This window comes from Perissodus microlepis, chromosome 22 (assembly GCF_051167445.1).
Source record: "Perissodus microlepis isolate ML-2025 ecotype Zambia chromosome 22, ASM5116744v1, whole genome shotgun sequence".
Classification (NCBI taxonomy): Eukaryota; Metazoa; Chordata; class Actinopteri; order Cichliformes; family Cichlidae; genus Perissodus; species Perissodus microlepis.
In genome coordinates, this window is record NC_140481.1 from 3,493,835 (window position 1) to 3,782,192 (window position 288,358).

The 288,358-nt window shown below is 41.6% G+C and overlaps 7 protein-coding genes, 1 long non-coding RNA gene and 1 pseudogene across 22 annotated transcripts in view; 4 read left to right on the forward strand and 5 right to left on the reverse strand.

Moving 5' to 3' along the window:
* c22h6orf136 (chromosome 22 C6orf136 homolog) overlaps window positions 1-11,465 on the forward strand; it is a 16,476-nt gene extending 5,011 nt beyond the window's left edge. Inside the window, exons 1-7 of one of the 3 annotated variants that reach the window (XM_084919584.1) lie at window positions 1,737-1,934; window positions 3,498-3,717; window positions 5,749-6,393; window positions 9,029-9,117; window positions 9,218-9,418; window positions 10,398-10,467; window positions 11,169-11,465. In XM_084919584.1, the coding sequence (XP_084775710.1) occupies window positions 3,619-3,717; window positions 5,749-6,393; window positions 9,029-9,117; window positions 9,218-9,418; window positions 10,398-10,467; window positions 11,169-11,312 (1,248 nt within the window). In that variant the 5' untranslated portion in view covers window positions 1,737-1,934; window positions 3,498-3,618 and the 3' untranslated portion in view covers window positions 11,313-11,465. Of the gene's footprint in view, window positions 1-1,736; window positions 1,935-3,497; window positions 3,718-5,748; window positions 6,394-9,028; window positions 9,118-9,217; window positions 9,419-10,397; window positions 10,468-11,168 lie in introns of those variants that run through there. The other 2 variants (XM_084919583.1, XM_084919585.1) reach the window with 2 other exon arrangements.
* A 1,364-nt stretch (window positions 11,466-12,829) lies between these two features.
* Window positions 12,830-35,182, reverse strand: bag6l (BCL2 associated athanogene 6, like). 5 transcript variants are annotated; one of them, XM_084919573.1, is made up of 24 exons: window positions 34,655-35,180; window positions 34,435-34,552; window positions 33,750-33,973; window positions 33,347-33,406; window positions 33,122-33,244; window positions 31,832-32,010; window positions 30,041-30,170; window positions 29,624-29,812; window positions 28,084-28,300; window positions 27,598-27,660; window positions 25,845-26,140; window positions 25,552-25,630; window positions 24,667-24,965; window positions 24,312-24,561; window positions 24,062-24,231; window positions 23,654-23,707; window positions 23,456-23,558; window positions 22,990-23,114; window positions 22,761-22,895; window positions 22,407-22,469; window positions 19,873-20,058; window positions 15,483-15,590; window positions 15,140-15,286; window positions 12,830-13,971 (listed from the first exon to the last, which is right to left on the reverse strand). In XM_084919573.1, the coding sequence occupies exons 1-24, from the start codon at window positions 34,733-34,735 to the stop codon at window positions 13,873-13,875; spliced, it is 3,498 nt and encodes a 1,165-aa protein (XP_084775699.1). In that variant the 5' UTR covers window positions 34,736-35,180; the 3' UTR covers window positions 12,830-13,872. The 5 variants fall into 5 exon arrangements, 4 of the variants coding, with proteins under 4 accessions (XP_084775699.1, XP_084775700.1, XP_084775703.1 ...); XM_084919574.1 differs by lacking the exons at window positions 12,830-13,971; window positions 15,140-15,286 and having other exon boundaries at window positions 19,873-20,122; window positions 34,655-35,182; XR_014799251.1 differs by lacking the exons at window positions 12,830-13,971; window positions 15,140-15,286; window positions 15,483-15,590; window positions 19,873-20,058 and adding exons at window positions 20,059-20,953; window positions 21,053-21,777 and having other exon boundaries at window positions 34,655-35,182.
* A 6,745-nt stretch (window positions 35,183-41,927) lies between these two features.
* Window positions 41,928-54,138, forward strand: LOC146362425 (regulator of G-protein signaling 18). 3 transcript variants are annotated; one of them, XM_084918692.1, is made up of 7 exons: window positions 41,931-42,517; window positions 42,592-42,772; window positions 43,843-44,397; window positions 46,008-46,057; window positions 46,313-46,446; window positions 51,248-51,414; window positions 52,958-54,138. In XM_084918692.1, the coding sequence occupies exons 3-7, from the start codon at window positions 43,921-43,923 to the stop codon at window positions 53,126-53,128; spliced, it is 999 nt and encodes a 332-aa protein (XP_084774818.1). In that variant the 5' UTR covers window positions 41,931-42,517; window positions 42,592-42,772; window positions 43,843-43,920; the 3' UTR covers window positions 53,129-54,138. The 3 variants fall into 3 exon arrangements, with proteins under 3 accessions (XP_084774819.1, XP_084774818.1, XP_084774817.1); XM_084918693.1 differs by having other exon boundaries at window positions 41,928-42,772; window positions 43,880-44,397; XM_084918691.1 differs by having other exon boundaries at window positions 41,931-42,772.
* Window positions 54,139-56,421: 2,283 nt separating this feature from the next.
* On the reverse strand, window positions 56,422-84,350 carry atat1 (alpha tubulin acetyltransferase 1). Of its 5 annotated transcripts, none has more exons than XM_084918686.1 (12): window positions 83,983-84,350; window positions 82,996-83,056; window positions 76,034-76,125; window positions 75,704-75,761; window positions 75,472-75,585; window positions 75,181-75,282; window positions 72,634-72,679; window positions 63,119-63,193; window positions 62,194-62,407; window positions 60,317-60,405; window positions 59,063-59,144; window positions 56,422-58,382 (listed from the first exon to the last, which is right to left on the reverse strand). In XM_084918686.1, the coding sequence occupies exons 1-12, from the start codon at window positions 84,072-84,074 to the stop codon at window positions 58,094-58,096; spliced, it is 1,314 nt and encodes a 437-aa protein (XP_084774812.1). In that variant the 5' UTR covers window positions 84,075-84,350; the 3' UTR covers window positions 56,422-58,093. The 5 variants fall into 5 exon arrangements, with proteins under 5 accessions (XP_084774812.1, XP_084774810.1, XP_084774811.1 ...); XM_084918684.1 differs by having other exon boundaries at window positions 60,317-60,588; XM_084918685.1 differs by lacking the exon at window positions 75,472-75,585 and having other exon boundaries at window positions 60,317-60,588.
* Window positions 84,351-86,517: 2,167 nt separating this feature from the next.
* Window positions 86,518-96,541, forward strand: LOC146362427 (tumor necrosis factor-like). 2 transcript variants are annotated; one of them, XM_084919192.1, is made up of 6 exons: window positions 86,518-86,790; window positions 88,799-88,877; window positions 90,071-94,753; window positions 94,877-94,904; window positions 95,038-95,094; window positions 95,529-96,541. In XM_084919192.1, the coding sequence occupies exons 3-6, from the start codon at window positions 94,583-94,585 to the stop codon at window positions 95,984-95,986; spliced, it is 714 nt and encodes a 237-aa protein (XP_084775318.1). In that variant the 5' UTR covers window positions 86,518-86,790; window positions 88,799-88,877; window positions 90,071-94,582; the 3' UTR covers window positions 95,987-96,541. The 2 variants fall into 2 exon arrangements, with proteins under 2 accessions (XP_084775318.1, XP_084775317.1); XM_084919191.1 differs by having other exon boundaries at window positions 88,799-94,753.
* Window positions 96,542-100,759: 4,218 nt separating this feature from the next.
* On the reverse strand, window positions 100,760-221,279 carry gabbr1b (gamma-aminobutyric acid (GABA) B receptor, 1b). 2 transcript variants are annotated; one of them, XM_084919189.1, is made up of 18 exons: window positions 219,823-221,279; window positions 207,491-207,625; window positions 188,691-188,861; window positions 187,111-187,212; window positions 184,447-184,512; window positions 181,651-181,842; window positions 179,635-179,880; window positions 179,448-179,511; window positions 159,186-159,263; window positions 152,560-152,710; window positions 151,828-151,960; window positions 147,905-148,021; window positions 145,600-145,710; window positions 145,087-145,180; window positions 144,728-144,855; window positions 113,006-113,134; window positions 108,515-108,658; window positions 100,760-108,292 (listed from the first exon to the last, which is right to left on the reverse strand). In XM_084919189.1, exons 1-18 carry the CDS (start codon window positions 220,078-220,080, stop codon window positions 108,005-108,007), a joined length of 2,607 nt encoding a protein of 868 aa, XP_084775315.1. In that variant the 5' UTR covers window positions 220,081-221,279; the 3' UTR covers window positions 100,760-108,004. The 2 variants fall into 2 exon arrangements, with proteins under 2 accessions (XP_084775315.1, XP_084775316.1); XM_084919190.1 differs by having other exon boundaries at window positions 145,600-145,707; window positions 219,823-221,277.
* A 45,492-nt stretch (window positions 221,280-266,771) lies between these two features.
* LOC146362429 (uncharacterized) lies at window positions 266,772-267,717 on the reverse strand. The gene is made up of 3 exons (XR_014799173.1): window positions 267,609-267,717; window positions 267,337-267,392; window positions 266,772-267,169 (listed from the first exon to the last, which is right to left on the reverse strand). It is a non-coding gene; the product is annotated as an uncharacterized LOC146362429 (long non-coding RNA).
* A 10,005-nt stretch (window positions 267,718-277,722) lies between these two features.
* Window positions 277,723-279,074, forward strand: LOC146362430 (E3 SUMO-protein ligase ZBED1-like; annotated as a pseudogene).
* A 1,443-nt stretch (window positions 279,075-280,517) lies between these two features.
* Window positions 280,518-288,358, reverse strand: part of LOC146362431 (E3 SUMO-protein ligase ZBED1-like) — a 10,912-nt gene continuing 3,071 nt past the window's right edge. The window contains exons 3-6 of the mRNA XM_084920135.1: window positions 286,834-286,939; window positions 284,139-284,228; window positions 283,830-283,895; window positions 280,518-280,723 (exon numbers count right to left, since the gene is read on the reverse strand). Of these exons, the coding sequence (XP_084776261.1) occupies window positions 280,518-280,723; window positions 283,830-283,895; window positions 284,139-284,228; window positions 286,834-286,939 (468 nt within the window). The remainder of the gene's footprint in view (window positions 280,724-283,829; window positions 283,896-284,138; window positions 284,229-286,833; window positions 286,940-288,358) is intronic.

Consider the following 288,358-nt stretch of genomic DNA (forward strand, 5'->3'; position numbering starts at 1 on the left):
GCACCTTGTTCAGTGCTGCTGAGATTCTTGCTGCACTGCACGTTACAACAGCATAGTTCTCCTCACTTACCTGTCAACCTGGTGTTTTTCTCCATGTCAGTTATCTGGTCAGTGAGCTGTTTTTGAGCCTCTGACACGCAGGTTTGTGGTGGGATGTAAACACTGACCAGAATGAATGAGGAGAACTCCCTTGGCGAAGTTTGCAATTTAAAAGAAAAGCCTGTAGGGGAGGGCTACATGACTTTCCTAACACTGTGACATCAATACACCAGCCTTTATTGATGTAGGAGCAGTTTCCACCTTGTGTTACTGAAATATACTGTGACTGATACTGAAGTATCCAAAATCTGTAAAAGTTCAGACATTTGTGATATGTTTGCCTTTTATAATAAAACTGTACACCTATTAGACCTAAAAAGCTCCCCTGCCTTCAAGTATGAAACCGTGACTGTCAGGTAGCCATCATCAGTAAAGGCTGATATTAGATTCAATTAAAAATGCTGACAAAGGGAACATCAAAGCTGAGGTTTTCTATCTTTAACAGTTTTTATCCATTGATAGCAGAAATAATGGAGTTCTTTAATTTTTTTATTATCTTTTCTTTAATTATAAAAAAATGAAATGGTCAAAAACTGTAGCAAACGGTTTTTTTATTATTATTATTGTTGTTGTTGTTATTGTTGTTGTTGTTGTTGTTGTTGAGTCTGGAGGTAACTGACATCACAGGCCCATCACAGTGTCTAATCTCTTCCTCCAGATTTTTTCACTTTCTGTCACCTACCTCTGGTCCCTCTCAGATTACAGCTCAATAATTAGATTTAAATTCAAATGTAAAATTAGGATTCATATTAGTGAATCATAGGAATCATACAACATATTAGTGTTGGCAATGGCTTTCTTTCTCTGCTCAGGGATGCTCTTAATTTAGAGGTGACTGAACTAAGTCTGATCAGCTAAAATCAAAAATCTCAAACATCCAACCAGCTGTTCTGTTATTCTGGTTAGATCTTAGCTGATCTAAGAGTTATTCAGAGTTTATTTTTAAACTCAGATGATGATGAACATGTTTTCTGGAATAAGGCCTTGTCCTCTACTGTCCTGTGAACTTGTTCAGGGACTACTGGCATCAAGCAGCCACCAACACACATATATATATAGAATTTAGGTCTTGTTGTTCTTCTTCCTTTTTTTTTTTTTTTTTTTTTTGAAAAAAACAAAAAAAACAAACAAACAAACTACTTCTCCTGGGTTTATTGGAGAGCAGTAAACCAGCTTAAATGAGCATTACCTCCACCTACTGGACTGGAGTCTTGACAGGTAAAATCGAGCAAAGCCTTCTGCACCAATGTATTGCTGCCATTTATTAAGAAATGTTTAGTTAAAACACATTTTTTTTATGTCATAAATGTCTTTTGAATGTGAGCTTCCACTTAGATGATGGAAGGAATGCTGTGTAGCAAAACTATTATACAAGCCACTGTGTCACATATAATGATAATGAGATTTTAACAATTTAAAAAATGAAATATAACTATAGTTATATGTTTTACAGTTATAAATATAACTGTAAAAATACTGATATCGATTTTAAGAGCGGGTGTACTCGCGGCCTTCTACCAGTGTTTTTACAGTCATACATTTTTTTAGATTCAGAAACTAAAACGTCACATGATGTGGAAGCTACTTGTGTTTTAAACACTTTTTTTATAAGTCAGAGAGAAAAACAAACCACAAACAAGAGGAATTTTCTTTCGTTAACGCGACTGAAAGTGTAGACGCCACACGTGACATTTTTTATGCCGCATTGTTTGATCGTTTGTGGCGCTTTGAGCCAGTGGCCGTTTTTCCAATAGACCTGAAAGCAGCATCACGACTGGCTGCGTGAGGTGTGTTTGGCCGGGCAAGGACACTTACAGGGTTGGAATGACATTTGTGTAAGTTACTAGCGGAATGTTACTAGTTTGTTAATTGATTCTGCGGAGACTGTTGTACACAATCTAACCGGAGACTTACAACATTTGGACGGACCAGGAACTTCGTCTGGAAAAGATAACATGAGGATCTTTTCCAAACCGGTGGCTAGCTCATTGCTAGCTGTTGACTAGTTAGCATTGAAAGCTAGCTGCTATTATTTGACTGTCACTGCATGTAACCAGCACTAGCTGAAGTCTCCGAGTTAATATCAGCGTTGCAGGGATACATGTTATGGTTTATGTTGCGATAGTTTCGGAGAAAATCCAGATATGACCATACAGGGATGTCTGACAACTTAAAACGCAGCTGTGCCCCATTTAACCTCCGGAGAATATAAAAAATTTAAACGTTCATTTTTCCAAGTTATTTAAAACAACAATTTGTACTGCAGTAATTGGATTGTGTGACAGTCTAAAACAAAATAGTCCTGAAATTTTTAGCAATGTTGTAAGAAGGAGTTGTAGTAATGCTGTTTTTAAACTTTTTTGTTAAATGCTATAACCCAATAATTTCCTTTTACGAGTTATGACCTAAGAAGTGTCCACTCAACAGCCGCTGTCAGCTGGAAGATATGCAACTGACAACTGAACTTAAAGAAACTGTTGAGACTGCTCTGTTCATTTTGGCTGTAGTGCATTTGAAGTTGTAAGGAAGAGGCCTGTGTTGAAGTGTTCACGTGTTTCACTGGATGCCAGCTGTCACCATGGAGTTTCTGATTATAAACGTGAGGTGTGCTTCAGGTCCCGTGCTCCTGGCAGTCTGAGAGAACCTTCAGTTGAATGCCTGAACTGTAGAATTTGTGTTATCTTGCTGCACAAATACCACAAGATTTATTATCACACAAAATCTTCCTAATACATGCAATTTTTTTTAAGATGAATCATGTGACCAGTAAAACGTTACAGCTTTAGTCACAGTGATTGCCTGATAGAAGAAAACCTGTATGTATTTGATTTGCAAAAGCCAAATGAGGTGCTGCAGCAAAAGCTGAGACGAATCCTCTGCCAGTGTCCTCTGCACTCCCTGCTATACTGATGCAGCTTTTTTGAATAACTAGTGTATGGTGCAGTGCTAACTGTCAGAGAAGCTGCAGAACCTAGCCAAGCATTCAGGAGCTGGTGGTGCCAAAAACAGAGCTATAAGACTTGCATCTGTTAGGTGGACAAAATAACATTCAACATTTTTTTTTTTTTTTTTTTAGAAAAGAAGGTGCAGTACAGCTTTTGTGTTTATTAAGCTCTTATTGCACCACAGACTGAACAAAATGTTAGCCAATATTAACTTTTTAGCAAATATATCATATCAGTGTGTAGTCAGTTGATTAAAAAATCATTTGGTTATCAGACACTGATAATGTTTCACATTTCGGGTACAAATTACAGTGAAAACATAGAAAACTGCCTTTGCATTTTTTTCTTGATAATCAACTAATAATTTTGTCAGCAGGTTAATATCTGTTGTAATAATGTCATGCAGCTGTGTGAACAGCTAACTCGATCTATTCTCTCTTCTGTGGTCTCAAGTAGATGAGGTAGAGGGCCTCTGGAGTAGTTGGGAATCTTCCAGTCGTAAAGTCTTTGTGCTGTTGTCTGTGCTGTGGGTGATGGTCATCGGGTGACCAGGGTTGCCCTGACCCTGTGGTGAATGTCTGTGAGCAGAGGAGGCGTGGCCCTCTGGGTGGGTTGTATCCGCAGCCAAGGGAGAAGGCAGCCCATCCAAAAATGGAGCTGGAGTGTCAGACAGGTAATTTACTGGATTTCTTGTTATGCATCAGTTGACAAATACTCCAGTATTCCAGTTATTTTAGGCTGTTGATAGTTTGTTTTACTTAGGCCTGTACTACAAAACAAGTTGAACATACCTAGAAAAGCATGTGTGAAAATTTCATTATAATAGGTTCCCTGTAAAACATTTTTTTTAATTACTTAAGGTCCAAGAGAAATCTTCTGGAAATGGTATTTTACAGGAAATTGATTGTTCAGTAGGCAGTGATTTCATACCTGCTGATCTCAAGTCTCCAGCACAACTATTTCTGGAGCAGGTAAAGTCTGCAGCATAAACCGATGGACCTTGGTAAGAAGTAAAACATCTTCAAGCTACTAAAACCCAGGATTAACCCTGAAGCTACCTCTATGAGCCCAAGTCCTGTTTCGTAGTACAGTCCTCTGAACTGTGTGTTAATTTAGATGTAAACAGACATAGATGAAAGTGAAAAGGGGCGTGACCCCATGACCCTAAACTGAATAAGTAGTTAAGAAGATGGAATTTAGTACTCAGTATCCTGAAAATAATGCTATCAATGAATGCCAATCCCGTCTGTCTGTTTTTTTAAAGAGATTTTTTTGCATTAACTGGTTGACAAAACCTAAGTTCACAGTTGGACCTGTAACTTTATGGTTGCTGTCAATTTTCACTGTTAAATTCAATTTAGTTTATGTATAGCGCTAAATCATAATATGATGCAGACCTGCAGATAATTTTTGCTGCATAGAGTTTTTTTTAAATAGGTTTTTAACTAACCTATAGAAACAACGTGAGTTGTAATAAGAGTATATTTTTGGGCAGAGACGCAGCTGTTCTCTGTTCTAGAACAGGTATGTGTTCAGCTTTCATCGTTGTCGGTCCAGGTAAAAAGCAAACTCAATGTTGGACATGGAAGACTGATTGCAGGCTTCACATACTTCTGTCACAAAGAAATCTTACTTCTTGGACACCCTTCAAGAGTTATACTTGAATTAGTGGGAAACAGCTAGGCTAGCTCCAACACTTAGATTATTAAGTCTTCACACAACTTTTTATGTCAATGTTTAGCAGCGTAGGAACGTACAAAGTAAAAAATCACATCCTCCCCAGGATGAATTGCATTCCGTTTACATTTTATTACTACAAAAGGTTGTATTATGACAGATGAGTCACGGTGAACTCACTACGGTAAAGTGCAAAAAAATGGCAACCAGACCGTAAAACGTCATGATCAGTCACTGCACAAAGGTTGTAAAACGTATTATAAAACAGGTGCTGCTCATCAGTTGCTCGACACTGAGCTGATGGGAAAGTAAAGTGCTGAATAAAGCTGACAGGCAGATGTGTCCAGTCAGGCACAGCGAGATGCTGCAGTGGAGGAAATAATGATCTGATCTGAATTTCTCATTTTCTCACTTACAAAGAAGTGAACAGTCTCTACTTTTTAGAGACAAAACATGGGCCACAAATCCAGGAAAACTACATTAATAACAGTTAATAAAGGGTATAAACTGATTTACATGTCACAGAGAGAAATAAGTATTCGATTGGCTCTGTGCTCATGTGACACACATTTCAATCAATCAGTTACAGATCTCAATTCATTATGTGTATAAAGCATAGCTTTATACACATAATGCTAATTTACACCATGGAGCCCTACTCTAAGCAGGTATTATACATAAATCCAATATATGACAGCTTTTTAAAGTTTTTGGAGCTTGTTTAGCTCCATGTTTAGTGTGGCTGTGGCTCAAAGCTAGAGCAGGTCATCTACTTATCAGAAGGTTGGTAGTTGAATTCCTGCTGCTCCAGTCTGCATGTCAAATGTCTTTGGGCAAGATACTAATCCCAAATTGCTCTCCAATCCAGAATAAATGTGTGTAAATAAAAATGGAAAAACCAAGGATATACTGAGAGATTAAACTGTTTACAATCTAATCTAACTCAAAATCTCAGACTGCTATTAAAATGAAATATCACGTTCTATATGCTTACAATAATAACACCAAGTCCTTGTTGCTTCTTTAGGTGGTGGATTGCCAGACCCGCCCCCTGAGCAGTGCAGCTTGGGCCCTGGCCCCACCCAACAGCCTGAGATATCAGAACTTTAGGCAGCCGGTGCTGTCTAACCCAATACATCATGCGAGCCAGCCTCAAATACTGCGCTACGGCGAGGAGGATTGGGAGGACTCTCTCAGTGTTTGTGTGCTGGTGCGACAGGGCGAGTCACATGGCCTCCACACCCTTCTGGAGATCCCTCTGTTTGGTCACAACAAAATGGGAAGGCCCCTCACGTCTTCAGAGTTCTTGTTTCCACTGACCACCGTGGATGGTAGCAGAGAGGATGACATTAACGTAGTGACCTTCAAACGTAGCGACACTGATGCTGTAAAGAGAGAACACGGCTGCTTCAGAAGCCTGTTTGAAACTGAGGGATGTCCTGCACCATTCATGTCTGGCTCCAAGTTTTACTGCTTTCATTGCCCTGGCACACACTTGGTGCCTAACAGTGTGCTAAAATACAGCCAGGACAGCGGACTTGACAAGAAGACGGCGGAGCTGCCCTCTGTATCGCTGTGTAGCCATACAGGCAGAGCAGAGGGGGAGCATATTGAGAGTGACAGGGAAGGAGAGGAAAAACTGGCCCTGATGTATGAAAGGCTGAGGATAGAGGTAAGAACCACTAGAGTATGATAGCTGTCATTGGTTATGTTGACAGCTGTATCAACTCAATGCTTGCCTGGCAATCAGTCTCTTCCTGAAATATAAATAGACACATTTAAATAGTCTCATACTCTTACTGACCATTCAAAGCATTTAGTACTACAATCTGTACTGACTGTTTAATACACAGTCATATATAACTTAGACTGTACACTTGAGGCTTGAGGTATATAAATGAATCCAACTTGTGCACTGAAATACAGATTATTTTGCATTCTCTTTGTGATAAAGCGTATGGCTTACGAATGATTAATTAATTAATTATTGTCAGTAACTTTAGGTTACTTGCATAACCCCAGCAGCATGAGTGAAATGGTCACTATGTGATTCACTTCCCGGTGTAATCCTCAGAAGCATTGATCTCATTCTGCCTGTCAAACTGCACAAAGTGAGGGGTGTGGACCAGCTTCCTGCTGCTGCACACATGTCCTGGACTGATAACCCCAGGATGCTGCTCCCTCCTGCATCCAAAACCACTGTTAAATCTCTAGGGGGTGTCCGGTCTCCCTGGAGACGGGGAGGAGCCTTTCATAAAATGGCACACCAAGGGGTACTGTTTTGTCCCCAGACCCTTAAAAGCAGATTAGCCTTTTCCACAGTTAAAGTACACTTTAACCTGTCAGTCAGATCCTGTAAGAATAATAAAATCACACCAACACCAGACATGGAATGTGTCCCTTATTGTTACACCGTTTGTCAACCACCTCCAGTTACATTTACAGTCGAGGCAGCAAGTGGAGGACGCCCCAAGCATTTTCAATAGCGTTAAAGTTACATGTTGCACTGGACACAAAGCTCTATTTTTAGTGGTTGATATAAAGCCCAGGTTAGTTAATGCTTCATGCCAACAGATATAATTGTGTCTTATCTTCCTGCGTGACTATGCATCTAAATATGTAGCAAGATGAATGTCCTACTGCTGCAGCATGTTCAGTGCAGCCTTCGGTGCAAGCCTCAGACAGGAGGGACGGTAACACTCTGCACAGATGCCCTGAAAAACAAACCTCTCTTATCTCCTGGGAGCGGGATAGAGATGGAAAATATGCATCCTTCTGGCTAATTGATGTAAACCAGTAGCTCCCCGGCCCCCCAAACTGGTAACCAAAAAATATCTGCAGTGATAGCTGCTTTACTCTGTTCACAGAGCACTACATATATTGTTTTTTTCTGACAGCAAGTGAATTTTCTCCTGAAGAATGCAAATCGAGTCTACATCTCTACAGAGAATGCATTTTTCCAGGAAATTAGGGGGAGTGACAGTAAACTGAAGCCGGGAGCCCTGTTATATTGTTTTCAGTAACTAGTCTGAAGTTGTGAGTGTTGGCCATCTCTATCTGTAGAGAGAGAAAAGTGTCAGTCTCCTGTGTTTAAGGCGTCCTGTGAGTCCCCAAAACTTGTGTCGTGGGCCCATCTAGTGGCAGGTTGTGACAGCTGGTTAACAAAGTACATGTGCAGGGTACTAAACACTTTACAGCATCCCAAACAGTAGATTCGGTTCAACTGTATTCAGTGGGAGAAATGTTTCGTCACTCATCCAAGTGACTGAAAAAGCTACGTCCAGATGAACAGATTCAACTTTTTGGGATGATTGGACATGCATGAAGACTTTACAGCATCATTTGTGCCATATTTCCTGAGGGGCTAGTAGCCTCCCCTCAAGACAGTAATGGCACTCAGCAGTTTACCTGTGTGTGCATTTAATAATTTATCCTTGAACACATTCCACCATAGGTCTAGATGTGACAGTGGGGCACGCTTTATTAAATAGGAACAAAATTGTGTGCTTGTGTGACTTAGAAGAGGAACAACCTGTTGTCTCTTTCCTCTTGTGGCTTGTGTGGTCCAAAGGGGCATAACAAGCAGTGACAGCGAGTTGTATCTCAAGGCAGTGTAACAATAGTGTAAAATTAATTCATGACAACTAAAATACTCGTTTGTACTTTTGTTCACAGATCAGAAATATCATCAAATCATCACAAAATAATTTTTCATCTTCCTTATAAATGCATCTCATGCAGTATTTAGAAATGTAACTAATGTTTGTTCATAATAAAGTCTTATTACTATTATCCTGCTACACCTCAACAGTGCTAATACTGCAAACCAAGAAATTCTATTTTAAAACCACTGCAAATGTAGCAGTTATCCCCATGATAGGATTTACTCAGCTTGAGGTAAAATATTTTATTCATTTTTGCACAAAACCACCATAAAAATTATGATGACCATACAAAATCATTGAAAAGTAAATTTGCTCCAAGGACAGGTTTTTGGGACAGCCTGTTACCATACAAATACATTACAATGTTGATATTTTACATTTGTATACAAATGTTTTGATGATGAAAACAAACAATCTTCATATTTCCATGATCAGATCGGACATGTTTACCTGAAATTTACAATTTCGCAGCAGCAACTTTGCAGCGTTACTTGCCACTGCTGTGACCATTGAAACAACTCTATATGTTTCACCTTCTTCATTTTCCTCACAAACTGCAGCCTGCTTATTGTAAAACCAAAAATCTGTTTTTGTTTTCAGCACCCAAACTTTGAAACTGATCTTCATCTGTTTGTTTTGCAGCTTCCAAGATTCTTTATGACAAACCATGACTACTCCATGTACTCAAACGATGTGGAATTCATCAACGGCCTCATAAATATCAAGACCAGGTGAATGTGCTTGTCTAGCGTGATGGTGATGCGTTATAAGAAACTCTTATCCTTTGACCAAACTCTTGATAAGTGTGTCTGATTGCGTGTGTTGGTGTAGAGGCCGTGTGATGTACCGGCTCACGCTCTCGCTGTGGCGCCTGCTGTGTCTGTGCTACTACGCTGAAGCTCGACTGGATGTACTGAAGCTTACCAAACACATAGAGGACGGGACCATTAAAGCTCGCTGGAGGATCAGAGGGCTTCCTTTCCACTCTCTGCTGCTGCGCTTCTATCGCAAAGACAAATCGCACCTGTACAGGTAACAGCACATCCAGAACTGGGTGCACGGGAGTTACAAGGTTAAGTGGATTTGGTGGTTTCTGTCTGTGTGTTATTTTAAAGCTCCCAAAAATGTAATGAAGTAATCTTTCCATAAAATAGATTACTGTTCTGATATATGTCTGTGGAGGTTCTCAGTCATCCAGGTCATCGTAGTCGAAGGAGCTTGCAAAGAAAAGCGTCTGGACTTCTTTAAGTTACTTGAAGACGTTTCACCTCTCATCCGAGAAGCTTCTTCAGTTCTAAGGTCAAATGTTGGAGAGTCCCAGATATAAACCTAGTGGGAGTATCCCCCCACAGAGGGACAAAAGGACCCCCTGATGATCCTCTAATCGCCTGAGCCAAGGTGTGAAACTGGGTGTGGGTCCCAATCAGCCAAGGTTTCGGGTGAGCTCATTGTGAAACCTGGCCCCACCTTATCATGCGAATTCCTGAGGTCAGATGGCCCAGGATGTGAGTGGGCGTTAAGGCGTCTGGGGAGGGATCTCAAAACTGGATTATAGATGGCAGACGGTTGGTGTCGTAAACCCCCGCCTCTGTTCAAAGATGGTCGCTCACAGTGGACATAGATGCTTCTTTCACTCCTCTTTCAAACCATCTGTCCTCTCTGTCCAAAATGTGAACACTGGCATCCTCGAAAGAGTGACCTTTGACCTTTAGATGCAGATGGACTGCTGAGTCTTGTCCTGTGGAGGTGGCTCTTCTATGTTCTGATATACTCGCCTTTTGGTGTTACGTATATAATTAACGTTTCCTTGTTTTTGAATTGAGTGTTTTTGGAAAGAGGAAACAGATTTTCAGACAGGTTGCAATGTCCGCTATAAACACTATCATGTTTTTAACATTAAAAACATTAAGACCAGGAATCATGAATAACTGATTCTTCCGTTCACACTTTTACATAAAAATGGGTGCATATTTTGTCCAACCTTAATCCAAATGTCATCTCTTACACATAGGTCCTATGATGCGTTCTCTACATTCTACATTGGACATGATGGATTTATTCACTGTCACAAAGTTGAGAAGGTGAGGAAGCTAACAGCTTTTTGCCACAGAGCACCCACAGCAAAAAGCCTTCAGTGCTATAGAATAACTACTCCCAACGATTGTCTGAGAGATTGAAAAAGATTTCTTTTTGCAGTTTTCCCAGCACCACTGCTGATAAACTTTCTGACCAGGCAACAAGTACTTATTTTAACCCGCTTTAACCTTACTGTGCTTTAAAACAGCGGTCCCCAACCCCTGGGCCTCGGACCGGTACCGGGCCGCGAGAGTTGAGGCTCAGGTGTGAAATGTATGGTTTTTATCGGTTTTCAGCGTTATTTTGTTATCGTTTTTATCGTTTACTCGGTTTTCCTGAGTCTTTTCACGTGTGTTATGAATAAATTTTCTTTTTTTTGGTACCGGTACTAGTTTTATTTTGTTGTATTTATCCGCGACACCTTAAAGGCCGGTCCATGAAAATATTGTCGGGCATAAACCGGTCCGTGGCGCAAAAAAGGTTGGAGACCGCTGCTTTAAAACACACCAGCATCTTCAGCCAGGCCTCTCATCACTGTCAGTATTGGCATAGATCGAGAACATAGACAGGCGGTCAGTTAAAGACGTTCATCAGCATGTGAATGTTGGATAGAAAGCAGTGAAAGGTCAGATTAACATGATGATAGTGAGACCTGCTGTGATATGTGTGGATATATGTTATATTTGTTGTTCTCTTTTTCCTGCAGGTGATGCCAGCTCAGCCCCCCGTCCTGCCCAGAGTAACTTCCCTCTTGACAGGGGTTCTGGTGGCACTGGGAGTGCAGGAACACCGACCTGCTCTCAATTTGTTACCCCTGCTTCTGTCATCACTGCGACAGAGCAGAAACTGACCCAGAACAAGCATTAGTGGAAAACCAGTGTCTCTATAGCCATGTGACCCTGAAAAGCTAAAGTGATCTTCACATAGGAACAAATGAAAACTGAAAGTTATGCTTGCTGTTCAAAAATATTCTTGTCCCTGAATTAAAACAACATCAAGTCTTTCTTCTGCTTCTCCTTTTCTAATGCTAGAACAGGGAATTGTTCAGATATTTATACTACCAAAAAAGTCAATCAGCTTTTTCCTTTTTACTCTGAGTATTGAAGTGGTCAACAGTGCTGATGTTTGTTGACAGCAGAGCAGCAGGAATAAGAACACATATTTTGTCACTCTGGAGTAACAGAGTCTGAAATACTACTGGCGGCTGCTGTGCCACACCTTCCATATGGTGCACTTTTGTGTAAATGTAACCTTTGAGATTTTTATACTATATACGTATGTATTGAAATCTGCTTTTTGGATCATTAATCCAACTAGCTGCCTGTTCAGTTGTGGTAACCGGCTTGTTGGCATATTTGAATGAGTGGCACAACAATCTTAAACAGTTAAGAGAGTTAAGTTTGACTTCGCTATAAATGAATATGCCAGCATTTGTCTAGAAAGGTTTTCGGTCGTTAACAGTGGATTGTGTCTGCTTGCCTCTATGGAGCAACTCTAGGAGGAATAAAATGATACACATACACACATATACTGTTATTTCACATGTTAGGAATTGGAGCTAGAAAGCAGATGAGGGAGAAGACCTTGAGCTCACTACAGAGTTAGCATCAGATTTGGGCTCCTTACTGTTAAACAGGATGTTACAACTCAATTAATGGTGAATTAAAAAAATTGCAAAAAGGAACTAGAGATGCTGTTACTGGTGGAGCTCAGATTAGCTACACCACCTAGTCAGCACTATGGATGAATGATAATATTAACCGAGGGTGGAAAAATGATCAAGAATCAATGTCTGATTCTAAATTTAACACAATTTCTATTATTGTTTGCCATCTGGATTGTGCTGTGAGTGCCATACTAAGTCCAATTCAGTTGTATTTTTCACAGCTTCAAATCACAACAACAGTAAAGTAATTTTGCAAATTAAAATCCTACAATACAGAGAAAACTAAACGATCAGATGACCCCTTTTATGTCTTTAAAACATTCCTACAATTTTAACTAGTTGGTGTGTGTTACCTGACTTCATTGATAGACAAAGCTGGGTGCATAGATGGATGCTATGTCCTCTAATGATACTGCCTGTGGACAGTATGGAACTCCGCAATTAACCTCTGTGTGTGAAAAGGACCTCCCATTTCCATGAACACATTGAGTCTATTAGATAGATATGATTCAAACCACTGCAGCGCAGTGCCTCTACAGCATGCTCTAATCGCTGTGATGAAATATTATGGTCAGCAGCATCGAACACGACACTGGCCTAGCAGGACAAACACAGAGATGGGTCCGCTGTCAGAGACCACAAGCAGAAAGACATTTCAAGCCAATAATCCAGATGGATAAATACTAAAAATTGACAAACACTGGTTTAAAAGTGGATTTATGATCATGATGTTATCAAGCAGGTAGTAACAGTTCACAGTTTGACAAAGCTGACAAATATCACCGATCGGGCTGTATCCTGTATTACTCAACAGAGTCAATTACACGTAATGCTCTAAAATACCCAAAAATGTAAAATGTGCAAGTCTGTGATTCACTGAAATCAATAAGATGTGAAAATAATATAAAGCGGATATCATGGAAGCACTAACAACAATCACGACTTTATATGGTAAAGTGCAACTGACAAAGCTCTATGCTACTATGTATTTATAACACAGGGCAGAACTGCTCAGTATTACAGTGTATCAGGACCACTGCTGTTTGACAGCAGAATAGTTTAAGAAGATCATTTTTAGCATAGATTTGTGCTCACCTAAGTTTTTTTGCATCACACAAGTTTTTTTCACCATCACTGTTTACTATAACAATAAATACACTTTATCTCATAAAATATTTTTGTCCTTAACAACACTATAACACTTTTCCTCCTAATATTAAGCATGCTGACTTATAAATTCGGACATTCTTTTACACTGTCAGATTACACGTTCACTCTCATTGTGCATCTGTTTCACAGATTAATGAAACTTTATTCTCTGAACATTCTGACTCTGTTCTTTCCTAGCAGTGACACCACCACTAACTAATATACAGTAATATACTAATAATATCTCGAACTTTGGTATGACTGCCCACACTGATTAGAAACTGCATACCATAGAGGATTAGTTCTGACATTAAGCTAGATCCTTTTGAATCCTGTAGATCTGTTTGCTTCTGCACTGATGTCAGGTCCTTCTCAGAGGTGTTGGAGGTGGGGTGTTTTAGCAAGAGTCTGCAGACTTTCCCATTCTAACCAAACTACAGCGGCGTGTGTCTCCATGACACAGAAGAGAGGAGGAAGTGAAGTCAGCAGCTGTCTTCCTTGCTTATGCCACATTACATGTATCAGGGTCTCACGCTGCAGGGTAGGTTTCATCACCCCATCCTGCTCCTCTGTGGCACAAGCTGTTTGACTGGGACTAGGAGTCTTCTATAGAGAAAGCTCGATGTGTGTTGGGGAATCTCTGGCCGGTAAAGTCTGGATCGTCTCTCACTCGTTGTGTGATGTCACACTTTACCTGGCAGGAGGATACAGACAGAGAAACAGCAGCTCACACACAAAACTAACTCAGAACAGTGAAGTACAAGATCTGTCTTCCAGGGCTGCTGGTACTGCCACGGAGTTCGTATCTCTTTTGGAACTTACCTATTTATCTACCAGTATTGTTTTTTATAAAGTTGGGTTCTCTCATTCTTTCCTTTCAATGGGGTAATGGACCTCCTCACTCTTCTAAAGGTCATTTACAGAAAACCACTAAAAGTGGGAGCCTGGGTTTTCTGTTTTTTATTTTGACGATGTTTTTTATTTGGCTGTTAATAAAGCTAAAGCTAATACTTCCTGATGATGACGTTGTTTCCTCATACATCTGCTGGTGACAACTTCATTTTTAGAAACTCTCTGAAGACCCTAAATTAAATGCAAAATACTCTCTGAGAAACATTTCTGTTCACTTCACAATAACAACTAAGATCATTTTTCTAGACTGGAAAAATATTTGCGTCGCATAATTTTTCATCGATCACAGTGCTTCCTTCTCTCAACTTCAAATCAACATCCTTTTTCCTCAGTTACATTTTTATTGTTACCTCCAAATCAGACATTTTGTATGGGAATGTCCTTGAAAAGTCAAACTTTGTATGATCTCTTATTGCCGCAACAAACTTCTAAACATTTAGTATCCAAGTTTTCACTACACTAGTTACAGCAAATTATCTTAGCAAAGCCAGTCCAATGAACTGAGATTAGCTTTGGTAGGAGAGAGTCTATTCATCACTCCTGTCCCATGGAAGACCAGCTCTGACAGAAGGCATGATCGCTACAAAATCATTCATTTTATTAGAATGGAAATCGGCATCACCTCCCTGTTTTAAAAGGTGGCTTAGTGAGATGCTGCTAAACTTGAATGGATTTTGGTGTAGTAAAGGGAGATGTCCCCACCTTTCAAGAGGCTTGGAAACCCTTCTTGAATTGCTGGATGGGACCTTAACCTTTGTTTAATATTTAACCTTTGTTTAATATTTGCTTGTTTGTACAGGGCTTACTTTAGTGTAGTGTATGCTACACTGCAAAACAGGATATGTCAACAATCAATACTCAATTTTGGATGAATAACAATAAACAGGAGTAATCAAGGGATCTCACATGATACTACATCATCCCAGATCAGCTTTGCAGCAGCTGATTACCTGTTTGGCGTAAGCGTCCTGTATCTCTGGGCTCTCCAGCTCTACCTGCAGGCTGTTTGGGGAAGAGACAGGCAGGACTCCCACAGCACGAGCAGCTCGACTAACTGCGTCCGACAGGGACAGGTGCGGTCCTTCACACTGGCTCGTCTAAGGGTAGAAACACTAACGTCATCCTTCTCTGCCCAACAGCCTTTTTCATTATCAAAAAACCTGCAGTTCTACCTTCATATGCAGGTGAGAGAATGCAGTCTTTTTGTTAGAGCTAAGGTTGACAACAGTGAGGAAGGGATCTGTGACACAATCAGACTTTTCTGTTCAGTGAGTTTGGAACAGCAGTTCTCACCTTCCTTCTCTTAGCAGGCATCCCGTGCAGGTACGCATCAGACAGCGGGGGCTGGGCTTTGATCTTCCTCTGGGACAGCATGTCATGTCTGATGATAGGAACCCATTCCTGACCAATGTATTATTGCACAACTGTAAGTGATGGTCACTTTGCTCATGTATGTAGCTAAAAATCTGTGTAAAGAAAATCACAGATTTGTAGAGGGCTTTGCCCTTCACAACGTTTCCCTGGATGTCAGAATACACAGAACTGCTTATTTACATTTCCTAAGAATAACAAGCTGCCACAGATGCTTTTATGAAGACCATGCTGGAGAAAACAAATGCTAAGGCAAATAAATTCTGTAACTATAGTGACTGTCACTCATTTTTTAAACAGTGTGGTTTCATTAGAATAAATTAGCTTACCATCCCAGTACCATCCATGTTTAAACTTCATGGGACTGAGAATGGATTTCTTTTTCCTGCTCTGATTCTTTTTATTAGACAAAGTTTCAGTGCAATGTACAACAGAGAATAGTTCAGAATATTAAACATTAAACAGCACTGGCATTACCGGCAGCTGCCCAACTACACAAGATAAATCCATACAGGACATTATATCTTTTACCAACTGCCGTGCGAGGGGGGAGAAGATTCTTTCTATTTGTTCTGGGCCGCACCAAAAACAGCACAGAGCGGATCTAGTTTAATTTGATGCCGCAGGACTTCACACATAGTATGGAAAACAGAGTTCCAATGAAGGACAGGACCAGTACACATGAAGTAATGGACCAGGAGCACCCCTACACCTTCTACAGGTCAATATACCAACTTAGCCCTGGACCAGTGTGTGTCAAGCACACACTGGTATATTGTGAACTTGGCCAAGGATAGAATCCCACAGTTTATGTGTGATATGAAAGTTAAGATTTGTTCCATTTAGATTGGATAGCAGCTACTGAAGAACATTGGAAATTTGAAATTAAATTTTACAGAACTGATATTGTGCTCCTAGAGGCTGGTTTGACCATTAAAGAATTGTCTACAGGATTGTCTGGAGGTTTTGGGAGAATTGTGCTGTCATAGTGTCAGACCTGTAAAAACTGAGCAGTGGCAATGCCAAATTTGGTGGATAGTTGAGAAAAACAAGCAAATTGTCCATTTACATATAAGTTCGCAAAAGAGTTTAGACCAGGGGTCGGCAACCTTTCTGATGACGAGTGCCATCTGAAATTTCCTCAGAAGTCAATGTGCCATATTAGCAATAAATTTAATAACGCTCTATATGAACAGCTACACACTATATAGAACAACTTTATAGGATTATATTTGTTCACAGATGTTGGCAGCTATCGGCGAATAGTTATCAGCTATTTTGAAACAAAAAAAGACTTTTTACCCATAACAAGAACTCCATAACTGTACAACAGAAAATGCAAATGCTATTTATGGTCTCCTCACAACAATGATAAGAAAAACAAACTGGGCCAATATGGCATGTTTGTTAATACAGAGACACACATGTTAATGTGATCTCTGGTCTCCCACTCAGAGACACAGGTCTCCGAGTGTCCAGCATTCAGACGCTACCTGAGGACACTCGTGTGAGAGAAAATCTGCTCACACAGATATGTAGAGCCAAATACTGTCAATAAGGCCTCTGCAATGTTCTGAAGACAGTTAAACTTGTCAGGTAGTGACGGCCAGCAGGTGAACATGCAGCTCCATGAACACGCACAGCTGTGGATTCCAGCTGCGTTCGTAGTTCTGCAAACTGACCCCCACAGACTCGAGCTTTTCATTTCAATCAGCTGCATTTCGATGTCGCATTAACTGGTATTAACTCAGCCATTTAATGCGAGACAAATCCAGCTGCTCATTAAAGATTTCTGGTTTGATCAGAAAAGAAAACATTGGTCCAAACACCTGAAAGTCCAGAAAACGCATTGTGAATTCTGTCTCGAGTCTACGGATGTATCCGTGTATTTCCGTGGTGTTGATGCTGCGCTGAGCGGGCAGCTCCTGAAGCTTTTGAAGTGTCGAAATGTGGAAATTTCAACATCACTTGGAAAAAAAAAAAAAAAAAAAGCCAGCTAGCAACGTCCCTCTCACCGGTAGGTAAAGTGATTTTTAGCCAATTACAAGTTGAATCTGGTAGTTGGGGTTGTTAGCTAAGATACCGTCATTAAGAAACAACACAACTAATGTGTCTATGCGAGCTAATCTGCGATGTGCACCGCTGGCCCGGCCTGGGACAAAAAATCAGCCTGGGCATTTTGACTAGAGACCGGCCCACCAGGTATTATAGGAAAAGCCATAAAGCCTTTGAATGAAAACAAACACAGAGGTGTCAAGGTGATGTACACTGTCTTAGATTAGATTAGATTAAATGAAACTTTATTAATCCCTCGGGTGGGTTCCTCCGGGAAATTCAGTAAATAAATAAATTAAAAAAACTTGTTGGTATATGTATTATTTCGATACATTTTACATCAGAAAAAAACTTTGGTTGTATTATTCAGATAATTATTTATTAAAAACTAGAAATTTTAAATGAGAATAAGAAAGAAAAGTATTTCCTTGTGCCCCCCTCTCCCTATTAATGCCCTACCTGCCCCCCTGGCAAAACTTTGCTAGACCCGCCCCTGCACAGTTACCAGCTGTCAGCTACTTAGAAAAGGATCCTGGTGTTATTTGTCTCTCAGAAACCGTTCATAACTTCCCTTCAACTCATTCATGTCACCTAAAAGGTAAACCTGTTTCTCCATCACCTGCTCAGATCTGATGATTCAGTAAGGACGTCTCCTGGTTTCATCTTCATGTTTCCCTCTCACCACATATCCAAACCGACATCATGACCAGCAGCTTTACAGCTGTGGCTCCAACAAACATCAGCTGATCCTAGAAAGTAATATTAAATACATTCTAACAACAGCTGATCAAGCTTAAACGTGCTGCTGTTGTTTAGCGCGACATCCGGTGGTTTCTTCTTTCTGGCGCAAAGTGGGCGATAAACAAACAAGAGAGCCGATCAGCTGATCATTGATCAGTTTCATGATTGAAGTAGAAACAGGAGAGGGAGGGGAGAGAATGAGAGAAGAAGAGGCAGCTGACAGCGTAACGACAGAATAAATCCAGCTTTGTGTCCGTGACAAACTGTGTTCCTTTTCACCTCAACACGAAACACGTAATATTTTCTCTGAATACGAGACGATTCCGTTTTTTACGGGACGGTTGGCAACTCTACTAACTAACCTTATGAATAAAATAAAGTTCACTATCAGTAACATCATATAAACTCCGTCATGCTAGCTAGCACGCAGTACGAGTTATTGTAACTGACAGTAAAAAGTCAGCACAATGAAAATAAACTGCACCTAAACTTGGTTTATATCTGACCCAGACAGACTGCAAGTCATAACTTCTTACCTGAAGTTCAGTTCACCTGACACTTGGACCGGCGGCCGCCTCGGGTCTCTCCTCCTCCTGCCTCCCCTCTCCCTCATCCACCTGCTGGCCTCTGTGGAAGCTCCGCCACAGCCAGTTATTTTTACACATCGGCCAGCATCTGGCCAATCCACCACATTTCATTGTTTATGCCGTTACAAAAAAAAAAAAAAAAAAAGCCATCGACCCACCGGGCATTTGACCGGTGGGTCGATGGCCAGTCCAACTATGGTCGTGCCATCAGTTAACCCTTTGTATGCCAGCTGTGGCACGCGTGCCCAGGGTTGCCGACCCCTGGTTTAGACCCTTTCTGTGTTAAGCCTTATCTGTCATTGAAGGAACAAATAGGTGGTTTGCTGCAATTGGGGCGCAATTGGGCTTTGAAGTGAGAAAGCTCGGAGACCAAGACTCTTCCTAAACAGAAACCAAATTCTAAGAGACTGACTGACTACTCTATTATTACTAGGTGAAGACAAAGCAAGAGGAAGTGATGAGCCTAAAGTCGCAGGTTAAGAAATCTTCCTGTTCAAATAAGACTCCATGGTGACCCAAACAGGTGATGACGGTTCAAGATGGTAGTGTCGCCAAGACAGCATACACCTGATATTTGCAGCCCAATAGTAGTATTGGAAATTAGGAAGGGCTAAGCCTCCCACCAGCCTGGGTCTTTGAAGAAGAGCTTTCCTCAATTTTGAATGTTTACCATTCGAAATGAATGAAGTGATTAATGATCCAGAGATTTAAAAAAGGATTTGGGAATCATGATGGGAAAGCATTGAAATACATATAGAAATTTTGGAATAGCATCATCTTTACAGAGTTAATCCTGCCCATTAAGGACAAAGATAAGTCTTATTAGATAAGACTGTGGTTCCATTTCTGAGGTTTGTTAATGACCTGTGCAGGAATAACACAAGCATAAACTCTAAAAAAACAAAAACAGAACAAAACCTCATCCTTACAGGTGGAACAGCTGCTGCCCATGGCTCCATTTCAGGAGCCACTTCGTCGTGTCCTGCTCGGGGCCCAGAGGAACACTGAGATGAACCATCCACAGATAAACCAGGTGGAGGTGCTTCTCCCTCTCCAGTGGAAACCATGGCCTCCTCTGCTGTAGTGGCTGCAGCTGGAGACGAACTCTCCTCCATCTGACCGAGAGGTGAAGTGAGCACTAGGACTGCAACGATTCGTCGACATAATCGATGACGTCAACTACAAAAATGTGTGAACGCGGAATTTTATTTTCGACGCGTCATATACTGATACCTAGTAAATGTGATTTGGTAACTGCAATACACTCCAGGAAGCTATGGGGGCAGTATCGCCTATATCGTCTGCCAAGACTGTTCAATACTAACGAAGAAGAACTCAGCGCGAACGGCAACATGGAAACTGAGATTTGAAAGCATTAAACAAATAAAGTTAAAAGCAGACTGTGGACAGCTTCCATCCACGACAGCACTACTGCAGTGCGTGAGCATTGAAAACGCGGCACCCTGGAGCTGTGACGTCAACTCTGTTTAGGAAGTTCAGTTAGTGCATCGCGCTGACACCGTGTTTATGTTCATGTTTGTACTGTTTCTGTGAGCTTACCTGTGGGAAACTTCTTAGGATGACGCTTGCTAGGCAAACACCATTTCAGTTTTTTTAGCTAATGAGTGAAAATGCCAATCAAAAAGGAGTAGCTACACTGTCTCCTATTTTTTTTCCTCACATTAATATTAGCATTTATTTTGAATAGTAAAACTCTTTCACCCAACGTTAGGTACTTAATCTGTGGGTTGGACTAATATATAATCAGTTAAACAGTTAGTTACTAACCCCAGTTACTAACCCCATGTTGCTCTCCGATGCATCCATCGAAGTGTGAATGTGTATGAATGTTAGACAGTAAGCACTTAACAGTTTAGAACAATTGCTGGTGTGATTGGGTGAATGAGTTAGTTGTATAAAGCGCTTTGAGTGCTTACAGAGAGTAGAAAAGCGCTATATAAGAACCAGTCCATTTACCATTTAGTTAGTTGGCATTGAACGCTACACCATCTGAAAAACCAAAATAACCACATTTATGATTAGTAACAGTCTTTGCCCATGAAAACACAGGTGTATAGATGAGTTTGTCCTGTTAAGAGGCTCATGCACCTCTGAATGGCTGAAGACAGACAGATGCTTTCATGACAGAGAGCATCTTTAGCGAGGTTATCAGCAGCTGGGAACATCATCTCAAAGATGAGAGCAAGGCTCACTCCAGAGCACGTCCCACTGCAATCATGAATTCATGAACCGACTCATCTGTAAATGTTGGAAACTTGTTATTCTGGACTGAAAAAAAAAGGAATATTTTTGACTTAATTTGAAGCTTTATTTGAACTTGTGGACAGAAGCCATTTTAGTTTCGTTTGCACATTATGTTTTTGTTTACATACTACTATCCCTTTATTTTGTATCACTTATATTTAATTCATTTATTTTTTTTTATATTTTTAAATTTGGTTTTTATTCTGATGGTCCTGCTGAGTAATGTTAAAAATACATGTGATTATTTTCACATTCACATGTTTCCAGGGTCATTATTATAATATGTTGCGTGACGAGACAACAGGGTGATATTCACAGGTGAGCAGACTTGAGCAGGTGAGGTATTGAAGCCTAGAATAGGAGGTTTGCCCACAGGAAGCAGCAATAAGAGTTACTGAGTTAAATGCTGACTAATTGGCTAATCGAATAAAAATTGGCAGATTAGTCGACCACCAAAATAATCTTTAGTTGCAGCCGTAGTGAGCACACGAGCCTTTCATGTCATTCCATTGGACTGAAGTACATTTGTAAGATACAAACTGCACTGCATATGGCTAGAGCGCCTAGCCCTAACAGAGAGAAAGCATAATGGTTGATTTAAACACTGATAAAAAATATTATACTAATTCAGACTAAAATACAAGATCATTTTTCAGTTACTTAGACAGTTTCACAAGTACAAAATGTCACGTACTCCACCTGAATCTTTATTATATTTTATGACTGAACTCATATAATGTCCAGCTAACTGAAATAAAAAGAATTGTGCCCATCTTGGTGTAGTGGAAGTAATGAAAATTTGACAGTAATGGGAACCCTTTCATTTTCTGTAATTTTTATTACAGAAAAAAAACATCTAAAATTATAAATAGGGTGATATTCTACATTTCTATTCTTGTCATGTGCAAAGTCAAACCAAGCCTAAAACTAATGACCAGTTTGTGTATCAGAGCCTGATTTTTTCTTTCTACTGTCATTAATTGCTGCTGTTACAGTTACACCATCTTTAGAATGCAAATCAATAACCATAAGGTTATCTTAGAGACCTACATCCTTACAGGCTGATGGGTACATACTGACTGAAGTTAAAGTCAGAAAGTGCTGAAAGAGCAAGATACATCAAACGGATCCATTAAGAAGCAGTCAGACTCGCTGAAGTTAGAAAAGAACAAAAAACCCCAAATAAGTAAAAACTCACCTCCACACTTGCACGCTCTGATGGCTGTTCCACCTCAGTCTCCGTCCTCTGGTTCAACTCCTCCTGAAATAACATTTCAGGAAATGTAACTAAATCTGATTCTAATTACTCAAATGACAGATTTAAACGTAGTTGTTAAGTCTGCTGTTGGAACAGGGTCGTATTGTAGACACAGTCAAATTGGAATACATTCAAATTTATGTTTGATCATGACCCTTACTTTTTCAGCTATGTTGGGACCTGACTGTGTCTGTATTACTTGAATTGGCAAAACATATCTACATAGATAATGTGGTTTTAGTAGCAGCTTGATAAAGGACAAAAAATCTGTTCTAAACTGTTTCTGTTAATTACCTGTAAATGGATAATGTAGTGTTGGATTTGGTCCTCAGTAACTGGGTTATGCTCCAGAATGATGTGCAGCCTCATAGACATCATGTTGGTCAGCCAGTTGACCAGACTGGGATTGACGTCTGCAGACATCCTCCTCTGCACAAACACAGAAATACACAGTAACAGGCAGCTGCCAATCTGTGCCATGAGCAAAGCACATGATGATGCGTTACTGAAGATGTATACAAACAATGTGTTGGTTGATAACAGCAGTCAGAGATCTGTGTTCTCCTCCCAGGCAATACAGGTTTAGAGCCAGACACTCAAACAGGCTGTGAGTACACAGCAACAGCAGGCGGGGGCCAAACATGTGATCTGCGATGTGAAAAAAACAAAAAACCCAAATATAAAACCATCAGTGCAGGATTCTGGCTACACAAAATACTAAGATAAGAAAATACTGTTGTGAACCGATGCCCCTCTTTGGAGGTGATATATTTGAGCAACTAGATCAAACATCAAAGGTTGAAATAAAACTGAAGTTATTCCATAATCCACAACAAATTGACCCCCAGCTTTAAGCCATCAACGCACTCAATGCCACATATAGCATGCCTGAAAAGGGTTTTAGTTCAAAACCTTCCATGTTCCATGTAAGCAGTTCTTAATGCCCTCTTTTCCCAACCGCTTCCTTCTTGCAATCAAAGTGAACTTACCGTGGCAGCGAAGGATATGTGTGGCCATTTGCGTGAACTGCTGTCTGAAGAAAGACAGGTTGGTCTGAATTATGTCCACTCCCTCACGCACCGTCACTGTGGCCTAGATGCAATACACAGCGCTCACTTATGTGCACATGTCACAGGAAATTAAGAGTCCATGTTACTATGTTTGTGTGTGAAAGACATTGTCCTTACAAAGCTCTCAGCGATGTAATCCTCAAGTCCATTGATGAGGTCCTCAGCTGCTGCCTGGAGGGAGAATAATGTTACATTTTTTCATTCGATTTTAATTTTATGGTATTACCTTTGTTAATGTGGAATTTGTATTAAAACATTTTGAAAACTACTTTCTTGTCTTGCTTATTACTAGCCACTGCTATTTCTTTATAATATATTTTACATAGATTGAGCACAGTGGATCTTTCATGAGTGACAATTAGGGTTGCAACTAAAGATTCTTTCAGTTACACTGATTAAAATACAAGCTGTGTGAAATGCACACGAGATCATGATTTAAGTTTTCCCTGTATAGGAGAGGAACAGCAGCACTGTCTCAATAAAGACGGCACTGATGCCATTACATTAACTCTACATAGTACTCACAGCTATGTTGGCATCAGTAGGTTCTTGCTCCTGGAGATAGTGTTCAGTGAAGAAGTCTGTGAGCTGAGGCCGGATGCGTCTCAGAGGCTGGGCGTTCCCATGAAGCAACAGCACCATATCCACCATAGAGAAACTCTGACACACCAGGGAGAGCAGGTCCCCAAAGAACCCTACCATGAGATAACAACCATGGTGATTCGTGTGAACTGCAAGAACTTGTTAGGCACAATATCTTCATTCAAGGACTCACCCACGGCATCCCCAGAGCCAGGAACAAACAGGTTATTGGTCTGGGACAGCCTCTGGATGAACTGGGCAATGCTTTCTCCATTGCCCTGCTGTGCCCCAAAAGAGCTCATCATGGTGGACAGCACTCCCTGCATAATGCCAGAGAATAAATCTGGGCTCAGAGAGTCTCCGGCTGGGCTGCTGCCGGTCTGAGAGGGAGCAGGACCAATGGACTGATGAAGAAGTGAGGCCCTGGGGCCAGGGGCAGGTGGCTGTGCAGAAACAACACCTGTTGCTCATTGACTGGTACAAACAGTCTTTATATTAAGGTTCAGAAATGTTTAATTCTGGTTTTCTGTCATTTTATCTGAACTCACTGGTGCCAAGTCTGACATGCTCTGGAAGAAGCCAGGAACCCCTGGTAATGTCACAGTGATGGATGGAGCCAATCCAGAGCCAGGACCACCCAACCCTGCTGCTCCCAGTAGAGATCCCAAGAGCTGAGCCATATTTCCCTCTGGGCTGGTCTCTGCTGGCTGACCGACTGAGGTAGTACTTGTGGTGCGGGTGGATGTCTGTCCAGATGTATTAGCTGAGGGAAAGGGGGGAGAAGCAGTGCTGGAAACAAACATGGAAGAGGCAGACAGGGAGGACTGAGAGTTCGCTGAAGGATCACCTAGAGAGTTAAAAAAAACATGAAAAAAGAATATTACATTTTTGAGGCCAATACTGATAAAAGTCAATATTAATATTATTTTTATTGCTCTCCTAACTAGTCTTCACACCATTTGTTGTAGAGACACCGTTTATATGCCCTTTATATGTCCTCCTACTTTTTTTTTTTTTTACTGGTTTTTCCAAGGGTGTGAAGCCAGGACTCCGATTCAGTTATCCTGGCCTCCAGAGGTGTAAACAGGCTACATTTATTACAAGTATTGTTTTTAATAAAGGATGCTCAGGATTAATAAACCATCTGACACACTGTGCAAGAAAGTGCAGGAAGGACAGGTGAAGACACCATGCTGCTAGTCAGTCAGCTAAGATAACCTAGTGAATCTCTAAAGTCACAGTGAATGAATACTGTGAAAATAACTAGCAGGTGAATTGAGTAAGAGTGTGCTTTGGATAAAGCATGTGATGATTACACTTTTAAAATAAGACATTATCCATAAGCTTTTAATTTAACTGGCTACACAGATAAGCTACACAAAAATACCACTCTGCATTGTAACAGGAACAGGAAGTGACACAATGACACTGACCTGGCTGCTCCAGCATCAGAAGCTGTCCAACCAGACCACTGATCATCTGGGTGAGAGAGGAGGGACCCAGTGCCGTGCCCTGTTTACAAAAAGGCGAAGTGTGCAGAGCCATACCAGTGAATATACGTTTACTGCACAACAGTTATTCTACATAATTCAGTGCGTTGTAAGATGTATCGGGAGGTTCTAAAATTAGCTGACAGTCGATAATCAAATCATTTGTGTGTCACTTTTTAAGTACATTATGTTTGTGATGTTCAACCTGTATCTCCTCACACTCTGTGGTGGGTTACCTGTCCTGGCTGCTGGCCACCTGTAGCCCTCAGGTTGATGGTATTTCCCACAGGCTGGGTGATGTGGGTGGACAAGGATGGCCTGGTGAGGACTACCCTACCCTGTACAGGGGTGTTGGGGAGCAGCGGTGAAGCAGCTGTCTGTGCACTGGGTGTTGAGTCAGAGCCAGGAATCATGTGCACTGGGTGGGCTGCTGAGGGTGCAGCAGCCATGGCAGCGGGTTGGTGAGAAAACTGGTGCACAATTGCCTGCATGAACTCAGGAGGTAATTCTGTGAAGTGGGCAGGTGTTGTGCCTGAGAACAGGGAGAGGACTAAACTTAATTGAGTGAGTGCACTTGAAGTCCACTTGGCCCAAGGTGTTAAAAGGGGGGGGGCATCTATACTAGAGATGGCATGATACCACTTTTTTAATATCTTGCTGCTTTTTGTATAAGTTCATACTCAAGTTACAAAAAAAACAAACACTAAAGCTATTCTGTTATACCTGTATGCAAAAAATACACCAAAATACCCAAAATATTTCATAGTTCAGCAAAACTGATCAATCTAATAAACTTAAACCTGCTCCATCCTCCCTATTCTGGTATTTTAAAGAGTAAGCAACCTAACTAATAGGGCTCTAAAACTCCCAGCAAAAAAAAATAAAAAATAGGGAACCACCCTCCACCTCATGATGCTTAATCGACGTAATCAACTTTAATTTGATGCAGTGTGGAAAAAAAATGCACAGAAATCAATTATTTTTCAAGAATAATTAAATAGATTCAACATTTTTCTTCAACAGAATTGCAGACTGCACAGATGGAAAAAGTACTAGCGCTTACTAGGGTATATTAGACTTAACAGTTACTATATACAGTAATGGACTTCTATACATTTTTCATCAAATTAAAACTTTGGGTGGAAGATTCGGATAATTATTTATTAAAAGCTAGACATTTTAAATGAGAATAAGAAAGAAAAGTATGTCTTTGTGCCCCCTTTTCCCTGTTCATGCCCTATCGGCCCCCCTGGCTAAACTTTGCTAGATCCGCCCCTGCAGTTACCAGCCGTCAGCTACGTAGAAAAAGATCCTGGTGTAGAAAGTAATCTTAAATAAATTATAACAACAGATTATCAAGCTTAAACGTGCTGCTGTTGTTCAGCCGCTGGTTTCCTCTTTCTGGCACGAAGTGGGCCAAAAACAAACAAGAGAGACGGACTCGTGACAGAAAAGCCGATCAGCTGATCATTGATCAGTTTCATGATTGAAGTAGCAACAGCAGAGGGAGGGAGCGAGAAGAGGCAGTCGCGCCATATATTGGTTGTTTAGCTTAACGTGGGAATGCTTTACAAACATTCAGAGATGAACTTACACACTTGCTTTACTTCTCTCTTGTATAACTTTCTCAGAGATGAAATGCCGGTTTGGTAGCGAGGCTCCAAATACTCAACCAGACCGCCGACAGGTCTCGCACGCCACAGCCGCTCTATCACCTGATGCATACAGCTCCGACGTGCTACAGTTATGAGCCGAGTTACGCCATGTCGCAAGTTTTGTGAGGTGCTTTTTTGATATTTAACGGATCGGATTACATTTTTTATTTCTCTCCGATATCTGATCCAGTCATTTAGGTCAGCATCGGACCGATACCGATATGAAATATTGGATCGATCCATCTCTAATCTATACTCCACTGTTTAAGCAACAACTCACTCAATGAAATCAACATTCATTTGCCAAGAAAATAATTGTTGATATTTCACTCACCAGGTTGTTGAGAAGCTGCGGCATTTGGTTGTCCTGGTATCTGAGACCCTGCAGCCGATTCACCTATTCAACAACATCACAACTCTTTCAGCTTCACAGCAGGGGAACTGATACACTCATCAAAAATAACCACAGAGTACGCAGTAGCTGTTTCAAATCTAATGTGCACACACTCATTTCAGCTAATGAAAGCAGCCATTAGAAGATCAATAGATCAACCCTGTAGTGAGACATGACAGATTTCTAAATGATCCACAATAATAAAATTGTGACCCAGCTGAAAATAACGTTTGCAGATTACTGTAATTGTTTGATTTAATTAGATAAGACCCATTTATCCAAATAAACAAAGGAATACAGTAAATAACCGAAGAAAGAGTTTAACCTCAGTTTTAGAACAGTGTCGTGTATAAAATACTGGCATCAGACGAGTCGCAGAACTTCATGTGTACAGTCAGTTCTATGAAGGAACTGGAGCACACGTACCATCAATGTTCATCTGCATCATGACTACAGGCTCCATCGTCTGATGTGTGATCCGGATCACCCTAGGTCCTCCTCGATTGGTCCCATTTGCCTGAAGAGGCAGAGTCTGGCCTGTAGCCTGCTGATCTGATTGGTCAGTGCCCTGAAAGGTTTGTTGCTGTCCATCAGTTGCTTGTCTACCATTAGACGTCATGGTTACTGTTGTCCCTAAATGCATCTGGAGGGGAAATTTATTTCAAGGTTTGTGACAAAGGTAGGGTAAGAATTTACAAGTGACACTGCCGGAAGCCCTCTGATATATTCCTTCTCCTTCGTAAACAAATGTTGACATTTGCATTTTCAGGTCCAAACACTGCTTAATCGCGCAAATCTGCACACTATTTTAATGCACATTAGTTTACATTGCAATAATGTAATGCATTAAAGTTACTAATCAATCAATGATTTTGTTGCTTCCTGTGCAAGTAATAAGTCATTTTTTATGAGTAATGAAACCAACCACTGAGAGGCACCAGATAACACTGCGCTGACACTAAGGAAATGTAAGAAAAGTTGCACCTCCCTCATATTATTGGTCAACATATGAAATCCTGAAAAATAATGTAACACTTTCATTATATCATGTCCAAATATTATGTCTACCCTTTAGGTTTAAAAAGGAGTCCCTAGTATTAACATTTAGACGTTACTTAAAATCTATTTTTTAAGGACAATATTTCACTGTTTCAACACTTTATATAAGAACTCAACCTCAAAAATCAGACAGTGCATGGTGACAGTAATCCTCATTCTAACGTTCTGGATATTATTATATAATAATATATATAAACATACATTTCTTGTAGTTGCTCACCAGGATTGCACAAATCTCAGAAGGGGTTTTAGCCCACTCATCTATACAGGAGCTCTCTAAATTGTTTATATTTCTATAGGACGGAGGTCTGGAGACTGGACAGGCACTCCATGACCTTAATATATAACTTTTGTGTTTTTTCTGGATTGGTTGATATTTATACTTTCCATTAAAATGAAACTGCTATAATAATATTTTTATATAATTTTGTAAAGGTCTTTAAAGAACTAAAAATAATAGACCTTTAAACATTAATGCCTGTTTTTTCTTGTGTAGTCAGGAATGTGGGGTGAATGTGCCAGAGACAAAATGTTACACATTTTATTTTGGTTTCTTATGTGATATTTAACTGCTGTAACGTTTTGCTTTTTAACCTGCTGAGGGACTGCATATGCAAATTAGCTCTAAGCAAACTCTTATAAAATGCTTATATTGTACATGGTCCCTTTTCAATCCTAATCAATTAAATTAAATTAAATGTGCCTTAATTGTATGCACCTACTGAAAATCTAATTCCACTGTACACCTTTACAATGGCAGATAAAGATATTATATTCGGTACAATTCAAACACTATCCATTGCTTGCATGTTATAATTGCTCCACTTGTAAAGTTACGGTTATTACACTATATCCTAACACAATAGTTCTTCACAGTAGCCAAAAGATCAGTGTGGTGTGAACCTACTGGCAGACTAGCCTGAAGCAGAACTGGGTGGTTGTAGTGAGCCAAGGGGCCAACCGCATACAGGTGACGTGGAGGAGAGGTTCCCAGGTTACAGCGTAGGTCACCAAGGACAACCAGTGTGATCCCTAAGAGACGAAGAGCATCTCCAACCAGGTTAAGAATGCGCTGATCTTCCTCTCTTTCCTGGGTCTGTGAAAAGAGTTATAAAATCATGATTAATGCTTTAACTAAAAAGCACTGACATGACAGTATCTACTTATCTGCAGAGAAACTCTTGGTTTCCCTTATTGAAGTCACTTCCATCAGTGCAAAAGGCATATTTCTTAGCAAGAGCTCCTGTCACAAAGTTTTGAGATGTATTCTTCCTAAGTACACTAGTGTGAATATTTTGCTATGGCCACTACACGTTCATCTTACATTGTTGTTGTAGTCTGCTGAGGTGGCAGCTCCGAGGATTGAGTGGGTTCTCTCTATGAAGGGACGTAATCGCTCCTCCACCCTCCTGACCTCAGAGAGAACCTCCACAAACTCAGCGGGACTAGGGTGGCTGAGGACAAACAATGGGAAAGAAGAGTCAGCACTACAATAAACACTGGCATTTTTGACATGTGTTATAGGTCAGTTTGGATCCATTGAAATCTGTTGTGCTTTTAGAAAGTGATTTGGGGGAAAAACAACATTTGCACAGCATAAAGAAGCTAGGACATACAAAATGATATATAACATGATGATCTTTGAGAGTCTGCACTAAGGCGCACCGGATTATAAGGCGAAACAAAACAGTCAGATAAGTCAAACTTTACTCAACTCATTCTTCTTCCTTCCTCCACTTCCGCACCATTGATTTATTAATGTTGAATTCTCTCGTAGATGCTCTATGCATGTTGTTACACTATATTAATGACTAACCTCAGTTGTTCTCCTGACTGAAGTTTGGTCCGTTTACAGCATCCTGCCATGCGATTGCATTTGTCTCTAACCATCAGGAACCCTCACGTTAACTTTTATCAAGTGGAAAAGTGTTAGCGTTCATCCTCCAGCTTCACTGTGTGTATGTTATGCTAACATAGCTGTGTCGCTAGCAATCACGTAGCACATCATTATATACCAGCTAGTCCAACTTCAGTAACCCTGCAAACGTCACTGCTGTTTAGTTTTCTGTCTTCATTTATGTTGGAAGTGATAGCAGAGCTGTACGTTTGAATTTTCTCAGAAATCTCTCAGTCAAACATGCTATATCATGTTTAGGTGGAAGCTAGCGAGCTAACTTCCTGCTAACTTCTAACTCTGTTAAATTTAATAAATTCTGTTTTCATGGATGCCTGGATGTTAAACATCATAGTTACACCTGGTAAAGCAGCAACGCTGATCATTTTATTAAAGATGAAAGAATTTAGACCGTTTTTAACTCTCAGTGATGCCGCAGTGTTCGTTTGAGTTTTGGACCCAGATTACTCCGCGAGGCTCCTGACTACGACAGCCGTAATGCTCCAACAATCCATCGAGCGGTGCGGCTTCGTAGCTCACCAAAGTCGTACTAAAACATTTTTGGACAGATTTTTGAGCGCCGTGTACCACATAAAACCAGTTAGAGGTCAGTAACCACAGCCACTGTCGATTTTTGAGAAGATTAAAGGATTTTTAGTGTGCCTTATAGTGCGGAAAATACGATCATTTTATGTCACTACTTGGTATATTCAGGATTGACGGTGGCTTGAATGACTGCCTTGGAGTTGACCTCCAGCGTTGAGGTCCTGCCCACTGAGTTCTCAATGAAGAATATTTATGTGCCACTATCCTTGTATCACCAAGCACTACAGTATTCATGTGTGAGGCTTTCTTATAGTCAGTCCAGGTGATAGTCATGTTGGTTGGTCTGGCGTATCAATGAGCAGCTGGTGCTTTAGCCCTTCTAATGCCTTTTAGAGATGTGCTCATGTACTGACTTATGCGCCTACTCAGCTGATGATGATGATGATGCCTGTGGAGAGCCAGGTAACTAGTTGCTAATTTGAGACTGTTGTATGGCTGTGATAAAGTCCTTATAGTAGTGATCACAGAGGATGAACGATTCTGTGAGAAAACACTGGAGTACTCAATCTGTCTAGGAAGTTACAAGTAGCAGCAGTAGCTAGAAACTGTTTAGCACATGACACAGCAAACTGTATAAACCGTATGATCAGATACCAGTTATTCATTTTGACTTACTTGGGCCCAGTGATAGCTGGTCTCTCAGTTTGGGGTGAAGCTGATGCTGCTGGGGGTGAGCTGGTAAGCACTACTTGTGGTGCTTCAGGCCTTCTTAGAGATGAGGACAATGGTGTTGGGGACAAAGAAGACGGAAGCATCCCTGCTTCTGAATGGGAGCTGCTGGCACTGGGCACTCCCTACAACACAAAACATGACACTGTTCCCACAAGCATTTCAGTAGTTTTTTGTTTAAAGATTTATTCAGGCAATCCTAAGAAAACTTTCAGCATCTAAATTTGCATATTGTCTACTCAACAGAACAAGTTAGTGAAAAGTGACTGCACGCACATCCTGGTACTGAACCTGGGCTATTACTACAGTACTGTCGCTGAAGAGAGAAGTTGTAGTATTTTTGATTCAAAAGAATCCTTGGAGAGTACGGCCAAGTCAATGCCATATTTTGTCAGCTTTCTTTTGTCCATATACAATCTGCCCACTGAATCTCATTAAGTTTATTCTTTGTTTAATCTCGTTTACAGACACAGTTGCCTCATCTCTCAGTTTACAGGTCGACAGGTTTTGAAAGATGTTCTGAAGAGTGAAGCCAATGAAGGGCCTTAAACCTGCATTCTATTCAATGGCCAGCAGGGTTCAACTTGTCTGCAAAAAGACTTCCAGTTGTATATGAGTGTATAGGAACAAAACACTGGCTCCCTTGTTTTGTCACCTCAGTAAACACATTAATGGTGACTTCATATTTTCAGTCACTAGCTTCAGGACAGACAGAATTAAACTTAAAGTTCATTTTGTTACTCTCAGTTAATATGTGATTCAGAAAAGAACTTAAATGGGTTGCTTATTGGCTAATGATTTGTCAGAGATCAAATACAGTGTTCAGTCATCAGGTCTGGTTTCATACCAGCAAGATAGTGATGGCTGCAATCCTTAAATCAGTGAATAATAGGTGCTTACTAACATGCTTGGTAAGACCTATGATTACTTTAGTACTGAAAAGTTTTTCCTTCCCCATTTTTGTATTATATTATCCATTTTCAGACTAGAAATAAAAAAAGAACTCTAAACAGAAGCCATAACACACAATTGATTCTCTGACTCCTCTGATAACAGTGTTACAGTATACTTCCTGTTTGCATCACCCAAAGTATGCTGAGAGCTGTTGTGGCAAAAATCTATTCGTAAAAAACAAAGGGACAGAACAGTACCAAAACTAATTTATGACACTAAGAAATACTGTGAGACTGCAAATAAAAACCCACAGTACATATGAAAACAGTCCATGTACTGTACCTCCAAACTGTGGATTAGAGAGTGAGCGTCTCTAAGCAGGTTCTCAGCAAGCTGCAGCCTCACCCTGGGTTCACTCTCAACTGACCGGTCCAAGTTGATTTGCACATCCATTGAGCCATTGCTCTAAAGATGCACAAACATATATTAGATTTACAGGACGAGTGAGGTAGAAGGGGTTTCCAAAAAAAAGAATAAAGAAATGATTGGTGAACAATGACACTTTACCCCCGAACCAGTGCTGACCCTGGCTTCACCATCTCCAGTCAGCATCTGCTGAACTGACATCTGCAAAACAAAACAAAAAACCACAAAAAGCTCCTTACAGTGGATTTATACCTTTTTGTTAAATTTAGGCCGTAGGTACATCATAACCGCAAATCCCTCTGAAACCCTGTAATGTAACCTGTGTCGTAATCTGAAGTGTATTTCTTTAGAAATGTAACTGTACACAATAGTACACGTATTAAAGTATTTAACACATAATGCACCATGCACAAGCATGAATACTGGCAACAGCACCTTGGTAGGGTCTACACATATTTACCACAAGAGTGTAAGTAAGCCTTTACCGTTCCCCTCAGAAGAAAATGAACAGGGTTCTTTGTCTGCACGCAGGCCTTGACCCCACCTGTATCTGCTGTGAGTCCATCATGTTGACAGGTAGGTTGAAGCTCCCCAGCATCACGTAGCTGTTGCCATTGCGGTCATGTGGGGCACCCTGGGAGGAGGCATGGCTGCTGCTACTGCTTCCACCCTCTGCCCCATCAGTAGAAACACCTGCACCCCCAAAGGACAATACAGTGGCCTGAGGCGGGGCACGCTCCACCAGATGGATGACCTTACCATCTACATCTAAAGGAAAACAAAGCGATGGACATCATTAGATGCTCCAAAATATTTATAGGTTACTGTTTGGCAATTTTTCTTGAAAAAGATAATAAGTGTATGAGTGGGGGGAAAACAAACAAACAAACAAAAACCCACACAAATCAGACAACAGTAGCCAAAAAATTTAAATAAGGATTTACTTTAGATTGAGTGCTTGAGCAAATGCAAAAACTGAGCGAGAGGGGCTGTTATTGTGTGTGTACATGGATCATATCAAACACTGAAATACATTTCTTGCAAGCAGCAGTGAATTTTGTTCGCTCAAAATAAATTTCTCCTCAAAATGCAACACTTGTACTTGCATTTTTTTTTTGCGTGCGCTCAGAATAATGGCACAAAAATAACGCCATAATCAGACACATGTTCAAAGATCATCCTAACTGTGCATGTTTGGATACACAGGTCACATGGTGTCATTTGCTCACTGTATTCAGTCAGCGTTCTGTCATCCTGTAGCACTCTGCCCTGGTAGATAAGTCTCTGCTTGTCAACCGGGATCTCCACTGAGGACGCTATGTGCTCCTTGAACTGCTTCACTGTCAACTGGAGAAAATACAAGCACACAAGATATAAGCACCCACCAATCAGTTACCAGTAAGGGTGAGGATGTCTAACTAGATCAGCATTTTAAACAGAGACTATTACCTCGCCTCTGACTTTGTAAATCCTGCTCTGTGAGTCCAGAGTCTTCACTGTGACTTCAATCATTCCGCTGGACTCAGTCATACTTATCAATGTTCTAAATAGTGCGTTGGCCAGTTTATGTGCTCTTCTGTATTTGTAATTCTCGCGACTGTGGGGAATGGAGGACGACTCAAGCTTGAGGAAACACGCTGCATCTACGGCATGAGATTAGTCAAAATAACAGATATGGTGAAAGCAACTTGCAACAGACAACCCATTCCCTGTTGTTGTTAATTTAGTTAGCTAGCTAACGTTAAGTAACCCCTATTACCGAGAAGGTAACAGTCCTAACTAGCTTTTCCCCTGGAAGCGACGTTGCACGAGTTCGGTTGAAAAACGTCAGTCAGCTAATCGACACAAAAACGTGGGGTTTGTTTTTGAAATGGCTGTCTACAATATTAGCCAATGCAGGCTGAGCCGTTAGCTAAATAAACCCCCAAACGTCGTAATGGAAGCATGGTCACATGACCTCGATGACGTAAGATGTTGACGCGACTGCGTCTGAGCGCTTTTACAGGCAGAGGTACAATATAAACATACTGACTGAGAAGTGGGCCGGTGTTCCAGCTTAAGTGGTTAGCTTCGTTTATGATTCCACCCTCCGTATTATATATGTTGCATCCGCAGATTTGCCATCTTCACCGAATGGTCGTCTGTGAGGAGTGCGGTCTGACGAGATAAAGACCTCGGCAAAAAAGGTTTCTATCTCCAGCTCGTGAAAGTGCATACACGTGTCAATGTTATCTTCGGACAACAATGAAATTATTTTAATAAAATCAAATCAAAAAGTTTTGTTTTTTTAAACACTCGGTTTCACTGTCATAACTTCACTGCAGCCTGACAGCCCGACAAACGCACAGGCCGGTTGTACCACATACTTTGTGTACTTCATCTTGCGATAGACCGCTATTGGGAGACTGTCGGGCGAATGCTTAGGGACCCTTTCGCCACTTGGGGACACAAAGAGCAATTAACTTTTCAGATATTTTTAATTATTTGTTTTTCTTTTTCTTCTTCTCTTTTGCATGCGTGAATGATGATTTATATATTATCAAAGGTATAAAGGTGTACAGAAACACAGTATTATGTTAACAAAGTACTGTTGTTGTAGTGATTTGTACTATAGGCTCTAAGCTCGTGTCTCCAGCGGTGCAGTCTACAATGTTAAGAAAGCCCCTGTCTGAATATCATTTTCATAGAACTGGTTTAATGTAGTTTATAATAGCAAAGTATCTAGCTAGTTACTAGATTTTTCTCATTTAACGTCACCTTACAATTCAAGGTCCTTTTTTTCTTGTTTGTGTAAAACTGAGCTTTAACTTTGATCCCGGTGGTTCTCACTAGTCTGGGTCACATTTTCAAAAATATGTTTTGGCACTGAAATCGACTTCTGAGAGAAAACGTTTTATACCTGAATTCAAAGGTCATGCCGTTTGTTAGAAAATGTGTATGGTTAATATTTATTTGCATGAATTAATTAGTTATACAATTTTCGGTGTTGTATTTGATTTTAAACTATGTTGGGGGGGGGGGGTTTGTTTTTACTTGTTTCAAGTATTTTTTTTTATTTTTCTTTGTTGATTTTTTTTTTAAATACTGTCTGTCTTTGATGAGTTTTGTTTATTTTCCATATGGAGAACATATTAATGCGGTGCTGTTTATTTAAGTTAAATTATTTTAATTGTAGTTACAGTTTTTGCATTACTTTGTTGTTACACTTCAAATTGGTGAGCATTACAGTTTATTTAAAACCAAAAATAATAAAGCAGTTGATGTGTTTACAGTAAAATCATTTTATTTTGGTTTATTTCATTACTTTTAGTGGGCCTATAACGTTCAGTATCCCATACTGTATCCCATCTACAGTTAGTACTATAACACTTGAATAAAACATTTAAATCAACCCCCGGCCACACTTGTAGCTGAATTTACTACCATTTCAGATTACATATCATAACTGGATAAAAACAAGCCAGGCTGTCAATTAAATTATGTAAACAACACTGCTTCAGCTGTGCAGCTCTCTGAGGTTTGATGTATTTTACGCTTCTCTGTGTGGCCAGTAGGGGGAGTTTGAAAGATTATTCTCCCAATTTGAAAAACTGTTGTCTGTTGCTAAGACCTTTATCACTGTGCATTACAGCCTGACAACTACAAAAAGTCCTTACATCTAGTTTTATAATTGTAATCATAATTATAGGATAGAAAAACAGGTTTATAGTATGTGTATGAATGATTACTAATCAGTAATTATCAACAGCAATAGTGAGCACAAAAAATCTAAATTTGCTCTTCTGGATCATGCATCTGCTTAACTGGTGTTCTATTAAAGTTTAATTTTTGGTCTCACAAATTGATTTGTCTGTGTACACATTTTCATTTGGACACCGAATAGAGGGAGGTTTCACCGATCACAGATTCCAAAGAATCTCAACTGTGCGTTACTGGAAGCAGATGGTGTATGCCACAACCAAATGCTGTATGGTTGAACTTTATGGTTCAGTAGAGGTTGCAAGTTCATAGTCCACTGTCAGTCCAGGAATGACCGGTCTACCTACAGACAGCTCTGTTGTCACCTTGTAGTACACAAAGTATGTGGTACAACTGGTCTGTGGTCTTGCTTGTGTTATTGTTGGTCCACCATGCAGCCACAGAGAAGAGCAAAGTTATAAGATTCAAAGAGCTGAATTGAAACAGTGTTAAAAATATTAAAAAGTGTCCATTGTAGACACTGTATTTGCTTTTCATTCTGTATTTTTTAAAATCTTTGATATATCTTTCGTAGTTCTCCCATCACCGGTGAAATCCACTCCCCTCCCTTCTCTGATCAGGCCAACTTATCAAGCTTCATTATGATCCCGTAAATGTGCCTGTGTACATTTCCTGTCCTTTCACTGTCCGAATGGAAACATGTAATCATATGTGTTTCCATTACACTCTTAAATGGCAGGTTGGGCAGTGAGCTACAGTAGTGTGATGGGTGTGTGGTAAACTGGTTAACTTTAGATTAGTTATATGGGTACACAGGGTTCTGTAGCTCTTTCCGGCATATCTCGTAGGCATAGTGGCAAAGAGTCTATGTCAGGAATAGGTGTCAGATGATGTCAACAGTGTTGGGAACAACCACCTCTGTGTTGCTGGGTGATGGTGCACTGCAAGAAGGAAAGCCAGAGGTTACGTGGTGAGAGTAAGGACTATGCTAGAAATGTAAGGACTATTGGTGGATTCTATATGAAATCACTTTCCAGTTCGCATGCTGAACTGACCAAGGTTGTGGCAGTGTACGTAAACAGCAGTGAAACTTTAAACTAACCAGGCTCTATCCATGAACGTGCTGCACTGGTGTTTTTTTAATCAGAATCAGAATCAGACTACTTTGATAATTCTGAAGAAATTATGTAAAGTGCATGATCCTGGTGCAGTATACAGTGTACAAACAAGCGGCAAATGAGTAGCAGCAATTAAAAAACATTTGACATGTCAATTAAACCGGTGATGAATAAGATAATCATGTTAAACTGTAAAATAGAGTCAGACAGCTGCTGGTAAGAATGACCTGCAGTGGGGCTCCTTCCTGTGGGTGTAAAAGTCTACTGCTGAACGAGCTGCTCAGTGCTTGTACAGTCTCATGCAGGGGGTGGGAGGTGACGTCCATGATGGATGTTAGCTTAGACAACATCTTCTCCTCCCCAACCTGCTCGATGGACTTCAACGGACAGTCCAGGACAGAGCTGGCCCTCCTGACCAGCTTGTTAAGTTTCCCCCCGTCCCTCTACTATTCCACTGCTCCAGCAGCAGCATAAAAGATAGCAGATGTCGCCACAGTGTCGTAAATCGTCCTTAGAAGAGTCCTGTTCACCTCAAAGGATCTCAGCCGCCGTAGCAGGTGAAGACGCCTTAGCCGCTTTTAGTAAAGGGTATTTGTATTTGTGTACCAATCCAGTTTGTTATTGAGGTGAACACCCAGGTATTTGCACTCCTCCACCGTTTCCTGGATGTTCACTGGAGTAATAGGGGGTAGCTTCTTGCTGAAGTCAGTCACCAGCTCCTTCATCTTGCTGGCGTTGATGCGAAGATGGTTCTGTTCACACCAGCTGACAAAGTCATTGATGACCCCCCCTGTATTCCAGTTTGCTTCCCTGTATTCCAGGAGGAGGAGTCAACAAAGAGTTACTAGATGACTGGGAAATTACAGCTGAAATGGTGAGGGAACTGCAAAGAAAGGAGTGCTAATTACCCTCTGTGCAGCCTTCCTGTTCTCAGTTGTGGCCCCTGTGTAGAAAACACCCAGGGAGTAGGAGAGCATGCCCTCCACTGAGGAGCGGTAGAAGGCAGCAGCTGCTTCTGGTCCAACTTATTCTTCCTTAGGACATGGAGGAAGCGCAGCCACTGCTGGGCCTTCGGCAGAGATGTAGGTGCCCAGAAACTTGTCATGGGTTTGGGGGTTCTGGCCTTTCTAGCTGATGAGGGCTTGAACACCTGATGAGGGTTGGTGTTAGTGATGAAGCCCTCTATCCATCTCCTGTAAGTGTCTTTGGCTTATTTGATGCCCCTCCTCAAGTTAGCTCTGGCAGTGCTGTACCTAAAATTGTCCCTCAGCCTGAAAGCTGAGTTATCAGTTCTGATCAGAGCCTCTACTTCACTCGTCATCCAAGGTTTCTGCTTAGGAAAAACCTGGAATGGCTTTGGTCACTGTCACATTCTCTGGACAACACTTAATGTAGAAAAGAACATACTGAGTGAAGGTCTCCAGATCTTGCTGTTCAAAGATAGAACAGTCTGTCAGTTCAAAACAGTCTGGTGGTCGGATTATCCTTGGTGGGGGAGGGGTGTTGTTTTCTGCTTGATGTTACTGTATATACATGTTCCATAGTCCAGTTCCCCCTTGGCAGGACACTTAACATGTTAGTGGAATTTGGGGAGTACAGATTTCAAACATGTCTTATTAAAGTCCCCAGCAACAATATGGACACCCTCAGGGTGTTCTCTCTGTGGTTTCTCCCCTCATTCTTGGCCAGAGTGTCTGTTTTAGTTCCCTTGTGCATACTTTGTGGATCCAGCTGTTTATTCTCCGCTCAAATTCCACCATTGTTATTAATCAAGCTTTATACTGGCTAAGGAGATAACAGTGGGCATTATAACACTTATGGACATTTCCACTGTATTTATAAACCATATTTATTATAGTATAATGTAACCAACATTCCTGCCTCTATTTATAAACTGTATTTATTATAATGCAACCTCAATGTGCACTACCACCGATTACATTGGACCTTATATCACTTGCTCATTATATGGTACCTGCTCCTTCATAACTAAACCCCAGAAACAAATAAAGGATAGAGGATATAATAGACTTATAATGTACTAGTAAGGCTCATAACTCCAGTTGTTTTAGTTGTGAATGTGAGGCTAATGCTGCCCTGAATGAATTCTTCATTAGTTTGCTTTAAGTTCTAAGTAGGTGAAATAAAATGCATATTTCTGGTAATTCTCCTAAGCATTTCCTAAGTTATCATTTTCATACTATAAAGTAATCACTTTATAGTATGAATACATGAGCTCACTGGCTCATGGTTTGTTCTGGGGCAGGGGCAGGCACCTTTATTAGCCCGAGTTAGTGCTTCTGAGGGTGGAGTTCAGGTTAGTGCTGTAAAGGCTGGCTAGTAGTCCAATAGTCATGGGCCGATTCTTTAGAATTTTGTTAGGTCAACGGTTTGAAGTTTGTTTGTACACGTTTCTTTTTGGCTGTTCATACCACCTGCCTGGCTGTCAGTATTTTTTTGTAAATAAATTGCACGTTGGGTGAAGATAATTCCTTCCTCTACCACATCTATCCCCCTTACAGGGACTAAATGGCATTAGATGCCACAGGAAAAGCATTACATGCAAAATGAAGTTTTAAAAAGTGGCCTGCCATTTATACATCATGTCACAATATCAGGTTGAGTTGTCTCGTGCCACATGTCGGGGTGCTCCTCTAGTGCCTCGGGGTCATAGGCCTATTTGACCGAGGAACAAACGGCTGATACAGTTGTTTGGATTTGGATACACGCAACGTGTATTGTCCTAACAATACAGGACATGGTAGCACAACTACCATGATAAACCAAATAGCCCCACAAAGCTTGTCTTCTCTTCTTTTCAGAACTGTGTGAATTTTGCCTCTAGCACAAACTGTAACAGAGTTACTATAATTTAAGGAGTGCCTGTAAAATGCCCCCCATGTTAAATTAGAGCACAACTTTATTTCAGCCAGCTGAACTGGATATATTAATACTGAATATCTTAATTCCTTCCTTAGGGAGAAAAAATGATTGTCCGTATTTAAACTGTTGGCCAATAATGTGTCAGACATATGTCAAACACGTCTCATGAATGATATGAAGTCATTACAGAAAGAACACTCCTGTCACTAGAAGCCACAATCAGTTTTTGGCAAAGTGACTTTTATATATCCTTTATTTATGGCCAAGAGGGCAGCAGAATTAGCAGCAAATATTACCACTGTTGATTGTAACGTAGGTTTAATAACAGGGAGTCATAAACAAGTTAAGTTTAAATATTTTATATATTCTCTTCATAAATCCTGTTGACTACATCTATTAACCAATAGGCTAAATCTGTCTAGTATCTGTGACCACAATAAAATGGCCAATTAAAAAAAAGGTTACTTTTGTAAAGAGACTTGGTCCCAAAATTCCAACAATCAAAAATCAGAAATTCTGAAAACTCTAAATGCCTTTATTTTGTACCGCTTTCCTCTTTCGCTGGAACAACTGTGCATATAGAAATAAAAGGCAGATGAGTGTTGTCTTTGTGTGTTTAAAACAAGATAGCAAAATACAGAATTATTCCTTCACTTGAAGCTAAAAACTACAAGAGATACGACTTCTCACGTACCTGAACCAACCAATTATCATTTCACAAAACTCCTGCGTCAGCCACCCGCTAAACGCAACGCAACAAGAGGTAAAACTTTCTAGGAATTTCCGTAGTCCTTTCAAAGTAAAAGCTATGTAGCGCCTCACAGATTGATTCGTGCCGATTTTGTCTGTCTTGGAGGAAAAAAACATTCTGGCAGCTGGAAGCGGCCATTCTCCTCTGACCTCAGCCTCCAGTATCACCGGCTATTCCCCCAGAGAACTGCTGCTCACTGGATAGTTTCTATGTTTCAGACCATTCCCTGTAAACCATTGTTTAGAAAGTCCTAACACATCAGCAGTCTCTGTAATACACTGTACCAACAGCCATGCCAGAGTCACAGAGTGTGATGCTCGGTTTGAGCTTGAGCAGGTCATCGTGATTGTTTAGATATTTGCGTCATTCGGGCCAAATCATTTTCTAGCAATGCAAATCCAAGGATGGACGTATGGTCCGCCTTTCTTCTCTTCTGACTGAGTGATTGGAGCTTAAAGTGCGAAAGAAATCATATAATTTAATAACACACAGAGTTTCTTCTTACTTGGTCCTTTCACTGAGTCAGATCCTTTCGTTGTTACTTGACACAGATGCGTTTGAATCGCCCGTTTTTTTGTTTGTTTTTTTAAATGCGGTTTGTTTATTTGAAACAGAGGTTTACGCTGCGTGGCGTAAAATACAGAATCCCGGAGGCTTCTACGGATCATTTTCAGCGTCTTAACCGTTTCAAACGCCCTTCCTTAGCAAAGTTGTTTGAGATGACATTTGGCTGACTTGTCTCAGCTGCACCTCGGCAGCTCCCTCCTCTGAAGGGACCTCTGATAAAGTGTGACGGACAAGTTGAGGCAGGACTGAAGGTGTGGCAGCCGCAGTCGTGAGGAGGCGCACTTACTGTGTCGGGTAAGAAAACTTTATGGAACTTGTTGTGCCCTCGGCAAGACTTTTCTGTCGGTGAGCACTTGACTGTGTTGCAGAAGGATCTGAGTCAAGAACAGATCTGGGACGGCTGTCGGAAGTTGGATATCGCGTTCTCCCGGACACCTGAAATCTGCAAAGCTTAAAACCAGACTCGTCAGTTCATGGACATTTTCCCCTTGAGATCTGGAGGATTTTTGCTTTTGGTCATGGAGAGAGCTTAAGATTCTCGAGGAAGAGGTAAGTACACTGACAGAGCCCCGGCACTCCTTAACGATTTCAAATATCAATCAGCTGTCGTTTTCCCAGAGCTGTGCCGAGCAAAGGTCTGGGAAGGCTGCATGGCATTACGTCTCAGTATGAAACAGTACAATAGCAGCATTGCAGTGGAAGATAAAAACCAGCGATAAAGTTCGTTGTTAAGTTAATATTCATGGACAATTTGAACTGGAAAAAGACCAAACCTCAGTTCTAGGAAATGTTGCCAAGTCGGAAATGTTGCCAAGTCAGAAATGTGGAAATTAATTATTGACAAATTTGAGTTTGTCTGCCGTACATGTGTATAAGACTGTTTTTATATGACTTCTATATCGCCTGGTTATACTTTTAATGGTCAGAAACACTTGACTTGCTTTATTTGCGGTTGTGCAGAATAGACCAAAGAGTAGTTAAACATTAAAAGTATTAAGATAAGAAAAAGAGACTTCCTTTAAATTGAAGCTGAATACTGAGACTACATTCCAGCTACGGCACCAGTGTCAGACTTTTATAATAGTTCCAGATTTGTGAGAAGTTAATAAAAATGAAATTACTCTTTGTGTTTTCTTGTTCTCCAGCCTATAGGCATTATTTATATGCCTCTAAATCCCTAAACCTTTTGAATTAATATTCACTGGATGTGAATATTTTATGAAGAGCATTTATACATTTTGATGAGGGAAGTCTGTCTCTGGTAAATGGACCTCCACTATGTTTTCCAGAGAAACAGTTTAGGAATGTTTTGAGGCACATTTGCTTGTCTTCCAAACTCCTCAGATTCCCAATCTAATTGGCTAATTATGCAGTGCCCTGAAACATGGCCAGTGCACAGAGGACCCTACATTTAACCAATAGAGCCTGAAGGTTCCTCTCCCAGTGTCCTGGTGTCAGACAGCCATTCATAGTAGAAATAAGGAGAGTTGCCTGTGTGAGCCTTTTTTTTTCTAATTGTCCAATTTTATCACCTTTTCCCCAACCCTAATCTTCCCCCGCATATTTCTGTGCTTCATTTCTGGTCTGATCCCTTTGTGCCCCTTTTTATTTATTTCTAGCTTTTACTGCTTTATTTTCTTCCAATCTTTTTTGCAGTACCTCCTTTTCCATTCTTCATCACTTCTAATACAGCTGCGATGCGTAGATTCAGCTCTGAGGGTTCCCTCCTTGATCTTGACTTCCCGACATGGAAAAAAGTGGCACTGAAGAATTCTGGACAAGACCACGAGTCTGGCACCTGCACACTTCACTTGCAGGATGATGGGAAATCAGGTCGCCTGACTCCCATCATCCAGGAGCCCACGGAGAGTCCGAGTGAGATGACGAAGAATGAGCTGACTCGGGAGCACAGCCTGAGTGCAGAGAACCTGTGCGAGCTGAGTAAACTGGAAAAGAGCCAGCTCAGAGGCTGTCTCATCAGTCAAGGCAGCAGGGCTTATAGTGACAGTCAGCTGGCCCCAGCTGTGCAGGGCAGCACTGAGAGCATGGAGAAAGCCGATCTGCCTCCATCGTCGCCTTCGTCCTCTTCCGGCTCCTTTAAGATGGAGCACAGACACCAACAGAGAGACAGACTGTCAGCTGCTAAGCTGCACCTCAAGAGTCTTTTCGCACAGGTGCAGTAAATGACATTTCTATTTTGTCTCTATGCTGTGTTTTCGTGCAGCTGGTACTTTAACAGATTACACCCTCTAAATGTTGTTGTAGATTTTTAGAGGAAGAAAAGCACGGCCACCTTCAAAACCCCCAAACTGTACATTTACCCATCCTCTAAACTTCTCATATCCCAGTCTAACTGGCTAATTGCAGCGTTTTCCAGCCTACAGAACACAAATGATCCTTTTCACGTGTCCTGGTGCCAGATGTAATGTTTGGGTGCCATGAGGGGACGTGCACAATGCCTTACAAGGTTTAAACACTTTAGTAACTTTGATCCTGTTTTTCACTTGGAGAGGCTTATAAGTGACAGGATGGCTTAAGTCAAACTGTCACTTTAGAGAGTTATACATTTCAAATAAGCAGATGTGGTGTTCAGAAATATCACAATGTACACACTGAAATGTTAGCAAACAGCAAGTTGTTTACATTGTCAGCAGAAACATAGCAATAGCAGCTGAATAGTACAGCTGTTGTCTGAAATTCCCTTTTTCCCATAAATTCAGTATGATAGAAAAGTACGAGGAAATAAAAGTCTGAAAATAATCGAGACTGTCTCTAATGAGTGTCCCAAATTCCCAATCTGCTCTAGGATCTGTGTAAGCTGGTGCAGTAGATGGCTATGGTCACATGCACATAGTCTCTCCATTCTGTTTGGCATAATTATGATCATGGCTCAAATGGAACATCTTCTGGATATCTATTGTCTATTTAGTTTACTTACTGCCCTTGTGCTCAATGCTGCTCTTCATGCTTTATGAATTTGCATTAAAAACAACCCACATGGGTCCAGTTTTTCACTCATGGGGTTTTCTATTTGTACATGAAGGTAGATAAAACTGAATTTGAATAACTGAACTGTAAACTCAATGAAACAAATACAGAAACACTCAATTTGGCAGGCATCACTAATTTTCTTTTAATTAAAATGCATAATTTGCTACTGCAGTGCTGGAACTTTCCTGACACTAGAAGCTATATGTTAACAGACAAGTGGAGATTATAGTAGAAGAACACGGCTGTGCTCGAAGGGTATCATTTGATTGCTGGGTTTTTCTATGAATTACTGTAAATAAACAATATATTAAGCACCTTGAGGCGACTGTTTGGTGATTTGGTGCTACATAAATAAAACTGAAATGATACTTTTAATTGGGTCTGCCTTAAGTAGACTTTTTGGAAAAAAGTTATGTTAATATTTTTATTCCCTTTTAATTATTTCAGTTTAAAGTGGAGAAAGGTCTACTGTAATAATTACTGGAAGCAGGATATTGAGTAGTGCAATAAATTGACTTTACAACAATATATATTTTATTTTGAGATATTTTAATCCAAACCACACAGGCTGCTTTAGTGTGAAATGACTAAAGAATTGAAAATAAGACAAAACTGTTTTGTTTGCATCAGATATGCACGTGTCTTCTGTTTTAGCTTCAGTCTTTTTCTGTTTACGGCCTCTAAACAGTCACTGTTGTTCAGTCGAGCTGTTTAAAGCTGCTGAGGTCTGGAACAACTTTCAACAAATAATGAAAAAGGTTAACTTCAGTTTACTGTGTGGTTCCTGTTTCAGAGTCCTCATTCGTCAAACTCCAACCTGGCCAATACAGAACAAAAAGACAGGTGAGAACATGGTTTATCTTGTTAGTTCTGGTAAGTGTAGAAATAACCCCCCCCCCCCCTTTTTTTTTTTCCAATTTATTTTTTATCTTAGACTCACTTTCAGGGTCTCTCTGATTCTGAAAGTGAGTCGGTACTTGTCTTAATGTTATAAGAATGTGAAGGTTTGATCTGATTATTTCAATGACAGCGTTATCTTTGCTACCATCTCCTCTGACACGCCTTGACTCTCTGTTACCATCTTTTCCTGTATCGTAGTGCTAAAGAGAGAAGGTCTCGCCTTGTATTCATGCATCAGTGGAGTCAAGTGGGTCACAGTAGGAAGAGGAATTATAATCGAGATGAGCTGGAAAAATGGGCCGAGTCCTTAAATGTCCTGCTGAGAAGTCCAAGTAAGTCCTGCTTTTTTCTGAGTTTTGGGTCTGATACTTGACATTTTAGGCAGAAAACATTCTGACTGTAAATTGCTGAACTTGTATTCCTTTTAATTTAGAGGAATAGAAAGAAATGTCTTTAGGGGGATGGCTGAAGCACAGAAGGAAGTGCGTGTCTTCTACTAATCAGAGGGTTGGTGATTTGATCTGCATGCCAAAGTATCCTTGACATCCACACCATAGTGCATGCATCCCACTCTGTGTTCATCAGTCTCATCCACCCACTATAAATGCTAGAGTGTGTGAAAGTTGGATAGAAAGCACTTAGGCGCAGAAAATAAATTGTGTGTGTGTGTGAATAGGTTAATGAGCCATGCTGTATAAAATGCTTTGGGTGCCCAAGTAGAATAGAAAAAAAGCTATATTTTAAAAAAAAATAAATAAAGAACAGCACAAATTCTTACTTACAGGTCATAAGTACAGGGAATTAAATTTTTATTTTTTTTATTATTATTAAATTTTTTTTTAAAGAAGAAGAAGTAAAAGTGGGTGGACAATCTAACAAGCCCTGAGCACGCCCGATCTCGTCCATTTACCATTTATATAGTTTTTCAGATGAAACACGCAGCTCATTAAGTATTTTATTTCAGAGTTCAGTTGGTTTTATCCAATTACGCTGCCTATTTTGTTTCCTTAACTTAGGGTCAGCCAAGATGCTGCCTCAGTGGTTTTCCTTGTACTCAGAAGTTCCTTGTTTCAGAGTTCTGAAAGCAAACCAGGATGTTATGCATTTAAAAATGAAGACTAGAGTCTGGAGTCTATACACTGTTGGAGTAGAGCCAGCAGAGAGAAGATGAACTCTTAAAGTTAATACATGGAAAAATCATTAGGGACAAGTTGTTGATCAGGAGGTGTGACAGACAGACTGAAGCGGGACTGAATGACACTGAGGAAAGTCGTTAGAAGGATATCTGATGTCAGAAATAATTTTGGCAGTGCGGGAAAGAGGAAATGCTGGAGTAGCCAATGAAAAAGAATTCCCAGTGGGAAAAGAAGTGTTGGGGAAAATCTCACCCGCTGAATGGTCACCAGAGTTTCATTTATACTCCAGAGGTTGAATCCCCAAATTCTTGGTGACCTGCAGATCTTTCTTTTGGCCCTGCTGTCAGACTTACACATCACTCTTGCACTGGGGAGACATTCAAGTCAGATGACCACATCGCCCTGATGGGACACTGACAGTCGTCGTGCATGTTTGCTTTCTCCATAACTTGTGCTGCACGTCTTACTTGAGGACAGACGTGACATTTTTAGTTCCACTACAAGTTAGAGTCGACGCCCACGGACCAGTTTAATGTCAGACAATGTTTTCAAGGTGTCGTGGATAAATACAACAAAATAAAATGATATGACCAAGACACAAACTGTGGTATTTTCTAAATATAATAGTAATAATAATAAACGCGAAGTCACTGTGTAATTGTGTAACTTTATTAGCAGCGTCCTCCTGAAATGCGCCAACAACATTGAGAGTAACATCCCTCTCTCTGCCCCTTAATGCTCTCTGGTTGCTATGGTAACATGTAAATATTTCTTTCAAAATAAGAAACAAGAAACACAACTACAACACGGGAAAAGACCCAGGGAAACTGAGTTAAGGATAAAAAACCTGAAAACCATAAATTTCTCACCCGAGCCTTAACTCTCGCTGCCCGGTACCAAACAACTCACGGCCCGGAGGTTGGGGACCGCTGCCCTAGACCCCCCCCCCCCTTAAGTTATAGTTAAAGTTAAGGGAACACTTGAGGAATATTTAGATTTTTGGTGTGACTTTAAAGCCCTTAAAGGCCTGGCTATTTTAATTTCCTGTGACCTTGAATTACGCACACGACATGACGAAAACAGATTTTCAACTTGCATTTCTTTCATTAAGAGCTGTGTAACTTAACATTATGGTGTTAATTTAGTTTTTTTTCTTTGCTATGTTTTTTAGACTCTATATAAGGTAATGATTGGATTTGGGAGAATACAGAGGATTTGGGAAGGGAAGAACACACAGCAAATAATACGGTTAAAAAAGCAAAATGGATCAGAGATTCCAGGTAGGATTGGGAAAAGTAATAAAAGGCCACCTGCTTGTTGGCAAATGAGCAATCAAACTTTACACACAGGTACATTTTAGTCTGCTGGAGATTTTTATCTGTATCAGGTATGTCACCATGTTACTTAGCAATCATCTAGCAATTGGCTATAATGACCTGTTTCTTTTCCCTGCGACACCTCGCAAAAGCATCCTAATGTCATGACAATAACTTTTCATTTATATCCACAAAGGCTGAATTAAACATAATTATAATGTTGTCATGTTGCCTAGCAACCACCTAACAATGTGCTAAAATGACCCTTTTTTAATTTAATCATCTACAAGACCTTATGAAACCACTGTATCATTTTCATTTCATGGTTAACAGCAAAGACACGTACGAGTGAATTAAAATAAAGCCCCTTTATTATTCTTCCAAACCTGCTTTGAGTGCCTGTATTTTGGAAAAATTAATGCCATTTTTGATTGTTATATCCATTCTTTTTTCTTTTTGCTATGGGGGCTGCTTGGTTTGAGGACACCAGCAATACTCCTGTTACTTCATTTACATATCAGAGATTACACTTTGCTTAAATTAAATAATCCACTGCTTCCCTGGATTTTTGCCACAAAGGTGATTTGTTTTCCTTCATTCACAATTGAACCCTTGCAGTAATCATTTTCAGGATGACAGTGCAGCTGTGGGAGTTGCCATTTATTGCATTGTTTAACAGGTACTAATAATGTAAACTCTGGGAAAAATAAAAGAATTGTGTTCAGATTTAAAGAAATACAATAAAGTATTTTCTTTATATACTTCAAATTGCAGCAGGATAACCTGACACTGAGAAAGATACTTTATTTACTTTAATGTCCTTACTCTTTGTGAGATTCTGACCTGAATCCTATCCTGTGACATTTCAGTGTCTCACAACTTCTGCCTTGAAGACATGTTTGCGCAACAAAAAAAATCACATGTTTCTCAAGTTTTTAAGCCGAATCGATGTCGACATCTGGTCTGACGTCAGTGACCCCTCTGTGCTGCTAAAAGTGCAGCACTTACCCTAACCCTGCTGCTTCTATGAATAGAATAGATAGTAAACACCAAGATGGTTATAAATCACAACTGTTTCAAAGTCTGTCTAAAGGCTTGAGAATGTTTGACTTCCTTGATATTAACAAGGGTTCTGGGTTTAACGGTGCGTGAAGGGGAAGCGTGTACAGGCTCTTGAATCCCGTTTCTTGGTAGTATGCTTTGTGCTGGTGTCATCTATCGTTTTCACCCATTCAAGAAAAGCAGGGCATGTCCCGATGAAGCCCTTTGATAACACCGATGTATTTACAGCATATTCTGAATGCCACAGAATGTTTCCATTCATTTGTTTTTCTTGTCACGTCAGTTTCCTCGTCATCATGTGCGCTACCCAGTCTGACAAAATTAGACATGACTAAATTATTCAGGATTTCAGCCTTGGGCGATGTCTCTGTGTACATTATACAAAGGAAGGTTGTGCCAGTAATCTGACCAGCCTACTACTTCTAAAGGAGAACTTTTGTGGTAACTGGATAAGTTCTATGCAAAGCCTATTCAGGCAGATCAAAAGTGAGCATGCTATCAGAAAAATCAAGCTTTGTTGACAAAGAGCCCCCCCCCCCCCCCCACACAAACAAACAAACAAACAAACAAACAAACAAACAAACAAACAAACAAACAAACAAACAAACAAAACACTGCAATGCAGATACAGAATTTCTTAAATTAAAAATAAAATCTGCAAAACTAACATAACTGATCCATGCAGTCTGAGTCCTGCTGTGATTAAAAGAAAAGACTGTAACAAGAGATGATGTCAGGTTGCGTCACAAAAATGTCTAAATGTCAGACATCGACTAAGAATTCTCCCTCAACCTGCAACCCACTTCTTTAAAAGCACTAAAAGCTGCTGTACTTGTATTTCAGCATAGTACATAAACGAGACGTTTTAATCTTGCTTTTAAACAGTCTCCTTCGTGTCCCCCAGCTTGTTCAAAGTTGAACACTATTACTTCAACTTGACTCACCACAGTCATCGTTTATAATTAATATTTTATCATAATTAACAATTAAATTAAATGTTGAAAAGAATAAAATAAAAAGTTGACTCCTGACGACAACAACAGAACTCTAGTCTTATTGCACGTCTTAGCAAATGACCACAAGGGACTCAGTCAGTGGTCATGGTTCACCATTTATTATAAATGTAAAGGTATTATTACCATTTTTAGGTTGTATTGGAAAAATTTTAATAAGTATAAAGCCGTTGTTCTAGCTGGAGCTGCGAATGAAAGAAATCCAGTGGCTCTTAGCAGCAGACCCAGATCCCACATTTAACTAGTGTTTATCTGTTGTCTTTAAATGACAAAAAGGGGGGAAAAGGTGAACAGCTGTTTAGAAGCCATTATAAACCCCATCTAGCAGTTAATGAGTTTGTATAAGTGGTACGATCCTCTCGATGGTAGGGAGGAATAACAAGACATCACATTTGACCATGCCATAAAATCAAAGAGATCATGTGGTATGTTCATGACATTTCTAACCTTCAGTAGGATGTTCACATGGAAAAAAAGTAGAGCTAGGTTGCTTTCTCTAGTCTTCCTTTTAGGCATGATCAAGTGTTTCTGTGTTCTGTGCTATAAGATACATAAATTGATGTTGCATGGGGTGGTAAGGCTCACTTGTCGTCCTCTTCCTGGCAGCTGGTGTTTCAGTATTTGGAGCATTCCTGCGCTCGGAGTTCAGCGAGGAGAACCTGCAGTTCTATCTAGCCTGTGAGCGGTACAAACATTCGTCCACCAACTTCAGCCTGCAAAGGAGAGCCAAAGACATCTGCGCAACCTATATCCAGCCAGGAGCCCCCCGGGAGGTACACATGTTCATACTCAGTCTTACTGGTTGCACTGGGCAGCCTGTCTTCTTGGAACAGGAATTGTAATTCAAGTCCTGTTTATTTTTTCCTCTTTCTGCATTTCCAACTGTTTTACTGCTCAGAGTCTCTCTGTGTTATCAAGAAGCTTGTGTGGGTGGTTCAGATTTGACGTTATAGCGTTCCATCAATAGCTGCATTCATGTGGAGCTGTTGTGTTTTTTGTTTTTTTTCTTTCTTCCACTAATAGACATTTTCCCCACAGCATGAGATTATATGTGTGACAGTAGCTGAATTTAAAGGACCAAATACTGTGGAGAAAAAAAAATATTCATTTGCTTCTCCAGTAGGTCCCTTGTTTCCCAGGAGTCCAGCTCCACTGTCTTATACTGCAGCTATAGCAAGGTGCACAGTAGGTAAACTCCAAAAGTAAAATGTCAGTATGAGTGTGAACAGTATGACTTTTGATGTGATTCAGGGGATGCCATTAATTTAGCATTAGCACTGGAACTTTAACAAAGCGATCTTTTCTGTCTAGTTGAAGGTTTTTATGCCAGGAAGAAGAGAACTGCACTTGTTAAAGTTTATTAACGGAAAGACGACCGTCCAGGAATCAAACTGTGCTTTATGTTGTCGAGCTCAAAGAATACTCACTGAAAAAGTAGGAAGACCTAAATTACATGACTTAACCTTTATCTTGTAGTGGTTCGGTGTTATCTGCAAAGCCCAAAAAGTTGTAGGCCACCATATCGTCAAAAATTTGGACATTTCTACACTGAAGAACAAAGAAACAGTGTTAACAAAGTAAAAGGAGTATAAGCTACAAAGCAGCTTCCTTTTGTGTTCATAACTATGAATGGAATCTTGTAAGTTAACATGTGCTAGCAGCAGATTTGGAAAACCCAAATGCATCAAGTCTGTACTGAAGCTCAATTCTGAGGTGGAAAAATGAATAAAACAAACACGATCACAGTGCCATGTCAACATAATTCAGAAAGTGCTCCTCTGTTCTGGGAGTATTCACACACACCGAAATCATGCACTGTTGTACTGTGCCACTCACTGATCTTGGCAGATGTAAAGATGCAGAAGGAATTCTGAGGATGTGAGGTTATCTGTAAAGCTTGCATAAGTTCTATACATTTCTTTGTCACAGACGCATGCTAATAATTATCTCTGTTTAAGGGATGTCTGCTCAATGAAGGAACTTTGTTCATTATCAGCTTTGTATGCTCCTCATTCTTTCCACCATCTTCATGAACTCTTCACCTGGAGACTTTGAGCAGTCTTGCTAAGCATTTGTTGGCTGGTTTTCCTTCAGTAACCTCAAGTTATTCCAAACCATCTCTACTGGAACAATGTTGATGATACAGCACTCATTATTGTGCTACCTGGTAATTGAGGCTGAGGAGAAAACAAATAGTCTTAAGTCAAACTCAATTTTGACGCCAATTTTTATCTATTTATTTTTTGGCTTGTCTTTCCATATAGTATTTGAATTGACTTTATGTGGCTATTGCACCATCACTGTGTCCTATTGCAGGTAAATCTGGACAGTACGACCAGAGACCTGACGATCCAGCTGCTGCAGGCTCCCTCTCGTAGCTCTCTGTCCCACGCACAGAAACGCATCTACTCACTTCTGGACACAGACTGTTACCCACGCTTCCTCCAGTCTGACGTCTACCTCGCCTTACTCCACGAGGCTGAATAGATTCCCCACACTTGGACTCAGGAGAAGGAATGGTGGCTTGGTGGTTTCTGGAACGGCTCAACTTCCTTCAAACTGTAAATTATAAAAGCTAACTATGCTGTCAAAAGATCGAGCTACTGTGTATAAACACACACTCCCTGACGTCGTAGCTCAAATGTTAATAATAGTTGGACACTGTAAATAGAAATATTGGTTACTGCAATTAAAATTTGGGGAATTGTGTTTTCACTGAGATGTTTGTGATGTTACAATGCTGGGATTTGGTTTGGCTTACTTTAGGATTAAGACTGAAAACAGTTGGAAACGGCCAGCGAGCTTCTGTCCGTCATACAAAATAATGAAGTGCTAAAGTAGTGATTTCATCAAATCAGACAACCTCACTGCGCTACAGTGAGGTTGTCTGATTTGATGAAATCACTACGAGTCTGTTACACCGATGGCATCGCCAACAAGTGAGACATTTTAACTTCTGTTAAAGAAAAATCACAAAATTTAAGAGGAGACCCTCTAAAATCTGAAAACACTATTTTACTTTAGTTTCATATTATTCCAAATGGAAAGAATCTTGACAAATTTATCAAGACAGTTAAAGATCTTACACCAAACAATCCAGGCTCTTTTTTTCTTTTGTTTTTTTGCACCCCACATGTGAGCTGTCATATCTACAGAGGCATTATGTTTTTACGATCATAATTTTTTTTTTTTACTAAAAGCAGTTTTTTCTTATGTTACTTCTGTACTGACACTCTACATATGATCCTCTCTGGGATTTACAAAAAATTATTTAAAAAAGAGAAAATATCCAGTTCTCTGGGCGAAATACAGTGGCTTGCAAAAGTATTCGGCCCCCTTGAACTTTTCCACATTTTGTCACATTACAGCCACAAACATGAATCAATTTTATTATAATTCCACGTGAAAGACCAACACAAAGTGGTGCACACGTGAGAAGTGGAACAAAAATCATACATGATTCCAAACATGTTTTACAAATAAATAACTGAAAAGTGGGGTGTGCGTAATTATTCAGCCCCATGTACCATGGAGAAGTAAGACAGTTCTGAAGGCTTCATCCTTCAGAACAATCATCCTGATACCAGCAAGCTATACAAAGTGGCCAGTAAGTGTATATACTAATATACCGTACCAACACAATTTTTGAGTCCAAGATTGTAACTTTACCACTTGTTACTAGTTTTTAAGAAGCCGCTACATTTGGCTCTAACAGAAAACCTCCACACATAAGGCAAACATTTCTCTGAGAGCAGATCTCACTCTCCAAGTTTCCTCTGCTGCATGAAAGGGGAAAAACAAGTTCAGCAACAATGAGCTCTTTGCTTGAAAGGTCAAAGTAGAGTGTGAGATATTCAGAAGGCAAAGGGGAGAAACCTGAATAAACTGACTGGTGACTTAAATAGCTTCATGCCTTTGGGAAATGTGAGTTGCTTTAGTTTTTAATGTTCTTTGTATTCCTCCTATTCCTACCTTGTAGCAAAGAGGTTCTTCGTTTGAATCCCAGTTGAGGTTTCTGTATTGAGTTTGCATGTTTTAGGTTTCCTCCACCTTCCTCTCACAGTTTGTTCTGCTGTGCTGGAACATTTCTTTAATTTGTATTTAGCTGGACAGAACAAATATATTTTCTACTATCCTCTGCACACCAAGCACATTAAAGAGGTGAGGAGAACAGCATCAACTCAGTTATGAAGTAATTGGTATTTAACAGTTCCAGTCAGTTTTATGTTACTGCAGTGGCTGCAGCCATTCAAGCAAAGTGTCCCCACACATTGTCTATAAGACAAACAAAGCCAGTAGTTCATAAGCCTGTGCCTTAGTGTGCAGTGCAAGCGGGTCGAAATATTGTGTTTTTTAAATCACATTTTTGAGTCCTCGTAGCTTCACGAATACAAGAGATATACAAAAAAGTCTGCACTGAAAAACTATTTAAACTCTGCAATCCAGTGTTACACCCACTCCAAAGGGAATTTTTGTTTATCAGAACAGTCTTTATAACCAACACAGTATCATGGGATATAGGTGCTGTGATGCTGCTCACAGTCTGCAAAAACTGTTTGCTGACTGCATTTTTATACCAAGATCATCTTCTAGCCATGACGCCTTCTGGGTTAAAATCATTTTCTAATCCTTTACGTTGAGTTGATCGGGTTGCGATGTTTTTCAAATTTTGTTGATTTAATTTAAGGCCCTTTTCATGTGTTAGTTCATTTATTCTGCTCTGAATTAGTTGGTGAGAACGAGCTGCATTGTGTCACCATAAACTATGTGAGAATGTTTAGTCCGCTTATTGGTCAGATGTGTCTGTGAGAGGAGCAACAAAAGTAACATTAGGTTGTGGGTTTTGGCCAAGTGGACAACATGGATAATATACATTAATTTTACAGCTAGGCTGTACTCCTGGTGGTGTACCCTGCAAAGCATGCGCAGCCAGCAGAAGGCTTTTAGCTCAAACTTACACCTGTAAATGAAACGCTCTGGAGTTCAGTTGTTTTGCGATCACCGTGCTCACATCTGCATAAACGAACTGCACCAAGGGGGACATGAAGCAGGGTTCGATTTAAACAGAATAAACACTGTTGGTGTGAAAACACCCAGTCCAGCTTCTCCTGGGTGATCCAAGGTATCCAATGGAGGGTAATTATGGTGATCTTAATGACTATGAGCTGCAGGTGAAATCTCTTGGGATTATTGTGTCCCAAAAGTCATATATTCGATTGTTGTGAATGTAGTTACCTGGGTTTATTCCTTACAGCTGCAGTGGACGTCACTGTTAAACAAATTGCTGACCAGAGAGACGCTGATCCATCGAGCAGAATAACTAAATTCGGTTTACTTTTAGTGTTTACAGGTGCCAATTAATAAGTTTTTTTTATATTGTATTGTACAGCATAGAAAGGATGTTTCTGTGAATTCTGTGACATGAAGTCGTCAGTGCCAGTGAAATAGCAGCACTAATGTGAATCAATGCCAGGGGCCTTAGCCTCTTAGCTTTAATGATCTTCCTTAAGTAACAAGGTAAAAAATGGCCCTGTCCCTCTGCATTTTGAAGATGGTTCATCTAAAAAAAAGTACCTCAAACAAATCCAGGAATTCATGGGACCAGTGGGGAATTGTGTTTAAAAAGAAAACAGTCCTGTTAACATTCCCGCCTTGTCTTCCTCTGGCAGTTTCCACTGTGTACATTCCAGTAATTCTGTGTCTTCCATCTGCTGATACTGTATGAATGATCATACTGCGCCTCTACCCCGGGTTTGGAAGAATTGTTTAAACACAATGTATAATATGAATTCTAGCTTTTTCTCATTTGGCTTAATTTATTCAGAAAAGACTAAGTGACACGTATGAACTCCAAAGCAGACTGACTCAACCTAAACAAAACAAAACAACAAAAAACAATCAAACAGAGAAGTTATAAGTTCAGTTAAACCCAGGAAACAGGTTTTGGCATTAGGGTTTAAGCCCATTCTGACTGTTGGAATATTAAAGTTCATGGAAGTGTAAAAATGACAAAATAAGGATATATCGTGGTGTATTTTGGCTTTATGGACCATTCTAACTAAAGTTTACATTACAGCAAAAATGTGTAAACTTTCCTCCCAATTTGTTTTCAATTCTGTCTGAAAAACCTAAAAATATATGTTTTGTCTCACAAACATTTCCATTATTTAATGAAAATCCGGTGAGTGGAAAGTTGCAGGAAGCTCTGTCCATGGGAGACTTCTTTAAGTCCAAAATAAATCAAAATGTTTTACTTGATTTCTCCACAAATACACCGTTTCTGTTCTTTTTTAATTGTTTGATTTTTGAACAAATATTAAAAATGACTAATTGTCTATTTCTGTGCTTTGCACTTGTGGATGAACTGTACCATTAGCACCCAGGGCAGTCTACAGACCGTGTTTGCATGTTTAAGGATTTGTATTCTTACATGCAAGATCTGAAAAACACCAACATGGGTTATGAGTTATCATTTTAAATACTGCCTGACACACATTACCCTGAGGGTATCTCATAAGTAATTACATGGTCTGATGTACTATGTACCCTGTCACCACATCTGAACCCAGTCAAACAGGGGAGAATTTGGATTGATGTGTTACACACTCAACTCCATAACCATCAAATCTTTTGGAAGACTGATACAGATCCATCTTTCCAGAGACGTGGAAAATCAATGCCAGGGTACATTGAAGCAGTTCTGAGAGAATCTGGCAGGCCAACGCTCGCTAAGACACTTCAACTTAAAGTAAGCAGTCAAGGACACAGCAAGTAACCTGTCTGTACATCATGTCGTTATGTTACAGTCTGTGGCTGCATGTAGCTGTTACACATGTGCAAAACAGAAATGGAAAATTAAGAGTACTGTATCACTCTTTTTAAATATTTGCTAAAAAATGCAACAACCCAAATGTGATCAACTGAAAGTTTATCATGCTATTATCCCATCCTATCCAATCTGTCCAAGTAATACAAGAAAATGGATGATGACATATTCAAATAAATTCCATTGGATTCATTTTGTTAATTAATTAAATACAAAAGTCACTATGAACCAAGATCACGTTAGTAACCTTTGTCTTATGCAATGTTTCCCTGAATTTATACAACAAAATAAGTGAACCTAACAACGCTCAGTGCGAAGGCCACTAAGATGAAAAACCTACCCGAGTTAGCTGGACCTGTCTTGCCAGTAACACCACTGACTTAATGGGCCAATTATTCAATTAGCAAGGATGACTCATTTGGGAAACCAACTAAGGCAGCCATTATAATAGCCTTTCTAAACCCAGAAAGACTGGAAGTGTATTTTTTCTGAACTGAACTTTGGGCACTTAAACTTCACAAAGAAATTGTTGCATCTCAAACACTCAAAAGTCTGCTCAAACATGTCTGAAAGCATTTTAGGCATCAACATTTTGATAATGTTTAAAGTCTGTAATCGTCACACATTCACCAGGGCCGGGTGCTCCTGTATTCCTGCTTCTGCTTCACCCACTGGGCAGTGCAGCAGTGCACCCCCACAGCCCATGACCTGTCTTCAACTCTGTCACTCTCCCACAACAGAGGTCTCTGGTTGCCTGCTGGAAGCTGTGAACTGTCCAGAACCTTCATCTCCTCTTCAGAACGACGGGATTCAGGATCTGTGCCCAGGTGTGTTTCTCTCCTGTCTAAAGAGGTAGTGCTGCTTATGCACTCCTTCTTGGATGTAGAGAGAGGTGGAAGCAAGACAGGCCAGTTCCTGTGTGAACGGGGAGTTGGTAAAAAGGTAAAAGTAAGGGCAGATATGAAACTGAACATTACTCTTATCCGATTTCTTCATATCTATGGTTGTGTGTGAGGGCTGCTGTCACTCTGCTACCCACATGATGATTATATGTCACACTGTCTCATCAGCTACTCTTGTTATTGTGTTATTTGAGGAAGACAACTTTAACACTGCACCCACAATGTGAAATATCTGTACAACTTTGCTCAAAGCTGCTGAAAGCTCTGGTCGTCTGCGCGTAGATTCTTATAGTCCATTAAGGAATTGAAGAGGCTCAGAAAGTCTCAAAGTCTTCAGATCTTTTTCCCTCATCATACTGATTATTGTGTTGCCAACAATAATCAGATGTAGCATTTAATCCATGTGTCACCATGAATTTAATATTACATCAATAAGCTAATAGGAAAGTCTGGAGATGTGGTTGCATATCTGGTGCATAAAACATGTTCCGAGCATTTTAGAGAAACGGTCCATCATAGTCATCCGTCTGCCGGGATGTAATTCCAATTTAGGTATTTTTGTAATTGTGACAAGAGACCCCCCTTATCACATTTTGAGGTGTTTCAACCCCACATCTGCACACTAAACCGCCTCATTTTCTTTTTTAATGCCTGCTAACCTCTAAAACAATCGGTGGATCAATGTGTGAATACCTGTTTTGTTGTGAGTGAATACTGTATCCCAATGTGTATGACTGATCCCCTACTGCTCTCAGACCTGAGGTGGCACATGGTGCTAACATGTGAGGAAAGGACACAGATGAATAATAAAAAATAAAAATGAGAAATTGATGAAACACAGTTTTCCATAAAAAGAATATTTCTTATAATCTGCGTTTTTGCTTTAGCAACAACATGACTGTGCTGACTTAACAACAATGGCCCAATGCTCAGTGCTCTGAGAGCAAATAATGAAAGAGACATTTTACATGTAGACTGTCTAACACTTCAAAACCCAGTTGTGTGTTATGTCTGACAACCACAACTGGGTCAGGGTTTTAATCAGAGCTTAAGATAAATTTAAACCCAAGTGATCCCTAGCATATTCATGGACACAGTAACTGTGATGAACATGCTCCTCTGCAGTGTGGGGTGGTTCTCGTAAGAGCCAATTTGCTTTACTTAAAGAACCCAGTAACTTTCTTACAAGGATTACCTCTCAAGTGGATACATTCTAAGTGTTGACTACATGAACATAGTAACAACAGTGTACAAACCTGTGATCAAAGGAAACTGACTTCTCTGATGAATCTACTATATATGAAATACATTTCAGTTTCATTTTTCCCAAACAATAGAAAGGAATAAATAAAAGTCATTTAGTTATCAAGGTGTACGTCCAAACTTTGAAGCAGTCTTTTATCTGCCATAGTCTTCAATCAATATTTTGCAATGCTAAAAAAAGTTCAGCCCAGCGTATCATACTGGACATTAGTGATCAGAGTGCATTGGACTAGAGTTTGTGGCTATCAGTCAGTGGCTGATGAGTTACGATTATCCTGTCACACAACCACATTTCCAGAGAGGTTGGCTAAATATAAACAGAAACCAGTGATTTGCTAAATATTTACATTTTCTATTTATTGAAATAAAAAATAATAAAATAATAATTAAAATAATAAAAAACTGGATAAAAAAAATGTTGACAAAATTTTAAATGTAAAATGTAATACCTGCAACAAAAACACTGGGCCAGGTACAGATTTAACACTAAGCTAGATTATGTATTCGTTTAACAACATCAAAACATTTGGGATGTGTGAAAATGTTATTGTTGTTATTGCGTTTATACTGTTTTCATATAAACATTGTATAGAATGTACATTAAATTAATGTACAATTTACATGAATTTACATCCAAGCATGATGCGGTTTTTAACTGCCATCAACACCTCTACAAAACCTCACCTGGAGAGCATCTGTGCAGCAGTCCAACAGCTCTGGTGTCCATGTGTCGACTGTACAAGTTGCATCTCGCAACTAGACCCTGTTGACTACTGGAGAAGTAGCAGAAGCCAGCAAGGATGATGAGAAGAAAATCAAATATGATAGAGAGCAAGGTAGAGAAAGGAGAGAAGACAGGCACATGTTTGGATGGAAGAAAGAAAAAAGAAAAAAAAGAAATAAATGACATAATTACACAACTCAAAATATAACAAACAGAAAAAATGCATGGTATACTGTTGAAATAAAACACACAAAAAAAGAAGAATGGAAATAAGACTCCGGGATAAAAGTCGCAGCCTTAATTTACAATATCCTGTTTAAGTATCATTTCTGTGTGTGACAAAATGCAATTTCACAAGAGCAGTTTTGTGGCAGGTTGTTTAATGAGTTCTAAAAAAGTCAAGCAGATAAGACACGGCCATCAAGTTCCAGTCTGTCGTGCTGATAACAAGAAGGCCAAAAGGAGTTTGTTCTCTCCTCATTTGAGTTGAATAACTATTCTAGCAACAACAGACTCCCCATTCATAAGACAAAAACAGGCTATTTATTGAGCTAAGACACATCAGCCATTCCTTTGAAGGGAAGGAACAGGCTGGTCAATGAAAGCCTAGCTGAGATCTATTAAGGGAACTATTGATGACAGAAAGACGAGCCAGAATCAATCAGAGGGACAAAATAAATGGAGCACAATGGGTAACGAAAAAAGGGGAAAGAGAAGAGAAAGAAGGAGAGAATGAAAGGAGTCGGTCAGCAAAATAATTACAAATTACAGGAAAACTCGAGCCACTAATCACTACAGTGAGAGATCTGGACCTTGTTCTACTCAGAACAACAGTATCTGACTAGTTTTTATGATCTGCTGGTCTTAGTGGCCACTTTAACCATGCATTCAATAGTACACATACAATTTATATAACTTTACACAACTATTAGTGCTATTAACATACCACTTACACTTATTTATTATATTCATATTATATATATGACCCATTTATGTATAAAGCACCTATAACAGTGTTGTATCTACACAGAACTGACAAAAACAGACAAATGTGAATAAAACAACAGAACAACAGATTCACAGATAAAACAGCATTTATTAGCATTTTTGAGGCCATTTATTAAACTAGCCTGAAAAACTACCTACAGCAGATGAACAGTATCTGAAAGTTGGAACCTGAAAGAGGAATTTGGCCTTTTAATTGCACCATCTATGTAAACCTCATCAGAAATGGTCTCAGCAGCGACTAACCTAAAAACAGCTGGCCAAGCTGGAGGTGGCAGAGGTAAAGATGTTAAGATTTTCATTGGCAGAGACCAGAATGAACAGGATTAAATATTAGTATATCAGAGCGGATTGGAGAAAAGGTTAGAGAGGTTGAGACGATTTGGGCATGTTCAGAGGAGGGACAGTGGACATACTGGACAAAGGATGTTGAAAATGGAGCCGCTAGGCAGGAGGAAAATAGGAAGACTTTAGAGGAAGTCTATGAATTTAGTCAAGGATGGCGTGCACAGGGTTCGTGTGACAGAAAAAGATGCTAGTGTTAGGATGACATAAAGGCGGTCCATGTAAACAACTGACTGTGGGAATGACAACGGTGTAATCCTGCTTCGTCTAAACCGGGCACCCTCTACACAGGTGGAACAACATTTGCAGATTGTCTGCTTAGTGTTTCTTCTCACAGATCCAGCTTTTTTTTGTTACTGAGGCTGAAACTGTGGACAAATTTCATTTGCAGTAACTGACCTTGACATGATGTTACGATGTGTAAAATATAGATTTCCATAATGGAGTTGCAGGTGAATTTTACAGAAAGAAGTGCGTTACTTCTTACCTGGTGCGTCTTGCTCTGCAGCGATCGCTGAGAGGTGACTGTGGGCTCTGGTTCCTGTTGCAACCAGGGGAAGAAGTTGGAGTGACTCGAGGGGGTGCCCTGCTGGGGGAGCATCCCACGCTGAGGGATTTGGACCACTGGGAGGCTACCGAGCGCTGGGGGGAGTGGGGAGGAGCAAACGGCCAAGGAAGACTCTTCTGCTCCTGGCGAACAGCTAGACAGAAAAAAAAATTTGTACATACTAATAGCACTAATTGAGAGCATCATATTTTACAGGCTCTTTTACAGCCCCCCCCCCCCAAAAAAAAAAACCCCAACAATTTTATAACATTTTTCAAACTTTTGAAAATGATAAAAGAAGCCTTGCTCCTTGGCTACAAATATCAGCTTACAGAGATTCAAGGTTCTTGAATTTGCACTTTTAGCTGGTTCATCTTCTACCCATAGCCATCATTATGTGTAAGACTGGAGACTAACATTTATATTTTCAACTGATAATCATATCACAATGCAGTTCAAGCCATGGTAAGGAGTAATACAAAGTTACTAGGAAGTTAAGTAACAAAATGTATTATTTTTAGACAAGTAATGTGTAATACATTACTTTTTTGAGTGTCAACGCTAACATGCTATAGCCTACAATTTACTCTGCATTTGCTGAGTTAGTGTATAAGATTTTTATTGGTATTACGTGTTCTGGTCTATACAGGAAGATCAGCTCCAGTCCATTCTTCAATGTTCAGACTTACCATAAAAGGATTTGTGGAAGCTTTTTTCCAGCACATTTTTGTTTATTTCCACAGTTTATATCAGTGTTACCGACAAGGGAAACAAGTGCTTTCTTATGACCATATACTTGGAATAGAGTCTTAATGTTTAATGTTAACACTTGGTTATGGCAAAGTGGCACTATGTGACTGTTTACCTTCTCTCTCCATTAAAGAGTAAGGCTTGATCTCTCCGTCTGGCTTTTTTGGGGGAACCTTTCTCAACTGGGCCGCTGCAGAGGAGAACAAACTCAGAGCAGAGGCAGAAGAGGAACATGAGTCGATCACCCCACCCGTCTCCTTACAGCACAGCCCCACTTACTGTCCTTCATAAGCTCTGTATGGAAGACCAAAACTGTCTATATTATAAATAACACATTAATTTCATAAGAGCCAAGTTTCAGGAGTAGTTAGTCATTATGAGAAGTGAAGACATGCTTCATCAAAAACCTGTCCATTATGTGTCCAACCATTCTTTTTTTATTCATACTGCGCCCCCCCCCTCCAAACAGCTGGGCGCGACCCCCACTTTGGGAACCACAGCCTTACAGGTCCCTCTTCTGTAATATGCTGACATATATTACATGTATCCATGGCATACATAACACTTGTGCTAAGCGATTTGCAGTTACATTTCTAAACAGGTGAACTTTAGACTGCAGTGCATATGCATGATACATCAGACAAATCTGATGCTGTAAACTAGCTGATTCATTTAGTCAGACAGTTGTGCTCCTCCATACATTTAAACAATGTTTCCTCTGAAAGAACTATTTCTACTTTATCTTACAAGATAGTGTTGTGTCTGTGAAAGGGAGGATCCACTGTCAAACAGAATTCATATATTGGTGCTGACGAAACCAGCAGCTCAGACGAGTGAAATATTCTCTCCAAAAATCAATGCAGACTGTTCCTGACATGATTGTTTTGGACGTCAATAAATATATAAAATTTATATACAGTGGAACCCCGACTTACGAAATGAATTCGTTCCAGAGGGTCTTTCGTAAGTCAAAATTTTCGTAAGTCGAAGCACCTTTTTCCATCGCCTTTTGAGTGAGGCGATGCTGGCTGAAGACGAAGTTCTTGGTGGAGGCTGAAGAAAGCATATGTAGGCATGCATACATATGTACGTGTACATGTACATAACATTATGGAATTAAATTCTAAACTTTAAAACTAAAACTTACATTTACGTTAATTAATGCACGTACGTACACTGTGCAATGATATTTTTTTTAAATTTTTTTAAACTCGCTCATATTTATGCCTTATGCCGGCCCCATTATGAATCAACGATAGGCTACTTGCAAAAGAAAAGCACATGAAATAGCGCACTGCAACAACAATACGTCTTTCACGTGGAACAGCGAAACGCATTTTGCAAACGGATTTTGTTACACGGGCATTTTGTCGTACCACAGGCAAAAATATTGCCGTTAAGTACCTTCGTAACTTTTTCGTTAAATGGGGTCTTCGTAAGCCGGGGTTCCAGTGTATTTGATTCAGCCAGGCAAAGTCTTGTTTTTGTTCTGTTACCTGAGCAGTCTGAGTTAGCCAGAATCCAATATTTAAATTTTGTTTTTTATTTGCAAGTCTGTTTTTAGCCTACTCATGCTGTTTTAACTATAAAGACAATTCTTTCAGGTACCTTTGGCACAAAAAGAGCACATCTCTGGTTGAAAGGATTGGTAGCCTCTGTATAAGACTCGTCATAATAACAACAAGACATTTTATACATTCACTTCTTTATAATCACTTTGTGCCCAATTTTTATGTAAATCACAACATGTTAGCGTTTGTATAATTTTCCAATGCTCGTCTAAATGGAGTGGCACGTGGTGGAAAAACATGGTTTCCTTGGATTCAGCTAATCCTGAAACCTATATTCACATTTGTGTCAGTTTATTAATTCCTTTGAGTGTCGTATGCTGGGCATACAAATGCAGCTTAAGGAAGGTAAGGTATTAGTGGTTCTGTGCTATCAACTTCTATGTCAAAGACTATTAATTAAATTTGGTAATTTGAGGCAGATGAGCGTCAACTATCAACAGGGGGCACAATGGAATGTAAATACAAAACTATGTTACTACCATAAAGCTCAAAAAGGTCAAAAGTGTTTCTTAAAATGATTTTTGCTTGGCATCGCGTCCTGTTCTACACTATAAAGCCATCCTAATGATGTCAGACGTAAACAAAATGCAGTATAAAGAGGCTACCAATCTTCCTAACCATGATCTTACTGCTCGCAGTCATTACAATAATGTAGTCATACAACACACTTTAGCTGTTTTTAACAAAGTGACACATTGGAGGTTGAGGAAACAAGCAGGTATCAAGTGGTGTGTGGAGTTTAGGAGTGGTATACAGGGTGTGGATTTCTCTCTGCAGTTCTCTGAAACCCAGGAATGTAGGTTCAATATATGACATGATACATCACACATGGCATATACTGTACCAATGTAGCAAGGAGATAAAGTAGGGGAAATAATGATTTAATCCCCTGTTGAATTTGTAAGTTTGCTCACTTACAAAAAAATGAACAGTCTCTAAATATCATAGAAATTTCACTTTAATGTAGAAAGAAAGGATATCAAGCAAAAAAGCACAGCTGCCCACAGAATCAGTTTCTTCCATTCAAACTTCTCCACCACCAGCAACACCAAAGAGCTGTCAAAGGATGTCAGGGACAAGACCGTAGACCTGCACAAGGTTGGAATGGTAGATCATAATCAAGAGGTTTGGTGAGAAGGTGACAGCTGTTGGTATGATCATTCAGAAATGCAAGAAATATAAAACAACCATCAATCTCAGTCTGCTCCCATTTTGGAACTCCATGCAGGATGATTGTAAGCTAATGAAGTCCAAAACTCCACAGGAGGTGCTTGTTAATGATCTGAAAGCAGTTTGGAGCACAGTCACCAAAAACGCAATTAGTAAAACACTACGCCCTAATGGACTGAACTCTTGCTGCACCCGCAAGGGCGCCTGCCACAAGAAGGCACACATACAGGTCTGTCTTAAGTTTGCCAGTGAAAAATGACTCAGAGAAGGCTTGAGATAAAGTACTATCATCAGGAGCCAAAGCTGATTTCTCCGGCATTAACTCGACCCGCCATGCTTGAAGGAGGAGAAATGCTGAATATGACTTAAAGAACACCATCCCCACAGTCAAGCATGGAAGAGAAAATATTATGCTTTGGGGCTGTTTTTCTGCAATGGAACAATTTTACCACATACTGTAAAATCTAGGACAAAAAAACCTTCTCCCAGACAGAACACTAATTCTGTCATTGTCGTTTCTGTCATTGTCACTGTCAATTCATTGTCTCAGCATGCTAATGAAACAAAACATAAGATAAGATAACTCTTTATTGTCATTGCAAGTTATACCTAGTACAACAAAATTGGAACAGGGGAACAAAGGAGTTCCCCTGTTCCAAGAAGAAGTAGAGCACATTCAGATAATGCCTAGTGAAACTCCAGACTTCAATTTTATAGAAAATCTGTGGAAGGAGCTGTCAAGTGGCAGAAAAAAACTTTCTGTAAAGAGGAGTGGGCCAAAACTACAAGAAATACCTTACCGCTGTGCTCGCAAACAAGGGATTCTCCACCAAGTAATAAATCAAGTTTAGCTTGGGAATCCAATACTTTTTTCACTCAATGGCCTAAAAATTAATTTTCTCTTGTGTAATTTTTCTGTATTTTTGGTTGATCTTCAGTCTCTCCGTCAAAGTGAATCTACCATTAAGACTGTTCATTTCTTTGTAAATGAGCAAACCTAAAAGTTCATTAGGGGATTAAATGATTATTTTCCTCACTGTACTTACACTGATGGGAAAGCTAACCTGAAACTTAAGCACTGATGTGTGAAGTTATACTAATTACGGGACAGAGGAATGGGACCAAGATGTATGAGGGAAAAAAAAGAAAGAACAGTCCTTACAAAAAGCTGTACACCCTCTGATCCCTCAGAGGAGAAGAGGTTGACCCTGGGAGAGTTTGATGAAACAAAATATTTTGGAACTGGAATAAAAGCACTGCAGCACTCTTTTTGGGTTGAGTGCCACGTTTAAACTTGCATATCTAAAGGTTCTTATATACTTCGTTGTAAAAGGAAAGCTGACAGCCAAGCAATTCTATATCAGTGGAGAACCAATTCCAGCAGTCTTAGAGAAGCCCATAAAGAGCCTGGGACGGTGGTATAATGCAGACCTCAATGATACGTGGCAACTAGAACAACTAAGGCAGAACTTGGCTGATGACCTCAAGCGGATTAACAACACTGCACTCCCAGGGAAACTGAAGCTCTGGTGCTTCCAGTTTGGGTTATTACCCAGACTACTGTGGCCGTTGACAATGTACGAGGTCTCACTCAATCATGCCAATCGACTCGAGAGGCTAGTGAGCTCCTACGTTAAGAAGTAGCTTGGACTTCCCAAATGCCTCAGCAGCGTTGGACTCTACAGCGACGGGATACTGTCATTGCCTATCCCTAGCCTGGTTGAGGAGTTTAAATGTGCAAAAGTGAGGCTTGAGATCTCACTCACGGACTCCCGGGACCCCATAGTGAGAGGCACTGCTCCCACCCTAGCAACGGGGAGGAAGTGGATCCCAGCCACATCTGTGCTACAGGCGAAATCTGCTCTTCGGCATCGTGATGTGGTGGGTCACGTCCAACAGGGCAGAGTAGGATTTGATCTTGGCGCAGTAACACCTCGGTGGCAACAGGCATCTGTAACCGAATGTCGAAAAATGGTGGTGGAGGAGGTGCGTCAACAGGAGGAAACAGCCAGGCATGCCAGAGCCGTGGCACTGGCCAAACGGGGTCGCTGGGTGAATTGGGAGAGTGTGGAAAAGAGGAAACTCCTATGGAGTGAAATCTGGGGCATAGAGTCTAATAGACTAAGTTTCATCATCCGAGCGACATATGATGTGCTACCTTCCCCAATAAATCTGCAGCTGTGGTTTAGAAAGGACCCATCCCGCCCCCTTTGTACAGTCCCAGCAACACTCAAGCACATCTTGGTTGGTCTAGCCTTACTGATAAATATGGAGACACAACCAGGTCCTCAGGTGTCTAGCCGAGAAAGTTGAGTGCAAAAGAAAATCCATCAACGCTCAACCTTTCACGAACCAAGAAGAGTGTCAGTTTTCATCAACATTTGTCCGGGAAGGAGACAAGCCGAGGACAAGCCCCTCAACCCCAGACCTGGGCCCGCTGAAGGTTGCTAGGGATTGGCAGATGCAAGTGGACTTGGATCAGAGGCTAATTTTTCCCACAGAGATCGTAACAACAACTTTGCGACCAGACCTCGTCCTTTAGTCTAACCCCCAAAAACTTGCGTACGTCACTGAGCTGATGGTACCATGGGAGGAAGCAATTGAGGAAGTGTTTGAGCGTAAGAAGCTGCGGTATGCCAACTTGGCAGCTGAGGCAGAGGACAGAGGCTGGAAGATCAAGGTGCGCCCGGTGGAAGTGGGGTGCAGGGGTTTTGTTGCCAGCACAACAGCAAAGCTGCTTAGAGAGATTAGGATCAGAGGACAGGCGCAACGGCAGAGAACTAGCTAACACTGCTGAGAGGACCAGTCACTGGCTATGGTTAAAAAGGGCTGACATCACTTGGGCAGCTAAGGCAGTCAGCTAACCGCGACAGAAAAGAAATATTCCGCTCTTCTCCCCTCTGCTCTTCTTCCCTTTTCTGGGAGGCAGTGGGGAGGTAGAGCGTACAGCCCGATCCGGCGGAGAGGTGTGGGAAGCCAGATCGGGCGCCCCCTTCCGGCTCTCCTATCTTGTCCCTTTTGTCTCTATCACCTTTTCTATCCCTTTGAAGATGTTAGGCTCCATAAATGCTGAAGAGGTAAGTATTATTTCTCAGTTGTAGTGAATAGATAAAAAATAAACTGTAGGAAACTAAACAGAAGAAAGAAGAAGAGAAATAACAAGTTAACATAAACCAGTGACACACTCCAGGGCCTGATCAACCCTGGCAGGGCCTCCTTGGATGAGGGTGTCTAGTGATAATGGCCGAAACACCAGATGAATCCAAGGTCCACTACTGACGATGTGACCCAAATTTTAAAATGATAAACTAGATCAGATCTCTAATCCCTAAACCTAACCAAGGAAAGAAAATGGCAGATTAGCCTGGGTAAAAGACCGTAAGTTGAGGCACACAACGATGCATGCTGCTGGCAAAGTTTCTGGGTTGCCTTTCCTCATAACAGCCATCCCTCAAGAGTCTCTCCATCTAAAGCAATGCATTATCAGGGACTGTAACATCTAGTCCTTTTTACTGAATCATTGATGCATGCGCAATCATCCAGGTAAGGAAATCCCCAAAAGCTGATTATGTTCATCTGTACGTAGCATTTCCATAGGAGAAATGTTTCATTACTCATCCAAGTGACTTCTTCAATCTCAGCTGATTGGGGAAACCTGCAGTCAGTGGTGCTAGTTTCAGTCATTATGAAAATGCACTGTTTAACAATGGTCAGTCTCATGATCATTAATATGGAAACTGTCATAGCCATTGATTAATGACCATTGTCAGGGCCAATAACCATTGATCAATGGCCATGAGTACCATTCACAGAAAGTTGGGGAATGGTTGTAGTCACAGCATTGTATGGTTTTCAGGGTTTTTATCGGTTTTCAGCGTTATTTTGTTATCGTTTTTATCGTTAACTTGGTTTTCCTGGGTCTTTTCAGTGTGTTATGAATAAATCTTTTTTCGGTACCGGTACTAGTTTTATTTTGTTGTATTTATCCGCGACACCTTAAAGGCCGGTCCGTGAAAATATTGTCGGGCATAAACCGGTCCGTGGCGCAAAAAAGGTTGGGGACCGCTGCTGTAGGTGACTGTGGAGTCCTGGCCTGGCAAGTGAGCTCCTCTTTGTTATGTCATCCACTTAGCCAATGGTTATTTGGTTTCCCTGTTTCACGGCAATCCTCCCAGCCATTATTACCCATATTACCCTGAGGTCGGCCAATTTTTGGTGCAGCTTGTTTTGGGGTTTAAAGACCACAGAGACGCTGTGTTTAGAGAAAACGAGTCTGCTGTTCTGATGCTGGATCGGTTGGAGTATTCTTTAGGAGCCTTCCCAGCTTTGACAAATGTCCAGCTTGAGATAACCACATTCACTCAAGGTCTTCTTGATATGATATTCTTCTGCTTCCCTGGTCACTGTATCTGTGCGGATGGTGTTTGCTCTGTGTCATACCGTCTTGATGACACCCAGTTTCCTCATGGTCATAACAATAATGATAATAATTATGTATACTTTATTAATCCCCTGTAGGAAAATTACTCTGCATTTAACCCATTCACTCAGTGAAGCAGTGGGCGGCGACCAATCCAGCGCCCGGGGAGCAGTCTGAAGGGACGTACCTTGCTCAGGGGTACCTGTGGGTAGCTGTTCAGTGGTGCTAGTTTAAGTCATTATGCAAATGCTGTTTAAAGTTGGAGAAACTTGCAGTCAGGTGAGATTGATGAAGACACTTGGATGAGCGACGAAATGATTCCCCCACTGGAAACGCTTATACAGGGAGTGCAGAATTATTAGGCAAATGAGTATTTTGTCCACTTCATCCTCTTCATGCATGTTGTCTTACTCCAAGCTGTATAGGCTCGAAAGCCTACTACCAATTAAGCATATTAGGTGATGTGCATCGCTGTAATGAGAAGGGGTGTGGTCTAACGACATCAACACCCTATATCAGGTGTGCATAATTATTAGGCAACGTCCTTTCCTTTGGCAAAATGGGTCAAAAGAAGGACTTGACAGGCTCAGAAAAGTCAAAAATAGTGAGATATCTTGCAGAGGGATGCAGCAGTCTCAAAATTGCAAAGCTTCTGAAGCGTGATCATCGAACAATCAAGCGTTTCATTCAAAATAGTCAACAGGGTCGCAAGAAGCGTGTGGAAAAACCAAGGCGCAAAATAACTGCCCATGAACTGAGAAAAGTCAAGCGTGCAGTTGCCAAGATGCCACTTGCCATCAGTTTGGCCATATTTCAGAGCTGCAACATCACTGGAGTGCCCAAAAGCACAAGGTGTGCAATACTCAGAGACATGGCCAAGGTAAGAAAGGCTGAAAGACGACCACCACTGAACAAGACACACAAGCTGAAACGTCAAGACTGGGCCAAGAAATATCTCAAGACTGATTTTTCTAAGGTTTTATGGACTGATGAAATGAGAGTGAGTCTTGATGGGCCAGATGGATGGGCCCGTGGCTGGATTGGTAAAGGGCAGAGAGCTCCAGTCCGACTCAGACGCCAGCAAGGTGGAGGTGGAGTACTGGTTTGGGCTGGTATCATCAAAGATGAGCTTGTGGGGCCTTTTCGGGTTGAGGATGGAGTCAAGCTCAACTCCCAGTCCTACTGCCAGTTTCTGGAAGACACCTTCTTCAAGCAGTGGTACAGGAAGAAGTCTGCATCCTTCAAGAAAAACATGATTTTCATGCAGGACAATGCTCCATCACACGCGTCCAAGTACTCCACAGCGTGGCTGGCAAGAAAGGGTATAATAGAAGAAAAACTAATGACATGGCCACCTTGTTCACCTGATCTGAACCCCATTGAGAACCTGTGGTCCATCATCAAATGTGAGATTTACAAGGAGGGAAAACAGTACACCTCTCTGAACAGTGTCTGGGAGGCTGTGGTTGCTGCTGCACGCAATGTTGATGGTGAACAGATCAAAACACTGACAGAATCCATGGATGGCAGGCTTTTGAGTGTCCTTGCAAAGAAAGGTGGCTATATTGGTCGCTGATTTGTTTTTGTTTTGTTTTTGAATGTCAGAAATGTATATTTGTGAATGTGGAGATGTTATATTGGTTTCACTGGTAAAAATAAATCATTGAAATGGGTATATTTTTGTTTTTTGTTAAGTTGCCTAATAATTATGCACAGTAATAGTCACCTGCACACACAGATATCCCCCTAAAATAGCTAAAACTAAAAACAAACTACAAACTACTTCCAAAAACATTCAGCTTTGATATTAATGAGTTTTTTGGGTTCATTGAGAACATGGTTGTTGTTCAATAATAAAATTATTCCTCAAAAATACAACTTGCCTAATAATTCTGCACTCCCTGTATAGTGCGTTTCTATTCTACCTGAGCACCCAAAGCACTCTATGCAGCTTCTCTTGTTCATCTGTTCACACAAGCACATATTCATACATCAATCGATGAATCACAAAACAAGTTGGGGTTAGTATCTTGTCTAAGAATATTTGGCACACAGAGTGGGGCAGTCAGGGATTGAACCACCAACCTTCCAATTAGTAGATGACCTGCTCTACTCACTGAATCTACTGCAGGTGGCTTTTTTTCTTCCACAAAGACACACGTGACAAAACTTTGTGTTTACTTTTTGTGTAAGCACCTGTTTACTTTAAAACTACTAGATGTAGTGTGTTAAGTATTATATAACTGAACTCATACTGTTCTTGTACTGAACCACCAGTGTTGATTAATATATCCAGAAATATCAAGAATGCTAAGAAAACACAGGCTCCACCAGTAAGAATTTCATTTTTGGAGCTGCTTGTTGGGAGACACCTTATAACTTATGTTAACACAAAGCAGATATAATTTAATAATCCCTTGCAGAACAGCAAAAACCACAGCAATGGGAACAAAGTGGCAAAAAAGTTACCTGCTCTGTTGAGGAAGAAGCCTTCAAAAACCACAAAGTTATTGACCTGGACAGAATAATAAGAAAACAGATCACTAAAATTTCTTATGAAGTTAACTAGGTAAGTAGATAACCATCTGTGTCCTGATAGCCCCTGCATTTCCAGTCTTAGTGGTGTGTCCATCAATAACATCCCTACACTGTAACCTATGATGTAACCTGATATGCAACTCCTGAGAAAAGTAATTGCAGGTCAGGTTGACACAATTGGCAACAATTTTGAATGGGTTGGTCAGCACTGTCAATTCCCCCTGTGCATTTCCAGCTACTTTTTCAACGCAGTTTTATAATTTATCAGTAAGAGAATAACAATCACAGTCTCAGTGTAAGAAATAATGATGATAGCATCAATATAAGGACTCACAAATGTCAGAAAATTCCTGGTGAGAGATGAAACTACCTGAATGAGGGAATGCACAAAAAAGTGGAAAAACTAGAGGGACAAATAGGTTTGCCCCCAAAAAACTGATCACATCAACAAGCAAGAAGCTAGGAAGGAAATTTTTTTTGTCTGTTGGCTGCATATGAAACTTTGGGAGATGACCCAATGATAATATGCCAGCAAAAATGCGGGCAGCAATGTCCGCCACTTACAGTTACGTTATAGTCTCTAAAAGGTCTAAATCAGGCCTTTGTAATTTCCTCATTTGAACTTACAACTCATCTCATACGTAGTCTTTTGGGATCCAAGTGTGTAACTAGTGTTGTCTAGCTTATATTCTGTATACATCTTTTAGGTCCATCTCACTGTGTTCCTTCTGATATCAGTGCATGCACAGGTGTCACCACTAGGGATGGGTACCGGTATCCGGTGCCATCATGGCACCGGTTCTGACATAAACGGTAGTAACCAGACCGAAAAGCAGCGCACATTTCGGTGCTTCATTTCGGTGCTTTGTTTTTCCTGAGCTGTGATACACTTTAGATTCTATCCAATCATTTTATGTTTCCGAGGATAGTAGGCGGGCCCAGGTACGTACGTTCTTTTAGAGCAGAGCTACAGATTAAAAATGCCCAAGGCGAAGCAGTCAAATGTATGGCTGTACTTCACATCAAAAGATGCAAACTCAGCAGCCTGCAACAAGTGCTTTAAGGTGATACTGTGATAGGAGGAAACACCTCGAATCCGATGAAACACCTGGCGACGCATAGCGTTTTTTTAAAAGCCGAGAAATGCGCCGTATTTGATAGCTTGCTGCGAGACCTCACACCGAGCACATCTACTGCGGGTGTGGTGCCTGTTACTGGACCCGGAGTTAGCAACATCCCCCAAGAACCCGAAGAGGAGAGTCCTGGCCCCTAGCCCTGCCAGTGTAGCAGAAATGATGACGGATGATGATGGCAGCAGCAGCTGTTCTTCTCTGCGTGAGTAGCTTAATGTTGTTCGTGTGTAATTTACGTTGAGTAGGCTAACCACGTTATTACATTAATGCATGTAAGGTGAACTAGCAAACATCATCATAGCTACATGCGGCTGTCTTCTTGTTTGATAGCAGATACTCCCTTCACCCTGGCCAAAAAGGCTAAAATGACCAAAGAAAAAGTGGAAAACAGTTAAACATGAGAGGTTTTTGGACAAAGTTTGTGTTTTTTCCATTGATTAAGCACTGCTTCCAGCCAAGAGTGATGCCATATATGCCCCATAGCTGCAGAAAAAGCTAACATTGTTATCTTTTTACAAAAAAAACAGCTGAACATGAAAGGTTTTTGGACCAATTTTGTGTTCTCCATTCTTTAAGCACCGGTTTGAGCACCGTTTAAGCACCGGCACCGTTTCAAAAGTACCGGTTTGGCACCGGTATCGGATAAAACCTAAACGATACCCATCCCTAGTCACCACTTTTCAAATCAGGGATTTCCTGATTTTTTTAATGTATAGGAAGATTGAGAGTAGTAATTAGTTGATAATGTCAATTTCTATGAATGGAATCCAGTATAGAAACTCTTGTTTGATCTTTGGCATGAAATGGCAAAACTAAATTTCATTAAAAACACATGAAAAGCAGGCTGATAACTCCCCCTTTGTCAGATGAGTTACATGTATATTTTTACTGGAACCCTACTGTTTAAATTCAAGTAATGCAACTACTGTAAGGTGATATAATTTTGACTAATTTGAATTGTACATTGGATGTTTTTGTCTTGTGCTGGCATTGTTTTTCTTATTTTGGTCCAGTCAGTTTCTTATCTAAATTTACCTTGTCCTAAGATGTAAAGCTATTAACTGATTATATTATATAAACAGGGGGTACCCTGTCTTCCCAGAAATTCCACTACAGATAAACTTGTAAACAACCATTTATTTTACAATAGAGAAGTAGCAGTATTAAAAATAGCCAAAATTGAAGAGAAAGAGGAGGGAGCAAGATTAGCCTAATTATAGCCATGATAACAAGGGAAGCCCCACTAAAAGTCAAATGAAAAACTACAGGGTTTTCTTTTGCTCTCCAGAGGTAATAAAGATTTGCTTTAAAAAAGTGTAGTGACTGTGTGAAGTGCAGCCCGTACCTGAGGAACACTCTGCGTGAGGCAGTAATGCTTTGCCAGGAAAGACAGGAATTTAGGTGAAGGCCTGTCATAAGCCATCAGCACTGGCTCTAAATTCTTGTGCTACAGGTGGGAGATGGAGAAAGACAGAGAAACAAAAACATGCAATTACCGATAAACACACACAGCAATGACCTGCAATACTAGTGTCATCATTTTAGGTACCACTATCATATCATTCCAGTTTTTAGCTCTTTTTGTGAAAGGTCTGATGTTTCAGATGATTTCAGGGATTCCTAAAGTATTCTCTACCTGCAGCATGAAGTTAAATAGCTCAAGCCCATAGCCATTTCGCTGCAGGTTCTCTGCTATGTAAAAATCCAAAACACAGAGTGGTTCTGCCTCTACGTGTACACCCTGCCGGTCCTGTGGAGGAAATATAGCAAGCATACCTGAAAAGCCTTTCAGAAAGTCAAATACAGATCACAGCAAGGCCGAAAGGAAAGAAGTTAAAAGGAAATTTAAAAAAATATAAGTGACTCACCAGCAAAAATAACTTCTTGTAGCCAACCTTCAGAAATCCCACAACCACACCACGTCCCCTGTAGTTAGGAGACAGGAATAGGAGTTAGTTTGACTTGGCAATGAGTAATACAAATATCTACTTTGTTTTTCGATTTGGATGCTCTGAGGTGAGCTCCTGTGATATGCATTAAAAACAGTGTCTTATGTCTCAATGCCACAGTACATGATTTGTTATTTCAACATGACTCATATGACCAGGTCCAGCTGGAAAACACCAACTCAGTCAATCCAGAGAGAAACAGAGAAGCTGAATAATAAGTGAAAGCTGAGGAAGGGATATGAGATGTACCCGCTGCTCTCTCCATCCTTAAGAAGATAGAGCTGATGCTTCTGGGTCTGCAGCTTGGAAGCACTTGTTATAGGTGCTGTGAGCTGTTGGGCCTGAGGGGAAAAAGAATGGAAATTCTTAAAAATAGAAACAGATGTCATTGGATTTTGTCAGTTGAGCTGACACCATTCTTTGCAGACATCAATGTCAAAGTTCAAGTTGAAAGCTATACATACACACTACCAGTCAAACATTTGGACACACCTATTCATTCAACCAGGCTCTGGGGGGGGGGGGGGATTCAGGGTCACCTGATCCATCCACCTGAACTTTAGCAAAAGGTTTTAAGCCTAATCTTAAAAGTAGAAATAGTGTCTGTCTCCCAAAACCCAAAATGAAAGCTGGTTCCACAGAAGAGGGGCCTGAAAACTGAAGGTTCTGCCTAACAGTCTACTTTTAAATACTATTAGAACCACAGGTAATCCTGTAGTCAGAGAGCGAAGTGCTCTAATTGGGTTATATGGTACTATAAAGTCATTAAGATAAGATGGGGTCTGATTATTCAAGACCTTGTATGTGAGGAGGATTTTGAATTCAATTAATTTATGTATTTATTGGAACTTTTTCAGCGTCACTCCAAGATAGGATATTTCTAATTTCAGAGATATTGCACAAATCGAAGAAAGCAGTCCTACATATTTGTTTAATATGTGGATTGAAGGACATATCCAGGTCAAAAATGACTCACAGTGTTACTGGAGGCCAAAGTAATGCCATCGAGAATAAGTATCTGGTTAGATACCATATTTCTAGGAATTTTAGGGCCAAATACAATAACTTCAGTTTTATCTGAATTAAGAAGCAGAAAGTTAGCGGCCATCCAGGTCTTTATATCTTTAAGACATTCCTGCAGTTTAACTAATTGGTGTGTGTTATCTGGCTTCATGGACAGATAGAGCTGGGTGTCATCTGCATAGCAGTGAAAATTTATGCTATGTCTTCTAATGATGCTGCCTAAGGGAAGCATGTATAATGTAAACAGAATTGGTCCTAGCACTGAACCCTGTGGAACTCCATAATTAACCTCAGTGTGTGAAGAGGACTCTCCATTTACATGTACAAATTGGAGTCTATTAGATAGATATGATACAAACCACTGCAGTGCAGTACCTGTAATACCTACAGCATGTTCTAATCGCTCTAATAGGATATTATGGTCGACGGTATCGAACGCTGCACTGAGGTCTAGCAGGACAAGCACAGAGATGAGTCCACTGTCAGAGGCCATAAGAAGATCATTTGTAACCTTCACTAAAGCTGTTTCTGTGCTGTGATGAGCTCTGAAACCTGACTGAAACTCTTCCAATAAGCCATTCCTCTGCAGATGATCTGTTAGCTGTTTGACAACTACTCTTTCAAGGATGTTTGATATGAAAGGAAGGTTGGAGATTGGCCTATAATTAGCTAAGACTGCTGGGTCTAGAGATGCTTTTTGAGTAAAGGTTTAACTACAGCCAGCTTGACAGCCTGTGGTACATAGCCGATTATTAGAGATAGGTTGATCATATTTAAGACTGAAGCATTAATTAATGGTATGACTTCTTTGAGCAGTCTTGTGGGAATGGGGTCTAAAAGACATGTTGATGGTTCGGCAGAGGCATTTACTGAAGTTAGCTCATAAAGATCGATTGGGGATAAAAGAGTCTAAATAAATATCAGTGGTACTGAAAGTAGCTGTAGATAATGCTACAGCTGTGAGATGATTATGAGCATTTTTTTCTCTAATGATTAAAACTGTATTTGTGAAGAAATTCATCAAGTCATTAATAGTTAACATTAAAGGGATGGTTGGCTCAACGGTGCTCTGACTTTTTGTCAGCCTGGCTACAGTGCAGTAGAGAAACCTGGGGTTGTTCTTATTTTCTTCAATCAGTGAAGAATAGTAAGATGTTCTAGCTTTATGGAGGGTTTTTTTATATAGCAGCAAACTATTTTTCCAGGCTAAATGGGGATCTTCTAAATTTGTGATATGCCATTTCCTCTTACGAGTTATCTGCTTTAATCTGCACATTTGAGAGTTATACCAGGGAGTCAAGTATTTCTGAGGCTCTCTTTTTTTACAGGAGCTACAGTATCCTGAGTCATACGTAGACAGGTAAAATTATTAACAAAATAATTGATCTCTGTTGGAGTAGCGTTCAGGTAGCTGCTCTGCTCTTTTTTAGTACAAGGGACGGACTGAAGACGATAACAGTAAGTGAATTCTATTCTTAAACTTAGTTACAGCACTTTCAGAAAAACCTCTGGCTCTCGGAGGAGGCGGACGCATCTTTCCCCTCTCCCTCCCTTATCTTCCCTGCTGCTGCTTCTATGTGTTTGTCTAGTCTCGTCTAACTCTAACCCTCAAAGAGTTTCCCAGTCTTGTTCTCTAAAACCTAAAGAATTATGGATTTTATCAACTGGCCCTGTAATGGAATTGACACCCTGCTAGGCTTGGGAGAGCCCGATTGTCCTGTGGAGACGTTTGCTGCCGGATACTCGATGGTCGGTTGTGTCGTGTGTCTGGCGACACTCTCGATGGAGGACAATGAACAACATCTACCAATTTGGAACCATGATAACAGAGTTTGGGCTGATTGGAGCTGGCTTGGACCTGGTTTATCGAAGAACAGGAAGCGGCTACAGCTGTTCAAGATCCCATAAGGCTGGCTGACATGATAGACGATTGGCTGTGAGTACTCAGACTGTGTTTTGAACGCAATATGGATAAGATCTTGGAGAAGCTCATGGCTCTGCAATATAGATAACATCTTGGAGAAGAACAACGGGAATTGAGAGAACTGGTGACCAGTGATGGATATTAGACCAACTGTAAAAATTGGATGCAGTTGTTCGCACTAAACCCAAACATTCACGATCTTGTCTGTGTTTTATTGTGCTATGGTGTGTTGATATCTGTGCATTCCTGTATTATCCTTTTGTTTTACACCTAGCCTGACCTGTCTCCCCAATGTGATGTTTGTGTATTGTATGTACGGTTGGCAAGGTTTGTCGTCTCGGTTGTGGGCAACTGACAAATAAAGGCTATCTCATCATCATCTCATCTCATCTACAGTGATGAAATTTACTCCCCACTACTGTGTAATCATTATTGTCTATTATTATTATTATTATTATTATTATTATTATTATTATTATTATTATTATCATCAATAATTGTTATTAGGAAAACATCAGACAAGAGAGGCTTTTTGGGAAACACTGTTAAATGTTCAGTTTCTATGCCATGTGTTAAAACAAGATCTAGAGTGTGATTAAAGTGTTGGGTGGGTTCTTTCACATTTTGAAAGAAGCCAGTTGAGTCCAATAACAGATTAAATGTCAAGGCTTTCCTTTGGATGTTAAAATCACCTGCAATAATCATTTTATCCGAGAGGAGTACTAAATCGGATAAAAAGTCTGCGAAATCAGACAGAAACTCCGTGTAAGGCCCAGGAGGACAATGGTTTATAACAAATAAGACTGTTTTTTGAGTTGTCCAGCTAGGGTGGACAAGGCTAAGCATCCGGCTTTCAAATCAATTAAATCTTGGTCTTTGGTTGATTAATGGTGTGGAAGTTTGCTGCGGCCTCTGCTTCAAGAATGCTGATAGTTAGTATGACTCAGTGTTGATTCATTTAAACTAAATGTCCAAAGACAACATCAAAACAAAAAGAAGGAAACAGAAAATTGTGCAAAAAGCAAAAATTTCAGTGACCAAAAGGAAAACCACTAATTGGTCACAATTAGTGGAAAAATATACCAGCTTAAGTACTTCAGATTAACTTGCTAGCTCTAACTATGAAGTTAAGAACAGAAAACTAAAAAAAACAAACAAACCAAAAACATAAAATCATCTTTGAAGATCTGTGAAAATCACAAAATCAATTTCAGGAACATACCTATTATGTAATAATACATAAAGTCTTGGAATAACATTCACATTTTTATCACTCCCCAAATTTTGCATTAGAGAACAATTTCAACTAATTTAAAGAGAAAATTTCTGTCATACCATTCCAGTGGTGGATGCTTAGATTTAAATTACATGTCAGCATACCAGCAAGCCAACCCTCTAAGCCAAATACTGAAGCTTCACACTTCCTTGTATGCTTTCCACCCTATTGTATCATGTCAAAATGAGCAGATCTGCTTCCAAAGATGCTCATATCTGACACAGACACTGCCTCTTATCCCCAGTCAGATGGAAGCTGTCCTAAAGGGACTGTTGGCCTTAACAAAAAACAAAGGACAGGAGCTAAACAAAGGATGAACTATGAACTGAGTGGCCATAATGGAGATTATTGTGAAAAGTGAATCAAAGCAGCAAAGCGAAACTACTTTAGTGGGTAAAAGAATGAAACTATCTAGTTAGACATTACCATATTTATTCCCTTTTAAGAGCCACATAAGAAAAGAGAGAGTGCATAAAAAAAGACCACTGACAGCAGACACAATGTGAGTTGGGTGTCAACTAAGTATGCAAGTGAGGCATTCAGATTCCAATTCCTGCTGCTACTCATCCTTAGTAAACAAAATATGTACAATGGACAATGCACAGCTATAACGGATGGAAGAATGATCAGGCCTTACAGTGTATGCGAATGATGGGTGCTTTCAACAAAATAATACTTGCAGTCATCCAGCAAAATTCATACTGGACTTGCTTTAAAACACTTAAGTAAAATGATGATATTGTGACCAAAACTGCATAATTACAATTCCATTAAATATATGAGGGCGTGAACTGGGTTATTGTTCTTGATTGGAAATGGGAGCTTCTCTAATCCATCTGCTTGAGCTTACCTGAATCTGATCTGAAATATATATACAGGGAGTGCAGAATTATTAGGCAAGTTGTATTTTTGAGGAATAATTTTATTATTGAACAACAACTATGTTTTCAATGAACCCAAAAAACTCATTAATATCAAAGCTGAATGTTTTTGGAAGTAGTTTTTAGTTTGTTTTTAGTTTTAGCTATTTTAGGGGGATATCTGTGTGTGCAGGTGACTATTACTGTGCATAATTATTAGGCAACTTAACAAAAAACAAATATATACCCATTTCAATGATTTATTTTTACCAGTGAAACCAATATAACATCTCCACATTCACAAATATACATTTCTGACATTCAAAAACAAAACAAAAACAAAACAAAAACAAATCAGCGACCAATATAGCCACCTTTCTTTGCAAGGACACTCAAAAGCCTGCCATCCATGGATTCTGTCAGTGTTTTGATCTGTTCACCATCAACATTGCGTGCAGCAGCAACCACAGCCTCCCAGACACTGTTCAGAGGGGTGTACTGTTTTCCCTCCTTGTAAATCTCACATTTGATGATGGACCACAGGTTCTCAATGGGGTTCAGATCAGGTGAACAAGGAGGCCATGTCATTAGTTTTTCTTCTTTTATACCCTTTCTTGCCAGCCACGCTGTGGAGTACTTGGACGCGTGTGATGGAGCATTGTCCTGCATGAAAATCATGTTTTTCTTGAAGGATGCAGACTTCTTCCTGTACCACTGCTTGAAGAAGGTGTCTTCCAGAAACTGGCAGTAGGACTGGGAGTTGAGCTTGACTCCATCCTCAACCCGAAAAGGCCCCACAAGCTCATCTTTGATGATACCAGCCCAAACCAGTACTCCACCTCCACCTTGCTGGCGTCTGAGTCGGACTGGAGCTCTCTGCCCTTTACCAATCCAGCCACGGGCCCATCCATCTGGCCCATCAAGACTCACTCTCATTTCATCAGTCCATAAAACCTTAGAAAAACCAGTCTTGAGATATTTCTTGGCCCAGTCTTGACGTTTCAGCTTGTGTGTCTTGTTCAGTGGTGGTCGTCTTTCAGCCTTTCTTACCTTGGCCATGTCTCTGAGTATTGCACACCTTGTGCTTTTGGGCACTCCAGTGATGTTGCAGCTCTGAAATATGGCCAAACTGGTGGCAAGTGGCATCTTGGCAGCTGCACGCTTGACTTTTCTCAGTTCATGGGCAGTTATTTTGCGCCTTGGTTTTTCCACACGCTTCTTGCGACCCTGTTGACTATTTTGAATGAAACGCTTGATTGTTCAATGATCACGCTTCAGAAGCTTTGCAATTTTGAGACTGCTGCATCCCTCTGCAAGATATCTCACTATTTTTGACTTTTCTGAGCCTGTCAAGTCCTTCTTTTGACCCATTTTGCCAAAGGAAAGGAAGTTGCCTAATAATTATGCACACCTGATATAAGGTGTTGATGTCATTAGACCACACCCCTTCTCATTACAGAGATGCACATCACCTAATATGCTTAATTGGTAGTAGGCTTTCGAGCCTATACAGCTTGGAGTAAGACAACATGCATGAAGAGGATGAAGTGGACAAAATACTCATTTGCCTAATAATTCTGCACTCCCTGTAGAGTCAATAACACACAGACTGGCTGAAACAAACATTACAGCAGAATGCTTTTTCTGTATTAATACACTCATTATCTGCTATTGAGTGACATAAGTGAATTTAGTGTTTCAGTTAACAGTCACATAAGATTATTTCATGTCCCAACTGAACTGGAAAACACAGCTCAAGAAATACTGAAGGTAACATAAATAGCAATATTTCGATGTCATCAATCAACTGTGCATTGTGATTTTGACTGGACATGTCAGGCGATACACTGCGATGTTACTTCAGTAGACAGTGTACACACAAACATAAAAGTTTGACTTGTGGGTTGACTTGTTTAGAAGATGATAGTGTAAAGAAATTCATAAAGAGCTGACATTAGCTTGTTCTAAAAATAAAAAAAGGAAAGCAACTGTTCAGAGCAGTCTGAATCCTGAGCTTTTGACTAAAAGGAAAATAGTAACATACATATGGCAGATAATAAAAATAGCAGAATATTCCCTTTTGACATGTGTCTTTACACAGAAAAGTAAGCAGACTACACAGACTCACCTTTGCTGAGGCCCTCCCAAGTTCATCAATAACTGTGGCTATGTGAGCTTGAAGATCTGGCCTGCAAAGAAATCGCAGAGCAGAATATTATTAGATAAGAGGCTCATTTTCACTTTTTATATTCCAGACACTCTACCTCTTTCTCACAGTACATCTAAATGCAGGATACCAGATGGCCCACAGGCATGATAAAAGTCTGTTTCCCTGCCTAAAGAGGCCACTTCTGTTCATTCATGTTTATTTTTTCTAAAAAAGGGGGCAGTGTCCCTGACTCCTTGCTTTTTCACATAGGGCCAGGTAGATCAGCCCAAGAGGTCACAGATTTGTGATTTATGTTCTATTTGCATTATACATGGTTCTGCTTACAGTTGAGGTCAGAAGTTTACATACATCCACTATAGGCATGTCATGATGTAGAATGTGACTTGTAGTCTGAAGACGTCTGACTGGTCAAAAAGAGCAGTCATTAAGACCAGTCACATCCTGGCAAGCTTAAGCCTTAGTGCACCTTGTGTGGGGCACACTGCTGATCAACTAAGCAATTTCCTGTCATCTGACGGTGATAGTTTCCCAAATACTTGTACTTATGTGCAATTGTTTGACTTGGTGATCTCAGAATCTGCAGTTGTTTAGACATGGCTCCAACAGACCTTCCCAACTTGTGTAAATCTACAATTCTTTCTTCTTTACTGAGATCCCTGGGGTCCAATGAGTGCTGTCAATCAAATCTTTCTTATGGAGGAAAAGTGGGACTCAATCATGATCACCAATGAAAAGTCAATAAGCCTTGGCCGTGTAAACTTAAAAAGCTATTGTAGCACCACATTAGAATATTTAAGTAAGTTTAAGTACATATTTGAGCCTGTATGTATATTTTTGGTATTGTGCTATGTAAGCCTGAATTGAAAACCTGAACTGAACCGAGTGTCTGACTGAATGTAAACTGTAAAATACTATCAAAAGGATTCGAAAACCTTTGAAACTTGCCTTCCTGCAGATTTGCGGCCTGCAACCAAGGTCTGGTCCAAGATAGAGATCCTCTCGGAGAATAACTGGTTTATGTCAAAAGGAAACTCCATAGTAAAAACTGGCAAGGCAGCTATGATGTTATCAAACTGGCTAAAGCTAGCTAACGGTGCACTGCACGGCCACTCTCCTACTGTCTAACGAAGATAGCTTGTTAGTGCAAAGGCATCAGAGCTCACTGATAATAGCCCCAGAACAACGCTTCGAAGTTGCACTCACAGAATTTGAGAGATACTACATATTGCTCTAATAGTTTCAAATACAAACACTTGCTATATACATGGTGACTGCAGCTCTATTGTGTCTGTATGACTACGGCTCAGTCACTCCCTGGCAACATGAACCGTAATATCAGTAAAAGACGTTGTTGTCAATCTGATGTACACACACTGAGCTCATTTAAGCCGAATTAACGTCTTTGAAGATTCCCAAGAAAAGGTGAAAGAAAGGGTGAAGACAAATTGCGTGATAATCACATTACATGTAAGCTTTTTATCGTTATTAAAATTGTGCGGAAGTTGTGGGGGGGTAGTTTCTCTCAGGTTTACGGTAAATTGACGAGGCAGAAAGAGGTTAAAGTCATTTGATAGCCTGATTTATTTTACAGATAGTACCTGCAAAAAATCTGTACTACTGATGAAAAATAATATACAGAATCACTTTATAATGAAAAATAACATATTTACAATTCCTATTAATTGGTTTATCAATCTAACTGTTGCGTTTGCAGCATATTATCAGTCTCAAATATGTAATGGCAACTGATTCTACAGAGGGAGACAAAACTGTAATATAACAACATATTGTAATGTAATATTTTAATGACTTTAAAAAACCCCACATATGTATTTATTATGGATTTTCTATAATCAATCAAAATTACACACAGGTTCAGATATACACATACTCATGGTAGTGTTTGCATACCCTCGTTTTTGCTGCCTTATCTGTGGCAGCTGTGTTGCTTTCAGGCTGTATTATATGTTAACTATTAGATTAATATTATATTTTTTGTCTTCCTTTGTAAAACTAGCTCCTTTGTTGACTGTAGATTTATTCTTATTAATGCTTGGTCAGCTCTTGCTAAAGGTGCCCATTTCATACGAATGGGTTTGTACCTACATTATGAAATCCTTACTGACTTAATAAGCTGATAACCACAGTGGTTATTTTGATGGAATAAGTGAAATCAGATTATACCCTGGTTCTGCTGAAGTTGCTTTGAAACTGACTTAGGTAAAACTCTTTGTTAGTCTGTTAAGATGTAGTTGTCAAAACCTAGACATGTATTTAAATAGTGCAAGAAATAAATAATTAACCAGCCACTCTTTTACCTTGATGGAAAGCATCATGAGGTCAAGAACAAGGCCCATAGGAGGCATAGCTAGAGATGGACAAGGTGGCGGTGTTAAGATTTCCATTGGGAGTGTCCAGCAGGGACAGGATATAAATAGAAGTATATAAGAAGGAAATGCTACATGGTTTGATAGAAGAATACATAAAACCTGCACTTCAACAGTATTATAGTGGTTATTACATTAATGGCGTCTTAATTGGGACTGCTATTTTTTGAGCCACTAATTTATGTTTCTCTTAGCAGAATACCGGTTATGACTAAAATGAACTTGCTTTCATGGTCCCAGGGTTTTTGTACTTTTGTTTTTTTTTTGTTTTAGGTTTTGTATGAGGTTTATTTTCATGCCCATTTAATCTCTGAATACAAAGGTGATTGAAAAGATGACAACCTCAGTAGGAGGCTGTGTAACTATTAGGAATGGAATTCTCAAATGATGGATGAGCAGCATGATTTAGTGCAGGCGCAGCAATGTCGTCCTCTACTGACATTACATTTGCATCGACAGAACTGGCATTAGTCAGTAGATGGGATGTACTGTCAAAAGACAAAGTCATCTATGCTCCAATAATCAACAACAGGGTTAGTATAAAATTTTCTGAGGAGCTGAAGATTGTAAATGGTACTTGTCAAGGAAGTACCTTGTAAATGTTCAGTAGAGTGGGAAAGGAGTTCTTGTCATCTGGAAATAAGGAAGAAATCTTGTGTATATGTTCTACTAAATTCAAAAGGCTTTGCAGAATGTGGGCTAATGATTGGGTTTTAAAATATCCACTGATTAAAAAAGGAAAAGAAAGGAAAAGACCTGACCTGATGTTTGCCAGACAAACATCTAAAATATGTGAAAAGAACCTTGAGTAAGCCAAGTAGTTTAGATTTCTTGAAATGTGGCTAAATGAGAGAATGATTGATGGAGAACAGAACAGCATTTTATTAATCAGAAACAGAAACTACAAATATGTTTATAAGTGAACGATGGCAAAGCTTATGGAAAAACGAGCAAGTCTTACTTCACATCACTTCACAATACAGCAGAAAAAAATGCCCGTCTTGGATAATAATAACAGTAGATGGCAGCATTGTGCCACCGAGTCGCCTAGTCTGCCCAATCCAAAGGAGCAGAAGCGCAACGACGACGTAAACCTCAGTTCTCACGAGACTCTGCGTGATCCAACATGGCTACGACCTGTTTGTGGAAAGTAAACAAAGTGACTACTGAGCCAACTACATCTGTCTCTACATTATCAAGGTTTCAACCCTGAGGAGCTGGACTATTATATCGATTCCTACTCCGAACAATTATTCACAATGGTTAAGAGCGAAAAACTAACGGAGCCGCTCGTAACCCGACTCCATCATCAAAACGATCACTGGACTCATTCACCAACTCAACAACCCAGAAGCAGCTGAATGAAGTACAAATACTTTTTTTCAACTTTGTTATTTTCCAACTTTCTGTGAATGGCCCTTGATCTCTCACGGTCCTTGATTAATGGTCATGACAATTTGTATATTAATTATCGTGAAATTGATGTCACGGTCCATTGTGTATTCAGTGGTGCTAGTTTCAGTCATTATGCAAATCTGCTGTTTACAAGGCTGGGGAAACCTACAGTCAGCTGAGACTGAAGAAGTTACTTGGTTGAGTGAGGAAACGCTACGTCCAGATGCACACAATTAATTTTCTGGGGTAAATGAAAGCAGTAAATTGTGTAGACAAACTCTATATTGATAGACAGCTTTTATGCTTGAAAATGGTAAAATGGTGAAAACTCTTTGGCTGTATAAATGCAACTATGCAATATACCATAAAATATGAAACCTAATCACAATCCAGTCATAGAGTTTTTGATCCAGAAGGCCAGTTTATAGTATCTACATTGCAATAGTCCTAACAAGATGGTGCTTCATAAAATTTTCTCTTCACTAAGCAACCTGCCAACCTCAGAACTTACAATAGCTGGTGACTTTAATTCTGTGTTGAATCCAGTAATGGAGAGATCTGACCTTTCTGTTAATAAAATAACACAACAGAATACATGAAAAATTATGCCTTTATTATTGTTGGACTATTGTTGGACACTTTCCACTTGATCAAGAATACACGCCTTAATTCTGCAGACATAAATTATGTTTTTATTAAGTTTTACATTAATTTATACACCTCTTACTTTGACCCAGATATTAAAGATATTTGCAAAGTCATCAGTACGTCACACTAACTGATGCACTTGATTTCTGGAGCGTGGCCCAGCAGGTTCTCAGTTTTGGAGGAATAATGTGGTTGCTACAGACCATGTGGTATTAGTTCATCAGCTCAATTTTAAATTCAGGATTCAGTGCAGTTACTTTGTATAGTAAATTGTATAGTATATGTACAATATAGAGCATTAATAAGTCATTCCAGAGCAAAGTAATGTCACAACACTGCATTTATAATACAGAATTACAACCATGAGACAAAAACAGCAAGAAATGAAACCAAAACTAGAAAAGCATTTCCTGAAGAAACTGCAGTGTGAATGCTGATAGTTGAATGTTTTGAGCTGAAATGTAATAACTGCTGGAATGTTAAGTTAAAAAATGTTGAATGAGCTGAAATACACAGAATCATTCACTTGAAGGTTAATGTTCAAAACTGCTGAAAGCTGAAGTTCACACAGACAAAGTTTCAAAGTTGGAAAGCAGCTGAACAGGTTTGACATGTACATTAGAAAAAGCTGACTAATGACAAAAGAAAATGTAGAGTCAGAAAACACCTGAATGATTATTGAAACCTCATATTCTTTAAATTAGCAGAAGATGAATTATGTATTTTAAATGTCTAAACTCAAGAATCACAAATGAAAAAAGATGCTTGCATGTCTGCTCTAATCTGCTGTGTGTGTAGATCACTGCAGGAGGAATCCTGAAGTAGAGCTGGGTTGATGGTAATAAAAGTGGAACTAAAGTCCACAAAAAGTAGCCTGGCATAAGTTCCTGCACAGTCCAGATTGTCTGTCAGAAAAGAGCTCATCCAAATCTTTGGAGAGTCATCAACAGACCTGTGGAGTGTGTGTGTGTGAAACGCTGGGAAAACCAGAAAAACAAAGAATTAAGATAAAAGAATGAGCAACAAATCAGAAACCCAAAATTCATCAATCATCAGGACTTAGAACATGACATGCTTTTTGCAAAATTTTAAAAGGCTTATAGATATCTAGAAAGCTACAAATACACAATATATTTTAACATTAATCAATACCAGCAGTGATATTCTAAATATGTCAAACCACTGTGACCTACTCCTCCTCCGCCATTATGTCAAAACGCACCTCACAACAGGAACAAACATGCACGTAACAGCTTGTGGTTTAGTTGCGAAAAGGAGACAGGAAACACCAGTATCGCAAACAATTTCTTTCTACCTGGTTTCATCCACAGCTACAAAACTCCACAGGACTTCCTCCTCCCTTCCACTCCTTGATTCCTTTCTGAGCAACCAGTGGCCTTGCCCAGACAGGTAAGTTGAAATAATGGACAATGAGATGATGCAGTAACTATTGCCTCAGCCCCAGTTGCATAACTCTGGTTTTTCCTTTTTCCCAAAGTCATCACATTATCTCAAATGCATGTGGTTACTTGTCACCCATGTGACTTGACAGTATTTATAGTTTTTAGAAAAGAGTTTTGTTTTCATTTTCCTATTTTGAAAGAGGTCACCTGGTTCACTGATTCACTTGAATTCAGTTGGCTTCTACATAAAAGCAAAAGAACAGAAAAGAACAATAAAAGCAAATACTCCCTATAACCAAACCCAATGACTGTTTTTAACATATGTGCTAAAATCTGGTATCCAGCATATCTATCTAGCTAGCTATCTTTTTTCTCTCAGAGAAAGATAGGTACTATAGATAGATAGATATGCTGGCATATACATATACTTTCTGAAGTAAAAATCAAATGATTTCAAAGAAAAAGGGGCCATTAACCAGATGTTAATCATCTAGTGGAAAGCTTAAAATCATGATGACTGTTAGAGCATCACATTAATGTACGAGGTGTCACATCAGTGTGTAATATTCATTCACATGCTTCCATATACCCCGCCCTGTGACAGCTGGAGTAGGTTCCCGCAACCCTGCAACCATGAATTAGATAAGAAGTTATATGAAATAGTTTGGAGGGATGGATGGACTTTCATGCACTGTGCATCACTACTGTAGAAAATTGTGTTTGTGTGAATCTATTACAATGCATCTTGATAAATCCATTTGTATCCATTTTCTGGCTCCACTAAATTAAAAATTTATCTTGGTGCACAAAACTACACTGATAAATAAGAGTTTATTTATTTTGGAATTTTCCCTGTTTAAAAGTGAATCAAACCAAGAAGGTAAAGCACTGGGGTTTTCCCTCTTCTGTCCTTAGATAACCTATCATCATCATCAGCCTGAAACCTTCCTTTCTCTCTTTTCAAGTGGTTACAGTTGTTATACAAGTGATTCACAGTTGTTTCCCCTAAAATTGAATGGGGCATTTATTCTGTGGAATAAAGGCCACACGGATTAACAAAAATTGAGAGTTTCACCATCTGCTGGTACCCAGCAGAGTTTGGAAATGATTGTACAAACCATTTACAGTTTAGTTTGGTTAAAATTCTTGAACTAAGCAAAGTGATTTGAATAAGTGTAGTAACTTCGATTTCTATTTCAGCTAATCTCTGCTTTGCTTCCTGTCTTCACACAAGTGCTCAAGACTCTGTAATCCAAGACCCAAGAATGTGAGAAGTAGTTATAGTTTTGCATTATGCATCGTTTTTTCCATATACAGATTCAAGTTTCTGCAGCCAGAGGTCAGCAAGCCAAGGTCTCTGTCCTTGTTTGAGTCATGATGCTAGCATGATGCCCACCCAACCAACATTTACTTAGTCCCTATAGGTGCAGGTCACCAGGAATTTAAAAATTTTCCATCCAAGCCTGGCTCCATGAACATGACAATAATAACAAAATGTTGCAACAACAACAATAATAACCTCTGTAGATAAATTTAAATTTGTGAGTAATAGTCACAGTATAACATGGCAATTTTTAAACACATTTTTCATTAAAATCTTTCTAGAGAGAAGATTTCCACATCATATTTTTGGTGAGCTATTTATCTATTAGAGCTTTTCAAATCCTGTCTTGTAAAGAGGAAGCTGAGTAGTGGGCCATTCTACAAAAAGCACTGTGTATTCCTCTTTTCTCAGGGAATGTATAAGTCTTTTTTTAGATAAAGGGAGTTTGATTCTCGTGGCAGTTTTAGAAAGAGAAAAAAGCATGACAAGCAGACTGATGTACTGCAACATGAGGGGAGTTTTTTTTCACATCCTTTTGCTAAACAAAATACCAAACTCTGTGTGTAAGTGGGCCGGAGACCACATGAGGGGCAGTTTCTGAGGAAAGAAAAAAATTTAAATAAAATTTCTGTCTTGTTGTTGCGTATACTCCCCTGCTGCTGAAGTTCACCCTCCATGGAAAACCATGTTTAGTCATTTTCACTGAATGACATATAAAATGATACATGGAAACATAAAAATGTGTTATAAAGTATCTTTGCTTATTTGAATGCATCTTGGCATCTTTGATTCCTCTTCTCCTTTTCAGTGTTTTAGTTGATTGTGTTAGATTTTATCTTGGTATGTGTCTGTGACGATAGACAACAGTCTCCAAACAGTTTGTGGTTTTGCGTGGTCTTTTATTCCATGGCCAGTTTTGTAAACTAAAGTAGCACTGAAAGAGTTTTGTGGAGTTACAGTAAAAGGTTGTACTTTGCCTTCCGGTTAAGGCAGATTTGGAGATTAGGAGACAGTTCTTGTAATAAAGTTGGATATCATTGCTGCTATAAGACAATAAAACTACATTAAAACAGATGAACTGTTTTGAGTATTCTGGATTTGATGTATGTATTTATTTTAACCTTTGATGGTTTAACATAATTGTAGTCCACATAGTGAACAATAGCTGACAGTGTGTTACTGTGTTTCTTCCATAACTGTTTCATGTGTACTTCAGCCAGTTTTTTGTCTGCCTTTCAGATATTTCTTACACTAAAAGTTATTTTTATTGTCTGTAATAATAATTAACAACAGCTAGCATCTCATCAGTTAACATTCGCCATTTTGGAAACATGCCAAGCCAAATTATCTAGCATAATACAGTGTGAGTAGGATGTGACTACACAGTAGCACCAAATGCTGATAGTAAAACTTCTGTGTGTGACTGTGTGCCAGAATAAGTGCTGTATGAATAGTTGAAGGTGGTTTGCAATATACTTTAAGTGAGTGATCAAATTAGAAAAGGTCTATATAAATGTAGTCCACCACAGACATGAAGTGTCACCAATTTAATCATGTCAGTGACCTTCAGAATCTATTACTCTGTCCACTGTCTAATATATGTTGAACAAGTCCTTTCTAAAGAGAGCAAATTTGTTTCATATGCTAATGTTGTGGCCATCAGTGTAAGAAGTAAACTTTGTGAATTTGATGTGCCGTGCTGTCGCTATGAGTCTTCCTGTGGGCATTGCGGGCACACTCAATTTTTATTTATGCAAATATATTGGTTTTAGCTGATACAACTCCACTGTTTGCAACCTCTCTGCCTATCTCACTGGTCACACTTCTTTCCTGTTTCCCACAGCTGTTTCATAGCTAATACAAATATATACATATATGATAGATATAGAAAAATAGAGCTCATCTTATCTTGACCACCACTGGTGACATCATTTAACACCTTAAGATGCTACTCCACCCAAAATATAGTTTGAGCATGAAAGGCTCACGCTCGCGTGAAGATGACTGTTAAAAACTTGCAGCTTAAAGAATAAAGACAGACATTCTCCATGATGACTGTGATGCAGTCACAAAGCCTCCCCAATAGGCATGGCTGTTTTACACAACTGTTATTTTGTAAGCTCATGTGAAAGGGATATCATATGTTCTTCTACATTATCTCTGTAGAGAAGGTTTTTAAGGTTTGTTCGTTTTGGTGTTGTGACACCCTCTGGGTAGCTGTTTTTAAACTATGGGCCAGAGATAAGCCTGAGGCCCAGGAGCTACACCTTAACCTTTGTGGTGTTCGAGATCTGGGATTTCCACCACCGGCTATCGTCGGTTACCTCTATGAAACCAAAGACTACTTCAAAATAAAGTGCTATTTTCATATTCTCTTCAGAAGATGGTTTAAAGTGATTGTGAAGTTGAAATATCATTATATGTTAGTTTTCAAAGTAAGCATCTAACATAAATAAATCACTTGTTATTGTTTTTACAATTGGCTGAAATATACCACCTTTAAACTTATGTTGAGCACTCAAAGTATTTTCCACCCAGTCCCATATACCATCATACAGCTTTTTTTTTCCTGGCTGTTTCTAACATTTACACAATCAGTCACACTCTAGTGGGGGCAATGAGGACAACATGGGGATTCAAGATCTTGCCTATGTAGATTAGGGATTGATCACGCAACCTTCCCACTGGTAGACAACCCGCTACCACAGCCTCCCACGCTGTTGCAGCAAACGTAGAACGGTGTTCCTCTTTCCAGGGCATGGTTTGTCAGTGACGATGAAAAGACATTCAGATGCAGCGTGTTCCCATTTTTCAGTTTTCCAAGATCAATTTATGATAATCAATTCAGAATAGTAATGAACTCTGGTTATCTGACTAGAGTGCTGACTAAATCTTCAACACTTACTCCTGTGTGCTAATAGACATGAAACACCTACACTCATCCTTACTCATTACAGTTACCATATGATGGTTTTCATACAAACAAGCCATGGAAAGGATTATTAATGATACAGTTTCAGATGGTTTGTAATCATGTATTACATATATTCTACCTTTTATATAACCTCTTATCATTAATCAGTCCATCATTTCCATTAATCATTGATCTATCCAAGCTGTTAGAGAGCAAGAAGGTGGTGTCCACCCTGAAGGGCTTGTCATGCCATCTCAGGGCACACAGAGATACAGACAGACAAGTGTTTGTACTCAGAACATACTTCATAGAGTGCCTTTTAGTAATTAGAACAACATCTTATTTGTATATCACATTTAAAACATGAATCCCAAAAGGTTGATTCTGTTCATCTGGATGTAGCGTTTTCAGTGGGAGAAACGTTTCGTCACTCAGTGTTTCGTGAGTGACGAAACGTTTCTCCCACTGAAAACGCTACTTACCAGGGATTTACTTACCTGGGTCAAAGTGACCCACGTTTAAACAAATGCCCCTCCTTGAGCCTGCTCGTCACAAGTGCTTCACATAGCCTAATCACCCCAGTGTTGTGTCTGTGCTGTCTTTACATTACTATGTGACACACCAAAAAACATTTTTCAGATTTTGTGAATATTACTCAGAAAAAAAATCCCAAGCACGAGCTAGATAAAAAGGACAAGGACATTTTTTCACAAACGACATAATGCTAAGTATTATCACAGAAACAGCTCATTTTGATTCAAAAAACCTTTATAAAGTTATTAGGGAAGTGACACATGTACTACAAATGCAGGTTGACGATGACATCACTGGCAGTTAATTGTTGGTGGAATATCAAACACAATAACGTAAAAAACATTTGGCAATAGTGGTCAAACTGACTGACGAATAGCTGAAGGTTGCAGACTTTTCTGTGACTTATTGCCCCACATTTGAACTGGCTTTCAGTGTGTCTGCCCCACATAGAAACGAAGACAACACAACAACATATGTGAACACTTCACATCAATAGCTAACATGTGCTTTTTAAAAATTTAGAATAGTAGAACAGAGTGATCTGTGGTCTTGCCTCTGTACGCAGGTATACAGCAGGTGAGTGTATGTGCCTGTTTGAAATGATCTATTGAGTTGTGTGGGTGTACACTGAGGTGCAAAAGGGGATTCCACACAGGTGTCTGGTTTTTTATTTGATGTTGGTATAACTCGATCATACACATGCCATGTGCAGAGGAGGTGTGGTGTGTAAGATCCTCCCAGGCACTGGGTCTCTATTCCTCATTGAGTCTCCACTCACTCAAATGTGTGACATCATTGGAGTTTCCCCCTCTATCGGTAAGAGCCTTTTAAAGCAGCCTCTCGCAGATAGCGGCATCAAACAAGAAGAAGAGGTGGAAGAAGAGGAGGAAAGGCTGCTAAGAAGTGAACTGTACCTGATAGAAGGCACCCACTAAAAACAATGGAAGGTGAATGCATGGTCGTGCTGGATACAATGATCGACAAAGACACGGAGAAACAGGCAACACAGGAAATCAAGCCCAGGTCAAAGCTAACCATGGCCCTCCTGGCATTCACACTTTGCCTCGCTGCTACTGCTGCTGCTGCCCTCGTTGTTAACAGGCGTGCTGAGGTGGGTTTTAAAATACTCTCTAAACTACTCAAGAGCGCCATTGACTCTCAGAGTGAATGAACTGTTTCACCTAAAACCAACCAGTCTGTAACAGCGTTCTGTATCATGCTCTATTTCAAACAGGCTCCTGGACAAAATGAGGACAATTTTGGTGAGTACCCTTAACTCTTACAAAAGTAGTGGACTTATTGACGTTTTTTTTTTTTTTTTTAGCTTAGTAATGTTAGTGACTAGTAGGCGAAAACACTGTATAATTCCTATTCTCTGTCTTTTCTTGTTCCCAGATCTCCATCACACTTTGAGGCAAATATCAAATGTGAGAGCAGCCATTCATTTGCAAGGTAAGGGATGAAACCCAAGTCAAAAAAAAAGTGCAATCTAAAAAAGTTACCAGGCATATTTTAGACTGACTGTGGAGAATCATACTACACCTTTCCCAGTGTTGTAATCATGAAATCACACGTCTCTGTGAGATTCATGGGACATTTAGTGGATCATAATTAGAGGAAGTTCTTGATTCAGGAAGCTTACCAGTTTTTCCAGAAAGTTTTAGAACTTCTCCTTGATTTTTAAGGGCACATTATGCCTGTTTCCTTTGGATATTTTGGAGATTTAAATGAGTTCTAGTTAGACTGAAGAATGTAGATGATAAATGAGAAATAGGCTCATTCATTTGAAATTTCTCTTCAGGAACCCTTGACTCAAGGGCAGTTTTATTTCACTGTTAATCAGAAATTTACCATGGTGTCCGCCATTTGTCTGTACTATTCAACAGGAGTACACAACTATAGTAGAAAGACCTCAGTGGAATGGCAGAAGGATGTGGACCAGTCCCACTCTCAGGGAGGACTAGAGCTCGATAAAAATGAAATTGTGATTCCTCGAGATGGCCTCTACTTTGTTTACAGCCAAGCATCTTTCCGGGTTGACTGCAGCAGCGATGCCGACGATACCTCCTCACACCCCATGGTCCACCTGAGCCACACTGTCCAACGCTGGTCTCGCTCATATGCACCTAAATATGTGACCATTCTTCACTCTATCCGTACAGTCTGCCAAAAGACAACCAGTAGGGATTCAGATGAGGATGGGAACTGGTACTCTGCAGTTTACATGGGGGCTGTGTTCAACTTGTATGCTCATGACAGACTGAGAACACAGACAGAGGAGGCAATGCTGGAGAAATTGGAGGATGAGCCAGGGAAGAACTTCTTTGGTGTTTTTGCCTTGTGAGGAGAGGTGTCTGATGCATGTAGGTGAAATGGTGACCTCAGACTCCATTTCTCCACCATGACCTGCTGTCCTTCTGGAAGGCTTTTAACTATTGAATGTGAGGAAGCCACAGATGGTTCACATTGCACTAAAGAGGTGATGGAAAATGTACTTTTACCATCGGCCATACTTGAAATATTTGTATCAGCAAGTCATTTCATTTTTGTAAGTAAATCAAACCATTGTAACTACAGCAGTCAACCAAAGAGTGCTACCATGTCACTACAGGCTGACAGAATAGAAAAACAAAGGGTTTACTTTTTGGGGAATTTATTTATTTAACATATCTTTGTCGTATTTATTTTATTTGTTGTATTTATTTATTTATTTATTGAAATACGTATATATTTATTAATTTTATTGTGTGTTTTATACTGAATGTCCAACTGTATTTGTGCTGATTTTTATTTATGAAACTATTTGTTTCGTTTTATGGCAAGTACAAACAAATGTCTAAGAATTTATAGTGCCTGTGGTACTCTGAAATATTTGAATAAAACTCAGCTTATAAAGAAATCATGTTTGCAAGAGCTGTGTTTATCATTTTACAAACCAGTGAAAAAAAATAAAAAATATCAAACATGCTACAGGGTCAAACTAAACAGAGCAAACAAATGAGCCACAACGGCTAAAGAAAGCTCAAAGTATTGCTAGTGTGTGCGATGGGACAATTAATTAACACACGGTAATAACCACAGAGCACAGTGTGTCCTCTTGTTGTGTGCAGCGAAACAGTCATGGAAGTGGAGGAGTGTAACAGTTACTTCATCGAGATGACCCAAATTTATCATGCTTGCTAAATACTGAGATATTTGTCTCTATGACACCATTATTGAAATGTATATGTTACCTTTCAACTGCATGCACACTAAAAGAATACTTTATAATACTTGCAAATGAAGTAAAATTAAATGTGCAACTTATTTTCATGTAATCACCCTCCCAGTGTCCTGCCTCCAGTCAGTGAAATGGAAATGGGGGAAATACAGTTAGGTCCATAAATATTTTACAGAGACACCTTTTTTTCCTCATTTTGGTTCTGTACATTACTACAATGAATTTTAAATGAAAGAACAACAACTCAGATGCGGTTGAAGTTCATACAGCTTTAACTTAGTGGGCTGAACAAAAAGGTTGCACACAGTGATTGAGAAACCTCTAGCAAATAACATACTATATATTTAAAGTGAATTTAAATTCATTTGTGCTTTTAAAAAGGAGACCCACGTTTCATTCTAAATTGTCACTGTCTGCAGGATTTGATACCATTACACATCTTAGTACTTATAACAGAGAATTCATTTTTACTGGGTCGCTCTAAAGAGCTCCAAGTGTGGTCCTGTAATGAATGCCACAAGTCAGTTTGTAAGATATTCCACAATCAACTGTTAGTAGTATTATTGCAAAGTGGAAGAACTACAGCAACTAGGCCACAAAGTGGCAGACCATGTAACGTTACAGAACTGTGTTGCTGACACAGTAAATGCAGTTTCAAATCCCTCGTGTACGGAACCTGGTTTAAAGCCTGATTCAAGGATGGGGTTTCTGCTAATGTTTCAGACATTGCTGTTAATGTCTAAAAGCTGATATTAGAAAGCTTACATGTTACTTATGGTAATGTAACCTCTCAGAAAAACTTGATATGGTTTGTTTTTTTGATTCAACTCAATCAAAACAAACAATTAAAAAAAGCCATTCTAGAATTAAATAGCATTTTAATGCCAACACTTTTGAAAAATATAGTCAATGCATTTTGAATTAGACAATATGTTAAACCCCTTCTGAGTTAGATTACTTTAATTAAAAATACATGGTAACATGTATTTAAGTACAGGGCTGCATGGTTACATGACTTATGTGACTTACATGACTTTTGACTGTGTTCGTATGAGCTCATCACTGCTGACAGTGGGTAATATTAGCCTGGTTATTACGTAAGATACTATGACTTAGCTCTGTGTTCATATCCATTAACAGTGCAAGTTTTTGTATTTGGCACTGTGAAAGTTTCCAGTAGAGTAATAATTCCTCAACACTTTAACAGAGTGGAAGGGAGAAGGGGAACTCCCTGCTTATGTGGTAATTCCCCTGCTTCCTCCTCCAGCTGCCTACAGAGCTGTACCAAATATCACCAGTGGAAAGTATTTATCTCACAGTAAATAGTTTTTTTTATACTGTCTTTTTTGTTTATTGACCACACTTCAAGAGGTCCCTAAAAACCCTACAAGGATAATGGCAGAAGAGATGCATTTTTAAGTCAGACTGTATATCTTTGTAAATTTTTTATTTTTATTTTTTTTATGTTAAATAGATTTGCAAGAATTTTATGTAAATTTGGTTCATTTTTTCATTATGGGTTATTGTGTGAAAAACCAAAAATCGGTGGCACGGTGGTTAGCACTGTTGCCGCACAGCAAGAGGTCCTGAGTTCAATTCCACCATCATCCTTTCTGTGTGGAGTTTGCGTGGGTTCCACCTGGGTACTCTGGCTTTCTCCCAAAGACATTAGTGATGTGTTGGTCGCGAATGAAACGGCTCTTAGAGCCGACTCTTTGAAGTGAACGAGGCGAGCCGGCTCCTTCAAGTTCAAGTTTTATTGTCACTTCAACCATATACAGTTAGTACACAGTGAAGCGAAACAGCGTTCCTCCAGGAACCAAGGTGCTACATGCAACATAAATTAACAGAAAAACACTAAACTAGCTAACTAAGAGGCCTAGTTAGCTGGCTAGCAGAGACAAGACAGACTGACCTAACATAAATTGCAACATAAATTAACAAAAAAAAAAACTAACTATCTAACTACCTAAGGAAGACTTTTTTTTTTTTTTTTTTTTGTTATCAGACAGCAGACAACAAAGTGCACGTGCAAATGTGCAAACAAGAGCAGCAAAGTGACAGAATGACAGAAAAACACAACGTAACATAATAATAAGGTTTTGTGATGATGAGTTGAGGTAGTGGAGGAACAGTAAACATTCCTTAGTGTAGCAGCAAAAATTAGGAAGTACAGAAGTTAGTGCAAAAAGTCCAGTAATAATATTGTGCAAAAGAGCATTTACAGGTTGGTGTGTACGATGGTTTGGTGGTGTAGGTCAGTGTGTTTGCGCTTGTGTTGATTAGTCAGTCCAGTCTCAATGTTTTGAGGTAGTTGAGTTAAGCTGAGTGATAATGTTTGTGTGTGTGTGTGTTTGTGTGTGTGCGTGCGTGTTTATCAGTCAGTCCCTTTTTGCTGAGGAGACGGATGGCTTGTGGAAAAAAGCTGTTGCACAGTCTGGATGTGTGTGCCCGAATGCTTCGGTACCTTTTTCCAGATGGCAGGAGTGTGAAGAGTGTGTGAGAGGGGTGTGTCCGATCAGCCACAATGCTGGTGGCTTTGCGAATGCAGCGTGTGGTGTAGATGTCCTCAATAGAGGGGAGAGAGACCCCGATGATCTTCTCTGCTGTTCCCACTATCCGCTGTAGGGTCTTGCGGTCCGATATGGCACAGTTCCCAAACCAGACAGTGATGCAGCCGCTCAGGATGCTCTCGATAGTTCCTCTATAGAAGGTGGTCAGGATCGGTGGTGGAAGCCGGGCCTTTCTCAGTCTTCTCAGAAAGAAGAGACGCTGTTGGGCTTTCTTGTGCAGGGAGCTGGCGTTGAGGGACCAGCCGAGGTCCTTCTCCAGGTGGATGCCCAGGAATTTGGTGCTGTTGACGATCTCCACAGAGGATTGGGAACCGTGGGTTTTTTTAATTTTTCCTTCTCTCACCCTCTCTCTCACACTTTTTTCTGCTTCACGCCGCATGTGAGCCTTGTGCTTTGCGCTGAGCAGAGGGGGGAGGGGCGGTAGTTACACTCGCAGTAGCACAGGAATGTGCATCTTCTTTTTGTTTTCATATTTTAATTTATATTTAATTGTGTTGTGGTTTGCAGTGTTTTGTGTTGTTTCACTTTAAATTTGTTTAAAAGGAAAAAGCTGAAAATTTAAATAGTTAAAAGTTGAAATGTGAATAGTTGGTTTTTGTATTATATGATTTATTTATTACATTTTATGTGGAGTGAATAAATAAAAGTATATTCATGGTGGCCCCTAGAGACAAAGCACGTACAAACTTCAAAACACGTACGAACTCCAAAACATGTACGAACTTCGAAACACGTACAAAAGACAACAGAAGTGCTCCAGGATGCTAGGGGCGGAGGCGTCGCCCAGAGGGGAGCCATTGAAATGCGGGGTGAAGAATGTGAGAGGGGTCGCTGATGATTTTGGCTGCCTGTCTAAGGGCCTGTGGGCTGAAAACCTGTGCCAGAGTTCTGACAGGCAGGCCAATGATTTTAGAGCACACTGATGCCATGTGCTGCAGTCTGTTCCTGTTCTGAAGGCTGAGGGAGTGGAATCAGCAAGTGATGGAGAAGGTCATGATGCTTTCCAGGAAGGCATAGTAAAAAGCCATCATGATGGGTGTGCTGACTCCAAAGCAGTTGACTTTCCTAAGGAGGTATAGCCGTTGGTGGCACCTCCTGAGAATCTCCTCTGTGTTGGCAGAGAATTTCAGGAGGTTGTCAAAGATGGTTCCCAGGTATTTGTACTCCTCAAAGATAGGTTAGTTGATCATTCTAAATTGCCCATAGGTGTGAATGTAGGTTGTCTATCTCTGTGTGTTAGCACTGCGACAGACTGATGACCTTTCCCGCCTCTTGCCCCCCCCTCCCCGCGACCCTGAAAAGGATAAGTACAATGAACAAAACATTTTGAGAAAAACAGTTTGTTTTATTTTCATTCTTGCAAATGAAATAATCTGCCATATTAAATGTAACAGCATATAGAAATATAGTTTGAATACTGTACCACATGAAAGACATGTTAAATATGCCAAATAATCAATTGTAATTATTTACATAACCAGTATTTACACTCTGTGTGCATATTTTCATATGTATGAACAGCACATCTGCACTGCTTTACAGACTCTACAGTTAATTCACATCAACACACACAAACATACATTACATTAGATATTTACACAGGATCACCGGAAACAAATTTAGCCGAAGCACTGAACAATGTTTGCGTGGTTCACACATCAGTACCTCCTAATTAACTTGTTAGTCTACTTGGGGCAAGGTGCTTGGGACAATTTAGATTACCCGTGCTAACGAAACAAGCTGTGCTACCACAGAAAGAAAAATGAGTCTTGAGATCACACTGAATATTTGTCACGTGTAGAATATTCCCATATATTGGATTCAAAGAAACCGACATGACAACACAATGGAACGAAGGATCCTCAGTGAAATAAAAAGCTGTCACAAGAAGAGGCAGAAGTGAAACTCTTTGCTGAGAGGAAGACAATCAGTTGTGGTTGAAAGCGCTAAGAACAGCTTGTGAGAGGGGAGAATTTCCTTTTGTCTTTCTTTTCGTTTTTGGTCAAATGTCACGATTTTTGGAAATCAAACAAAATAACACAAAGAGGGGATGAAACGCTGCAGTTAGCTAACCTCTCACATCAAGCCATGCAGATGGTGTTCAGGTTAGGACTTAGCATTAGCGTTAGGATTATTTTAATTATTTCCTCAAAAAATTAATCAAAAAACTCCATGGCAACCATACCATTATAAAGACACTAAATCTGTGATATAAATTATGGGTCTGTGCTCAGAAATAAAAACAGTGTGAGGCTATCAAAGAGTCATGAGTGGGTAATTTGAGCCTCTAATATGATTGAAGCTTATTCTGTGGCGGCAGTAAGAAAAAATGACATGGATGTTCTTTGTAAGAGTTTCAGAGGACACTACGTGTGGCCCAAACAGTGTGCAGCCATGTAAACAGCCATAGTGTTTCTATCTTTGTTAACATTTTTTCCTCCAATGCCCCTGCAGCCTGTGGCAGCTGCTTGAACTGTAAAAAAGTGGTGGTCCTGTCAGGGTCCTGGATCTGAGCGACCCAGGGTCCCTGAGCAGTTATGGACTTGTATTATATTATATGTGTTTTTGCTGCTCTGCACTGCTGTTTTTGTTGTCCAGGTGTGCGTGTTTGTGTGGGTGCGGCTGTGACAGGCACCTTCAGGCCTGGTGGGTGTGGCCCTGCCAGGTGGTTGGCCACACCTGGCGACCATCACACACCTGCAGCTGATTAAGCCTCGTCGGAGAAACTACTTAAGAGTGTGGTGGAGCTCTCTCCAACGCTGGATCATTGTGTGACTTCACGTTAGGCTCTTGTCAAGTTAGTAAGGTTAGTCTGCTGCATTGTGGTGTTTCTGACGGCTGCCTCTTTGTTATTCCCTAAGAGAATGTGGAGACGAGAGGGCAGCGAGCACGGGGTGCTCAGACACTGAGGAGCGGACACAAAGAACACTATCACTGGGAAGAGAAATGACCTCATGAAAACTGCTGGATTACCTACATCTGATCTTTACTGTGAGCAGATCATACCACAAAGACCAAAGATATGTCAAAATATGGTTTGATATGATAAGAATCAGGACAGTAGCCTGATGGCATTATCCCAATGCCAAACCGAATGAGAAAAATGAAACTGGTTAGCATTATTTACTTCCATTTATTTGCATTGAACACCCTTCTCAGCATCAAGATTTCAGTTTAGCGTGAAACATGAATTCACATTTAATTTATTTAATTGTTTTCATGTTATTTTTCTTTTGAGAAACAGGAGGAGAATGTTGTCAAAGTTGTGGTCAGTTTTTGTAATGTTTGTGGGTATGGAAACCTTTCTGACTGAATTAATAATGCCTGACCTGCTTTATATTACAAGAGTGCCCTTTGACCAGTGCTCAAGACATAGATGGTCTCGTTTCACTAAAGTCGGTAAGACCCAGTTAAACCATTTATGTCAACATAAAGCTCTGAACCCAGTGAACTTATCTCTGTTAGGTATACAGAAATGAAGCATGATTTCAGTTTCTCCTATGAAAATCCCCCCCTCCACAAAAAAGAAGCAGAAGAGAGAACACAACAAAAAACGGAAATACAGCAGCAGCTCATACAGGGGAAATCTGACACCCTGGTGGTTTTCTTGTTCTGAATAAGTTTGTTTATAGCTGTGGAGGAAGTGTGTGAACTGTTGGTGAAACTTGAGTTCTAAGAGGAAATGATATGATCAACCTCTTTTGAGGGGGATTCAGTAGAGACTAAAGTAAAATACCATCATGCATCTTTTAGCTCAGAAACAAACCCTGTTTCATATTAATGTTGATGATACCCACATCTAGATCTTTCTGACTGGTGCACATTTATTGCACAAACACATGAGCGATGTGCCTTTGTAAATAAAGTCCAAATGAAGGTGCAGCCCTATTTAAATGGAACAAACTGTTTATTGTATATCATTACCTTAAAAATAATGTCAGTGACTAATACAATTTATATAAAATGAATGATTTCTCCTGATTTGTTGACCGGAGAAGCAAAACTGCTACTATTTAAATTTATACCTACATACCATTAGGAATTTAAGTTTTGGAATTCTAAATGATTAATTTCAACAATTCAGAAGTCTGTATCCAAGTAATTAAAAAATAAATAAAATAAAATCTTGTGTTAATGCATAAACCCTCCTGTGAGGAGGCTCCCAGGGTCTGTACACTCTTCACATTCTACATCAGGGCACCTCCACTCCTTCCACTCCAGTCACCTTCACTACTAAACAAATCAGGAACCAGCTGATGAGACTCCAGAGGTCATAGCCCATGTCACAACGAGACCCATGGTGCTCATTGTGAACATCACACATCGTGAAGATGCTGGAGAGACTCATTCTTCACTATCTATGGCCCACGATTAGCCCACTGATAGTCCTCTCCATTTTACCTAGTTAGTGAGCATGGTGAGATAAATGAGAGCCAGATGCTTCTCCTTCAGCACCTTCAGACAAGCCGTACTGTTTTTTAAACTGACAGCGATGTAGGTAGTTATGTGTCCTTAGTCATCTGGATTGCCAACTATCTGACTGTCAGACCACACTATGTGTGCCTGCAGTTTTGTGTGGTGGACAGTATGGTCAGCAACACAGATGCCCTGCAGGGGACCGTCCTGTCTCCTTTCTCTTCACTGTGTATAGACTTCAGAAACCTGCCACCTCCATTAGTTTTATGATGATTCTGCAGTAGTGGGATGTATCAGAGAGTGTGACGAGGATAAATATATTCTGATTCTGAGCAAAGTCTAATCTTGACATAATGATTCCTGGTTATGTGGGGATTTTGCACTCTGAGAGACATATGGATGCTAGCCATAGGGGGATTCCCATGATGCACTGAGTATTTCCTTTTTAATCACCTTTCTCACTCAACATGTGGTAATAAACCTCTCTGCATTGAATCAAACTTGTTATTTATCTCTGGCTCTCTTCCACAGCATGTCTTTATCCTGTCTTCCTTCTCTCACCCCAACCGGTCGCAGCAGGCCGCCCCTCCCTGAGCCTGGTTCTGCTGAAGGTTTGTTCCTGTTAAAAGGGAGTTTTTCCTTCCCACTGTCGCCAAAGTGCTTGCTGGGTTTTTTCTCTGTATGTATTATTGTAGGGTCTACCTTACAATATAAAGCGCCTTGAGGCGACTGTTGCTGTGATTTGGCGCTGTATAAATAAAATTGAATTGAACTGAATTGAATGGCCTGCAGTGAACTCTGCTTTGAGCTTTAAAAACAAGGTGACAGGAACTGTTCATTAGAGTTGTCTGAAATACACTGCTGGCCATATAGTCAACAGGCTTACCATTTTTAATTGAAAGCTAGTCTGGTATTACATGTAGCTACTGCGTTTATTATAATTAACCATTCTGTAGTTGACATATTACCTTCAAGCTTGCAGTTTGAATTCAACACCAATTGTCATTTCTCCAAACAGAAAAAGGCAAAACTTGTAGAAAATGTTCACAACAGAACCAGATAAATGTTATGATGTTTTTTCAATTCATATGTTTAGCTGACACCCATCCTGTCCTAAGATGGGTGTCAGTGTACTACATGCTGCTGTAAACTTGCCAGTGGAACAGTAAAACACAACAAATCATGACATTAGCACCCCCAAGTGTATAGGACAGTGTAATTACATCCTAAAAGAAATATATGCTCGTGACATAAATAAGCAGCAACAATATTGAGCAACTAGAAAAAAGGTCTAAAAACTGATTTAAAAATTGGTCATGTTGTATTTTACAGCCTTAAACATAAGATCTGCAAATGTAATTCCTACAGCAAATTTAGTTTAAATAAAACATTTTAAGGTCTTATTTTGTTTGACTCTAATTTTAAACTCTTGGAGACATGTTAAACGTCTTCAAGTGACAGTGAGGGGTTTAGCATGAACACACCCAACTATGGATTCTCTCTAAACAGCGACCAGGAACACTGTTTAAACCACCACCAAACATTTAACCAGAAGAGCTACAGTGACAAAGCTAATTAAATAATGAACATAACCACTAACAAAATTTGCAACATTTATTTAAAAAAAAATCATATTTTTTAGTCAGTCTTTTAAATCACTATTTAACCACATTAGAAGACCATAGAAGACCATATTATGAGTTCTAAATGATTGCTAGGCTGTTGTTGCGGCATTTGATTATTTTTTAAACTGATTTAAAAGTGTCTTAAATGTGCCCTTCAATGGTCTGTATGAACTGAGACCCTCTAGCCTGCATTTTCCTTAAAATATTTAAATAAAATAGTAATTTTATGAATAATAATAATGATGTACTGTAAGTTTTGTGCACGTTTTATGTGTTAGGAGCTGGGACGGGTGTGTTCTATTGTGTTTTGTGTCGTTTCCTTTTTTGGAATAGGCCGCTGGGCTGTGATCATCACGGTTTCCCTGATGCACCCTTTGAGCATCAGGCGTCATCAGCCGGACTATTTAAGAAGCAGCTCTCAGGTGTCAGATTATTGTCTTAGCCTCAAGCAGTAACGGATCACCCGTCTTTTATGTACTACTTTGATAACCAAGGTATTCACAGATTTCCTTCTCCTCTGCTTCCTGTCAAATGACGACACTCTCTGCCCAGCCAACCACCTGTCCACTTCACCGTGCTACCTCAGTTCATCTCTTCTGGACCCGGTCACTCCACTCGCCTACACTGTTGCTGGTCCCCGCCTCAACCTCCTGTTTTATGTACCTCGCCCAAGTCCGTACTAACCGTGTGGCGACTAAGCTCTCTAATTCCTTGTGAACATTTCCGTATCTCCTCAGCTCTGTTGCTATCGGTCGCTAACTTCCTTCTCTCCTCTTCCCCCTCTCGATACTTTGAGTTTTCCATTCAATCTCATATACATGTTATGTTTGATATTCGTCCTCACTTTAAATAAACCTGTTTAACTGCAACCGTGTCTGTCTGAGTGATCTGCCACCTGGGTCCACTTGTGTAAAACCTGACACTATGTCTATTACATACACCAGTGGGGGATGCTGACTATCATGCCTGGGTCAGCAGCTTTATCATGAATCTGTGAACATCATCATAATAGGCATGCTGATAACTGTGTGCATATCAAAGCGCCTTTTATATGGTTCTAGTTTTTTAAATGATTCAGCTAAAGAAACTCTCATTGGTCTAACTTCAGTGTTCAGCTGTGTCAGTGGCAGCTGTTGTTCTTATGGTCATCACAGACAGAATGCTCTTCTTGTTGTTTCATAAATGATTACTTTGAATTTGATAATAAACCTGTCACTGCTGAAAATACCGTTGTATGCAATGTTAAACTTGATTTGTACTTCTGCATTAAATCTAGTACACAGAAATTTAGTTACACATTGTAGCAAAGCACACCACAACCATAAAAGTCTGTAAACACAGTCTTTTGGTTTGCTCAAAGATATTATCACTGGGGAACAAATGTAGAATGTAAGTATGTATGTAGGCTATAATTATGTCTATCTTGCTTATAACACAAATAGCCTAGTCTTCTGGGAATTTTGTTGTTCTACAACTCTACCACTCTCTATATAAACCCAACCAGTTTGAAAGTGTAATAACAATGATGGATGCAGCCACTCACCAGCATGTTATTAAAAGTGGGGCTTATTAGCCATCTCTTGCCTGGTTAGCAAACTGCAACCACTAACTATATTGGTGCACTGGGCAGACACTGTGGATACCTGCTAATTAGTACTAAACAACATACTAATGGAATAATAAAATTTCACTCATCAAAACTGGAAGACAGATTTCTTGGACAGACCTCTGCTCCTCTTTCACCAAACAGTGAGCACCAGGACAGGTTTAAAACTACAATTTATTTGATTCCATCCTAAGGCACCCTGTCTAAACTAACCTCGCTAGTTTTGTAGGCTACCATTTAAATCTAATAGAGAACAGACCAGTTACAAATTTGGGAGGAAATTCATCCAGAACAATAAATCAAAAACAAATCCAGCAGAGATCAGCTTAGAAAATACTGGACTGGTACACATATAGCATTTTTCTACTGTATTTGAACACTCAAAGTGCTTCCTTACTACAACCCTTATTCACCCATTTGCACACACATTCATTTAAGCACTTTTTTCTATGACTAAGTGCTGTTTACCTCATACTGTGATGGATGCCTTTGGGGCAACTCAGGATCTTGGTCAAGGATTCTTTGATGTGGTTTGGCTGGAGGAGCCAAGCACAGAAGTACCAATCTTCCAATGGGTGGATGACCCAGTCTACATCTTGAGCTACAGCCGCTCTACTGTTTTCAAGTTGTAGTAGTAGTGGTAAACTGACCTCAAAGCCAGGGGACATTTAAAGACGCTGCTCATGCCTCAATCAAATTAATCAAAAGTACGTGTGCTATCACAGGGTGTATATCTGTGTATGTGCCTTCTCGTCAGTGTTTTTATTGAGCTATTGCTTGACTGGAACATATTTTGCTGCACTCATTTCTGTCTGAGGGAAAATCCTTTACCTTTTTTTTAATCTTCATTTTAAACCTTAGATATTTATTTATTTTTCAAACTTATATTACTATCCTCAACCTGCCACTGTTAACCACCATCTTACTTGTAGAGTAGCTGAAGCCGGCTAGTGTGACACTTATTTCGACTGATCTTGCTGTCTGACTGGTAGAGGCTGGACGAGTTGGCGAAGGACTGTGGAACAGGATGAGGGTCAGAGGCAGGCGCTGGGTATCCTGGAGGAGGGGCCAACGACCTGGGGTCACTCTGGGTGATGGAAAAGGGAGGGGGGCTGTGGTTCTGATTAGTGATGGTGGACGCTCTTCTCCTTGATCGCAGGGCCTGTCTCTCAGACAGCTGGTTTCTCAGCTCTGACACACGTTCTTCTTTCTAAGGGAAAAGTAAAGTAAACACTCAAAAATTAAGTTATTACAGATCCAAAAAGACTTTTACATGATAAGCATCTGTTTTAACTGACTTAGTTAACAGGAGAACCTGCTTTCTTGTTTAGGTACTTCTTGGGAGAAAAAGTATTTGAGTCATTAACGTGTTAAATATAGAGGAAGAGCTTAAATGAAACAAACACTTGGATAAGAAAAGGGCCTGCCTGACCTCCTGGATGATCTTCTGCAGTTCCTTGTTCTCTCTCTCTAGTTGTCTGGACTTCTCCTCGTCATTGTTATTGGTGGATGAACCTGTCTTCATGGTCTCCTGGGCATCTGACTGCCACTCACCACGTGTTATCAGGCGCCGCATCTACAAATTGTGCAAATGTTTTTAATGTGATACATGAAAACTCCATAGTGCATCTATTACAACAGCAGGGCTTTGTAGTACTGTAGAAGAGTCCATCTGCTGATAGGTACTTCTTTTGCAGAACTTTTACCAACTCAAAACATTTTGCACATTATGAAACAAAGGATTTAACAAAGATCACCCAGGACTACAGAGCATCTAGAATCCTTTATCAGAGAGGAATGGGACCTCATTCCTCTCCCACCAATTAGTCCCCTAAGTTCCCAGATGTTTACAGACTGTTGTTAAGAGTCTAGGCAGTGGTAAGACAGTGGACAGATGTCCCAGATGTTTTGAAATTTGTTGTTGCCATAAAACTCAAAATGAGTTATTTTGAAACATTATCTACATGATCTCTAATTTCAATGGTCACCATGACATACAAAGTACACGTATGGAATCATCAATCAAAGCTGAAACAATACAATTTTTCTCATCAAATAACACTTAAAAAACTTTATTCCAAATAAAAGTTTTGCTGCCATCATCTTTGCTGTCGCATGATTCTGTCATAAATATCTGTCCAAGGTTTGTTGAGTTCCATGTTTCTCATATGAGATATCTGTTATTAATATTAGTTTGGGTGTTGGCTAATTAGCAGGTATTTCAGTACCATGTCACTTTTCTGTGACAAATGAATGCAAATAGCAGAAGTTTATAAGTTGTACACAGTGTATTAAACCAATGAATACCTGAAGAGTTCACGACCTGATGCTTTAAACTGTACATTTATGGTAAATAAAGGATGTAAAAGTTAAACCAAAAAGTACCTACAAATTCTAGTAGGTGCAATTGGCTTGAAGTTAGCCTCTAGTGTTGTATGCCACATCCCCATTGAGTTCCTGATGAAGGCTCTTAGGGTCCTATTGAGAAGTAGTAGGTAAGGACTAGTTCTTTTAGGTTTTAGCAGCCAACAAGATGGCATATCAGTCAGAATTCAGGAAGGAAGACAAGAGGCTTCCACTCTGCTGAACTGTCAAAGTCAGCTAGTTTGTTGTCACTTTGATGCTCAGTGTTGCCAGCAGTCTGTAGTAACAAATAAGCTGCCATCAGACCAAATATATCACAGCAGCAGTGGTTCAACTAATATAAACTAAAAATATCTATTAAAATATCTGTGAAGGTTCTCAGTCATCCAGGTCATCGTAGTCAAAGGAGCTTGCAAAGAAAAGCGTCTGGACTTCTTTAAGTTGCTTGAAGACGTTTCACCTCTCATCCGAGAAGCTTCTTCAGTTCTAAGGTCAAATGGTGGAGAGTCCCAGATATAAACCTAGTGGGAGTTTCCCCCCAAAGAGGGACAAAAGGACCCCCTGATGATCCTCTTATCACATGAGCCAAGGTGTGAAACTGGGTGTGGGTCCCAATCAGCCAAGGTTTCGGGTGAGCTCATTGTGAAACCTGGCCCCACCTTATCATGTGAATTCCTGAGGTCAGATGGCCCAGGATGTGAGTGGGCGTTAAGGCGTCTGGGGAGGGAACTCAAAACTGGATTATAGATGGCAGACAGTTGGTGTCGTAAACCACCGCCTCTGTTCAAAGATGGCATCCTCGAAAGAGTGACCTTTGACCTTTAGATGCAGATGGACAGCTGAGTCTTGTCCTGTGGAGGTGGCTCTTCTGTGTTGTGCCATGCGCTTGTGAAGTGGCTGTTTGGTCTCTCCAATGTAGAGGTCTGGGCATTCCTCGCTGCACTGTACAGCATACACCACATTGTTAAGTCTGTGTTTTGGGGTTTTGTCTTTCGGGTGAACCAGTTTTTGTCTGAGCGTGTTGCTGGGTCTGAAATGCACCGGGATGTCATGCTTGGAGAAAACTCTCCTGAGTTTTTCTGATACACCGGCTACATAGGGGATGACAATGTTGTTGTGTCTGTCTTTCTTATCCTCCCTTGCTGGTGTCTGATCTTCTTTTCTGGGTCAAAAAAATCGGATTTGATGTGCTTTCGTCTGTAGTGTGAACGTAGCCATAGTGTACGCTGTTAAGTGCCAGGATTTATACATCGGGGAAACCAGAAAACCTCTGGCTAAGAGGATGGCACAACACAGAAGAGCTACCTCGTCAGGCCAGGACTCTGCAGTCTATTTACACCTACAGGCCAGGGGACACTCTTTCAATGCTGAGGATGTACACATCTTGGACAGGGAGGAACGCTTGTTTGAGGGCGGAGTCAAGGAGGCCATTTACGTGAAAAGGGAAAGACCATCTCTGAATCGAGGAGGGGCCCCAAGGGTACATCTTTCGCCATGAACAGAATAAACTTTTGGAGGTTTAATTACTTTAAACCTTACCTTGTTACTTTAATTTGCTTGTATGAAATTCTAATTATCATACATTAAAAAGCAATAAAAAACAGTAACATGTCTCAGTTTCAGAATTTAATTTCTTGTCTTGTTACGTTTTTAAATTAAATATAGGGTTTTTGTAAAAAACATATTTTCTTTTGATCATTTCTTACAAATACTTTATAGCAAGAATGACACTTCCGGTCAAAAGTTTTAGAACACCCCAATTTTTTCAGTTATTTATTGCAGTTCAAGTCATTCAAGTCCAATGAATAGCTTGAAATAGAGGTAAAAACTTTTCTGGATTACTTACAACCCCTCTCTCTGCATAAAAGCAGTGTTGGAACACACTGTGGTGCCATACTGCAGAAAGTAGTGTTTTGCCACAAAGCTGGTGAGAAAAGGGCAATTAACCATGGAAGAGAGACAGACCATCATAACACACAGAAATTGCAAATAAAGTCAAGGTGTCATTGAATACAGCTTTCTTCACCATCAAAATGCACTCAGAAACTCAGGCAATCTCAGACAGGAAGAGTTTGCCAGACCCAAAGCCACAACTGAATCAGAGGACAAGTTTCTGAGAGTTAACAGCTTGTGTGATAGGTGGCTCACAGGACAACAGCTTAAGCATACCTTAATAGTGATCATAGCAAGCAAGTCTCAGTTTCAATTGTTAAGAGAAGACTTCGAGCTGCAGGTTTGACAGAATGTGTTGCAGCAAGAAAGCCATCGCTAAGACGTCAGAATAAGACCAAGAGGCTTGCCTGGGCCATGAAACACTGTCAAAACTGAAGACTGGGAGAATGTAATATGGACTGATGAATCAAAATCTTCAGTTCATCATGCAGGATCTTTGTACACCATTGAGTAGGCAAAAGGATGGTTCCACAGTGTGTGGCATCAACTGTCAAACATAAAGTATGATAGACTAGGGCTGTTTTGCTGGATCCAGGGTCGGTGACCTGTACAGAGTGAGGGGCACTCTGAACCAAAACAGCTACCACAGCATTCTGCAGCACCATGCAATACCCTCTGGTATGTGTCTAGTTGGTAAGGGGTTCGTCCTACAGGAGGATAATGTCCCAAAACATAAATACAAGTATGCCAGAACTACTTCAGGAAAAAAGAAAACAATGGAGTGTCCAGCACAGTCTCCAGACTTAAACCACATCGGGCTGGTTTGGGATGAACTGGACAGAAAGCAAGTGAAAGCAAAGCAACCTACGAGGTCCACATTTATGGGAACTTCTCAAAAAGATATGGGAAGAACTTTCTGAAGAATACTTGATTTCTATTGTAGAAAGAATATAGCTGTTATACTGTCAAAGGTGGCTACTTTGATGAGTCAAAAGTTTTGAATACATTTTGGTCAATAAATTGATTCCATGATTTCTTCTTTTCTTTTTTTTTTTTTTTTTTTTTTACTTTTAAATGCTTATTTGAACTATGCTTTAATTTCAGAGTGCAATGAGACATTAAACTGCATAATTTTCAATAAAAACTAGAAAAACTGGGGTGTTCTAAAACTTTTGACTGGTAGTGTATGTACAGTACTAATTTTTTCAGCAGGTGAGAAAAGAACACAAAACAGTGTGTTCAGCACTAGAACAAGTATCAGCTTACAGTATGAAAACTGGAAATACTTGGGAAAAGCTAGCCTTGCTCTGAACCAATGCTCAAAAATTAGTCTCATCAGCTTACTAATTAAAATGTGTTTTTTTATTTACTTGGCAAGTATGGACATGATATTTGTGTACTTAGTTAATATCATCCTCCCTAACCTAACAGCACTCCAGGAATATGAACAGAGACACAGCACCATGCTGATTGGCCAGAGTAGACTGTTAAAGATCTGAATTGGTGATGCTGACACGGCAACACTCACCCAATTTGCAGACCCGCAGGTGATATATCATGCAATCTCAGATGCCTTCCATGCTAATGGATTTTCATTCGGTCTTACACTAAATGTGCTAGTTTAATCTGCAGGTATGGGATGACGAGAGGTGTAAGATGGTTTTACCTTGGGGACAAACAGAACCACCAGGGTGATGTAGACTGAGAAGACAATGGCTAAAGAGGCGAAGGCGAAAGAGGCATCCTGCTGGGAGGAGAGAATCATGGTGACTGGAGCTGTGATCATACACAGTACCTGAAGAGAAGAATAAATAGAGTAGATAAGCTTAGCTTGTTTAGTACAAAAAAAATAACAAGAAAACTTTAGTCTTAGCATAAATTTAAAAAAAATAAGTGTAACAATTTCAACAGAGTTACCTATCACACTAGTAAAAAAGGACCAGGTGGAATTCAGTCCAACTGTTTTCTACAGAACATTAATACAAAACCTCTGGTTTCAATTTAATGGCGATTTTGAAGACCAGTGATGGGATTAACAGCGTTAAAAGTAACGGCATTACTAACGGCTAACACTAAATAGCCAGACAAAGCCTCTCTTTTCCCGCCTTCATTCCTGAAAACTCACCTTCTGTCAACTTTAACTCAGCTCTGGAATTAACCACCCTCTCCCTCAGTTGCCTTCACACCATTGACCGCCTTTGACAGTACAAACTGGCAGAAGAAATGGATCCAGCAGACGTAATTTGGACAGTGATCTCCAAACAGGGAGAAATAATTGGTGAACACGAGCAAATCCTGCAGTTTCAGGTGCAAATCAATCAGTGACAGACAGTAGGAAATCCTATCCACATTTCCAAAGCTCTGTTCAGACATCACTCCCACCCCCAATCAGCCACCAGTACACTCAGCACAGGCCCCGTTTGCTGCTCCTGAGAAAGACGCTCCACTTTTCTCTGCCCTGGTCTCTGCAAACCATGCCTGTGTTCCATGATGCAGTGTCCTCAACACTCAAACCTTTTTCCAGTGAGTTGGGCCGGTACAGGGCTTTCTCTTACAGTGCTCCCTTGTGTTCGGCCAATCGCCTCTTTCTTTGACAATGCTGCTAAACTCTCCCACTTAGTAGGTCTGCTGAGGGGAAAGACGCTGGCATGGGCTGAAGCTTATTTTTCATTTCACCCAATTATTTCCTGTCCATATGTTGAGCTTCTTGGTGAGCTGACAAAGACTTTCACTCACCCAGTCTCTGAGGGCAGCGTGGCCAATTATTAAATTTATGGCAGGGCAAAACGTAGTGTAGCAAAGTTTGTCACTGATTTGTACAACTGGAAGCCAGTTGGCCCGATCATTGGCTTCAGGGTTTATTTTTGCAAGCCTTAAATGTTAGCCCTTCCATTCATGCTAGAACCTCCCATACCTGCCATTGCACTCAATAACCAGGTTTTTGCTCTATAACTCATCAAACTGAATCAGTTAATCTGATCTTGTCTGGAAACCACTGGGAGACCCTCTCATTTTTCACCTTTCATTATCCTGACACACCTCTGATCCTCAGTTACCCATAGTTAGAAAAAGTTAATTACCATATAGACTTCCACAGAAAATGGGTCCAAAATCCACATGTGTCCTTCTCTGGATTCCTCAGGGAAATATTTAGCAAATTTCTCTGTCAGTTGTGAAAGGTGCTGACAGACTGATCACTGATCTTCACCTGAGGAGAGTTTTCCAAGATGTAAGACAAAAGTGGAAACATGTCCATCCTCTTTTCCTGGGCCCTCTTAGTCCACAAAGCAATTTCCTCTTGAAAGCTTCAACTTTGTCTGCAACAAAAAAACATGTTGCTGTTTCTCCCTTGAAGTGAGATGTTCATGTGCAAGAGGAGATTTTTTTTTTTTCTCTGTGAGAAAAGAAACGACCTCATTCCCCAGTTCCAACAAACGCTTGAGGTCCAGTCCTCTTGAAAGCCAGCTCACCTCACTGTGGTAGAGAAGCTAGACACGATCTGCTTCCATGTCCTCACAAAGCTTAGCAAAACATCTGGAATTCACACCATTATTTTTAATGAAGTTGATAGTTTTCACACTTACATCCATCACCTCGTGACATCTTTCTGCTGCAAGGCTTTCACGGTAGAGAAAACAGTGGATCTGTTTAGCTTCTGGTGCACTCAAGAATCTGTCTAATGATGCCGAGATGCCTGCCAGTCACTGAAGCTGCACCATCACTGCACACCCCAAAACAGTTCTGCCAGTCCAGCTCATTCTCAGTGAAGTAGTTGTCAATGCATTCCTGAGCCGTGGCTTGTGTTGGCAACTCTCCACAAAACAACATGTCTTCATGCAAACTGCTATCCCAGCGACAACGAACAAAGACCAGCAGCAATGCACCATTCGTGACATCAGTGGACTCGTCTTGTTGCATAGAGAAAAATGGACTACTTTTTATTCTTTCCAGAAGTTGATGCTGTATGTCTAAGGCCATGTCCGTGATACAGAGGCTCACAGTATCGTTTGAGAGTGGGATGGATATCGATCATCGATATCGATCATCTCACGGCACATATCTACAGCGGCAGGCAAAGTCAACTCCTCCGCTATAGTGAAAGACTTTTTATGCTGTGCCACAAGTCTGGATATGAGGTAGCTTTTAAAGCACATTTAGAGTTACCAGTAAGTGACAAAATAGACTATTTCTGCATCTGCTGTCTTTTCTTTTCTCTTGAAATATTTCACCGGCTTTCTTGGGATGGTTGGTTTCGAGATGCCGTTTTAATTTCGAAGGCTTCAGTGGATAGCATTGGATAGCATTAGTCCACACTCCATCCGCCTCGTTTCCTCCGTTCACAAACCCATACTTCATGAAGTCAGGGGTGTACTTTAGCAAAAAGTTTCCCTTTTGGGAGGGGGGTGGGGGTTGTCACTTTCATCTTAATTTTTCCGTTTTAAGAACTTCTTCATATATTTTGATTACTGCAAACGGCGGGCAGAGTGTCTTCTTCTGCTTGGTTATTGAGGCTGATTAATTAAACAACTCCCACCAAGTGGTGGGAAGCTGAATTATAACTGAGATTTTCATGGATAACAGTAGTGTCTTCAATTAATAACTTATGATGTCCCGCTGCCCCCCCAAAAGTGTAAATTAACACACTTCAAGGTGTGCTCTCAAGATGTGGCTCCATGGTAAGAATCACTAGTCTAGACTAACTAACACTGCAAACCAGTTCTGAGACAGGTGAGAACCTGACCTGCAGGAGCTCCCTTTGCTCTTCAGGACTGTTTTGAGCACACTGACTGGAACATGTTCAGGGAGTCTGCAACAAATGGTGACTACACCAATTTGGAGGAGTACACATCATCTGTGACCAGCTACATCAACAAGACTTTCATAATACGCTCCAACCAGAAACTGTGGATGACTGTAGAAGTGCCTGAGCTGCTAAAGACTTGAGACTCCGCCTTCAGAGCAGGCGACAAGGTGGCCATGGGAACAGCGAGGGCCAAACTGTCTTGAGCCATCAGAGCAGCGAAGCGCACGTATGGCAGAAGAATCCACAGCCACTTCCAGGACAGCGACGACATACAGCACATGTGGCAGGGCATCACCAACTACAGGAAGATGGCACCTGCCTGTGATGGTGATGTCTCCCTACCTCTCCAACTTCTATGCACGTTTTGACGCTCAGAATGACGTGTTCGTAAGGAAGACCCGGCTGCCACCCACACTGGACCCACTGGAGTTTGCCTGTCCCCCCAGCTGGTGAACAGATTATGCCAGCGCCACCACCCTACATCTTGCCCTCGTCCACCTGGACAATAAATTCAATTTCAGTTCAATTCAGTTCAATTTTATTCATACAGCGGCTAATGACAACAACAGTAGCTCTGCCTCAAGGCACTTTATATTGTAAGGTAGACCCTAGAAAAATACAATAAAGACCCATATGTACGAATGCTGTTCATAGACTTCAGTTCAGCATTCAACACAATCATTCCTCAGCACCTGATTGGAAAACTGAGCCTGCTGGGTCTGAACACCTCCCTCTGCAACCGGATCCTGGACTTTCTGATGGAGAGACCTCAGGCAGTCCAGATCGGTAACAGCATCACCAACATCACCACACTGAGCACTGGAGCCTCTCAGGGCTGTGTGCTCAGCCCACTGCTGTTCACTTTACTGACTCAGCAGCAATGCACAATTTGAACCACATCATCAAGTTTGCTGATGACACGACTGTGGTGAGTCTCATCAGCAAGATCGACGAGTCAGCATACAGAGAGAAGGTGCAACAGCTAACAGACTGGTGTAGAGTCAACAACCTGTCTCTGAAGGTGGACAAAACAAAACAGATTGTTGACTTCAGGAGAGCACTGTCCAGTTAACTTCGATGGATCCTCTGTGGTGGTTGAAGAGCACCAAATTCCTTGGTGTTCACCTGGCAGAGAACCTCTCTTGGTCTCTCAACACCAGCTCCATAACTAAGAAGGCCCGACAGCATCTCTATGTCCTGCGAAAGCTGAGAAAAGCCCATCTCCCACCCATTCTCACCACCTTCTACAGAGAGACTATCGAGAGTGTCCTGCGTAGCAGCATCACTGTCTTGTATGGTAACTGCACCGTATCGGATCGCAATACCCTACAGCGGATAGTGGGAACAGCTGAGAAGATCATTGGAGACTCTCTTCCCTCCATCACAGACACCTATCGCACCTGCTGCTTCTGCAAAGCCACCAGCATTGTGGAGGACCCAATGCACCCCTCACACACATTCTTCATCATGCTGCCTTCTGGCAAGAGGTACTGGAGCTCTCACAGCCAGACTAATGGATTGGGGGAACAGTTTCTTCCCCCAGTCCATCAGACTCGAGGTGGGATCAGTGACTGGACAGACACACAGACATACATACACACACACACACACACACACACACACACACACACACACACACACACACACACACACACACTTCATACATCAAGTGACTTTTTGCAACAATGCTCAGTCTTTTGCACAACCCACTGTTATTGTTGCAGTCTTCCTTTACACTGTTCTGTCTGTGTCATTCTGTCTGGTGTTGCACTGTCTTTGTTTTTTTTTGTTTTTTTGGCAATTTCTGTACACTTGGACTTTATATAGTCCTGTGTTGATTGTCTGTATATTATTCTGTATATTCTGTATATTCTGTACGTTATACCTTATATGTAGCACAATGGTCTTGGAAGAACGTTATCTCATTTCACTGAGTACTGTACCTCTGCACATAGTTGGAGTGACAATAAAGCCACTTGACTTGACTTCACCTTAAAGGGGCATCAACAATTTCACAGCTGAGGTCAACTGTATTCAGAGCAAGATCAGGTAGACCAAAACCACACCATCAGAACACTAATATATTGAACTTACTCACTTTCCAACTTCATCACTGATAACGCATAATCATATTTTAATAGAGCATTTCATTCTATACACATTAATCATTTAATATACGTCAAACGAGTGGCCAATTGAGAATTAAAATTTAACTTAACAAACGTGTTTGTTTTAATGTGTGATGAAGCCAGAGCAGCAGGACTTAACATACAAACCCATGCAAAAAGGACCTGGCAAGAGTTCATGCCACTACTTTTGAGCTGCACAGAAAGAGAAGCAAACCAATTTTCTGTAGAATTATATAATTATCTTCTGGTTTCATCTTTGTGGAAAAAGATTCTCATAGCAGCAGAACAAAACTCTGAAGTAATACCTGAAGACTAAAGAAACCCAAGGACTGTTGACCTGCCTACATAGTCATCTGATCTCAGTCACTGAATATGTACGGGCCATTTGTAGACTGAGGAAGCTAAACATTCCTGACATGAAAAGAAGCTCTTTGTTATATTGTCAGATGGCATTTGGACTCGACTGTTATCGACAACCTAAGAAAGAGAACCACCTCTTCATACCAGCTACTGACAGCAAACAGGGAAGTTGGTTTTATATGCAAGACTCCCGTGCAGAGATGTGCAAATGAAAGGAGAAACCTAAACCCTTCACAGCTTGTAACAGCAGTCTGGCGAGGAAGGAGCGGCTAGCAGGTCCAGCGCGCGTGTGGTGAGGGGGTTAGCCAAATAACCCGAAGCCAGTCGGTTAAATCCAATAACAGACCTTTATTCGCTGTCAGCAACATTACACCTTATGAGCCAGGTCTCCACGGCTGTACTCGCCCGTCATACATGCGCGGAGATTGGTATCGCCGGCGCCAGCTTGTTACAACAGTACGGTGTTTCTTTTAGAATGGAACACGAGCAGCATGGAATGGCTGCCACGAACAATACACACCCACTAGGAGACTCTCACAGCTATTAGAATAGTAGGGCAACCCCCCCTAGTGGTGCTATAACCCAAAAGGGTTGTTACAAGCTATGGTCAGATAAAAAGAATGTTACCATTAGACAAAGATAACCTGATTAAATATAAAATGCAGTTTTTAAATAATGATGCATTTATTAACTGAAAAAAGCTCTCCATGTCTATAGTACATGGCCTTGTGTGAAAAGCAATTGCCCCCTGAACCTAATTAAGGTTGTGCCCTGCCTTGGAGCAAGAACTGCAATCACGCATCTGCGCTAACTGGAAATGAGCCTTTCACATCACAGTGGAATTTTGGCACATTCTTCATTCGAGGATTGTTTTAATGCTTTAATGCATTGGAGGATTTTCAAGTGTGAATGGCCTGTTTAAGGTCGTGGATTTAAACTGAGAGTTCATGTAGACCACTCCAAAACCTTCATTTTGTTTTCAGAGGTTTGGTTTACGTGCTGGAGTAGTTTTGTTTTGTTTGAGATTAAGGGCACAAATCATTTTCTTATTGTTGAATCATAAACACTCCTTTTGTGATCTCGTGGATGAGTCATCGATGGTTTCTCTCAAGTACTTTTGGCACTGTTCCAAGTTTTCTCCATTTGTGGATAATGGCTCTCATTGTGGTTCACTGGAGTCTAAAAGCCTTAGAAATGGCTTTGTAACCCTTTAAAGATTGATAGACATCAATTACATTGTTTCTCAATTGTTCTGGAGTTTCTTTAGATCACAACATGATGTGTTGCTTTCTGAGATCGTTTAGCCTACTTCACTTTGTCAGAAGAGAAGTAGGCTAAATGAGTAGGACAACACACCCACCACCACCATCAAACTCACAAATGAAGAAATTATTTTTGGAGGAATCAAATTTGGTGCTTATCTCTCTAGCAGAATCCTCCACTAAAGATAAGTGAAGCTTACCTCACACACTTTTTATTGTTTTTTCCTATGATCTTTGCCAGTCTTCACATGGTTTTCCATTGTGATTGATGAGCATTTCTTAATAACTTGCCAGCAGTATTCTTTCATTTTTATCATGCCAACAAACGGAGGGCAGATGAATTTGGCGGTGTCTAAAAATGTGACAGTGAAGAAAAGAGTGCATAGTATCAAATAAAGCAGGAGAAATTGGAGGTAAATCAATCAATATTAATCAGTAGTCAGTCATTTTGGGCAAAGGCTAAAAATTTTCTTCCAAATTGACAAATGCAAGCAGCAAGCTAGCAGCCATGTTTTCTCTACTGTGTCAGTACTTACATGCAGCATCGCACAAACACAATCCAGCCCTTAAATTATTATTAATAATTATTTATTAATTCATTAATGCATCGATCTTAGTGGAAGAAATAGCATTTCTGCGCACTGGGAATTGGGAAGAGCTAATCCCATCTGGAGACAGACTGTTTCCAGTGGCCTTCAATCTTTACAGAGGCAGTTTTAAAATTTTAAAGTGTGCTTTATTACTGTATAACTGCATTTCTAGCCTTGTTTCAGGTGCCTTAATCTCAATTGTTGCCCAGAACTTGCTTAAATTCAAGCACTGGATTTCTGTCTATGATGTTGGAATGTTACTATGTAAAGTGTGCAGAGATTTTTATATTGTGATTTGCTGCCAAATGAAACAGAATTAAGTCAAGTGATTGAAATGGCCCAGGAGCAATTCTCCCACAGCTGAATGGAGAAATGAACTAATCAAGTGCCAGAAAATGGTCACAAAAATGTTACAAGCATGAGCTAAACAGATCTGACAAAAAAAAAAGATCAGTTTTGCAGTTTGAGCAACTTTAGGATTCTTTTTATAGATGAACATGTTACAGATAAATGATATTATTAATTGTTAAAATATCACTTATTATGTATCACTTTGCTAAAAGTATTTAAAATAGTACATATTAATTCTGCCTCAAGCAGATACAGGAGTACAAGCCAAGCAAGAAAACACATTGACTCATCAGTAATAATTAATAAAGCAATTAGAAAGGACATTTTCCAAATGAAAGCATATATTAAGCATTTATCTTTATATTTCCAGAGCACAACATTTGCTTGTGTTTCAGCATTTTTTACACACTACACACCACTTTTGTTTATCATTTGTAACAACACATCCCACACATGGCATGGTAATGAGATGTAGGTAAGAGATGTTATGTTGGCAAATAATATCATGTGCAAATAAAAAAAAAAGGAACAGGATCCAAGACAGTGGAATTCCTGATGTCTCAACAGCTGATGTGGAAGAGTATTTTCCAATGAGAAAGCCCATTGTTTAATATAAGATTGAAACCAGTTAGGAACCATACCCTTGACTCCTGCACAGTGTTCCAAGCACCCAATGAGTAAGTCATGGCTGACAGTGTCAGACAGCACACAAACCCACCAGAGCTAAGACAGAGCAGCCACTAGAATCAGCATCAAGTAGAATATTGTTTGTTACTTTTAAAAGTACAGACTCTGTACTCTGAAAGACCCTAAAAAATGTCAGTTTTGATATAGGCTGACAAATAATCAGAACATGCACTTGAAATTTGGGGTTTTAAAGAATGGGTCGACTACTGCATGCTATATCACACAGGAGCTATGGTAAATGGTAAATGGCCTGTATTTGTATAGTGCTTTACTTAGTCCCTAAGGACCCCAAAGCGCTTTACACTACATTCAGTCATCCACCCATTCACACACACAGGGCTGGACTGGGACAAAAAATCGGCCCAGGCATTTTGACTAGAGACCGGCCCACCAGGTATTATAGGAAAAATCATAAAGCCTTTGAATGAAAACAAACGCTGTTGTGACAGTGATGTACAGTCTTGTTGGTATATGTATGATTTCTATACGTTGTACATCAGATAAAAACTTTGGTTGTAAGATTCAGAGAATTATTTAATAAAAGCGAGACATTTTAAATGAGAATAAGAAAGAAAAGTATTTCTTTGTGCCCCCCTCTCCCTGTTAATGCCCTACCTGCCCCCCTGGCAAAACTTTGCTAGACCCGCCCCTGCACAGTTACCAGCTGTCAGCTACATAGAAAAGGATCCTGGTGTTATTTGTTTCTCAGAAACAGTTCATAATCCAATCCATTATTATTATTATTATAACTTCCCTTCAACTCATTCATGTCACCTAAAAGGTAAACCTGTTTCTCCATCACCTGTTCAGCTCTGATGATCCAGTAAGGACGTCTCCTGGCTTCATGTTTCCCTCTCACCAGATAACCAAACCGACATCATGACCAGCAGCTTTTACAGCTGTGGCTCCAGCAAACATCAGCTGTACTAGAAATTAATATTAAATAAATTCTAACAACAGCTGATCAAGCTTAAACATGCTGCTGTTGTTTAGCGCAACATCCGCTGGTTTCCTCTTTCTGGCGCAAAGTGGGTGATAAACAAGCAAGAGAGAAAAGCCAATCAGCTGATCATTGATCAATTTCACGATTGAATGAGAGAAGAAGAGGCAGCTGACAGCGTAAAGACAGAGGAAAAACTCCAGCTTTGTGTCTTTTTCCATCCTGGCTGAAGTCCGGGACAAACTGTGTTCCTTTTCACCTCAATACGAAACGTGTAATATTTTCTCTGAATACGGGACAATTCCGTTTTTTAGGGCACCGTTGGAAACTCTACTAACTAACCTTATGAATAAAATAAAGTTCACTATCAGTAACATAGCACCCACCCAGCTGTAGAAACTCCGTCATACTAGCTAGTACGCAGTACAAGTTATTGTAACTCACGGTAAAAAGTCAGCACAACGAAAATAAACTCCACCTAAACTTGGTTTATATCTGACCCAGATAGACTGCAGGTCATAACTTCTTACCTGAAGTTCAGTTCACCTGACACTCGGACCGGCGGCTGCCTCGGGTCTCTCCTCCTCCTGCCTTATCTTTCCCTCATCCACCTGGCCTCTTGTGGCAGCTCCGCCATAGCCACCACCAAACAACTGAGTTATTTTTAAACATCTGCCAGCATCTGGCCAATCCACCACCTTTCATTGTTTATACTGTTATAAAAATAAATAAATAAAAAAAAATAATCGACCCACCGGGCAAATGCCCGGTATGCCCGATGGCCAGTCCAGCTATGCACACACACATTCACACATTGGTGATGGCAAGCTACATTGTAGCCACAGCTGCCCTGGGGCACACTGACAGAGGCGAGGCTGCCGGACACTGGCGCTACCGGGCCCTCTGACCACCACCAGTAGGCAAACATGGGGTTAGTATCTTGCTATACCAGAAGCTAGGCTCACATTTACAATTCTGAGAACTTAATCACCCATTATATAAAAAGTTTCCTTAATAAACAAAGTGAAAATATGTTGCCTTTGCAGATCCAGCCCCCTCTTGAAATCAAATCAGGCATCCATCCATCCATCCATCCATCCATCCATTTCCACTTTTTCAGCTGTCTTAGTGCTAGAATCTAATCTGGCGAGATTTTAAAAACTCTAATGGCACTTCATCTGTGCTCGGCTCTTTTACATTCTGTCCTGACAGCCCTGTTAGACAGAATTTAAACCTAGGGCATCTTATTCTGAGGTGGGCAGCCATGTTCAAAGCATCTGCTCATCTGTTGCTTCTGAACTCCATAAGTTTTGAATCACTTATTTTTAGTACTGAATCCATGACCCCGCTGATTTTCATTCTCATCTACAGTCCACCAAAAATAAAAGCTCTATTGTAGAATTCAGATCTTTTGTCCTCAGTAACAGTAATACATGACTGCATATTGTGGGATTTTAATATTCATGGGCACTGAAAAAAACAGCTGTGGGAATCTTTTGATTTTATTCAACATGTATTCAACGGCCTCACTCATGACCATGTGAATACTCTTGATCTTCTTTTTGTCATATTTTCTTCTTTTGTCAATTTAATATCTAACATGTTGATGTTACGGGTCCCAGATGTGAAGACCACAATAACAAAAAGAATACAAATCTGTAAAAATAAAGGTAGAGTCTCAGAGAAAGAATCACAGGAGCACTCGTGTCTTTTCCCGAATTGCATCTCCTATTTCAGATCAACAAATATAATTTACATCCAGTGCTTTCACTTGTCAGATATGCTCAATAACTGTAAAAGGTAAATAAAAGGCATTTGGCAAATATATGTATCTATGGTCATTACATTTCTCCAGTTTACACTGTTAATTACACTATTCCTTCACTCATTTACATCAGCAGTGCAGATACCATATAATGCCTTAAACGTCTTATTGCTCTTTCTCACATATAGGGCAAACTCAAAATAGCTTATCCACAAATCTGATATAAGTGCACAAATCTTACTAGATTAGACAAAACACACCTGAATCTATTACTTTGCAATGTAACAACATAAATGTACATTCATTCTTTGCTTATTCTTAACATTTCCACATCACTTGAACCATAAAGTGTATATAAGATATTTTAAACTCGAATAATCTGATGTCAGGGCCTTTACAGTTAAATTGGAGCACCACACACACATATTTGATTGTTAAATGGAGTTTACCAAGTTTAAATACATCCCGCGGGCTGGCGAACTCTCGCGGTAACTCTCGCGATAACTCGCGGTAACTCTCGGGAGACTTGGGGCTGCGCGGCTCGGCTTTACCACCGCTGCGGTGCCGCGCTTCAGTAATTTTCAACTAAACCCCACTTAAGGTTACATCGGCGGTGTCAACATAACTCTCAGTAAACACCGAAGTAGAACAAGGCACAAAACCCTCATACACTGTATTTTTAAGACGATACTGACCTGTAAAAATAAAGGTAGAGTCTCAGAGAAAGAATCACAGGAGCACTCATGTCTTTTCCCGAATTGCATCTGAGAGGACAGGAAGTTGGCCCGCTCTAGGCAACCGCGGGCGGACGACTACAGTGTCAACAGTTCCGCTTATTATTTCTCACTTTTACTCTCCTCAATTGTTATGGACTACACGTAATGAATGTAAAATAATAATTGTCTTAATTGCTGACATATGTTTTTCTTAAAAATAATAAAATTTACCAAAATGTGGTAGCACATTTGTGTTCACCACATGCTCCCCAACAGCAAAAGTGGCTCCTGACACTTAACTTGAATTATAAAAAAAAACTTTAAACTAACAAAGTCTCTTTACAGAAGTCCCTGGAATATTCCTCTTGCCCAGGTGTCCTTAGACTTCAGGCATTCTTCTTCCTGAGATTTCTGTTCGATTCAATAGCAAGGAACAACATATGAAACAGGTAAGTAAGGGCTAAGGGTGAGGGGAGAGGGGTAGGGGAACTGGGAGTAGAGAAGAGGGTAGTAAAGGGAAGGATATGGCGAAGGCTGGACGTTGATGGTGTTCACCGCAGGATGAGCCTGATAGGCTGGTTGACCCAAGGACGGGTAGGTGAAGAATGTGGTGGGACGTCTCTGCCTGCTGGACTGCCTAAGATGAGATGGTGGCTCTGGATGGATGTCATCCCCTGGCTCCACCCTGGGTTCCGGCTCTGGGTCAGGAACCTCTACTGGATCAGGACTGGACTCAGTGACGTCAACTTCTTCTTGAACCTGAGGCATCTCCTGATCGTCACTTAGCTGAGGTAGGTCTGGGTCTCTTAACACAATTAGATCCTCTTCCGGAACCATGGCACTTTCTTTTCTAGGTTGGACACGAGCCCTTAAGACTTGTCCTAGTTCACTTGGACCAGAGCTCCGTTGCGCTCCACTTGGAACTGGTGTGACTGGAGAATGGCCCCCTCGAGGGTATCTGGGTACACCAAGCCAGTACAATGGCTCACCCTCTTCTGAGTCAGTTGTGTCAGGGTTCGGCTCTGGGGTCATTGGTCTTCCGGTGGACTTCTTGTTTCTCTTGTGTGGTCTTGTAGCCTGACTTTGGATAATGTCCACTGGCAAGTCGTTTACTTGTAACAACAAGTTCCTGTGCAAGGTGCGAACAGGACGGCCTCCCGCCTCTGGACTCACTTTGTAGACGGGGTTGTCGCCCACTTGCTCCCTCACAATGTAGACCGTTTGCTCCCAGTAGGGTCTCAGTTTGCCAGGGCCCCCCCTTTCACTCAGGTTTCGTACCAGTAATCGGTCTCCTGTCTGTAGCATTACTCCTTTGCACCTTTTGTCATAGTTTGCTTTTCCTTTGGAACTTGACTGTTGACTGTTTGCATTTGCAATGCGGTATGCTTCTGTCATCTTCCCTTTCCATCTTTCTGCATACCTATGTGGTGTCTCAGTGTTGTTTTCTGCCATGAGACCAAAGAGAAGGTCCACTGGGAGACGAGGGTGTCGACCATACAAGAGGTAGTACGGAGAGAAGCCAGTAGATTCATGCTTGGTACAGTTGTAAGCATGGATAACATGGGGTAGATGTTCCTTCCAATTTTGTTTCTCCTTTTCTCCCAGTGTACGCAGCATCTGTAACAGGGTGCGATTCAGTCTTTCAGTAGGGTTGCATTGGGGATGGTAGGGGGATGTCCTCGAGTGACCGACGCCTGCGAGTTCTCTTAGGGACTTGAATAACTGATTCTCGAACTCGCGATCCTGGTCGTGGTGGAGCTTGGAGGGGTAGCCGAATTTGGGAATATAGTCGTTGAAGAGGCGGTCTGCCGCGGTCTTTGCGGCCTTATTCTTGGTGGGATACGCTTGTGCGAACCTGGTAAAATGGTCCACAACAACCAGTATATATTCGAACCCACCTTTACAAGACTCTAAGTGCAGGAAGTCAATGCAAACGAGCTCAAGAGGATAGCTGGATGTTATGCTACCCATGGGTGCGCTCTCGTGTGTCGTTGGCTTCTTCTGCTTGATGCACTGACACTTCCTTGTGACGTACTCTTCAATTTCTCTCTTCATGAAAGGCCAATAGAACCGCTCTCGAGCCAGGTTCAAGACTTTCTCCACGCCGACATGGCCCATGTTGTTGTGGAGGTGTGTGAGCGCTACCGGTCTGTAGAGAGAAGGTAGGACCAGCTGCTTGCGTCCTGCAGTCTTTCTATAGAGAAGGTCATTCTCCATGTGCAGCCGACTCCACTCTCTCAACAGTCTTTTTGTGTTAGTGTCAGCCTTGTCATCTTCTGTTGGTCTTATGTTCTTCTCTACCATGTCAATGACTTTCCCGATTGTTGGATCTGCTCTCTGCGATTGTACAAGTTGGTCATGACTGATTGACTGTAGGGGTTCTTTGATGGGTAGGTTTGGTGCGGTGAGGTTAAGGGCTGCAATCCATGCTACGTCTCCTTGCTTCGCTCTTCTGCTCCCTTCCCAAACTGCACATACGGCTTCCTCCGACAGTTCCTCTGAGCACTCTCCCATGAACCTCTCAATGTCAAGTGGGCAACGTGACAGCACATCTGCATCAATGTTTACTTTTCCTGGCCGGTATTTGATGTCGAAGTGGAAATCTGCCAATTGTCCGACCCAACGGTGTCCGACTGCGTTGAGCTTTACTGTGCTGAGGACATATGTCAAGGGATTGTTATCTGTAAAAATGGTGAAATGTGGAGCATAGTAGAGATAATCCTTAAACTTGTCACAAACTGCCCACTTGAGGGCGAGAAACTCTAGTTTTCCGCTGTGCAAGTGGTAGTTTTGTTCAGCAGGTGTGAGCGTGCGAGACCCGTACCCAATCACTCTCATCTTGTCTTGTTGGTTCTGATATAGGACGGCACCAAGGCCCCTCTGGGATGCGTCCGTGTGCAATATAAAAGGGCGGGTGAAGTCAGGGTACGCTAACACTGGTGGCTGAGTGAGCATGTTGATCAAGCGCTCAAGGATCTCTTGGTGTTCTTTGTTCCACTGTATCAGGGCTCGAGAAGGCTGCTGAGTGTGTTTTGCTCTGCCTCTAGTTGGCTTTGGTGGCAGTGTGTCGGATGGGACTTGGAGCAAGTCATACAACGGTTTGGCTATGCGGGAGAAGTCCTGCACATACGTCCGATAATAGCTTAGGAATCCCAAAAGCTGCCTGACTTCTCCGACGGTCTGTGGCCTCTTGTGTTTGAGTGCCTGTACTGTCTCAGTATCTTTGGGGTCCACCTTTACTCCATCTGCAGATACCAATCGGCCGACATAGCGAACCTCTTTACGGAACAGCTCACACTTCTCGGGTTTTAGCTTTACACCATGCCGTTGTAGGGCTTGGAGGACTTTCTGTAGCACTTGGACATGTTCTTCGAACGACTTGGAAAAACAAAGCACGTCGTCAAGGTAAGGGATACAGCACTCGTCTCGGAGGGTGTCAAGCATTTCTTCCATGCTCCGTTGGAAGGCTGCTGGGGCATTCGACAGTCCAAAGGGTATCCTCACCCATTCGTAGAGGCCCCACGGGGTAGTGAATGCCGTCAGGTACCTTGAGCCTTCTGCAATGAAACCTTGATGATAAGCTTTACCCTGATCCAGGATCGAGAACCAGCTGTAACCACCTAGCGAGTCTGTGAGATCCTGGATCCGGGGAAGTGGGTGTCGGTCTGGCACAGTCTTGTTGTTTAAGAGATGGTAATCGATGCACAAACGTAAAGACCCATCCTTCTTCCTTACGCAAATGACTGGAGCAGCATACGGCGACTGTGACTTCACTACCCATCCCTTGACAATCAGCTCTTGAATATACTCCTTTACTTCCCTGTAGAGGGGTTTAGGGATAGAAGCATAGGCCCTCTGGACTGGTGTATCATCTTTGAGCCTGATTTCCATTTGTAGTGAAGGGATACAGCCTATGTCTGTGCTGCTACGAGAGAACGCCTCACACTCTTCCCTTAACACCTTTTCAACTGACTTCTGTTGATCCGGACTCAGGTGGCTAAGATCAACTGGGGGTAGCCATGACTCAGTGGACAGTTCAGAAACAGGGGTGGCTGCGCTTACCTCAGCTATGGTGATGGGGCTCTGTGTGGGTTGAGTCAGCTCTGATGTGTTTGTGGGTCGGTCTGCCTCAATAACTTTAGCGACATGTTGAATAGTACCCAGGGCTGTTCTCTTCGGTAGAGTTATTTCGTGTTTGGAGTGGTTAGAGATGGGGACCTTAACAAATGGCCTTTGAGGGTTGTTGATCTCAAGGAGCCCTTCCTCAACACTCAGGTGTCTCAAGGCAGTGTTCTCGTCGGGTTCGTACAGCACCAGGGGGTCACAAATGTCAAAACTTTGGGGTACTCTGCACCACACTTGGACTGCTTTTCCAGCAGGAATGGTCACATTGCTCTTCCCAATTCTCACTGTGGCTGGGTCACATTCTGCTCTTTGTGGTACTTGTATGAAGTTTACCATAGCCATCACTTGTTCTTCATCTGTACCAAAAGCTTTGCATAGGAGACTATGCAATAAAGCACTGGCCCCTCGGTCTGACTCTTGTGTTTGGATAATGGCGCCAAGCACGTTCGCTCCCAGGAGGGGCTGAGGGAGTGACAGCTTACTGACAAGGAAAGGGGCTTGCACAGTAAGATTGGGATCTTCGTGACCAGCGAGAGTGACTGTAAGTTCAACCCACCCATCATAAGGAACTGCTTGTCCGTTAACCGCATAAACTTCAAGTCCATCATTTAACAGCTCTTGGAGGGGTCGCACCTGATAGTTAGGAATAAACCGCTGAACCCACTGTCTGTCCACTAAACTCACTTGTGAGCCAGAATCAAATAACACTGTCACTGGATAGCCACCAATCAAACACTTGAGAAGGCTTTTCTTTCCAACTAGGGGGACTTTACAGCTGTTTGGTGTTAAACTTTGGCAAGAGGTTACCTGTTGCTTCCTCTGGTCTCGCTTTAACTGCTTTCTTTTAAGCTTACTGCGACGTCTTCCACACCCAGTGGTGAGCTGTGCAGAGGAGGACCTTACTGGCTGGGACTGTGACTCTGCGCCGGCCTCTGGCTGTCCCTCGACAGAGACCGATTCCAGTTTCCCTGAGTTTTGGTCCGCTTTAAACACCCCACCGCTCGGTGTCCTGACTCGCAGCATACAAAGCAATGACTACAGTCCTGCAAGTTCTGTTCAGTACACTTTGGACAAAGGAACGCTTTCTTTTGAGGAGGTCTGTTGGGGTTGGCTGGGGTTTGGAAAAGCGGGTTGGGAGGTGGTTGTGGGGACAGCTGGCAAGGCTTTGCCTCCTGTTGTTTAATTAGGCTGGCGACCATGTTAGTTAGAGTCTCTACTTGGGCGGCAAGTTGTTTGATTGTTGGTGAGGATTGTTCTTTGGCTATCTTGTCGTTTGCTTCGATCCCAGCACTTTGGGCTTGTGCACTCTTTTGGCGGGCGACTTGGCCTAACCTTCGCTGGTGTTCATTTTCATCACTGATAATCTTTGTGACCTCACTAAGAATCTCTTCGTCAGTGACATTGTTGTTTGAGGTGAGAGGTCTTAGTCTTTGTCGCAAGTCTGCGTACTTAGCCCCCAGGCCTTGATAGATTGTGTGGAGGAAAACTTCCTGGACGGTTCTTGGGTCATAGGAGATCTGTGTTGGCCTGCTTCGACTGAAAAATAAGCTTCTGTTTAAGTCCAATCATGCGATACAGAAACTGCTGGGGCGTCTCTTGTTCACTTTGTCTGGCACACATTAACTCCTGGAGCATTTCAGTTGTCGCTTTTTCTCCGAGATGAGACCTCAGAAAGCCCTGAAGTTCATGGAGAGACAGGTCATCTTTGAGCATTAACATGTCCCGGAAAGTGCCAGGCTTCACAATTCTCAACACACCTCGAACAATTTCAGCTTCCACAAATCCTTCTTTAACTCCTTCATTAATCTGCTTGGTGAGACTGTTGTAGCTGATTTCGGAACTGTTGTCTCCAATCTGTCCTCCAAACACTTTGAATTCTCTGCGTGGCAAGTACGAAAGGTCTCTTACAGTGACTGGCTGCTTAGGGCTAATCTGTATGATTGGTTGTGGTTGCAAATTGCTCTGCTGGCGTGCTACAGCAGGTGACTGGGCCCTTACAGCTCCACATAGTCTTAGCCTCTCACCCAGTGTCTCATACGCTTTCCTCAACTCCTCTAACTGTTGTGTTTCTGCGTTTGCATAGGGGTTTGGTGATATATCTGGTGGATCTTCCGGCGGTTGTGGGTCTAGCACGATATTGGATGGTTGTGGACTGGGCATGGCATGTACTTCATTCTCACCAGCTGTTTGCACGGCAGGATTACTTCCCTGGATGACTAAATTAATCAAATCATTCAGCGTCAACAAATGACTCATGCCCTCATCTTCGAGTTGCAATAGTGTATTTGACTGCATGTAGGAGGTGATATAGTCCATACAACCTTCTTTATCATTCTGACTGAGCTGTGTAGTGTCTTTGTTTTCTGATGCGAGGCTCTTAGCGAGTTCGAAGAGGTCTTGACCTTGGAGTGAAAACAAGCGTCTTCTGATATTCCAGGCGAGTTCCTTTCTCTCAGTCGACATGTTGTATGTATTTCTGATTATCCTTCAGCTCGATAGTGACTAGGATGCGTCACACTCCCCTCACTGCAGTACGGTTCCACGTCGAGGCAAAGGTCCCCTTTTCGCCTCACTACCTGGACACCTACTCGCTGGCTTGGCTGGAGTAACGGCCTTGTCACGATTGTGTCGTGGTTCTGGTATCACTGGATCTGCCCTCGACGACTGTAGAGGAGAGATCCCGGACGAGCCCCCACAGTTTGTTACGGGTCCCAGATGTGAAGACCACAATAACAAAAAGAATACAAATCTGTAAAAATAAAGGTAGCGTCTCAGAGAAAGAATCACAGGAGCACTTGTGTCTTTTCCCGAATTGCATCTCTTATTTCAGATCAACAAATATAATTTACATCCAGTGCTTTCACTTGTCAGATATGCTCAATAACTGTAAAAGGTAAATAAAAGGCATTTGGCAAATATATGTATCTATGGTCATTACATTGCTCCAGTTTACACTGTTAATTACACTATTCCTTCACTCATTTACATCAGCAGTGCAGATACCATATAATGCCTTAAACGTCTTATTGCTCTTTCTCACATATAGGGCAAACTCAAAATAGCTTATCCACAAATCTGATATAAGTGCATAAATCTTACTAGATTAGACAAAACACACCTGAATCTATTACTTTGCAATGTAACAACATAAATGTACATTCATTCTTTGCTTATTCTTAACATTTCCACATCACTTGAACCATAAAGTGTATATAAGATATTTTAAACTCGAATAATCTGATGTCAGGGCCTTTACAGTTAAATTGGAGCACCACACACACATATTTGATTGTTAAATGGAGTTTACCAAGTTTAAATACATCCCGCGGGCTGGCGAACTCTCGCGGTAACTCTCGCGATAACTCGCGGTAACTCTCGGGAGACTTGGGGCTGCGCGGCTCGGCTTTACCACCGCTGCGGTGCCGCGCTTCAGTAATTTTCAACTAAACCCCACTTAAGGTTACATCGGCGGTGTCAACATAACTCTCAGTAAACACCGAAGTAGAACAAGGCACAAAACCCTCATACACTGTATTTTTAAGACGATACTGACCTGTAAAAATAAAGGTAGAGTCTCAGAGAAAGAATCACAGGAGCACTCATGTCTTTTCCCGAATTGCATCTGAGAGGACAGGAAGTTGGCCCGCTCTAGGCAACCGCGGGCGGACGACTACAGTGTCAACAGTTCCGCTTATTATTTCTCACTTTTACTCTCCTCAATTGTTATGGACTACACGTAATGAATGTAAAATAATAATTGTCTTAATTGCTGACATATGTTTTTCTTAAAAATAATAAAATTTACCAAAATGTGGTAGCACATTTGTGTTCACCACATTGACATTGTAGAATTTTTTTTCTGACCATAAACTATAACTTTTATGACACTTTTACTCTCTAAATTTGTGGTCCTAGTATTGCAATACCTTTCGGTAAAAAGTTTGGTCCTTCCATAGCTACTCGTTTCCTCTGCTGCTTACAGTCTGGGTGTTCAAGAGCGCACTTCTTTCATCTGTGCATCATCATGATCAGATGTCCACAGAACAAATACGCTTAATATTTAAACCCACAGTACAAAAAAAATTGAAGTGTACATCCTTTGGTATGTGTGGGGGCAGACACATATTGGGTAAAATTTAAAGAATCCATGATGCTGAACAGTGGCGGACCTAGCCTGTTTGGCGCCCCCACTCCCACCCACACATTAAACATATTAAGGATTGTACATTAACATATTTTATTGTAAAAACTGTTGTCAGAACCATACTGAATTTAACCAGAGAAGCATGGTTAAAGCATGGTTAAACACACACACACACATATATGAAGAGAGAGAGAGTATGCATAGTATGCAAACGGCTAACAAACAGCCATCATAATTTGTCATACAATGAGAATAGGACAAATCAACAATAGACAATGACTAATTAATATTGTGCTGAACACAGTCCAAAAGATTCAGTAAGCTGCATCAGTGTCTACTGTTTACTATCATAGCCAAGTGGCTAACAAACGTAAACAGACGTTTTCACTATCCCTACTAATTAATGTTTTCTTGTTGTATCTCTGTTGTGGTCAGTGCTATCCTCTATGCTGTTGCATGCTGGGGCAGCAGGTTGGGGGTCACAGATGCCAACAGACTAAATAAACTGATCCACAAGGCCAGTAATGTTGTGGGGGTGGAGCCAAGGGCATAGATTTGGCATGGACGGAAGGGACATGTCCCCACCAATAATTTGATCTCTTCGAGTAACGAAAAACAAACCCGATAGAATGAAAAAATGAATAACGTGTTTTGGAAACTAACTGCACAACAGGCAGCACTATTAGTTCTCTCAGTCTCAGAGCAGCATTTCTAATTTTGATTGAAACTGTCAGAGAAAACGGCATCGTCGAGTAAGCCAGGATATTAGTTTACAGAGGCTGTTAAAATTATATGTCTAACGTTAAAACGTTGGTGACACAATAATTTCATCCTAATGGCACTGACATATTCACAGGGTTAATTTTTGAGACAAAATATCATGATGTAGTCATGATTTTGCAAATATTCCACCTTGTAGTGCAGTTTGCACAAATTGTTTTAAAAATGCACTCAGCCTACAAACATTACTGATCAGTCAAGATCTGCACAAATTGACAGAAACACTGAAGCAGCTCCACACTTTATTCTTATTGTCATGTTTGTCCTATTTGTCAGGTGACAGAATAGAATAGAATAGAATAGAATAGAATAGAATAGAATTCAACTTTATTGTCATTGCACATGCACAGGTACTGGGCAACGAAATGCAGTTTGCATCCATCCAGAAATGCTTTAGTGATATAGATATATTACAATATATATTAGCAATAATATAGATATGTAAGTATATTACAGAAATGGGTCTATTATGGTATGTTATAATGTACACGGTATGAAGTATGTTGTGAATATTCTATAACTATAGGTATGTACAGGCTGTAGTGAGTACAAGCTATGTACAGGCTATGAACAGGATATAAATATGAAAGAACCAACACAAAGCTATGTACAGGCTATGAACAGGATATAAATATGAAAGAACCAACACAAAGCTCAGAGAGCAATGGTGATGCAAGATCACAGGTGAAATTGGATGAGGACTTGTTGGTTCATGACTGTATTTGAAGCACATGTGTGACTGCATGTATTTGGAATGTCTCACTGTTATTTATCAGGCGACAGAGGCAGCTCTGTCATGTTGTAGCTCGGACAGAGGTGAAGCGGCGAGGTCACAGGTGACTGACTGATGTTTTGGTGCTCTAGATTAACGAGAGGAGAAGGCATGTGTTTGGCTCCTTCACGTAGTGGACATTGAGTTGTTGTGTGAGACACCAGTAGTCCATATCTGTTGCTGTAACAGTAGTTCATGTTTAGAATAAAAAAATCCCAGCTCACTGATTTGATTGGGGCAATCGTGCCTAAAATGTTGCATAATTTTGCTGAGAGATCTTTTACTTTGTGGTCATCTTAGATGAGTAGTTTTATGGACAAAAACCATTCAGTGTTCCCTTAGTGCTAATGTATAAGAGATGTTGGTGTACTATAACTGAACTAATGTTGTTAAGTCCTTAAAGTCATATTCTTTTATTGTCATGACTGTATTTGAAGCTATTTTTACTTTTGTATGATACCTGATATATATGGATTATGGCTGAAGCCTAAAATACGTAGTCAGTCATGTGTAAGTATGCAAACTCGTTGCCTCAAAAAAAATTAAGTAAAGTTTAGTTAAGATGATTAAGTTAGGGCAACTTATTTATTTTGAGTACTGTACTGTAAATAGTGGAGATGACAATAAAGTTTACTTTGACTTCAGCACAGCAGCAAGCAGGTGCACCGAGGGCTCTCGCACTCACTTTTCGCGTATAGAATTTCGAAAAACATCAGTGCAAATTATAAGTCTGTATCATAATGTCTGGTGTTTTCATGTTTGTTGGTTTGTTTTTATTTTGTTTTATTTTGCGAGTTGGTTATTAGATGCCGCTTCAGCCAGCCAGAGAATCCCCCGCCGCCCCACCCGCATAGGTGCATGAGTAGTTTCAAACCAAAAGCTGAAACCTTACTTGTCTTTTAAACTTTTATGCAGAGAGGAATACTTCATAATCTGTCAGGTAAAATTTGGCAATTTTTACTGTGTGCTATACATAGTAAGTAAGTAACATTTATTTATATAGCACATTTCACACATAAAAATCACAAAGTGCTTTACGATAAAACCAGAAATATAAATAAAATAATATAAAACAGTGAAAGATTAATTAAAAGCTTGTTTGTATAAAAATGTCTTCAGCTGCTTTTTAAAGGAGTCAGTGGAGAACTGATGTTTCAGAAAACACTTGATTCATACAGACAGTAAAAGATCTCTCCTAGATAGATACGGCATGAACCATTTTAAAACAACACCAGTAATCCTGAACAAGTCCTTCAGCCTACTTATCATGATGCTGTGATTAACAGTATCAAAAGCAGAGGTGAGATCCAATATAACCAGAACGGTGTACTCTCCAGAGTCTGCTGCCATCAGAATGTCACTAGACACTTTAAATGATGCGGTTTCAGTGGAGTGCAATTTGCGGACAACAGACTGGAAAATGTCCAGAACATTGTTTTTCCCAAAAAGTTGTTAAGCTGTTCTGCGACCAGGATTAGTATTAATTATTTCCAGAATACAGGGACCAATAGAGTCAAACACACTAATGAAAAAGGATGGAGGAAGTACATCAAGGTGGCTTGAAGTCAGTTTCATATAATCAAGCAGAGCACTGATGTCCTGTAAGGTAACAGGAGTAAAAGAGGAGCAGGTATCAGAAGCAAGCAAAGTGTCAGTGTGATACTGAGAGGATGATGGAGAAATATTAGACCTGATGGCAGCGACCTTATTAACAAAATAGTTCAAAAAATTCATTACAATCAGATTTAGTATAGATTGGTACAGGAGGAATTTCAGGAGAGACAATATTCTTAACCTCAGACCCTAACTGATCTCCTGCCTTTTGCCCCCGTATCAGGGGGCGTTGGGGCTTAAGTGGTTAATTGTATTAAATAGGGATGGGTATCGTTTAGGTTTTATCCGATACCGGTGCCAAACCGGTACTTTTGAAACGGTGCCGGTGCTTAAACAGTGCTCAAACTGGTGCTTAAAGAATGGAGAACACACACTTTATCCAAAAACCTCTTATATTTAGCTGGGTTTTTTTTGTAAAAAGATAACAATGTTAGCCTTTTCTGCAGCTATAGGGCATATATGGTATCAGTCTATCAAGCAAGAAGACAGCTGCATGTAACTACGACAGTGTTTGCTAGTTCACCTTACATGCATTAATGTAATAACGTGGTTAGCCTACTCAACGTAAATTACACACGAACAACATTAAGCGACTCACGCAGAGAAGAACGGCTGCTGCTGCCATCATCATCCATCATCATTTCTGCTACACTGGCAGGGCTAGGGGCCAGGACTCTACTCTTCAGGTTCTTGGGGGATGTTGCTAACTCCGGGTCCGATAACAGGCACCACACCCGCAGTAGATGCGCTCAGTGTGAGGTCTCGCAGCAAGCTATCAAATACGGTGCATTTCTCGGCTTTTAAAAAAACGCTATGCGTCGCCAGGTGTTTCATCAGATTCGAGGAGTTACCTCCTTTGCACAGTATCACCTTAAAGTACTTGTTGCAGGCTGCTGAGTTTGCATCTTTTGCTGTGAAGCACAGCCATACTTTTGACCACTTCGCCTTGGGCATTTTTAATCTGTAGCTCTGCTCTAAAAGAACGTGTGTACCTGGGCCCGCCTACTATCCTTGGAAAGGTAAAATGATTGGCTAGAATCCAAAGTGTATGACATCTCAAGAAAAAAAAGCACCAAAATAAAGCACCGAAATGTGCGGTGCTTTTCAGTCTGGTTACTACCGTTTGTGTCAGAACCGCACCGGATACCGGTACCCACCCCTAGTATTAAACAACACTTTGGGATTTTTCTTTTTTGAAGCTATTAGATTAGCAAAATATTCAGTTCTGGCATTTTTATCATTTCTTTAAGTGCGAAAATTGATTCCTTGAGATGTACCCTGAGAACCTCGAGCCTTCTATAAACATTCTAATTTGCGACAATATTTTCTAAAATTTTGAATATTTTCATTTATCCAGGGACAGAAATTTGACGAATGGACAATACTTTGTTTTCTCTTTTAACAAAAGAGAAAATAAGTGAATCAGCATCATTATGAGCCATGTGAGGGTCAAACATGGCAGAGAACCTAGCAGCATCCTGGTTCATAATCTGCCTTTGGATCATCATCTTAGGAGGTTAAGGATCAAAGTAAAATGACAAATTAAAAAAATATGCAGCTATGGTCACTCACATGGACATCCTCCACACATACGTCATGTATAGTTAAACCCAGGGAGAAAACAAGATCCACTGTGTGGCCCTTTGTTTGAGTGGGGCCAGAAACACTCACACTGCTGCTTAACGTTAAAAGACTCAGTGATAGCGATGAGCTCTGCAGCAGTGTTACAGGATGCATCATCAATATGAAAGTTTAAATCTCCCAGTATTATAACTTTCTCCAATTTAATGATGGAAGGTCGTTAAATTCGGTTAGAAAGACCCTGGCAGGTCCAGGAGGTTGATAGATTAAAATACAATGAAAGGTTTTCAGAGAACCGACCTTCATCATCTGTGATTCAAATGAAGAAAAAGAGTCCGAGGTCATCAGTCTGCATGTGAGTCTGTCCTGGTACACAGCAGCAAGTCCTCCACCATGTCCCAAAAGACGCGGAGTTCCAATGACAGAACAGCCAGCCGGGCAGATTTCATTCAAGTAAACATAATCCTTATGTTTCTGCCACATCTCAGTCAGACACATAAAATCTAATAAAATTTAATAAAGAGATCATTTATAATAAATATTTTGTTCATTGTGGAGCGAACATTAAGCAGGGCGAACCGAACAGATGACGGTTTATCTGCGAAATCAACAGCTGAATGCAGCGGCACTTGAATTAAACACCTGTGCACACCTGTGGACCTTCTGGGCAGGGTTGCGACTCTGTCATGAGCAAAACGGAGAACGGATGACGGAAGCAGTGTGAGCAAACTGCTTTCGAGCCATGGGGTCAGGGTCCCAGGCACAGGCATAACTACCCAGCAAATGACAGGAGAGGAACTGGTCGCAGGCACCGGGAGTCTCCCCACAGCCAAGTAGCTAGCCTCCGATATCTTCTCCATTTCACCTGGACGCCAGCCCTCGTTCCCCTTTTTCGTCTCGTGGGGGTCGAAGTTTTGCACAGTAGCATGCACTCAGGTGGGGAACACACCAAAGGAGGAGAAAAAAGTTTTCCTGTAGCTCTTCCAGCTGTCACAGTAGCTCTCCATTGAATCTTTGATGTTTAACAGTGTAACCCGATCATACATTGAAGCAGCAGAAGCAAAGTCAGAACACAAAAGAGAAAAAAACATATTGCAAACGACGATTGACGACAGTGAAAAACTACACTGTCGCCTCCAGCGAGCTGTAGCAGCGGCAAAGCCAAACACAGGCGCCATCTTGCCCAAAAACACAGTGGTGTTTCCTATACACATTAAAAAGCTCAACAACTGACTATTAAGAATGTTTAAATTCTGCTTGTTGTTCCATCATTTAGAAGCTGCAGCCTCAATAACAGCCTTCTTTTCTCTCGGAGTAAGGAATAACAAACCTTAAAGGAACCCTACGGGGTGGAACTAGGCCATTATTGTTTGCCTGCAAAGTAACTCTCTTATCTGATTTTTAAAGAGAAAATGAACCTTCTGTACATTGACTGTACAGTTCCAACTACAGGGGAATCACACTCCTCAGCCTCCCTGGGAAAGTCTATGCCAGGGAGCTGGAAAGGAGAGTTTGTCCGCTAGTCGAACCTCAGATACAGGAGGAACAATGTCGTTTTCATCCTGGTCGCGGAACACTGGACCAGATCTTTATCCTCTCAAGGATACTTGAGGGTGCATGGGAGTTTGCCCAACCAGTCTACATGTGTTTTGTGAACTTGGAGAAGGCATTCGACCGTGTCCCTCGGGGTGTCCTGTGGGAAGTGCTACGGGAGTATGGGATGTCTGGCCCATTGCTGTGGGCCATTCGATCCCTATACAACCGTTGCAAGAGCTTGGTTCGCATTGCCGGCAATAAGTCGAACTCGTTCCCGGTGGGTGATGGGCTCCGCCAGGGCTGCCCTTTGTCACTGATTCTGTTCATAATTTTTATGGACAGGATTTCTAGGTGCAGCCAAGTGGCGGAGGGCTTTCACTTAGGTTGCCTCAGAATTTCATCTCTGCTTTTCGCAGATGATGTGGTTCTGTTGGCTTCATTGGGTGATGGCCTCCAGCTCGCACTGGAACGGTTATCAGCCGAGTGTGAAGCAGCGGGAATGAGGATCAGCACCTCCAAATCTGAGGCCATGGTTCTCAGCCGGAAAAGGGTGGAGTGCCCACTCTGGATCGGGGATGAGTTCCTGCCCTAAGTGGAGGAGTTCAAGCATCTCAGGGTCTTGTTCGCGAGTGATGGGAGAAGGGAGCCAGAGATCAACAGATGGATTGGTGCTGTGGCTGCAGTGATGTGGACGCTGCACCGGTCCGTCGTGGTCAAGAGAGAGCTGAGCGTAAAAGCGAAGCTCTCAATTTACCGGTCGACCTCACTGATGGCCACGAGCTGTGGGTAGTGACCGAAAGAACGAGATCACGGTGGAGCTTCCTCCGAAGGGTGGCTGGCCTCTCCGTTAGAGATAGGGTGAGAAGTTCAGCCATCCGGGCTTAGAGTAGAACCACATCGAAAGGAGCCAGCTGCGGTGGTTCGGGCATCTGACAAGGATGCCTCCTGGGTGAGGTTTTCCGGGCATGTCCCACCGGGAGGAGGCCCCGGGGCAGACCCTGGAGACGCTGGAGAGATAATGGCTGTATCCCAATTCAGGGTCTGCAGCCTTAAAGGCCGCATTTTAAGGCTGATTACGTCACAGCGATGTGACGAAGGCTGTCCCAATTCAAAGGCTGCTGAAATGCAGCCCTCAAATGCCTTCTCTTGTGCTGTTTTGTAGCAGTGTATACACCTGAGACTGTCACCTGTCTGTCTGTCCTGCACTCTCTCTCTGTTTCTTTCTCTCTGATTGTGTAATAAAAGTATGAACAGGTATTTATAAGTTACACTTGTGTTTGAATCTTGCAGCTTATCACACATTTGATTTCCATGTGTGACGACTGCAAGTGTCCAGAGTGAGGACAGACTGAGGGACCCACTGCTGCACATCATCTGTGAGGCTTTGCACCCCTGATGATCCACCAGGACAAACTCAGCAGTGTGTGAGGAAGAGGAGGAGGAAGAGCCAGCAGCAGCTGACAGATGGAGAGAATAGACAGACTGTTCCCTGTTTGTGAAGGACTGCTAGAAAAGTTTAAAATAACTAATTGTCTGTCCTGAATCAGTCTTATTAGGTAATGTTCAAATAATTTTATGATTCCAGTGTTTTCAGTGTGGGAGAAAGTACTCAGGGCCTTCAAGTTACACACTATGAAAGGCAGCAACAAGTTTAATGTTCAGAAACCTAAAGTTTGTATCAGCAGCAGAATGGAGCTAAAAATAAATGTTTGTTTCAGTTCTATGAAGCTTTGAGTATTTTGGATTAGTAGTACTGCTGTGTTTGTTGCATCATATTGCTGTAATTGTTTATATGCTTTATATATTCTGAGGTAAGTTGATCTATAGTGTTACATCATATTCTATAAGGATGTTATGTGTTTGTATACTTTCTGCCCAGTTTGACCCATTTAGCAGCAGAGATGGGCAGTAACGTGTTACTGTAATCCGATTACTTTTTTCAAGTAACGAGTAAAGTAAGGGATTACTATTGCAAAAACGGTAATTAGATTACCGTTACTTTCCCATAGGAACGCTGCATTACTGCATTACTAAAACCGTGATTTTTTTGCGAGAGTGTCTCATGACAGTGACGTAAGCAAGTGCGATGTTCGTGACAACAGCTGTCTGCAGATCAACAATGGATCATATATCGAGTGCGGGAGAGAGTGTGAGCATGCAGCGTTTAAAGCGTGGAAGTATTGACCTTACTTTAAGTTTGATTCCATAAAAAGTGACAAAAACATTAGCGTCCGCTGTTCGTGGGAAGAAAACGTATTTTTACAGCGAAAAACCCCCCCCCTAAACTTCCAAGCAAGCACCGAGTGCGCTACAACGTAATGGGAAATTCACAAAGAAACTCACGGATTCTTCAACTGACCGCTGCGGCACACCTGCACCAGGGTAAACCTCCGCCTACCCTACTCCTGCTTTACAGGTGAAAATAGAGCAAAAGGACCGCTAGTCTTTGACTTTATTTATTTTCTGCTGTGTTTTACTTGCATCTATTTGAAAGAGTGAGTGTAAACACAAAAAAATATTTTATTTTATGTGCTGGAATGTGCAGAAAATAGGTTTAAATATTAAACAAATTTCTTCCAGTCAGAGAATGTTGCATATAATTTAATTTTTGCTTGATGCATAAAGTTAAAAGATTAAAACTAATAAAACAAGTTTTAAAAAGGGACTTTTCCATTTGATTACATTTTGTATGATGGATTATGCAGAAATAGTAGAATTGGGCTGAAAGATCTCTCGCTTTATCACCTATTCAGGTTGTAAATCGTGTTTTTAAAAAGTAACTAAGTAACTAAGTAATTAATTACTTTTGAAAATAAGTAATCAGTAAAGTAACGGTATAACTTTTTTGGGGAAGTAATCAGTAATTAGTTACTGATTACTTTTTTCAAGTAACTTGACCAACACTGTTTAGCAGAAGTCAGCCTGTTTAAGGCTCTGATATCTATTCTGTATGACTTAAAGCAGTTATGACATGGTATGATTTTCTCACCCAATAAATATTTAATATATCAGTGTACTCAGTGTTATCACAGCTCGTACATTTCCTTTTTACAAAAGCACTGAGCAAAATTTAGTAATGCCAACATAATAAATTAACAATATTTGTCTCTTATATATAATATATCTATTTGTACACTGTCAAAGATACTTGTCTTTGAGTGAAGATATAAAGTGATAGGAAATATAAATAACTGCAACTTGAATCTTTACTGAAGCTCAGTATTTGACACAGAGTTCAAGTTCACTGCTGTAATAACTGACCATGATTAATATGATACTAACTTTAATATTGGCCATTTTATATTTACATTTACATTACAATGTAGCTTGCCATCACCAGTGTGTGAATGTGTGTGTGAATGAATGGATGACTGAATGTAGTGTAAAGCACTTTAGGGTCCTTAGGGACTAAGTAAAGCTCCAAACAAATACAGGCCATTTACCATTTTACCATGACTTTAGTCTCATGAACAACATTAGCTAATTTTTATTTACTAACTAATCTTAAAATGACTGTTCAGTAAGGAAATGAAGCCCAACAATCATGTTTTACAGTCCCGTGGTCTCAGCCTCTGATACTTATCAAATCACACAAAGCTCATGTTAAAACAAACAAATTGACAAAAGATTTTCTCTTTCTGTCAAACAATGCTGTATGAAACGCTTCCAGCGGTTGGTGTCATGGTTGCTAGGCAACCTGGGCAGCGCGACAGAGGCTAGACCGTCCCATTTCACAAGCCTCGCACTTCCAGCCTTAGCGGTCTTTGAGGATTTCAATTAACAGTAAATATGCAAAGTTATGCTACAATATTATTGATTAAGCAACTCAGTAGTGTATATATAAACTCATTAAAATACTTCCAGCTGTAACATTAAAATTAAAAAAATGAACACTAAGGTCGATTAGCTTAGAACTTTGTTTTATATCTTCTCTTTGAACAAGATAGAAATTTAGGAGTAACATGGCCTTACAAACCCAACAGTGAGATCTTAAGAGATCCAGCCTACGGCTCTTCAATGGGGTGTCACAGGGTCCCCAGGAAAAAAAAATTGTAAATGTAAAATAATAAAATAAATATTCTTCTGTAGCAACAACAAAGTATAACATAAATTATTCAGTAGCAATTACACAAGAATATCCAGTAATGTCCCTGCCTACAATTAAACACATTCACTTACCGAAAATCGGGGGCATCTGCTGTGGCAAATGGGTGCAAGCCTTTTACCACAAACTTAGTCACTGCTTGGTGACATTCGTCTATCCTGGCCTGAAAGGAGACGCTACCGATAGACTGCAGCGAGAACTGCCAGCATCTGAGCCAGACTCTGTCTGTCTAACGCTAACATAATATGCACTGTTAGTTGATTATTTACCTGCCGCATTAACGGGAGAGGACGTGCAAACGTTACCGCTGCTGCTGGGTTGAGATTCACGAGTCCGGAGCGGAATTAAAAACACGACATTCATTTAAGGTCATCGCGTGTTTCGTGAGCAAATGCTTTTGCATATTCGTAGTGTTTCCTCCCTTAAATTAAATATCTACTTTGCAAGTATTGCAAGTTGCCCTGTTGTCATCCGTTCTCGTAAAGTATAACCAAACTTTTGAGTGTTTGAGCCGCCGTGTTTCCTGCCAGGTAAATGACGCTCCGCAACGTGGTGATGTCATTCGGGGCGACTGGAATCGATAAGGGAATCGTTTGCAAAAATGGCAAACAATTCCAAGGAATTGAAACAGTGGGAACCGGTTCTCAACATGAACCGGTTTTCGATACCCATCCCTATTTTTCAGTCTATATGGAGTTCTAAAGATGGCTCCAGAAATTAGTGATTTGTATTGTCAATCAAGTCGTAGTGACAAAACAATATAACTACAAGAGAAGATTGATAGGGAGGTAACTTGCTATATTTTGACCTTTTCCTTTGGGAAAGATCAGTTTTATTTTGTGCTTGCAGGTGATTGCTTAAGCATCTGTCTTTGATTGTAGGCTAACTTCAACTAATCAGATTAATGAGCCATAGGACATGGGGCCTGTAAAAATAAAAAATAAACCACACCGTGAGGGGTTTTGAATGCTAGCAAGCAGTTAGTGTAGCTAAGTGCTGTGTAGTAACTATTTTTGCCCTCTGAAAAGATATTGCCAGCAAAAACCACCTCCAGGGAGTTGCCACACACACACACACACACACACACACACACACACACACACACACACATACCACTCTAAACTTACGGCAACATTATAGATGGCCATGCCCACAGCACGATGATCATTGATTTTCTCTGTAGAGATGGACTTGGTCTCATAGGCGAGGAAGATCCCAAGCAGCAGTAGTAAGCCTTTATAACCATATACCACACCTGCAGATTAATTCGATAATAGCAGTGAGAAGCAATTCAGCTTGTATTTGCTGTTTTGGAATAGGTAATATATGAAACAGATCCAGTATATGGGTCAGTTTTACTATAAGGACTGCAGTTCTGACTGTCTTTTAACTTGGTTGAAATGCACTGCAAGTGCAAGCAACAATTTTGATAAAAAGAAAATTTGAGAGAAATAGTGAAGGCACGTTGAGCTAGTGTTCTGCTCACCAAGCCAGGTGTTCATCTTTTCTGAGTTGCAGTGCTCCAGTAAGGGCTGGATCAAAACATCAAGATCCCCTTTGGGAGCTTCTCTGGTAAATTTCTGCTCCAATAAAAAAACAAGAAAAAGAAAAACAGGTAAACACAATAAACACACAGGTCAAGAACCTCACCAGCTACAAATTCAACAGCCTAGGATTGTGTAATGTTCTATAAGCCTAAATGTTTGACTGGAAATAAATGTTTGTTTTAGTTAATGAATGTTTGTCTCACAAGATTTACATGGCTCATGAAGATTTACTCATTAAAGTGCTCCCTTTTTAGTGCATGACAATTTGAAACATTACCATTGGTCTCAATCAAGATAGCACTATGTTGTATAAAACAAATTTGCAAGGAAAGAAAAGATGTACGAGTCTTATGAAAACAAAGAAAACAAACGTTTACAACTAAAGCAAAGTTATCTACATGGGTACTCACAAAAAACTGTTACAACTAAACCAAAAATGAAAATGCTCATACCTCCACTGTGATGTGCAAAGGATCAACAATCTGCCAGATCATGAGGGACAGGATGTCGATTCCAAGCAGAACGCCAACAGTCGCATAGAGTTTCCATGGTTCCAGGTGCTGCTGGGAAAGAGGGTAGTGGTGATCACTAAAGCAGGACGATGAGGGATCAGAAAAACACATAAATCCTCTCTTTTTGATTTTGTGAGAGAGGGATTTATGAAGCCATAAGTAGACTAGACCAAACTGGATGTGAAAACAATAATCCATCATTAACTGAGGCCAATTCAATCTACCCTCTAAGCACTTGGTCATGGCAGGAGAAGAGACAAAGGGACCATACTGATGATACTCTTTTTCTGTGTTTTACATTTAGAGCTGTTGAGCTGCCACTACTTGAAATATTATTTACACTTTCTATTAACTTAAAATAGACTATTTCTACAGAATCTAATACAAGCATGTTTGTTTATTAGAAGGCAATTGCCAGTGGCCTTCCAGCGTAGAGCATAGTGCAGCTAACTTCTCAGATTAACTCTCCAGGAAATTGAATGCACCACACCATTAAACCATCCCTAAATCCGTTCAATGGAAACGGATTGTGGTAGTAAGTGTCTGTCCCAGAGTTTGTGTCCTGTAACCAAATTAACTGTTCTTTGAATAAACCAAGATTGCTCAACCTAACCTTAGTCTTGGATGTGATTTTCTCTCATATAAATGTGATGCTATGAGACAGACCATTTTAAAAACAACAAAAAACAAAACAAAAACAATCAAACAAACAGAATCGTGGATGCATTTGGCAGGTCATGCTTATTGGGTTCTCTTCTCCTCGCTGTCTCCTGCCTGCCTGGGCGGAGCTCATTATTGGGCTCCCGCCTTTGGCCCACACACCTGCTCTGATTGCCACTTCCTGCTGCTTGTTAGTCCTGTCTCCTCGGCCACTATTTGAGGCCGTGAGCGTCTCATAGCAGAGCTGTTGAACAACCTGAGTTTGTGCAGCCCCATCTTAATCTAATTTTTGCTCGCTGTGTATTTCTGGCTCGTATTAATACTCGTTTCTGTATATAGAAAACGGACCAGGACCAGTTTGTGAACCAGTGTGAGCTGGAGCGTAAGAGGCGAAAGTGTGAGTGGCAGAAGAGGAGTGTGTGTGAGCGGAGGAAGTGTGGACATGAGATTGCTGAAGGAGATGTGTGTGGATTCCCTTTCCCTCATCCCTCGGAGCCTTGGACCCTCCATCCCATCCCACACCTTGTATATATTCTGAACCTGGGTGAAAATTGTAAATAAACTCCTGAACTCTTGTTTTCAGAGCTGTGTCTGCGCCTGAGTCTGTTCGGTCCATTGTGACATTTTCATTAGAAAATATTGAAGTTTCATTTTATGAAAAGGTCAAGAAAAGGATGGTATTAATATATATATTTTAAATTAACTGAAGAATAAATCTTGTTCTTTATGTCTACTATGTGTAAGTTATGTTTAGGGTTTCTTCTTCCTATTTCTAAGTTTAACTAGTTAAACTTTACTTTGTCTGCAACTACATCCATACTGGGATTTCAGGGGTCTGTACACTATTAATGGGACAAAAAACAAGCCCAGAATTCTTTCCCTAATCTCTGTTTCTACTATAGTCACAGTATTTATACAATGACACTTTTAAATAACACACAATATTTTCTCTTTTTTAACAACTGAGCAGCAATATAATATTAAACACACTTGTTATTTCAGCTTTTATTGGGGGGGGGGGGGGGGGGGGGGGGGGGTAATGGTAATGTTAATGGTAATTACTCCCATGGAAACATTGCTAGCTTACTTCTTCCACACTATTATTTCAATTCCTGCAGTCAGAATCGCTTTGCTTTTTTGCCTTGGTGATGCAGACTTTTCCACTTTCTCAGCTTAAACTGGAGACAAATATGTTTCCAGAGATTTAGAGAAGTGGTGTGACGGTATGCAGACAATATAACGATTGCAGGCAGGGAACATGTGCTTGTGGACTTGCAATGAATCTGATTAACTAAAAAGACATATGGTGGTTAAGAACAAATTTAGGTGGTGTTCATGTATTATGAGTCTGACAGTTTTACCCTGAATGTTTCCATGCGCAAATGAGTAAATATTGTGCCTATTGTGCGGTTACAGCCAAGATTAGTGGTCAACAGGCAGCTTCCCATTTGACTTTACAGTAGAACACTGGAATGCTCTTAGTATTGTACAAGTGTATTTAGTTTTTCAACAAACTGCATAAAGTCCCATAATTCAAATTCAAAGAGCTGTCAAATGTAAAGTTTCAACTCCCTGTCACATTTACCTTCTTCTTGTCCTTCTTTTCATCCTTCTTTGTGAAGACAGTGTGAACCCACCAGATCTTGGTGAACATGCTGCCATATGCAAGACTGAAACCCAGGCCAAGCAGCCACAGGCGAAACTAGTGGAGAAGAAGAGACATGAAAGGTTTTAAGATTACATTGATTAATATATCAAGTAGATGAATCAAATAAGCTCTTCAGTCATTCTTCATCATTAAGCCCTGTTTGAGTTTGAAATGACAAAAACCCTCTGTGAGGCTGTCAATCCTGTACACAACCCCCTGTAACAGAGCAGTGATGGCCTGTCTGCTATGGGCAGAATAAGTCAAACAACTGACATCACAAGGAAGAGTAAAAGTTTAAGTCAAAGTCTCATCAGGGAGGAAGGAGTAACAATGTTTTACAATAGGATAATATCTGTTTTTCATTCCACTTAAAGAAATCTGAAATAGTTTGAAGACTTCAAAATACAGAACAATTAGTTGCTTTATCTTTTTGTCCCGTTGATACAGAATTTGTCAGGGCCAATTCATTTATACAACAATACTTCCAAGTAGGGCTGGGCTATATCATACCGTTCACAGTAATACCGGTGTAATTTTGGGCAACGATAGGAAAATGAAATATCGCAATAGAATATGGGTAAAACGCGCATGTGCAGTGCCTTTGTTTACATACGCTCATGTTGGCGACGCAGAATGAGGAGAGTGAAAGTGGATCGTTAAATGAAACGGATGAACCAGAATTGGTTTGTAAAAATGCTGCAACTTCAGTGGTGTGGAACTGGTTTAGCTTTTGTCCGTCAGATACGCAACAAAGCACTATTTTTGGTAGAGCATGCTAGTGGGCCGTCGTTATTACCGTGTTGTTTGGAAAATACGGCACACTGAAAATCGACAGTGCCCCTTATAATCCCGTGTGCCTTATGTGTAAATTCTGGTTGTGTTTACTGACCTTGAAATGATTTTATGTGGTATACAGCACTCGAAAATCTGTCAAATGTTTTAGTACGACTTTGCTAAGCTACGAAGCCGCACCGCTTGATGGATTGTCGGAGCATTACGGCTATCGTAGGCAGGAGCCTCGCAGAGTGATACGTACTGTGCTTCAACATAATGTTACCGTATTGTGTGTGTATAGCCTCTTTTTAAGTTTTGTGGATATTACACATGGTTATGCTGAGGATATGTCGGCCAGTTTCCACTGGAAATGCCTTTTGGTTAAACTGTCAGCAAGGAATTTGCACTGTTACATTTTTATATAACTTTAATGCACATAAAAAACAGCTGCTTGTTTAAGTGAAAATACATTGATGGGGTTTTTTGCACTAATAAAGTTGTGGAGTTGTAAAGTATTTTGTCTAGTGTCAATTATATCGTCAGTTATATCGTTATCGCAAATTTTCAAATGTATATCGTGATAAATATTTTTGGTCATATCGCCCTGCTCTACTTCCAAGTCTAACTGGTGTCATGATCTGGGTATGCTATTTTTTTTCTGTTCCTCTCTCACTTCTTATGAGAATCTTTCACTTTTCAGGTGGAGTTCTGGGTTCCTAGGGTCAACCTATTGGCCGAGTCCTTCTGCTTGAGTTGTCCTCCCACCTGCTCTGAATAACCTCATCAAGCCCTGGATGGTACAGTAGGGCACCACCATATTGTCTTAGCCATCATAGTTGTGTCTCTCCTAGCTACTTCTGCTTCAGTTTCCCATTGACAAACTTACTGTTACTCTGTCTGCCTTTTGATTAGGGGTGGGCGATATAAACGATATACGATAGAAACGATATAAATTTGGCCAACGATAGAGATTTTGACTATACCGCTCTACCGCGATAGCGCATGTTGATTATTCTGCCCCTCGGTTGTTGCTTTGTTGGTTTTCTTTGGCTGGCACATTTCTCAGGTTTCCCAATAGTGGGCAGTATTACCCCTTCAGTTTGTGGCTTCTTCTTTGGTTATTTGGTGTGCACTACACTGCCCCCTTTGGTGATGTGTTGTAAGCAGCAGGCAAAGTTCACGCAGGCAGTGGGAGAAAATGCATGGAGCAGAAAACAAGCTGCAAAACATTAAGCCCAGTGTACATAGTTGGGGAGTTTGTTGAGCCATAATCTGTAAGTAAGCAATGTCTAGCTTCATTTTCTGTAAGATTTGTTACTTTCATGTTACTTAAAAGGTTATTTGAACGTATAAGGAAAGATGTTTATGGTGAATGTAAAGCATAAGGAAAGCTATGTTGCTAACTTCTGTTTTGTTTACAAAATATGTTGATACTGATGCTTACGTATTATTTTACTGTATGTTCACAGTCTTACAAATTAAAAGAGGAAAAAACGGTCTTCAGTTAAAGACACAAAGACAAAGCGATGTGTCCTGTCGTTCCTGGAACCATCTCCTCTTATGTTAAGCTCGCTGCATAGGGTGAATAGCCATACATTCACCTGAGGGCAACAGATTGATGATGTCATCAAGCTGCGCCTGTTTGGTCGAAAGCATCGCAGCGGTTACAACCATTATCATCTGCAAATTATGCCGGTCGACAGTCATAGCAAAGAGATGAAGCACTTTTGAAATATGGGGAAAGCCAAAAACTGCGCTTCCTCCACTTCCGTAACATTGATTCATTAATGTTGAATTCTCTCGCAGCTGCTCTATTCCCATGTTGTTGCAGTATATTAATAACTAACCTCGTATTGTGGATGAATAATCTCAGTTGTTCTCCTGACTGAAGTTTGGCCCATGTACAGCATCCTGCTATGCGATTGCATTTGTCCCTGACCACCAGAATCCCTCACGTTAACTTTTATCGAGTGGAAAAAAAGTTGGCGTTCCTCCTCCAGTTTCACTGTGCTAATGTTATGCTAACATAGCTGTGTCGCTAGCAATCACATAGCACAACATTATATACCAGGTAGTCGAACTTCAGTAACCCTGCAAACGCCACTGCTGTTTAGTTTTCTGTCTTCATTTATATTGGAAGTGGTAGCAGAGCTGTACTTTTTAATTAGTTTCAAAAATCTCTCAGTCAGAACATGGTATGTCATGTTTCGGTGGAAACTAGCGAGCTAACTTCCTGTTAACTTCTAACTCCGTTTTTAACTCTCAGTGTTCGTTTGACTTTGGGACCTGAAGCGGACGGAGTTTTGGACTCAGATTACTCCGCGAAGCTCCTCACTACGGCAGCCGTAATGCTCTGACAATCCATCAAGCCGTGCGGCTTACCAAAGTTGTATTAAAACATTTTTTAACAGATTTCTGCAGCCCAAATCGGTTCGAGGTCAGTAAGCACAACCAAAATTCATACATAAGGCACACTCTCGAGTTTTGAGAAAATTAAAGGATTTTAAGTGTGCCTTATAGTGTTGAAAATACGTTATACAGAAGAAAAGAATATATCGCGATATATATCGTTACCGCACATGCTTCAAATTATACCGTGATATGGATTTTAGGCCATATCGCCCAGCCCTACTTCTGATTGTCAGCCTATGCCTTACCATGCTAACCTGCTCTGCTCCACTCCTGCTGTCCTGTGTTATCCACCTGCCACTCATTTTCTGAATTTTGTGACCGTAAAGAGAAGGACTTAACTGAAGCTAAACCGCCTGCACACTCTCCACTGCTGCACTACTCAAATTACTAGAAACCTGCCTGTCATAAAGAGCCATCTTGACACTCAGTCTTTCACCCCCAAGTAAGACTGTTAAACTGTTACTGCAAAACTGCCTCAGCTAATCCTCCACCTCCACAGAAGTCCCAGTTGTGTCACTGTTCAACCAAAGTTGCAAGTTTCACACTTGCTCAGTACTAAGAACTGGTTGCCGTTCAGTAAAGAACGATAATTCTAATTAGCACTAGGAAATTAATCATCAGTGTTAAAAGTCTTTAGCTAAATCATTGTGTTAGATGCAACTTTAAAAGTGTACCTGGCAGATGATAGGAAACTGCTTCCTGTGGACATGAAGGCCATCAATACCCAGAGGAAAGACAGCAGCCAGAGACATCATGCAGCCTACTGCTGTCATGTTGTTAAGGTAGGGCTGAGAGTTCTGAATGTACCTGGAGCAACAGCACCAACAGTTATTTTAAAGAAGCAAGTAGAAACATAGTGTATGTATTGGGATGATTACTTTTATAATGCATTTCACCACAAACCACAGAATGCATGGCCTTCAGTGGAATTTGTGATGTATTCCACTAGAATACTCATAGTCAATAAAAAGTGAACCCTCTGGTGCTTTGAGCAGTAACAAAACCTCATAAAGGTTTGAACTAAATGCTGACACAGACAGCGAAAAGGATTCTTTACAACACAATGCACACTGTCTCCAATGATGTTACCCTTTCTATGACTACTTATAGAGTACTTATAGAATATTATTTGTGTCATATCATAGAATATTAACAAAAGATTTAGCTGATTTATTTTTACTCCAGCTCAAAAGCCAACATTAAAACAAAGTAACTCTCAGTCAGTCCTTGTTTACTTATTTCAAATGACTCAAAAAGCTTTCTAAATGTTTTGGTTCTTCCTCAGTATCACCATTTCTGCATAGCTCTTGCGTGGGTAGTATCTCGCCTCTTGCATAACAAAAAATGTATTTGCTCTATTGTTTATATAATTAGTACAAAGTGAAAGTAGAGTTGAGCTTTTGTACCTGACGTTGCTGTTGTAAATATTGAAAGTGAGGCAGACAATTCCCAGAAGGATTCCCAACCCAGCAAAGACAGACACAGACACAAAGAGCTTCTGAGACAGGTAGCGAAACTCTTCAATGACCACTGTCTGGTCTGCAGGAGGTCCAGAGCCTAACAGACACACAAAACATGAAGGTTAAGAACACTTTAGGCAACAAAGGACATGAGCAAGAGGCATCAAGGGGAAACTAATTAGCAGAGCAGAAACACTAAATGCATGCCAGTGTTTGGTCTCCTGTCAGTTTAGTGTCTGGCAAAGCCCATCCTCCAAGAGCCATTAATGTTAGTAGTGAGTCACACACAGTCACATAATATGTGGCCCCATTGGCAAGGTTAATTTACCATTCACATTGCAACCAGCACTAATAGGTACAGAAATGCAGCTCTGGACTAAATGTCTGGATTATTTTTTTTATTAACTGATTTCCACGTTGTTCATGAGTCATTTCCCAGATTTGCAAAGCAACATTGTGAATCCAATTCACCTGATTTGGTCCAAATCACAGTAACAACAGATGTACTGGAAAGGTAATAACAAGACAACCCCTCCAAAACAGAATAGTTTTTTCACATGTTACTAGTTAGTATAGTAGAATGTTATTCAAAAATATAACAACTGCAAATAAGGACTGTTTGCACCCTATGGCTACAAGTCACAAGAATAGGCTGGTTTTAAATGACAACTGGCAATGATAAAGCATTGTTGGAAGGTTTTGTTTGACTCGGACCTAATATTTAGCATGAAGGGTTTTTTTGGCTTTCAGGACTTTCAAAGGTTCAGAGGCAGAGGGCAGGAGCAGAGTACCCCTGCTATCAGCTGCAGCCAGGGAATTGCTACTGGGAACAGATTTATTGAAATTGTCAGACGTAGGTAGACTTATCAGCAACTGAAAAGTTAACCAACCCAGTGGAGACCTCCAGAGATATATATAAATATACATTTTTAATTGTAGTTATTGTCACAGTCCTGAGTTTTGACCTATTGTTTTGAGTTTGTTTGGGCATTTTGTATTATGTGTTTTGCGTTGTTTGGTCTTGTTCATGTTTTAGGGAATTATGTGATTCTTATGTTCAGTTTTGAGAGCCCTGGTGCTCGTTCTTAGTTCTTTGAGTTTTGTTCCGTTCCACGTTCTGTTTGTCCCACTCTCTTTCTGTGTCCGTGTGTCTGTGTTTCTGTGTCTGTCCCGTTCTCTCTCCCTGTGTCCCTCATGCTCGTTTTGTGTCCCTCGCTCTCTACCTTGTTCTCTGTATATAGTCAGTCTGAGTCTCAGTGTGTGTTTCTCTAGTCCCTATTTTGTTGTAATAGTCTCTTGTCCTGCATGCATCATGTTCAGTTTTGCTTCCTGTGTCTCGTCAGTTACCTCTGAGGACAACTCGCCTGGCTCTCGGGGGTCCCTGTAAACATCATGGTCCTCCATTTGCTGCCCCACCTGTACCACAATCACTGTAGCTATGGCATTGTCACTTCACTGCTGAGTTTGTCTGGATCAATGATTCCACACTGCTCATTGGAAGCACCTGCTGCACCGGCTCCACAAGTTCCTTCTTCGAGGAGGAAACGGGGTTCTCATTGTCAGCAATCCTCTCCTCAGCAAGAGACAGTTTTTCTGCCTGAGCCTGCGTCAGCTTTGTTTCTGAGCTGGTTAACTTAAGAACCATTTTTTCTGTCCCTAAGTTGGCAAGTTCTTCTCTGCCAGTACAGACAAGGAATATGAACTATGGACTGTGGCCAGGATGTGGTCCCTGGTTCAGCTGCAGGTGGAAGAGTGAGCTCAAGAGGCGGTGCCAGGCAGGTGAGTGGACAGGTTGTGGTGATGCGCTGACAAGCTCTCTACTGTTTTAGTGATGCTGGAGTGGAGAGGAAGGAGGCTTCAGACGTGTGCCTGACGCTGGGGAAGAGCAGCAGTGGGACATGCATGTGTGTCAAACCTGTGGAAATACACTGCTGTGTGGCAAAAGGGAATAAAGAGACATTCCATGCACACTGTGTGTGTGTGGTCTGGTCTTTCCACATATGCCTTCAAGCTGGGCAATAAAAAAATGTGTGAAAAAGTGTAATATTATTCAACTGTAACCACTGTTGCTACCATGATAATACTTGCATATTAAGTGGTTTTTACTTTGGTAATTGAGTGGTAATAACTTACTTGCTTCTTAAGACTTAGTGAATACACCCTGATATGATGTAAGAATGCAATCAAACTGTTAACAAAGTGTGATTTTTAGGACACAAAATCCTAACATTAGCTGGTGTAATGCTAGCTCTCATAGCATGTCTGTTCTGGTGACAATAAATAACTGCAACATCATCAGGAATAAATAGGTATGTTTATGTGTTTCTGTGTGTTCGAGTTTTGACTTGAGTTCACGAGATGAGGCTTGCGGTGAGGAGGATGAGGATGACATTTTATTAAGATGCTGCTGGTGTTGTGTCTTTCCTTTGCGTTTTTTGTTTTCATATTTTTTTAGTTAAAACAGACATTTCACATCAGCGCCTATAATATCTTTTCTCTTCCACCTTTGGTGATATTTGCATGGGGCCGATCTCTCGTCACATAAGTAAAATGCAATTAGTCAAAACGGAGATGTCGCTTGCTGACACTGTATTCAAATATGGCTACTGTGTGTGTGTGTGTGTGTGTGTTAAAAAGACTTGGCTGTCCAGTGAGTATACACTTTAAGAAACTGTCTGCCACATTAGCATTTTACATTGTAAGCACTGCTTCATTTTAGCTCTGTTTTTGTGTTAATGTTTTAGGAAGCATTTTTCACCCTCTGTGCAATGCCTTGTAAATACACATTCTGCAGTAAAAAGACTAAACTGTAGGGAGCCAGAATCATAACTCATAAAGACTATGCACTGTGCAAGTGAGTGGGTGTGTTTGCTGAAGGGAGATAATCTACCTGTGTGTGTTTGTGTGTGTGTATAACTGAGTGTCCTTTGGGAAATGTGTTCTCCTACATTAAGACCTCTCCCTGCCCCTTGATGGTAGAATCAGGATAGTATGTTACCATGACAATTGGCTCCATAACGGTTACAATTACATTATGTGAGAAAGCCAGTGATTGTCAAAGAGACTGAAAGAATGAAGAGTATGGAGATGAACAAACACTTGAAAATAAAAGTGAGAGAGAGAAGAGAGAAAAATGACAGGTTAGACAGATTTATATAGATAAGAAACTAATGAATCAGGATGGATTATGAAGAAAGAATTTGCAGAAGAAAGAGACAAACATGAGGAACAAGGGGGAAAACCTATATGTCTTGTACAATACCCATTGCTGGAACACAAAGACACGTAAGAACCAATCTACAACAAACTCACAGTAAGGAGGCCTAATTCTGTCATGTCACCACCACAGCTACCTTTGGCACCAACCAATTATAAGGGCAGGACGGACAGCAAGGGAAGGAGAGCAACTAGACATGTCCCTTAGGGTGACTGCCCATCATGACTGCATTATGTAACAAGTCCACTTGCTGAAAGCATCTGGCAACTTACAGATGTCCCTCACTTGAATATGCATGACTGCAAAAATACAACATATACAACAAGCCCTCCCTTGAAGCTTTGTCATACCAGAGAGAGGCCACTTGGATGACCTTGTTGTCTAAAAGTTACACTTTACACCCTAAGGAGCTAAGAATGACACTGAGCACATTTATTATTCATGACTAGGGATGGGTATCGTTTAGGTTTTATCCGATACCAGTACCAAACCGGTACTTTTGAAACGGTGCCGGTGCTTAAACGGTGCTCGAACCGGTGCTTAAAGAGTGGAGAACACACACTTTGTCCAAAAACCTCTCATGTTTAGCTGTTTTTTTGTAAAAAGATAACAATGTTAGCCTTTTCTGCAGCTATAGAGCATATATGGTATCACTCTTGGTTGGAAGCAGTGCTTAATCAATGGAAAAAACACCAATTTTGTCTAAAAACCTCTCATGTTTAGCTGTTTCCCACTTTTTCTTTGGTCATTTTAGCCTTTTTGGCCAGGGTGAAGGGAGTATCTGCCATCAAACAAGAAGAGAGCCGCACGTAGCTATGATGATGTTTGCTAGTTCACCTTACGTGCATTAATGTAATAACGTTGTTAGCCTACCCAACGTAAATTACACACGGACAACATTAAGCTACTCACGCAGAGAAGAACGGCTGCTGCTGCCATCATCACCCGTCATCATTTCTGCTACACTGGCAGGGCTAGGGGCCAGGACTACTCTTCGGGTTTTTGGGGGATGTTGCTAACTCCGGGTCCGATAACAGGCAACACACGCAGTAGATGTGTACGTTGTGAGGTCTCGCAGCAAGCTATCAAATACTGTGCATTTCTCGGCTTTTAAAAAAACGCTATGCGTCGCCAGGTGTTTAATCAGATTCGAGGTGTTACCTCCTTTGCACAGTATCACCTTAAAGCACTTGTTGCAGGCTGCTGAGTTTGCATCTTTTGCTGTGAAGTACAGCCAGACTTTTTATTCTGTAGCTCTGCTCTAAAAGAACGTATGTACCTGGGCCCGCCTACTATCCTCAGAAAGGTAAAATGATTGGCTAGAATCCAAAGTGTATGCCTCTCAGGGAAAAAAGCACCGAAATAAAACACCGAAATGTTCGCTGCTTTTCGGTCTGGTTACTACCGTTTATGTCACATTACCAGAAGGCAACACCGGTATCCGTTGCCATAATGGCTGATAGCAAATTAGCCCCCATTATAATTCACCTTGTTTGGAAGAAAACGATCTCAAGAGATGACAAAGAAAGTAGGTAGGTGAAACATATCTGTGTTCAAAACAACATTAGAGGTGTAACTTCCATCTCCCTCATGAATGCAATGTGCATGCTCTTCCTTTTTGTATGGCAATAGCAAACTGCATCCCCCTTTGGTGTTAGTGCACATAACTGGGCATGTGCTGTCACCTCCATTTCAGCTGTCAGTTTTAGTGGTACGCAGTGCTGTAGGTAATCTTTTTTGTTGTTATTGTTATTTTCCAATATGAAAAGATATTCACCACTTATAAAAACAAAACTGTAACAAGTTCCAGATAAATGTTTGGTTTTATGTGTTACTAAATAAATTTAGTATCAGGCACATTCTGCAGCTAATTTGGTTAATTGGGTTCAGGTCAGTAAGATGATTGGGTAATAAAAGAGCATCTTACAAAGGCAGTGTTTCAGAAGAAACAAAGGTTAGCTAGATTGCAAAAAACATGTCTACAAATTGTGAAACAGTTTCAGAATAATGCTCCACAATGTAATACTCTAAAGACTATCAATATGTCATCATCCACAGTAAATGATATTAAAATTCACCAATCTGGAGAATCCTCTTTGTGAAAGGGACAAGGCTGAAAATCAGTATTGGAGGCTCATTATCATCAGGACCTCTGGTGGCACTGCACCGAAAGGCACTGCACCAAAGGCAAGCATTGTGGGGAATTAGGGTGGTAAATATAGTAAATATGATACATAAACCTGAATTTTTAAATATTTTTTAACCTCCTAAGACCTGAACTCTTCCAGAGCATGCATTTTTAATTTCTCTTTGATATTTGGGCATATTGGGGCCCGATGAATGTAAAAACAAAGAATTATCAAATGTTTTTTTTTTTTTTACCAGATTTTTGTTTCTAAGAAAAATGAGAGCCACAAATGAGGATATTTGTTAGAATTTTGATAGAACAGTGGCAGTATAACGTCCTCGTAAGTGGATATCGGGCCCTTGTAGAGCAAAAGTGAATATTTTGGTCTAAATAACCCAAAATGTGATGTCCACATATGTGGACGCAGGGTCCTAGGAGGTTAACTATTTATTTATTATTTATTATTTATTTTGTATATATAAGAATTTATCTCTCTCTCTCTCTCTCTCTATATATATATATATATAATATTTTGAAGTTATCCTTAACTTTTGAGCAGTAAGAGTATCTGCCTCTTCTTAAAGGACTTGCTACAGGCATTGAACAACCAAGCAAACATTCCAAACAACTCAAGGTCAATATGTACCAACTACCCCCTCTCACTACTGCCCATTGCATCAATTATTTTATTTCTCACCTGACAGACTTGCAACATTCTGCACAGTTTTTCAGTGCATTAACCACTGTGAGATCTGCGTTTTGTTGTTCGTGCAGGCATAACGGAAATGGATGCAGTCTCAGATCCTCTGTGTGCTTATTAGAGAACACAGATCCACCCAGATTACTTGACTTTTAGCAGCCACCTTCTGTTTAATGTATCGCTGTCATGGCATTAAACTTGTTTTCATGCTTAATTAATAAATAGAATCTAACTGCCACTGCACAGCACTGGTCCATCACAGTGCTTAACTGTTGTTATTTAGGTGTGACTTAACTGGATATCTGGTGAGCCTTTAAAATTTAGCAAATTGTTGCTGTTCCCACATGCTAAACAAAACCTAAAAAAATGTATGCAAATTGACCACCAATCTTTGACCACAGAGAGTGAGATGGTAAAGAGGAGAGGGTAATAACAGAGGGAGGAAAAAGGAATTTGGGGGAACAAGGGTGCAGGGTGGAGTACAAGACAGAGAAACAAAGGGGCATAGGAAGATGAATGTTCCTCACCTATCCACTTGTCATTCCCATACCAGGACAGATTGCCTTTAGTGCTGTCGTAGTATCCGATCTTTTTATAGCTTCCTCCTGTGAAATACAGACAAAGAGAGAGAATGAGAGTGGAGGCTCACACTCTAATGCCTCTTAACATAATTAATGAAGATCCAGAAGTGTCTTCAACCTTACTAACAAGCCAAATATGTATAGGGACATTTGTCCTCTAAATATTTCAGTACAACAGCAAAATTATACCAGAACTGAACTCAAATTAAATGCTTGGCATTTTGTGAAATGGGCTGCCTCACTTTCCTTTTGAAGGATGTAGGCAGTTTAACATACAACAGGAGAAACATTGCATCTCGTGACTTTAAGTGGACCTTCTGGTTTAATTGGGAACTTCACAGTGCTGGATCCTGAAAACAGGATGGTCCAGTGTTGTTGACCCAATTTGTCGTGCTTTTGGACTTTCAGTTACTGCTTATTATTAAATATCTTCTGTTTGTTTTTCTGTTTGCTTTTTATTTACATTTCCAACCTTATGCATTTGCTCAGACTTTCCAGTCTTAAGTTCTCAATTCCAGTTTGTATTAAAGTTTATCTCAGTGTCTGTGTTTGGTTCTCTAGTCAGGTTTCATTTTCAGTCACTTGACTATCTCACAATGTATTTACCTGTACCTCCCCCCCAGTGATGTATTTCACTGACTGGTCCTCAGGGTGTTTATATATATAAATATAGGTAGTTACAACCGAGGGGATCACACTACCAGAAGGCAACATTGCAGACTTAGAGGACAGCTACAAGAATCTCACAGACAAATTTGAACCATGAAGAGGCCACTAGGAGAGCTGCAACCAGTAAGCACCTGCAGAGAGTCAGGCAAGTCCTGAGGAGTCAGCTGAATGGTAAGAAGTCGGTGGGACAATGTCTGTGATCTGTCCCAGTATGTTCCTGTGGATTTAGGTTTGCCTTGCTTTTTGGACTTTTTGTTTGATTGAATTTGTCAGCAGCCTGAATAAACAGGCTCACCTTTGTTAAATCAAGTCTGCTTTTGGGAAATAAAATCACAATTTTCTACATGGCATCAAATCTAGCATTTTGACTGTGACAAGAAGACTCTATGAACTACTGAAAATCTAGGTAAGCAAATAAGTTACAAGCTTCATGGGGACATTTTGTGTTCATTTAAATAAATCTGCTTCAATCTATTGGTATAGATGGTGTCAGACTATATTATCCACATCCTGAATGCCACTGTGTACTTAATACAAAGATGTGGCACTGATGTCCTTTTTTGAATTAGATGAAATAGACCCCTACGACAAGACCATCGAGGGAACAGTTCACCCTGCCTGGGATAGGGTTACTGGATCTCTGCCCTGGAGCCAGGCCCGGGGAGGGTGCCCGAGGACAAGCGTCTAAGCGGGCCTTAGTCCATGCCCGAAAAAGGGACATGGGCCTATCTTCCTGCAGGCCCACCACCTGCAGGAGGCACCGTAGGGGTCGGGTACAATGTGGAGGTCCTGGTGGACCAATCCCTGGCTACCAAGACTGGCAATTGGGACATGGAATGTCACCTCTCTGGTGGGGAAGGAGCCCGAGTTAGTGCATGAGGTTGAGAGGTACCGGCTAGATATAGTCGGTCTCACCTCAACGCATGGCTTGGGCTCTGGAACCAGCCTCCTGGAGAGGGGCTGGACTCTGCCTCAGTCCCTGGTGAGAGGCGGCGGGCTGGGGTGCGTATCTTGGTATCCCCTCAGCTTGCTGCTGGTATGTTGGGGTTTCTCCCAGTGGACGAGAGAGTTTGTTCCCTTCGCCTTCGGATCAGGGAATGGGTCCTGACCATTGTCTGTGCTTATGCGCCGAGTGGCGGTTCAGAGTACCCAGCCTTCTTGGAGTCCCTGGGTGGGGTACTGGAGGGTGCTCCTCCTGGGGACTCTGTTGTCCTACTGGGAAACTTCAATGCTCACGTGGGGAATGACAGTGAGACCTGGAGGGACGTGATTGGGAGGAACGGCCTCCCGGATCTGAACCCGAGTGGTGTTTTGTTATTGGACTTCTGTGCAAATCACAGTTCGGCCATAACGAACACCATGTTCGAACATAAGAGTGTCCATAAGTGCACATGGCACCAGGACACTCTAGGCCACAGGTCGATGATCGATTTTGTAATCATATCACCAGACCTGAGGCCATATGTTTTGGACACTCGGGTAAAGAGAGGGGCTGAGCTGTTAACTGATCACCACCTGGTGGTAGTTGGATCAGGTGGCGGGGGAGAATGCTGGACAGACCTGGCGTGCCCAAACGTACAGTGAGGGTGTGCTGGGAACGCCTAGCAGAGGCCCCGGTCAGCGAGATCTTCAACTCACACCTCCGGTAGAGCTTCAACAGCATTACGAGGGAGACTGGGGACATTGAGTCCAAATGGACCATGTTCAGCACCTCCATTGCCGAGGTGCATTGAGCTGTGGCCGCAAGGTAGTTGGTGCCTGTCGCGGTGGTCTTCACCAAGCTGAAGAAGGGGTCCTACCGGGCATGGTTAGCCTGTGGGACTCCGGAAGCAGCTGATAGATACCAACAGGCCAAGAGGAATGCAGCGCAGGCGGTGGCTGAAGCAAAAACATGGGCGTGGGAGGAGTTCGGAGAGGCCATGGAAAAAGACTTTCGGACTGCTTCGAAGAGATTCTGGCAAACCGTCAGGCGACTCAGGAGGGGAAAGCGGTGTTCTACCTGCACTGTGTATAATCAAATCAAATCAAATCAAATCAAAATGTATTCCTATAGCACATAAAAATACAACAAAGTTGACCAAAGTACTTCACAGTCGGTCAGAGCAATAGCATAAGATCAGAATAAAAAGAAACAGTTAAAAGGAGGGCAGGAAACAATATGACAATTGTTTGAAACAAAAACTAGCCACGAAATAACATACTAGTTTTAATCAAAAGCCAGACTAAAATAATACGTTTTAAGACGCAATTTAAAAGACTGGATGGGCTCGGAGGAACGAATATAAGGCGGGAGGTTATTCCAGAGTCTGGGAGCTACAACAGCAAAGGCCCGATCACCTCTGGACTTCAGACGAGACCTCGGTTGCGTCAGGAGCATTTGATTGGAAGATCTAAGTGCCTTATTAGGGAAGGAGTTCGCATAGATAGCTGGTAGCCAAATTATTTAGAATTTTAAAGGTAAGCAAAAGAATTTTGAAATTGATATGATAATCAACAGGGAGCCAATGTAGATTGGCTAAAACTGGTGTGATGTGGGCATAATTTCTAGTACCAGTTAAGAGACGCACAGCTGCGTTTTGAACTAACTGGAGCCGGTGAATAGACGAAGATGGGAGGCCCCAGTAGAGAGAATTACAGTAGTCTAATTTGGAAGTGATAAGAGCGTGAATGAGCTTTTCAAGGTCCTTCAAAGGGAGGTATGGTTTTGCTTTAGATATCTAACGCAGCTGGTAGAAACTGTTTTTTTTTTTTTTTTTACCACAGAGGAGATCTGTTTCTCGAGTTTAAAAGAGCTGTCCAGAAAAACACCAAGGTTTCTAACAGTGGGTGAAAGATGGCTAGCAAGGGGCCCTAAGGCATCAGTTAGTTGTTCCAGCGGGGTGTGACTATCAAAAATTATTATTATTATTGAACAGTTATATTTATTATTATTATTGAATTATTACTTCTGTCTTATCCTCGTTCAGTGTGAGAGAGTTACGTGATAACCAAGTTTTGACCTCATTTAGACAGTCAAATAGGGGTCGCAGGGAAGTAGAGACATCCAATGTCAAGGGGAAATAAATTTGTATGTCGTCGGCGTAGAAGTGACAGGAAATGTTATATTTTTTAAAATATTAATCCCAATGGCAGCATGTACAAGGAAAAAAGAACTGGGCCGAGCACAGATCCTTGAGGCACACCACAGTGAATGGGGGCAGAGGCCGAGGAGTGTTGCCCCATGGCTACGGAAAACAACCTCTCTGAGAGATAGCTTTATATTGGTTCAAATCCTATGTTTTTAAGACCAACGACATGTTCCAGTCTTGAAATGAGAATGTTGTGGTCGACAATGTCAAAGGCAGCAGTCAGATCTAGTAAAACTAAAACCACGGAATGGCCCAAGTCCACAGCTAAAGGAAGATCATTAAAAACCCTAAGTAACGCTGTCTCAGTGCTATGGCGAGGTTTAAAGCCAGACTGAAATTTTTCATTGATACCGTTAGTATCAAGGAAGGTCTGAAGTTGTTTTAGAACCGTTTTTTCCAGAATTTTGGATATAAGGGGGAGTTTGGAGATTGGTCTGTAGTTAGTTAAAGCACTAGGGTCACGATTCTTTTTCTTTATAATGGGTTGCACGACAGCATGCTTAAATACTGACGGTACACAACCTGATGACAGTGATACATTCAGTAAAAGTTGGAGGGACCAATAGTGGGCAAAGCTTCCTTAAGAAAACGAGATGGAAGGATATCATGGGGGGAATTAGAGATGTTGAGATGATCAATTATAGCTGTTAAATCAGAATAAGACAGTGGCTTGAACTGTTGAAAGACAGTCAAGCATTCAGGGACTGGAACAGGGTCAGAAACTAACAATGACTGAGATGAGAGAGATGCCCTCAGAACTAAAATTTTGTCAGTGAAATTGTTTAAAAAATTATCACAAAGTACAGGGGAGGCATCCCTACAAGTGAAGGGGCAAGGGTTTATCGAGGAATTAAAAATACTAAAAAGGGCTTGGACATTATGGCAGTTAGACCTGATAATACCAGAGAAGAAGACAGATTTAACAGCTTTAACAGACTTTTGATACCTAGATAGACAGTTACGAAGAATGTCCAGAGAGACGTGGAGTTTATCTTTTTTCCATTTTCGCTCAGCGCGCCGACATTCACACCTAAGGGCGTGTAGTGTCATTAAGCCAGGGTTGGCGTAACATTTTGGCACTTTTTGTCCTCAGAGGTGCCACCGAATTAAGAATGTCGGCACATGTAGTATTAAAAAGGTTGGCAAGTTCCTCCGCTGATAAATCCGCAATACCATTAACATCAGAAAGAGGAGAATCAAGAAAAGCAGCAGTGAAATGAGCAATTGACTGAGAGCTCACCGAGTGCGTTTGCCGTAGAGAACCATCGCTATACAAATCAACATTGTTAATAACAGTGTTAAACAAAATCGGAAAATGGTCCGAAATCCCAAGGTTGTTAATGTCCGTGATGCAGATATCCAAACCATGGGACAGTACCAAGTCGAGTGTGTGAGCTTTTGTGTGAGCTGGATCACCCACCCACTGGGTGAGATTAAATGAATCAATAAGAGCAAGGAAGTCCTTGACTAGTGAGCCGTCCTCGCAACAAACATGAATGTTAAAATCGCCAACAATTAAAATACAATCACAGCGTAAGAAAACACTTCCCAGTAAGTCAGCAAATTCAGATATAAAATCCTTAACAGAGAGACGGAGACGGCCTGCCGTATACACTCCCGCCATCTTGGACAGGTTACGTGCGGGTGTAGTGCTGCTGACTTCGACTGAGAAAATTGTCAGGCAGTGGAAGGAATACTTCAAGGACGTCCTCAATCCCACTGGCACGTCTTCCGTGGCGGAAGCAGAGTCTGGGGATGAAGGGGATGACCCGCCAATCTCTGGGGGCGAGGTCACTGAGGCAGTTAAACTACTCCTTGGTGGCAGAGCCCCTGGGGTGGACAAGGTCCACCTCGAGTTCTTGAAGGCTCTGGATGTTGTAGGGCTGTCTTGGTTGACACGCCTCTACAATGTTGCGTGGAGATCAGGGGCAGTACCCCTGGACTGGCAGACCGGGGTGGTGGTCCCCATCTTTAAGAAAGGGGACCGGAGGGTGTGTTCCAACTACAGGGGGATCAAACTCCTCAGCCTCCCTGGGAAAGTCTATGCCAGGGTGCTGGAGAGGAGAGTCTGTCCGTTAGTCGAACCTCGGATCCAAGAGGAACAATATTTTTTTCATCCTGGTCACGGAACACTGGATCAGCTCTTTATCCTCTCAAGGATACTTGAGGGTGCATGGGATTTGTTTGCCCAACCAGTCTACATGTGTTTTGTTGACTTGGAGAAGGCATTCGACCGTGTCCCTTGGGGGGTCCTGTAGGGGGTGCTCCGGGAGTATGGGGTGCCTGGCCCATTGCTACGGGCCATTCGATCCCTGTATAACCGTTGCAAGAGCTTGCTTCGCATTGCCGGCAATAAGTCGGACTCGTTCCCGGTGGGTGATGGGCTCCGCCAGGGCTGCCGGTTCTGTTCATAATTTTTATGGACAGGATTTCTAGGCGCAGCCAAGTGGCGGAGGGCTTTCCCTTGGGTGGTCTCAGGATCTCATCTCTGCTTTTTGCAGATGATGTGGTTCTGTTGGCTTCTTCGGGTGATGGCCTCCAGCACGCATTGGAACGGTTCGCAGCTGGGTGTGAAGCGGTGGGAATGAGAATCAGCGCTTCCAAATCGGAGGCCATGGTCCTCAGCCAGAAAAGGGTGGAGTGCCCAATCCAGGTTGGGGACGAGTCCCTGCCCCAAGTGGAGGAGTTTAAGTATTTCGGGGTCTTGTTTACGAGTGATGGGAGAAGGGAGCGGGAGATCGACAGACGGACTGGTGCAGCGGCCGCAGCGATGTGGACGCTGTACCGGTCTGTGGTGGTGAAGAGAGAGCTGAGTGTAAAAGGGAAGCTCTCAATTTATCGGTCGATCGACGTCCCTACCCCCACTTATGGTCACGAGCTGTGGGTAGTGACCGAAAGAACGAGATTGCGGATACAAGCGGCGGAAATGGGCTTCCTCTGAAGGGTGGCTGGCGTGTCCCTTAGAGATAGGGTGAGAATTTCGGCCATTCGGAAGGGGCTCAGAGTAGAGCCGCTACTCCTGCACATCGAAAGGAGCCAGCTGAGGTGGTTTGGGCATCTGACAAGAATGCCTCCTGGATGAGGTTTTAAAGGCATGTCCCAGCGGGAGGAGGCCCCGGGGCAGACCCAGGACACGCTGGAGAGACTATATCTCTCGGCTGGCCTGGGAACGCCTTGGTGTACAAGCTGGAGGAGGTGGCTGGGGAGAGGGAGGTCTGGGATTCTCTGCTTGGGCTGCTGCCCCCGCGACCTGGCCACAGATAAGCGGAAGAACATGGATGGATGAATGGATGGATGGACGGATGAGAAAAAAATTTTTTTACTATTGTATTTCAACATGTCCCATTCCATACATATTTCATCTTCAACAAATGCAACAAAGACAATGCAATTCATGTAATATTTTATTAATAAAATCCAGCCAGTGGGATATAAACAAAATGTTTTTTTAATGGAAATAAAATCTACCCATGTGAGAAACCCAGGGTTTATTGTAATAACACTTTTAAATCCAGATGAATGAATAAACGAGCTATCACCCACTGGACTGCAATCACATAACCATTATACATAATTCTTAATGTCAATTAACAGGGTTCCGCACAGTAATATGCTCTACAGCAGTACTGCTCATTGCATGGCTCACAGGCCTCATGACAGTCCATAGCTATGTTGGCATTACATCTTTTCGTCAGTGAACAACAGTTTATTCACTCAAGATAGTTTAAACATCTAAAGCATACTGCTTTTAAAAAAAAATTCTTCTCTTCCCACTGTAGTTGCGCACCATGATAAAATTACTCATTTTGTAAGTAAGTCAGAAACCGTCAGTTACATTATACAATATACTCGCCCATCAAATTATTAGATAAACCTCATTTGATTCCCACCAGAACAGACTTAAATTTTCATGGCACAGAATGAACAAGGTGTGGGAAACATTCCTGAAAGATTTTGATCCATGTCGACATGACATCATCATCACACAGTTGCAGCAGATTTGCAGACTACATCCACGATGATGCAGTTTGCACTCCAAAGGTGGTCTATTGGATTATTATCTGGTGACTGTGGGGGCCGTTTGAGTACAGTTAACTCATTTTCATGTTTAAGAATTCAGTTTGAGATTATTTGGCTGTTGTCACATGATGTGTTATCCTGGCGGATGCGATCAGCAGAAACACTGTACACTGTAATAAATGAATGGCAATGGTTAGCAACGTTACTTAGGCAGACTGTGGTGTTTAAATGATGCTGAACTGATACTAAGGAACCCAAAGCGTGCCAGGAGAATATTTCTCCTAAAACATTACACCACAGCCATAGTCTAAACCACTGATATGGATCCTTATGGAGCCACATTTTCATGTCGTTTACATCTAAATCTGATGTTACCATCTGACTGTTGCAGCAGAAATCAAGACTCATTAGACCAGGCGATAATTTTCCCATCTTCAGCAATTTTTGTAAGCCTGTGCGGAATGCTAGCCTCAATTTCATGTTCTTAACTGACATGAGTGGCATCTGCTCTGGTTTTCTGCTGCTGTAGTACATCTGCATCAAATCCCCAAACTAGCATGCATTGGATATATTTTTTCAGACCATTCTTTGTAAACCCTAGAGATGGTTGTGTGGGGTTATTGTAATCACATTACAGTTACAATTATATTATTTTCCTCGCAAAGGTTATTTGGTTATCTGTATAACAGATCAGGTAGAGGAGTAACACAAAAATAATGTAACGTGACAAATTACTTTCTTTGACAGAAAATTAAGTAACATGCGACATTGCTTATAGAAAAAGTAGTGTAACAAAAGTAATGTGTAATACATTACTTTTTTGTTTGTTTGTTTGTTTTGAATATTTTTGTTTGTTTCTTTGTTTGTTTTGAGTAACAAATGCTCAGCATCAGCCATGGCACATTTAATGAAGACTTTCCCATTATAAGGCTTGAGATGAACTTCAGTGTGAATATATGCTTGTATTTTGTTTCTAGATAAAACATAATTCCTTTCCATTCTATTTATGTAGCAATACCTATTATACAGACTTTACAATAATAGATGCAAAATCTAGATAGATATGTGTGCGCCAACATACTTTCTTATTTACGTTTACAAAATTATGGATAAGCCTTTATGTCAGCTCTATGGAATCTGGGGTAATGGACAGTGTTAAATCTGAAATATTCAGTGCCCTGATTTATTTAGATGGTCTTTTTATTTGTTAGAGTGACAAAACGTTTCTCCCACTGAAAAAGTCCAGATGAACAGAATCAACCTTTTGGAATTTACTTACCTGTATGATTGAGCATGCAATCAAGACATTGCATACATTACTATCTTTACATGATACACATATAATTGTTAAAGGACAAAATCACTGCACACTGTATCTAATAAGCTATTAAAATCAGTGACAAGATGAGACAGTGAGAATGACACAGGACAAAGCTGAAGAGAACTGTTTGCCATTGGACTGCAAAGAGGGAGAGGAGAACGGAGTGAGAGGAGCAGGTGAGGACACAGAGGAAGGCTGTCGTTTAGTGTGGGAAATCAAAATTTGGGTTAGCAATCCTGGGAAAAAAGGAAACTGCTTTAAGTGGGAAAGGAGTCTGAAACACTGCAAAAAGAAACATATACAAAATCACACACACAAACAGAAAATGTATTAACCCTACTAACACTTACAAACACAAGAGAGCTCATGAAGATTAGACAGCATCTTGAGCATGTGAGTCTGGTTATCATCTTGTCCAATTCACTTAGTGTGATGAAAAGTGATGCAAAGACCAGTGGACTCATAGCAAAGTAGTTAAGAAATGATCAAATAATAGCAGAGAAATGTGTAGGAAAGGCAGCTTTAAGAACATGCCCTGCTGGATATACAGCTCCACAGACATCGATTAAACCTGCTTAATAACACACACATGCAATGAAAATCAGCTTGTTATCAAATGCTGAATTTATCCAATGCTGACAATTAACTCTCTAGGTTACAGGACAACAGTTGTGGGTTTGTGGGAAAAAAAGATTCTGGTTTGACCAACCAGTGATCAGACAATAAATTTAGTTGTTAATATAGTAAATTGGGAGATGCTTTCTGCTTGATTGATGCAGCACAAATAATTTACTGTTTGAAGGAAATTCTATTTTTGTGATAATATTTTGAACATGCATTTCTGTTGTCCTGTCAACTTGGTGGGTTAATAGCTGATATGCAAATTAGTTGATCCTTATTAGATTAAGGAAAGGTGACTATTAGGTGAATTTTAGCACAAGTGAATGGGATGTGTTGGAGTCTTTTAGAGTGGAGACTAAAACACTGAGTTAACTGTTTTGATGTGCGGGTGAATCCTGCACCCAGATACATACCTCTGAGTACATAAGAACAAACTTGTTTTGTGAAGTACATGACAACATGTCACATGTTTTGTGATGACAGGGAAAGAAGGAAAACTGAATAAAATGGGTCTGTGACCTAAATGAGTGAAGAAGCACAGACCTGGGGATTAAACTCATAGCTAATAAACAAATTTAGGCTTATGTTGTGTGTTGTGCGGCTGATGGATGGATGTTTTGGAATTAATCTGGCTGTTGATTTGTCTTTTGTTACTAAGTTGAGCCTGCCAATTAGGTTTGGTATGATTTACCCCCTGAAATGAAGAACACGTGTCATGATTTAACAAGGCCTTTCCTTTCCTTTCTTTTATTCTTTTTATTTTGTTACTTTCATAGTGCACTGAAAGTTTTGTTTGATAATTTTCCTGTCATCTAAGCAGATCTGAACGTTTGAATAGGAAGAACTACACAACATGTTGTTGCGAACGGTTGCAAAGTGAGTTTCTCCAAAATTAAAATGGGCTCAGGAGAAAGTCACTTATTGGGACAATTAGGAAGCGAGTCTCTTTTTCTATAAGTGTTCAACGAGGAAATCCAGTCTAAATTCTTTTTCTTTTTGAATGTCGTCGTTTTGCTGAGGGTGGAAACGAAATGTGACGATAATTTCCACTATCAGCAAAAGAAAGAATCACTGAGTGAATGAATGAGTGAAAATAAAAAAAATGGGGGACTGACTGGTAAAAGCTGACAAGACTGACTGACTTAACACCATTATGTGAAGTTAACCCCCACCCGACAAAGGTGTGGATGTATCTCTGTGTGTGTCTCTTGTTGCAGGAACAGGAAGAGACCACGGGAGGAAACTTGGGTCACATGACTATGTGAACTCTGCAAATTTAACCTTTTTAGCTGTAATTTTTCTGGATGTTTGTGAATTTACCAGGTGTGTTATTCACTACTTTGTGTTGCTCACAGAGTGCACTGTGAGAAAGAGTGTATGCACCTGTGCAGCGCTAACATTTACATTTCTTTTCTACAGCAGAGGGTTTTTTTTTTTTTTTTTTAATTTATATTTTTTTTATTAAGGTTTCAAAAGCAGGCATTCACAGTATGTACATCATGTAAGCATACTTCTTGCTTATATTATCTGCCTTAGATACCGAAATAGTATTTTAATTTACATCCGAGTCGTAAAGAGAGAATACTTACAACTATATACAATCACATAATCCGAAATAAGAAAACAAACAAAACCAACAAACCTACAAACAAAACAACAAAACAAAACAAAAAAAAACCGAATGTGTTGGTAGGGGGTGATCCTATAAATATATATTCTCATACATCACAGTTATTGGTTTGTAAAAATAAAATCTGGCCTGTGAGGCGTGATATATTTGACCCAGTTTTCCCAGTATGATGTAAATTTCTCCAGCTTGTGGTTAACAGAAGCTGTTATCTTTTCCATGTTATAGATTTCCATTGTGATTTCCATCCATGTACTTATGTTTGGGCTCTCAGGGGATAACCATTTTCTGGTGATACTCTTTTTACAGGCCACCAGTAGAATATTTACTAAACGTTTATCATATTTAGGCCATTCCTGAGGTATATATCCAAAGAACATAGTCTTACTCTCGAGGGGTATTTCGCATTTAAAGATATCCTGTAAGGCATTATGTATTTCTCTCCAATAATCCCTCAAGATAGAGCAGTCCCAAAAAATGTGGTAGTGATTTGCACTTTGATTTCCACAGTTCCTCCAACAAGCAGGGGAGTTATCATCATAGTGAGACTTCTGAGAGGGTGTTATAAAATATCTAATTAGGCACTTCCAGCCGAATTCCCTCCACTTTTGTGAGCTGGTACACATCCACTGATACCTCCATATTGCCGTCCATTCTTCCTCTAATATTTTTATCCCTCCTTCCTTCTCCCATTTTGTTCTAATATATGAGGTCGAATGTGGTTTCAAATCCATTAGACCCTTATACAGACATGATACAATTCTATCAATAGTTTCTGAGTTATAGCTTTTTATAAACAATTCCATCAAGCGTGTGTTTGTCATTGTTACATTTCTCATCTTCGTGTCAGCATAGTGCCTTAACTGCAAATATCGATAGAAGTCTTGTTTTTCTAATGAAAATGTCTTTCTAAGCGTGTCAAAGCTGAACAATTTTCCATCTTTCATTATACTACACAGGGCTGTTATGCCCTTACCTGTCTAGTCCTTGAATCTAGAATCCAATTCATTAGGCTTGAACTCTGAGTCGTAAGCACACCATTTAAGAACTGTAATATTGGTCTCGAGTTTATATTCCTTTATAATAGTTTTCCATGTTTTAAGGGTCCTTTTCACCCACAGGTTATCAATGTTTTTTATATAGGTTTGTAGATTATTGTCAGCTAGAGTTGCCTGAATAGGAATAGACAGCATTTGTTCCTCAATGGTTTTCCATTGGGCAGTGTATGATGGGTTACACCAGCATATTATTGCTCTCATCTGCGCTGCAAAGTAATAGTATCTGAGGTCAGGGAGGCCCCATCCTCCCTTTTGCTTAGCCAGCTGTAGAGTTTTGAGGCGAACCCTTGGTCTTTTACCTTGCCATATATATCTAGATAACATTTTATCCCACTCATTGAATTGACTTTGGTTAATCTCTATTGGTAGGGTTTGAAATAGATACAAAAATCTTGGCAATACATTCATTTTAATAGAATCAATTCTTGAATTAAAGCTAAAGAAAGGAATTGAGTTCCATCTTACTATATCTTCCTTTATTTTTTTATATAAGGGTAGGTAATTCTATTCAAATAATTTTGTAAGATCTTTCGGTAAATTTATGCCTAAATATTTAAAAGACTCCGTTTGCCATACCAGGGGATAACTACATTTTATTTCTTCTGGTGGGCTATAATTATATGAGAGTAGCTGGGTTTTACCTATATTAATTTTGTAGCCTGATAATTGGCCGTATTGTTCAAATGATTGCATCAGTTTGGGTAAAGAATATGTTGGGTGTCCAAGGTAGACCAAAATGTCATCTGCATAGCAAGCCAGTTTATATTGCGTCCCTTTAATAAAAATTCCCTTAATGTCTTCGTTTTGCCTAATGAATTGAGCTAGTGGTTCCAAGTATAATGCGAAAAGTAACGGTGACCATGCACAGCCCTGTCTAGTGCCCCTTTTTAGGGTAAAACTGTTAGATAGGCATCCATTAATTTTAATCCTGGCTGTAGGATTGTCATATAGTGCTTGTATAGTTTTAATGATCGTATCATGAAAGCCAAATTTATATAATACCCTGTAAAGGAACTTCCAGTTGACGGAATCAAAGGCTTTTTCAGCGTCTACACTCATCACAATTGCTTTGATTTTATGTTTTTGTATATGGTCCATAATATATATCTTTCGTATATTGTCCTGTGTTTGGCGTTGATGTATGAAACCCGTTTGGTCGTTACATATCAATGTTGGTAGGAACTCTTCTAGCCGTTTGGCCATGATAGATGTGAAAAGTTTATAGTCCACATTAAGAACGGAGATTGGCCTGAAAGATCCACATTCCGTTTTATCTTTGCCTTCTTTTGGTATAACTGAGATAATTGCCTCCTTCCAGCTTGGGGGCATTTGTGCCTTTTTCAAAAGGCAGTAAAACAGGTATCAGTTCCTTTTTAAATTCTTTATACCACTCTGCCGTGTAACCATCTGGTCCTGGTGATTTACTTAATTTAAGCCTATTAATTGCAGCTTTTAATTCTTCTTCAGTTATGTTCATTATCATTGCTTGATTTTGTTCTTCATCTAAAGTGGGTAAGTCTAGAGGGTTCAGGAAACTATCAATCTGAGCTTCAGTCCCGCCAGGGGCTTCAGAGTATAGGGTTTTATAGAATCTTTCAAAGGCTTCCTGTATTTCATTTAATTTATTTTTTATCACTTTTGTACTTGGGTCCCTAATTTTATAAATTGTATTTTCCGCTGTCTTTTTTTTTCAATTTCCACGCCAATATTTTGGTAGATTTAATGCCACTTTCATAGTGTCTCTGTTTCAAAAACATTAAATCTTTCTTGATTTCTTGTGTGGCTAGATTGTTAATTTCGTTCCTAATGTTTTTAATTTCCCTTAATATATCCTGTGCTGAGTCCCTTTTATGTCTTCTTTCTAGTTCCTTTAGTCTCTTATTCAACTCCTCTAGTTTTCTATTCTTATCTTTTTTCCTAAATGAAGTTATTGCTATAATTTTCCCTCTTAGTACCGCCTTCAAAGTATCCCATAGTATGGGAGGTGGTACTTCTCCGGTATCATTGAACTCTAAGAAGAGACTAATTTCTGATTTAATTTGTGCCTTAAAAGGCGAATCATTCAATAGACTTGAGTTCAATTTCCATGTATTATTTTTTAACCATAGGTTAAAATCAATGGATAAGTATATTGGTGCATGGTCACTTATATCTATCGTCCCAATTCCACAAGTATGTATTTTATCCTTATCTTTACCAAATGTTATAAAATAATCTATCCTTGTATAAAGAGAGTGTGGAGCAGAGTAGTAAGTATAGTCCCTTCTATTAGGAAAAAGGTCTACCTCCTCAAAAAGTGCATTCACTTTAATATATGGGGATTTCATATCGTACGTTTTCCTGCTAGACGAGTCTAATTTTGGCTGTAGGTGTATATTTAAATCCCCTCCACAGATCAAAAGGCCTTCTGTTTCTGTTACCATAATATTAATGATCCTTTGGAAGAAACTAATATCACTCTCTGGCGGGGCATAAACATTTAAAAGGGTGATCAAATTCCCATCTATTTTTCCTTTTACTAGAATAAATCTGCCCTCTTTATCACCCATTTCAGATACTTTTTCAAAGTTTAATTTGCTTGAAATAAGGATTGCAACTCCTCTCCTATGTCCTGATTTGTATGAAGAGAAAAACAAATTAGTAAAACCCATTCTCTTTAATTTTACGTGCTCCTTATCTGTCAAGTGGGTCTCCTGTAAGTAGACTATATGGGCTTGTTCTGCTTTCACTTTAGATAGGATTTTAGTACGTTTAATTGGATTTAACAGCCCATTAACATTGAAAGATAGAAATTTTACTTTATCACTAGCCATATGTAATCAACGTATGTCCATGGAACAAATAGAATGAAGCTTATCAGATCTACTCCCTAAACAAACAAAGATATCAAACATAAGTAACAAATACAAAAAAAAAGACTGTGATTCCAAGGCTGGGGTCTCTAATAAGTGACCCTGGGTAGAGCTAGAAAAAACGTCTAGCTGTGAGGGAAAGCCTCTCCCATATATGGGCTGAGGGCCCCCGCCATGGCACTTGAGGCGGAAGAAAACAAAGTCGTTGTTCATTACACAAAAAGTGTGTCCTTATGCATCCCTCGCTTATATCTATATAATCTCATCCAATTGGGGTAGAGATATACACATAAACATCTTGAAATATATATAACACCGCGTATTTTTACCTTATTTTAAAACCCGACAGTACTTATAACTCCTCTGACGAGGGTATGATCTGTCTTCTGAAGGTTCGCAGTCTCGCCCTGATATCTTTCTCTCGCTCGTCGTCTGTCCCTCGCTGAGTTGATCCTCTCGTTGTTTCCCAGGCGGTACGGGACAGCTGCTCAACCAGACTCTCCTTCGATGTAGTCACATTAACTGGAAGCCCTCTGTCCTTCATGTCTGTGGTCGCCTCCTCCACCGTCTGATACAGACATGTTCCATCCTCATAAAACACTCGTAGTTTTGCCGGGAACGGAGTATGGAAGCGGATATTTTTCTGCTTTAACACCCGCTTCACCTCTACGTACTCCTTTCTCTTCTGCAGTACTACTGGAGGGTAATCATGGTCAAAGAATATTAATTTCCCATTCAGAAAAACTTTCTTCTTTTCCCAAGCTCTACATAGGATCTCTTCTTTAACCCTATAGCGGAGAAATTTGACTATTATTGATCGCGTTTTATCTTGCCTGTCTCCGGCGGGTCTTGATGCCAGCGCCCGGTGTGCTCTCTCGATGCCAAACTCCACGGTAGGGTTTATCTCCAGAGTGTCCCGCAGTAGTTTTTCCACAAAGTCCATCATAGACGAGCCCTCGGCTCCTTCCGGAACATTATATATCCTTAAATTTTCTCGTCGGGATCTTCCTTCATAGTCAAGTAACTTATTTTCTTGTTGATGCATGACTTTTATCATCTTATTCAGCGTCTGTTCCAAATTTTGAACACGGTCTTCCACTTTTTCAATTCGTACCTCTGCCTCCGTTATTTTTTGATTAACGCTGATAATCTCTGATTTAATACCAGTTAATTGTTCTTTTATGTCTTTTCGGAAGTCCCGAATCTCCTCCAAGATTTTTGTCAAACTTACGTCGGCACTTGAGAGAGCTGGGTTAGCATTAGCTTCGCCTTCTTGTCCCTTCGTAAGAGAGCTGCTCCTCGAATTTTCTGCATCTGCAGTTTCTGCGGCGGTGGTTTCTTTGTTTGCACGCGTCTTCCCCATTCTTGCCCCTCTCATCTATTCGAGTATTATTTGTAGGTCTAGTATTTGATGGTCTGAAGGGACGAAATAACTATTTTCGCGAGGGAGCTATTACTTTAGGCTGCCATTCAGGAACCCGTACAGCAGAGGGTTAATCATGTGATTTGATCATGTGATTTACAGCAGGACACAACTTAATGATGTTTTTCTACCACAGGATTACTGAGATTTTGTGTTGTAAGTGCTTGTAAAGGATTCAGCACAGACAGATAAGTGACAATTGAACAGATGTGCAAGTGGTTACAGAATAGTCAAATGGGGCTCATTATCTGACCACTATTGGGCTCATGGTGAGTGACAAACTTAAGGAAAGTCACTGATTACAATGTGGAATGAAGTTCAGATGTTCAATGATTTGGAGCAAATTATGGGAAAACGTAGGGGTTTAATGAGTTCAGAATAAACCTGCAATGATAGTTGTCTCTGTGATGCTGAATACTTTATTACACTTGAGCTGCAGTTGGTTGCAAATGTGAAGTTTGTTTTAACTTAAAGACTTTGTCTTCGAGGATACAGGCTCCGGGTGGAGCTGGGAGTTAAACAATCTTAACATTTAACTGCTGACTGATGTTTTGACAGGGTTACAGGTTTGGAGTGAAGCTGCTCCAAGAGGGAAACCCTGGAGAATTTTTCAGAGAGAATGTGCAGCATTCTTGTACATGTCTCATTGGGGAGTTGACACATGGTGAGAGCCGTGTGGCACAAGAGGAGTGTCAATTTTTAATTTGCAGGTGTCGTGAGGTGCCATTAGGGCTGCCACAAACGATTATTTTGATAGTCGACTAGTCACCGATTATTTTTGCGATTAGTCAACTAATCAGATCATCATCCATTGGATGTAAAACGTACAGCTTATTGCACCAGCAGCATCTGCTCTTATATAACTATCATTAGCTTACAGCTTTAAGTGTTTAAGGTATGTGCTAACTAAAAATAAAGACAAGATGATAGTTTATTAAATTTTAATGAAATTTGCAGATTGTTTAGGTGAAGTTTAATAAACTCAGCCGTCTGCTCCTTGATATCTAACATATAACGGGACACCGGAGTAAATTCTGGAGCATCTCACACTTCTGATAATCAGCTGTCTGCTTGACGTTTATTCAGCTGTGTAAAAACTATAACTTTGATCTCAGCCAAACCGATTTACTCAGGAACAAATAAAATACTAAAAAAAAGCCAAACAATAACAACAAATTATCTAAGTGACTTATATATGTTTAACCTGAGTAGCGAAAGACGGAGGTGGGTTTGAAGCCGGGAGTCCGGTGTTCTCACGGCTCTAGTGAGCCTTGCCCCGGCTCGCTATCGAGCTAGTGGGTAACAGACGTCTCTGAAAACGTCGGAGCGCTTTTGAAAATATGTGGTGTCTTGATAAACTGAGCAGATATTTGAGGTAAACACAGCTACATTCTCGCCTGAAAATATGTTAAACGTTTATTTTGTGACCCAGAAAGAATAATAAGAGTAACATTAAAACTAACTAGCTGCCGCCATTGTTGGAAACTGAGCTGGGCTGCGCTATGAATTCTGGGACAGAGCTACTTCTTCTTCTTCGGGGTTTAACGGCAGCTGGCATCCTTGTACATGCAGTGCTGCCATCTTCTGTTTCAGTCCGTTATTACACTCTTAAATCCTACTACTTATTCCTGCGTCTTTTGTGATCTTACAAAGCTTCAAACAATGCGTCGACTATTAAATTAGTCGTCGACGATTTTGATAGTCGACGTAATCGTGACTAGTCGACTAATCGTGGCAGCCCTAGGTGCCATGATGAGAAAGAGTGACTGAGAAGATCCTCGACAAGATGGAAGCTGAGGCCAGGAGACAGGGTTCAGGAGGGTCAGAGATCATCTTCAGCACAGCAGACATCCTACAGAGAGCTGTGCTATTGGGCTTCCAAGCGAGTGTCATGAGGAGATTTCGCACATCAAAACCTTAAATAAAATGAAGGAGATTCGACGTTGACGTTGAGGAAGACAACTAAGGTGTACGACGTGCTCTGCCTTAAATTGTCAGCAGCGTTGGAACGTGAGAACCTGAGGGATGAAGGGAGCGCGCCAAGCTCCATAAGTGACAGCACAGAGGAAGTTCAGCGATGGAATTGTGGTTCTGTGTGAAGCACAGATGCTAGGAGACTGGGAAATAGCTGACACCACCCTTCCCAAGGATGAAGATCACCTAAAGTGTGTCATTTTGCCATGCAGATTTGGTGCACTGCAGAGAAGCGCCTCTGCGAGGGAGAGATGTAAACAGAGAAGCCTTTTTTTTGTCTACATTTACATCATGTCAACTTCTCTAAGCTGGTTGAAGTTTTGAGCCATGGGTGGACATGACTCAAAAAGGGGGGAGAAGATCATAAACAACTTGATCTAATTTCCTTTTAAAAATCTTTTTCTGCAGAGACAACAGGAAAGGAGAAGAGTTGTAAATGCAGATGATTCACCAGTTGATTCTAACCCCCACAGGATGCCTACAGTGAGAAGATTTGAGGGGTTGATAGGAGTCATAAAAGGAGTGTTGACCAGGCTACAGCTTTGAAGTTAGCTGAGAGCCACATGGACAAACAATAAAATCAACTGATGTGTTTGAATGCCAGTGTCTGTATATGTTTGGATTGTAGTGACATATGATTTTTGGTAATGTTGATTCTTCTTGTTTGACTGTTGACATTCATTTGTTTACTTGCAGGATGTAGTTTACTGTGTATGAGATCAACGAGAAGCAGGTTAACGCTTACATGAATGTGAACTTTTGCAGCGATAGAAGGTGAATGACGTGAGGAGTTGTGTATGAATGAAATCTACACTGACACTGCCACAAACAAGGGTGCATTAGTTGAAATTTAAGTATACAATGACAAAAAGGGGGGAATGTTAAGTCTAATTGTTGAATGTTGTCATTGTGGTTTCTTACATTTGTAAAGTCTGAGTTCAATCTATAGGATCAAGACATTCCTTTGTCTCTGACCACCTCTCCAGCCACTCTGCGCTGGGGGAGGTTTTATTGCAGATACATTCTATCTGGAAGATCTGTTTCTTGTGTTGTAAGCTTCCTGCTTTTATGACCCTTTTGGTGAGCAGGAGGTCACACACACACACACACACACACGCACGCACACACTCTCACACGCATACACACACACACACACACACATTCTTGCACATGCATACACATGCACACACATACACACACATAGTGCCTTGTCTTAGAACCATTGGGGGTTTTACGGCGGGAAGTGCTCGTGTTGTGTTGTATGTGTATTGTAACAGCTTGTCAATAAATAGCTGCGAGGGAAGCTGCTCTTTGAAGGATTTGGGCTGGAGACAGGTTAGGAGCATGAGCTCCAAGAGCTGGTTCTGACCCAAAACTTCCCTCGTTAGCGAGTCGGTTGTTCTGTTATGTCTTGCGTTCTTCATGAGGAATAAGTCTCTAAACTAGTGGGGTATGTGGAAACACAGACCCAACAATCAGTTCTATTTGAAAGTAGACATGTTTGCTGTAGCATACCTTGAAGCTGTTCAATTAAAGTCCAGGCCATTCGAGATCCTTGAGCATCAAATACAACATGACCCTGAAAGAAGCATAAAAATGTTGATGATGCAATATCTGCACGCACCCTTCACACAGTACCCACGTGTCTTTCTCTTTGCAACTTTTTTTCTCTCACTCCAGCACCAGTAAGTGTTGCACTTACAGACACTCCTTCAAAAGAGCTGGTGTTCATTGCTCGGTAGATCTCAGCAGTGATATCTCGGTTGTTATAGTTGAAATCTTCAAGACGATGACCCTTGGCCCTAAGGGGCCCAACGGTTTTGTTGAGGGCCAGTGCTAGAGCCCACACAGCGTCATACGCCAGCGGAGCCTCTTGGAAACCACCTGTTTCTTCTGGATTTTTACCCCCAAGTTTGGACATGAGCTGAGCAAGAAACTCTTGAGAAGTCTGGATACGGGAGACCATGACAGAGCAATAGTTAGACATAGGACACACTGATCATAAGGTAAAACCCGAACAAATATGAAAGAGAAGCCCAGTGACTACATCATTTCACTTGCTTTGCATGGTCTTTTGTGTGTGTGTGTGTGTGTGTGTGTGTGTGTGTGTGTATGTGTGTGTGTGTGTGTGTGTGTGTCAGTGAGAGAGAAAGGGAGAGAGAGAGAAAGCATATTGTGACCTTGAAGCATTTTACTTGAGGCATAACTTAAGTTGTCAGATTCTTATATCCAGATATACCACAGAAAACATTTTCCTTTGTGTACAATGCTCATTCTTCATGATGTGCACATGTAAAACCTCACCTTAATTCTGTTTGTCATGTTTTCCATGTCTGCCTAGCCCTAATTGCAAGTAACTAGGGCTACGCAAAATGGCTAAAAAACCCCTCATCCTGTAGATTTTAAAAATCATTGCTACACCGTATATGATGAAAGCTTTAACTATGTTAAGTTATAAGAATTTTAGTTATTAGGCAAAAAATTAATTAATAATTTGTTAACAATAATCATTAATAATAATTTATTAATTAATTAATGACGTTTCTAAAAATATGTGCACTGTGTGAAGGTATTGGGGATTATAGGGTTAAATTCCAACAAAACAATGTTATGTTTCTCGTAACAGAAAGGGAGTATAAAATACTTAACAATATGGTCACATGCTCAGACGTTTTCACTGAGCATATGTACTAAAATTGCAGTTCTGCTCTTCCACTGATATGTAACAAAAGTTGTTCACATTGTTATTGTCATTTCAGTAGTGAACCTCCACGAGTCTTCATTAAATTTGCTTAAAAAAGGCTTGGCAGACATTTGTTTGATGCTGTACAATTTTTGTTTCAAACAACACTCTGACTTTTCAACAGGGAGCCCACAGTGTCAGTTAGTGCCTACTCTACATATTTTTTAATGGTACATGTAAAAAGATTCAGAATAATCTGTGACTGTTTAATCACTTAAAGTTTAATACAAAAACAAGTTTAGGCAAAAAAAAACAAAAAACGCCTGTTTTCCATAAGTGACATTATTTCTAAGTAGTCACAAGGTGTGGCCTACTTGTGTGTTTTAAAGTGCTCAGGGAATTCAACAAACACTAACTGTTGAAATTATTTCAGTCTTCTTGTCATTACTGCTTGTGATGATATAGCCATAGATTCAGGGATCACACAAATGACTGACCGGATTGCGAAACGTCCATCCTCTACACTTTTATGCATCTAACATCCTTTTGCCTTGCCTTTGCTTTACTGCATGCTTTCTTTTTTCTTTTTTTACCTGTCTTGTCTTGCAGTGAAGGCCAAGAAAACTGCAGAAAAGACTTATTTTCCCAAGTGAACCATTACGGCCTTTGCTATATTGATTGCTATATTGATTTTCATAGTTTATTTGATCATTTTGACAGTGGCTTGCAAAAGTATTCGGACCCCTTGAACTTTCCCACATTTTGTCACATTACAGCCACAAACATGAATCAATTTTATTGGAATTCCACGTGAAAGACCAACACAAAGTGGTGCACACGTGAGAAGTGGAACGAAAATCATACATGATTCCAAACATTTTTTACAAATAAATAACTGAAAAGTGGGGTGTGCTTTGAAATACATTCATTTAGACTGGGTTTTCTTTTTAGCTTTTTAAAAGGTTAGATTTTTTTTGCAACAATTCTTTTGAGTATCACTGATAAAGTTGTGTCATAAGATAATGCATGTCTTACCAGGTTAGAAGCTCCTCGTACTGTTTCTGGGTTAAGCATGACAATTTCAGTAGTTACATGACCCTCCACAGCCTCTGTCATCTGCTCCACAGTACAGTTGATGGATGGGTCTTTGATCTTAAACCAGTTGTCTGCATACCAGCCAATGAGGAACCAAACATACTTTTTCCCATATAACTTCTCCTTGTAAACCTGCAAAAAGATGATGGAAGAATGTGTGAAGTTGAAATTCAATTCAACACCAATTTTATTTAAGGAAAAGAGAAGTGAGAAGGATCTTGCAGAGCTCCTGACCCAACCTGCTGAGCTTTAGCATCCTACAGTTTGTGTTCCCTTGCTACACATTCAGCATTATGGCATTCTTCTTCTGAACCTAATACAACCATATAAATAATACATCAACAATGATCTGCTCCTTGGGTGTGGATCTGTGGCATTAAAAAAATTGTCTTGATCTACAGGGTGGGCCATTTATATGGATACACCGTAATAACATGGGAATGGTTGGTGATATTAAAGTCCTGTTTGTGGCACATTAGTATATGTGAGGGGGCAAACTTCTCAAAATTGGTGGTGACCATGGTGGCCATTTAGAAGTCGGCCATCTTGGATACAACTTTTGTTTTTTTCAATAGGAAGAGGGCCATGTGACACATCAAACCTATTGGTAATGTCACAAGAAAAACAATGGTGTGCTTGGTTTCAACGTAACTCTTTCATGAGTTATTTACAAGTTTCTGACCACTTATAAAATGTGTTCAATGTGCTCCCCATTGTGTTGGATTGTCAATGCAACCCTCTTCTCCCACTCTTCACACACTGATAGCAACACCGCAAGAGAAATGCCAGCACAGGCATCCAGTATCCGTAGTTTCAGGTGCTGCACATCTCGTATCTTCACACCACAGACAATTGCCTTCAGATGACCCCAAAGATAAAAGTCTAAGGGGGTCAGATCGGGAGACCTTGGGGCCCATTCAACTGGCCCACGACAACCAATCCACTTTCCAGGAAACTGTTCATCTAGGAATGCTCGGACTTCCTAGATGAACCCATAATGTGGTGGTGCACAATCTTGCTGGAAAAACTCAGGGAACGTGCCAGCTTCGAGTGCTACGCTGTGGGCTCTTGCTGAATGAAGCTAGGACAGCCACTGATGTTTCTTCACTAGTGACAGTTTTCTTGCACCCACATTTTGGCAAATCCAACACTGAACCAGTTTCACGAAACTTAGCAAGCAGTTTGCTAACTGTAGCATGGGAGATGGGTGGTCTCGTAGGGTGTCTTGCATTGAAATCTGCTGCAATGACCCAGTTACTGTGTTCACCAGATATCAACGCAATTTCGATCCGCTCCTCACGTGTTAACCTCTTCGACATGTCAATGGCTGTGAACAAAGAGAAACTTGTAAATAACTCATGAAAGAATAAAGTTATGTTGAAACCAAGCACACCATTGTTTTTCTTGTGACATTACCAAGAAGTTTGATGTGTCACATGGCCCTCTTCCTATTGAAAAAACAAAAGTTGTATACAAGATGGCCGACTTCTAAATGGCCACCATGGTCACCACCCGTCTTCAGGAGTTTGCCCCCTCACATATACTAATGTGCCACAAACAGGACTTTAATATCACCAACCATTCCCATTTTATTGCGGTGTATCCATATAAATGGCCCGCCCTGTACTATAACTTTTCACCTGTGAGTGTCACTTTTGAGGGTTTAAGATCAACAATAGTGATATTCAATATATTAAAAAAACAAAACATTTTATACCCATCAAGTCTTGTGAAACAGTACATTTGAGACATAAAGTGTGTTGCTGTTACAGCCTGTGAAGGCTCTGTCTGACACTGGTTAGGTTTGAGACATTAACACAAACTGACATTTAAGTGGCCTTGTAGTGTTCAGAAATATTAAATTGTTCTTGTGAATATAAACAAAGAAGCTCTAAGTAGTATGAAGTCTACTTTTTTTTCTCTCAGGCCTCTTTATATACAGAACTTATTGCAATATCTTCCGAGGCCTGTTAAAAATTGTAACAAAATCTATTTGGAACATGGAATAGTAAAATCCAGGATATGATATGTATGATATGTACATTTTGTAATAAACTGCTAACCAGCACTTGGTGGTGGTAACTTAGAGAGTAAAATAGCAGAATTGCATATTTATTGAATGTGTATGATAATTCTAGTTCTCATTACTATGTAGAATCAATGTTCCATCATGTATGATAATTTGGAGAATTATATTTATTATTTATTTATTGTTGTTTTTTGGGGTTGTTTTTTTTGCATTTTACAGCCTTCAATGTTATTACACAGAAGGGTCAATGTAGGTAGGAATAGGTAGGATTCATTCCAGCATTATAACATGTTAAAATTTCAATTTTTACATATTATTATGAGGTTACTATCAAGTCATTATATTAAATTTTTCAATGCAAACATATTACCAATACATTACTTACATTACATACATTATTTCAAAAATACTATATTACCAGGTTATACTAATACTAATTGGTTTTGTCTGAAAGGCATGTTTGTTCCCACATCAAGTGTTAGTTTGTTATTACCCAGTTACATAAATTTGATCCAATATAATTACTTGAATATCATTTGGCTGATTATTAAGTGATAACTTGCTATCTCTATAACATTACCAGCTTATTTCCACCTTATTATCCCACTATTATCATATTATTTTAAGCTGGGCCAAAAAGTCCTCCCTAAAATGTTTCTGTTATGTAATCTTTTAAAGTAGACACATGAATCTGGTTAGAACATTACCTCACAGAAGACTTTCCTTGCCTCTGTCTCATAGAACAGGCCGACAATAATTCTGGCATCTTGACGCTTGAAAGTGAAAATAAAATGAAGACAGCACAGTCACAGAGAGAAGAGACAGAACACACACTTTAAAAGCCATGCCGGGCTGGGTACAAAGAAGCCAACCCTCATCCTGCATCACACAATAATAGACGTTCTCTCCACTGCAAGACATTTATCCTGTTACCATGTTTGTGTTACTGCAACTAGGGTGGCATGCTGGGCTGGGTCATTGTAAGGTATGTGTGTGGCAGGAAGAAAGCAAGTCAGCCAACACATGTCAGAACTTTTTTTTTTTTTGCAGCTTTCTCAAGCTTTGTTGCCAGCAAAGCTCTCCAGGTCTGGGATCCTGATGACTGTGCAGAGACAAAAATGACCATCTTTGGTTTGACAATACATATCTGATAACTTAACCAGATAAGACATAGAATGTGCTGCTCAGAGAGAGTAATTCCTCAGCTCTGTTGCTCCGAGTGAGAAATGTCCAAAAAGAGAGTGTTTATGTTTATCACTGTAGATTTTCTTCTGACATTCTAAACAGCTCGGTCAACTATCAAAGAACAGGATTTTTTTTTAAAAAAAAAAGAAGAGAATGCGACATTTTTTATGTTTCACACGAGCTTCATTTCCTCCTAGAAATGAGGCTTAACACTTGGCATCCATCTTGAAACAACCCTGGTCACTTCATTTGGCAGTAATTTTAAAAAATTATCTGAATAAACATTAGTTCCAGTGGTCACCAGACAATCACCACTTAATACAGTGCACCAAAGGTCTGGTTTGACTGTAGTTGTACAAACCCAATTCTGGGGTAAAATGTAAATACACAATTCACAATATAAAACTAAACATATCAAATATTCATAGTGACAAAAATGTACCTTTTATGGTACAGGGTCATAAATAAAACTTTGTAGTAACCCTTCATCTTTTGATAACAGTCCATATGTGTGTGGGAGCTGAACAGAGCAACTGCTGAACTTTTGACAGAGAAAGTTATGCCATTCTTGTCTGATAGAGCATTCTAGCTGCTCTGCTTCTTTGTTCTATCGTTATATTATGCTCCAAATGTTTTGGAGCCTGAACTGTAGGTAGGTAAGTTCAGAACTACGATTCTTCTACTATGAAGCTGTGCTGTTTTAATAGCTGTAGTATGCAGGTTAGCATTATCTTACTGAAGTCATTTGGATGCGAGAACACAATGGTGTGATAATTTGCAGTAACTGGCAATCTTTTATAGCGCTATGGAGGAATTTTGGCCGATTCATTTTGCAGAATTGTTGTAATTCGGCCACATTGGAGAGTTTTTCAAGCATGCACTGCCTTTTTAAGGTCATGCCACAGCATCTCAGTCAGACAGTGGTCAGGACATTGGGTAGGCCACCACAAAGTCATTACTTTGTTTTTTCTTAAGCCATTCAGAGGTAGACTTGCTGATGTGTTTTGGATCATTATCCTGCTGCAGGACCCAAGTGCGCTTCAGCTTGAGGTCATGAACAGATGACGGCAGAGCTGTGTGCTGTGTTAAGCCGAAGAAGGCAGCTGGAAAGCTGCACAAACTAAAACAATGCAAATAAACATTCACTTACCTTGCAATGCCATGTGGGTTGGGTCCTTTGTAACAGTAATATTTTGAGTTTTTGACTACAAAATTTGCAGTTACTCATCAACATTGTCAACACTGAAACATTGTCACTGTATTGCTTTCCAAGGAGTTGGACAAATTTTGACCATCATTAATTGTATCGTAAGGGTATTTTCACAAATGCTGTGTTAAATCAAACTCTGGTCTGGCTCCCTCAGTGCAGTTCATTGGTGTGCGGATCAAAACAACCGTATTGAGACCCTTTGGAGGAGGTGGTCTCAGTACAGTTCCAAACAAACTCCAGGGCACTTTATTTATGGTGTGAATGAGATCCGACCCTGATCTGAACCATGTGTATGTTTGGGCTAAAAAATGTCCCGTAGCCACGTGTGCTCTGTATTGTCAATGTAGGAACATATTATAGACGTGCAAAGGTTTGTACGGGCCACCCCAATGAGCTACAGCCACCCCAATGGGTGGCTGTAGCTCAGGAGGTAGAGCAGGTCATCTGCTGATTGGAAGGTTCGATCCCTGGCTCCCCCCAATCTGCATGCCAAATATCCTTGGGCAAGATACTAACCCCAAGTTGCTCTCTGAGTCCTCCGGGAGAGGTAGAAAAGTGCTATATAAGAATCAGTCCATTTACCATTTACCATGAAATAAATGTAAATTCTTTGGCTTCTCCTGTAGTCCAGAACACAGCACCTTCTTACTGTATCTACTCATTATGTACAGGCCAAATCTACACGCTTACAAACTCATCCAGTGATTTCAACCAGAAAAAACAAACAATAGGTGTGAAAACATCCCAAGGACACTACAATACAATTATGATCACACTTTTTACACCAGAGATTCGTCCATTGGGAAGAATTTCCATCTGTTACTAACTCGACATTCTGAGCAGCAGGCTACCTCTGAAATTTCTGTCCTATTTTTGCCAAGTATCCAAACACTCTGGCAGTTAACTGGCCAGACAAGGCCTGACTGATCAGTGTCCAGCTGGCTGGTATGTGTAAGAATGACTGGGGAACTCGCACCTTGAGATTTTTGACAGCCACAGCTGGGTCGGTTAGGAAGCTCTGACGAACACTGATTTCAATCCCTGCCTCCTTCACCCTCTCCTCCAGATCATCCAGAGTCTGTGACACACAAAAAGAGACAAGCACAATAATAAGCACACAGAAGATGACTGAGCAACAGAAACAGCAACTAAAAAAGGAAAGAGAACGATAATGGAATAGTAGGCAGTAGGAAGAAATGCAAAGAACAGTTAACAGCAACTGAAATAAGTGCAAAGTAGTAAGGGGGAAGATGAACTGGTCATTCTGAAAAATGATGGTGAGTGGTGTAGGTGATGTTACTAACAATCAGATAAAACAGCACAGATGGAGAAAAATGAATCAGGAGAGACATAAAACCATATGTTGAGGATAAGAGATGGCAAATGGTAATGGAAATGAGAACAAAATCTTATACATATCACGCAGTGATACATATAATATTGGAAAAATCAACAAGTACACTCATCTTCTCTTGTCCATATTTGTCTTGTCTCAAATAACATTTTATCTATTGATTTTCATTTTAAATTTGTTTTTATGAGCATAAATAGTCATAAACTGTAGTGCTTATAAAAATCACAAAGTCATCATTAGCCAGCAGGGTGATGACATGAGCAGCAGAATTTTCCTCAGGTTTTAATAAACACCATGGAAGGTCTCTGTACTTTGTTTTCACTCACAATTTGGTAAATGTTGTGGCCCAAAACTATTTGTGTAGATCAGATCATGGTTTGAGTTAAAAAGAACTCTTTCACAATCACATTGTCACGTCTTCGCTGGCAAATGTGTGGAGTGAGACAGGAAATGAGGGAATGAGACACATGAGACATGGAGACATGACTGACTGGGAGATGCACAAACATAGAGACAGGAGTGACTAGACATGAAACGTGTAACACATAGTAGCAGAAACCTAAAGACTAGAATTTAATGATACACACATGGAGAACAATAAGGAGAACCAAAAACATGAATAACACTAAATCCAAAAATATAGATTAATCAATAAACATGAAACACTGGGTCACGGACCCAGTACCGTGACCCACATGTTAGAAAGCAGCCTGGGGGACAAGTCCTTTCCACTTCGCAGGACAGTATTGAAAAATACATGGTGCAACCATAAAATTTAGTTTTGAGTGAAATATTTTAGTGTCAAAGTGAGCTGTCGCAAAAAAACATGTTGTATTTTTAAAGTGAAATAAAAGCTTAAGATTATTATTCTTGTTTTAAATGGCAAAATATTTCACATTATTGTAGTGTTATCCTTCAGTGAATTCAGAGTAATTTATTTTATAAAATGACAGAAAGCTTTTCATGCTTAGTTTTCTGCCCTTGCAGTAATTGGATGTGTTAGTACACAGTTTGAGTGGAGCATATTATAAGACTATGCATCTAGTTCACAATTTTGCTTGTGTGCTAACAAAAATCCTTAAATATACATTTAGCTAAACTTTGACTAGCGAGCTCCTATTTAATGGTGGGGCCAGTGTAGTGTCTTCACCACACCCTTCATTGTACATGAGTTCACAGAATTATTGTAATATATGACTCACTGAGGTAAATACTTCTGTTGTTTGCTGGATAGTGGCAATCTTGGTCCATTTCCACTTCTGGAAGAGCTGTACCCGAGTGGGGTTGTGCAGTGTAGCAGATGGATGAGTACGGAAGAAAGTGGGGAAGCGCTGTCGGTTGGACAGAGCAGGAGAGCTGGAGCCATATGACAGCTAAGAGATGTAAAGACACAAAGAAATGCATTTAGTTTGAATATGAAACCCCCAAAGATCAGTTTATGACGCTTATATGATTTTTTTAATGTTCTCTCTATATATTAAAAGGAAACTACTGTAAAAACTAGAGACTATTAATTTCTTTTCAAGTGGGCAAAATTACAAATTCACCGGGGGAATTATTTCCCCTACTGTATACCTTCTTTGTAATAAAGGAACCACTTTTAGGCCTCCTGATTACTCTTTGTGAGATTAATTTGGATACATGACAACATAACAATGAATGTAGATGTGTCAAATGCTTGAAACATGGCAGTTAATTTTTCAAAACAATTGTGTCTTTTAGTGAACTCACTTATCATAATGATGACAGAAATGTCACCATATACAATCCGAATTAAGCTTGAAAAGAGATACATTACTTGGTGCTGCTGTCATAGTTTTCACAGAAAAGAATACTCTGACAGACATGAACATGATCAGAAGCCATCGCAATAAAAGAAAGGAGTGCATTTCTAAAGGGGGGTTTAAAGTCAGTTCACCATTTCTATTTAAATCATGTTGGAGACAAGAATTTAAATGAGTGTATTTAGGACTGTGAGCCTACTGACATCCTAGAAATGAAAGAGCAAAGAGAGGCTGCAGAGCAGTGGCGGAGCGTGGGGGTGGCTTACTGGGCTTAAGCCCGGGTTGTTTTGTCAGAAGCCCGGGGTCTTTTGGAGTGTAATTTTTTCATAGTTAGATGCCTGGCTGACAACTGTATAAAACAAAAACTACACACAATATTCGAAGCACATAGTGCACACTGTGGGAATTTACGACTGTGCGTAAATCTCCCCTAATATTGGTATGATCCGAGCTCAGGCACTAAGCGACTGAGCGAGAGGGCGGGGCAGCCGCTGCCTGCGCGTGCGCTGTTGGAGAAGAGCAGCGAGGCAGACAGAGGAGAACTAAAGTTTGACCAGGTACCAAAGCAAATCATTCGTACTGTACAAATAATGTAAATATGACGGTGAATCACGAAAGATTGATATCAAACTGATCACTTGACCCATATTACGTTACTTGCTCTTCAAGTGAATCAACAAATGGCAACATGAAAAGCCGAACAACAACAATGCTGTTTCTTTAGAGAGTCTTAGCTCACACGTGTGTTTATTTCATATTTTCAGTTGTTACCCTCCATGGCTAAATAAATCGGTTTCAGTAATGCACTGATATACAAGAATGGACATAAGGGGCTTCTTTCAAAGAAAAAACTCAGGCAGATGTTATTTTATATATTATGCTTTGTATGTTGTTCAGTATATTCCTATGCAAAACAAAAAATGTCAATACACACCAGTATATTCACAGTTGAAACCAGATATTTACATACACTTTATGGAAAACACAAGAACATTTTTTTACTGTACAACATCAGTTTAGAGTAAACTTGTTTTGTTTTGGATAAATAAATATTGAAATATCTTTTGAATTAGTTAAATGTCAGAATAAAGAGACAGAGCTGTCTATTTTTTATCACTTTCATCAAATTAAGGAGTACATGTACACTAAGTTTATTGTTAATTAATAAGAAAACTCCAGACGATTCCATTCTGGGCTGAAGAAGCTTCTGATAGGTTAGTAGAGTCCGTGTGAGTAAATTGGTGGCACAGCTGTGGATGCATATAAGGCAAAAACACAGAGCCTGTTTCTTTAACATGGGAAAATCAAGAGATGTCAACCAAAACACCAGGAAAAGAATTGTGGAGCTCCATAAGTGTGGCTCAATTTTGAATACAATTTGGTGCCATTTACAATTAAGAAATACAGATAGTTTCTCTCTTTACTCTTAAAGTTAACAACTATATTTTTTATATTTATCAATCTAAAAAAAATAAACATTTAGTCTGATTTGATGTTACAATTAAAAAAGTGTTTGTGTTTTTATCTGAAGAGTTTGTAAATATCTGGTTTCAACTGTATATTTGATGATGTTGGTGTTTGGCTTGATTGTCAGCACAGAGAAGGAGAGAGAGGGAGAGAGAGGAACAGAGAGGGAGAGAGAGGAACAGAGAGGGAGATGGAGAATGAGGACAGAACAGAGATGGAACAAGAGCAGGTGAGACACACATGTTAGTCAAATGGTTGTTTACCAAAAGTATCACCGTATCATAGGTACTCATGTATCTCGTACCTAGTGTTTCTTTTTAGGTTTGTTATTTTTCAAATTCTACATTTATTAAGTTATGCAGGCTAGTTTGCACAGCAAGGCTAAATAATTATATAAACTTTTCTCAATCTAAATAGTGGACTTTGGTAGAATTAAAAAATAAGTGTAGTGCAGGTCTATGATGATTTTTAGTGCAACTATCATCTAGTTCTGATTCTGGTTCTGTCTTGGTTAAGTCCTAAGTAGTCCTGATTTTGAACTGTTGTAGTCCTGTTTTAATTCCGAATCAGTTCTGGGTCTGGTTGAATCGGGGTTTAGCCCCGACTTTGTTCTGCCTTGCTGCTTAATTAAAAACCTATATGAAGTCCTTCTTTTTTGAACAAAACTCAAAACAGAGCCTATAACCCCCCCCCCATCCCACATGCATACTACCCTTTAGGGCTGAGCCCCGGGTGTATCAAATGTCTGCCTCCGCCTCTGCTGCAGAGATAAGTTAAAGAATTTATGAACCTCTAGTTCACAAAAATGTGATATCTGAGATTTTCCTTTGAATACACATATTTTCAGGCAGTATATCACAAAGTGGACACTTCTTCCAGTTTTGGTGTAGGAAGTGGAGCAAAAGCTCTCGAGATAAAAATAGCAACGTGTATAAAAAATTAAGGAAACCGTCTGGAATTTTTAAAGATGTTTTTTTAATCAGTGCACTTTACAACCAAATCCTCAAAAGCATGTGCTTTGCTCTCAGCTCAGACAGCCACACAGCTGTGTAAGTGATCTGTCTATTGGATGGCGTAAGACAAGTGTAAGATGACTCACTGTCATAATAACTATCATCGTTTTCCAAAAACAATAAAAATAATAAACCTGTCATGGCCTGGGTCTAAGGACCCAGGGCTCATGTATTTTTTGTATATGTTTATTTTTCCATATGTTGTGTTTTTGGTGGTTTTCTCTGCTTTTTTCCTCTTTCTTCCTGTGTGTGTGGTAATACGAGCTCCGGGATATTTTGGGTCGCTGAGAGGACTGCGACCCAGAAGTGTTCTCACACTGGAGGCTGCCGCACCTGCCGCTTGTTAGCCTTCACCAGCTGCAGCTGATGGCCTCATCAAGCGAGTCCTATTTAAGAAGGTGGCAGAGCTCCAGTTAGTGTGGAATTATACTATGTCAAACCTGTAAAATACCTCAGTTGATGAGTGTTTATGTGAACGACATCGCTACTGTGGGTTTCCTGCTAAGCTGTATGTGTTTTTTGTCACCAGGAGTCGGGAGAAAGAAGCGTCATCATGAGGGGAAATCACGGAGCGGAATCGGGTTTTGGAGTTGTCACATTTTCGCTGTTTATGGACACGTGCACTGTGTGGGATTCACAGAGGAATTGCCACGGGAGCCACAGTGCTGTATTTGTATATAGTTGTTTTTTCCACTCACTATAAATAAATCCACTGTCCTTCACTATAAGAGCATTTGGGTCCAACTTTCCTCAACTCCACGGTCTGCCATCGCTGACCGTGACAGAATAATTCCGCTATAATGGGCCCAGCGGACTCAAATGTCGCCTCAGACGAGAAGTTGCTCGCCCAGCTATGGAGTTACTGCTAGAGCGAATCAGCATCAGAGTCACATACTGGTAGTGTTTTTCTTTTATACTTTTCTGTCATCCACTACCTTTTCCGTGAGCTTTTTGGACATTAAAAAACTAATTCAAATTATAACCGTGCTGAGGGCAAGCTCCAGCTTTGAGCTGTTTGGTTTGGGCAGTCCGGGCAAGGAGGATGCGGCTGCCTCCCTGGGAGCCATTGCTGCCTGTTGTTGGTTTTTTTTTTTTTTTCTTTTTTTTTCATAGGCGGACAGTTTCCCTACTATTGCTCGCTGCTCACTTGTTGGACCCTCCACTGCAGGGAAGAAGGCTCCCTTACCATTGCCAACCTACCCCATCTCCTCTCCCTCCTTGAACGTCTGTTGAGTCAGCAAACAAATGACCGGCAGTGCTAGTCACCACAGTGAGTAGACCGGACTCTGTTGTTTTAGTAAATCCTGTCACAGAGGATAAAAATACAGATAATCAGGAGGAGACAGTTTCCATACACCCGGCCCCACCTTCTCGGAGGAGACAGTGCCCATGCCATCATCAAACCAAATCTCACCTCACTCCTGTGGCTTCAGAAGAATCAGCTGATTCTGGACCAGCAGTGCAAGGCGCCGCAGTGAGTAACTCAGACTCCACCATAGTTGTAACTCCATTTGCTATGAACAAGAAAATGAAGGATGTTTCTTCCCCACTCACTAGCAATGCTAAGCCTGCTCAAAGTGGTGAGAGAGAGATTTTGGCTAACCTGTCCATCATGGGTTTCTCTGGGTCAGTGGGCCTGGAGACAGTTCAGTGACTGTCAGCTCACTGTCAGTTGGCCGTGTAGTTACTAATTGTGAAGCTGTTGTGAGTAACCGAGACATTTTGTCATTACCTGTTGAAACAGTGACTATTCATTCTGGGGAGGAGTGTTGTTCAGGGAGTGATGGAAACTATTTTTCTTGTGCTCATTCTGAGCCTGGAGTGTTTAAACTAGAGCCCATTAATACCAATGCTGTGGATTTTCAGACTGTTTGTGTGGCTGTTAACCAGACTACTTTAAAGTTAGTAACTCATCCCGGGGTTGATTCTGAGGCTGAACATGTTCTGGAACTGCCCCTGGACCTCTGGAGAGTTTGCAACCAGAACTCCCCACACTTCCACCTTCGTCCTTGGCAGGGAGATCAAGTAAGCTGATTCAGCGGACTGTGGACAGTGTAGCTGTTTTAGTGGACTTTGAAATTGCACATGCTGAATTATGCTGAACTCTGATTTAGGGAACTCTGAGTTGTGGCCAGAGCACTCAGAGCCGCCAGCTCAGCATGAAACTCAGCAATTAGCTCAGTTAGCTGCCCGGCCTGTAGCTCAGTCAACCGCCCGGCCCGTAGCTCAGTCAGCCGCTCAACCACCTGCTCAACTTCACCCACAAATGTCACTACAGTCAGAAGCTCAGTTTCCTGTGTTGCCACGAGCTCAGTCTCTAGTGCAGTCTTCTGTTCCGTCATCAGTTCAGCTGTTAGCACAGCCTACTGTAGCTCAGTCAGCCGCCCGGCCTGTAGCTGGGGCTCAGTCAACCGCCCGGCCTGTAGCTAAGCAGTTTTGCAGTAACCACACCACCATCACTTCACCTGCCTATTGCTGCTGTATCACCGCCCAATCTACCGCCAGTGGCTGCTACACTAACATCATCTCCAATGCCTGCAGCTGCCGTATCAACATCATCACCCGGGACCCGCTCTGCCCAAGCAGGAGGTCAGCGCGCCGGAGGGACCCGCTCAATCGGAGTTGGAGGTCAGCGCCCTGAAATGGCCTGCACGTCCAGCATGGCCTGCACGTCCACGTCCAGCGCAGCTTGCACGTCATGAACCACCTACTGTGCTTCGCCATTGCTCATTGGAGCTGTTATGTGGTCGGCCGCCGGAATTGCAACGTCACCTCCGCCAGGTCCATGGCTGCCCACCTGAACAGTTTCGATGCCACTGGATCTGTGGTCAGCCATTAGAGCTACTTCGAGGCTGTCATCAGACCCCTGGCCGCCCACCAGAGCTGTCATGTTGCCTCCACCAGGCCCGTGGTTGGCTGCCTGAACTGTTCTGCCACTGTTGTCGTCCTTCGGTTTGGCCACCAGAATTGTTTTGTCGCCAACGCCTGGACTGTGGTTGGCTGTTATGTGGCCGTCGCAGGGATTGCAATTGGGCCTACGGACTGGTTGAACTTTTGGACTGATTGAGGTTGTTTTTGTTTAGTTTGGGGAATGGTTATTGTACATGACTTTTCCTTGCAGTGGAAATGTTGACCATTTCTATATTAGATTGTTTCCTGGCATTTTTAGTATAACACATCTAAAATTGCAAACTTTAAACATGCAGCATTTTGGCTTTGAGTGTTGAAATCATTTGTTGAATTTAATTATTATGAAAAGTAATATTCTTGCTAATGTTCTATTAAAGAAATAGTTGCCTCTTTGTTTTCATAAATGGTTATGACTGTTAGTGACTGTCTCTCAACCTAAGAGGGCATGTTTTTCTGCAACTCCAAAAAAACTGAAGACAGCAACTGAATGCTGGTGCTGTAAAGGCCTGGCAGAGCCAGCATAGGTATCCCTGTGTTCTGGACTTCACATTGGCAATAAAATGCTCTTCTATTTATAAAGACAAAAGTCCTCATACTTAGAATCATGCTAGTTTTTCCAGTTACCTTTGAATCTCTGAAAATGGGGGACTATGTCTGTCATTTCTAACCCGTTAAGTGAATACTTATGTTAAACTTCTAGAATCAAAGCTAAGAGAGGCAAATTACAAAATAATGTCTAAAAACTTGCAGACCTACATAAGTGTACACACATGGAATCCTACTTTAATGTCTTAAGGCTTCACTGAAAAACCCTGAGTCTGTGTGTGCCAGTGTGTTTAGTCACCACCTGCCATACTTGACACCATAATTCACACCTTGTGTTATGGCCTGCAGGTTTAGTTTGGATTTCATAATTAAATTAAATTAAATTACATTTAAAAAATGTATTCAGTTTAGGGTTAGAATTCCAATTTATCTCTCTGTTGTTGTTAGGCTACATTTTGATTCCTGTTAGTTTCCATGAGTATTTCCTAGTTTAGATGTTATGGAGTTTTTATTTTTTGTGTTTTTCTTGTACTTTGGAGTTCAGTGTTATTGTTTATTTGCTTAATGGTTTCTTTGCCCTCAGTTTTGTTAGGTTTTGATCATTCAGTCCTTCACATTTTGAGTCTTTAGTTCCTGTTGTACTTTAGTTCTAGTCTGTGTTTATGACATTCACTTAGTCCCCACAATGTTTCCCTTTATCTCATCCTTAAGTGCCAGTCCCCTCTGTCAAGTTCAGTTTTAGTTGTATTTTATTTTGGTGGACAATTACCTATATTGTCCAGTAATTTTACTTCTGGGCCCCATAACTTGTCTGGATTTGGTTCAATTGTCTCTTGTTACCCTTTCTGGGGCATGTACTTAGAAGAAGAATTTAATCTTATCCTGGTAACTTAAGAATTAAAATGACTTGCTACTATGAAGGTGGGTCACTTTTTACTGAGGCATATCAGTATGGTAACTTACTGCTCCAGAGCACGTCAAACACTAGTCAGTTTTCTGGATAATAGTCCTTTGACCTCTGTGCACAGATATGAGGACAGTCTAATGTTTTTCAGCAGTATCTAAGGCCTTTAGATTATTAGAGGGAACTTTACTCCTTTTTTTCCTGTGGGATGCAAACAATTTTATTGGTCTATAAACAAGGATATATTATCCTAAACCAGTGCCCCTACTTGTAATCGCTGACATTATATCAAATCTGCCCATAGACAGAGCCTGCATTTGATTCTGTTTTTCTATTTATTCTTTACTCTCAGGGCATTAAACACCACTGAAGCAGCTGCTCAAAGAATAAAAAATTAAAATATGTCTTATAAATGTCCTAACTAGGTGGTTCTTTTCTGGCAGCTGCGTGAAGCATGGCTGGGAGGGGGTCTGCGCAGGCAGACGTAGGTTACCTGCCTGGTAGCCACCTACACCTGGGTCTTATGTAGTCTGAGAGTTGATTGAATGTTGGGATGGGTGTAGTTTTTACACTGCAGATTTTGGGGAATGGGGATGCCTGTGGTGGTCAGCATGGGAGCTTATCTCCCCCCCCCCCTCACCCCCCACTGCATGCTGCGCCCCCCTGTGGCTTCTGGCTGCTAAGTGACCCCTGTCCAGGGCAGTTCTCAGCTCTTTTCTATGTGGGTGACATGATTGCTCCTGCAGTGGCCCTCTTGCACTCTCGGGGGCAAAGATCCGGGGCTGGGGCCTGGATGTCCTCCATCCCTGCTATGGCTATGGCTCCCCAGACCCACTATTAGACATTTACATGGATAAACCTTATGAATACAAGTGTGCCCTCCACACACAGGTATACACACAAGTATTCACACAGGTGCGTACACTATCTTGGTTGGCTATTGCCTCTAAACATATCATACATTATTACCACTGCATGTTGCTCAATAGCATTCAATATTTATTGTTTACTGTTACTAAATGGTTGTTACTGTGGTTTGCCTACTGTGTTGTTTTCTTTTGCATGTTTTTTTAGCAGATCTTTGGTGTCTTATCTCTCTCGCTCCTCTCCTCTATTTTTCTTTCCCTCTCTTTCTGTTAACCCTTTTCCCAACTTTTCTTTCCTTCCTCTTTCTCTTTCCTGTACAAAAGGCCAGCCAGTTGGCTGTACTGTCAAATGGAGCCACTCCGAGCCGGAGCTGCAGTTTCACCAGGCAAGATGGCTCTCTCATCCACTCCTCATCCTCGTCGTAATTGTCATCGGCCTCATTACCTCGATGACTTCTTGGTGCAGTTGCCGAGGAGATCACTACCACAGACACATGTGTCGCACAACTATTCCCCAGATGACCATGGGCACATCCCGACACCTCAGCCCCTCCAGCTGACCAGACTCCCCAGCATGGCACCTCGTATTATCAGCAGGACGATAATAATCAGCTCAGACGAGAGGTTCAGACTTTGCTTGGTGCTCTCTCTCTCTCCAGTCCTCAGCCCCTCAGTCGTCTTCAGCTCCCCAACCTTCAGCACTAGGCTCAAGTACCCAGGACCAGTCTCCTCATCCTGACCATGCTTCCAGGCCCTACCTACACACTGTACGTTCCTTTCACATACCAGAGGATGACTGTTACGTCCCCACATGAAAGCTAGGCGAAGAGGGTGGGGGACAGTAACAGTTGGATCCGGGTTGAAATGAAAAGGACGCCAGGCAGAGGTGTTTAACACAAAATAAATCTTTATTATAATCAATTAACCCAATAATCATATAAACAGTAACAACAGAAAGAGACAGCAACGCTGCTTTAATGATAAATCAGCCAAAGAGATGGTGACCACTTCAAGAAAGAAAACAACTATAAGGCTTCAACAGAAAAAGACAGCAACGCTGCTACTAGAAGTAACCAGGCAGGCCAAACCAAATAATGGAGGCCGCCGTCACTTAAGGAAAACCACTGCTCAGTTAAGAGCTACTCACAAAGAGCCACGCACAGTGGGGCTGGTCACACACAGCAGGCCTTTTCCACACCTAGACCAGTATCACACACTGACCAGCACAGAGGGAATCCACCAGAAGCCTCTCCCACTACTCCTACCACTCCACACCGTAGGCAGGACAATCACACACCTAGCACTCAAAGCGGAGACACCAGAGAAAACCACCCTCCCACATCCAGCCCATCCCCAGCTTATATAACCTCAGAGAGGTGATTGCTGACTGGGCCCAGGTGGTAAATGAGGCCAATGAGCAGCAGCTGTGTCCTGGGGAGAGAGAAGAGCAAGAGAGAGACAGAGGGGTGGAGCAAGAGAGGAGGAGGTGGAGAAAAACACCACGCCCACACAAGGGCAGTATCAGGAGGCCCAGCTAGGGCCGTAACACCCCCTCCCATAAATACAAACCAGTGGTTTGTCACAGAATGTCTTACCCAACTTTTAAACATATCACTTACCATGCACCATAATAACGGTTAGGCATAGCCTGCCAAAACTGCCAAGACCTTTTCGATGGGTCGAAAACACTGAATGGGGTTGGCTCAAGTCCCTCAAAATAGTGTCCAAAGTGACAGCCAGGTGTTTTTTGAGCCATCGCATATGGAGAACCCAGCGAATAGCTAGAAGGCCTTTCTGAAACACTTTTCAGACGCTTCTTCGCTAGGTCATGGTGACAGGTATGCTGGTTAGCCAGATGTGCAGGTTTGAATGTTTGTGTCGTACACAATGTGTCACACTGCAGATCATCTGGACCTGAAAGATGGTCAACAGGTGGCGGATTACAATTAGTCGATCTCTGACAGTGACCAAATGATACCACTGAGCAATTATGCTCCAGTTGTCGCCTAGGATTGGCAACTTTGTCCGTTTGTGAACCACAGTTCACTCTTTTGAAAGCAGATCGATTTTGCTTTGAGTTGTCTTTTGAACAGTGATCAATCAGGTGGCCAGGTTTGTGGCAAAAGAAACAGAGCTTTATTCTGGATTTTGAAACCATGCCTGCATTAGCATTGTTAGCAGGCACACTCCTAGCCCTCGTGACTGACTGTTTCTGTTTGTAGGTCTTACAATTTGCTACTAAATGGCCAGACTTGAAACAGAAAAAACACTTTCATTTTGCCTTGGGATGGGATACAAGTACCTCACTCTTTGGGTACTGTGCAGCTGGCACATCACTAACCTTCACTGAGGTGTCGCATCGGTCATGCTTAATGACACTGGTTTTATGGATGAGGGCAAACTCATCAGCCAGTGTTGCAGCCTGCTGTAATGAGGAAACCTTCTGTTCACCGAGGTATACTGCAATCCTCTCGAAGATGCAGTTCTTAAATTCCTCCACCAGCATTAATTCACGCATCGACGCCAGGTCAGTAGCTTTGCTGGACACACACCACCGGTCAAAGAGGACACTCTTTTCCCTCGCGAAATCCAGGAAGGATTGACCCTGCACCCTTTTCAACCCCCGAAATCGCTGCCTATAAGCCTCAGGGACTAGTTCGTAGGCTAACAGGATAGCACTTTTGAGTTTGTCATAATCCAAACTGCACTCAGCGGACAATGAGGAACAAACTTCCTGTGCCTTGCCCACCAGCTTGCACTGCAGCAGGATGGCCCATGCATCACGCGGCCAACGCAAGGCTGTCGCTATCCGCTCAAATGATTCAAAAGAAGTCTCCACCTCAGTGTCACGAAATACAGGGACCAGACGACTATTCCTTCCTACATCAAACTGTACCTCTGTCTGTGACAGCAAAGCCGCCACAGGAGGGGAGGAGGCCTGCTGGAGTTCCAGCTGTCACAGCTTGACCTTAGTTTCCACCTCCACCTTCTTCAGCTCAACCTCCCTAGCCCTAGCCAGTTCCGTGTCCAAACGCCTAAGCTCTAACTCCCTTTTCAGCTGGAACTCTCTCTCACGCTCCTCCTTTTCCAGCTGGAGACGAGCCAGACGGACTTTGAGCCTAGCATCCTGCTTAGAACCCCCTGTTGACTGGGTGGAGAGCGGCTCAAAATGGGGCAGCGTCATTGGCCCGCCCTCGGGCAGCCCCTGGCCCACAGGTGTAGACACTGACGGTTCTACGACCTGGCTTGGAACATGAGGTGCTGCACTTGGTCCAGCCGGACCGGGTGTGCTTGGGGGTTCTTGCATTACAACCACCCTCTTCTCCAACAACCCAGACACCAGAGCGGCCTTCAGCTCCGCTTTGTGTAGACCAGCGGAGACATTGATCCCGTAATATGTTGCCACCTCATGCAGATCCCTCTTCCTACAAACATCCAGCAGGGCAAGCGACGGCTTTGCCGTAAACCCAGCAATATCAAAAGTGTCCATGAAACGCAAAACACAGACGAACCACTAAAGGGCCACACAACACCTTCACTACACAACCAAAAACAGACGAAATAAAATGTGTTGTGTCAAGTTAACTATTAACTAAAATTCTACCCACACTCCCCCTAGTCCTACCTACTCAGAATTTAGCCTGACCTAGCTTCTGGAGTGTACCAGGCTCGAGGCCACTTTAAAGGCAAATCATCAAGTGCCAAAGGCACCAAAAAGCCTACCCCCAACAGAGAATTAATCCCCACCCGGGTTTGCTCCGAAAATAACAAAGGCAAAACAAAAAACGAGTGTCCGAAGGAAGAGCAAACGCTCAGCTAGACACTCCCCTGTGCTAGCCGGGGAGAGCAGCAGCTAGTCAAATGACACTCACACAACACACAAACACCTGTTCACACTCGTAATCAACTCAATTCCTTTCATTCCTATCCCGGACGAGCCCCCACTTTGTTACGTCCCCACATGAAAGCTAGGCGAAGAGGGTGGGGGACAGTAACAGTTGGATCCGGGTTGAAATGAAAAGGACGCCAGGCAGAGGTGTTTAACACAAAATAAATCTTTATTATAATCAATTAACCCAATAATCATATAAACAGTAACAACAGAAAGAGACAGCAACGCTGCTTTAATGATAAATCAGCCAAAGAGATGGTGACCACTTCAAGAAAGAAAACAACTATAAGGCTTCAACAGAAAAAGACAGCAACGCTGCTACTAGAAGTAACCAGGCAGGCCAAACCAAATAATGGAGGCCACCGTCACTTAAGGAAAACCACTGCTCAGTTAAGAGCTACTCACAAAGAGCCACGCACAGTGGGGCTGGTCACACACAGCAGGCCTTTTCCACACCTAGACCAGTATCACACACTGACCAGCACAGAGGAAAACCACCAGAAGCCTCTCCCACTACTCCTACCACTCCACACCGTAGGCAGGACAATCACACACCTAGCACTCAAAGCGGAGACACCAGAGAAAACCACCCTCCCACATCCAGCCCATCCCCAGCTTATATAACCTCAGAGAGGTGATTGCTGACTGGGCCCAGGTGGTAAATGAGGCCAATGAGCAGCAGCTGTGTCCTGGGGAGAGAGAAGAGCAAGAGAGAAACAGAGGGGTGGAGCAAGAGAGGAGGAGGCGGAGAAAAACACCACACAAGGGCAGTATCAGGAGGCCCACCTCAGACGTGGTATTATCAGCAGGAAGATAATAATCAGCTCAGACGAGAGGTTCAGACTTTGCTTGGTGCTCTCTCTCTCTCCAGTCCTCAGCCCCTCAGTCGTCTTCAGCTCCCCAACCTTCAGCACTAGGCTCAAGTACCCAGGACCAGTCTCCTCATCCTGACCATGCCTCCAGGCCCTACCTACACACTGTACGTTCCTTTCACATACCAGAGGATGACATACAGAATTTACCTTGGCCAGAGGCACCACTTCCACTTGATCCTCAGAGTGATGAGCCATTCCCCCTCCTACCACTTCCATGTCAGAGATTCCTGCTAGTGCAGCAGCCTCAGTTCCTTTCAGACGTACGTCACCTTATCAGTACAGCCAACTTCCTGTGACTGAACAGGTCAGGAAAATTAACGTGAAGGACGAGTATGGCCCTGGAGCATGCTTGAAGAGACAGGTCACCCCTGAATATGCAGAGCCATACACCTTTCAGCGCCAACAACCAGAAAGCTTCCAGGAGATGACTGGGGACCCACCTCATTGGCCGCCAACTGATTCCAAAGACTGGAGGAAATATGGTCAGCACGAACCTCTACTGAGTACAGAGACCGTGTTCCGGGGATCAACACCACACATTTCATACTTCACGTCTGATGACCCCAGCCAGTTCGCTTGTTTGCGAATGGCCCTTGACTATATCCTGCGTCATGATGCGACTGAACGTTTCAAGTATCAGATCCTAGTCGATCACCTCAAGTTGGAAGACGTCCTCCTGATTGCCGATTCCTACAGCAATAGCTGCTACACATACAGACAGACCATGTCGTCTCAGATAGAGCTGTATGGTCAACCTCAAACTTGCCCTGCAGCAGATCACTGACGTGTTGTCTGAGTCTCCTGTACGGAGTGGTGACAGCCGAGCACTCCGTCTTTTTGCCCTGAAAGTGAGGGCTCTCGTGGGAATGTTGGAAAGCTTGGGAAAGAGGGGAGAGCAGAACTGAAATGTGGGTCACATGTCACCAGACTGCTGTCCAAACTGCCACACAATCATCGAGCGCAGTTTAAGCGGTTCATCAATCCTCTTCAGACACCCATCCCGACCTTAGCAGATTTGGCAGAGTGGCTTGAATACGAAGTCTGCATTCAAGATCATGATGTGTCTTTCCATCATCCTCAGCAACCTTGAGAGCGACGTGTGGATCGTGGGAAGGGTGCCAGACCCAAGCAGAGATCAGCAACAGCGACCACGACCGTCTTATTGGGCTACGACTCTCCTGCTAAAGGATCAGGGCCTCTGAAGCAGGCAGTTTCCAAACTGGGGAAGCCAAAGAAATTCTGCCCCTTCTGTAATAATCTTCAGCACTATTTCAATCAGTGCACAGATTTCAAGAAGCTCAGTACAGAGCAGAAGTTGTCTTGGAGTCGAACAGGCAAGTGGTGCTGGAGATGCGGAAGGGACCATCCAGCAATGATACCTGAAAGCTAGATGCCAGCAATGCAATCAGGTGCATTTGGAGGCATGAGGTTAATGCATCGCGATCCACTAGCTCTGACAGACCGGCGGAGGAAGCTGTCCAACCCGTCACGTACTACGTTGATCTGACCTGGGGGACCAGTTGCATGCTACTGAAAATGGTCAGGGTGTGCCTCTATAATGGCAAAAGGAAGCTAGAGACATACACCATCCTAGACGATGGGTCAGAGCACACGATCCTTCTTCACAGTGCTACTCAAGAACTGGGCCTTCAGGGAATGAGGGAGGAGTTGGCACTTCAAACTATCCAACAAGATATTAGAACGGTAGAAGGACATTCCGTTTCCTTCGCTATAGCCTCCGCCACTGACCCTCGGAAACGGTTCCGGATCCCCAGAGCATTCATTGCCACTGAGCTTGGGCTCGCTAAACACTCACATCCAGCTGACGCACTGCAAAGGTCCTACCGCCACCTGGAAAGTCTTCCACTTCATTCGTTTAACCAAGCTCAACCATTGTTGCTGATTGGCTCTGACTACCCACATCTCCTGACTCCAATAGAGTATGTACATCTGGGTCCACGGGGAGGACCAGCTGCACTCAAGACACGGCTGGGTTGGACTCTGCAGGGTCCAGCCAAAGTTCTTCTGCATCAAGCCTCCACTCCTCAGTGTCTACTCACAAGCACCATGACTCCCTGTGCTGAACTTCTCAGTAATGTGGCCAAGCTCTGGCAGATGGATGTTCTCCCATACCAGAATGAGAGGGTGGCCACACATTCAAAACAAGATATTATGGCTGTCAAGATGCTAGAGGAGAAGACCATCAGAGTGGAGGTGGATGGTATCAACCGATACACCACCCCTTTGCTGTGGAAAGAGGAACCAGTCCCGCCTCATTCCACTGAGGACTCCTTCCTGGGTCACCTGCGAGCCACGGAGAAGTGCCTGCTGAAGGAGCCTGTACAAGCAGCTACCTATAACCGGGAGATTAAAAAGCTGCTGGATGCAGGCTATGTGAGTAAACTGACCATCGCAGACATTGAGATATACAGTAGCACCTGGTACGTACTGCACCACATGGTTCATCATAATGGCAAGAATCGCATTGTCTTCAATGGTTCCTTTGTGCACAATGGTACCAGCCTGAATGAGCATCTCTGCGCTGGTCCTACCTTGGGCTCGACACTCCTGGGTGTGTTACTTCGCTTCCGGGAGTATCCCATTGGGGTGAGCAGTGACATCAAGGGGATGTTTCATCAGGTCACTTCTTGACTGAGGACAAGCCTTTTCTCCGATTCCTCTGGAAAGACATGGATCGAACTAGGCAACCAGATGTCTATGAATGGCAGGTCTTGCCCTTCGGGAAAACATGCAGTCCCTGCTGTGCCACCTATGCTCTCCAGCGGCACGTTCTGGATCACAGCAGCCCCAGTGAAGATACCCGTCACACGGTGGAGAAATGTTTCTACGTTGACAATCTCCTCCAGAGCTTCGCATCATTTCCCGAAGCCCAGCAACTGGTCAACAAAATCCAGCAGTTGCTACTCACCGGTGGCTTTGAATTACGACAGTGGGCTTCCAACTACCCAGAACTCATCAGTCATATGCCACCTGGATCAGTCTCGGAGAACAGTGAACTGAGGTTTTCCCCCAATGGAATTGATGTACCAGAGCAGACTCTGGGCCTGCAATGGCACTGCCAGTCTGACGAGCTCAGATATCAGCTACGGCACACCGAGCAGTTGGTGGAGCCCACAATCATCTATCGGGTTCTGGCCAAGCAGTATGATCCGCTTGGCCTCCTCATTCCTTACACCACTCGGGCCAAAATCCTGGTCCAGCACCTCTGGAGAAAAAGGAGAGACTGGGATGATCCGAATCTGCCAGTCAACCTGCTGCAGCTGTGGCATGCATGGGAAAGTGAATTGATTCAGCTCCCTGATGTCTCCCCGTCACATTGTCACGTGCAGCCAGAGACAGACCTATCCTTTTGCAAGAAAAGCATCCACATCTTCTCCGATGCATCTGAGAAGGCATACGGAGCTGTGGTATACCCTCGGACAGAAGATCATATAGGGGGAATCCAGGTAGCCTTCCTAGCCATCCGATCTCGAGTTGCTCCCGTCCGTCAACAGTCCATTCCTAGGTTGGAGCTCTGTGCTGCTCATGTGGGAGCCCAGCTTGCTGCTGTTCTCAAGAGGGAACTCACCCTTCATATCTCCATGCCACAGGTTGTCTACCCAGAAACAGAAATCTTGAGCCGTCGTAGGTGGAGGCAGTGCCAAGCCTTGGCGGATCAATTCTGGATCCACTACATTTGGAATTATCTACCTTCACTCCAGACGCGGCACAACTGGCAACACGAAAGAGATCAGTTGACTGTTGGCACTATCGTTCTCATTGTGGACCAGCAGCTCCCTCGTGCCCTGTGGCTCGTTGGGAAGGTCATCCAAGTCATCCCTGGAGCAGATGGCAGGGTTTGGACTGCTCAGATACAGGTGGGAAACAAGGCATATATACGACCAGTGGCTCAACTCATCAGACTTCCAGCTCTTCCACCAGAGTCTACTGGCTGACCTTCCTAAGTGAAGTGCACCTTTGCTCCGCAAAGTTGGGGGCGGCTGTACAAAAGGCCAGCCAGTCAGCTGTACTGACGAACAGAGCCACTCTGCTGAGTAAATATATAAGCATACAGATGGCGATTAGCCAATGAGTGTAATTGCTCATGTTGGCTCTTGTGTAAAGTGTCTAGTTGGGATTTATGTAAATAGTAAAATTAGCACTTGTTGATATTCCCTTATTTTGGTTGAATGTTGTACTACCCAGTATTGTTTGTATTGTTGTATTACACATTTAATTTATTCTGTTCACATAATTATATAAGACTTTTATGTTCTCTTCCAACAGAAACCACACCATCACTTCAACACAGGGCATATAGCATTCTACGGCACGTTAAATCCCCTCACTCACATTATGGATGTGTAACTTGGATTCTTGTTCAATAAATGAGTGAACGACAGATACCCGAGTGGAAGTGGATTTGTGGATAAGCCATCTGTTCCTATCAGACAACCCTGCTGAAATTGTGGATTCATAGTGTCAGCACCTTATCATCTTCATCATTCATAGTCAGGAGGTAAAGTCCGTCTCTCTTAAAGTGACATCCTCGATTACACTTTCCCGTTCCCTGGTCGTGTCGGTATATCGATCGATCGATAGATAGTTGACTGAATAACTAGCCACTATTCAATAACTGTCCGTATATCTATATCTATCTATCTATCTATCTATATATATATATATATATATATATGTATGTATATGTATATATACACATATATACACAGAGAGAGAGAGAGAGAGAGAGAGATGGATAGATAGATAGATAGATAGATATAGATAAATAGATATATATATAGATTTATAGAGATATCCACTTGATAGTTGACTGAATAACTATCCACCTGTTTTACGTTTTTCTTGGCCTTCAGACAATAATTCCTGTTTCTATAGTGTTGGACAGGACAGTTAAAGAGCAGAACAAAAGAAAAACGAAAAAACTATGCAAAAACATCAACAGGTCATCTACTAATGGGTAGCTTCGTTGTTTGATCCCTGGCTGCTCCAGTCTTCATGCAAATATCCTCCAACTTGCTCTCCGATGAGTGAATGTGTGTGGATGTTAGGTAGAAAGCATTCATGTAGAAAAAGCATAGAAAAAGGAGCTTGTATGAATGGGTATGAATGTGGCATGTGGCATGTTGTATAAAGTGCTTTGAGTGCTCAGGTAGAGCAGAAAATTGCCCTATAAGTCCATTTACTATTTATCATTTGTTTCACCCTTTGATGCATAAATTACTTTAACTTCAATCAGGATTTTTTCTTAAGTATTTTTATTTATCTTTAGGCATGGAAAGATAAATGGTTGGATGAATCCGTATCACAACCTTAACCAAGTATTCTGCAGCTGACGCCCTAATCTGACTGTCTCACTGTGACATCTCTTTAGTTCACTGTCTTCAAGTATATATTTTGGCTCTGTATTCTTGGTGTAAAGAGTTGCTTCCTGTGATATTTTTGTGTTTTGTTGTCACCTATAGTGCTAAGTGTTCTTGGTGGTATTTTCACACAACAGCACCCAGAGATTACTTATCACCTAAACGCTGTGGGCAGCCTTTGTGTTTCCTTTTCTTTTGCATCAGTATTTTTGTATGCACAGTTCTTCTTTCCAGTTTCATTGTGACTTGCACTATTCAGTAATACTACTGCCATTGTTTTTTTTTCTTAAAACAATGTAAATACATCACTGAATTACTGTTTAGAAGTTGTATATTGAAGCTCTAAAAATGTAAAGGCTTTTACCACTATGAGGTTCCACATGCGAGCAGCTTCGGCCACCAGTGTGGACACAGAGCTGCAGCCTGGCATCAACACGATTTTGATAGGCTCTGTGTACAGAAGGTCATACAGCAGCTTGGTGGCCTCACCAGGATCACACTATAGGGACACAAACACACAAGACATGTTTGTCAGCATACATTGTTCCAAACAACTTTACATATGATAACACTAAATAAATAACTGTTCATAGGTACAATTAAGTCCATAAGTATTTGGTCAAAGACATTTTTTTGTGATGTTGCCTCTGTTTACCACCACTGAACTTTAAATCAAACATCAAGATGCACTTACATTTTTTTAGTTAAGGGTTTAACAAAAGTATTTAGGTAACTATTCAGGAATTAAAATCCATTTTGTGAGGCTCAAAAATAATTGCATAAAAAACAGAATTTTAAATGTAAGGATTTAAATCTGGATGCGTCATGACTGCGTGTGGCAGGCAAGAATGGTGGACCCAAAGTGCAGACTGACAGAGGCAAAAAAGTAAACTCAATGCAGCTTTATTGCTGAATCCCAAAAAAAATAACTAAACTGAAAATACAAATAAACTAGGTAGGCAGGCTGACAGACGGAACACATAGTACAAGATGACAAAGATCATTACACAGACCAAGGAAAACACACGGCTTAAATACAGGGAGCCATCAGGTAATGGGAGACAAGAGGGGGACACAGGTAGGACAAATCAGACCTAACAACACAAGGAAAACAAAACTAGAAACACTGACATGAGACAAAGCCCTTCAAAGTAAAACAGGAAATATAACACAGAGACACGACAAGGGGACACAGCTGACAGGGGAGACAGGGCAACCATGAAACAGAGACAGAAACCAGGAGACTAAGAACTCTAACATAGAAACCAAAAGACTAGAAATTATAAATAATGACAAAATCAAAGTGCAATAATAATGCAAAACTCAAAACACTGGGTCAACGACCCAGGTACCCTAACAGGATGAAAGTTTTTTGACCACGTCTAGAACTCATGGATATCATCAAATGTTGTACGTCCTCCTTAAGATGTTCTAGCAGGTCTTTACCGCAGCTGTCTTACGCTCCTGCTTGTTTGTGGGTTTCTGTGCCTTCAGTTATGTTTTCTGTAACTGAAAAGCCTGCAGGGGGTAGACATTAGATGATTGTCTTGTCCGCTCAAAAATCTCTCTCTTTTTTTCCCTTGGATTGCTTTTCACTGTTTTTGGTCATTATTCAATTGCACTGAGAGAGATGCTGTCTGATTACTTTAAAACATTTGGCTGAATCGTAGCATAGCCTTCAGAATTCATCCCCACTACTTCTATCAGCAGTCACATCATCAGTAAACACAAGCGACCCAGTTCCAATAGCAGCCTGTACCATAACACGGAGGGATAGTGACATAAAGAAATTTTTAATCCACCCAGCTTAAAAGTAAGGTTAACTTTTTTGTCTTTCTGGGTTGTTGGAGGATGGTGGATAATTGCAGTCAAGCACTAAACAAAAAACAAAACAAACAAAAAAAAAAAACAGAAAAAAAAACAGAACAAATTAATGTGGAAGGACACTAAGCATAGGATATATCAAAAATAAGATACACAGTTTGCTGAATGTAGAACTAAAATATATTAACCAATTTAAAATGTGTTTTCTTCTCTATATGTACAGAGAGCCAATAAAAAAAGGGTTGCAAAGGGGCGATGTGAGGCACGTTCCAAGGTCACCTCAACCAGAGCCATGGCGGGCTCATCTGGTGAAGCAGACAGAGCATCTACCCATGTGTTTCTGGAGAATGCATATACCCACCAGTCAGATCCCATCATCTTGACTGTCATATTACAAATGATGCCTGACTTTCTCTTTATAGCCTATAGTCAATGAAATCAATAAACCATTTATATGATAATGATGAGTGTGGTAATCATTAAACATTTAACAGAGCGTTCACAAACAATGAAATTAATGTTTATACAAATCTGTGTATCATCACACAGGTTTGAGCCATAAAAAGGGGTTTGCATAGCCATGCCTAACTGACATTTTCTTACACCATGATCGTGCCCAAAACTTTTAGGTTGATTCAGTAACATAGCTTTTAAAAGAGAGCATACTGATATAACCATAAGCGATGTACCAATACCAGCTTAAACATGAACTGTATATCAAAAACTGATGTAGCATCGGGGTCCAGAAAGTGAAGCCAGTGTTGATGAGGCTAGGTTGCAGTTCTTACTTTCACTCCTTTATCGTCAGGTTCATTTTGTAAATTATGGTCAATGTCAGAGTCAAAAAGGACCATGAGAGTTAAGCTTTAGGGCAGAAACTGTGAGTGTAGAGTTGCAGCTATCAGTTATTTTAGTAATTGAATAATCTATTGATTATTCCATCGATTAATCAATTAATTGGATAAGAAATACCCTTGTCTTATTATGACCAATCAAAAATTTTCAAAAGAGAAAAAATACAGGTCTTTCAAGATGACCTGCTCATTGGCTTAGATTTTTACCGGTGCATGTATCTTTTTATTGGCTGTGAAAAAAGCTTTAATTTATTATATTTTAAAAATATCAACTCAATTTAATTGAGAAAGTATTTTATATTATTTCACTTTCAATTTGAAAAAAAAAATGTATGAAAACCTTGAAATAAATATGGTCTACTACACCCCATGCCCACCTTTAGACTTACCCCTGTTTGCTTCCATGTAAAGTAGGATGGCTGCCATCAGCCGTCAGCAAGCGGTATAATTTAAATAATGTAGTAATAATAATGTATGACTTCACTAACCAGGGTAAAAATTTGATCCCCTGCTGCATCTGCAAGTTTGCTCACTTCTAAAGAAATGAACAGTCAGTAATTTATGTGGTAGTGTGGTGGACCACTAGAGGGATCCACTCACAGTGTTGAGGAAATGTGTTGTTGTGTTTTGTGGCACGATGCAGTGTTGCCAACTTAGCGACTTTGTCGCTATATTTAGCAAGTTTTCAGACCCCCTTAGCGACTTTTTTTCTAAAATGCAACTAGCGACAAATCTGGCGACTTATTCTGGCGACGGTGTTATTGGAGACTTATTTATGACGACTTTTTGACGTGAAAACGCGTATCACTCTTGCTCTCAACAAGCAGCGGGTGCTGCCGTGGGCACCTCACCCGTGCCAAAGCGCTCACGGGCGGAGGATAGTCCTCACGCAGCTGCTATCAGGGCAGGAGATGTTCATACCTATGCGTCCAAACTGCAAATGAATCGCGCATGAGTGAAGCCGCTGCTCCCGCACTGACTGTAACGCAGTCAGTTCTTCCTTTACTGTTCTGCTTTTTACTGGATCACAAGGTTTAAAACTACTTATAAACACACACACACACAAATTAACTCCACCAGAGTGCCAAGTTTGGGTCACTTTTGCCAGTCCAGGCCCGGATAAAGGAGTAAGGTTGGAATTGTGACATTAAAAAAATAATGATTGCTAAAAGAAATTTAATTTGTAGTTCTAAATAAATTCTAAATGCATTTAAGACGTTTTTTACTCACTCTATGTCTCTTCTTGTTATTTCTCTCTCCAACAACGCATGTTGCAGCCATGGAGCGCCTTGGCATTGTACAGCGCTCGAACAGCGCATGGGCCTCTCCGCTTCACATGGTGCCCAAATCGGACGGTCGGTGGCGGCCATGCGGAGATTTCCGCCGTTTAAATTGCCACAGAGAATGACCGTTACCCCATCCCCCACATTCAGGATTTTTCTGCCAATCTCGCCGCGTTGATGGGTTGATGATCAGCGTTTGGCAGCGCACGGCCTGATCATCAACCCTTCCAAGTGCCAGTTCGGGTTGCCTGTTCTGGATTTCCTCGGGCACTGCATTTCCGCTGAAGGTGTGGTTCCGTTGCCCGACAGAGTCCAGGCCGTTTCAGTTTTCCCGCGTCGGCCCTGCTGGCCCACCCGTTTCCATCGGCGGAGATCGTGTTGCCAACTGACGCGTCCGACGTGGCAGTGGGTGCCGTGTTGGAACAGCGGGTTTCAGGTCTCTGGCAACCGCTCGCCTTTTTCAGTCGTACACTCCGGGATTCCGAACGCAAGTACAGTGTTTTCGACAGGGAGTTGCTTGCCCTGCACCTCGCGACACGACATTTTCGTTTTTTCCTCGAGGGTCGCAACTTTACTGCGTACGTTGACCACAAACCTTTTGCCATGTCCAAGGTTTCTGACCCATGGAGCGCATGCCAGCAGCGCCAGTTGGCGGCCATTTCAGAGTTTACCACAGACATTCAGCATGTGGCTGGTAAGTCCAATCACGTCACTGACTGTCTCTCACGCGTATTGGTTTCTCTGGTGTATGTTGGCGTCGACTACGCTGCCATGGCCGCTGAGCAACGTGCTGACCCGGACGTCCTTGCCCTTCAGTCAACGAAAACAGGCCTCGTGCTGGAGGACACCCCTGTGTGGGACGGCAGTCTGCGACTGCTTTGTGATGTTTCTACCAGCCGCCCCCGCCCGGTGGTTCCCCTTTCATGGCGTAGTCGTGTTTTTGACTCGGTGCATGCCCTCTCTCATCCAGGCGTCCGGGCATCGGCCAAGCTGGTCAGCGCCAGGTTCGTTTGGCCAGGTCTTCGCAAAACGTTGAAAGACTGGACGGCAGCTTGTATCCCATGCCAACGCTCGAAAATCCACCGGCACACGCAGGCACGCCTCGAACCTTTCCGCGTCCACAGTAGGCGTTTCGATCACGTTCATGTGGACCTGGTTGGTCCCTTGCCGCAGTCACAGGGTTTCACGCACCTTTTGACTGTGGTGGACTGCACAACCAGGGGGCCGGAGGCGGTACCCCTGGCGTCCACGACAGTGGTGACAGTGGCCAGAGCATTTTTGTCAACGTGGGTTTCGCGTTTCGGTCCCCCTGCTGACATTACCTCGGACAGGGGCCCCCAGTTTGTTTCTGAGCTTTGGTCTGCCATGGCTGACGGCCTGGGGGTCAAGGTCCACCGCACCACAGCATACCACCCACAAGCTAACGGGATGTGCGAGCGGTTTCACCGGTCACTCAAGGCCGCGCTCCAGGCTTCCTTAACAGGTGGCAACTGGGTCGACCGTCTTCCGTGGGTTTTGCTGGGATTGCGTAGAGCGGTTAAAGAAGACCTCGGGGTTTCCCCGGCTGAACTGGTCCTCGGCCAGCTCCTCCGGGTCCCGGGGAATTCTTACCTGAGAGCCCCCCGTGTTTCGATACCTCTGTGCTGCCTTTTCGCCCCCCAAGGGACTCATTTCCTGTTCCTGGCCCTGTGCACCACTGCCTGCCTGACACTTTTGTTCCGAGGTCATTGGACTCTGCTCGTTTCGTTTTCATCAGGCACGATGCCCATACGACTCCGCTGCGTCCACCATATGACGGGCCATACAGGGTTCTTAAAAAAACATTTCATTTTGGACTTTGGCGGTCAGCAGGAGGTTGTCTCTGTTGACAGACTTAAGCCTGCACATGTTCTGCAAGATGATCAGGTGGTCCCGGCCCAGGCCCCTCGCCGCGGCTGCCCACCTGCCACCGGGCTGATGGATTCTGTTTTTTTCCCCCAGGAGCGCCCCACAACCAACGGAGCCCGAGCTGTCTGCAGCTTTTTCTGACCGCCAGTGCTAGCTTCGCTCCCGGGCTGGGTTTCCCTCTGTCAGTTCCTCCCCCCCGGTTCAGCCGTTCACTGACAAGGGAAGCTAGCAAAACTTGTGAGGAGATTTACAGTATTTCATATTGGTCCACATTTAAATGTATCTGTTATAAAAAGCTTTCATCAAATTTAATAATAATTACCAGATTTGTTATCACCCATCATTAGTTAATGTGTATCTGTTTGCTGTAACTGAAACTGTTTGACCTGACTAACTGTTTGGGTCAACCTAACCTTGATGTTTTAAAAAGGGGGTATTCATGCATGTAATCTATTGCTGTCTAAGGGCTGTAGTATCACAGTGTGGTAATTATCAAATTTAATAAGACTGATTTTAACTCACTGGTTTAGAAGTAGACTAAACCAGACTTGTTAAAACACCAAAGTTAAAGTAGCAGACTAATCCATGTTAGTGTGAAACTCTTGTTTTCATAAATGGAGTCTATTTACTGAAAAGACATAAATAGACATTCTATTATTTTCGGTTAGAAAGGACTGATGATTTGCTGCTGATCCCATTGTAACCAGTTGATTGCTTACCTCAAATTCCATTTTTTGAAATTTGTTTAAATGTCTTAAATAATGAAGACAAACGAGTTACACGAGTTACTACCTAAGACCGAGTTAGGTAGGCTTCTGAAACGGCAAAATAAAAGCAGAGTTTCAGTCATAATTTCAGAAACAGCAAAGGGAAAATATAATCTCACAGAAAAAATAGTTAGTTAACAGCCTTGAACTAAGCTTAATCAGTAGCTCATCCAGTTCACAATCCATCATTATTCACAGTTTATTGTAATGTGTCATGTAGTGAAGAAAGTGATGTGGTTGTATTGCACAAACTAATGAGAATCTAATAACAACAAATATGACCTTGACCTTGAGCAAAATTTGGCGAAAATCCATTAGGTGATCAGTGTGTGTAATTTTGATTAAATTCAGTCTAATATTCTAAGAGGGGTCACCATGGCATGAGCTCATCACTCCTTTGGGTAAGTAAATGAGTTTAGGAGGAAAAAAACTTCAATTCAAAATCCCCAAAAGTTGATTCTGTTCATCTGGAAGTAACATTTTCAGTGTGAGAAACAATTCATTACTCATTCATTACTTCTTCAGTCTCAGCTGAATGCACGTTTCACCAACCTCATAAACAGTACATTTGCATAATGACTGACACTAGCACAACTCACGAACATGACCATGGATTGTCTTGACAATTTGCATATTAATGATCAAGGAACTGACTTCACAGTCGATTGTTCATCAGTGGTTCTAGTTTCATTCATTATGCAATGTTCTGATTATAAGGTTGGAAAAACTTGCAGTCAGCTGAGTGAAGAAGTCACCGTAAACCCTACACACAGATGTAGGGTTTACGATGACCATAATCAACTTTTTTGGATTTCCTTACTTGGACAATTGAGCATGCTTTAAGACATTATTATTCAAAGAAGTTAAGTCAATTAAACTAAGGCCTTTGAGGTTTCACTATAGAATTACTTTGTATCCAGTAGCATAGACTGAGTGTCACTTATGGGGAAAAAATTATATACAAATATTAATACACTAATTAGTCCCCATCTCACCCCTCCACTGTTTCCACAACCTGTTCCCATCTCCCTGGGAAACTGCAAGTTCTACTCCTACACGGAGGAAGAACAGTGCTTGTCCACACTAGTAAAGTGTGTGTTTTGTTGTATTGTTGAAAACAGGGCTTAATTTGTAAAATCTGAAAGTCAGGAACACAGAGAAGGTCAAGGAAAAGAAAAAGACATTAAATGCATTTTTTAAAAGTCCATGAACACACTACATTTGTAGAGCAGAGTTCTCCTATACTGGCTTCTGCTCACTGGCTTCCCGTTAAATCTATAATTTAATTTAAAATCCTGCTCCTCACGTACAAGGTCTTGAATAATCACTCTCATATCACCCCATTAGAGCACTTCGCTCTCACACTGCAGGCTTACTTGTGGTTTCTTAGAGTATTTAAAGGTAGAATGGGGGGCAGAGCCTTCAGTTTTCAGGCCCCTCTTCTGTGGAACCAGCTTCCAGACTGGATTCGGGAGACAGACACTATCTCTACTTTTAAGATTAGGCTTAAAACTTTTCTTTTTCCTAAAGCATATAGTTAGGGCTGGACCAGGTGACCCTGAATCCTCCCTTACGTAAGCTGCAGTAGGTGTAGGCTGCTGAGTATTTCTTCTTCACTCACCTTTTCCCCTCACTATGCGTCTATATACTTCTCTGCATTTAATCATTAGTTATTACTAACTAATGATCCCTTTACACAGCCCCGAGCATTTGTCTTTCCTCCGATAAGAACCTCTCCCCCCAGTCTTTACACTCCCTGCAACACATCAGACTTGCTGAATAAACGTCAATTACCCGTCACAGGAACGCCACCGCGTGGACCGTAGGTTTTTAGCGACACTTCACCTTCCCGAAAGAATCTCTTATTACTCGCTCGTGCGTTTACCGATCACAATTACAATACCAACTGTATTCTCGCCAACATGGAAAAACATCATTAAGATCATAATGCGAGGCTAAAATTGTCCTCTGAAATTTATTCAGCCATGTCAGTTCAGTCATGAAAAGGGCAGGACCGGATTTACACAGTACATGTACATTTTAGCCCCCCTTCCCTGCTGAGGGAAACCTCCGACCCTACTGGTCTTGTGACTCTCTCGTATTTAAGCTAAATATGGCAAGAGGTAACAGGTACATAACCTTGATCTCAGGTACCATGCACGTACATACATGAGTGTTATTCCATTTTTCTCCATAAAATGTGACCAGTTTGACTGAGGAATATACAATATTTACACATACTGTAGTATAGTGGTTCCTTAGTGTAGTGTTTTACACATTTTCATGAAAAGCAAACCCGGTTACATTCTACAAATCCCTTTGGGGTTACATCATTTAGGGCATCCAGTGTAAACAAAACAAAACAAAAACAAAAAACCCAAACATGTATAACTACCGGTGTTGACGACCATATCTGAATAAGTTAGCAGCCCAAAGTAGCTTTGAAACATACTTTAGCATCAACTGTGATGATACTTGATTTGATCCAGTATGTCCTGCACCCACAGGGTTTTTGTTGTCTTGGGCTTGTGAATTCTTTGTGAATGTGATTTTGGGTTTGTGGTTTTATTGTTATTCCAATGTTTGATGTTTTTATTTCTGTGGGTTCCGGAATTCTTTATTCTGGTTTTCTCGTAATTTCAAGCTTTATTTCCTGCAAAAATGTTGAGTGTTTCCTCCCAGAAACATGACCAGATGGCATCTAACGAGACAACTCTGGATAGCATTGCCTCCAATAACACCGTGGTCATTTTTGACCAGCATATGTCCTTCAATGCACATAGTAAACACACGTGAGTTCTTCTTCACTCACCTTTTTCTCACTGTGTTTATACACCACTCTGTATTTAATCATCATCATCTCTGATGATTATTCATCTCTGGCTCCCTTCCACAGCATGTCTTTTGAATGTAGTGAATGAGGTTCTTTAAATATACAATTTGGTATCTAAGTATTTGGACAACAACACAGTTTATATTTGTTTTTTTACACTTTGCCTAGATTTTACCCAAAAAAAAGCCTGCACAATTTTGGAAAACAACATTTTGGAAAGAAACTAAGATGAACTTGTAGAAGAATCATGAGGGGACAAAAGTATTGAGAAGGAAACGAATAGTTCATGACTCAAAGGATACTACATCATCTGTGAAACATAGTGTTATCGTATGTGTATGGCAGCCACTGGAACAAGGTCAGTAGTGTTTATCGATGATGTGATTGCTGATAAAAGCAGTAGAATGAATTGTAAACTATACAAAGGTATACTTTTTGCTCAGATTCAGCCAAATGTTCAGTTGAAACTCAAAATCTACCCTTTATTTGCATCTTTTCATTTGAGATAAAATTCACTGTGCAGGCAAACAGAGGCAAAATTGGAAACAGCCCCCGTCCCTCTCTCTCATGGACCTAATTTTATAGAATGGATGGTTAAATGTGGCTTTAAAGTGCTTTAAGAGGTCAGTAAAATGAGAGACCCACTGCAACAGATGATTCAGCCATTTTTTCTGATCTCTCAGAGATCTCTTTGTGTGGTTCCGGACTATGATCTGTGGGAGATCCATCAGAGCATGCTTAGTGTAATGTGCAGTTGGCCTGGCACAGCAGTGGAATAGGTTTAGTCATCTGTGATTGATGAGTGACCGAGCTAGTGCTTGTTACATTTGGCTAAGTGTGCTAAATATGGTTTTCTCACCACAACAGGTTTACATCATGCATCCGTCCATCTGCTCCTGTTGTGTCATCATACAAGGTGCATGATCTTGCCTTATTCTTGTAGCCAAATCTGTGTTTGTTTGAACTGCAGTTGTCGTGGTTACTGTTGTCACGCCAACCTACACCCCCACTACCACCACTCCTGGATTTTGAAGTAGAGATCCAATGCAGAGCAGCTTGAACCAATCACAGTGATGCTTCTTGGGGAAAAAAGAATACACTTGTCACATTAAATTTAACTGTTTATATACTTGTGTGTGTGTGTGTGTGTGTGTGTGTGTGTGTGTGTGTGTGTGTGTGTGTGTGTGTTTCCATTCTGGAAAGTAAATGAAACTAACAAAAAAAATTTAAATATAAATTAACTAGAAAATACAAAACTATAATAACGCTAAGTTGCAAGTCTCGATCAGTTGTGCCAGGATAAATGTGCCGGAAGAAGCAGACGTACTGCCTGTTTTCCTGTCGGAAAAAGCTGCCTGTCTGCAGTTTACCATGTTTATATTCTTGTGACAGTCACTTTCGCTAACTCTAAAGTCCAGCTGCACTGAACACATGGTGTATGCAGACTGTTCATGCAGTGCATTTGACGCAAAATGGATGCTTCTTATTGGTTTTGCCTGCAGCACATTGTGCAGGACAACTGCCAAAACAAGATGAACTTTTATTTTAATGGGTGATCTTGTGTCTTCAGTTAATCCATTCATGTAATATAAGGAAGTCATCATCCATAGAGCAGTTCTCATAGACTTCAGCCTGTTTTAGCTGGTGCTGACAAAAAAAAAATGCTACAGTCAATGCCTGTATACCAAATCTTTAACTGAAACGCAAAGCTGTTATTATCCACTTGTCTATAAAAAGAAATCAAACACCTAAAAAGAGCAAGGGCAAACATAAGCTTTCACTGACAGTGATTTCTTTAAGCCCTTAGAAGTTATTCTAGGCTTGTCTTATGCCTCACTGAGCATTCGGTGTTGTGGTTTTGGAATCCTCTTAGCTGTCGGCCACATCTATGGAGAACAGAAACTTGTATTGTCAGTTGTGGAAAATGTGACTGTTACCATCTAATCTGAGACTCTGTAACCTTTTCCAGGTTTATTCAAATATAAAATTCTAGATTATGAGCCTCCTGAGATGTTTTCATATTGTTGTTCACTTTGATGAAAAATGTGACCATATATATGGGTTCAGTCTCAAGTCAGCCATCTCCAGAACCATCTCCAATTTGTATAAAAATGTTATTGCTATTTTACTGCATGGAAAACATTTGAATTCATGATACCATGTTGCTTTTGTAACATTCAAGTTGGAGATTGAATGCAGACAGAAATAGATGAGTTTCCACAGTGAGCACACAGAGAGCCATTAGCACAGAGTGTGGTGCTGTTTGAACATGTGCAGGCTGTATAGCTGCTGTTCTTTTGCAAACAAACACAGATGCAGTTTTCACATCACTATACAGTAGGTAGAGCATATCTCTTGGGCTGCGACCCATTTTATGGCCTGAATGCTGCATTTTAAAAACATACAGAAAAGACTGCCACATATTCTTCTGATGGCATAACATGATCCTGGAAATGTGTCTGAGGGGTGCAGAGATATCTGATATGTGGAGGGGAGACAATCTATGCCTTTAATTTGGTGATTAATGGTCCTTCCACAAAAGTCATAAGTTTAGCATTTTCTGCACACTTTCATCCCATGACTACTGACACTGTTAAATGTCGATTAATAGATTTATTATTTATTCTTTCTGGATTGACAGGGACAGTAATAGAGTGATAAAAGTTAAAACTTTTGCCACAAACTTTTGTTGTTGAAAAAAAAAGTGCTGTTAGAAATGTTGTTTCGCCAATAATAAATAATTGGGGTCCCATGCTATATGATTAGCCTTCCACCTCTAGTTATAAATGACTGTGGCTCATTGTTAAAGAATTTTAATCATCAACTCTGCAGGTCTGTGTCAATTAATTCATTTTTGTCCAGATGTGTTCAGCCATTTTTACCAGTGAAGGGAGTATTTTAACCTAGAAAGTCAAATATTATTTTTAATAACTGCTTTGTAAAACATTATTTAATGCTAATTCAGCAATGTTTAATAAAGCTATTAGTTTACACCTACACGTCTCATTAAAGTTGCCTTAAAAATATTAATATAGCCGTATCAGGCTACGCTCCTTAACACCATTCAAAAGAAACAGGAATTCTAGTGTTAGTTTTTTTGTTTCGTTTTTTGTGCTGTGCCCTTGTAGCCTTTGTTGTGTTGCAGCAGGTGCTGACTTATATGAGAAGTCCTACTAGTTCTGATCAACATTTGCACACATGCAGTTAAAGCTGGAAAGAAATTAGGGTAAGCCTTCGTCTGTACTCACCATACTGTCATAATGTATCAGCTCCAGCTCATAGTCAGGCAGGATGTCTGTCCTATTATTCACCAAGTCCAGGGCCATCTGAGCAGCGGGGAGGCAGGCTTGTCCACCAGGCCAGCCTCCACTCATGGGAAACAGGGCTCCAATGTAGAGCTTCTTCTTGCCTAGAGCCGGGCAGGAGCAGGATAGAACAGTAAGGATAAAGGTCAGAGAGTAGCGGGAGACCGGCCTACGGGGGAGGTTTTGGCAAAGCCTTTTCATAGCTGGGGGATGCTGAAGGTTGAGCGAAGCTTGGAGTCAGTGTATTCCTTCTATACACTTTTCGGCTTGGAGGGAGCAAGGTGGTATTGCGTGTGGCTCGTGAAGAATGAAATTCTATGAACGAGCCCACGCTGGTGTTCCTGAGAGAAGAGAGCCCATTTGCAATTCTGTGTTATTTACATAATTTTAATGTGATCGTAAGCTTTTTGCAACCGACAAACAATTCAAATCAACGCAGAGGACTGTCATCAAGCTCTTCTCCCGTTACATTAAAACTAGGAAACCTATCATCGCTTGTGTTTGGAACAGAACTTCGTAAACACGCAGCTTCAACGCTTTTATAAAGTACTCTGTCCACAGGTACAACGATCTCCATCAAACTTATTAAATGCAGCTGGTAAACCGGGGGGACAATTAATTGGCAGAAAGCAGCTTTAAAGTTGCTGGAGTTGAATAGAAGGTTGAGATTGGTGACTGAATCAGGCTTCAGGCTCTTTCCACCGTCTAAGGTACCGAAAGTGTCGGAGGCTGCCTGGTTTTCAGCTTCTCTCTGTTTCCAGGAGATAACCGATTGCTGTAACGATGCTTTCCTTTTTCTGCTTATGAAAAATTGAGAACCATCCACACCGAGCCCACGAAGACACGCGGAGATTTAATTTGTCCTCTCCGTCATTTATCTGCCCTTCTCCATCTTATCCGCCTACATCCATAGCCTACTCACGGATCTCCAGTCCAAAGCCTTATTAGAACGTTTTAAACATGTTGTACACAGACCACACCATACAAATGAAAAAGCCTGGTTTTCAGTAATCCAGTAGGCGTAATAGGAGAACGGTCGATTAGACAGCAAGGTCGATCTTCAGATGAAAAAGTGGCCTCGGTGTTGCTGGAATGCAGTCGGCCGCTCGGGAGAGAGCCGAGAAAAATGACGGGAGCTGCTGAGCCCGCTGTGGCTGACTGCAGCAGCGTGCAAGAGCGGAGAGAGGGAGGAGGAGGATGCTTCGTCCCTCCGTTTCACAAACCACTTTACAATCCCTTTACACAGCCCCGAGCATTTATCTTTCCTCCGATAAGAACCTCTCCCCCCAGTCATTACACCCCCTGCCACACCTCAGACTTGCTGAATAAACGTTAATTACCCGTCACAGGAACGCCACCGCGTGGACCGTAGGTTTTTAGCGACACGCCACCTTCCCGAAAGAATCTCTTATTACTCGCTCGTGCGTTTACCGATCACAATTACAATACCAACTGTATTCTCGCCAACATGGAAAAACATCATTAAGATCATAATGCGAGGCTAAAATTGTCCTCTGAAATTTATTCAGTCATGTCAGTTCAGTCATGAAAAGGGCAGGACCGGATTTACACAGTACATGTACATTTTAGCCCCCCTTCCCTGCTGAGGGAAACCTCCGACCCTACTGGTCTTATGACTCTCTCGTATTTAAGCTAAATATGGCAAGAGGTAACAGGTACATAACCTTGATCTCAGGTACCATGCACGTACATACATGAGTGTTATTCCATTTTTCTCCATAAAATGTGACCAGTTTGACTGAGGAATATACAATATTTACACATACTGTAGTATAGTGGTTCCTTAGTGTAGTGTTTTACACATTTTCATGAAAAGCAAACCCGGTTTCATTCTACAAATCCCTTTGGGGTTACATCATTTAGGGCATCCAGTGTAAACAAAACAAAACAAAAACAAAAAACCCAAACATGCATAACTACCGGTGTTGACGACCATATCTGAATAAGTTAGCAGCCCAAAGTAGCTTTGAAACATACTTTAGCATCAACTGTGATGATACTTGATTTGATCCAGTATGTCCTGCACCCACAGGGTTTTTTTTGTCTTGGGCTTGTGAATTCTTTGTGAATGTGATTTTGGGTTTGTGGTTTTATTGTTATTCCAATGTTTGATGTTTTTATTTCTGTGGGTTCCGGAATTCTTTATTCTGGTTTTCTCGTAATTTCAAGCTTTATTTCCTGCAAAAATGTTGAGTGTTTCCTCCCAGAAACATGACCAGATGGCATCTAACGAGACAACTCTGGATAGCATTGCCTCCAATAACACCGTGGTCATTTTTGGCCAGCATATGTCCTTCAATGCACATAGTAAACACACGTGAGTTCTACTTCACTCACCTTTTTCTCACTGTGTTTATACACCACTCTGTATTTAATCATCATCATCTCTGATGATTATTCATCGCTGGCTCTCTTCCACAGTGTGTCCTTGTCCTGTCTTTTTCCTCTTACCCCCAACTGGTCGTGGCAGATAGCCACCGGTCCCTGAGGATGGCTCTGCTAGATAATTCTTCCTGTTAAAGGGATTTTTTTTTCTTCCCACTTTCATCTGATGGGGTTTTCTCTCTCTCTTATTGTTGGCTCTTTACAATGTAAAGCACCTTGAGGTGATTAGTGATGGGATTTCCGGCTCTTTTTAGAGAAGAGGCTCGGCTCACTAAAAAGAACCGACTCTTTCGGCTCCCAACCGGCACTTCAGGTTGTTTTCTTGCTTTAATTAATTTGTTATTAACCCTTGTGCTCCCCTTTGGGGCATCTCCGGACCCCGGGGGTCCCAGAGTACCCCTGGGTTGCATTTCACAGGCGCCCCGTACACCCACGTTTCCCTCCCTGAATGCCACTCCCGTTTCAATTTTTCTCCTAGTTTCAGGCAGGCTCTATCATGTTCGTCCATGGGAGGCCGCTGTTAACCCTTGTGCATAGCTGGACTGGCCATCGGGCATACCGGGCATTTGCCCAGTGGGCCGATGGTAATTTTTCGTTTTAAATGGGCCAATGTTTTGTTGTTGTTGTCTTTTTTTTCGTAACCGTGTAAACAGTGAAAGGTGGCGGATTGGACAGATGCTGGCAGATGTGTAAAAATAACTCAGTTGTTTGGTAGTGGCTATGGTGGAGCTTTCACAGATTCAGTAAAATTAGCAAGTGGTGGAGGCCAGCAGGTGGATGGGGGAAAGGGGTGGCGGAGGTGGAGAGACCCAAGGCGGCCGCCAGTCCGACTGTCAGGTGAAATGAGCTTCAGGTAAGAAGTTATGACCTGCAGTCTATCTGTGTCAAACCAAGTTTAGGTGTAGTTTATTTTCGTTGTGCTAACTTGTGCTAACGTTGTGCTACAGTCAGTTACAATAACTGGTACTGTGTACTAGCTAGCATGATGGAGTTTCTGTACAGTTGGGTGGGTGCAATGATGTTACTGGTGAACTTTATTTTATTCATATGGTTAGTTAGTAGAGTTGCCAACCGTGCCATAAAAAACGGAATCCTCTGGTATTCAGAGTTAATATTATGCGTTTTGTATTGAGCTGAAAGTAAACGCGATTTGTCCCGTACTTCAGCTACAATAAAAAAAGACACAAAGCTGGAGTTATTCTGTGTCTTTACGCTGTCAGCTGCCTCTTCTTCTCTCACTCTCCCCCCTCCCTCTCCTGCTGCTACTTCAATCATGAAACTGATCAGTGATCAGCTGATCGGCGTTTCTGCCAAAAGTCCCGTCTCTCTTGCTTGTTTATCTCCCGCTTTGTGCCAGAAAGAGGAAACTAGCGGAGGTCGCGTTAAACAGCAGAAGCGCCTTTAAACTTGATAAGCTGTTGTTAGAATTTATTTAATATTACTTTCTAGTATCAGCTGATGTTTGTTGGAGCCACGGCCGTAAAAGCTGCTGGTCATGATATCGGTTTGGTTATCTGGTGAGAGGGAAACATGAAGATGAAACCAGGAGATGTCCTTACTGAATCATCAGAGCTGAACAGGTGATGGAGAAACAGGTTTGTGGTAAATAAATAGTTGATGAAAATATCACTAAATCTGTCATTTATTATTTTTAATATTCAGTAATGGTCATGTCTCACCTCTAGTCTTCTCTGTCTTAATTTCAGGTTTCCACCATATGTTGTAGATAGTTCAGGAAGTTAACTCAACCAAGCAGTCTTTGGGTTTCGGCTAACTACTGTTTAGAATACCAGAATAGGGAGGATGGTGTAGGTTTAAGTTTATTAGATTGATACATATGTACCAACAAGATAGTGTACATCACTGTCACAACGACGTTTGTTTTCATTCAAAGGCTTTATGGTTTTTCCTATAATACCTGGTGGGCCGGTCTCTAGTCAAAATGCCCGGGCTGATTTTTTGTCCCAGTCCAGCTCTGCCCTTGTGCTCCCCTTCGGGGCAGCCCCAGACCCCGGGGGTCCCAAAGTACCCCACCCTCAGTAGAGACAGGTGAATGAAAATGAAAAAAAAACAGAACGATCATTTGGGGTCGAAGAGTGCCCCAGAGCGATTCTAATGGGTTCGTCAGGGGATCGGGAAAGAAAACGTAGCACTTGGGGGCCATGCACAGAAGCTGCTGCGGCAGCGTGGGGGTCATTGATACCCCAGTACATAAAAATGAAGCATAATCACAATAATGATAATAATAATAATAATAAGAAGAAGAAGATGAAGAAGAAGAAAAAGAAGAATACAACACACAGACGCTTCTGAGTTTTATTTTATTTTATTTGAAATTACACTCACGATACAACTGAGGCAATCTGGAAGGCCATACCTTTTAGGGACATGCGCAATAGGGAGGGTGCGTTTTTAAAATGCCCCCCCTCCCCCCCAGGGCTGTATTTTTGATTACAATATCAACAAACTGTCCATGTTTCAGGTGCTCGGTGCTGTACAGCGCCTTCGGTGGCTGTGAATACATGATCAGGAGACGTTGAATGGAAGGAATGAAAAGCGGCGTGAGGAGTCTTTTCCTGATGCTGTAATAATGTTCAGCGTAAAAGTCATCCTCCAAGTGTCACAGCGGGATGGAACGGACACACGCACAGGCTCTGAGTTGGGAAACACAAGAATCTTTATTACAGCACACCAGGTGATCTATTTACAGAGGTGAGGGGGAAGCCGGGCTCCGGGGGTCCACACACAAAGGGAAAAGACGCTGAAAGTCCACACGCACTCCATCCACTCCTCACGCTCCTCTCCACACTCCACAGAAAACACGATGACGTACTCCACTCCTCGCACACTCAATCACTCAGGAAACACAGGGGTTGGTCCAGGGAATGCGGGTCGGCAACGGTCCAGCGACGAGAAACACAGAGCTGCCGTCTTATAAAGGAGCTGGAACACTCTCGTAACGAGCCACAGGTGCGTGATGGCGACCAGGTGCGTGGACCAAGGGCAGAAGCCCACAGGTGAGCTTCACCCTGGCAGAGGGAGGAGGGAAAGAGAGGAAGGGAGAGAGCAGGAACAAAATGAAAAACATATGTAGCCATACTGAGCCGACCGGGTAGGCACAGGGACCCTGACACCAAGACTCGCAGACACTCGTGTTGTCTCTGGCTGGGGTGATTGGTCTTGCACCCGTTGCATGCTTCGGTGCGGTACTCGTTGATCACTAGGTCGAGTAGGTGATACACCTACGCAGTTTTCACGGTATCGACGAGTAAAGAAGACGCCCAACCGTCAAACTCGGCGTCTTTAACTGAGAATATCCAAGGGCTCCACCGAGCCCCATGAGAATATAAGATGTAAAGTACGCTCCTGTGCCAAATAATCCCAGGGAAGCGAGGCGGAAGAATTTACACCGCTCCTTCAATTCGATCCTCTCCTCTTCTTCCCTTTTTCTTTGTTCTTCCTCCTTTCTCCTCTTCAGCCTTTCTCCTTCGAGTTTCTTCTGGGCCGCCTTATACATCTCGTTGGTGTAGTGGTTTCCTCCATTGAAATCCACCATTTCATCTATTTCATCTATGTCGATCACAGCGATATTTCTTCCGTCTTCGCCCTCTGCCTCTTTTCTGAGACAGCCGTCGGTGACAGACTCAGGCGAAACGTCTTCTTTGAAAGCGTTCGCATCCCCCAGGATGGTGTTTCCGGATGCACTCTTTCCCGATCCTGTTTTACCGACCAGAAGGAGTCTCAGTTCTTCACGGGTCGCAGAGCCTGCGCGGTTGGGGAAATGATAGTAACATTTGAATCATTCTAGAAAAAAAACATAAAACACTACGTTACACTAGGCTATTCTTTTGTTATCTTTGTATTGATGTTGACAGCAAGCAGTTTGTCCACATAAAGCGAGTACCACAAGCAGCACACAACCCTGGGATTGCACTTTACCTTTGTATCGATGTTGACAGCGAGCAGTTTGCCCACATAATGCCAGTAGCACAAGCAGCACACATCCCTGGATCTGGCCTTTGGTTGCCAACATTTTCAGTAAGCTAAGAAAAGAAGAAATAAAAAAGAGGTGAAATTAAGGCACATTCAAGGAAAGTATTTCAGATCAGATTAGCAAGTTAAACCACACTGAAAATACACGTTGAATAAACCATGGCCCCAAACTGGTCGGTTGTCCCATGTGTTTCCCCCGTAGCTGCTCCGGGCGCACACACAATGAGCCCTGGTTTCGCGACGCAGGCGTAGCAACAACCTCCTTCTACTCCTCATTGCCTCCTGTATGTGTGTGTGTGTGTGTGTGTGTGTGTGTGTGTGGGAGGTACTGGGTTCCTCACAGACGGTGGTGTTCGCGAAACCCACCCTCCCCAAAGCTAAGGGCTCGCCAGCGAGGCGCGTGAGAGTGAGGAAAATGTTTTAAAAAAGGGAAAGGAGGATGAGGAGACACTGAGGGTCCGAGGTCTAAACGGAAGGCTGTGTTCAGGTAACCCGCCCTCCGCAGACCTAAGCGTACGCTAGCGAGGCTCTTGAGAACGATGTAGAGGGAGCAAGGATGAGGAGGAGGCAAGGAGTGTCTGAAGTCCAAATGGAGGGCGGTGTTCGCGTAATAGGCAGGCCACATAGCTGGTCTTTCACTAGCGAGGCAGATGAGAACGAAGGCGAGGGAGCAAGAAGGACGAGGGGCATGGAGAGCCCCAGGTCCAACTGGAGGGCGGTGTTCACATAATAGGCAGGCCAAGCAGCTGCTCTTTCACTAGCGAGGCGCTTGAGAACAATGTAGAGGGAGTAAGGAGTACGAGGAGCAATGGAGAGCCCGAGGTCCAACTAGAGGGCGGTGTTCGCGAAACCGGCCATCCGCAGACCTAAGCGTACACTCGCGAAGAGCATAAACGGAGGGCCGTGTTCACATAATGGGCAGGCCAAACGGCTGCTCTTTCACTAGCAAGGCACTTGAGAATGATAAGAGGGAGCAAGGAGGATGAAGAGCAACGCAGACCCCGAGGTCCAACTGGAGGGCGGTGTTCGTGTAATAGGCAGGCCAAACAGCTTCTCTTTCACTAGCGAGGCACTTGAGAACGATGTAGAGGGAGCAAGGAGGATGAGGAGCAACGGAGAGCCCAAGGTCCAACTGGAGGGTGGTGTTTGCGTAATAGGTAGGCCAAAGAGCTTCTCTTTCACTAGCGAGGAGCATGAGAGCCATGAAGAGGGAGCAAGGAGGACGAGGAGGCATGGAGAGCCCGAGGTCCAACTGGAGGGTGGTGTTCGCGTAATAGGCAGGCCAAGCAGCTGCTCTTTCACTAGCGAGGCGCAGGAGAACGATGGAGAAGGAGCAAGGAAGACGAGGAGCAACGGAGAGCCCGTGGTCCTCACTTAGGCCCATTTACGCGTAACCCAAGGCCCATCCGGCAAAGCGCTCACCTGCGAGGAGCAGGAGAACGGAGCAGAAGGAGGTCGCAGGACGGGGAGGCAGGGAGTGTCCGAAGTCCTCACTTAGGCCGGTTTACGCGAACACTGCCGGGAAGGAGACATTGATGATGATGATGATGAGGTGAAGTTGAGAGTTGTTTGCTCCGGCGGTTCGGGGTCCCTCCAGACCCCAGTGTTTGCCATCGTAACTTACGAATTTTCATTGGGGTTGCGGATTACCCCATCGCGATTACAAAGGGGTCACAGTGTACCCACGGAGCAGAGAGCACCCCCGGTCCTCACTTAGGCCGGTTTACGTGTAACCCGGGGCCCATTCGGCTAAGCGCTCGCCTGCGAGGAGCAGGAGAACGAAGCAGAAGGAGCAAGGAGAACTAGGAGGCTGGGAGAGTCCGAGGTCCTCACTTAGGCCGGTTTACGTGTAACCCGGGGCCCGTCCGGCTATACCCTCCCCTGCGAGGAGCAGGAGAACCGAGGAGCAGGAGGTAGGAGGACTGGGATGTTGGAGGCGTCCGAGGTCCTCATGGAGGCAAGTTTACGCGAACACTGCAGTCTGCAAAGCTAAGAGTCCGACAGCGAGGCACAGGAGAACCGAGGAGAAGGAGGACGGGGACTCAGGGAGAGTCCGAGGTCCTCACTTAGGCTGGTTTACGCGAACACTCTCGAGAAGGAGACGATGATGATGATGTGAAGTTGAGAGTTGTTGCCGTGGTGCTTGGGGGTCCCTCCAGACCCCAGTGTTTGCCATCGTAACTTACGAATGTGCATTGGGGTTGCGAAATACTCCATCGCGATTCCTAAGGGGTCACACAGTACCCACGGAACACAGAGCGCCCGAGGTCCCGAGTTAGGCCTGTTTACGCGTAACTCGGGGCCCATCCGGCAAAGCGCTCACCTGCAAGGCGCAGGAGAACGGAGCAGAAGGAGGAAAGAGGACAGGGAGTCAGAGAGAGTCCGAGGTCCTCGCTTAGGCCGGTTTATGCGTAACCCAGGGCTGATCCGGCAAGGTGCTCGCCTTCGAGGAGCAGGAGAACGGATCAGAAGGAGGAAGGAGGACTAGGAGGCAGGGATAGTCCGAGGTCCTCACTTAGGCCGGTTTACGTGTAACCTGGGCCCGTCCGGCTAAGCCCTCCCCTGCGAGGAGCAGGAGAACCGAGGAGCAGGAGGTAGGAGGACAAGGATGCAGGGGGCGTCCGAGGTCCTCATAGAGGCCAGTTTACGCGAACACTGCCCTCTGCAAAGCTAAGCGTCCGACAGCGAGGCACAGGAGAACCAAGGAGAAGGAGGGAGGACTAGGAGGCAGGTAGTGTCCGAGGTCCTTACTTAGGCCGGTTTACGCGAACACTGCCAAGAAGGAGACGATGATGATCTGAAGTTGAGAGTTGTTTCCTCCGACGTTTCGGGGTCCCTCCAGACCCCAGTGTTTGTCATTGTAACTTACGCGATCGATGGAGGGTTACAACCAATTAGGTGCCTTTGTCCGACGCTGTGACGAGACCCGCTATAGCCGGGGGTCCGCCTGACCCCCATCTGCCCCCACCGCGAACCGGCGCCCTGTTTCGCGACGAGACCTGGGTCCGCGCTGCCGGGGTCTGCGTGATCCCCCCCCACCTTCTTTTTTTTTTTTTGGTCCAGGGCGCACAAGGGTTAACAACAATATAAAATTATGCACAAAAGGAATTACTAATTTTTAAAAAAAAGTGGTTTTATTTATATATGTTTATATATAAATATATACGGTGGCCCCTAGAAACAAAGCACGTACAAACTCCAAAACACATTTCTAGCGTTAACTGAACTTCCAAAACAGAGCTACCTAGATCACTTAAATTACACAATTGAAAGCATATGTGTATTGTTTGTGTATTTATACACAAGCACTCATAATTATTCAAATAATTTAAAAAAAAAAGTTCATTTACCTGTTACTACCACACACCAAATCTGGTCGTTGGTACTTCCTGGCTTGTTTAGCCACTAGGTAACAAAAGCTCAACCCTGCGCCTAGCATCCTGGAGCACTTCTGTTGTGTTTTTACGTGTTTTGGAGTTTGTACGTGCTTTGTCTCTAGGGGCCACCGTAAATATACTTATATTTATTCACTCCACATAAAATGTAATAAATAAATCATATAATACAAAAACCAACTATTTACATTTCAACTTTTAACTATTTAAATTTTCAGCTTTTTCCTTTTAAAGAAATTTAAAGTGAAACAACCCAAAACACTGCAAACCACAACACAATTAAATATAAATTAAAATATGAAAACAAAAAGAACATGCACATTCTCTGTCATATGGGCCTGCATGAATAAACTTTCTGAATCCTTTATCATCCGCAACTGAAAATAGTTGTGGATGATTACTATACCTTTCTAATGTGACGTTGTTGTCCCTGGCTCTCTTTCTGTGTCTCTTCCTCCTGCTCTGTTCCTGTGCTACTGCAAGTGTAACTACCGCCCCTCCCCCCTCTGCTCAGCGCAAAGCACAAGGCTCGCATGCAGAGTGAAGCAGAAAAAAAGTGCGAGAGAGAGGGTGAGAGAAAGGAAAAATACCCATGGCTCCCAATAAGGAGCCGGCTCTCATCGTTCACTTCAAAGAGTCGGCTCTAAGAGCCGCTTCATTCGCGACCGACACATCACTAGAGGTGATTGCTATTGTGATTTGGGCACTATATAAATAGAATAGAATTCAATCCAGCTAAATTCAGCTGGAGGGCAAGGCAAATAGATAAAGTCAAAAGCTGTTTAATAAAGCAGTGCCCACTTTAAACTACATAATATAGACTAAACAGTGAACACTACATATAGTATATTCATTACAGCATGTGATATTTGCTACTCCTTTTCAAAGTTTCCATGCTACCATTAAAAATGGAGATATGATAATATGATAAAAATGTGACCATTACAACCTATCACAAAAAAACATTAGAGAAGACCTTAATTTTGGTCTTTTCTAAAATATACAGTCTTTTAATTGAGCAAAGTACATTTCAGAGATCTTATTTAGCAGTATTGAATCATGTGCTGCTTCTCTCCCACATACTCCTACATTTGTATGTTTCCTCATTTCTGCGTCTTCCTAAGAGCAGTGATGCCTTTTATTTTGTTCCTGTATGTATAAGTGTGTATACAAAATGTGTCTTTGTATCAGCACAGTGACGAGATAACATTGATCCTTCCATTATTTGTTTTGGTCTTTCTTCACATTTCCTAGAGCCACATGACTCTGCTCTTCCTTCCTTCAGTGTGCCACTGAAGTGTGATAACTATCTGGTCCATCCTATTTCTGTTTCCAAAACAAGCTCCCTAAACCTGTCCAGCTGTCATTTTCTCAGGTGGGTTGATATGCTTTTTTCTGTTTCTTCATCTCACTGAAATTATGCTGCATGGGATGGAAGGCATACTATCTGTGCTTCCCACATCCCTCAGTTCCACCTCATTTCTATCCACAAACTGTGCTGTCATTTATTGTGACTCCATAGCAGACAGCTCTGTGCACACAATTGTTAAACAATTTTCCGTGGACACAAAACTGGGAAGAACATACATCACCTCCTGATCCATTTGGATTTTTTTCTGCTCAATAAATATTGAACAGAGTATAGGATGAGGTGCATAACAATAAAAAGATCCAAGTGAAAGAAAGAGTCAGCAAAGCAGTGTTCAAAATTAAGCTTTTTAAATAAATAAATATATATATATATATATATATATATATATATATATATATATATATATATCCAACAGCAAACAAAAGATGGCAGCTAACCAAAAGCGCTGGTAACACAAACGAAGGTTAACAAACGAAAAACATTTCTGCTAATAGAAGCCAAGAACTGCTCATTAGCAGCTCCATGCACGATGCAAAACACACTACCAAAGCTCACCACACTACTGTGCACCAATACCAACAACTCTTTTCTCTTTTCACAAGAAAAGAGCTAAAAAAAAAAACAAGTGGCGTCGCACACTGTTACAGCGGCTTACAGCTCTCCATCTCAGAACTCCTTTATTTTGTTTAGTTTGTGCTTCCTTCATGTTTCTTTGTGCACTATTGGTTTTGCTTTAAACATTCGCTACACCCGCCAGGACCTCATAGACATCGGTGACCAGCATCAGACATTTGTTTCGTGGGACTTTCATAACATGCACAATCCCAGATTACATAGCGAGACCACCGGGCTCTCCATGGATTGTTATCAGGACTAGGTGGTGGCGCAGACGGAGGAGGGAGAGGAAGCAAAAGTGGGGTCGCAGGTCTGGCGTCTTGTTGAGGCTAAAAAATCAACCATACAAGCCACCTCTGCCAAGCCTATGTCTCTAAAATACCAGATCCCTTGTGCATAAAACGGATGGCCTGGAATTACAACTAGTGGGAAATCGCTATGTTCTTGACTGCTGTGCCTTGATCATCACTGAAATCTGGCTTCATCTGGGAATACCCGATCCTAGCATGCAGCGAGCACTCTGCTCTGCTGGGACAGGACAAAGGACTCCGGTAAGAGCAAATGTCCCACCATTTTCTTAGTCCTCGTGATAATGCTGGAGTCATTTCTTCACCAAGTATTTGTGATGATTTTCTTGCATTTTTTAACAAGGTTCTATTCTTAATGACTTGACTGCGTAGTTTGTAACCTAAGATCATCACACTGCCCCTCTGATTGTCTCCCCCCAAGCTTGATTAAAAACACTTTTAATACTGTTGGGCCTTTTATCCTGAGATTAATTAATACGTCCCTTGCTACAAGCTGTGACCCATCATGTTTTAAACAAGCTATAGTTCAGCCTTGTCTTAAAAAAGACAACCTGGACCCATAGCTGGACTGGCCATCGGGCATACCGGGCATTTGCCCGGTGGGCCGCTGGCGATTTTTTGTTTTTATGGGCCGATCAATTTTTAAAAAAATTTTTTTTTTTGGGAAGGGTATAAATAATGAAAGGTGTTGGATTGGCCAATTGGTCATGATCGACTCTGGGCTGGACCAATTACAGCAGAGGAGGTCGGATGCACCCTCCCCCTTGTTTAGCAATCTTATAGACGAACTAAAGAAAATGGAGAACAAAAAAAGGAAAGGAGGTGCAGAAAAAATTAGGGCCAAAAAGAAACAAGCCCTTCAGGCAGACGCTGCCAAATGTGTAAAAATAACTGAATTGTTTGGCGGTAGCTATGGCATAGCTTCCACAGATTTAGCAACATCAGCAAGTGGTGGAGGCCAACAGGTGGATAAGGGAAAGGGGAGGCAAGAGGAGGAGAGACCCGAGGCGGCCGCCGGTCATAGTGGCAGAGGAACTGAACTTCAGGTAAGAAGTTATGACCTGCTGTCTATCTGTGTCAGATATAAACCAAGTTTAGTTGTAGTTCGTTTTCGTTGTGCTGACTTTTTACAGTCGCTTAGAATAACTGGTACTGCGTACTAGCTAGCATGATGGAGTTTATATACTGCTGGGCAGGTGCTATGAAGTTACTGATAGTAAATTTTATTTTATGCTTAAGGTTAGTTTCTCAAACTCCTCAAAATCTTAACAAATTGTGCCAATCCTTACATGTTGCACCAGGCTGATTTATCATCAAAAGTGGAGAAGTCTGTGACAGAGGAGACAGAAGAGCAGCAGAGAGAGATGGAGCAAGAGAGAGAAATAAAAGAGCAGGAGAGAGAGATGGAGATGGAGAGATGACTTTATGTCATCCATGAGGGATGCATTTGACACGTTTCACATATTATAGCCCAACAAGTTACTTATAGCAATTTAAATACGAGCAATCAGTTTTTGGCAAATACCAGAAATCAGTTTTTGGCAGACAATCACCTTTTGGCACAACACCGGCTATTGCAGTTAATAATACAACAGCTTCTTTCCATTTTTTGTGTTTCTTTTTATCGCTGTGTAACTGAGTTCAATTGAAAGCCTGCATGCGCTAGTACCTCTTGCCACAAGTTCCCAGAATCCTTTGCGGTTTTACCCCTGAATGACGTCACATTTTTGGTGGGCCGGTCTCTAGTCAAAATGCCCGGGCCGATTTTTTGTCCCAGTCCAGCCCTGCCCGGACCCAACTGTTCTGTACAATTATCGGCCAATCTCAAAGCTTCCTTTTCTGCCTAAAGGACTTTAAGGATTTTTAATGATATCCTTTTAACTCTGGACTCTGGCAGCCCTGCTGCTGAATTTCAAGCTGGCCTAAAAGGATCTGGTTTCGGTCCTACTTGTCAGGAAGGTCTTTTTACGTTAATATGGGCACCCATAGCTCCAAAATAGCCCCTCTTAAATACGGTGTACGTCAAGGCTCTATTTTGGGTCCTGCCCAGTTCTCACTGTATTTGTTGCCATTGGGTTCCATCTTTTCGCAGTACAACATTTCATTCCACTGTTTTGCTTATGATTTGCAGATTTATCTGCCTTTAAAAGCAGGGTCAGACCATGCCCAGCTCTTATTAAGCTGCCTTGACGACATCAAACAGTGGATGTCCTTAAATTTTCTAAAGCTAAATGAAAATAAAACTGAAGTTGTCATTTTCTGCAATTTTGTCAATAATCATGTCGACAGCACTCTGGGCCGCCTTTCCTCCTATTGTAAAACACATGTAAAATACCTACCTTGATGGTTCTTTTAAATTGAATAAGCAGGGGAGTGCAGTAGTCCAGTCCTGCTTCTTTCAGTTAAGACAGCTAGCCAATGTAAAGCCATACCTCCTGGCTAATGTCTTCGAACACGTCATTCACCTTTTCCTTACTTGCAGACTGGACTACTGCAATTCATTGTATTTTGGTCTCGACCAGGCCTCCATTCATCGTCTTCAGATGGTCCAAAATGCAGCTGCTCGCCTGCTAACTGGTACCAAGCGGAGAGAGCATGTAACCCCAGTTTTAGCTTCTCTACACTGTCTCCTACAGGATCCAATTTAAACTTTTACTTTTTGTTTTTAAGTCACTTAACGCCCCTTCTTACCTGTCTGAGCTCCTTTCAGTTTATGCTCCAGGAAAAACCATGAGGTCTAGCTCAAAATTAATGCTATCCACACGGACTAATCTCAAATCTTGTGGTGAAAGAGCCTTCTCTGTGGCAGGTCCCAGACCTTGGAATAGTCTTCCCCTAAATATTAGATCTGCACAAACACTCGATCAATTCAAATCACTACTAAAAACACATTTTTATGCCCTGGCTTTTATCACACTATGAGCCAAGCATTTTGGTCTTATTTAATAGTCTTAGTTATTGTTTTAATTATTTTATTGTCCTATCATTGTATTATATTGTTATTATTGTTTATTATTGTTTTACATTGTTTCTTTACTGTACTTTGTGCAGCATCGTCTGTCTGGAAATGTGCTATATAAATAAATTGGACCTTGACCTTGACCAGGGGAGAGAACACTCCAGATCATGTTTACTACAACATTAAGCATGCATATTGAGCCATACCCTTTCCCCACCTCGGCCAGTCCAACCACCTCTCCCTCCTGCTCTCCCCAGCCTATACTCCCCTCAAATGCAGTGCAAGGTCCACCACAAAGACTGTTACAACCTGGCCTGAAAATGCACTCTCCAAACTGCACAACTGCTTCACACAGACAGACTGAGACATATTTGAACACCAGGACCTAGAATCATTCACTGGATCAGTACTCGACTTTATCAAGTTCTGTATCGAAAATGTGGCTGTGGACAAAAGCATTCCCAAAAACAGCATCCCAAACCAAAAACTCTGGATGACCAGCCAGGTCCGCACATTCCTCAAAGCCCGTCTTCAGGTCAGGTGACAGAGCTCTGTAAAGGGCTGCTTGAGCTGATCTGAAAAGGGGAATCAAAAAAGTCAAGACAGACCACGAAAGAAGGATCGAGTCCCACCTGTCCAGCAACAACACACGGGAAGTGTGGCAGGGCATACAAAACACCATGAACCACAGAGGCTGCACTGTGAAAACAGAAAACCTCAGTGTGCAGCTGGCAGAGGAAATAAACTGCTCCCATCCTCATCCTCACTGTAATGGAACACGATGTCAGACACGTGTTAGCACTGAACCCCAGAAAGGCTGCCAGTCCAGATGGAGTACCTGGCAAGGTGCTAAGAGCATGTGCCCACCAGCTCACCCTCATCTCCACTAGAATCTTCAACCTCTTACTAGATCAGGCAGCCATCCCATCCTGCCACATCCCATTGTGGCTGCCACAAAAATCAGCCACAGTTATCCCAATGCTGAAGAAGTCTCCCATCACTAGCCTGAATAATTACCGCCCTGTGGCCTTAACGCTGCTAATCATGAAATGCTTCGAGAGACTTCGAGCGACTAGTCCTGCGGTGATGATGGCACCACGGCAGTCGGACTCTTCTCAAAGGGAGACGAGGCAGACTACAGAGAGGAAGTCCTGAAGTTGGCAGCATAGTGTTAAGGGAACAACCTGGCACTGAACATCAAGAAAATCACAGAGGTCATTGTCGACTTCAGGAAGCACAGCACTGACTTAGCCCCCCCATACATCAACGGGGAGTGTGTGAAGAGGGTCCACACATCTCCTGGACAGACAACATTACAGCGGTTGGCAAGAAGGATATGAGGAAAAGAAATGGTCAAGCCTCGCCTCTGTCAGTGCGCCCCAGGGTCGCTGTGGTTACAATGTAGCTTGCCATCACCAGTGTGTGAATGTGTGTGTGAATGGGTGGATGACTGGATATGTAAAGCGCTTTGGGGTCCTTAGGGACTAGTAAAGCGCTATATAAATACAGGCCATTTACCATTCAAGAACAAAGTGTATGGTGTATTTATAAAAGAAAATGGCTTTTAAATTGTATACCAAAACGACCACCAGAAAGTCAACTACAACTTGTTACATAATCATCATGACTGTTGTATCAGTTTAACAGTTTATGGGTTGACTTCTTTCAGTTCATTCACTGTTTACATCATGAAGGAAAAAGAAGGCAACAGGCTGAGAAATGAAGCTGTTGTGTGTGTTTGTGGCCACACGGGGGCAGTGCTGCATAAATAGTAGAATGTCTTCCTGGACACTTTTTCTAGACCTCTTTTTAAATGACTAATAAAAACAACAACAAAATGAATTACATCAGGATCTGATATGGTTTTGTTTTTTTGTTGAGCTTTATATATTTCAGAATGCCTAGAGTTTGTTTGTTTCCCATGTTTTGTGATAAAGAACATCTCCTCTCAGACGGCTGTTGTCTCATAATGGGTCATTACCTGGTCTTATGGTGTGTTTGTTCCATTTATAAATCAAGCGATTGATTTGTGAAATGGGAGATGGCCTCTGACCTGCTGACTGGTGTCTGATCTTCTCTGCTCCCCTCAAATTTGACAACTACTCAGCTAATGTGATGGTGGACAGGAAGTCACTAAACCTGGACTCTGGAAACACATTTATAGGGATAGAAAAGTTAATGTAGATCGTTTCAGGAGATAAATATGAAATGATCGATTTGGTGATTATATTAATTTAGTAAGAAAAGAATGTATGAAAAAAAGATTTTTTTATCTATACACTTAAGCAACAACCAGAGTCTTAGAATTGCGCTTTCACCAGGTTTTACTTGACTGAACAACAGAACTTCTCTGTCTGCTTTATAAGGGGTCACATCCTGAGTTACACAATGAGTCTTTCAAATGTGTGCAATAACCCCACTGCATGTGTAGTGACGCTGAGACCGCGTGGTCTTATTTTTATTACCCCTTGATTCAGCTGTGACCTGCTTATCAAGTCTTTTTTACAAGTACATCATAATTATCTGCTCTCATGCAGACATAAGTTGAGCAATGGTTTAACAAAATTTCCCATCAGAAACATAAAGGTTTAAAAATTTATTCTCCACTCTTTCAATTGGTGTACATGATTCTCTGTGCTGAGTAGTGATGTGTCGGTCGCAAACGAAACGGCTCTTAGAGCCGTATCTTTGAAGTGTACAACGCGAGCCAGCTCCTTATTAATAATAATAATAATAATGGATTGGATTTATATAGCGCTTTTCAAGGCACCCAAAGCGCTTTACAATGCCACTATTCATTCACTCTCGCATTCACACACTGGTGGAGGCAAGCTACGGTTGTAGCCACAGCTGCCCTGGGGCAGACTGACAGAAGCGAGGCTGCCATATCGCGCCATCGGCCCCTCTGGCCATCACCAGTGGGTGGTAGGGTAAAGTGTCTTGCCCAAGGACACAACGACCAGGACAGAGAGCCCGGGGAACGACAGAGAGCCCGGTTACAGATGCGCTTCCCAACACCCTGAGCCACGGTCATCGCGTTATTGGGAGCCATGGGTGTTTTTCCCTTTCTCTCACCCTCTCTCGCACTTTTTTTCCGCTTCACTCCGCACGCAAGCCTTGTGCTTTGCGCTGGGAAGAGGGGGGAGGGGCGGTAGTTACACTTGCAGTAGCACAGGAACAGAGCAGGAGGAAGAGACAGAGAAAGAGAGCCAGGGACAACAACGTCATATTAGAAAAGTATAGTAATCATCCACAACTATTTTCAGTTGCCCACTGTGCCCACTGGTCCTGTGACTGCCCCTGCTGGAGGGTCCGAGGAGCCCGTCCAGCCTCAGGCCTCGTCAGCTGGGGGGCCCGAGGAGCCCGCCCAGCCAGCAGCAGCTTCACCCTCGCCTGGTCCAGCTTCAGCTTCATCCGCCTCGCCTGGTCCAGCTTCACCTTCGCCTGCAGCAGCAGCAGCTTCATCATCCGCTTCGCCTGCAGCAGGAGCTTCATCATCCACTTCGCCTGCAGCAGCAGCTTCATCCACGCCACCTGCAGCAGCCTCTGAGTCTGCGGCCTTGCCTGGTCCAGCCTCTGCATCAGCTTCATCGGCTTCGCCTGGTCCAGCCTCTGCTTCAGCTTCGCCTGGTCCAGCTTCAGCTTCAGCTTCACCTGGTCCAGTCTCCGCTTCAGCTTCAACCTCGCCTGGTCCAGCCCCCGCTTCCGCTTCAGCTTCAGCATCGCCTGGTCCAGCCTCCCCTTCCGCTTCAGCCTTGCCTGGTCCAGCCTCTGTCTTGCCTAGTGCTGCGGGGCCCACGCGGTCTTCGGGTCCCATACTGCCCCCTCTACATCGTCGGTCGTCTGCCAGGCCGCTTGTTGGGCATCTTCGCCACTATGGACGACCTTCCAAACACCGCCGCTGCCTTCCGCGTGGCCGGCCTCCGGACTTCTGTCACCGCCGCCACTGCCTCCCGCGTGGTCGGCCCCCAGATCTCCCTTGCCTGAGTCGCCACCGCTGCCTTCCGTGCGGCTGGCCTCCGGACTGCCTTCATCTGCCTCGCCGCCATTGCCGTCCACACGGTCGGCCCCCTGAATTATTGGTGGACTCTACGCATGTTTTGTTTTTGGACTCGCTGCGGCACACCTGCACCAGGGCAAACCTCCGCCTACCTCACTCCTGCTTTACAGGTGAAAATAGAGCAACAGGACCGCAAGTCTTTGATTTTATTTATTTTCTGCTGTGTTTTACTTGCATCTATTTGAAAGAGTGAGTGTAAACACACACACAAAAAATTATTTTATGTGCTGGAATGTGCAGAAAATAGGTTTAAATGTTAAACAAATTTCTTCCAGTCAGAGAATGTTGCATGTAATTACATTTTTGTTTGATGCATAAAGTTAAAAGATAAAAACTAATAACACAAGTTTTAAAAAGAGACGTTTCCATTTGATTACATTTTGTATGATGGATTATGCAGAAAAAGTAGAATTGGGCTGAAAGATCTATCACTTTATCACCTATTCAGGTTGTAAATCGTGTTTTTAAAAAGTAACTAAGTAATTAATTACTTTTGAAAATAAGTAATCAGTAAAGTAACAGGATTACTTTTTTGGGGAAGTAATCAGTAATTAGTTACTGAAGTAATCAGTAATTAGTTACTGATTACTTTTTTCAAGTAACTTGACCAACACTGCTCACGAGTAGACACTGTATAATCCCGCGCCACACTCTTAAACAGTGTTGGGAAGGTTACTTTAAAAATGTATTTTGTAATGTATTCCGTTACGCTACTCAATGAGAGTAACGTATTCTGAATACTTTGGATTACCTATTATATTATCATGCTTTTTACGATTACACGAATGTACTATTGCTGTGTGAATTATGACTTTTACTGAATGTTAATCGCCATACCAATACCGACCAGATTTTTACATCTTAATATAAAATGAGCAACAGTAGGGTGGACATTAGGTAAGGCTGCACTTTTTGCAGTGATCTCGTATTTAAAACTGTTTCACGCATATATAAAACAGGTCTGCAGCTCCGAACCGTAGTAAAGGGACCTCTGGCTAATACGGTGGGCTCCGTGTCGGGCTCGTAGCCGAAAACTAGCTTTACTTTGTTGTCTGGGTCAACTTTGCTAGCGAGAGACAGAGAGAGGAGTTGAAAGCCTGCTTCAACAGATCTTATTGTTTAGGAGAAAAACATGAGAAAAGTGTACAGTCTTGATAGCGTACTTACAACTGGGCTCGTCAGGCACTCTTTTTGGCTGCAGTGGTTATTATTATATTTGCATGGTTCCATCTTCCGCTTCTGCTCGGTGGCAACTCGTACTTTTTGACTCTCCTTTTTCTCCCTCCCTCGCTCACAGACACCATAACGGGTATGGCAGTCCATTCTCCCTGCAGCACAGACTACACTGCCCATGATGCTACATTCTTTAGGGCTATGAATGTAACACTCTGCTATTGCCTTCATATTAAATCATTTTTGTGAATAATTTTTAAAAATATTTCTTCACGCCATTATGCGGGCCGCAAGTAGAGGTGACATGGACCGCGAGATTGCGACACAGACATTAGAGCCTCTTAATGCGTGTTTTGTCAAAAATAGAGAGGGCATAGCCGAACATATGAAACAGGAAAATACCGCCGTGTAATCCCTTTATTTTAGCAAAGTAAATGTATTCTGAATACCACCTTTTTAAACGGTAACTGTAACGGAATACAGTTACTCATATTTTGTATTGTAAATACGTAACAGCGGTACATGTATTCCGTTACTCCCCAACGCTGCTCTTAAGTAGGGCGCTCCTAACGAGGCCATCTGCTGCAGCTATGGGTGATGAGCAGCAGGTGTGGCAGCATCCAGTAAGGGAGCACTTCCAGGGTCACGATCCCTCCGGCGACCCAAAACATCCGGGAGCGAACATAAACATAGGCAGAGATGGAGAGAACAGAACAAACACTGCACACAGTAAATAGTACATTATCCAGACTGCTGGGCCGGACGACCTGCGAGGATCGCCAGTCCAATGAAAACACAAAATACACACGAGCCCTGGGTCCCTAGACCCAGGCCGTGACAGTGATACACACACATGTGGCTCCATAAAAAGTGGTTTCAGTGAGTAAAGTCATTAAAATAAATTGTGAATGAATCCCACACTGTTGAGGAAGTGATCCTGAGCTGCTGCTTTTTTTTGAGAAATGTGCTGATCCTGTTCTTGATCCCAAGCAGATAAGATGTAATGAATTTTATATTCAATGTGTTGTATGCACAGGTGGAATATAAATCTCATCAATCCCAACCTAATTCTAGCAAAAAATAAATAGTCTTAATATTTTAAACTCAGTATACCTGCGTGTACTTGCGTGCCTCCATAATGTACTGGTTTACATTTTCACTCAGCCAGAGACACAAATCACCTTTGAGGACTGCATCAGGAAGGTCTTTTAAAAGGCTGGTCTGGAGGGTGTGCTCCAACTATAAGGGGGATCTCACTCCTCAGCCACCTGGTCCGTCGCTATGAGCCATTTGATCCATGTACAACTCCTGTTTTCCACCTGGACTCAGCGTTTGCATTGCAATCTGTCTTTAGTGGCTTTTTGGCTAACAACTGTGACATTCACTAGTTCCCTCACTGTTTTGACACACAAAACAGAACAAACCACTAAACTACACATTAACTACACAAGGCAAACACAAACTCCACACTCCAAAGGATTTGTAAATGTCAGACATCTCTAACAATAGTTGGGACAGGGCCATGTTTACCATGGTGTAGCATCTCCTCTTTCCAAAACATTTTGAAAACATCTGGGCATTGAGGTTATGAGTTTCTGTAGTGTTAGTTTCCAGCACCTAAAGAGTTTGTGCTCATCTTTGATGTATTTTTCATTTAATGATACACCAAATGTTCTCTACAGGTAAAAGATCTGGACTGAAGACAGGACGATTCAGCACCCAGGCTCCTCTCCGATGAAGCCATGCTGTTGCTGTAGTATGTGGTTCAGCATTGTCATGCAGGCCTACCCTGAAATAGACATCATCTGGAGGGGAGCATATGTTGCTCTAAAACCTTACCATTTCTTTCAGCATTCATAGTTCCTTACAAAAAATGCAAGCTGCCCAAACCGTATGCACTTATGCATCCCCATACCATCAGAGATGCTGGCTTTTGAACTGACCGCTGATAACATGCTGGAAGGTCTCCCCCCTCTTTAGCCTGGAGGACGTGATGTCTGTGAATACCAACAAGGATGTCAAATTCAATTTATTTGTTATATATTGTGCAAATATTTATATGAAGTATTTCTATGAAATCTACTTTAAGCTGTGGAAAATATTTCTTTAAACTCTCCACATGAAGCAGAAATAAAACAGAAGTGTGTGTAGCGTAGTGATATATTAATGGGAAGATATAATAGAAAGTGTACACATCAGTAAAACTTAATAACTGTAGGTCTTCTTTATTTGTAAACTGTAATTCCCAGCACTGATTTGAATTGGCATTAAAAGGGGGCTGGGGAGGATTAGATGTTTATACATTTTAAATATGTTTAATACAATACAACTGCCCATTAGCAATCAAACAAACTTGGTATAATTTCCTTTTAGCATAATAAATACAGGTAAATCAGCATGAAGGTACTGAGGAAGACCCTTGCTTAGTTTGTCAAATAGATGAGCTAATGCTAATGTCAGGGCAGCACACTGATCAGGATAATTATCCTGGATAGCTAGTTAGCTAGCACTGCTACTGCTAGGGATTTCTGTGTCACAGTGAATCACAATAACCTTTGTGTTATTTCAATGAAGATGATTTATAGAGAATGTGCTGTTTTGACTCTTCATCCTGACTTGCAGATCGAACAAACAGATTTCACATGAAGAAAAAGAAGAACAAAGAACAAAGAGTCACTCTCACAGAAGAAGTTGGGATTGAGCAAATGTTTGTTCACATCATAAGTTTTGCTTAGTCATCACCCAAATGTACTCAAATATTTACACATGCCAACAAATAATGAGAAATGCAATAAAGGCTGTAAATAAGTTCATAAATTGTTTTGATAACTTCCACTGCCATGTTATAACTAAGCCAGAGTGGACACTAGTATAGATCACCAGGTTCAGCATGTGATCCATATGCTGTAAAGCTATTGCTATTGCAGAAGCTTGGTACTAAATCTGCCCTGGGCCATTTGCTGTGTGTCTTCTTCCTGCTCTCTGTCCTTCCTTTCCTGTCCACTCTCAACTGTCCTATGACAAAAAAGCCCGAAAAACAAATATATATAAAAGAATTAAACCAAAGAAACTGGAAAAAAGTCAAAACAATTTGTGTCAAACAAAGATTATAAAACAAACAAATTCACACTCTTGGAACATTTGGGATAATTCAGTTAGAAAAGTACTATTCCTCTGGCATCAACAAAACTCATACTTATCCAACTCCAGACAACACATCTGAACTTCTTTAGAGTCCAGTGGCAGTGTGCTTTACACCACCGCATCCAACATTTTGTATTTCACTTGGTGATGTGAGGCGTGGATGCAGCTGCTCAGCCATGGAAGCCCACTCCATGAAGCTCTCTGCAACTGTTCTTGAGCTAATCTGAAGGCCATATGAAGTTTGGAGGTCTGTCTCTACAGAAGGTTGTTGACCTCTGCACACTGTGCACACCAGCATGCTCTGACCCCACTCTGTGATTTCATGTGTTCTACCACTTCGTGGTTGAGTTGCTTTCATTCCCGATCACTCCACTTTGTTTAACAGTTGACTGTGGAATATTTAGTAGTGACCAAATTTAACTTTTTGCACAGTTGGCGTCCTATCACAGTACCACGCTGGATTTAACTGAGCTCACTACCAACATCACAGACGTTTGTAGAAGCAGTCTGAATGCCTAGGTGCTTGGAACTCCTGAATTCAATGATTTGGATGGGTGGGTGAATAGTTTTGTCAGTGTAGAATATATGTGTACATGGTGATTTGGAATTGTCTTTTAATGTTGTATTTTAGTTCCTTTTGTTTACAGCAAGCTTGAGAACATGTGCTGTTTGACTTGCAGATTGAAGAAGGTGATATCAAGGGAGAAAGAATTTCATTTTTTATTGGAGTCCCCTTCAGTCACAGTCTTGCTGTGAAACATTAACACATAAATGAATGTGCATTTAAAAATAAAATACATATTATTTATGTATTTATCTATTATGTAGCAGCCTAAGCAGAGGCTTAGGCTGCTGCCCCCGTGACCCGGCCTCGGATAAAGTGGATGAAGATGGATGGATGGATCTATTATGTATTTATTTAATATTTATGGGAAAACTAGTTTATAATGTAATACTGTAATTTACTTGCACCTTCCATACTTTACACTTTCACTCTGACAGATCTACTGCCTGGAGCGAGGCCTGTGATCCCAGAGGAGCTATGAAGGAAACAGAGTTTAGGAGCTGGAGATGTTCCAGCGGTGATCATGGGTAACACGAGGTGTTTGTACAATAATATGAACACACTTGGTTAGCTGATTGATTTGTTTGTTTTTAGTTGCAGTAATTTATAAACTATTGTAATTAAATTGACTTATTTGATATCTTACATCTACTTTATTTATAACCTGTTTTCATGGTGAATTTGTTTTGCTCTTTTATCATTTTTATGAATGGAATTACTGTGAGTATAATATGGCTTTTTTGACAAGAATGTGTGTAAGAAATAAAAATTTGTAATGTAATGTTAATTAAATAATTTAAATGATTATGTAAATTAACATCATGACATAGCTGCTGCTGTGAGGGTTTTCTTGTTTTGTTTTTGTTTTTTTTTGTTTAGTTTAGTTTTTTCTTTGTATTGTTTTTATTTTTTGGGAGAAATGTGCTGCTGGATCCTGTTCTTGATCCCAAGCAGATAACATTTTATATTCAATGTGTTGTATGCACAGGTGGCATATAAATCTCCCTAATCCCAACCTAATTCTAGCAAAAATTAAGTACTCTTAATATTTTAAAAAGAAGGCGAGTGATGGAAGAGAAGGCGAGTGACAGGTAAGTGACGGAAGTGACGGGAGAAGGTAAGCGAATTATGCTGTAGGTGACGTCAGACGCCGGAGATTTGGCGGAAAAAAGTAAATGGTAGCATAGAATTTAAAAAACGCTTTAAAACTTCAAGTATTCCAAATACACTAATCAATTGTCATTTAACTAACCACATTTGTCCAACTATCTCCAACACCCTGGAGGACAATGAGGAGAGTTTAGACGCTCTCCAAGATTTCACCGACCGGTGCTTCCACGACCTAGTAATGAAGAAGGCCCAGAGCGCGTCTTCCCCGGCCAAAGTTGAGATGCCGTCATCTAAAAGATGTCACCCGGCAGACTGCCCTGGCACAACATCACCTGCCGGCAAAGACAGTGTGGACAATCTGGAGTCAATCGATTAGCGATTGTCCAGTTTTGATGCGAGGCTGTCCCTGGTGGAGATCTTACACCGGGAATTTAAATATCTGAAAGAATCCCTGGAGTTTAGCCAGCAGCAGGTGGAAACACTTGCTGTGGAAAACACCACCAGGCAAAGACCCTGTATTTCCTTCCAGTTTAAAAAACATAGAAAATAAAAAAATAAAAGAGACCATTATCCATCTACAAGCCCGTAGCATGAGAGATAATCTTGTGTTTTCTGGTATTCCAGAGTCTGCCGGAGAGGACCCGGAAACCACCGTGAGAAGCTTCATTAAAACCCACCTGAAGCTGCCGGAGGACACGGTGAAAAACATAGGGTTTGAAAGGGTGCATCGCATCGGGGCTCCGAAGACAGGAAGTGGGAGACCACGGCCTATTGTGGCCAAATTCGGCCACTTCAAGCAGAAGGAGCAGGTGAAGAGTCGCGGCAGAGAGCTGAAAGGAACAGATTTCAGCGTGAATGACCAGTTCCCCAGAGAGATCCTGGAACGACGCAAGGTCCTGTTCCCAATCCGCCGTAGCTCTACGTGGAGGGACAGCTCTAAACTATCTATACTTAATCAAAAGCTATGTATTGTAAGTTTATATGGTCCAAATGTTGATGACCCCTCATTCTTCCACAGATTTTTTAGTGCATTCTCTGAACACCTAGATTGCACACTTGTTCTTGGGGGCGACCTCAACCTGGGGTTAAATGAAGAAATGGATAGGCTCAATACAGCAGGAACTCAGTGCAATTGGCAGTCCACAAATATAATCAAACAGTATATAAGCAACCTTGGTCTTTGCGATGCATGGCGCTCCCTTCACCCCAACAGTAAGGAATATACTTTCTTCTCACATGTCCATCACTCCTACTCTCGCCTGGATTATCTCCTAGTCAGCAGCTCACTGCTGAGTGACATTTCAGACACTTGAGATTCACCCTATAGCTGTATCAGTTAAAAATAAAGAAAAAACAACTATATGTGCTGTTAAAGATTTATCTGGAAACACAATATATGACCCTGGAAGAATAAACAACATTTTTAGGGATTTCTATGAAACTCTATATTCACCACAAATAAACCTGTGTAAAAATGAAATTGATCAGTTTCTTGACAACATAACTCTTCCAAAATTACTAGACAGTCAAGCAATGGCACTGGATTCGCCACTGACGCCAGGTGAACTCCAGGAAGCCCTGATAAGTATGCCCAATAATAAGGCTCCAGGTCCAGACGGCTACCCTGCAGAATTCTACAAAGAATTCTGGACAATTTTGGCACCAGTATTTCACGGAATGTTGCAGAAAATCAAGGAAAATGGCATACTACCACCAAATAAGAATTCTGCCAACATTAGTCTCCTGCTAAAACCAGGCAAAGACCCTTTATTTCCCTCAAGCTATCGTCCAATATCCCTTATAAATGTAGACCTCAAAATAATCTGAAAAGCCCTCTCAAAAAGATTAGAGAAAATAACCCCCCTCTTAATTCATCCTGACCAAACTGGTTTCATAAAAGGTAGGCACTCATCAACAAACGCACGTAGATTTAATAGACTACTCATACAGTAAAAACACTGAAACCACAATATTATCTCTAGCTGCAGAAAAAGCGTTTGACAGAGTTAACTGGAAATTTTTATTTGCAACTTTACACAAATTTGGTTTTGGAATCTCTTTCATAAACTTGCTGAGAATATTATATAATTCCCCAACAGCTTGTGTCTGAACAAATGACCAGACATCCTCCAGCTTCTGTCTCCTGAGGGGCACCAGACAGGGATGCCCACTCTCCCCTTCACTTTTTGCAATTTTTATCGAACCACTAGCAGCAGCATTTAGACAGGCTACAACAATTAAGGGCATAAAATGTAAGAACGTAGAACATAAAATCTGTCTCTATGTGGATGATGTGTTGCTTTTTCTCCAAAACTCACAAACCAACCTTTCTGAGGTAATTACTCTAATAAACTGGTTTTCAAGACTTTCAGATTACTCAATTAACTGGTCAAAATCTACAGTCCTTCCGATTAATTGCTCCTTCCATAATTCCTCTTCTACACCACTGCAATCGGGAAATATTAAATATTTAGGTATTAATGTTTCTCCTAAGCTTTCAGACTTAACTAAATTAAACCACATCCCACTTCTAAAGAAAGTAGAAGGCAATCTGACTAGATGGAAATCTCAACCCATATCACTCATGGGAAGGGTCGCCACTATAAAAATGATGATCTTGCCAAAAATAAATTACTTATTTTTAATGATCCCGAACAAACCATCACAAGATTGGTTCAGATCTCTGGATTCGTATATTTCTAAATTCCTTTGGAAAAATAAACCCCCACGTATAAGCTTAAAAACGCTTCAAAGAACCAAGGATAAAGGAGGATTAGATCTGCCTAATTTTCAACAATATTTCTTAGCCAACTGGCTTCAGTACATCTCAGGATGGTTAAAACGTACCTTCTTAGATGGCTAGATGTTGAACAGGCACTATGCAATAATCTAGAGATTTCAGACCTACCATTTATCAGCTCAAACATCAAACGACATGAATGCTTTAAAAGCGTCAACAGCTCTTCTCTGACAGCATGGTGGGAGTTTCTAAAAATAACAGAGTCTTCATTAATCCCATGCAGACGTACACCTATCTGGAATAACCCTGACATATTACAAAACAATAATATGATTAATTTTCCAGAATGGAGTTGTAAAGGAATTAAATACTTAGAACATATATTAGAAGGAACAGACTTTATTCCATTTGACAGACTAGTTACACAATATGGGATCAACAAGAAAAGATTTTTAGAATATCAACAAATTAAATCCATAGTAAAAAAGAAGTTTAACCTCAGTCAAGTTGAATTGCAAACACCACCAAGTGTGGTACATTTTCTTACTCTTAAATCCCCTAAATTATTGTCTAAAATATACAGAACACTTTCTAAAATAGATGAATCAATATCCCTTCCTATTGCAAACTGGGAAGCAGATTTGTCAGTCAGCTTAGACCAAAACTTCTGGTCTCAGGTATGCTTAAAAACCTTTAAATTGATTAGAAATCCCAGTCTGTAATTAATACAATACAAAATACTACATAGAGTGCACTATACAGGTCATCGGATGTTCCAGATGGGCTTTACATCTTCCAACAACTGCTCACACTGTCAAAGTAATACACCAGACAATTACATCCACGCTCTTTGGTTCTGTCCACAAGTGCAGAAGTTTTGGATATGTGAAGACTTATCAAAGTGTCTGAAATGTAAAATTCCAACCTCCCCTTTAGTGTGTTTGTTGGGCAACTTGGATGATGTCACTACAGAAACTAATACAGTCCACATGGTTTTTACGGCCCTATGCATTGCCAAGAAAACGGTTCTCATGAACTGGAAAAATAAACATAATCTTAATTCTAGCCAATATAGAAACCATCTAATAGATCACATTAGTTTCGAGACAGCCTCTGCTTAGATCAATCCCTCTAGGCTCCTTTGATCGGCTCCATCACCTAGCGGTGATCGCCATTGTGGTTGATGTGGAGGTAGGGACAGGCTTAGGGCGTCTGGAGAATCCCTAGGGACGTTATCCCTGGAGGGCTTAACCCAGGGGTTGTGGTCATAACCTGGTTAGTGGCTCTGGTTGCTCTTAGAGGGTGTTTTCCTTGCAGCTGCGTGCAGCAGGGCTGGGGGAGGGTCTGTGCTGGCAGACGTAGTGTTGTGGAAGTTTTCCATTTAAATAAAGCCTCCAGACGAGCGGTAAGCAGTAGCTAACATTCTTTAATCCAAACACACAAAGAACAGACAAACCAAGCTTGTGGAGAGCCTACATGACCGCGGGTCAGGGTCAGCAGAGTCTCCCTGAGCCTAGCATGGCTCTCAGTTAAATACCTTCTCCAGGAACAAAAGGCAGTACATAGCTGTTTCACACCTTAAGGTTCACACTCCCTTGCTACCTCCCAGAGTCCTCGAAGAGACAAAAGACTCTTCCTGTGGAGTTGTCTGCTTCCCCCAACTTCCTTACTACACCCCCACCATTTGTCTTACAGTATGGGTGTCAGACTTTTTCTGGTATTACTGGAGACTTATTTATGGTGACTTTTTGACGTGAAAACGCGTATCGCTCTTACTCTCAACAGGCAGCGGTGCTGCCTTGGGCACCTCACCTGTGCCAAAGCGCTCACGGGCGGAGGATAGTCCTCCCCCAGCTGCTATCAGGGCAGGAGACGTTCACACCTGTGCGTCCAAACGGCAAATGAATCACGCATGGGCGAAGCCGCTGCTCCCGCACTGACTGTAACGCAGTCAGTTCTTCCTTTACTGTTATGCTGTTTTGTGGATCACAAGGTTTAAAACTACTTATAAACAAACACTCTCACACAAAAAGTAACTCCACCAGAGTGCCAATTTCGGGTCACTTTTGCCGGTCCAGGCCCAGATAAAGGAGCAGGGTTGGAATTGTGACATTAAAAAACAATAATTGCTAAAAGAAATTTAATTTGTAGTTCTAAATAAATTCTAACTGCATTTAGGACGTTTTTTACTCACTTTATGTCTCTTCCACGATGTTATTTCTCTCTCCAACAATGTAGGTTACAATTACATTAGCATGACCAATTATGCAAATTAGGCGATGACATCATTTGGCGACTTCTAGCAACTTTTAGGACAACCAATAGCGATTTTCCTTACTGAGGAGTTGGCAACACTGCTCGTAGTAGCACAGGAACAGAGCGGGAGGGAAAGAGAGAGAAAGAGAGCCAGGGACAACAACGTCACATTAGAAAGGTATAGTAATCATACACAACTATTTTCAGTTGCAGATGATAAAGGATTCAGAAAGTTTATTCATGCAGGCCCATATGACAGAGAATGTGCATGTTCTTTTTGTTTTCATATCTTAATTTATATTTAATTGTGTTGTGGTTTGTAGTGTTTTGTGTTGTTTCACTTTAAATTTGTTTAAAAGGAAAAAGCTGAAAATTTAAATAGTTAAAAGTTTAACTGTGACTAGTTGGTTTTTGTATTATATGATTTATTTATTACATTTTATGTGGAGTGAATAAATAAAAGTATATTTACGGTGGCCCCTAGAGACAAAGCACGTACAAACCTCAAAACACGTACAAACCATGAAGCACGTACAAACTCCAAAACACGTAAAAACTCAAAACGCGTACAAAACACAACAGAAGTGCTCCAGAATGCTAGGTGCAGTGTTGAGCTTTTGTTACCTAGTGGCTACACAAGCCAGCAAGTACCAACTTCCCATCACATTGGTTGGTATTGACACCATGGAAATAAACTCTGACATAATCTTCTATGTTTAATAATTCAATAAGAAGTCATTGCTTGTTTTGTTTTTTTAAATGATTTTTTTATATAGTAGTAATATTGCATATATAATAAAAATGCTTCTACCACTACAAATAATAGTGAGAAAGTTATCCTTCTTCATATTATTATCATTATATATTTTGAATTTTAATTTAATCTGTTGCTTTTCGGTGACAAGTTTACACACAGTAATAGAGAAGCCGCACCAAGAAATGATTCAGTAATGTTGGCAGTGTAAGAGGTATTTCCCCCTCAGTACTGCTTTCTTTTTTTAATGGAATGTCCAGCAATCCAGATTATTTGATACCAGTCTGTCCAATTCACACGTTGTCTTAGGCCATGCATGTTAGTCAACACTGACATTTAGAAAATACACATTTGGGTTGGGGGGGGATCAAACCCCCGTATGGAAATGACATGAATTGAGGTTTGACTATGATAATGCTGTAGATTCTCGCAAAAAAATGCACATTTGGTGGTGGGGATGGGGGGGATGTGAAAGTTAAACAGTCTCAACTTGATACATAAACAGAATACCTAAAAAGTTCTGATAATCTATCAAGACTACCCTACATAACAAAAAGGTAGTATTACATTTCAAATACCGCTTTAGATTTTAGCATTGATTACCAAGTAACTTCCCACAATGCTGCAACAAGAGCAAATTCAGTTTATTTCGCAATGTAACATCCTTCCAGAGGAATAATGATTGTTATTATAACAATTGAGACAACTATAATAGTGATCAATAAGAACTTTGATCAGTTTGTTTTCTTTTGCCAAAAAAAAAAATCAGTAAAGCTTAGGATGGCTACAACTGTACCAGTATGACCTTCCTGCTTCCTACATCATTAAAACCAAAATTCTACTTTTTGCCAATGAACATCATAAGACCAAAACAAGTTTTCTGCTGCACTGAGCAAAGGTGGACACTTTAGGATGTGTTCTAACCACTAAGCCATTAAGAAGGTGAACAACTTAGATACCTAATGTACTTAACAGATTATAAAATAAACGAACCAAAAACATCCCGGGCAAAAACCTAGAACTTAAAATCCAAAACGGGTTACCTCAAAAGACACTATGTAAAGGTATTTCCATCGCCCTCACAGTTCACCACTCCAAAACATAAAACCAATCAAATTAAAATCAGTTGCTACAAAAGCTTTCAAATGCTGTGATAATAACAAAGGGGACCCTAATAAGTATTGAACATGTGTGCCAAAACCTTCTTCTTTTTTTGAAGTTATAAAAGATGAAAATAGAGTAATATTGCTTAAATTATTAACCCTTGTGCGGCCTGGACCAAAAAAAAAAAAAGAAGGGGTGGGGGGGTCACGCAGACCCCGGCAGCGCGGACCCAGGTCTCGTCGAGAAACAGGGCTCCGGTTCGCGGTGGGGGCAGATGGGGGTCAGGCGGACCCCCGGCTATAGCGGGTCTCGTCACAGCGTCGGACAAAGGCACCTAATTGGCTGTAACCCTCCATCGATCGCGTAAGTTACGATGGCAAACCTTGGGGTCTGGAGGGACCCCAAAGCGCCACGGCAACAACTCTCAACTTCACATCATCATCATCATCGTCTCCTTCTCGAGAGTGTTCGCGTAAACCGGCCTCAGCGAGGACCTCAGACTCTCCGTTCCTCCTCGACCTCCTTCTCCCCCGTTCTCCTGCTCCCTGCAGGCGAGCGCTTAGCCGGATGGGCCCCGGGTGACGCGTAAACCGGCCTAAGTGGGGACTGCGGTACTGTGTCACCCCTTAGGAATCGCGATGGGGTATTTCGCAACCCCAATGCACATTCGTAAGTTACGATGGCAAACACTGGGGTCTGGAGGGACCCCGAAACGTCGGAGGAAACAACTCTCAACTTCACATCATCATCATCTTGTCCTTCTCGGTAGTGTTCACGTAAACCACCCTAAACGAGGACCTTGGACTCTCCCTGCCTCCTAGTCCACCTTCCTCTTTCTGCTCCGTTCTCCTGCTCCTCGCAGGAGAGCGCTTAGCCGGATTGGCCCCAGGTTACGCGTAAACCGGCCTAAGTGAGGACCTCGGACTCTCCCTGCGTCCTTGTCCTCCTACCTCCTTCTGCTCTGTTCTCCTGCTCCTCGAAGGCGAGCACTTAGCTGGATGAGCCCCGGGTTACGCGTAAACCGGCCTTCGCGAGGACCAGGGGTGCTCTCTGCTCCGCGATTGCTAAGGGGTCAAAGTGTACCCATGATGGGGTATTTCGCAACCCCAATGCACATTCGTAAATTATGATGGCAAACACTGGGGTATGGAGGGACCCCGAACCGCCGGAGGAAACAACTCTCAACTTCACATCATCATCATCGTCTCCTTCTCGGCAGTGTTCGCGTAAACGGGCCTAAGTAAGGACCTCGGACTCTCCCTGCCTCCTAGTCCTCCTTCCTCCTTCTGCTCCATTCTCCTGCTCCTCGCAGGTGAGTGCTTAGCCTTATGGGCCTCGGGTTACGCATAAACCGGCCTTCGCGAGGACCGGGGATGCTCTCTATTCTACGATTACTATGGGGTCACAAAGTGTACCCATGATGGGGTATTTCGTAACCCCAATGCACATTCGTAAGTTACGATGGCAAACACTGGGGTCTGGAGGGACCCCCAAGCACCACGGCAACAACTCTCAAATTCAGATCATCATCATCATCATCGTCTCCTTCTCGAGAGTATTCGCGTAAACCAGCCTAAGTTAGGACCTCGGACTCACCCTGAGTCCCCGTCCTCCTTCCTCCTTCTCCTCGGTTCTCCTGTGCCTCGCTGTCGGACGCTTAGCTTTGCAGAGGGCAGTGTTCACGTAAACTTGCCTCCATGAGGACCTCGGACGCCTCCAACATCCCAGTCCTCCTACCTCCTGTTTCTCAGTTCTCCTGCTCCTCGCAGGGGAGGGCTTAGCCGGACGGGCCCCGGGTTACGCGTAAACCGGCCTAAGTGAGGACTTCGGACTCTCCCTGCCTCCCCGTCCTGCGACCTCCTTCTGCTCCATTCTCCTGCTCCTCGCAGGGGAGGGTTTAGCCGGACGGGCCCCGGGTTACGTGTAAACCGGCCTTCATGAGGACCGGGGGTGCTCTCTGCTCCGTGGGTACACTGTGACCCCTTTGCAATCGCGATGGGGTAATTCGCAACTCCAATGCACATTCGTAAGTTACGATGGCAAACACTGGGGTCTGGAGGGACCCCGAACCGCCGGAGCAAACAACTCTCAACTTCACATCATCATCATCATCATCAATGTCTCCTTCTCGGCAGTGTTCGCGTAAACCGGCCTAAGTGAGGACTTCGGACTCTCCCTGCCTCCCTGTCCTGCGACCTCCTTCTGCTCCGTTCTCCTGCTCCTCGCAGGTGAGCGCTTTGCCGGATGGGCCTTGGGTTATGCGTAAATGGGCCTAAGTGAGGACCACGGGCTCTCCGTTGCTCCTCGTCTTCCTTGCTCCTTCTCCATCGTTCTCGTGCGCCTCGCTAGTGAAAGAGCAGCTGCTTGGCCTGCCTATTATGCGAACACCACCCTCCGTTTGGACTTCAGAAACTCCTTGCCTCCTCCTCATCCTTGCTCCTTTTACATCGTTCTCATGCTCCTCGCTAGCGTACGCTTAGGTCTCCGGAGGGCCGGTTTCACCGGTTTCTCGGGCTTTCCGTGCCTCCGTGTCCCTCCTTGCTCTCTCTCCATCATTCTCAACATCATTCGCTAGTGAAAGCGCAGCTGTTTTTCCTGCCTATTACGCGAACGCCGCCCTCCGTTTATGCTCCTCGCTAGTGTATGCTTAGGTCTGTGGAGGGCCGGTTTCGCGAACACCCCCTTCGGTGAGGACCTCGGGCTCTCCATTGCTCCTCGTCCTCCTTGCTCCTTCTCTACCGTTGTCATGCGCCTCGCTAGTGAAAGAGAAGCTGTTTGGCCTTCCTATTACGCGAACACTGCCCTCCAGTTGGATCTCGGGCTCTGCGTTGCTTCTTGTACTCCTTGCTCCCTCTACATCGTTCTCAAGGGCCTCGCTAGTGAAAGCGCAGCTGTTTGGCCTGCCCATTAGGCGAACACCGCACTCCGTTTATGCTCCTCGCTAGCGTACGCTTAGGTCTGCAGAGGGCCGGTTTCGTGAACACCCCCTTCGGTGAGGACCTCGGGATCTCCGTTGCTCCTCGTCCTCCTTACTCCCTCTTCATCGCTCTCATGCTCCTCGCTAGTGAAAGAGAAGCTGTTTGGCCTGCCTATTACGCAAACACCATCCGCCAGTTGGACCTCTGGATCTCCGTTGCTCCTCATCCTCCTTGCTCCCTCTACATCGTTCTCAAGTGCCTCGCTAGTGAAAGAGAAGCTGTTTGGCCTGCCTATTACACGAACACCACCCTCCAGTTGGACCTCGGGCTCTCCGTTGCTCCTCATCCTCCTTGCTCCCTCTTATCGTTCTCAAGTGCCTCGCTAGTGAAAGAGCAGCCGTTTGGCCTGCCCATTATGTGAACACGGCTCTCCGTTTATGCTCTTCGCAAGCGTACGCTTAGGTCTGTGGAGGGCGGGTTACCTGAACACAGCCTTCCGTTTAGACCTCGGACCCTCAGTGTCTCCTCATCCTCCTTTCCCTTTTTTAAAACATTTTCCTCGCTCTCACGCGCCTCGCTGGCGAGCCCTTAGCTTTGGGGAGGGCGGGTTTCGCGAACACCACCGTCTGTGAGGAACCCAGTACCTCCTACACACACACACACACACACACACATACAGGAGGCAGTGAGGAGTAGAAGGAGGTTGTTACTACGCCTGCGTCACGAAACCAGGGCTCATTGTGTGTGCGCCCGGAGCAGCTACGGGGGAAACACATGGGACAACCGACCAGTTTGGGGCCATGGTTTATTCAACGTGTATTTTCAGTGTGGATTAACTTGCTAATCTGATCTGAAATACTTTCCTTGAATGTGCCTTAATTTCACCTCTTTTTTTCTTTTTTCTTTTCTTAGCTTACTTAAAATGTTGGCGACCAAAGGCCGGATCCAGGGATGTGTGCTGCTTGTGCTACTGGCGTTATGTGGGCAAACTGCTCGCTGTTAACATCGATACAAAGGTAAAGTGCAATCCCAGGGTTGTGTGCTGCTTGTGGTACTCGCTTTATGTGGACAAACTGCTTGCTGTCAACATCAATACAAAGATAACAAAAGAATAGCATAGTGTAACGTAGTGTTTTATGTTTTTTTTTTTCTAGAATGATTCAAATGTTACTATCATTTCCCCAACCCCGCAGGCTCTGCGACCCGTGAAGAACTGAGACTCCTTCTGGTCGGTAAAACAGGATCGGGAAAGAGTGCATCCGGAAACACCATCCTGGGGGATGCGAACGCTTTCAAAGAAGACGTTTCGCCTGAGTCTGTCACCGACGGCTGTCTCAGAAAAGAGGCAGAGGGCGAAGACGGAAGAAATATCGCTGTGATCGACACTCTGGGGCTGTCTTTTGGATGAAATAGATGAAATGGTGGATTTCAATGGAGGAAACCACTACACCAACGAGATGTATAAGGCAGCCCAGAAGAAACTCGAAGGAGAAAGGCTGAAGAGGAGAAAGGAGGAAGAACAAAGAAAAAGGGAAGAAGAGGAGAGGATCGAATTGAAGGAGCGGTGTAAATTCTTCCGCCTCGCTTCCCTGGGATTATTTGGCACAGGAGCGTACTTTACATCTTATGTTCTCATGGGGCTCGGTGGAGCCCTTGGATATTCTCAGTTAAAGACGCCGAGCTTGACGGTTGGGCGTCTTCTTTACTCGTCGATACCGTGAAAACTGCGTAGGTGTATCACCTACTCGACCTAGTGATCAACGAGTACCGCACCGAAGCATGCAACGGGTGCAAGACCAATCACCCCAGCCAGAGACAACACGAGTGTCTGCGAGTCTTGGTGTCAGGGTCCCTGTGCCTACCCGGTCGGCTCAGTATGGCTACATATGTTTTTCATTTTGTTCCTGCTCTCTCCCTTCCTCTCTTTCCCTCCTCCCTCTGCCAGGGCGGAGCTCACCTGTGGGCTTCTGCCCTTGGTCCACGCACCTGGTCGCCATCACGCACCTGTGGCTCGTTACGAGAGTGTTCCAGCTCCTTTATAAGACGGCAGCTCTGTGTTTCTCGTCGCTGGACCGTTGCCGACCCGCATTCCCTGGACCAACCCCTGTGTTTCCTGAGTGATTGAGTGTGCGAGGAGTGGAGTACGTCATCGTGTTTTCTGTGGAGTGTGGAGAGGAGCGTGAGGAGTGGACGGAGTGCGTGTGGACTTTCAGCGTCTTTTCCCTTTGTGTGTGGACCCCCGGAGCCCGGCTTCCCCCCTCACCTCTGTAAATAGATCACCTGGTGTGCTGTAATAAAGATTCTTGTGTTTCCCAACTCAGAGCCTGTGCGTGTGTCCGTTCCGTCCCACTGTGACATTTGGAGGATGACTTTTACGCTGAACATTATTACAGCATCAGGAAAAGACTCCTCACGCCTCGTTTCATTCCTTCCATTCAACGTCTCCTGATCATGTATTCACAGCCACCGGAGGCGCTGTACAGCACCGAGCACCTGAAACACGGACAGTTTGTTGATATTGTAATCAAAAATACAGCCCCGGGGGGGAGGGGGGGCATTTTAAAAACGCACCCTCCCTATTGCGCATGTCCCTAAATGGTATGGCCTTCCAGATTGCCTCAGTTGTATCGTGAGTGTAATTTCAAATAAAATAAAATAAAACTCAGAAGCGTCTGTGTGTTGTATTCTTCTTTTTCTTCTTCTTCTTCTTCTTCTTCTTCTTATCATTATTATCATTATTGTGATTATGCTTCATTTTCATGTACTGGGGTATCAATGACCCCCACGCTGCCGCAGCAGCTTCTGTGCGTGGCCCCCAAGTGCTACGTTTTCTTTCCCGATCCCCTGACGAAGCCCATTAGAATCGCTCTGGGGCACTCGACGACCCCAAATGATCGTTCTGTTTTTTTTTTTCATTTTCATTCACCTGTCTCTACTGAGGGTGGGGTACTCTGGGACCCCCGGGGTCTGGGGCTGCCCCGAAGGTGAGCACAAGGGTTAACAGCGGCCTCCCATGGACGAACGTGATAGAGCCTGCCTGAAACTTGGAGAAAAATTGAAACGGGAGTGGCATTCAGGGAGGGAAACGTGGGTGTACGGGGCGCGGGAGCCAACCCTGATGCGCGGCCTGTGAAATGCGACCCAGGGGTACTCTGGGACCCCCGGGGTCCGGAGCTGCCCTGAAGGGGAGCACAAGGGTTAAATGCCTCTCACTTCATACTCCATTATTCAAAGTTGTTAAGAATACATCACACGAGGTTAGGTTTGCAGGGGACTTCCGTTTTCCGGCAATGGAGTAAGGTGTGTCGGCCACTAGCACCTGCCTAACTTTTTTTAAAATTTTACTCTCTGAGCCCCATTTTGCTGTTAGATACGAATTTTTTGGGTCATTTATGAGTGTCACACTGGAAGGATGTCCAAGGGAAGGAGACAAACCGAGAAAAACCTTACTGGCGAGAGCTGTGCTAACGCTGGCGCAGCAGAGGATGCTAGTGCAGCCCTGAACCCGGCGCTTGTCGCCCTGCTCGAACAGCACAGAACAGCCATAGCCGCAGATTTTAAGGCTACATCGGATGTGATTAACGGTAAGCTGGACAAGATTCAAGCTGAAGTTGCAAATCAAGAACTACGTATTGGTGAGCTTGAATCAAACGCAGTGGATGTTGTTCAGCGTTTAGCAGCGCTCAAAGCGAAGTATGATTCACTACAGGAGGAAAACAAACTTTTCAAAACTAAACTTTCCGACCTGGAGAGTAGAAGCAGAAGGCAGAACATTCGTCTGGTGGGTTTGCCGGAATCGGTGGAGCCGGGTCCACGGCCAACTGAGTTCTTTTCCCGGCTGCTGGTGGAGGTCTTCGGCGCACAAACTTTGCCATCCCCCCCGGAGCTTGACAGAGCCCACCGTAGCCTTATGCCCAAACCGGGCCCTGATGGAAGGCCGCGCTCAGTCATTATCCGCTTCCACCGCTTCCAGATTAAGGAGCTGCTGATGAGGGAAGCACGGAGACGCCGAGGGACGTTGGAGTACTGCGGACATAAACTCCAGTTTTATGAGGATTACAACGCCGACGTCCAGAAGCAGCGAGCCCAGTATAAGGATGTTATGGCCGAGTTATACCGGAGAGGCCTTTGTCCTTCCCTTCTCTTCCCCGCCAGGCTCCGCGTTACTCTTTCAGATGGGAAAATCCGGCGATTGGAGTCAGTTGAGGAGGCCTCTCGCTTCATTCAAACCATGGAAGAAAACCGAAGCTCTCCATCCTGAGTTGGACACTGTAGCCGGTTAGAGCACTCACCCTAATTTACAACTATAACGGGTCGGACTAGCCTAAGTGGCGTCCTCGTTGTGACTGACATTATACAGCCGCACTGTTGGCATAGCAATATATTCTTTGCTGTTCATTTTAAGGTAAAACTGGTTCGTTGTTTGGTTGAATTGTTTTTTGTTCTTTCTTCTTTCTCTTCTTCCTGGCCTGAAAACTGAGACCCTGGCTCGAGTTTAGGGGCTACTGTTCAAGGGTGCAGGTATGGTGCTGGTGGTACGGGGAGTTCTTGACTAATATGGGAAGAAAGCAGGGGCTTATGCGGTTGCTTTTTAATGCAACCTGCTGGGTGATATTGGTGGGTGGTATTGTTTTAGGGTTTTTTTTACACAGTGATATGTTATTGTATTGCATTTTCTTTCTGGGGTGGGGGTTGGTTGTCATGTTTTGGTTTTTTTTGTTTGTTTTGTTTTGTTTTTGTCCCCTCCCTTCCCTCCTTGGGCAACTGTACATAAAAATGTGGGACTTCCTTGATGAGTGGTAATCTTACCTTTGTTAGCTGGAATGTGAGGGGGTTGAACCATCTAATAAAGCGAAAGAGAGTCTTATCATGTCTGAAGCAATTTAAGCCCGGGGTAGTTTTTTTGCAAGAGACTCACTTGCAGGATTCAGATCACTCACGCTTGGCAAAATGTTGGTCAGGACAGATGTTTCACTCTAATTTTAAAGCAAAGGCTAGGGGTACAGCTATTCTTATCGATCGGAACATCCCATTTGTTCCATCTAATGTTGTGTCAGACAAAAACGGACGGTTTATAATAGTGTCTGGCAAACTCTGCGACAGGTCTGTGACTTTGGCTAATCTTTATGCACCCAATTTTGATGATGTACAATTTTTTCAACGCCTGTTTTCACACCTCCCGGACTTAAATACTCACTCTTTGATTCTGGGGGGCGATTTTAATCTTTATTTGCATGCGGTATTAGATCGTTCATCCCCCAAACCTGCTACTCTTAATAAATCTGCAACTTATGTCAAGTCTTTTCTTGAAGATTATGGTCTCACGGATCCCTGGCGGTTTTTGTTCCCTACTGGTAGAGATTATTCTTTCTTCTCACACGTACACCACACCTACAGTAGAATAGATTATTTTTTTATTGACAATTTGCTAATTAATAATATTAGATCCTGCAGCTATGAAAGTATTACTGTCTCTGATCATGCCCCCCTCGTGCTCAAAATAGCTTTTCAGGGCTGCGACTCTGTGAGAAAGCCTGGAGATTGGATCCATTGCTGCTCACGGATGAACAATTTGTTTCTAACATCTCTTCTAAAGTTAAAATTTTTCTTACTGAGAATAGAACACCTGGTATGCCAAACAGGACTGTGTGGGAGGCTCTGAAGGCATTTCTGAGAGGAGAAATCATCTCAGTGGCAGTATTTAAAAGACAGTGTGCACAGCGGGAACAGAGGCTTATTTCAGACCAGATTTTAAACATCGACAGGCAGTACGCTCAGTCTCCATCACCGACGCTATATAAAGAACGCTTAAGTTTACAAACCAAACTCAATCTACTTTCCACTCGACAAGTGGAAGGATGTCTGATTAGGAACAAGAGCGATTTTTACGAACACGGTGGAAAGACCGGTAAGCTTTTGGCCACCCAACTGCGTGGTATTAGGGCTAAACAAATTATAACTGGCTTGAAGGCAGACGATGGAGTGGTGACTAGGGATCAGAAGGCGATTAATGACATTTTTTCTTCATTTTATTCTAAGTTATATACATCAGAATCTACTGTTAATGTAAAAGATTTACATGGTTTCTTTGACTCCATTGATATGCCCTCGCTTTCCCCAGAGCTCAGACAGACTCTGGAAGCCCCTATCTCAAAGGTGGAAATTCAGGCGGCAATAGCATCTATGAAATCTGGGAAATCTCCAGGCCCTGATGGATTTTCTGCAGACTTTTATAAAAAAAATTCTCGGACGATTTGGCCCCTTTCCTTTGCGAAGTTTTTACAGAGTCGCTAGACTCTGGGGCACTTCCTTCATCATGCTACCAGGCCTGTATCACAGTGTTACTTAAGAAGGGCAAGGACCCGACTGACTGTGCTTCTTATAGACCTATATCTCTGTTAAACATGGATGTTAAAATTCTGTCTAAGCTGCTGGCGCACAGGCTGGAAAAAATTCTTCCTGCTATAATATCTCCCGACCAAACTGGCTTTATAAAAAATCGGCACGCCTTCTTCAACATATGGCGACTTTTTAATATTATCTATGCCCCCAGCCATGTTGTGCCTGAATGCCTTATTGCTATGGACTCGGAAAAAGCATTTGATAGGGTGGAGTGGGAATATTTGTTTTTTACTTTAGAAAGGTTTGGAATGGGCCCCTTATTTTGCTCATGGATCAAACTTCTTTACGCAAGCCCCACAGCTTCAGTGGTAACTAACTGTCGCTACTCTGACCATTTTAGGCTCCGCCGTGGAGCGAGACAGGGCTCCCCTTTAAGCCCTTTGCTTTTTGCCCTTGCAATTGAGCCATTAGCGATTGCAGTCCGTGGTAGCGGGCACATAAAGGGCATATGGAGGGAGGGATTGAGCATAGAGTTTCACTGTATGCCGATGACCTTCTATTTCTTTCCAACCCGCTTACCTCCTTACCCGCTGTACTTAATATACTGAATGCTTTTAGTCACCTCTCTGGATACAAAATTAATATGAATAAGAGTGAACTGTTTTTGATTAACGAGAGTGCTCGAAATCTGGATTTGGTAAATGTTCCCTTTAAAATAGTCACAGATCACTTTGATTACCTTGGGATATGTGTCACAAAGCAATTTCATTGTTTGTTTAAAAAAAAATCTCCTCCCCATGCTGGAACAGTGCAAGCACATGCTGTCCAGATGGTCCCCATTATCCTTATCTTTAATAGGTAGGATTAACTCAGTGAAAATGATGCTACTTCCAAAATTCTTATATGTTTTTCAATGCCTCCCTATCCTGATTCCAAAATCATTTTTTAAATCTCTAGACTCACTAATCACTTCATTTATTTGGAATGGTAAACCTCCCAAATTGAAGAAATCTATTCTTCAATTTGGAATGGTAAACCTCCCAAATTGAAGAAATCTATTCTTCAAAGGCCCAAGCCGGTTGGAGGTTTAGGCCTCCCTAATTTCCAGTACTATTATTGGGCCACCAATATCAGGTGTTTGTTGTATTGGAGACACTACCATCTCGAACCGTCACCACCAGTTTGGGTTGCCATGGAGTCATATTCAAGTGGGAAAATTTCTCTACTTGCGACTTTAGGTTCATCACTCCCTTTGGCATTGCCTCTACCCAGTAACAATAGAGTTGTCCAGCAATCTCTTAGAATCTGGTCTCAGTTTAGGAAGAGTCTGGGTCTCCGGGCTTTCTCACTTCAAAGCCCAGTTGCAGCAAACCACCTATTTGTTCCCTCAATGGGAGATAATGCTTTTCATATCTGGCATAAAAAGGGCCTAAAATCCTTTGCAGACTTATATGAAGATGGACAATTTGTAAGTTTCTCTCAAATATCCACCAAATTTGGCATAGCTGCAGCTCAGTTTTTTCGGTTCTTACAGGCCAGACACTATATGCAGAGTGTGACAGCAGAATTCCCCCAAATGCCTCCACACAATCCAGTAGATGATTTTTTAATGGTAAACCCAACCTCAAGGGGCATAATATCAGCCTTGTACAGCTCAATTTCCAATTTACAAGGCTCTTCAGTAGCTGCTATCAAATCTAAATGGGAAAAGGACCTTACCTTTCATATTACGGATGAACTGTGGGACTCTATCCTTGGCCAGGTTCACAATATATCAATGTGTGCTCGACATACACTTATCCAATTTAAGATAGTTCATCGGGGGCATTGGTCCAGGGATAGACTGGCACACATATACCCAGGGGTGGACCCAGCCTGTATAAGGTGTGGGGATGCTCCTGGTACATTGTTTCATATGTACTGGTCCTGCCCTTCTTTGTCCACCTTTTGGAAATCTGTTTTCCATACCATGTCTGAAGTCCTGCAGCATCAAATTGAACCAGAGCCACTCTGTGCTATGTTTGGTGCGGTCCAGAATCTGAATCTGTCCAACTCCAGACTCAGAACATGAAACTTTTCATTGTTGTTGGCCAGGCGAGCTATACTGCTGAAGTGGAAAGACTCTTCTCCCCCCTCACACACACAATGGCTAAAAGATATAATGTCTTGTATGGATTTAGAAAAAATTAGATATACAGTTCGTGGGTCTAAAAATAAATTTTATAAACTGTGGTCTCCCTTTCTGGACTTCTTTGAAAGGCCCACAACTACTGTTACTGAGTAGTCCAAGGAACCCCCCACCCCTCTTGTTTTTTTTTTTCTTTTCTTTTATGAGTCTGTTTGTTGTTTTTTGCTTTTGTTTGTTTTTTTCTGTTTGTTTTTTGGTTTAGTTGGGCAGCAGGCTGCCAATTATTTGTTGTTTTAAGGGTTAGGGTGGGAACAAGATTGAAATTTTGGAATATTCTGAAGCATTTTGTGTTATTGTATACATTGTATTGGAACCTTTGTCTAATAAAAAGACCTTTGAAAGAAGAATACATCACACTAAGTGTTCATTTATGTCTCATAGTGATGCATTGTACATACTAGGAATACACTGCTGCTGCTTAGTGTAGTCTAGACCACGGTCAGCACCTCGACTAGATGGATGAGGTCCCGATGATACCGAGATTTTTAATTTTGATCATTTAGAGACAAAAAACCTCCACGAGGCTTGCATATTTCTGGTTCATGCCCCAAGTCACGCACATATAAAATTCTAATAAATAAGATGTAATGTTAATGGAACACCTTGAAAACCCATCAAATGTCAATGACAAAGAAATCATGCTGGAACAAAAAGATGTCACAGCGTTCGAAATGAAAATGATCATCCTACATCCCAAAAATCAAAGTAAAAAAATTACTATTAAATTTTACTTGATAACTAAATCAAAACTAATGCACGAGGACAAAAACGATGGTTGACTGCACTGACACTTTTATTAGCAAATAAAAAAACAAAAACAATCATTTTCACTTAGTTATTGGATGTGTATATGATCTGTTTTAATAAGTTATTTATTTTCATATTGTGAAATAGCCTAAAAAACAGACTAAGCATTCTAACTTTGTGTTATTCAGTCAGTCCCATACATGAACATGGACACACACTTGATCTTGTTTTATCTCATGGTTCTTCTGTTTTTTTCTGTTTTAACGTAGAGATTTGTGATGCTGTGTTTTCTGACCACAGTCCTGTGATGCTTCAAGTTCCTCTTGCCTGTACCTCAGTTAAACCGCGCTGCTGCTCGCCGCTGTCGTATTTTGGACCCACTGCTGAGCAGTTTTTAACAGTTTTTAACCAGAACTGTAAAATCCCAGAGTTTTTGTGCAGCCAGACTGAGGAACTGAGCTCATGGTTTTATTCCACCTACCAGATTGCTTTGGACACTGTGGCTCCGTTAAGAACCAGGCAGCCTAAAACTAAATCTGACCCCTGGCTGAAGGCTGTCAGACGCGAGTGCTGTCGAGCTGAGCGTGAATGGAAAAAGGACAAGCTACAAGTGTCATTCCAGATGCTAAAGGACTGTTGGCATCAATATCAAAAAACTGTAAAAGATGCCAAAAGACAACACTTATCTGACATTATTTCGTCAAACTGTCGCAACCTGCATGTTTTATTTAAAACCATTAACTCTGTTCTTAGTGCACCACATACTGACTGCAGCCTCGTCTGCAGCCTGTAAACGTTTTTTTAAACACTTTTTTATTGAGAAGGTCTCCTCCACCGGGGCTCAAATCTCTTGGTAGCCCTACTGAGACCCCCAATGTGTATTTAGATACCTTGGCACAGTACGTTAAACCAGCTGTGACAAACATGGAGGTCAAAGTGAACTCTGAACTGAAGCTTGACAGTCAGATTAAGGCAGTGGTAAAATCAAGCTTCTTTCAGCTCAGGCAGCTGATAAAATAAAGACATTTATTTCACGGCAGCACTTTGAGACAGTTATCCACGCCTTTGTTAGCACTCGGCTGGATTACTGTAATGCACTTTATATAGGGATCAGTGCTTCATACATTACTCATTTACAGAGGGTGCAAAATGCGGCAGCTTGTGTTTTAACTGGCACTCTAAGGTTTGAGCACATCTCCCCTATTTTAACTTAACTTCACTGGCTGCCCATTTCTTTTGGCATTCATTTTAAAATTCTTTTATTTGCCTTTAAAGCTCTCCATGACCTAGCTGCATCTTAACTCTCTGAGCTGCCACAGTCTTATAAACCCACCCGCTGTCTCAGGTCAGCTGATCAGCTGTCCCTGAATGTTCCCAGGACTGAGCGTAAACTTAGAGGAGATCCTGCTTTTGCTGTAGCATCTCTGAAACTGTGACACGATCTGCCTTTAGAGATTAGACAGGCTTCTTCTCTGCCTGTTCTTAAATCACTCCTGAAAACTCATCTCTTCACCCTGACCTTTGACACCTTGTAAGATGTTGGTTTTTAGTTTGAGTTTTTTAGTTTATTTTTGCTGTTTTATCTTGTTTTTAAATATAGGGCTGTTTAAATTTTTTATGTATTATGTGTTTTATTTTTTTACTGTTATGTTTTATTCTATTGTTCTTAACTCATTTACTGTACAGCACTTTGGTTTTGTCCTGGGTATTTTAAAGTGCTTTCTCAATAAAGATGGATTGGATTGGACTGGAAGATAAACACTTTAGTTTGCAGTACTGTGGTGAGTTCACAGTAAAGCACTGTGTTGGACTGGCGCACAGTGATTGTGGCGTTCATGGTCAGTGTTAGGTTACCTCAGGTACAGTGGATTCATTTGCATTTAAGCTGATGATGCTTAGATTAAGTCATCAAATTTCACCTTTATATCAGCTGTATAAGACAATTCTCAGGATACTGTTAGTGTAGGAAATGGAAAGACAACCAAGATATCTGTGAAACGTCTGCTTACATCTTGAATTCAGCTCCGGCGTATGTGGTAAGTTGTTAATGAGTGACTTTAATTTATTCTTTCTTCAGATGTGGCTATACACTCTACTGAGAATAAGCATACTGTCAGTGGATCTTCAAAATAGACATCAAAATAGGTCATGGAGAAAATAAGTAGAAAAAGTTAAGATCTTATTAGGAATAATACTGTTTGGATAATTATAACCATCATAAGCAACCGAATCATCTCAACGTGTATTTGCTCAAAAATTTATTTATTACTACGAACACGTATTTAATTATCAACACAAGGAAAATCAACAGTTTCTAGAACTCCAACAGGGGCAGGACTTGGAGGTACTGGGATTTCAGGAGGCAGCAGAATGGTACACTGGTCAGTGTCATTATTATTGACCTGTGATGGTGGATGGCCTTGGAGGGAGCTGAGAGGTAACTCAGACCTCTTATCTTCAGGACACGGAAAGCAAACATACTTCTTCTCAGCAGCTGGAGACATCCCAAGTCATCAGCCTCATGCGTTTAGGCATCAAATGTTCCTCTTCATCCTCCACAGAAAAAACGCTTGAATATCTGCGCTTTCTGCAGAGACCTAACTCTGCAGTGGGTGGAGGTGTCAGAGGCAGAGGAACATCACTAGGACACATGAAAAACGTCACTTCATCATCCAGAGATGAACGATCATTTTTCAAATCTGGATGAATGATCTTGTCAGTGTCCTTTGAATAAAAGCTGGCATCAGCAGGTGGAGGATTTGAAGAAACTGGAACATCACAACTCATCAGCCTCATGCGTTTAGGCATCAAATGTTCCTCTTCATCCTCCACAGAAAAAACAGTAGAATATCTGCGCTTTCTACCCAGACCTAACTCTGCAGTGGGTGGAGGTCTCGGAGGCAGAGGAACATCACTAGGACACATGAAAAACGTCACTTCATCATCCAGGGATGAACGATCATTTTTCAAATCTGGATGAATGATCTTGTCTGTGTCCTTTGACTGAAAGCTGGCATCAGCAGGTGGTGGACTTAGGAGCTCACATGCAGGTGTGCTGATAGGTCTGAACATGAAAGCGGGAACTTCATTGTCCAGAGCACAACGGTCTGCATTAGATGAGTGTGGGAGCTTCTCCTTTGCCTGTGGAGGAGGCAGACTTTGAGCCAAAGGGATCTTGTGTTCCAGAGGAACATTCAAGTCATCTGACGTTTTGCTCTGTTACATATTATTATTATTGTTGTTGGATTTTTCTTTAAAAATTCACACGATTTAATGTTTAGAAACAGACACAGTGAAGGGTAACTTACCACAGCTCGAGCCATTTTAGGCGTCTGTCAAGGCAAAGACGCAGGATTTGGTTTCTCTGTGTAACATTACAGGACAGTTGTCAGTTTCATTTTCAAGTCAGTTGGATAAATTCATATCAAACTTCTCAAACTGTATCATTAAAGCATTGTTTAGGTAGACAAATATGAAAGATATGAAGATAAAAACAGTAACAGCTGGCAATCAAGGGAAAACAACCTTATGAAAAAGGTCTTAATCATTATTGTTTAAAAGTAAATCTTTCAGTCCTTACTTCAGTGATTGTTTGAAGTCTCTGTGCTTGTTGTCAGTCGCAGATTTGTGTAAAATAGTTGCAGTTTGTGAATAAAGTTTGCAGGAGCTCCAAAGTTTGTCTGTTCAATACCAAAGTAATGAGGAGACTGAGTGCAGGTTTGGAATCCTCAGTGACAGAAGAATGCAGCAATGTTTGAATTTGAATTTGTTGTTGTTTTATTAACAACAACTACCAGGATCATACCATAGCAACACAGTGATGCCCAATCAAATGTCAGGTACAAGGGATAGCCCATATACACATCCAACAGCACAGTAAAGCAATGGGCACCAATGCCACCAGTCAGGCCTTAAAAATACCCAAGTTATATAACAGCACACTGACAGTGTCTCATCCAAAAATATAAAATGTATAAATACAGTTAATATAATTTTCATTTAAATTTTATTTAATTCTCTTCATATAGTGCCAAACAGATATCTCAAGTCGTCACTGTTACAACATAGATAAACATAGACATGAAATCCATTATTTAATTCTCTTCCATTCACTCCAGTTCAATTCAATAGCTATATAGATGGATAGACAGATATTTTATTAGATATTGTATTATATACTATATTGATTCCAAATGGAGAATTAATGTGTTATATCACCAGGATAATGAATTCAAGTAGTACAATCTCCAATAAACAGACAACACAGTTCAAGTTCAAAGCGCAATATATGCAGGATCCCGGCTTTATATTGTAAGATGCAAAATGTTTATATATACATAATATTGTTGAAAAAATAAAGAAAGTTAAAAATCAAAATAAGTTTATTGTCACGGTGGCTGATGTGATTGCAGTATGAACCCAAAAGCAGACAAGGGAGAGATGGAACTGAATCTTAACAAAAAGCAAACCATTTATTAGGTTGAAAAAACATGAACACAAAACAAGGCACAGCAAACAGGGGCGAAAACTAAAACCTACACTGGGAATAACTCGGTATGACTATGACAACTATGACAGGAAAAACATGAACATGAATCCGAGGAGGTGCATGCGAGAAACTCTGATGAAAAAACATGGACCTAAACAGAATCAGGAGATAACCTGAAACCCGGAATAACGTGAACGGAGGAAAACGCACCAACACTGACCAGAGGAAGACAGCGGACTTAAATACACAGAAGAGAAAGGAGGGTAGTGGAAACACAGCTGACACAAATGAACCTGACACCACAGGGGAAGCAAAATGAAACACACTGAACATGGAAACACAACCCTTTCAAAATAAAAGACGAAACAAGGAGAGACGTAGATGTGTGATGGGTAGGGCTGGGACAACGCGTCGACGTAATCGATTACGTCGACGTAATCGATTACGTCGACGTTTGCCGGCTTTGTAAGGTGGAAATGGCCTATCATAAAAGCACGACGGCTATGCACCAGCACCTCAAACGACGACATCCAGGAGCAGCTTCTGAAAAGGACAAACCACCGTAAGTTTTCAACTTTTTTACTAACGCTGGTTTTTACCCGTTAATTCATCCAGACCCCCCCCCCCCCCTCCCCTAGACATACACTCACTCATAGACAGAGATAAACACCCAACCTCCGTAAATACAAAACTAATTTAAGCTGCTTAGCAGTAACATATAGCAGCTGCTGTTTAGTTGTTTTTTTAATTTGTGGCCCATGCTGGCAAAATGAGTCGGAATGCGCGCAGGCTGATTATCAGAATCGGCGAAAGACAAAAATGTGAGACATCGAATTGGCCGCAGGAGAAATGTTAACAAGGATAATGCACCACCTGCTAAATGTAGCCATCGTGGACACTATTACAACATTGTTAAAGTGCTTGCAAAAGCAAAATGACAACGAACTCTTGATTTGTCAAGCTTAATGTCTTTCATCCTATTTGAACGCTGTTTTTATACGTAATGCTTCTTCAGCTTGATCTTATAGGTCAAAGTTATGCATTCTACTGGCTAGAAAGCAGTGCACCAGTAAATGTGCCATCAGCTATGGCTGTTTAAACGCTATTTTTTGCAGTTATTTTTTGCAGCCATCACGATGGCTGCATATCATATGTTCAACATTGGTGATTATCATTAATCTCTTACTGTTATGCTATGAAAGCACATGGCATAACAGTAAGGCACATATAAACCATGTGGTTTATATTTTATATATATATATATATATATATATATATATATATATATATATATATATATATATATATATATATTAGGGGTGCAACGATACTCGTATCGATATTGAACCGTTCGATACAGTGCTTTCGGTTTGGTACGCATATGTATCGAACAATACAAAATTTTTAATTTATTTTATCAACTTTCCTTCTGACGATGCTGTCTGTGTTGAGCGCTCAGTGGATCTGCGCTCGACAGTGCAGCCTCGGCGGAGTAGTCGAACGCAAGATTCACTGAGCGCAGGGCAAGCTAGCGAGACAGAAGTTAAGCTCTCCTTGCAACATGGCAAATTGAACCTCCCCCACCCTAATTCAGATCTGGCATTTGGAACTATTTTGGTTTTCATGTGACATATGACCCTGAAGGTAAGCGCGTCATGGACTAAAGTAAAACAGTATGTTGGATGTGCCACGCAATGCTCAATTACATGGGGTGGGAACTAGTGTGTTAGCGCAGTTAGCTCTTTAACGTGTTGGCCGTCCAGCCCCAGGCACGGGGCGATCCGCGGTAGCTCGTTAACGGAGATTTGCCGTGTTGTGGCGTTAACGTCATTTCAATGAGATTAACGCTGACAGCACTAGTGGGAACACAACAAATATGACTGCACATTTACTCCGACATCATCCTAGTGCAAAAGACAAGTGGAAGCAGACAAAAACAACAAGCAGGCATGCTACAAACTTTACCCGAGTCATTTAGACAGCCGTTAGCACATGATTCTCCTTATGGGGACCTAATATGTTTAATATGCTGCTGAGAATATAGCCCAGAAGAAGCGTATAGTATAGCTTTTATTTTGGAAAGAGCCATTTCTCTGTAATAAACTCTCTTTTCCAAAGATGAGTGATTCCTCAATCAGATACAGGGCTCGCAAAATTTTTCCAGTCGGGCTACCAAAATCTATCTCTGCCCTGCCCGTCGGGCTATCATAGGAAGGAAAAATATATGTCAATGCTTTTGCATTCTTTCGGAAATGTAGCTGGGTAATTATGTCATTGGCATTGGTGAGCCACTGTCAATATGTGACATATTGAAATCGCGTTTGAATTTGCGCTTGTTTTTTGCTTTCACTTTGCAATCGCACGAACTGTGTATAGAGAGCGTCAGCACTGATTGGTGAGTGACGATAATTTGCGCACCAATTCCTCTGACATCGTCTTATCAATCGTTAGCTTACTATGCAAACATGACAAGTGAAATCTCCCGCAGCAAGCTTAAACATGTGAGAGGTTGATCGCGCAGAGAATCGCTGAGCGTTATAGTGATGGGTCGTTCATGAACGAAATGGCTCTTAGAGCCGGCTCTTTGACGTGAACGACGCGAGCCGGCTCCTTATCGCGAGCCGTCACGTGGGGTTTTTTTTTCTTTTCTTTCTCTCACCCTCTTTCTCGCACTTTTTTTCGCTTCACTCTGCACGCGAGCCTTGTGCTTTACGCTGGGCAGAGGGGGGAGGGGCGGTAGTTACACTCAGTAGCACATAGTGATGGGATTTCCGGCTCTTTTTAGAGATCCGGCTCTTTCGGCTCGGCTCACTAAAAAGAGCCGGCTCTTTCAGCTCCGAACCGGCTCTTCAGGTTGTTTTGTTGCTTTAATTAATTTATTATTAACAATAATATAAAATTATGCACAAAAGGAATTACTAACGTAAAAAAAGTGGTTTTATTTATATATGTTTATATATAAATATATGCGGTGGCCCCTAGAGACAAAACACGTACAAACTCCAAAACACATTTCTAGCTTTAACTGAACTTCCTAAGCAGAGCTACTAGATCACTTAAATTACACAATTGAAAGCATGTGTGTATTGTTTGTGTATTTATACACAGGCACTCATATATATTCAAATAATTTAAAAAAAGTTCATTTACCTGTTACTACCACACACCAAATCCGGTCGTTGGTACTTGCTGGCTTGTGTAGCCACAAGATAACAAAAGCGCAACACTGCGCCCAGCATCCTGGAGCACTTCTGTTGTCTTTTGTACGTGTTTTGAGTTTTTATGTGCTTCTGAGTTTTTACGTGCTTCGGAGTTTGTACGTGTTTTTACGTGTTTTGGAGTTTGTACATGCTTCAGAGTTCGTATGTGATTTGAAGTTTGTATGTGCTTTGTCTCTAGGGGCCACCGTAAATATACTTTTATTTATTCACTCCACATAAAATGTAATAAATAAATCATATAATACAAAAAACCAACTATTCACATTTCAACTTTTAACTATTTCAATTTTCAGCTTTTTCCTTTTACAAATTTAAAGTGAAAACAACACAAAACACTGCAAACCACAACACAATTAAATATAAATTATAATATGAAAACAAAAAGAACATGCATATTCTCTGTCATATGGACCTGCGTGAATAAACTTTCTGAATCCTTTATCATCTGCAACCAAAAATAGTTGTGGATGATTACTATACCTTTCTAATGTGACGTTGTTGTCCCTGGCTCTCTTTCTCTCTCTCTCCCTCCTGTTCTGTTCCTGTGCTACTGAGTGTAACTACCGCCCCTCCCCCCTCTGCCCAGCGTAAATAATAATAATAATAAACTTTATTTATAAAGCACACTTACAAACCAAGGGTATGCCAAGGTGCTTAACAAGTAAGATAGAGAATAGGAGGAGGATAATAGAAATAGGACCAAAGCAAGTACTAAGTATGCAAGCAGATAACTGTCACTGATACATAGGAAAGCAACAGGTACAGAGCAAACAAGAATTTAAATGAGCATAAAAGTGCATGATATAAAATCATAAAAGAAATATTCAGTAAAGCAGAGTGCAGAGTGAAGCGGAAAAAAAGTGCGAGAGAGAGGGTGAGAGAAAGAAAAAAAAAAAACCCCACGTGACGGCTCGCGATAAGGAGCCGGCTCGCGTCGTTCACGTCAAAGAGTCGGCTCTAAGAGCCATTTCGTTCGCGAACGACCCATCACTAGTAGCACAGGAACAGAGCCAGAGGGAGAGAAAGAGAAAGAGAGCCAGGGACAACAACGTCACATTAGAAAGGTATAGTAATCATCCACAACTATTTTCGGTTGCAGATGATAAAGGATTCAGAAAGTTTATTCATGCAGGTCCATCTGACAGAGAATGTGCATGTTCTTTTTGTTTTCATATTATAATTTATATTTAATTGTGTTGTGGTTTGCGGTGTTTTGTGTTGTTTTCGCTGACAATTTAAATAGTTAAAAGTTGAAATGTGAATAGTTGATTTTTGTATTATATCAGAATCAGAATCAGAATCGTGTTTATTGGCCAAGTATATGTGCAGACACATACAGGGAATTTGGTTCCGGTAGATGGTGGCTCTCAAGCATAGCAATGTAAAACACACACACACACACACGCACGCACACACACACACACACACACACGTGTCTATATATACACATTACACATACATACACAAAGCTGTGTAACCAACTATAACGAATCTAAACTTATATAAATAAAATACAGAAATGAATGAGGTGGAATGAATACTACAAAATGTACATAAGGTGCAGCTGCAGTCTGGCAGTGGGAGCAGTGTGACAGGTCAACTGTTAAGAAGGGAGATGGCGAGGGGAAAGAAACTGTTCCTGTGTCGGGTGGTCCTGGTCTGCAGGCTTCTGTACCGTCTGCCAGAGGGCAGCAGATCAAAAAGTCTGTGTCCAGGGTGTGAGGGGTCTGTGATGATTTACCCTGCCCGATTCCTGGTTCTTGAGAGGTACAGATCCTGGATAGAGGGCAGGGGGGTGCCGATGATCCTTTCTGCTGCCCGTACAGTCCGCTGCAGTCTGCTCCTGTCCTGTTTAGTGGCTGCTCCATACCAGACTGTGATGGAGGAGCACAGAACAGACTCAATGACCGCAGTGTAGAACTGGATCAGCAGCTCCTGTGGAAGACTGTACTTCCCCAGTTGTCTTAGGAAGTACATCCTCTGCTGGGTCTTTTTGAGGATGGAGTTGATGTTGGTCTCCCACTTCAGGTCCTGGGAGATGGTGGTACCCAGGAACTTGAAGGTCTTCACAGTTGACACAGGGCTGTCTGATATGGTGAGGGGGAGCAGAGTTGAGGGATGTCTCCTGAAGTCCACTGTCATCTCTACAGTCTTAAGAGTGTTCAGCTCCAGATTGTGCTGACTGCACCAGAGTACCAGCCGCTCAACTTCCTGCCGGTATGCAGACTCATCACCATCTTGAATGAGGCCAATGACAGTGGTGTCATCTGCAAACTTTAGGAGTTTGACAGCCGAGTTCTTGGAGGTGCAGTCGTTAGTGTAGAGGGAGAACAGTAGTGGTGAGAGGACACATCCTTGAGGGGCACCAATACTGAGGGACCGGGTTTCAGAGGTGATCTCCCCCAGCCTCACTTGTTGCTTTCTGTCTGTCAGGAAGCTGGTGATCCACTGACAGGTAGCTGGTGACACGCTGAGCTGGGAGAGATTGGAGGAAAGAAGTTCAGGCACAATGGTGTTAAAAGCTGAACTAAAGTCCACAAACAGGACCCTGGCATAAGTTCCCGGGCGGTCAAGGTGTTGCAGGATGTAATGCAGCCCCATGTTCACTGCATCGTCCACCGACCTGTTTGCCCGGTAGGCAAACTGCAGAGGGTCCAGCTGGTGGCCTGTAATGTCTTTCAGATGGGCTAACACCAGTCGTTCGAAGGATTTCATGACCACAGACGTCAAGGCGACAGGTCTGTAGTCATTCAGTCCTGTGATGGTGGGTTTCTTGGGAACAGGGATGATGGTGGAGCGTTTGAAGCAGGAGGGAACTTCACACAGCTCCAGGGATCTGTTGAAGATGCGAGTAAAGATGGGAGCCAGCTGTTCAGCACAGGTTTTGAGGCAGGAGGGTGAGACGCCGTCTGGTCCGGGGGCTTTCCTGGGCTTCTGTTTCTGGAATAGTCGGCTCACATCCTGAGTGTGTATTCTGAGTTTCAGGGAGGAGGAAAGGGGGGTGAGAGGTGTGGTGGAGGTCGTTGAGTCTGGATTGGAGAGGGTGGTGGTGGTCGTTGAGTCTGGATTGGGGAGGGTGGGGGTGGTCGTTGAGTCTTGATTGGGGAGGGTGGTGGTGGTCGTTAGGTCTGGATTGGGGAGGGTGGGGGTGGTCGTTGAGAATGGATTGGGGAGGGGGAGGGTTTAGGGGGGAGAGGTGGAAGGTGTGTTGGGGGTCAATGTCTGAAGCAATGTCCCTGGGGAGGGGAGGGTGGGGCGTGAGAGTCTGTCCGTCTCAAACCTGCAATAGAAAGTGTTTAACTCGTTGGCCAGGTCTTTGTTTTCTTCAATAGTGGGTGGGGGGCGTCTGTAGCTGGTGATTTCCTGCAGGCCCCTCCACACTGACGCAGGGTCGTTGGCTGAGAGCCGTTCTTCCAGCTTCTGGGAGTAGATCCTTTTAGCTGCTTTGATCTCCTTGGTCAGTGTGTTCCTAGCTTGCTTGTACAGGGCCCTGTCACCACTTCTGTAGGCGTCCTCCTTGGCCTTACGAAGATGTTGGAGTTTAGGAGTGAACCATGGTTTATTGTTGTTGTATGTGCAAAAGGTCTTTGTTGGCATACACACGTCTTCACAGAAACTGATGTATGATGTCACAGTGTCCGTGAGCTCATCTAGGTTCTCAGATGCAGCTTCAAAAACAGTCCAATCAGTGGAGTCAAAACAGTCCTGCAGTTCCTGCTTTGCTGCGTTAGTCCACTTCTTCACAGTTTTGACTACAGGCTTGGCACGTTTGAGTTTTTGCCTATAAACTGGAATAAGATGGACCATGCAGTGATCAGAATGTCCCAAAGCTGCCCGGGGCACAGAGCGATAGGCATCTTTTAGAGTGGTGTAGCAGTGATCCAGTATGATGTTGTCCCTGGTGGGGCAGTCTATATGCTGTCTGTATTTAGGGAGTTCGTAGTTTAGGTTTGCTCTGTTAAAATCCCCAAGAATAATTGTAAAGGAATCCGGGAATTTCCTCTCTAGGGTAGTAATCTGGTCAGCCAGCTCGCACAGTGCGTTGTTCGCGTTGGCCTGTGGAGGGATGTAAACTCCGACCAGCATGAAGGAAGAAAACTCCCGCGGTGAATAAAAAGGTTTACAGTTGATGAAAAAACTTTCCAAGTGTGGGCTGCAGTGTTTCTGTAACACTGTGACATCAGTACACCAACCTTCATTAATGTAGAAGCAGACTCCACCACCCTTTGTTTTCCCTGAGAGCTCAGTTTCACGGTCCGCCCGGTGAAGTTGGAAGCCCGGCAGATTTAAGACGGCGTCTGGGACTCGCTCACTGAGCCAGGCTTCAGTGAAGCAGAGGGCAGCAGAGCGTGCAAAGTCGTTGTTAGTCCGGTTTAAGAGCAGTAATTCGTCGACTTTGTTTGGAAGAGAGCGGAGATTCGCGAGGTGAATGGAGGGGAGTGCCGTGCGGAATCCTCACCGACGTAGTTTCACCAGCGCACCAGCGCGACTCCCCCGTCTACGTCTTCTCCAGGAGCCACAGAGAGCTGCTGCGCCTCCAACTAAAATCTCCAAAAAACTTTTATGATTTATTTATTACATTTTATGTGGAGTGAATAAATAAAAGTATATTTACGGTGGCCCCTAGAGACAAAGCACATACAAACTTCAAATCACATACGACTCTGAAGCATGTACAAACTCCAAAACACGTACAAACACGTACAAACTCCGAAGCACGTAAAAACTCAGAAGCACATAAAAACTCAAAACATGTACAAAAGACAACAGAAGTGCTCCAGGATGCTAGGCGCAGTGTTGAGCTTTTGTTATCTTGTGGCTACACAAGCCAGCAAGTACCAACGACTGGATTTGGTGTGTGGTAGTAACAGGTAAATGAACTTTTTTTAAATTATTTGAATATATATGAGTGCCTGTGTATAAATACACAAACAATACACACATGCTTTCAATTGTGTAATTTAAGTGATCTAGTAGCTCTGCTTTGGAAGTTCAGTTCATGCTAGAAATGTGTTTTGGAGTTTGTACGTGTTTTGTCTCTAGGGGCCACAGCATATATTTATATATAAACATATATAAATAAAACCACTTTTTTTTTACGTTTGTAATTTATTTTGTGCATAATTTTATATTATTGTTAATAATAAATTAATTAAAGCAACAAAACAACCTGAAGAGCCGGTTTGGAGCCGAAAGAGCCGGATCTCTAAAAAGAGCCGGAAATCCCATCACTAGAGTGTTATGTGAGTGCGTGTGTAAAAGCAGCAGGATATATATTTTAGTTCTGCTGAGCCAAATAAGACAGGTCAGGGTGAAGAAGTGACCACAAAACGAAAAAGTTATGACAAATCAGACTATAAGGCAAAAAGAAAGTGCAGCTTTATGGTTTCATGGACAAAAGAATTTCTGTGGCTGCAATATGACAAGCTATATAACCAGGGCTGCACATAAGTGGACCGCAGGTGCGCATTCGCTGTCAAAATAAAAAACGCGCACAAGATAAGAAGTTAATATTATATAATTATACAATATTATACTTTAATGTATAATATTGTAAAGGAAACAAAACAGGAAACAAAACATCAATCAAAAAATTGCTCTCTTTTTTATTCGGGCTACTTAATTTTTTTTTGGGCTACCAAAAACTGAAGAGTCCCTGCCTGAAGGGCTACCAGGGATTTTGAAATTTTGCGAGCCCTGAGATATATATATATTTTTTTATTACTTTTTTGTTTCAGCAACATAAAATTTAAAAACTGTACTTTTGAGTTAAAATATATATTTATAATTTTAATAAATGACAAATTAAAAAGGCATGAACATTTTTTTTTGTATCGAAAAAATATCGAACCGTGACACCAAAGTATCGAACCGAACCGTGAATTTTGTGTATCGTTGCACCCCTAATATATATATATATATATATATATATATATATATATATATATATATATAATATAACAACCAGATCCTTATCTAATTATTTTGATCTGGTCACAGAGTCCTACTTAGGGGTAACTTGTCATTTCATTAATGACAATTGGGATCTTCTCTCCTTCAATTTAGCAACACTGCCAGTTGAAGAGCGCCACACTGCAGAAAAACTTGCCTCCTGGGTGGAGAAGGTGGCAGAGAAATTCCACATTTCCTTGCATAATGTCCTTGCCGTTGTGCATGATAATGCAAGTAACATAGTTGCAGCTCTCCACATCCTGAAAGAGAAGTTTGGAGTGGTGTCCTATCGGTGTGCCAGGCATACACTGCAACTGGTTGTAAACCATGCACTGAAAGACCCCAAGATTGATAAGGCACTATCAGCTGCACGGGGCCTTGTAAAGCACATCAGGAAAAGTGAGCCAGCTTGCACCAAACTTAAGCAGAAGCAAAAGCAGATGGGTACAGCTGAGCATAAACTAATCCAGGATGTCGCTGTCAGATGGAACAGTTCATACTACATGATTGAACGTCTGTTGGAACAGAGATGGCCAGTGGTTGCGACGCTTTCAGATCCAAAAGTCACACAGCGTGGGAAACAGTACCTAGATCTGAAAAGTGATCAGTGGATTCTTCTGGATGAATTGAAGGAGGTGCTCAAGCCTTATGAGCAAGCCACTAATGTTCTTAGTGGACAGTCTTATGTCACAGTCTCTGTTCTTCCCCCCCTGCTGAAAGGTCTCCTGAAATCCACCCAAAACAAATCATTTGATTCTGCTGCAGTGAACTCTTTCCAGAACTGTGCAGAAGAGGAAATCTTGTATAGGTGGAAGCCAGAGGTATCTGCATTTCAAGCAGATGAAAAAATGTGTCACTCATTGCTGCTGCCCTCGATCCACGTTTTTGTAAACTGAAATTCCTTTCTCCAGAAGATGCTCTGAAACTGCAAGTAACAGTACAGAGGGAGGCACTTGATCTCAAAAGGGAGCAGAGATCACAGTTACAGCAGGAACATGTGGGACAGGAAGCCTCAGCAAGTCCCCCATCAAAGAAGAGGTCTGTGTTGGACACTTTGTTGGGTACAGATTCTGAGGAGGAAGATTGTAATGAAAACACTGACCAGGGTGGGGATGGAGAAAATGAGGCAGTGAGGAAAGAAGCACTGCTGTATTTTGGGGAAGCCCCTATTCCAAGGGATAATGACCCCCTTACATGGTGGAAGAATAATGCAACAAGATTCCCCACACTGGCTAATTTAGCCAAATCATATTTGGCTGTACCTGCCACATCAACACCATCTGAAAGGCTTTTTTCAGTTGCTGGAAACATTGTCACCAAAAAAAGGGCAAGCCTGACTGCTGAGCATGTAGAAATGCTAACATTTCTCCATTCCAATGCATAACTACTTCATGTGATGAACGTGATTGAACACACACACACACAGAAATAGGAGAGACGGCAGCAAAATGGATATTTTGTTAACAAAGAGCACTTTTTTTGCAGAGAGCAAAGTGAATGTTACGTTGTATTTGTTCAAAGACGCCATTGCTGCTGTTTATATTTTATTAATTTTTTGCTATGATTTCCTTTGTTCATATTTGTTTTGCACAACATTTAATTTTTTGTTAAAAACAGAAGATTGTACTACAATGTTATTGTGGATTTTGTTTTGTGAATGAAGAGCACTTTTTGGCAGAAAGCAAAGTGAATGTTACATTTTGTTTGTTTAAAGACACCATTGTTGCTATTTATTTGAAATGTTTTGTTAACTTTTCCTTAATTTTATATATGTTTGCACATTTCATTTCTTGTTAAATGCTATCTCTAGTGTATTGATTGTACGACCTCTACAACTTTATTTTGCAAATTTTTTTATTAAAAGGTCTTTAAATGAAGAAATTTGTGTTTTTCATTGATATACATAAATTAGTAAATGTGAAATTGCTAAACAAGTCAAAAAATATCGAAATAATCGATAATCGAATCAAATCAAAATCGAATCGGATTGAAAAATTAATCATTAGATTAATCGATGCATCGAAAAATTAATCGCATCGATTAGGAAAATAATCGTTTTGCCCAGCCCTAGTGATGGGCTGAGTTGAAAAAGCAGGAGGAGTCACAGGAATTATTACAAAAATAGGGTTTTCATTTATTTAACCCAAAAAATCTTTCATGGATGGCCTTCGCCTCACGGTAATGCACCAAAGCTTTATCTGCCACCCTCCAGCCCAGAGGAACGAGACGCTCTTTTAAAATTGACATTCTCCTCCCTGGCAGCGTCCCCAGCAAACCATGTGGAAGTCAACCTGACCGCGGAGCTACTCATGCAGCAAGGTGGTTCCCCTCTCTTCCTAATCTGTCTTGGGTGTGTGAGGGCTCAGAGAAGCACTTCCAGTTCATTAACAGCGGCCTCCCATGGACGAACGTGATAGAGCCTGCCTGAAACTAGGAGAAAAATTGAAACGGGAGTGGCATTCAGGGAGGGAAACGTGGGTGTACGGGGCGCGGGAGCCAACCCTGATGCGCGGCCTGTGAAATGCGACCCAGGGGTACTCTGGGACCCCCGGGGTCCGGAGCTGCCCCGAAGGGGAGCACAAGGGTTAAAGGAAATGTGCCATCTTTCTGCACCTTTGGTAATCACATCCCATTTGCTTTGCCATTCATGCAAATTTTGACTAAGGGTCCCCAGCCTCTGCATGCCATTTTATATACTGTTGCAGAGTCAGTCACAAACCAAACATGAGAAGACAAAACAAAATCTTAACTTAAATAACGTCTTAACATTATCAAGGTAAACTTATTTTAGAAGAGGTCTTTAAAAAAGATTTTTACAAGCAGACCTTCAATTCAGAGTGACAATCGTGTTGTACACAAAGTTTTTAACATCTTTCCATGAGCGATTAGCTAGGTCTTTTTCCACTTCTAAGCATTTCATGCAGTGTTCTTTTTTTGGAACTTTGCGCTCTGCTACAAATTTTCCCAACCGTCTTTGCACTGCCGTCTTCTCTGCTTCACTCCATGGCCTCCTGACCTTCGCACAGGGGATCTCTACAAATAACACAAAAGACAACATGGACTGTTAACTTTACAACATGTATGTAACCGTAGATTTTGTTTGTTTGTTTTTTTAAATGGGGTTCTGCTTGTGTATATTTACAGAAAATGCCTAACCAAACGGTAGGTTCAACAATTTACTCAACATTTTGTATCCAAGATATGTAGTAAGCAGTTTAAAATTAAGTATTTTGAGTTTACAGAAACATGAGATCAGTTGTTGAGTAATATACTTAGAGTGAAACAGCAGCCAGTTTACTTCTATACATTTTGTTTTCACAGGTACTTGTTGCATCTAGCCTTTTAAAATAAGATACTAACTAGTTATTTCTGCTAAAATCATTCACCATAACAATATTGTTGTAAACAAAACAAAAAAAAAAACCCTGTCAGACTTTAATAATTTGCTAACAAGGCAAATATTTCTGATGTACTAGTAATAAAAAAAAAAAACTGTGCTGTTGGTAGTAATCATAATCAGCCCTAAATATATGCTTTAGCAAAAAGGAAAGTTTGAAGCCTAATCTTAAAAGTAGAGATAGTGTCTGTCTCCCGAATCCCAACTGGAAGCTGGTTCCACAGAAGAGGGGCCTGAAAACTGAAGGCTCTCCCTCCCATTCTACTTTTTCAAGGCCAAGTACAATAACCCAAGTTTTATCTCAATTTAGAATCAGAAAATTAGAGGTTGTCCAGGTCTTTATGTCTTTAAGACATTCCTGTATTTTATCTATCCATGAAGCCATAAAACAGGAAGTGATACGATACCAACAACACCAAGTGAAAGAACCAGTGAGCAGTCAGTCAGCAACCATGTAGTCTACTTGATGAGCTTTGTTGCTTGTACTTGCCGTTTCTTGCTGTCTTTTCACAAACCTCTCACTGAAAATGATGGTCCAGACTGTCAATCTAGTTCACTTTAAAGGTTTTGATTTTAAAACACAACATCTGTGTGTCATATTGGTGGAAACTAAAATATTCATTGTAAGAAAATAACATTGATGTAAAGTAGTTGTCTTTAAGTGGTAAATCATAGGACTAGTGATGGGATTTCCGGCTCACTAAAAAGAGCCGGCTCTTTTGGCTCCGAACCGGCTCTTCAGGTTGTTTTGTTGCTTTAATTAATTTATTATTAACAATAATATAAAATTATGCACAAAAGGAATTACTAATGTAAAAAAAAAAAGTGGTTTTATTTATATATGTTTATATATAAATATATGCGGTGGCCCCTAGAGACAAAGCAAGTACAAACTCCAAAAAGCACATACAAATTCCAAAACATGTACAAACTCCAAAAGACATTTCTAGCGTTAACTGAACTTCCAAAACAGAGCTACCTAGATCACTTAAATTACACAATTGAAAGCATATGTGTATGGTTTGTGTATTTATACACAAGCACTCATATATATTCAAATAATTTTAAAAAATGTTAATTTACCTGTTACTACCACACACCAAATCCGGTCGTAGCCACTAGGTAACAAAAGCTCAACACTGCGCCTAGCATTCTGGAGCACTTCTGTTGTCTTTTGTACGTGCTTCTGAGTTTGTACGTGCTTCGGAGTTTTTACGTGTTTTGGAGTTTTTACGTGTTTTGGAGTTTGTACATGCTTCAGGGTTTGTACGTGCTTTGGAGTTTTTACGTGCTTTGTCTCTAGGGGCCACCGTAAATATACTTTTATTTATTCACTCCACATAAAATTTAATAAATAAATCATATAATACAAAAATCAACTATTCACATTTCAACTTTTAACTATTTCAATTTTTAGCTTTTTCCTTTTAAACAAATTTAAAGTGAAACAACACAAAACACTGCAAACCACAACACAATTAAATATGAATTAAAATATGAAAACAAAAAGAAGATGCACATTCTCTGTCATATGAGTCTGCATGAATAAACTTTCTGAATCCTTTATCATCCACAACTGAAAATAGTTGTGGATGATTACTTACCTTTCTAATGTGACGTTGTTGTCCCTGGCTCTCTTTCTCTCTCTTCCTCCCGCTCTGTTCCTGTGCTACTGTGAGTGTAACTACCGCCCCTCCCCCCTCTTCCCAGCGCAAAGCACAAGGCTCACGTGCGGAATGAAGCGAAAAAAGTGCGAGAGAGAGGGTGAGAGAAAGAAAGAAAAAAGAACACGGCTTGCGATAAGGAGCCGGCTCACGTTGTTCACTTCAAAGAACCGGCTCTAAGAGCCGTTTCGTTCGCGACCAACACATCACTACATAGGACCTTAAACAGGTATTTACTATCACAATATAACAAGACATTTTCAGCCTGTATTTTTTTTTTTTAAATTTTAATTTCAGACTTGTGAAATGACCTGCAGAACCCTGCCATGTGTTTTGTAGTGCTGTTCTTGCAAAGTGTGAACTTGTGCAACACAGCAGGTTAAACTAGTCACTTAGCAGAATAGGTAGCCTAACAAATCATAAATGTAACAATAAAAGTGAAGCAATCATTCTTTCAGCTGCACTCTTTAGGGGTCACCACAGTGGATAATCTCCTCAACCTCCTCCTATCCCAGCATCCTCCTCTGTCACACCAACCCTCTGCCTGTCCTCCTCCACTACATCCATGAACCTCCTCTGAGGTCTTATTCTTCTCCTCCTGCCTGGCAGCTCCATCATCAACATCCTTTGGCAGCCTGCACATGTCCAAACCATCTCAGCCTTGTCTCTCTTTGTCTCCAAACCTCTGACCTGAGCTGTCCCTATGATGTAGTCATTTCTAATCCTGTCAATCCTGGTCATTCCCAATGTCATAGCTTTTCCTCACTACCATTTTGTAAACATCTCTTTTCCCTCTTGCTGCTTTCCTTCTATAACACATCACCCCTGACACCCATCTCCACCCTCCCTGAATTCTCCTCTTCAACTTACTGTAAAGCAATATTTAAACATTTTCAATAATTTTTCTAATTACCAACAAAATAATTCTGGATCAATATTATCAAGAGTTTTCTGTTTGTGTAGGTATATAGTCTGCCACAAAGAGCAAAATTATAAGGAAATAAATTCATGTCTACAACCTGATTCATATACTGCAAACACAAAATATCAAATACATTTAAAGCTGAAAACATCTCACCCTTTGCTTTGGCCACTTTGGTTTTTCCCCTTTTCCTCACAGCGAGTGTTACTTCCTTGGTCTCTTCTAAAACAGAAACAGTCAAAAAAAAGTGGTAGCTGTTATTGTACAAGAAGATTACTTGAATAGAATTTAATTAGAATACACAACAGTGTCACTACATTTCAGACAAATGCTTAAACTTACCATCTACATCTGCGAAATGCTGAGAACTTTCGTCTTTAAAAACAAAATAAATAAATAAGTAATGTGCCACATCATCCAAATTCACTGATATTTTTTCTGTTGAATGACTCTGGAAAATCTGACCTTCATCCATCTCACTGCCTCCTCCTTTCTCCTCCTCCTCCTTCTCATTTCCCTGAGGATCACTCTGAGTAGCTGCTATGGGACTTTCACCTGTGACTGACACCAGATGTCAAATATTAGCCATCAGGAGTATATAAATGGTAATTACTCTTCTTTTAGTTAAGATAAATTAAAAAATCCAAAGGAAAGAAAAAACACTGCACAGCCATTACAAGGTGGCATTTGTATAAAAATGCATTTGACAAATGTAACAGTTTTTAAATTAGAATCTGGGTTGTGGTGATAAACCCGCAGATTTCATGTGTTTTTCAGTCTATTTCTTGCTGTAATAAAAGAGTGTACATGATCAAGTGTTATCTGTTGTATAGATTACTGAGCACTGAACTCGGCCAACAGTGTGTTTATTTGGCTGTAACATGCCACCCAGTTCATTTTACCATTAGGAACCCAAGCTAACAGGCTAACATCAGTGTCTTATATTAGTCAATGTCACATACATAACTTTAGGCAGTTTATCATAAATGCTGCTTATTCATGAGACAGTATACCAACGGCTCTACTAGTGAGCAGGTAACACTTACAACCACTATCAGAACAGCCATCATCGCTGCATGTGAGGGCCACATTATTGTCTGCAATGTAAGAAATATTGAAATGATGCAATTTTATGTGGAAATTTGTTTAAAGAGAGAAGTCTTTAAAATGAAATTGCTGTAAAATGTATAACCTAAGCTAATTTCCATTGTCATGAGCTTTAAAATACACGACAGTAACAATGCACCAAAAAACAACAAGCAAGAGATCATGACTAGAAGACTAATCTCATTTTAAAACCAGTGCCCATTTAAATTTAAGATGACGCCAGTCAGGATTCAGACTGAGGTCCTCTAGTAAGGAATTCTACATGTTCTCTCCTAAACTGGAAAAGCTGTTTGCCCAAACAGGGATTCAAAGTAACATCCCTTTCCACCTGGAAGCTAATCATCTCATGAAGCCAAAAACTAAATGCAACCTTAAGGTCACTGAGCACCAGCTGCTTCTCTCTTTTTCACCAACAAATCGATTGACTCCTTCAAGCTCCTTCATTCGCTCAAAAAACACTGGCACTTTCCTGCCTCTCTTTCCCCTGATTCCCCCTGCGGGTTAATAGCTTGCTTAGCTCCTTTTCTAATGGTGACAAGGTTTCGTAAATGTCTTCATTAATGGGACTTGTTTTTACGTTCTTGTAGGTCTGAAGAGTCAAGCATGATGCTTCCCCTTCACGTCGCTTGTTAAAGACAATAACCTGTGCCAAAACAGTCTCGTTCAATGCCTTGTATGCTGCCAAATCCATGTGCTGCATCAGTCTCTCTCTTGCTTCACCTTCCACAGTATGGAGATGGTCCCTCAGAGCAATCACATTTTTGGTGAGGAGAATGTCATCCTGTTTATTCCACCTCTTTTCTTGTATTGTTTGGTGAGCACTGACAGATACACTGTTCCTCCAGTTTTTGTCCAGAAGTTCAAAGAATTGGCCGCCTTCTCTGCATGGTCATCGGCATTCATAAGAGTCTGTCCAATCAGGACCTCGACTGCTCCTTTAAGACAAAATCCAATTTTGACTGCTGTTGACGGTTTGCCATATTCATTTTTGCCTGGACTAAAGTTTGTAAGATGCTTGGCAACACTGACAACTATTATACCCGATTCTTTGATCCCCATGATAGAACAGAGAAAACCCGACTCAGGAGTGGTCAAAACATTTATAATTATTTATTCAATCATCTTCCGGAAGAGAGAGCCCTGCACAGCCCAAAGCCAGTTGCAGAATCTCTAACATTAGAATCTAAAAATGTGTCTCATATAGTGTTATTTTGGTACTTCACACGTCACACAGTTTCATTACAAACAACTCCTTATATGTCAGTAGCTTCCTCTTTTTCTGTCTAGCTTCCTCTATTTATTAATATGCTTGTACAGCTACACACAGACTTTCACTGTCTTGTCCATATCTTTTGCAGCTAATATGAACCGGCCAAGCTCCCTCATCCTTTGCGCAATGTATTGGTGCTTAGACTTCACACGGCCATGTCTTGCATATAGCGATTCTCCATATTTGCAAATCAGAGAATCACTCCTGATGTGAAAGGACACTTGATCTTGTCGCATGTTGTTAATAATAGTCTGACATCCTTTAGATGAATGATTTATTGGAAGCAGGCGTGCAGCATAACTCTGGACTCTAGGATGTCTATTTTTTGACGCACACGATTTTTTACTTTTGCATGACAACTCACGTTTCCATAATGTCTTTTTGCTATACATTCCAAAGCAATACAGGCAAGGTAAATATGTTCCTACTATGGCTTAATTAGATGGCTGCTTCCATGTTACAACTTGTCCTCTGCCTTTTTGTATGACTTTGCTGTTGTGCTTAAAGTCTCCTTTATTGCGAAGTTGTTCTAGAAGATCCTTCCTTTCTTTGGAACCTAGAGGGTAGCTAAAGGCATATGCCACATCACTCATCTCCTTTTTGTACATGTTTTTACAGTCACCTCTGATTTCCGTTTAGCCCGTTTAGCCTTTTTTTCTCCCTTGTGATCATTTCTCTTTCTTTTCCCATATGTTCTGGGTGTCTTTTTAAGAGTCATGTTTCTCAGTTCTTCATTATCACTGTCGCTATTGCTAGAAACGTCAGTGATCTTTAGTGTCTTACTTTGTTGACTGTGGGTGTCCTCATCACTTAAGTCTGAAATTTGACTTGGCACGTATTCAGAGTCTGAACAAATGGAGAAATCCAGCTCAGAGCAATCACTCTCCTCCTGAATAGGTAAAGAGAATAATCATCATAGGGATAGAGTTATGGAATAAAGCTGTAAAACTATCTTCCAAAAGTTGAGACGCTGTGTAAAATGCAAGTTAAAATAGAACGCAATGTTTTTCAAAGCCCACATCTCAGTGTATGGGGGTGCATTAGTGCCTATGGAGCTAGCAGCATGCACATGTGGAAACGCATTGTCAGTGCCGAAAGAAAATACAGGTTATAGAGCAACATATGCTCCCATCTAAACAACATCTTTTTCGGGGAAGGCCTTGGATATTTCAGCAAAGCAATTGTAAATCGCATAGTGCATGTATTATAATGGCATTGTTTCATAGTCCAATACTCTGAGTGCTGAAATGACCAGCCTGCAGTCAAAACCGTTCACCTACTCATAACATTTGGAGCATCATGAAACGAAAAATACGACAAAGGCGGCCCAGGACTGTTGAGCAGGTAAAATCTTACATCAGACAAGAAAGGGACAACATTGCTCTCAAAGTCCAGCAACTGGTCTCCTCAGATCCCCGATGTTTACAATGTTGTAAAAAGAAAAGAGAAAATTCACAGTGGGAAACAAGGCCCTGCCTTAACTTTTCTGAGACATGGTACTGCCATCACATTCAAAGTGATCCCATAATTTTCTTAAAAAAAAAAAAAAAAAAAAAAAAAAAATATATATATATATAAAATATATATATATGTGTTTGTGTGTGTGTGTGTGTGTGTATGTATATATGTATGTATGTATGTATATGTGTGTATGTATGTGTATATATGTGTGTGTGTATGTATGTATGTATATGTGTATGTGTGTGTGTATATGTGTGTGTGTGTGTGTGTGTGTGTATATATATATATATATACACACATACACACACACACACATATATACACACACACATACACACATATATATATATATATATATATATATATAATTATAATTCCCCACTCGCCCCTGTGGGCGGTCAATCCTTCAAGCTCGGGTCCTCTACCAGAGGCCTGGGAGCTTGAGGGTCCTGCGCAGTATCTTAGCTGTTCCTAGGACTGCGCTCTTCTGGACAGAGATCTCCGATGTTGTTCCCGGGATCTGCTGGAGCCACTCGCCTAGCTTGGGAGTCACTGCACCTAGTGCTCCGATTACCACTGGGACCACCGTCACCTTCACCCTCCACATCTTCTCGAGCTCTTTTCTGAGCCCTTGGTATTTCTCGAGCTTCTCGTGTTCCTTCTTCCTGATGTTGCTGTCATTCGGAACCGTTACATCGATCACTACGGCCAGCTTCTTCTGTTTGTCTACCACCACTATGTCCGGTTGGTTAGCCACCACCATTTTGTCCGTCTGTATCTGGAATTCCCACAGGATCTTAGCTCGGTCATTCTCCATCACCCTTGGGGGCATCTCCCATTTTGACCT

Excerpts from the sequence above, each read along its gene's own strand:
- gabbr1b (XM_084919189.1), bottom strand. The coding sequence starts at position 220,080 with ATGAAAAGGCTTTGCCAAAACCTCCCCCGTAGGCCGGTCTCCCGCTAC. Across the intron at positions 181,843-184,446 it reads CAAGGAAAGTCTTCTGTGAG|GTTTACAAGGAGAAGTTATA; the intron begins GTAATGTTCTAA and ends ATCTTTTTGCAG. Across the intron at positions 179,512-179,634 it reads GCTCTTTTGAAGGAGTGTCT|GGTCATGTTGTATTTGATGC; the intron begins GTAAGTGCAACA and ends TGCTTCTTTCAG.
- atat1 (XM_084918684.1), bottom strand. The coding sequence starts at position 84,074 with ATGGAGTTTCCTTTTGACATAAACCAGTTATTCTCCGAGAGGATCTCT. Across the intron at positions 83,057-83,982 it reads GGCCGCAAATCTGCAGGAAG|GCCAGATCTTCAAGCTCACA; the intron begins GCAAGTTTCAAA and ends ATTTCTTTGCAG. Across the intron at positions 59,145-60,316 it reads GCTGCACAGATGCTCTCCAG|CACCATGTGCCACCTCAGGT; the intron begins GTGAGGTTTTGT and ends CTCACATGTTAG.
- LOC146362425 (XM_084918693.1), top strand. The coding sequence starts at position 43,921 with ATGCGTAGATTCAGCTCTGAGGGTTCCCTCCTTGATCTTGACTTCCCG. Across the intron at positions 46,058-46,312 it reads AATACAGAACAAAAAGACAG|TGCTAAAGAGAGAAGGTCTC; the intron begins GTGAGAACATGG and ends CCTGTATCGTAG. Across the intron at positions 46,447-51,247 it reads TGTCCTGCTGAGAAGTCCAA|CTGGTGTTTCAGTATTTGGA; the intron begins GTAAGTCCTGCT and ends TCTTCCTGGCAG.
- bag6l (XM_084919573.1), bottom strand. The coding sequence starts at position 34,735 with ATGACTGAGTCCAGCGGAATGATTGAAGTCACAGTGAAGACTCTGGAC. Across the intron at positions 33,974-34,434 it reads CAGAACGCTGACTGAATACA|ATGTAGATGGTAAGGTCATC; the intron begins GTGAGCAAATGA and ends GTTTTCCTTTAG. Across the intron at positions 24,232-24,311 it reads TGGCTCTGGGGATGCCGTGG|GGTTCTTTGGGGACCTGCTC; the intron begins GTGAGTCCTTGA and ends ATCTCATGGTAG.
- LOC146362427 (XM_084919191.1), top strand. The coding sequence starts at position 94,583 with ATGGAAGGTGAATGCATGGTCGTGCTGGATACAATGATCGACAAAGAC. Across the intron at positions 94,905-95,037 it reads ACAAAATGAGGACAATTTTG|ATCTCCATCACACTTTGAGG; the intron begins GTGAGTACCCTT and ends TCTTGTTCCCAG. Across the intron at positions 95,095-95,528 it reads AGCAGCCATTCATTTGCAAG|GAGTACACAACTATAGTAGA; the intron begins GTAAGGGATGAA and ends ACTATTCAACAG.